Source organism: Macrosteles quadrilineatus, unplaced genomic scaffold (genome assembly GCF_028750875.1).
Source record: "Macrosteles quadrilineatus isolate MER2022 unplaced genomic scaffold, UCM_ALF_1.0 Scaffold_5__1_contigs__length_97177068, whole genome shotgun sequence".
In the NCBI taxonomy this organism is placed as follows: Eukaryota; Metazoa; Arthropoda; class Insecta; order Hemiptera; family Cicadellidae; genus Macrosteles; species Macrosteles quadrilineatus.
The window spans coordinates 9,704,237-9,992,594 of record NW_026542598.1 but is presented as its reverse complement, the minus strand read 5'-3'; the positions used below and the strand labels follow the sequence as shown (position 1 = coordinate 9,992,594).

Genomic DNA, 288,358 nt, shown 5'->3' with positions numbered 1-288,358 from the left:
TTTTTAGTAAAGGATATACCCCGAATTGGACAGGGGAGCTATTTACAATAGCAGAAGTAAAGAATACAAAGCCTGTGACTTATATCTTGAAAGATGAAAATGGTAATATAATCAGGGGAGGCTTCTATACAGAGGAATTGTTAAAGACCAAATATAAAGACATGTATTTGATAGAAAAGGTTATTAGGAGAAAAGGTGATTTATTATATGTCAAATGGCTTGGGTTCCCAAGTAGCCAGAACTCATGGATTTCCACTAAGGATGTCCAAGGGAGCATGCCATGAGCCGGGAGCGCGCCCAAGTTCGCATACAAACCTCGCACTGTCAAGTTGATGATTTTGTGAATGGATGTGGATTTGAAATAATAATAGTGTTGTACAATGGTATTGAACATTTATATAGGCTTGTATAGGCCGAGAGCTGGATTTTTAAAAAAGTGGTCAAAAAAAGCTCACCATGTTATTCTTATGGGGAAAACATGCCTAAAGTGTCATAGGACCATCATATTGCCACTACTGAATTGATAGTATACGCCGGGGGTCACTCGAAGGAGGAGTACAAAAAGTTCAAAAAAGGACGTCCCTTGCCTCCTACAGCCCAGCTGTTCCTATCCTCTAGTTTTATCATTCATCCTCGGTATGTGGGAGGAGATTTTGACGTGGGGCTGATCAAAGTGGAGGGAAAGTTCAACTTTACGCGGGCTGTGAACTCGATACAGCTGACCACGACACCTTGGAAGGAGAGTTACCATGGGTATACGACGTGCGTTTTTACGGGGTTTGGTGTTGTTCAGGTGGGAGAGAAGAACAAGGACGATGCCTACAGGAAGACGACTCATCTGGATATTAAAAGCCCTTGCCTCTGCTCGTTCAAACTGCGCATGCTATTTGGATCAGAGACGGTGAGTAAGTGTTTGGGTCAGTAGTCTTAAGGTAAAATTGTTTTGGTAAATGGAATACGTAAAGTCCACATTTAATTTGGTAAATAGTTCTTCGGTTACTTTCAAGGCTTACGCTAATTCATCTAACTGCGATAAATTGAGTGAAATTATACATTATTTTGAGGATTTAGCATTTTTTTAAGAGTAGGTAATAAGTGTAAAAGCAATAATGATTTTTATTAATTACGTTAGTTACCAAATATGGTTGATCATTCAATGAATAAAATATTTCCCATACCGTACGTCATCAGAGATATTATTAGTATGTTAAATGGTATCTCTTCTTTTGGAAGAACCTTTAAATAGTATTAAAGTCGTATTGGTGGATCTTTTGTAGTTAAAAACTTCCGCGATTTCATCAGTGTAAATTAATACATGATTTTATTAGAGAAAAATATCTGTTTGTGGAGAAGACATGTTCTATCTTAAAAGGGAGGTATATCCGTTAACAGTGTAAGTTTGATTTTTCATTTGTCACGTCGCGTCAGTTCATATTGTACTTCTGTGCCAATAAATAACCCTCTAGCATAATTTTGAGAAATTGGTTGTGGGGTTACTGTTAAAGCTAATAAGACACTTCTGCACTTTTTTTTGTATCGTATTACACAATCGAAGATTTTTCGAATGATTGAAAACATGTATGAGAATAATCTCATGAACTTATGATGATCTGTCGAGAATAATATGATAAAATATAACCAAAAGTGGTGAAAAGGCAGACACCAACCCGTTCAATAGATAAGATGGTTCAATAAGAAATAATTTTAAGAGTTACTGTGACAAAAGGATTTCGTAATGGAACGCTATATTGCAAAACATGATATGATACAGAAGAAAATCTTATATATTAAAACGTGACAGGGTTTTTTTATTTCACGATTCTGAATCAACCACTTGACGGATTTTCAAGATTTTTGTGTTGAAAGAAAGATAATTTTGAGAACTAGGGAATGTCGAAGCAATAATTTTAGTTTAGAGTTTCAGTTTTATTTTATTAAGTTTTAATTTTCAAAAAGTCTAGAAGCTGACGCTAACATTCTAGACAAGATTTTGGTATAATACCATTTGCTTAACGTAACAGCATTCAGCAAAAATAGTAGCACATTCAGCAAGCATTGGTGACACAAATTCAGCATCTTATATATTTAAAAAATTTTGTTTTTCTTTTCCGAGTTCGTTTGGCTCTTCTACCCGACCGATTTTCATGATTGAGGTCTCAAATTGAACATATGCACAAACAGATTTGCCATCAAGCATCAACATATAATTATCTATAGTATTACTCTGGTTATACGTAAACGAAATTTGCCCCCCGTGTATTTCTTATGGGAGTTAAATTTGGCTTTTCTTTGCCGAGTTCGTTTGGCTCTTCTACCCGACCGATTTTCATGATTCAGGTCTCGGATTGAAGGTATGCACATACAAATTTGCCATCAATCATCTACAAATATTTACCTACAGTATTACACGACCAAAACACATAATTTGATTTATTTTATAATTCTTACTCCAATTTAAGATGTACCTTTACCAGTTATAAATGTATAATCCTATATATTTTAGTCTAAGAACCTTCAGTTAAATACTGGCTTTCATTTAAGCTATTAGTTATTCAAAACGGACGAGTTTCAAGCAAACGCAAGGTGGATAACCAATATAAAAATAATTTTTCATAATGTTTTAATATAGATGAAAGTCAATAGCTCCAGTATTGTTCATGTTTTTCTATATGTTTTAGACACAAAATAATCAGTAAATTATAGGATTTAAATTGAGCTATTGATCGTTTGAATCAGTTAAGCTCAAGATACTATATTACTCAATCAAAAATTATAAATTTGATTATTTCTCGGATACAATAATTATTTTAACGCTACGGAGCAGCATGGGTAAATTAAATACGTAGGGTTGACGTATTCATACTATGTGTAATGCTATAATACGTTAATTTATTCGGCAAGAGCGTGAGTGATTATTTAAATATACATAACTAGCTGTACCCGCGGGCTTTGCCCCGTTTAACTTCATATGTTAGCTCGTTCGCATGCTCAATCACGTCCTGGTTGAAGTTCGTTCGCTACGCTCACTCAGCTTTATGGTTGGAGCTCGTTCGCTGCGCTCACTTGCCTTCAGGTTAGCTCGTTCGCTACGCTACCTCGCCTCCGGGTTGAAGTTCGTTCGCTACGCTCACTCACCTTTTGGTTTCAAATTAGCTGTAGTCAAATATTTAAAAAAAATAATAGTGCTGCACCCTGTTGGTAATCCTTGTAACTTAAATGCTATTGAACATCATAGAACAGAACCAACTTGTTTAATTGAAACAGCTGTTATGATTCATTAATTCCATTTAAATATGAGTACTCATTAGGTTAACATGGGAAACTCCAGAGCCACTGGGGTGGAGCCCGAGAGTCCGATCAAAATAAAAACCACTTAGTTTTCCTATTTAATGCCTAAAGAATCAGTGTACCAAATTTCAGCCTCCTAGGTAAGTGGGAAGTGGGAGAATTAGTGATGAGTGAGTGAGTGAGTCAGTCAGTCAGTCAGTCAGTCAGTCAGTCAGTGAGGGCTTTGCCTTTTATATATATAGATAATACTAGATGTTCTAATTCATGTTTTATTGCAGTCTTTAGGTTTGTTTTAGTGCAATATAATTTGTATGAACTAACAGCTGGATGGATATAAAAATATTCTATAGGACTATGAGGTTATTTTATTTGGTCTATGATTTTGCCATTGATTATAAAAAATAAGTAAGATTAGTAGAGATGAGTTAAGGCCACTCTAAAAAAAACGACCACAGAGATAAGAAAGAAATATACAAATCGAGGATCTACTCAAGAGCCTTTAAAGAAAAGACTATGCAAATTGTTTGACTCCTCTACTTTTTGAGGAAAGCTTTTTGTTTACAATAAGAATAAATGTTCGACAGCTTAAACTTTTTTGAAATAGGCCTGAAAATATTGATGTTATCAAACAAGGAGATCAAAGATGATCAGGAATCACGATTTTAAATTATTACCACAACCTTTGACGGGTTTTATCCAGAGATAAACAAAAACAGATGGATTACATAGACTAAACACAATGTTATCATAGACCCTATAGGATACTGCAAGTAGACTTACTATCCTTTTGTTAAATCTAAAAAAGTTGTTTGGCGTGTGTTCATGTGTGGTTACGTTTGGATGCGCTGATGTAGGAAAATATCTCTTATACGTGAGGGCTGTTTTTTGTGAACAAAACTCCTCCGTTATTTCTGGATCGATTTTAACGTATGAGGTGTCAAATAATTCGTCTCAATTCGTAGTTTTGCATAACGGTTTTAGAATTTGAAAACTCTTACCCTTAAGGGCACGAGACGCTCTCAAAAGTCACATTTTCCCCATAAGAATTACATTGAAATCAAATTTTAAAACAAAAACAGCTGTACATAAAAAGAAACTCACCAGCTTTTTGTGAGTAAATATTGATGTTTGTATTATTTAGGAGGTTATAGACAAATCTAAACAGTCAATCAGTTTTGTTGGAAGAACAGACAATTTCTTCAGTTTAAAGGAGAATTATTGAAAACAGGAGGATGAGAAATTAATAGGAAATCTTATTCGTATGGGAAGAGTAATGTAGAAGCTTGGTCTCACAGTAAGGAATCCAGGAATCCACGTACACAATCACTTGGGGAGATTAACCATTTTTGCCAGTTTTGCTAAGCAACTTTTTGGAAGAAAAAAACCATGAAAAATATAGACACTTCATTTTGTCACAGTCGTACAGTAAACCTCCAAAATAAACGTCCTTGCATTTGCAGATGATGTTGCAATTATAGCGGAGAGTAAAGAAGAGTTGAAAATGCTGGTCACAAAACTCCCAAACCATACAAAGAAAGTTGGTTTAAGAATAAATGAAGGGAAAACAAAAATAATGGAGTGTGGGAGAGCAACCCAAATAAACAATGACAACAATATAGAAATAGAAGGGTACAACTTTAAAAAAGTAAACAACTTCACTTATTTGGGAGTAATGCTGACGAATAATAATGAAGAAGATATGGAAATACAACAAAGAATAAATGCAGCACACAGAAGTCTATCAGCATCCCACAAACTATTAAGCTCTCGAATACTATCACACAAAACAAAACTCCGTATATATAAAACCATTATAAGACCAGTTCTGTTATACGGCTCAGAAAATTGGGTGTTAAGTAAAAAACCAGAAAAACGTTTGATAGTATTTGAGAACAAAATATTGAGAAAAATATATGGTCCAACCTTTGAAGATGGAGAGTGGAGGATAAAACACAATGCAGAGTTGAGGCAATTATTTATGGACCCAGACATAGTGGCCGAGGGGGACCGCGCTGAACTTGGACAACGACACACGCGGACAACGTTAAAGTTGGACAGATTAAGTTTCCAGGGTTGTCGTTTGCGTGCAACGTTACCCTTGGACACATTTGAATGTGTCCAGATTCGTCGTGTCGTGCAACGCCACCCCTGGACAACTTAAAAACTTGTCCAGGTTCGTCGTTTGCATGCAACGTTAAACTTGGACACATTTGAAGGTGTCCAGATTCGTCGTGTCGTGCAACGCCACCCCTGGACAACTTATAAATGTGTCCAGGTTCGTCGTTTGCGTGCAACGTTAAGCTTGGACACATTTGAATGTGTCCAGTTTCGTCGTGTCGTGCAACGACGAATCTGGACATTTGTCTTAAGTCTCTTGTTTTGGGACCTGACTGTACATTCTACCTGTCAAAGTCCATTGTTTGGGATTTCGACCAAGGCCCCACTAGAAAGACAGACAATGCTGAAGGTTCATGACGTCACACTATAGTGGATAGATTCACTGCAATATCCCGTATGTTTTAGGTAATAAAGCTGGCTGTTTTCAGATTTTACGGTTACATTTTCGTACAACTATCCACCACTGTGACGTAGTGTTGCACATTGTCGGTATTTTTGCATAATTAAAAGTAAACGAATATTTTCTATTCCCTACGGACGGAAAAACTAACACTTGCTCGGAAAACAACACATGTAACCCAGTAACCTAACGCATTTTACCTTGCATGAAATGGGGTAGTAGGTTTCTTTTTTTTATGTTGTTTGTAACAGTACCGAGTTGCTAAATACAAATTTTCGACCTCGGCGACCTTCCGGAACACCACCAAAAAGCTTAAAAATCGGCGGAATTTTGCACTATTTTAACGTTTGTCCGATTTTGACCCTGAAGCATCACTTTTAATAAAAAACAACCATAACCATTTTTAAAGTACATTAAATTACCTTTCATTTAAGACCAGAATGGTTGTTACAGGCCTAATAGTTTTCAAGATATGACTCCGCAAACATCAGTTAAAATTACAAAGTTTTGATTTTTTTTAAGTTTGGCAAACGTAAACCGTTGCGTTAACCCTAAAGCATAATTTTCTAATTATTTTTCATTAAAACAACCATAATTATTTTAAAACTACATTAAATTACTACTTACAATTTAAGACCAAAATAGTGATTATAGGCCTAACACATTGAGAGATATTGATATTGAGAGATATGTATTAATCTGGAACTCTAGTTAACCTATAAAACATATATACCTTGTTTTACGTGTAAATCGTGTTTATTTAAAACTAGCTAAGTGCCCGTTCTACTAACGGCGATATTGTCCAATCGCTATTTGACATCCAATTTGACATTTTCATTATCAAAAGTGCTTTTGACTTTTTCGTGAAACACTGAGTAATAAAGGCATTAATGCGTCACAAACAGACATACACACGAAAATGCAGAATTTAATTAGTTAAGGAATTTGCTACGGTTTCACCATAGCAAAGTACTGTACATATAAAATCAGTAAGCGCCGTTAATGAGTGGAAACCTAATTTGTGTAAGCTAGTGACGACAATGATTTAAAAACATTTAAGTTTACCAGCCCTAAACAACACTGATTCAATGTTTTTCCCGGTTATCAAAAATCAGGAACTATTTGATACACAAAGAATCTCCGGTTCCTGACCTGGATGATGCCAAGTTATTTAATTTCATTTGCGGTTACACATTATGCACTTGCGATTAATTAAATCCGTTATGTAAGGACAATTTGTTTTTAATGTCACTTGGTTTGGCTTTTATTTCAAAACGTGATTGAAATTGTTGCGGTATTTTTGTAAACAACAAAATTTTTTACGTTTTGGGAGAGGGAAATAAATTCTTTGATATTTAAAAGTCTATTCTTGAACTTCCACGCTGTTTTTGTCCAATGTGTAAGATAAGTTTCTCTCAGTTAGTTACTGTTTTTTGGCTAGGATTGAAAGTATATATTTGGAATCTGATATTTCTCATAATTAATTTTACTTATTTAAGTTGTTCATTTTTGTGTTTGAGTGCGCAAGCAAGACACTTCTCTCGCTACAATGGAAGGCCTAGTGGTAAATATTTATTAATTCTTCCAAATACATTATGAGCTATTTAAATGTATGATTAATTGGCCAGAAGTCAAACAGCATCCAAAGATTTAGTCTCAAATGCAACATCTGTTATGATCTGGAACTAAGTTTATATGTTCCGCTACAATTTTCTTACAAATTCTAATAACCAAAAAGCTTTTAGTATTTTGTTAGCCATTTCATGATGACACTTTTGTATGCTGAGGTGGCCATTTGACAATGGTAGGCTTAAACTACTAGGTGGCGTTTGCAGAAGCATCCACAAAATTGAGCGGAATCATCAAGGGTTCATCATATATTGTTTTTGCCATACTACATAAAAACAGTCGTTTTTAATGCATGCGTTGCGGGTCTTAAGTAGCATTTTTACTCTTTAAGGAGTAAGAATCATTTTTAGCCTCTATGGAGTAAAAATCAGCTGTTGTCAACTCAGTTGTAAATTTCTATTGTAAAGGATTGCATGTATCGAAAATATGTATCGATTCGTGCTTCGTAACCATTTTAACCTACAGTCTACAGTCTCTTCCCATAGCATTTAGCACTGCAGATACATTAATCAATTCCCACACTCAACACTGCTCACCTTTATTATTTTCTTCACCACCCCCTACGTCCGTGCTATATCCGTGCTTCGCAACGAGAGAGAATAATTATTATGTTCCATAGATATACTGAATGAAAAGAACCAACGAATAAATAAACACAATTTCGATAGATCAGCAGCCTGATCATTTTCAAATTACTCTTCGTATAAATTTATACGATATAATATAATAAATTACGTTATACATTTGAAAATTCCAATATTAAGCGTATTCATAAGAATAACGTAGAAACGTTTAAGGCAGGCAGGGCAGAGCCCTAGGAGAGTACTCTTGTGGAGAATAAGTGAACTGTTGTTGTTTGCATGTTTATAAACAAAATTTGATCAAATTTGGAAAATGTATTTATTTATACTATACTGTCAACATTGAACTATAAAAACACCTTACAGCCTTCCCTGTAGCAGCATACATAAAAACTCGTTAAACTAATGTTATAGCAATAGGGAATAAATATTTCATTTTAAGGAGATGTTTTTTGACAACACAGTCAGACTAAAGTAAAGTAGCTTTTAGTCTGCAGGTTCGTTGTGGCGGGGGTAGTTATAGTTCCGTAACGATTTTGCAAAGTATTACCCGTAGTGGATTCACTAACGATCTCAAATACACGCCTGATATGTTGTCATTGTGTATCACTGCTATTTTGCTGCTTTGTTCAAATAATCCTCAAACGAATCAGTATTATTATTTCTAGGTACGATATGTGATCGTAGGATACGATAGACTGCACATTGTGAAACAAGTTTAGTCGAACAGGATCCATTTACACATAATTAAATAATCCATAACAATTTGACTGCTCTATTGCAGTTGTTTTGCCACGAAAACGTTAAAATCTAAGGCATCTGTTTGCTTCATTTTGTTAGTTTATCCATGTTAGAGGTTGAGACTGATACGTTCAATCTATACATTTAATACACAGTTGTAACACTGTTATCTATCTATAATATTAAAAAGAAACTATGTTTTTTTATTTCACGATTCTGAATCAACCACTCGACGGATTTTCATGATTTTTGTGTTGAAAGAAAGATAATTTTGAGAACTAGGGAATGTCGAAGCCATAATTTTAGTTTAGGGTCCCAGTTTTTTAGAAATTAAGTTTTAATTTTTGAAAAGTCTAGCAGCCGACGCTAAGATTCTAAACTAGCTTTTGGTATAATATAATTTGCTTAACATAACAGCTGTAAACGTTCAGCGTTTGTAACACAAATTCAGCATTTGGATCAAATTAAAAGACATACTAAGGGTTGACTTATTTATACTATGTGTAATGCTAATCATTGATACGTTCAATCCTTCGATAAGAGGATGACGGATTATTTAAATATACATAGTAAAATACTAGGATGTTCAAATAATATTTTTAAATAATCTTTGTAATTTTCGGTTTGTTTTAGTGCAATATAATTTGTTTTAACTAACAGCTGGTTAATTATAAAAATGCCCTATAGAACTATGAGGTTATTTACTCTGATTGTGTCATTGATTATAGGAAATAAGTAAGATTAGTAGACCACCGAGATAAGTAACACCATCGATGTGTACAAGTCGAGGCTGTGTACACGAGTTAAATAAAAAAGATATGCAAATCATTTTACTGCTCAACTTTTTTGGAAAGGGTAGGAAAATCACAATTTTTACATGTTTTAATTCATCTTGACAGCTTTTTGTTTACAATCAATGTTTTTGAATGCTTGAACTTTGTTTGGATTAGGCCTGGAAATATTGATGTCATAAAGATGGAGATCAAGAATCCTCAGGAATACGATTTTAAATTACCACCACAACCTCAGACGGGTGTTATCTATCTAAATATATAAAAGGCAAAGCCCTCACTGACTCACTCACTCACTCACTCATCACTAATTCTCCCACTTCCCATTTACCTAGGAAGCTGAAATTTGGTACACTGATTCTTTAGGCATTAAATAGGAAAACTAAGTAGTTTTTATTCTGATCGGACTCTCGGGCTCCGCCCCAGTGGCTCTGGAGTTTCCCATGTTAACCTTATGATTTTTCATATTTAAAAGGAATTAATGAATCTTAACAGCTGTTTCAATTAAACAAGTTAGTTCTATTCTATGATGTTCAATAGCATTAAAGTTACAAGGATTACCAACAGGGTGCAGCACTATCATTTTTTTTTTTAATTTATGACAACAGCTAATTTGCAACCAAAAGGTGAGTGAGCGTAGCGAACGAACTTCAACCTGGAGGCGAGTTAGCGTAGCGAACGAGCTAACCTGAAGGCAAGTGAGCGTAGCGAACGAGCTCCAACCTAAAGGTGAGTGAGCGTAGCGAACGAACTTCAACCAGGACATGATTGAGCCATGCGAATACTTATGAAGTTAAACGGGGTAAGCCCGAGGGTACAGCTAGTACTATTATAAAGAAGAGGTGGTGTCTGTGTGTGTGTGTGTGTTTGTATGAGGTAATCTCAAAAACTACTGAACCGCCTGGGCTCAAATTGCACACAAATGAAGCTACAGCTCCGAGGATACATATAGAACTATTCCCGCTTCGATATTGTCCTAGGGCTCTGCCCCGTGGGCTTTCAAAAATTTGAGGTGAGAGATTTAAAGGTAAATATTGATTGATGGTATCCATGGTAACAAAGAACAAACCTACAAAGTTTAAAAATGTAAACAAGCAGAACTAACTGTCAAATGAATTTTGATTTCACAATTCCACACAGCTGGTTCAAACATATTAAATACTACACGAATATTAGAACAGAGAAGGTAAGGATTATAAATTTAAAATAATGATGTCACTAAGCCCGAATGTAAACATTATTTAACATTACTTAAAAGGAGCTGTCAAACCATATGTTAATGTAATTTCATTAGTATATGATTATTTCAGTTACTTCATTTGTTTATGTTTATGATCTATTATACTGAGTCTGTTCTAATATTTGTGAAATGCTGTAATAATATTTTACAGGGAATAAATCTTTGTAAATAAATTGTTCATGGATATAGGAAATAATTAAGATTCTATAATCAGAAAGTTTTGAATGTACGGATGTATAGATGTATGGATGTATGGATGTATGGATGGATGTTTGTGATAAGTAAACGCGAAAAATACTAAACCGACAAGGTTGAAATTTAGTATGATGATAGCTGACATTCCCGATTAACATATATATTCATATAACACATATTATTCTTACCTCAAAAACCCTTTCAGGCTCCGCCCCAGTGGCTCTGGCTCTGGAGTTTCTCATGTAAACCTTATGATTATTCATATTTAAATAAATTAAAGAATTTTGTCAGCCGTTTCAACTTTACAAGTTGGTTCTATGATATTAAATAGCGTTAAAAAGGTATAAGGCTTACCAACAGGGTGCAGCACTATTATGTTTTTTGCATATATGACCAGAGCTAATTTTAACCAACTAGCAACAAAAAGTTGTGGTACACAATGAGAACTTAACTTTTTTCATGGTTTAGGTGCAGTGGTAGAATATTAGGGCTATGGTAGATACTATAGGACACTATATGATACTATATAACACCGTTTAAATTAAAAGACCAAATTTTAATAAACCGTGTCCTCTCCCATAACTAAAAGCATTTATACTTATATGCCAACCCCGTACGAAGGACGGGTACTCTGCTAGTCCAAAGATATACAGATGAATGACATAGATTGAACACAACGTCATCATTGACCTAGGATACTGCAATTAGACTAACCATCCTTTTATGAAATCTAAAAAGTTGTTTGGCGTGTGTTTAATTGTGATTACGTTTGGAGGCGCTGAATATTTTATAGTTTAAATAAATGAATATGGGGAATTACGAGGGTGGTTTAATTATTAAGGATATTAGAACTGATAACGGAATGGATAATAAACATAGACAATTAATTACGTCACTAGCTTTACTAGCATGTTTTACGTTTTAAATTCCTTCAACATGTGACCAGTTCTTTTGTTCAAATGAATATTATTTCATTTTTGACTCAGCTGTTTACCAAAACAAACTATATGTTGTTGTTTTTACTTTTCTTTGTTTACACTTATTTATTTAGCAATTGATGCAGTGAAATTGATATAAAGGATATGTGTGGACGATTCGTTTAATGATGTCAGGACACGAACGTTATAATTATGTGTACTGTGAATTTTATTGGATTTTTTCGTTTTATTTTAGGGAGTTTCTATTCAGACCTACTGGAAATTGTGTATAGTATGAGTAATTGTATTGTGTTGATATTGATTATGGAAGAGGCAGGATATGCGATGGAATTGGAAGGTGATATCGTTGACTAGGCCTATACACTTCCTCAATTGACAATAATTGCTCTTTCTACTGTAGGCTTCTATAAAATTTGTCTTTATACGTGTAAGCTAGCTGTTCTGATTTATACACAGTTTTAACTGACTACTCCCGTACGTAGGACGGGCTAACACCTCGTCTATATTAAGGGCAAGGCCCTCACTGACTGACTGACTGACTGACTGACTCACTCACTCATCACTAATTCTCCCACTTCTCATTTACCTAGGAGGCTGAAATTTGGTACACTGATTCTTTAGACATTAAACAGGAAAACTAAGCTGTTTTTATTCTGATCGGACTCTCGGGCTCCGCCCCAGTGGCTCTGGAGTTTCCCATGTTAACCTTATGAGTACTCATATTTAAATGGAATTAATTAATCTTAACAGCTGTTTCAATTAAACAAGTTGGTTCTGTTCTATGGTGTGCAATAGCATTAAAGTTACAAGGATTACCAACAGGGTGCAGCACTATTATTTTTTTTTATTTATGATAACAGCTAATTTGCAACCAAAAGGTGAGTGAGCGTAGCGAACGAACTTCAACCTGGTGGCGAGTTAGCGTAGCGAACGAGCTAACCTGAAGGCAAGTGAGCGCAGTGAACGAGCTCCAACCTAAAAGTGAGTGAGCGTAGCGAACGAACTTCAACCAGGACGTGATTGAGCCATGCGAACGAGCTCATCTTGAAAATTAAGAAGTTAAACGGGGCAAAGCCCGCGGGTACAGCTAGTCTCAATATAATACACAGTTTATAAATTATTAGTCAGCTGTTTAATGTTTGTCAGACATTTGTTATTATTTTTATAACCTCACTTTCAGTATGCAATTATTAAACTTGGAGTTTATGTTTATAAACACACGATTTTGATCAAGGAAAGTGTATTTGTTAACTTATTTTTGAAATGTTTTAGTTTTCCTGCAAAGTGATCTGAAGAAAAGTGGTAATTGAGTTTAAGTTTGAGTATGGAATGTGAAATAATACCAATAGTAGGGAACGGAAACTTATTGTTTTGATCAATATAATTTATTCTCTACGGCCACCAGAATAATCATGGGGAAATCCGCTTGCAAGTTGTACATATAATTGCTAATGAGTGGGAAACATAAAAACATTTTATAGTAGGTGACGAATCTTACTCAAGATCAGTGTTAGACGTTCAGTGGTACCAAACTTTACCTTCTCGAGATGGCGAGTACGCTGGGATATTTGGAACTACAATTTATCAGTGAACTATACCCTAACTATATTTGTTCGAGTAGGCCTACACAGGGAAGTTGCTTGAGAAACTGTGACTTACGATTTCGGTTCTGGCGAAGTATCTGACTTGATGTTTAATGGCAATGTTGACTCGGGTCATTATGGCGTTAAAAAACTTTATCATTAACCCCATGATGTGAAAAGTACAAAAATAAAAAGAAAAGGTAATCATTATCCGGGCGTAAAGAGACATACAGAACGAAAAAACATGTAGAGAACCATCGAACTAAAAAGGTAAAGAGCAGTGATGGTGTTAAATGTGCTCTGCAAGTCCCTTCTAAAAAATACCAATTTTTTTGAATTTGGGTCATTAGATTGGATTTGTCAGTACTGCAAATCTATGAATTTTGAGTCAGAACAGACTAACTGGGACACAAATATTTTTTCCTTATGTTGTCACAAGGGGAAGGTAAAATGAACTCCTTATCAACATTTTGAGTTTATGGAAAATCTTATCAACAGTGACTATAAAAAAGTATTAAGGGTCAATCAAAAGAGACAAAAAACTATTTGAGTAAAATATAATACAAATCTGCATTTGAAATGGCCAGTTCTAAGTCTCACTTAAATCAATATCTTTCTGGTAGTGGTAGACTGGTAGCATGACTGGTAGTCTACATAGTTTTAAAATCCACGACTCCTTTTCCATCAAATTGGACCGTTGATACCCTCTAACATTGAACAAAGTATGCCCGACTTTATATATACGACGTAAACACAATTTTACTCACAGTATGGGTCAAAGATTCGTGAAATGCGACCAACTGCTGATGCGTGATTTACATGTAGGCTAAGTGACTATCTTGATTCCATACAACAAATGTAATGAAAAAAATAACGACGAATATAGGAATATACTTGAGCAAATTATCTAAATATCATAAATAGCTGCTTATTAGGTTATCAGCATTGCCCAGTTCGTATACTATTTATTTTTCAAATGAAAGTCGAATTAATATAAAACATTCATTTGGTTAAAATAATATTTCGGTTTGATTAACATAAAATAGTTTATACAGGCAAACTATCAGTTCTATTTCATGTAAAAAATTAAATAACCCCTAAATAAAATACAATATAAACAGTATTTGTTAATTATTATTGCTTTTATTGCTGACAATATTCCCGTGGCGGAGCACGGGCGGTTAACTAGTCATTGAAAAACCAAGGCCAAACCCCCTGACAAAAACACTCCACATATTTCGTTTCTATAAACCATTAATAAATTTTAATTTCAGCCGCAGCTCCATATTGCAAATGTATGTTTTGAAGATTCAAACGTGCCAAAAACAATGGACAGCTATTGAAGGGCACTAAAAATCACTTAAATATGGCAGTTTTAAAATGAGCCTTAATTAACTTTTCTACGACACTTAGCACGTATATTTAACAAAAGCTGTAGATTTGAACCATCCATTTGGGACACGGTGTATCCAGGTCCCATAAGTTTTAATTTTTTATTAATGTCCAGCAAACATTTACAACGACCAAATAAACATGCAATTAAATTTCCGAATTTATAATGTGCAATGTGTTTCGCGGACTATGAGTCACTACAACACAGTGTATTAGTAACAATGTGTTAGAAAGAAGCCTTGTAACAATAAGGCGTATTCACGGCATTTCTGTTTTAGGAAGCTCATTCAGAGTTTACCAACCGAACCGAGCGAGACTGAGAATTTGATGAGCCTGGTGTACAGTCTGTTCAAAAACTAAGAGTGTCCAGGTTCGTCGTTTGCGTGCAACGTTTAACTTGGACACATTTGAATGTGTCCAGTTTCGTCGTGTCGTGCAACGCCACCCCTGGACAACTTAAAAACCTTCCAGGTTCGTCGTTTGCATGCAACGTTAAACTTGGACACATTTGAATGTGTCCAGATTCGTCGTGTCGTGCAACGTCACCCCTGGACAACTTATAAATGTGTCCAGGTTCGTCGTTTGCGTGCAACGTTAAGCTTGGACACATTTGAATGTGTCCATGTTCGTCGTTGTCTGCTTTTATCGTTGTCTGATTGAGGCGGTGTCTGCTTTTAACGTAGTCCACGTTTAACGTTGTCCAACTTCGACATCGTCCCGGCCGAGGTGAGAGGTAGGAGAATGAGATGGGCTGGCCATCTACTAAGGAAAGAGGACGACTCCTTAGTCAAGAACGTCTTTTTGAACAATCCGGAGGGCAGAAGACCACCAGGAAGGCCCAAGTTGAGATGGCGAGACCAGGTTAGAAAAGACCTAAGAAGACTGGGAAGAAGGGAAGATGAGGCAATGGATAGAAAAATCTGGAGGCAGTGTGTTGGCGAGGCAAAGTACCACCTTGGGTACCAAGAGCCACGGCAGTAAGTAAGTAAGGTACAGTACACCTACCTAAAGTCAGATCAAATAAATACAGGCAAGAAATGTTTACTGGTAATAGCTTTAAGTTGGGAAACATTTTGTAGAAAACACTAAAAAATAAGGTCGGGCCCAAAAAATTCTAAAATATTTTTACAAGAAGCGTTTATTATTTCAAAGTTGTTAAAAAACGTGAATATTTCAATTAGCTATATAAGTATTTAGTCGGGCCTTTTAAACTCATCGAAAATTATGACCGTTATTACTGTAGTTTTAAAATAACTTCTGTATAATACCGGTACTTGAAAATTGCTCGATTTCGAGCAACAGTCACACTAGTCTTCTTTATTTTAACTAAATATCTTATAGTTTGAATAAATGAATATGGGAAATTAAGATGTGTGTACATATATTCAATGAGGGTGGGTAATTATCATGGCTTTAGAACGGATAACGATATGGATAATAAACCTTGAAAAATTACGTCACTAGCCTTACTAGCGTGTTTACTGTTTTAAATTCCTTCTACAGGTTCTTTTTCTAAATGAATGTTATTTTAATTGAACACCTGTTTCAAAACAAACTATTAGTTATTGTTTTACTTTTCTTTGTTTACTTATATTTAGCAATTAATGCAGTGTCCTAATTGATATAAAGGATAGGTATGGACGGTTTATTTGATAATGTTAGAACTATTTCGGCATAACAGATTTTTGGTTGATAAAGCAAATGTCTATTCTATTGGTGTGGTAGGTCCAGGTATAGCAGGTGGTGGTGGTGGCAGGTGGTGGTAGGTATAGGTTGGTGTGGGTGGTGGTTAGAAAACTGACCAATAAGCTGCAGGGTGTGCTATAAACCAAATTCGATTCATACCGTACTCTATTAGTACTTTGTGGTTCAGAAACTTGGGCCCTTGCCAAAGAACCGAAACCCCTTATTGGATTTGAGAATAAAGTTCAGAGAAAATATACCCTACGGGCCTTTTCAAGATAATGGAGGTTGGGATACGAAAGGACAGAGAGCTAAGAGGAATTTTTAAACACCCAACAATTTTTAAACACCTGGTGATTTCCAGAAGTAAAAGGCTCGGATGGACAGGCTATGCGTGGTGGAGAGAATATACATCAACTTAAATGTATTCTAAGGAGCACCACAAGTAAGACGATCACTAGGAGGACCAAGCAATGAAAGACTTCTCCAGACTGGGGCCAACATTAGAAGAGGCAAGGGATAGAAGGGAATCAGAGTCCAACATCTTCTTTAGGGTTCAGTGGCAACTGAGGTAAAATAAGGTACTCTTTAAGTAATAGTAGGCAATGGAAGGTAATATGTAGCTAACTGTACTTTAAACCAGTGTGTGTGAATCAACCGCCAATCCCACTTCAAGGCTTTTCTAATTAACACAATCGCGGTTTCACTGCAAAACTATTGGATTAAAAATGCATTTCGCATAGGCCTGTAATCTAATGAAATAAATAGTAACTACTACCACGTGGTATTAGTTTACAAGATGATTTTCCCTATTAAAACTGTCACAATTTTTCTCTATGCGTGTAAAATAGGTGTTCTGGAATACATCTTACTAATATTATAAATGTGAAAGTTTGTGTGTTTGTTTGTTTGTTCGTTTGTTTGTTTGAAGTTCAATCACGCATAAACCACTGGACGGATTGGGCTGAAATTTGGCATGATGATAGCTTACATTCCCGATTAACATATAGGCATATTCTTATCTCAAAAATCCTTTCGGGCTCTGCCCCAGTGGCTCTGTAATTCCCCATGTTAACCTTATGAGTATTCATATTTAAAGGGAATTAAAAAATTTAGTCAGCTGTTTCAACTAAAAAAGTTGGTTCTATAATATGGAAAAGCATTAAAAAGTTATAAGATTTACCAACAGGGTGCAGCACTATATTTTTTTGCATTTATGAAGCAGCTAATTTGAACTAAGCAGCAACAAAAAACTGTGATTCGCAATGAGAACTGTCAAAGTAGGATTGTTTACAGTTATGTATATGTTTTTCATTTCATGAATAATTTGTGATATTTTGCGAATTGATAATTTATTTTTCTCTATTGTTTAGGTAAAATGGTAGAACATTATGGCTATGGTAGATGTGTAATACTATAGAATACTGTAAATTTAAAAAAGCAAATTTTATCAAACTGTGTCCTCTACCCATTGCAATCGCAAAGCTTGAGTATAACTGCAATAAGCATTTTATACTTATATTCCAACCCCGTACGAAGGACGGGTACTCTGCTAGTTAATATATATAATCGACTACTTTATTCCCGTACGTAGGACGGGCCAACAGCTAGTCAAAATTTAAATCAGAAATTACATTGCAAATACTTCTTTTGGGCAGTTCAGTAACTCCCAATAAACGTGTTTAAAACATTAACAGCTGTTTCATTAAAAAGTAAATTCCCTTAGGGATCTGCCCCAGAAACCTTTAAAGGTCCCTCCACTGATTGGTTTACATTTTGGCCATGTGAATAATACTTTTTAATGAAACAGCTGTTCATTTTTAAGTTGTACTAGCTGTAACCCGCGGGCTTTGCCCCGTTTAACTTCTTAATTTTCAAGATGATCTCGTTCGCATGGCTCGATCACGTCCTGGTTGAAGTTCGTTCGCTACGCTCACTCACCTTTAGGTTGGAGCTTGTTCGCTACGCTCACTCACCTTTAGGTTGGAGATCGTTCGCTGCGCTCACTTGCCTTCAGGTTAGCTCGTTCGCTACGCTAACTCGCCTCCAGGTTGAAGTACCTTTTGGTTGCAAATTAGCTGTTGTCATAAATGTAAAAGAAATAATAGTGCTGCACCCTGTTGGTAATCCTTGTAACTTTAATGCTATTGAACATCGAGAACAGAACCAACTTGTTTAGTTGAACCAGCTGTTAAGATTCAATAATTCCATTTCTCATAAGGTTAACATGGGAAACTCCAGAGCCACTGGGGCGGAGCCCAGAGGTCGGAGGGCAAAAGGAAGATGCCTGCCAAGTTTCAGGTTCCTAGGTCTTATGGTTTCTGAGATTTTGTGATGAGTGAGTGAATGAATGAATGATTGAATGAGTCAGTGGTATTTGAGCTTTATATATACAGGGTGAATAAAAAGTCAAGACCCCCCCCTTTAATATTTTCCCATTAAATATACAGAGATATCCTTTTGGTGGTTGTGCAATCTTAGCAGGAAGTTTCATTTTATGATTTTGAAATTTTTAAGTGTCCCCCCAAAAGGGGGATTTGGGGGGTAACTCAAATATTTTAAATGTAAACCCCCTTCAAGTGACACCTCTTTTTGAAGTGTTTATAAAAACTTAAAGAATGGTGAAAACTAGAGATCGCTATCTGTTCTCTATCCAAAATGGTAGCCCGTCAAGTGTTGTAGAAAATCAATGGTAAAATTGGTTCGTAATAGTAATTGTTGTGAACTTTATTGAATATGTTTTCACTTCATTGATTTTCCTTTTGATCTGACTGTTATATTTTTTCTAAACTACTGTGTTTTGTTTTATCACATGTTAAATATTTTGTATTTAATTAATTTAATTGTTTAAAGGTTGAGTTAAGACTTTGGAATTAATAAAGAAGCCTACAAATCTGTTTGTGAAATAATTATTTTATAATTTCTGGTAATTATTTCAAGATTCAAAACATTTTGGCGACCGTGACAGGACATTTTCTTTAATTTAAGACATCTGGGTTATTTAATAGTTATAATAATATGGAAAGCCTAGAAAATATGAAAAAGAAAAGATCACAGATTAGAAGGCTATTCACCAAGGTTTATAATGAACTGGAAGAAGCATTTAATAATGAAGACCTGTCAATGAATGATAAAGAAACTCAAATAAAAGTAAACTTTTCTCAAATTGAAGACAAAATAACAGCATTAATGGCAATGGATGGAAAAATCTCTGATGAAATGCTGATGAAAGAAGCTTCTGATGCTGATCTGGACAATGAACTGGACACACAAGAAGAATACAAGAAGAAATGGTACCTGATGAAGGCTAAGTATGAAATGTTTCTTAAAACCCCTACCAACAATGGTGAGTCAAACATTTACAGACCAAACTGTAACTTTCATTTGCCTAAATTGCAATTACCGTCATTTGATGGGGATATTAGGAATTGGATTGGGTTTTGGGGTCAGTACAAAAAGATTCACGAAGATAGTGAAATTAAACCTGAAGACAAATTTCAATATTTAATTCAATCCTTGAAACCTGGTTCATCAGCTAGGGAATTAATAGATTCGTTTCCTCCTTCTGGTGAAAACTACATCAAGGCTATTGAACAATTGAAATCCAGGTTTGCACGTGATGAACTTTTGATTGAAGTTTATGTAAGAGAATTACTAAATTTAGTTTTGAAACAAGCCAACAAACAAAGTATCATGCCACTTTCAACCCTTTCTGATAAACTTGAGACTCAACTTCGTGCCCTAGAAACACTCGGGGTCACATCAGATAAGTATGCTGCCATGCTATACCCACTGGTTGAATCTGCTCTACCAACTGATACTCTCAGAGCATGGGAGCGGTACAGAACAACAAACAAAATAGGCTTAGGTGAATTTAAAGGTAGCGAGTCATCTAATTCAAATTATTTACAGCTGTTGTTGAATTTTGTACGTTCCGAGGTCGAAAGCGAAGAACGTTTAGCTCTTGCTCGGAACAGCTTTACAGTCGACAGAGACACTGCACCAAGTGAGTCCCAACCACAGAAGAGATCTTACCATCACCAACGTCCTGGTTTGAAAAGTGCGTTTGAGAAAGGACTACCTACAGCATCTACAATAGTTGCTACAGACAGCTCTTCAGTGGTGAGTAAGCCTACATGCTTATGTTGTAAAAAAGGAAGTCACAACACTCAAGACTGTTCTGGGTTACAAAAGCTCACTTTGAAAGAAAAAAGAGAGTTTGTAACAAAAAAGGGAGCTTGTTTCTCATGTTTAAAGTTAGGTCACAGCAGTAATAAGTGTAAAGTGTTTGTATCCTGTGCTATCTGTAAAAGGAAACACTACTGCTTAATGTGTCCTAGTTTAGAGAAAATGGTGCACAGTAATACTCATGAAAATGACTCTAACAAATCAATTGTCATTGAAAGTGTGCAAATTAATGACAAATCTGAGTCCTTGATTGCAAATCAAAATAAGGAAACCTTATTACAAACTCTTCTGGTAAAAGTAATAGGACCTGACCAGCAATCTTTACTAGTAAGAGCATTGTTGGATTCTGGATCTCAAAGGTCTTATATCTCAAAGGACTGTGTAGAGAAACTTAAATTAATAGAATCTGGTGAGGAATCAATAGTTCATGGTTTGTTTGGAGGTATTAAAACTAAAGAGACTCCACATAATCTTTACCAAGTAGAGTTACGTGACACAAAGGGTAAATTTGGCATTTCAGTTAATGTGCTTGATCAAGACGAGATTTGCAATTACATACCCAGATTAGATACAAAAAGGTATTTTCCTATTTTAAAGAAGAAGAATATATACCTTTCAGATATTGGACAAGATGCAGCAGAAGAAATACAGTTACTACTAGGAGCTGATATCTTGGGCCAACTTCTCACAGGTAAAATTGAACAGCTAGATCAAACTCTAGTTGCTGTTCAGACTGTGTTAGGATGGACAGTAATGGGTCAATGTGGAAAAAGTAACCAGTCACTTATTAGCATTAGTTGCTTTGCTAAAATGGACATTTCAGATCTATGGCGTTTAGATGTTTTGGGCATCACTGATCCATCAGGTGGTAAAACAAAGGAGGCGAATGCATCAGATGTCTTGGAGCATTTTAACAAAACTATTGTAGTAAATAGTGAAAATAGGTACGAGGTGACTCTTCCATGGATTGAAGGCCATCCAGAGCTTATGGACAACACAGTTACAGCCGAGAAGCGACTACATGCAGTGACCAAGAAGTTGATTAAGTTAGAAAAGTTCAATGAGTATGATCAGGTATTTTCAGAGTGGTTAAATTCAAACATTGAAAGGGTTGTTGAGTCCTCTGTAACTGATAGACCTTTACACTACTTACCTCATCACGCTGTGGTCAAAGAATCCAGTTTGACTACTAAGGTTCGACCAGTCTTTGATGCTTCTGTAGTTGATAGTAGAGGGAATTCACTTAACTCTTGTTTGGAAAAGGGACCTAATTTAATAGAACTAATTCCAGCTCTTCTAATGAAGTTTAGAAAACACCCAATAGGCGTTATTTCAGATATTAAGGAAGCTTTCTTGCAAAGTTCAACAAAAAGTGACCGAGACGCTTTAAGATTTTTGTGGTGGGAGCGACTTATTGGAGTGGTAAAGGAAATTTTACGACGAAACTTGGGAAATTCATCAGTCACGCAGGAAGAACTCTCAACAATTTTGTGTGATTGTGAAGCAACTGTAAATTCAAGACCTTTGACTTATCTTTCGAACGATGATGACTGTTTGCAACCATTAACTCCAGCCTTATTCTTACAACCAACATCAATAGCTGAATTACCAGATTTGGATGAAATTGAGTGTCTAAGTTTGAATAAAAGAGTGCGTTATATAAACAAATTAAGCTGATCACTTAGAGACAGGTTTAAGAAAGAATATTTGGCTACACTCGTTCACAATGGAAAAAACAAGAAAAGTAGAGAACCCATTATTGGAGAAGTTGTATTGATAGGAGATGATAACACAAAACGAATAAGATGGCCTTTGGGGTTGGTACAAGATGTATATCCAGGAAGAGATGGATTCTCCAGAGTCGCAAGACTAAAAACTGGAAATGATATTTTGACAAGACCACTACAAAGACTTTTTCCATTAGAAATCACAGCTTGTGAAAAAGAGTGTATGAAAGATAATAAACCACTTGAAGAAGAAGTTATAGTTGAAAACGAAGTCTTTGATTTCGCTAAGAAGAAAACCAGATGTGGAAGAGAAGTAAAAGTGCCCCAGCGATTTTACTGATTTAAAATTGCACATGATTGGTTAGCAATTTTAAATGGGGGGAGGATGTTGTGAACTTTATTGAATATGTTTTCACTTCATTGATTTTCCTTTTGATCTGACTGTTATATTTTTTCTAAACTACTGTGTTTTGTTTTATCACATGTTAAATATTTTGTATTTAATTAATTTAATTGTTTAAAGGTTGAGTTAAGACTTTGGAATTAATAAAGAAGCCTACTAATCTGTTTGTGAAATAATTATTTTATAATTTCTGGTAATTATTTCAAGATTCAAAACAGTAATATTGGCTACCATTTTGGTTAGAAAAGAGATAGCGACCTCTAGTTTTCACCATTCTTTAAGTTTTTGTAAACACTTCAAAACAAAGTATCAAAAAATGGGGGTTTACCTTTAAAATTTTGGAGTGTCCCCCCAAAAGGGGGGATTTTGGGGGCAACTAAAATGTTTTCAATGTAAACCCTCATCAAGTGACACCTCATTTTGAAGAGGTTACAAAAACTTAAAGAATGGTGAAAACCAGAGTTCGCTATCTCTTCTCTATCCAAAATGGTAGCCAATATTACCATTACGAACCAATTTTACCATTGATTTTCTACAACATTTGACGGGCTACCATTTTGGATAGAGAACAGATAGCGACCTATAGTTTTCACCATTCTTTAAGTTTTTGTAAACACTTCAAAATGAGGTGTCACTTGAAGGGGGTTTACATTTAAAATATTTGAGTTACCCCCCAAATCCCCCTTTTTGGGGGACACTCAAAAATTTCAAAATCATCAAATGAAACTTCCTGCTAAGCTTGCACAACCACTAAAAGGATATTTACTTGGAAAAAATATTAGAGGGGGGGGGGGGTCTTGACTTTTTATTCACCCTGTATAGATTTGAAACAACACATATTTATTTGAAGTTACTGAATTCTGATTCTACCAAATAAGTATTTGCAATGTTATTTTCTGATTTTAAAATTGATTTTCTTCTTTATCATGTCATGTTTTGCAATATAATGTTCCATTACGAAATCAGTGGAAAATCCTTTTATCACAGCAATTCTTCAGTTATTTCTTATTGAACTATCTTATATCTATTGTACGGGTTAGTGTCTGCATTTTTCACCACTCCTACATTTTATCATATTATTCTACACATATCAAATATTTATGTCGAAATATCTGCTCTTATCGTGTCTAATAACATCCAAACATAGAAACTGATATGTTTGTAACATTGTTTAATTGCAGCTGACTTTTAAGTTATTATTATTATTGTTTTTGTTTCTAGTTTTGACTCATGAAATAAGTTCAGTTCTATTTTATTAAACTAATTTACTTATCAATTTATATATTTACTTCAAACATAATACTGGCGACGAGGATGATTTTATAGAAAACTTGAGAGAGCAAGATAGTTTATTCAATTCCACAGTCTAATTCATTATAATGTCTGAAGATACATTACCAGCAACTCTCAATAATCCTATGTTAGTAAGTCAACCTAGATGTGAAAAATTTAACCCTAATTCATGCGACATTGATGTTTGGAATATTAAATTCAAGGCAAATTTATGTTTGGGCAATATTACAAATGATGATATTAAAAGATGTTTATTCATTGACTGCCTGGATAGTACAGTTCTTAAAACATTGGCAACTATTTGCAAGCCAAAAGATATTTGTGAATTCACTTATGAACAACTTTATGAACTTTTGGTAAAGCATTTCAAGCCAGTAAAGTTTAAAGTTTCTGAAAGAGTCAAATTCTTTTCACTGAAGCAAGGTGATGAATCTTTGTCCACCTTTGCAAGTAACTTAAAAGAATTAGCCAGCAGTTGTGATTTCCCTGGTGACTTTTATCAAGATGCTCTCATTACATCCTTCATAATGGGCATAAATGAAGTTCCGTTGTCTGAGACGATTGTTCTAGGTATTCCATATGTATGTTGTAATTAGAGGACATAGGTACTATTTCTGGCCATTTCGAGAAAGCGTCAATCACTAAGAGAAACATTTGTACGTAAAATGGTCCAGCAAAATCTAAAAGGATTCGACTCCAAGGTTCACTTTCTTTAGGCCAGTTGACTAGATGTGTTTTACTTGGTAAATTTTTAGCAAACAAGTTACATTCACGGCAACGGTGACACGTCTGTTCAATTAGAGCATCCATACCTGGCCACCACACATGACCCCGAGCCTCAGACTTCATTCTGACCATGCTATTGTGAGATTCATGCAAGTAGTCCATGATGTAAGTTCGGTATTTAGGTGGAATAACAGTTCCATTGGGAGTAAAGTGTACATTCGTACTTTTGTTGAAGGGAAAGTAAAACGGAAAATAGGAACCATACTTAGACAGTTAGGTAGGAACACGTGGTTGATTGATTCTAATGGACACACTAAAAGACATACAAGTCAAATTCGGACATGCTACCAAGACAATGAATCGGAAGAGGAAGACGACCCCTGCATTAAACAATTACCACAGCTACTATCTTCTTCAGATTTCCAAGTACAAAATCCAGAAAGCCATGGATCACCAGCTGTATTTCCTAGCCCTAGAGCAATCCCTGCAGTAGCTTCACAACATCCGAATGTCCCTCCACAGCTGCGAAGATCAACAAGGACCTTCAGGCCACAGAGAAGGTCAATTGAAGAAGCCTAAACTTGGTGGAAAGAAGTGATATGTTTTTAACATTGTTTAATTGCAGCTGACTTTTAAGTTATTATTATTATTGTTTTTGTTTTCTAGTTTTGACTCATGAAATAAGTTCAGTTCTATTTTATTAAACTAATTTACCTAACAATTTATGTATTTACTTCAAACATAAAAGAAACATTGCCTAAAATTGCACCCATGTAGACAAATTATTTGCACCTGCCTATATTATGTACTTTGGCGCACTGGGTTGGTAACATTATTGAAAACTAGTGTACATGTTGCTCGAATTCGAGCAATTGCAAAGTATTACAGGAGTTATTTCAAAACGAATAACAGTCATATTTACAATGAGTTTAAAAGAGTCAACTCAAAGATTACCGGTGTGTAACACAGATCATCTTCGTTATTGATAAACCTAAAGCATTCCGGCCGATTTTCTCCTTCTCAAAGTGCCTCGTTGTACAGATAATACAGGTCATTGATAGAGGGCCAATTGAGAACGAAAAGTCGTTTTGGGGTAGTGTTAGGGAGCATTTGTAACCTAATAGTTGAGATTGTCCAGGGTCAGGTGCTGACTGTGATGAGTTAAGCCTATTACGCGCCACTGTTCTGTAGCTGCGGTCGTTATCACGATTACGCCTCCTGTCTATGTTTCGTTGTCGTCGCGTCGGAGGCATTTAAAAGAAAAAACAACAAATAAACAAATTATAGCTACACAAAACAACGATAAATGCACAAATTTAAGTTACAATCATGCTAACACGATCCGTCATAGCGACACAAAACAACGATAAATACACAAATTTAAGATACGACCATACTAACACGATCCGTCTTAGGGGTTATGTTTACACAAACTCAAATAGTAAACAAATGTACTCAATGCATTTCATTGAATTGAAAAATAAATAACAGCAATTAATTATACAGCTGATCAAAATGTAAACAATTATGTTCTTCATAAGGATAACATGGAAACTTTCAAAGCCACTGGGGCAGAGCCCAAGGGTCTTTTTCAAAAATGTAAGGCCAGTTTGCAAATCTACGCGACACGCTCTTTCCAATGAGACGTCAATGGATGAAATTGGTTAAGAAATAGCAGAGGAGTTCAACCGACAAAGTTTCATGTAGCGTATTAATTATATAGATAATACGACATTTTGGCTGTAAAATATGGCACAACGAGAAAATACTATTTAAGCAGCTACTGGCATGCCAGAACGGTCATATTCCTTTTAAACTAGATCACATAATCCTTTATAAGATACGTTGATTAACAATATGTAAACGTCAATATATACGTAACAGCCAATTTACAGTATTTTTGCTTTTTGGAAATGTCCCATTGCTATGTCATTTGCATTTTTTGTTGCCAATGAAGCCGCCAAGACCATACGAACATGGAGGTCCCTAACAGTTCAAGAATAAAAGCCAACTTCACTTCAAGTATTCCAATACACCTAACATTCCGTAGAGAAATTATATTGATAACTTTATGTAATTGATAAGGCTGAGACAACTAACTGACACCCCCATGTCAAGGAATTCCAGCTTTAACAGTAACCCCACGACCAATTTCTCAAAACTATGCTAGAAGGTTCATTCATCGGCACAGTACGATATGAACTGACGAGACGTGACGAAGGAAAAATCAAACTTATACTGCAACGGATATTTGAAGTTAGAATATGTCTTCCCAAAAAATATTTTCTTTTCAAATAAAATCATATTACACTGATGAAATCACGGAAGTGTTGAGCTACAAAAGATCCACCAACACGATTTTAATACTATTTAAAGGTTCTTCCAAAGGAAGAGATAACATACTAATAAAAACTCCGATCACGTACAGTATAGGAAATATTTTATTCATTGAATGATCAACCCTATTTGGCAACTAACGCAATTAATATCATTATTGTTTTTACACTTATTGCTCTTTAAACAACTAAATGCTCAAAATATGTATATTTCACCCAATTTATCACAGTTAGATGAATTAACGTAAGCCTTGAAAGTAATCGTCGATTTCGACGGGTTTATATAAGTATAAAATGCTTATTGCAGTTATACTCGATCTTTGCTATTGCAATGTGAGAAGACAAAGTTTGAAAAATTTTGTTTTCTCAAATTTACGGTATGCTTAGTATTACACTTCTACCATAGTTATTATGTTCTACCACTTCACCTACACAATAGAGAAAGATAGATAATTAAAAATTCGCAAAGTATCACAAATTATTCATGAAATAAAAAAACAAACTGTAAAAAACTGTAAACAATCCTACTTTGACAGTTCTCATTGTGTATCACAGTTTTTTATTGCTGCTTAGTTCAAACTAGCTGTTTTCATAAATAATGAAAAAATACCCCCGCCGCAGCAAACCTGCAGACTAAGCGAATTTCCATTTGACTGATTGGATTTACACTGAAATGTCTACTGAAAAATATAACATTTATTCCCAATTTAAATAGAATTAGTTTAACAAGTACTTAGGTTTGCTGCATCAGGGAGGGTAAAACTTTTTTTTTTTTGTAAAATGTTAATAGTTAGTAAGAAATAAAAACATTTTCCAAATTTGATCAAAATATGTTCATAAACAAGCAAAGTACAACACTTTACTTATTCTCCATAAGAATAACATGGGAATTTTAAATTTACAATTTTTTGGAATTTTCTCCGTAACCATTAGGCGCATAATAACGCTTCAATATACTAAATTATTTGTTTTTTTAAGCTCTACAATATGGTTTGGAAAGAAATTGCAAAATTTTATGATTTTTGGGTCACAAATGGGAAAAACCTATTTTTACCCCATAAAACCCCCCGTAAACCCCTGTTCCCATGATCCGATCATGCTGGATCGCGAACTCGTTCGAATAAACGTAGGTTTACACGTTTGTACCAAATTTCATCAAAATCGGATCATTTTTGCTCGAGTTATCGTGCTGACGGACACACATATATATATATATATATATATATATATATATATATATATATATATATATATAAATATATATATATATATATATGAATTTGAACGGATGGTGTTTTTGGCCTCTAGGGACCTCAAAACGAAAAAAAAAATCGGTCCCGCGTCCAGGTCTTACCATGAGTACTACGGTAATAGCTTATTCCCTATATGGGAAATTCGCTAAAAAGAATAGTGCTGCACCCTGTTGGTAAATCTTATAACTTTTTAACGCTTTTGCATATCATAGAATCAACTCTTTTAGTTGAAACAGCTGGCTAAGTTTCTTTAATCATATCATATCATATCATATATATATATACAAGCAGAGTACCCGTCCTTCGTACGGGGTTGGAATATAAGTATAAAATGCTTATTGCAGTTATACTCAAGCTTTGCGTTTGCAATAAGGGAGGACACAGTTTGATAAAATTTGCTTTTTTAAATTTGCAGTATTCTATAGTATTACACATCTACCATAGCCATAATGTTCTACCACTTCACCTAAACAATAGAGAAAAATAAATTATCAACAATTCGCAAAATATCACAAATTATTCATGAAATGAAAAACATAAACATAACTGTAAACAATCCTACTTATTTGACAGTTCTCATTGTGAATCACAGTTTTTTGTTGCTGCTTAGTTCAAATTAGCTGTTTTCATAAATGCAAAAAAATATATAGTGCTGCACCCTGTTGGTAAATCTTATAACTTTTTAATGCTTTTCCATATCATAGAACCAACTTTTTTAGTTGAAACAGCTGACTAAATTCTTTAATACCCTTTAATTATGAATACTCATAAGGTTAACATGGGGAATTACAGAGCCACTGGGGCAGAGCCCGAAAGGATTTTTGAGATAAGAATATGCCTATATGTTAATCGGGAATGTAAGCTATCATCATGCCAAATTTCAGCCCAATCCGTCCAGTGGTTTATGCATGATTGAACTTCAAACACACAAACAAACAAACACACTAACTTTCACATCTATATAATTAATACGCTACATGAAACTTTGTCGGTTGAACTCCTCCGCCATTTCTTAACCGATTTTATCCATTTACGTCTCATTGGAAAGAGCGCGTCGCGTAGATTTGCAAACTGGCCTTACATTTGTCTAAAAGTCCCTTGGGCTCTGCCACAGTGGCTTTGAAATTTCCCATGTTATCCTTATGAAGAACATGATTGTTTACATTTTGATCAGCTGTATAGTTTAATTGCTGTTATTTATTATTCAATTCAATGAAACGCATTGAGTACATTTATTTACTACGAGTTTGTGTAACCTAACCCCCAAGACGGATCGTGTTAGTATGGTCGTATTTAAAATTTGTGTATTTATCGTTGTTTTGTGTCGCTATGAGGGATCGTGTTAGTATGATTGTAACTTAAATTTGTGCATTTATCGTTGTTTTGTGTAGCTATAATTTGTTTATTTGTTGTTTTTAGCGAATTTCCCTATAGGGAAGTAGCTATTACCGTAGGTCTCATGGTAACACTTAGGCCCGGGACCGATTTACTTTTTCATTTTGATGTCCCCAGAGGCCAAAAACACCATTCGTTCAAATTTTTATATATGTATATATATATATATATATGTGTGTGTCCGTGAACACGATAACTTGAGTAATTTTTATCCGATTTTGATGAAATTTGGTATAAAGGTGTAAGGCGGGATAAACTTGAATGAGTTCGCGATCCAGAATGATCGGACCATGGGAACAGGGTTTTATGGGGGGTTTTATGGGGTAAAAATTGGTTTTTCTCACTTTTGACCCTCAAAACACAAAATTTCCCAATTTTCCTCTAAACCTTCTTAAAGAGCTTAAAAAAACAAACAATTCAGTATATCAAAGTGTTTTTGTACGGTTATCGGTTACGGAGAAAACTAAAAAAAATGGTCAATTTAAAATTCCCATGTTATTCTTATGGAGAATATTGTAAAATGTTGTAGTTTGCTTGTTTATGGATATCTTTTGATCAAACTTGGCAAATATATTCATTTTGTACTAAGCAATAATTATTTTACTTAAAACACACACTTTATTAGTTTCCTTGTAGCAGCAAACCTAGGTACTCGTTAAACCTAATGTTATTTAAATAGATCAATTGAAAATCAATTCAGCCAAATGGAAATTCGCTAAGACAGCAGGTTTGCTGCGGCGGGGGTATTTCTTTTAAATGCCTCCGACGCGACAACGAAACATAGACAGAAGGCGTAATCGTGATAACGACCGCAGCTACAGAACAGTGGCGCATAGGGTTACAAATGCGCCCTAACGCTATACCCCAAAACGACTTTTAGTTCTCAATAATTGACCCTCTATCAATGACCTGTGTTGCCTGTACACAGCAAGGCATTTTGAGAAGAATAAAACTGGTCGGAATGGTTTATCAATAACAAAGATAAACATGGTCTGAGTTACACACCGGTAATCTTTGAGTTGACTCTTTTACTCATTAAAATATGACTGTTATTCGTTTTTAAATGACTCCTGTAATACTTTGCAATTATTGCTCGAATTTGAGCAACATGTACACTAGTTTATAATATTAGTAAGATATATATTATCTATATTAAAATGAAACAGGGTTTTTTTTATCTCACGATTCTGAATCAACCACTTGACGGATTTTTATTATTTTTGTGTTGAAAGAAAGATAATTTTGAGAACTAGGGAATGTCGAAGCCATAATTTTAGTTTAAGGTTTCAGTTTTTTAGAAATTAAGTTTTAATTTTTGAAAAGTCTAGCAGCCGATGGACGAGTTAAAGTCGTTTTAGTGGTGGTTTAACTAACAACTGTCATTGAAATGTTTATGTTACAAGTTGTTTGCATAAAAAAATATTGGTCGTCAGAGATTGCCTACACACTATTTTACTTTGAAATGCTGTTTATTTTCTACCGTAAAAGATCTATGTTATCAGGAGATTGTGTAATTTTGAACAAAACATTTTAACGTATAACCAAGTTTTGTCAGAAATGCAATCCGTCTAAGTGCTAGTGCTTAATCCTTTAAGATATAAGTGGTTTACATGTTGATACATCTTTTTCTACATGTTTGAATATAAGTATGAATATACAGTACACATTAAAATGTCAACCGGTGTAGTAGGTCTCCAGAAAACTGACCAGTAAGCTGCAGGGTGTCAGTAGAAACCAAAATCGATTCATACCATATCGTAACCATCCCAGTAATACTGTATGATTCAGAAACTTGATAAAGGGGTACATTCCAAAAGTAGACCAAAAGACTCGGATGGGCTGGGCAGGCTTTGCATGGCGGAGAGAAGACACTTCAACTTTTAAAAGTGTATTCCAAGGAGTACTACAAGGTAGACGACCACTTGGAAGACCAAGTAATGAAAGACATCTTCAGACTTGTATCTTCCTGTCTTCCTGTCATCCACAAATAGCAGGGGATAGAAGAGAACGGGAGGCCAGGATCATTTTAGAGGTTTCAGTGGCCAAGGTGGTAAAATAAGGTACGGTAAGTGATAGTAGTCCTATGCAGTGGAAGGTGGTATGCAGCTACTGTACTCAAAGCCAGTGTGTGTGAATCGGCCACCAAGCTGTAAACTAGCTGTTCTGAATTATATTCAGTTTTAATTGACTACTCGATTCCCGTAAGTAGAACGGGCCAACAGCTCGTTCCCTTTAAATATGATACTCATAAGGTTAACATTGGAACCTGCAGAGCCACTGGGGTGGAACCCGAAAGGATTTTTGAAATAAGAATATACCTATATGTTAATCGGGTAAGTGAGCTATCATCATGCCAAATTTCAGCCCAATACGACTAGTATTTTTCGCGTTTACTTGTCACAAACATACATAGATCCATAAATCCAAACTATCTCATTTATAATATTAGTAGGATTACTAGCTGTGTGCCCGTTCTACGCACGGGGATCTTATAGTAGTCAGTTGAAACCTTCTTATATTAAGATTAAGAACAGCAGTTAGTTTGCATATTTGCAGATATGCTGGCAAAACTATTATATATAAACCTTCGCAAATACAGTATCTGACAGTTCAAGCCAAAATAAATGCTTCGCAATTAAATGTCACCCGGATCGTTATGGTCCATATGTCCAATGATTAAACTAAAAAATGTTTTATAGATCCATGAAGCGTAGCCCTAAAGTAGGCCTATAATTGAAAGTTACTTTCCACATCGGTTAACTTAAACTTATTTAAAGTACTACCTCAACCTCACCATTTAACACTTTATTCCGGTTGACATTTTCAGTATCAAAGGTGCTCTTGTCCATTCCGTGAAACACTGAGAAATAAGGACATTAATGCGTTACCAACAGACATACACACAACAATCCAAAAAAAGGCCACGAACTATTGATACATAAACAATATAAAGGCGTAAACAATTCATGATGGTTTGCCCAACAAATGTTTTACTCAAATAGGTTATCATTTTCTTAGCATACCGGGTAAGCTAAGATTTGGAATCCAGACAGAAAAAAGCAAAACTTATACAGAGTTAAGACTTCACTTAAATTGAATACGGACGGCTCTAATAAATAAGGTGCAACACCAACGATAACTAATTTGTAAACTACAGTGATGTGATTTGTAATTATATTTCTTAAGTAGGTAGGCCATGTATTCTATGGAAAAGTACCGGTATCAAGGATCGTCGTCAAAAAGGTTGTTATGAATAAATATGTAGGCTTACGTACCCAAGATATGAGCTATGGGCCTATTGGCTGTATGGTCCAGCGATTGCATCACACGGTGAGTAGAAACAGAAAGTGACACATTGGAAAAGCGAGTTTAGCACTTCCTCTGTTAAACCTCTGTTACAATCACCCACAGCAGTTGTGATTTTTTACTTTACACTTTACACAACCGCCATTGAAGCGCCGTCAATGAGTGGAAACCTTTTTTGTAAGCTATTGGCGACGATCATTTCAGTGTCCAGCCCTATACAACACTGATTCAAGGTCTTCTTTCTGGTTGTCAAAACTCGAGAAACATTTTATACTCAAAGAATTTCTGGTTCCGATTAGGACGATGTCTAGTTATTTAATTTCATTTACGGTTACACTATTAGACTATATTATTGCACTTGCGATTAATTAAATCCGTTATGTAAGAAAAACGTTTTTAATCTCACTTGGTTGGGATTTGCTTTCAAAACGTGATTCGAAATGGTTGCGGTATTTGTAAACAACATTTGAAAAACATATCATTGACAGCTAGAAGAAATAATCTTGATCCGAACAGCTGTCCGTTATTTCATAGACGATTATGTGATAAAAATTGAACAAAAATTTGACAAAAATCGCACAAAACTGCATTTTAGAACGTCCGTAATTTTATTTACAAAGTAGTGAGGCTATATTTAAATCACTAAAGACACTCTCCAGTGAATCCAGTGAATACATTAAAATGACTTGGATCTTGATAGGTACTCTGGTTTTCACGGAGAAGATTGCGTAAAATGCCATCTTGAGTGTTACTGACAAAGGGAAAGACAGACAGACAGACAGACAGACAGAAATAGAGATAAGACTTGTTTCTGCTTCTTTAATGTATAAAACGTAAAAATAACCTAAAAGTATATAATTCTGAGCAAAGTACAGACAAAACTCTAATTTTATTTATATAGATATATTTTTAAAGTCGCATTATTGATGTAGGTTTAAGTTAAAAAGTCTGCAACTGGTAGTTTTTACACATGGTTGTTGTTATTGTTTTTAAATTAAAGTAAACACAATTTGGCCAAATCTTGAAATTCTTTTTTACAAATTCGATGTTTTAAAATGTGCCGTAAATTTGCAAATTTTAAATAAATCATGCGTGTTGTACTCCTAACTCTCTCTGTGATCATGTTTTCGATATATCTACAAAGATCGAATATGCAAGTTGAGCACGCTGGGAAAATAATAAGAGGTTATCGTGTTCAAAATGTATCGGAAAACAAGAAGGTAAGGCTTCACAAAGAGGACGAAAGCAGGAATAAGGACGATTTCCAAGGAAATCACGGACATCCAGTATATAATCTACATGTTAAAGTGAACCCGTCATTAAATAAAGTTAGTGACAAAAAAATGTCAAGCCACCAGTCCACTTCAGGCCTAAAAATAAAACTCGTAACAAACACAAAGTAAAGAGAACGATAAATGAACAAAACTCAGTATTTCAAACTAGTCCCGAAGAAAACGTTGGTGAAAACGACGATGTAAATGTATTGAAAGTAAAAAAGTAAAAGAAACATGAAGAGGAGGAGAAGGACGAGTACGAATTAACGTATGCTGAAGACTTCCCTTTCTCTGTGCTTCTGATACTAGTTAAGAATGGGAATGACGATCAGGGCATCTGTACAGGAACCTATATGGGAAATTCGCTAAAAAGGGTAAAAGGGTGAAAAAATCCAAGTTCAACATGAAAGTCATATGGTCATTGTTATTGTTTTTAAATTAAAGTAAAAACAATTTGGCCAAATCTTGAAATTCTTTCTTACAAATTTTATGTTATAAAATGTGCCGTAAATATTGGTTGCCAATTTACAAATTTTAAATAAATCCTGCGTGTTTTACTCTTAACTCTCTCTGTGATCATGCTTTATATATATCTACAAAGATCGAATATGCAAGTTGAGCACGCTGGGAAAATAATAAGAGGTTATCGTGTTCAAAATGTATCGGAAAACAAGGAGGTAACACTGCTTAACAAGGAGGGCGAATGCAGGAATAAGGACGATTTCCAAGGATTTTACGGACATTCAGTATATAATCTACATGTTAAAGTGAACCCGTCATTAAATAAAGTTAGTGATATAACAAATGTCAGGCCACCAGACCACTTTAGGCTTAAAAATAAAACTCGTGACAAACACAAAGTAAAGAGAACGATGAATGAACACAACTCAGTCTTCCAAACTAGTCCTGAAGAAAACGACGGAGAAAATACGATGTAAAATTATTAAAAGTAAAAAAGAAAAAGAAACATGAAGAGGAGGAGAAGGACGAGTACGAATTAACGTATGCTGAAGACTTCTTCCCCTTATCTGTGCTTCTGATACTAGTTAAGAATGGGAATGACGAGCAGGGCATCTGTACAGGAACGATTATATCAGAAGAGTGGGTGTTGACGGCGGCGCACTGTCTGGACGAAGTAGACGGAGTTATTGTCTACGCTGGAGGGAACTCTCTCCAGGAGTTCGAAGACTACGCAAGTGGCGAAGACCAGCTTCCAGAAACAGCACAACTGGTGAAGAGCGCGGAGTTGATAATTAACCCAAACTATGAGAGTGAAAAGGGCGATGGAGACGTAGGGCTTATTAGAGTGGATGAGAAGTTTGTTTGGAACGAGGCTGCTACTCCGATCAACCTGACGACAACTCCGTTCAAGCAGTCTTTTAAAGGATGGGCCGCATGCGAACTGACGGGGTTTGGCGTAGTCGAAGACAACACTCGCAGTGATGATTACACGAAGAGGAAAACGTACAGTTTTAAAATTAAATCAGGCTGTTGGGAGACTATTGTAATGCAGATGGTTAAATCGTTTCAATTCGTTAGTTTCAGTAAGGTAAAGAGCCCCTTGGAAAGTGTGTGTTATTGATTTTTCAAAGTAGAATAAGTAACTGGTAGATAATCCTGTGACCTGTCTGTTGTAGGCCAGCAGGTACCTCTGTACCAAACCCAAGCTGGACTACGGAGTGTGTCCTGGAGATTCTGGTGGAGGTTTGGTCTGTGGAGGGAAGGTACGAGGAGTGGCCATGCAGATGATCAAGATGGGCAACACAAAGTACTGTGATCTGTCTATTTTAGGTGACATGCAATGCGGAGGCATGACTACTCTCAGTGTGTTTCAGGTGAGTGTTTAGTCTCATCATAGAAACATAGATAGAACATAGGCTAGGCGTCAACCGAGGAGACTATAGTCTTGGCCTAACCACTGAGGATGCCTCTTCAAAATAAGGACAATGGTTTCTGCAGCGATCTCCAACTGACGACCCGATTGATGCTGATCACTATTGATTCTGATAACTCCGACCTTATGTGGATGCTCACTTACTAATTTACCTATTGGGTTTAATTTTTTAAGTTGTTTGGATTTTTGTTTTTCCCTATCTTATATTTTATAGAGCTGGGTAGCTTATCGGTTATATTGCTCGCGTATTAAACCAGACGGTTGGTAGTTCATTCCTGAGAAAAGTCAGTAGCGTTGTGCTGGTTCTAATCGGGATACTGCTGTCCGTTATTACTACCGTAATCCTAGGTCACTGTTTTCTGGCCCATTTGAATTTTTGAATTTTGGTTTATTATTTGAATTGATCTTAAAATACCTTTGAATCTATAATGCCCTAAAAGACATGTTATTGTAAATCTCGCTAAGAAGTCAACCTTCATAAGAAATCGTATATGATAATCCCTAGAGGCTTGCTATAGAGGTTCTACTGCACCTTCTATAATCACATTTTTCCAGTCCCATATTGATTATGTTCCAGGATATCTGTCCATTTCTTCCATGGATCAATGAGCACACGAACGTCTTCAATGGAACGAAAATCTCGAAGAAATGTAAATATAGTGGATCAGCACGAACTAATAACTCCTATGGTTTATTATTTATTAATATCGTATTGAGTGTTTTAATAAACTCATTTCTCAGGTAATTAACTGTTTTATTTATTTACTTAACTAGTAGTAGGCTACGCTTATTCTGCGCGTAACGGCAATGACATTTGTATGGGCAAATAAACCAAATCTCAGTCAACAACAGTCTTAACTTCTTGTCGATTAATTAACCAAAGTCATCGGTAATATACGTAATGGATTTCCAACAGTTATCAATAGAACTGAAATCCATCGTTCCTGTACAAAACGTCTTTTGATTAATTGAAGCCTATTTCCTTATTTGTTATGAGGCCTATCATAAACAAAACTAAGTTAAACTGAACTAATCCAAACCAGACGATTATTAAAACCCACAAATCAAGGATATCTGGGCCTAGTTTCGAACCATATTAAAGCAATTGACGTTCCTCATGATTTAACTGACAACCTTTTGATTGTCATGCGAATACTATAACTAATCAGTTGTCCAGTTATCAATCCAATACGATGATGCAAGATCATCACTCACAATCGTCAGGGTAGCCAATGCACACACTGTCTACACAGTACACATATCACCGACGGTCATTAAAATGAACGAATGCAGTACTATGGTACTAGGTGGCGTTCGCAGAGGCATCCACGAAGTTGAGCGGAGTCATCAAGGATTCATATTATATTGTTTTTGTCATACTTCAGTAAATACCCCCGTCGCAGCAAACCTGCATCCTAAGCGAATTTCCATTTACCCGGCTTGATTTCTACTAAAATATTCCCTATAAATTTTCAGATTTATTTCCTATTTAAATAACATTAATTTTAGTGAGTAGTTAGGTTTGCTGATACGGGGAAGATGTTGAGATGTGTTTTTTCAATTGAAATATTGATAGCTTAGTATGAAATAAACCAAATTGCCAAATTTGATTAAAATATATCCATAAACAAGCAAACTAGAACAGTTTATTTATTCTCCATAAGAATAACATGGGAATTTTAAATTTAAAATTTTTTAAATTTTTTCCGTAGTCAATGAACATTCAAAAACACTTCAATATACTAAATTATTTGTTTTTTTAAGCTCTTCAAAATGGTCTAGAGAGAAATTTAGAAATTTTAAGTTTTTAGCGTCAAAAATGAGAAAAACCCATTTTTACCCCATAAAACCCCCCATAAACCCCTGATCCCATTGTCCGATTATGCTGGTTCGCGAACTCGTTCGAATAAATGTAGGTTTATACGTTTGTACCAAATTTCATCAAAATCGGATCAATTTTGCTCGAGTTATCGCGCTAACGGACACATATATAAATAAAACTAAATATATATATATATATATATATATATATATGAATTTGAACGGATGGTGTTTTTGGCCTCTGGGGACCTCAAAACAAAAAAGTAAATCGGTCCCGGGTCTAGGTCTTACCATGAGACCTACGGTAATAGCTTATTCCCTATATGGGAAATTCGCTAAAACAGTAGTTTTTAATGCATGCGTTGTGGGTCTAAAGTACATTTTTAAATTTTAGGGAGTAAAAATTGTTTTTAGCCTCTATGGAGTAAAAACCAGCTGTTGTCAACTCAGTTGTAAATTTCGATTGTAAACGATTGCATGTATCGAAAATATTTGTATCAATTCGTGCTTCGTAATCATTTTAATATACAGTCTACAGTCTCTTCCCATAGCATTTTAGCATTGCAGATACATTAATCCATTCCCAAACTCAACACTGCTCACCTTTACTACTTCCTTCACCACACCCTACGTGGTGACCTGTTCCCCTCTCTTCCCATAGCATTTTAGGATTGCACATACATTAATGTAATTGCCAAAGACAGTTCCCACACTCTGCACTGCTAGCCTTACTACTTCCTTCACCATTTAATACGTCATAGACCTGTTTCCTTCCTTTCTCATAGCATTTAAGTATTACAGATTCATTTATCTAACTGCCCAAACGGTTTCCCCACTCTGCACTGCCAGCCTTTACTACTTCCTTCACCACTTCCTACGTCGTGGGGCCTGTTTCCTTCCCTTCTCATAGCATTTTAGTATTGAAGATACATTAAGCTAACTGCCACAGACGGATCTCACACTATGCTGATGCTCATACTTAACTACTTCCTAAGTCACTTCCTACGTCGTGGACCCGTATTCATCACTTTCCATAGCATTTTAGTATTTTAGATACGTTAATCTAATTGCCACAAACATTCCCACTCTCCGTACTGCTAGCCTTTACTACTTCTTTCGCCATTTTCTATGTCGTGGGCATGCTTCCGTCCCTTTCTCATAGCATTTTAGCATTGAAGATACATTAAAACTGCTACAAATTGTTTCCAGTTCCCACACTCCACACTGCTCACCTTACTACTTCTTTCACCTCTTCCTACGTCAAGAATCTGTTTCCCTCTCTTCCCATAGCATTTTAAGATTCTAGATACCTAAATCTAATCGTCATAAACGGTCCCCACACTCCGAACAACTCGCCTTTACTACTTCCTTCACCACTTCCTACATCACAGAACTGTTCCCTTCCTTTCCGTAGCATTTTAGGATTGCAGATACCTTAATCTAATCGTCATAAACAGTTCCCACATACCGGACAGCTCGCCTTGACTACTTCCATCACCACTTCCTACGTCGCGGACCCGTTTTCCTCCCTTTCCATAGCATTTTAGGATTGCAGATACCTTAATCTAATCGTAACAAACAGTTCACACACACCAGACAGCTCGCCTTGACTATTTCCTTCACCACTTCCTACGTCACGGACCTGTTTTCCTCCCTTCCCATAAAACTTTAGGAATGCAGGTATCTTAATCTAATCGTCATAAACAGTTTCCACACTCTAGACTGCTCGCCTTTACTACTTCCTTCACCACTTCCTACGTCGTGGACCTGTTTTCCTCCCTTCACATATAATTTTAGGAATGCACATACCTTAATCTAATCGTCATAAAAAGTTTCCACACTTCAGACTGCTCGTCTTTACTACTTCCTTCACCACTTCCTACGTCGCGGACCTGTTTTCCTCCCTTCCCATAGAAGTTTAGGATTGTAGATACCTTGATCTAATCATCATAAACAGTTCCCACATTCCGGACAGCTCGCCTTGACTACTTCCTTCACCACTTCCTACGTCACGGACCTGTTTTCCTCCCTTCCCATAGAATTTTAGGAATGCAGATACCTTAATCTGATCGTCATAAACAGTTTTCACACTCCAGACTGCTCGCCTTTACTACTTCCTTCACCACTTCATACGTCACGGACCTCAAGCTAGTGTCGCCATTTGATTATATTTATGATCCATACAGTTTATGTTCTAATATCTGGGGAATAATGCTATCAGCTATTTCTTTATCTACTGCATTTAAAAGTCAACAGCTGATCATATGTCATAAGTCTTTGTTTATTTGTCAAATACTGCTTCCAAAAGGATTACATTGAAACTTTGAGACCCAGTGGGGCGGATTCCTGAGAGACTTTTTAACGCCATATAGATGTTGGCACTCACTGATATGGTCTTTAACACAATGCAAAATTTGAAAACGATTGATTCAGCCGTATAGGAGGAGTTTGCGTATTACAACGTTTAATAGTCGACGTATAAGAGCTTCGCTCGCTCCGCTCAAAAATATTCTCATCGTCGAATACTTGGAGATTCATATGTACATGTACATTCATTAGCTAACTGATGACCTATGGCATAGACTAACCAATAAAAGGGACTATGATTAATCAATGGCTATGGCTAATTCAAATTGTTCAGTCTGTCAATTTGATCACATGTCGACGTTTTATACAATATTAGTAAACAAACATAAATACTCCTAAACTTTTGCATTAAATTCAAAATTGTGTTGTTTTGGTTTCAAAATCATCAATGGAATTGATACTTGGATTATTTATTTTCTATTTTCAAACAATAGTCGTATTTAACCAAAATGTAGCCGGGGAAACAAATGGAGAACAGACCCAAACTTTATCAACAGGAACCAACCATTCTAACGATGAAACATATCTATTAAATACCAACCGAAGTACTGATGGAAATTTTACTAAAGATGTTAAGGATATGCCCATTGTTTATGCTTTGGAGAGAACTCATGTACCTGTAACAAATTCTACAAGTCTAGAGAACACAAAATTAGTGCATTTTAAAGTCAACAAGACAAAAAAGATTGTCTTCAACCAAATTAAGATTCCTAGCAAAGTCGTTAAAGACGGAGTTACAACGACATCTAAAAATGATATGCATGAAGCAACATTTGAATCAGACGTCATCCAAGCAGAACCCGAAGGGTCTTTCAATAAAGGTCAAAACGTAGATATCGCTATGCATCGCTCAGGCGTTGGGCACACGGAAGACACTGAATTCAACGTCAACCAAACAGAAGGTTTGCATAGCAAGCCAACTGCATATTTTAACGAAGATGAAAATTTGAACAATTTGACTCATCCCACTGAAAAATGTCAATTCGACAGCAAAAAAGAACAGAAAATCTTGCACGACTCGCAGTTTAACAGTGAAAACAGTGAATACATAGACACTTTCGACTGGAGAAGAAGAGAAGATTCTTACAACCTGACAGAACCAGAGCAATACCCGTATTCTGTGCTCGTCATCGTATTACGAGGCGGTAAAGTGGTAGGTCCGTGCACAGGTTCGATCATAACTGAGGAATGGGTCTTGACAGCGGCACATTGCCTCGTTGAGGGTGATGAATTTATGGTATATGCCGGGGGTCACTCGATGGAGGAGTTAAAAAAATTCATAAATGGAACAGGCCCCTTGCCTCCTACAGCCCAGCTGTTCCTATCCTCTAGTTTTATCATTCATCCTCGGTATGAGGGAGGAGATTTTGACGTGGGGCTGATCAAAGTGGAGGGAAAGTTCAACTTTACGCGGGCTGTGAGCACGATACAGCTGACCGCGTCACCTTGGAAGGAGAGTTACCATGGGTATACGACGTGCGTTTTTACGGGATTTGGTGTTGTTCAGATGGGAGAGAAGAACAAGGACGATGCCTACAGGAAGACGACTCATCTGGATATTAAAAGCCCTTGCCTCTGCTCGTTCTATCTGCGCATGCTATTTGGATCAGAGGCGGTGAGTAAGTGTGTGGGTCTAGTGTAGGTAGTCTTAAAGTAAATGTAAATGGTATACGAAAGTCCAAATTTAATTTGGTAAAAATTTCTTAATGATAGGTTATATTTTTGAAGTCGCATTGTTGATGTAGTTTAAAGTTCGAAAGTCTGTCACTGATAGTTTTTAAATCATTTAAGCTAGCTTATTCTGTTTCATTGGGCACTTGTGAAGAGTACTTTAAGTAGGCCTATAGATAGAAGACTTTATAAAACAACTCTTTTACTTTTGAAATTGTAAGCTTCGTAGAGTTTGTAAAATGGTTCAATATTTTATTCATTGAGCGGAGCGAGCGAAGCGAGCGAAGCTCTTTGGGATCAACTCCAATGCAACAAATAGAGAAACATCACTCAATAACGGCTGAACGCATTTCAGCCAAACTTAACAAAATTACTTAGACTAATAGTGAGATGGTTTTTAAACAAACAAATTTCAATTAGATAATGCTAATGCAATTTAAAACGAACTTAAAATTTCCAAATTTTAACATTAGGCTTATGGGACTAAAGTAGCCATATGACAGTTTTTTGTTTACAAGAAAAATGTAAACAAGAGAACCATAAGTGGAACCAGTGACTACTTTCTTGGGAACCTATATTGTGTTGCCAGCTGATTAGAAACAGTTAATTTTAGAAATCAGGATTTAATAAGCGATATATCGAACCGCATCGAAATCGATATTTAATCCGATAATACCTCACAGGTTATTATGTTTAATTACATCCACGGTGCAGTAAGTTATTACACTTATTAATAAAACGCAGATGATCTAATTAAGGCATGTGGGGAAGGTAGGTCGGGGTTTATGAGTATCCGTGACTACATTGTGTTTTGAAGTATGGTTAGATTAGGAAGGTAAAGTGTAGGTTTTAAATAGGTGATCGGGTTGTTTATTTGTGTTGCACAATATTATTTTTATCTTTTGGAATAGTTGGTTGAAGCCCAATGTTTTTGTTGAAGGCTACAGTTGAATTTGAATGTTAAATTTCCTTTCTCTTTTTTATACTTTAATGCCCTTTTTGGATGTTAATATCAGATTCCAACTACTGTAATATTTTCCTGGTCAAAACTAGCATAATGCACTTTTGGAAGAGGTATCTGAATAACAAGATGTAGTAAAACAAATTTGAAAGATTATAATTTTAATCAATAAAACCAGCATTAGTACATCTATTGACTTTTTTTCATTTAGTAGCCTACTTATACAAATATCAAATCACGTCTTTTCCGCTCAACTGGCTTTCACCTCTCTGAAAGCAACCCTAGTTACAATGTTAATGCGGTGAAAACATTTTGACTCGTTACAACTGACATCGGCAATACGTTTCACAGCTGAGTTTTGATAACATTTGTTTATTTATTTGAGACCGGTTAAGATAATGGAACTTGAAATTGCATCTATTCAAAATTCGATATTAAACCTTTGCGAAGTCTGTTAAGATATTTGGGTATGTCGGGTTACATTTACTTACGTTTAGATTATAACGTACAGTACACATGCAATGACTATATTTTGCCGATGCTTCCTTTAGTTTAGTATTATAACCAAAAATTACAAATCATACTGTAATTTTTACCATTAAAAGAATATAAAAAAATAGTCGATATTAACGCATTTAAGCTTCATTACAAAACAGGAGACGCTAAAACCGGCTCGTTCTCAAGATTTGTCCATTTCAATATCATAAGATAGTAAGATGGATATCTAATGGTCGAACATCGCGCCACTCATCCTACACTCATCTCCGATACTTGGCTTAAAATACCTACTTTATATGGTCGCAATTTAATAAGAAAGTATTAAAGTATAAAACTATAATAGTCAATGGTTGAAGGAAATTGATAATAGTAGTTTTTGACAGTACAAATTTGTTGTCCGTCATACTGCAGCAAAACAGCCGTTTTAATGCATGCGTTGTGGGTCAAAAGTAGCAGTTTTGTTCATCGTTTTTAGCTCCAAGGGAGTAAGAATCAGCAGTATGTATCGATGTTTTATCGATTGTAGATAATTGTTTCCGTATTGTAAATAGTTCGAAGTATCGATGGTATAATGCACACTAGCACAGTAGTAATGACGAAACGATTGCATCATTTACTAAACAGCTGCTTGTTTTCATTGCGGTAGCAAATTGAATTTAAAACAAGCTAGAAGTTGTTTTGAGAGTTCAAGTTTTAAATTATTAAAACTATTTCATTATTTTTTAACATAGTTTATTTAACTAATGGTGCGTTATGACGATAAATAGTTCATCACACGGGCAAAAGGTGTCTTTCAACTCTCGCTTATTTTCCAGTGTTTAGGCCCTGACGATTAACATCCTATTAACAAAATACCCCCGCCGCAGCAAACCTGCAGACTAAGCGAATTTCCATTTGCCTGATTGGATTTACACTAAAATGTCTCCTTAAAAATATCACATTTATCCCTATTTAAATAGAATCAGTTTAACACATACTTAGGTTTGCTGCAACAGGGAGGGTAAAAGTGTTTTTTAATGTAAAATGTTAATTGTTAGTAAGAAATAAAAACATTTTCCAAATTTGAGCAAAATATGTTAATAAACAAGCAAACTACAACAGTTTACTTATTCTCCATAAGAATAACATGGGAATTTTAAATTTAAAATTTTTTGGAATTTTCTCCGTAACCATTAGGCGCATTATAACGCTTCAATATACTAAATTATTTGTTTTTTTAAGCTCTACAAAATAGTTTAGAAAGAAATTGCAAAATTTGATGTTTTTTGGGTCAAAAATGGGAAAAACCCATTTTTACCCCATAAAACCCCCATAAACCCCCGTTCCCATGGTCCGATCATGCTGGTTCGCGAGCTCGTTCGAATAAACGTAGGTTTACACGTTTGTACCAAATTTCATCAAAATCGGATCATTTTTGCTCGAGTTATCGCGCTAACGGACACATATATATACAGGGTGGGGCAGCATAACTTCCTTTTTTTAAATGTGCGCCATTTTGTTTGTTCATGTCATAGCGAAGAGCTAGCAGTCTCGTTCGAGAGGCGAAGCTATAAAGTTTTGTCCTTGTACAGTTTAGTCGTCATTATGCGTTGGAACAGTGAGGAGCGTGCGTTTGCCGTTCAGGCCTACTTTTCGAGTGGATGTTCAGTGATTGCAACAGCGCGCCTTTCTGAATTGGTTTAATTTAGCCCCGTTGGCCCCTGTACCGGATCGCAAATCAATTGTTATGGTTCAAAACGTTTAGACAAACTGCAAGTGACAAAAAGAAAAACTGGAGTCCCATTAGTTCACCTAAGAACATTGAGGCAGTGAGAGCTTCAATGTTGCAAACACCAAGACACGCGCTCAAACAGAAGCGTGTTTTTGTCTTGTGCGCTCAAACATGAGTACCCCTTGGACTTTCTAATTGTTCTGTAACGAGAATTCTCCATGATGACCTACATTTCCATTCATCAAAAAAGGTGATTGAGCAGGAACTGTCAAAATGCCTAATTTGAATCAGGGGCGATTTGCAATGGCCGGCTCAATCTCCCGAATTGTCCTCTTGCGACTTTTCCTATGGGGTTTTTTGAAGTCCTGCGTTTATGTGGACAGCCCAAGGACCCTTGAAGATTAAAAAAACTAGATCCAGGAAGAAATTGCCAACATAACTCCTGCTATGCTTGAAAGGGTAATGGAAAACGCTAGAAACCCCCAAAAATCAGTATACTCAATGTATCTAGAACGGGGGACAACACCTGCATGAGTTACTCTTCAAAACTACGTAAAACAAAGCTTTAGGAATGTACTTACATTGTAAAAACCAAATAAAGTTTGTCTGACTCATACAATACGTTTTATTAAGCTTTGAAAAAGGAAGTTATGCTGCCCCACCCTGTATATATTAATAATTGGAAACATCGATTAATCGACCATGGAACACTAACAAGACCTCAAATTAATGACGTAATCAAACTAACAAAAGTTACACTAAACCAAAATTATTTTCAATACAACAATTCATTTTACATACAAGAAGACGGTTTACACATGGGCTCTCCCCTCTCTGGACTTTTAGCAGATATTTACATGAACAATCTAGAAACAACCAAGATTTTAAACGAAACAAATCCTTACAAATCAAAAATATTGTACTGGTATCGATATGTTGATGACATTCTTTGCCTATTTGAAGGCACTCAAATTGAAGCAGAAGAACTACATAAACACATAAATTCTCTTTCATCGCAAATTAAATTCTCTAAAGAAATACAAAATTCACAAATCAACTTTCTAGACATAACAATTTCGAAAGAAAGACACATGCATAAGTTTAAAATATACCGAAAACCATCTACAACAGACATAATCATACCATCAAATTCAAATCACCCGTGGCAGCACAAATTGTCAACTTTTCCTTCAATGACACATCGATTAGTAAATATACCAATGTCAAGCAAAGAGCAAAGATTTTGAAAAAGAGAAAAACATCATCCTATATTTAGCCTTGAAAATGGGTACAAATCTTCTATAATTTAAAAAATGATTCGAAAGAAAATTAAGAAGAAATTTGAAACACAAAGATCGATTGAAGAAAACAATAGAAAAGAATTTATTTGCATACCCCATAGTACAACCTTAAACAAAGCAACAAGAAAAACCTTCCAAAATTCTAATTTGAAAATAAGTTACAGAATTAAAAATAATGCCTTTCAGATGATAAAAAACAAAATTTCTAATGAAGCATATAACAACCAAGTTAAAGATATAAACAAATCAGGCATTTATCAAATTAAATGTTCAGACTGTAATAAATCCTACATTGGCCAAACAAGTCGTAGCTTTAAATACCCCCGTCGCAGCAAACCTGCATACTAAGCGAATTTCCATTTACCCGGCTTGATTTCTTTTAAAATATTCCCTATAAATTTTCAGATTTATTTCCTATTTAAATAACATTAATTTTAGTGAGTAGTTAGGTTTGCTGTTACGGGGAAGATGTTGAGGTGTGTTTTTTTCGATTGAAATATTGATAGCTTAGTATGAAATAAACCAAATTGCCAAATTTGATTAAAATATATCCATAAACAAGCAAACTACACAACAGTTTATTTATTCTCCATAAGAATAACATGGGAATTTTAAATTTACAATTTTTTAATTTTCTCCGTAGTCAATGAACATTCAAAAACACTTCAATATCTAAATTATTTGTTTTTTTAAGCTCTTCAAAATGGTCTAGAGAGAAATTTAGAAATTTGAAGTTTTTAGGGTCAAAAATGAGAAAAACCCATTTTTACCCCATAAAACCCCCCATAAACCCCTGATCCCATGGTCCAATTATGCTAGTTCGCGAACTCGTTCGAATAAATGTAGGTTTACACGTTTGTACCAAATTTCATCAAAATCGGATCAATTTTGCTCGAGTTATCGCGCTAACGGACACATATATAAATATATATATATATATATATATATTTATTTATTTATTTATTTATATATATATGAATTTGAACGGATGGTGTTTTTGGCCTCTGGGGACCTCAAAACGAAAAAGTAAATCGGTCCCGGGTCTAGGTCTTACCATGAGACCTACGGTAATAGCTTATTCCCTATATAGGAAATTCGCTAAAAAAGGTTCCAAGAACATATACAAGCGTTAAAATCAGGTAACAAAACGACAATGAAATCAAATTTTGCAGAGCACCTTATCGAAACTCGACATGAATACAAAAATATAAATGAAAATTTAGAAATTCTAGAATATGAAAGAAATAAAACAAAATTAAATGTCAAGGAAGATTTTCATATATACACAAATTACAAAAGATTTCCTCAAAATTTACTGAACACCATGAACATCAACAAAACAAATCCGATATTCGAAAAAATCCTACAATTGCAATAAAACAGAAATATTATATAATATACGCAAAACTAAACAAAGAATAGATCAAGATCCTCTAAATTTTAAGTTAGCTTAACATATGACTATATTTATTCTTTTCATTATTCTGTTATTGTATTTGTAAAAAAACATGACTATGACCTAAGTGTCGAAACATGTCGTTTCTTAATTAAAATGAATTTAAAAGGGTACTTAATTTTGTTATAATGTTTCCAATTATTAATATAATAGTAACCCTAATCACAGCCATAATTATTTTATATATATATATATATATATATGAATTTGAACGGATGGTGTTTTTGGCCTCTAGGGACCTCAAAACGAAAAAAAAATCGGTCCCGGGTCCAGGTCTTACCATGAGTACTACGGTAATAGCTTATTCCCTATATGGGAAATTCGCTAAAAAGGGTAAAAGGGTGAAAAAATCCAAGTTCAACATGAAACATCATGGTCATTGTTATTGTTTTTAAATTAAAGTAAAAACAATTTGGCCAAATCTTGAAATTCTTTCTTACAAATTTTATGTTATAAAATGTGCCGTAAATATTGGTTGCCAATTTACAAATTTTAAATAAATCCTGCGTGTTTTACTCTTAACTCTCTCTGTGATCATGCTTTATATATATCTACAAAGATCGAATATGCAAGTTGAGCACGCTGGGAAAATAATAAGAGGTTATCGTGTTCAAAATGTATCGGAAAACAAGGAGGTAACACTGCTTAACAAGGAGGGCGAATGCAGGAATAAGGACGATTTCCAAGGATTTTACGGACATTCAGTATATAATCTACATGTTAAAGTGAACCCGTCATTAAATAAAGTTAGTGATATAACAAATGTCAGGCCACCAGACCACTTTAGGCTTAAAAATAAAACTCGTGACAAACACAAAGTAAAGAGAACGATGAATGAACACAACTCAGTCTTCCAAACTAGTCCTGAAGAAAACGACGGAGAAAATACGATGTAAAATTATTAAAAGTAAAAAAGAAAAAGAAACATGAAGAGGAGGAGAAGGACGAGTACGAATTAACGTATGCTGAAGACTTCTTCCCCTTATCTGTGCTTCTGATACTAGTTAAGAATGGGAATGACGAGCAGGGCATCTGTACAGGAACGATTATATCAGAAGAGTGGGTGTTGACGGCGGCGCACTGTCTGGACGAAGTAGACGGAGTTATTGTCTACGCTGGAGGGAACTCTCTCCAGGAGTTCGAAGACTACGCAAGTGGCGAAGACCAGCTTCCAGAAACAGCACAACTGGTGAAGAGCGCGGAGTTGATAATTCACCCAAACTATGAGAGTGAAAAGGGCGATGGAGACGTAGGGTTTATTAAAGGATGAGAAGTTTGTTTGGAACGAGGCTGCTACTCCGATCAACCTGACGACAACTCCGTTCAAGCAGTCTTTTAAAGGATGGGCCGCATGCGAACTGACGGGGTTTGGCGTAGTCGAAGACAACACTCGCAGTGATGACGACACGAAGAGGAAAAAGTACAGTTTTCAAATTAAATTAGGCTGTTGGGAATTTGTTTGTAATGCAGATGGTTAAATCGTTTGAATTCGTTGGTTTTAGTAAGATAAAGAGTCCCTTGGAATTTGTTTTATTGATTTTTTAAAGTAGAATAGGTAAATGGTAGATAATCCTGTGACCTGTCCGTTGCAGACTAGCAGATACCTCTGTATCAAACCCAAGCTGGACTACGGAGTGTGTCCTGGAGATTCTGGTGGAGGTTTGGTCTGCGGAGGGAAGGTACGAGGAGTGGCCATGCAGATCATCAAGATGGGATACAGCAAACTGTGATCTGTCTGCTGACTGTTGTAGGCCAGCAGATACCTCTGTATCAAACCCAAGCTGGACTACGGAGTGTGTCCTGGAGATTCTGGTGGAGGTTTGGTCTGCGGAGGGAAGGTACGAGGAGTGGCCATGCAGATCATCAAGATGGGATACAGCAAACTGTGATCTGTCTGCTGACTGTTGTAGGCCAGCAGATACCTCTGTACCAAACCTAAGCTGGACTACGGCGTGTGTCCCTGATATTCTGGTGGACGGTCTGTGGAGGGAAGGTGCGAGGAGTGGCCATGCAGATCATCAAGATGGGTAACACCAAACTGAGATCTGTCTGCTGACTGTTGTAGGCCAGCAGGTACCTCTGTACCAAACCCAAGCTGGACTACGGTGTGTGTTCTGGATATTCTGGTGGAGGTTTGGTCTGTGGAGGGAAGGTGCGAGGAGTGGCCATGCAGATCATCAAGATGGGTAACACCAAACTGAGATCTGTCTGCTGACTGTTGTAGGCCAGCAGGTACCTCTGTACCAAACCCAAGCTGGACTACGGTGTGTGTTCTGGATATTCTGGTGGACGGTCTGTGGAGGGAAGGTGCGAGGAGTGGCCATGCAGATCATCAAGATGGGATACAGCAAACTGTGATCTGTCTGCTGACTGTTGTAGGCCAGCAGGTACCTCTGTACCAAACCCAAGCTGGACTACGGTGTGTGTTCTGGATATTCTGGTGGACGGTCTGTGGAGGGAAGGTGCGAGGAGTGGCCATGCAGATCATCAAGATAGGATACAGCAAACTGTGATCTGTCTGCTGACTGTTGTAGGCCAGCAGGTACCTCTGTACCAAACCTAAGCTGGACTACGGCGTGTGTCCCTGATATTCTGGTGGACGGTCTGTAGAGGGAAGGTACGATGAGTGGCCATGCAGATCATCAAGATGGGATACAGCAAACTGTGATCCGACTGTTTACTGACCTATTTCACTAATTTTTAATTTAGGCTAGGCCTAGTTTTTGTTTTAGGGACGAGAGCCAAGATCTGTGGAAATAATAGAATCTGATTCAATCACCTACATTTTTTCATTCACGTTAACCAGCCTATAATTACGATTATCCATTTTACAATAATAAATTCTTAGGCTAGTGATACCTGTACATGCACATATACAATCATATGGAAAACGATCTATACTCAGGGAAGAAAAGGAGGATCTTCGTTCTGAAATACAAAATAAATTGTCTGAGTTACATATCGGTATGCTAAACTAACTAAAATACTGAATAAGGTAAATACAATTGTTTAACACGTGGCAAGAGGTTGTGATTGGCAAGTATTTGAAAATATTATGATTGTCCTGCAGATAAACTAAATCTTTGTTGGCATCTGTTAAACATTAATACTTCTGATTAATATAAAGGATATTTTACAATGGATGTGCTCGGATAGTTATAATTACAACTTTTTACAATAGATCTACTCACATTTTCTAACGGCCTCCTCTGTTTCCGCTCTCCACTTTGATTGGTCTGTTACTCGAGTTTGATCTGTACGACATGGGCTACCGACGTACCAACTTTTAAGGCGATAGATTTGCAATAATTAGTTCAATAATTATAACTTAATTATATGTTTCCTACTGTAACAAATCAGTATATGTTGTCTGTTGCAGGTCAGCAGGTTCCTCTGTACCAAGCCCAAGCTGGACTACGGCATGTGTCCCGGAGATTCTGGTGGAGGTTTGGTCTGTGGAGGGAAGTTACGAGGATTGACCAAGATGGGAGTCAGGATAGACGACATCAAGAACTGTGATATGTCTACTAATGGTCGCATGCAATGCGGAGCCATGAATACTCTCAGTGTGTTTCAGGTGAGTGTTTAGTCTCATCATAAAAACGGGACCGCGCCGAACTTGGACAGCGACACACGCGGACAACGTTAAAGTTGGACAGATTAAGTTTCCAGGATTGTCGTTTACGTGCAACGTTAAACTTTGACACATTTGAATGTGTCCAGTTTCGTCGTGTCGTGCAACGCCACCCCTGGACAACTTAAAAACGTGACCAGGTTCGGCGTTTGCGTGCAACGTTAAACTTGGACACATTTGAATGTGTCCAGTTTCGTCGTGTCGTGCAACGCCACCCCTGGACAACTTAAAAACGTGTCCAGGTTCGTCGTTCGCGTGCAACGTTAAACTTGGACACATTTGAATGTGTCCAGTTTCGTCGTGTCGTGCAACGACGAATCTGGACATTTGTCTTAAGTCTCTTGTTTTGGGACCTGACTGTACATTCTACCTGTCAAAGTCCATTGTTTGGGATTTCGACCAAGGCCCCACTAGAAAGACAGACAATGCTGAAGGTTCATGACGTCACACTATAGTGGATAGATTCACTGCAATATCCCATATTATGTTAATATTAAACATATCATGTTTTAGGTAATAAAGCTGGCTGTTTTCGGATTTTACGGTTACATTTTCGTACAACTATCCACCACTGTGACGTAGTGTTGCGCATTGTCGGTATTTTTGGATACATAAAAGTAAACGAATATTTTCTATTCCCTCCGTACGGAAAAACTAACTCTTGCTCGGAAAACAACACATGTGTGTAGTAAAAGTCTACTTTTTAATCGGTGAATAGCAAGACAACTAAATCGCTGAACGTTAATATTTTGTGCTTGGCGACTGGCGCATATGTCTGAAACCGCCTTTAAGATATAGAAAATGCATCCCTCAGGCTTTGTTTTGCGTTGTCCATGCTCGTCGCCAATCGCCATATCTTTCAGATCAGTTGAACTAAAATTTTTCTGTTTTCATAGCTTAATATTATTTTTAATTTTCCGGATATTATAGATTAAATATAAATGAAATAATCATGACAGTATTAATAAGATTACATATACGTCTTACGTTGTCAATCCTAATAGTTTCGGGCGACTATTTCAAAATATCTGTTTGGTTTTCAAGCCTCTTTTCATTTTACATAACATTATTTTTTATTGGAATGTGTGTTAATATCCAGACTTTCTATTTATTAGCAGGTAAATATTTCATATGTTGTCCATACATAACTAATATGAAACGTAGCTTCTATCTTCAAACGTGACTTAATAAAAAATAAATAGTAATTCAGGTTTATTTAAAAAGTATCGGTGCTATTTGCACATTTTCACACATTTTGTGTGCGACCGTGCACAAAAATGAGTCATTCGTATTTCGTTCATCTCAAGTAATTGAAAAACATTGTAGGCCTAAATAAACCCGTATTATTGACACAGTAAAAATTACCAACATAAAAATTCTGCATTTAAAAATGTTAAGTTATCATTACAGTATTATCATTTTTAAAGTTGCAACATATTATAGGCCTAAGACTTGATGATATAACGGTTAATCTCATATTTTATAGTTTATTGGCCTATATTTAACATCAGATTTCCTCTACCAGTTAGACACATCATACAGTTTTGTTTTAGGCCAATAAAAGGTTACTTTCATTCAAAACTAATGAATTTCACTGATAATAAATCTACTGTTAGAAATAAGTTTTTGTGTATAAATTAAACTGCAAATAAACACTCCGAACACTCTAAGATGTGGTATTCTGCTGTAGGCTATAATATATTTTCCAATGCTGATTTTAAGGATTTGCAAAACAAAAAATTTCATGATCTTTACTTTATGCTCTTGAGTCTGGAGCATATTTATACGAGTGTTAAAGAGGTTATTTGTTATACTGAATCTCATTAAAAATATGTCTAACTTAAATAAAACAATCATGTTTAAGGTAAATTAAACTATTAATCTGGAACTATAGCTAACCTATAAAACATATATCTTGTTTTACGTGTAAATCATCTTTATTTTAATCTAGCTATGTGCCCGTTCCACGCACGGCGATAGTGTAGTCAGTTGAATTCACTGGTTAAAATACTACCTCCAACTCACCATTGAACACTTTATCCTGTTTGACATTTTCATTTTCATTAACAAACGTGCTCTTGACTTTTTCGTGAAACACTGAGTAATAAAGAAATTAATGCGTCACAAACAGACATACGCCCAAAAATGCAGAATTTAATTAGGTAAGGAATTTGCTACCGTTTAACCATAGCAAAGTACATATAAAATTAGTAAGCGCCGTCAATGAGTGGAAACCTAATTTTTGTAAGCTATTGGCGACAATGATTTAAAAAATGTTAATTTCCCAGCCCTAAGCAACACTGATTCAAGGTCTTTTTCCCGGTTATCAAAACTCAAGAACAATTTGATACACAAAGAATCTCCGGTTCCTGACCTGGATGATGCCAAGTTATTTAATTACATTTGCGGTTACACATTATTGCACTTGCGATTAATTAAATCCGTTATGTAAGGACAATTTTTTTTCATCTTACTTGTTTTGGATTTTCTTTCAAAACGTGATTGAAATTGTTGCGGTGTTTGTAAACAACATAATGTAAACATATCAGTGACAGCTAGAAGAAATAACCTTGATTCAAACTAACAGCTGTTCGTTATTTCATGGATGACGTATGTGATAAACATTAGGGAAAACTTGGGGAACTTGGGAGAAACTCACAAAATTTGATTTTTTTAACGTCCGTTTTTATATTTACAAAGTAGTGAGGCCATATTTTAATGGCCAAAGACACTCACACCAACCCTGTGAATACATTAAAATGATTTAAGCGTATAAGCGAATTCATAAGAATAACGTAGAAACGTTTAAGGCAGGCAGGGCAGAGCCCTAGGAGAGTACTCTTATGAAGAATAAGTGAACTGTTGTTTGCTTGTTTATAAACAAATTTTGATCAAATTTGGAAAATGTATTTATTTATACTATACTGTCAACATTTAACTATAAAAAAACCTTACAGCTTTCCCTGTAGCAACATACATAAAAACTCAAACATTAAACGCAACATACATTAAACTAATGTTATAGAAATAGAGAATAAATATTACATTGTTAAGGAGATATTTTATTGACAACACAGTCAGACAAAAGTAAAGTAGCTTATAGTCTGCAGGTTCGTTGTGGCGGGGGTAGTTATAGTTCCGTAACGGTTTTGCGAAGTATTATCCGTAGTGGATTCACCAACGATCTCAAATACACGCATGATATGTTATCATTGTGTATCACCGCTATTTTGCTGCTTGGTTCAAATAATCCTCAAACGAATCAGTATTATTATTTCAACCTATGTAGGTACGATATGTGATCGTAGGATACGATAGACTGCACATTGTGAAATAGGTTTAGTCTAGTAGGATCCATTTACACATAATAAAATAATTCATAAATTTGACTGCTCTATTGCAGCTGTTTCACCACGAAAACGTTAAAATTCTAAGGCATCTGTTTGCTTCATTTTGTTAGTTTATCCATGTTAGAGGTTGACGACTGATACGTTTAATCATAGAAAACCCAAGGACAACCCCCCAGACAACAACACTCCACATATTTCGTTTCTATAATTAATTATGGTAAATATATATTTTAAAAAATGGACAGCTAATTACTATTGAAGGGCACTAAAAATCACTTAAATATGACAGCTTTAAAATGAGCCTTAATTAACTTTTCTACGACCCTTAGCAACACGTAAGCTGTTGATTTGATCCATCCATTTGGGACACGGTGTAATCAGGCCCCATAGGCCTTAATTTTTGATTAATATCCAGAAAACATTTACAACGACCAAATAAACATGCAATTAAATTTCCGAATTTATAATGTGCAATGTGTTTCGCGGACTATGAGTCACTACAACATAACCGTGTATTAGAAAGAAGCCTTGTAACAATAAGGCGTATTCACGGCATTTCTGTATTAGGAAGCTCATTCAGAGTTTACCAACCGAGCGAGACTGAGAATTTGATGAGCCTGGTATACAGTCTGTTCAAAAACTAAGAGTGTCCGGGTTCGTCGTTTGCGCGCAGCGTTAAACTGGGACACCTTTTCAATGTGTCCAGTTTCGTCGTGTCGTGAAACGCCACCCCTGGACAACTTAAAAACGTGTCCAGGTTTGTCATTTGCGTGCAACGTTAAACTTGGACACATTTGAATGTGTCCAGTTTCGTCGTGTCGTGAAACGCCGCCCCCGGACAACTTAAAAATGTGTCCAGGTTCGTCGTTGTCTGCTTTTATCGTTGTCTGATTGAGTCGGTGTCTGTTTTTAACGTAGTCCACGTTTAACGTTGTCCAACTTCGACATCGTCCCCATAGAAACATAGATAGAACATAAGCAATGGGTCAACCGAGGAGACTATAGTCTTGGCCTAACCACTGAGGATGCCTCTTCAAAATAAGGACAATGGTTTCTGCAGCGATCTCCAACTGACGACCCGATTGATGCTGATCACTATTGATTCTGATAACTCCGACCTTATGTGGATGCTCACTTACTAATTTACCTATTGGGTTTAACTTTTTAAGTTGTTTGGATTTTTGTTTTTCCCTATCTTATATTTTATAGAGCTGGGTAGCTTATCGGTTATATTGCTCGCGTATTAACCAGACGATCGGTAGTTCATTCCTGAGAAAAGTCAGTAGCGTTGTGATGGCTCTAATCGGGATACTGCTGTCCGTTATTACTACTGTAATCCTAGGTCACTGTTTTCTGGCACATTTGAATTTTTGAATGTTGGTTTATTATTTGAATTGATCTTAAAATACCTTTGAATCTATAATGCCCTAAAAGACATGTTATTGTAATTCTCGCTAAGAAGTCAACCTTGATAAGAAATCGTATATGATAATCCCTAGAGGCTTGCTATAGAGGTTCTACTGCACCTTCTATAATGACATTTTTCCAGTCCCATATTGGTTATGTTTCAGGATATCTGTCCATTTCTTCCATGGATCAATGAGCACACGAACGTCTTCAATGGAACGAAAATCTCTAAGAAATGTAAATATAGTGGATCAGCAAGAACTAATAACTCCTATGGTTTATTATTTATGAATATCGTATTGGTTGTGTTAATAAACTCATTTCTCAGGTAATGAACTGTTTTATTTACTTAATTAAATGGTAAATGCAGTTTTGCTGTATTCAATCTAAATATATAAAATCACGAGAAATTATTTATACGCTAAATGATTACAAAACAAGTATATTGTTGATCAATGCCACTCATTCTTGTAATTATTCCTCGACTTATCGTTGCACTTCAAATTTAAGTAAGAGTGTAAATGGTGTAAGAAAGGGGATTAACCCCGTACCCACGGTGCTCATCTATGCAGACACTCTGTTCACATTACACTTAGTCGACCAGTTGGTGTGAACAGAGTTGAACAGTAGCATGAGCATCGATTTACAAATTTCTTTCCCAGCTGATGTGAGCTAGGCGATGACCGGTAGGGCTGACTTCCAAGAAACATCGCTAACCTATAAGCCACACACCCTATCGGTAATCAGCCAATGAGAAGGGCTAATGAAGAAGAAGGAGGGGTCAGGAGTCTCGGAGCTTGAGGACCTGGAGAGGACAATCGAGGAGATCACCACGGGCCACGGGACCAAGAAGATCAAAAGTTTGGGAGTGCGTGTGCTTCTGGGACAATAAACAGTATGTAAAAAGAATTAAATATATAACTAAAGTTTTGTAAAACAAACAAGTCATGTAATTTGTCAGTAACAAATTCTTTTATATTTTCATTTGATTTTCTTTTCTTGTAATTTAACGTTGTAAATTAATTTATCTTATTATTGTTGATTTTTGCCTTTTCAAAGTTTTCTTTTGCTGTTGTAACACTTTGTTACTTTTGTTGTTTTTCTCAATTATAATTTTTTGTTCATTACACGTTGAGTAACACCCTTAAGCAGTCTTATGTCTCATTAACCTTAAACCTCTTCACTAAGCTAAGCGAGTGTATCATTTTAGGAAACTTAACTTAAAGTGAGGCATGGGACTCGCAATGGATATACGACAAAATCTGTTGCATCCACGATTCTATAGTTATTTGTGTAACTAGTGAGCAAAGGTCATTTGCGCTCGTGTTAAACATTATATTTTTCCTACATTCACTATTTAGCATCTATCTATCTATATATTAATAAGCAAACATGTTTTTAAAACCTTTTTTCCCAGCTCTTTTGCATCGTAAGAAAAATCTACGCATACCGTTAGAAAGCTTTTTTCCTGTAGGTGTGCAGAACCCCTTTATAAATTAAAATAGGCTAAAAAATAAGCACAAAAAATTAATTTGAAATTAACAAAAAATTAACACGGGCTTTATGGGTTGCCATGCTGGTGACCAAATAACAATGAAATATAAACAGAAAATCAAAACAAATGTTAGAAACTCTAATCACATTAGTTATTTGTGTAACTAGTGGTGAAAGTGGCACTTTGCTGCACACGAGAGCAATGTTTACGCACGAGCCGCAGGCGAGTGCGGAATGATCTCGAGTGCAGCAAAGGCCTTTTTCACTCGTGTTACACATTATATTTTTCCTACAGTCACTATAAAGAATATAAATAATTAGTCTTTCAAACACTATACAACACGTTTTTAGGTTCAGCTGGCAACACAAATGGTGCCCTAGAGAAAGTAGTACCCGCGGTCCGTATCACTCCGCTATTTTTCCTCGGCAAGAAATGTGCTCCGAGTTTTGAGAATATAGTTCCGTATGTTTTTGTAATTTGAAGTGGTTTCCGCGCCTAAAAAAATGCCTAAGGTATTTTCTTGTTTATTAAGATCGTAGGAATGTTTTAAAAACGTTTAAAAGAAAAGTCCAGAAAGTCCAGAAATACCGAAACTTTAAACATGAAATGACAGGTTAAATCGTAGTTATAATAGTCAATCAGCTGCTCATAGTATTATTATCTTTAAGTGTTGCCAACCTATTTCCAAGCGTACAGGGATTACGTGCATAATAGAACCACGCTGTTTTGTGTTGTTTCGTTGGAATCCTGATGTGCGGCAAAGTATAAACCGTACGGCAAAGTATAAACCGTACGGCAAAGTATAAATATGCAGCAATTAGCAGCATTCTGTACTATAAACAGTACAAGGAAGCCAACTTTGTTGGGTGACTGTAGGAAAATTTTATTTACAGTGTGGGGTGAAAAATAAACAAGTCTGTACAGTGGAACTGGATTTTTTAGCTAGAATCGGTTAAGCTGTGGTGGAATATTGTACCTAATACCTTTGATTGAAGATTAACCTTTTTAGTGCTATATGTGTTCATTACGTGTAAAATTTTGAGGTTAAATCAAAACAATCATTAGAGAATATTTAGTGTGAAATAGATACATGATTACTTATTCCAAATAAACCAATGAATAAATGGTTATTTAATTATTGCCTTCAAATTAAGTGATGGTTGCTTTGAAAATGATTAATTTTACATGAGCAGATATTAAAATATAGAATCTTCTTGCAAAATTAATTTTGATCATTATATTAATATAATAATGTATTTGCCGTGACTGGTTACACATGATAAACTGTTGGGACATAATGATGATTTATGATTCGGAAAACGTTATACGATAGGCCAAGGAAGCAAGATTCGAGTTTGGTTTATAAAATGCAGTAGCCTAAATATTGAATTTTTTCTAATAAATCAGACAATAATTGACACGAGTAATGTCCAGTGGTCGAAACTCGACCAAAAATATGTAAATATGTACTCACTTATGTTAATGTTTCACCCCACACTGTAAATAAAACATGTGATTGGAGTTTCTTCCATTTGTTTTGATTTTCTGTTTATATTTCGTTGTTATTTCGTCACCAGCATGGCAACGCATAAGATCCATGTAATTTTTTTCAAATTTTTAAACTCATTTTTTGCGCTTATCTTTGAGCCTATTTAAATTTATAAAGGGATTCTGCACACGTATGCGTAGATTTTCCCTACGATGCACACGAGCTGAGAAAAAAGGTTTTAAAGAAACATGCTTGCCTATTAATATACAGATAGATAGATACTAAATCAATTTATTTGATCTTAAATGAAATTTCTTTCGTAAGTAATACAACATTGTCCCTAATTGACAACATGCCAGTTTGTTTGTTTTGATTTGACCTCAAAAATTTGCATGGGAACATTGAATACATGATCGCACCATCGATGTATATAACCTAACATCTTAGACATTCTATCCCCATGTTAAAGTTGTAGCCAGGTTTTTAATCAAATTTGTCTTAGTTGATGTGAGAAACCGACAGATTGCGCTAATCTAAATTACTGATTTCTGTCGAATACACGATGGTTTTTACCAAGTCAAACTGATGGACCGACATATTATGAGCTATGGTAACTGTAATGACCCATCAACTATGTAGGTAACAAAAAAGGTAGAAAATAGAATTTTAGACACTAGCACATTCTGTGACTGGCGCACACAACTACTGTACATTCTTTGTTAGTAAAAAATTGGCGACAGCTGATCCATATAAATGGGATGTCATCTTCTGTATCCAATAGTCAATGCTAACACCATTGATGTTACTACTATCTATTATTATACTATCTATATTACCGTACTACTATGGATCGCACTCACTACAGCCTATAGCCAAATATGTTCATCCGCAAAGATATTCCACCATACCTCAACCGCTTCTAGCTAAAAAATCCAACTGTACATATTTATGGTCGAGTTTTTTGTAACAATTACTCCTCCGAAACTACTGAACCGATTGACACGTTTTTGGTGTCATTGGAAAGAGTGTAACATGAAGTTGTGCAGGAAACTTTCTTTTTAGTGAAATAATTAGAGAGCGAGGCCCTGGGGCCCTTTAAAGTTTCGTATCTCTCCATAAGATTAACATGGTAACAATTTTTATGAAACTCCAGCTGTTGTCAGAAATTAAAAATGAGAAGAAGGACATGTGTTAATTTTAAACAGTCAATAAGTTTGATAATTTAACAGTTTGCTACGAACATTTACTGACTTGGTTAAAATTAATATTTACTATTTGAATTTGGGTTGGCGTAAATATTACAATGGAAAAAATCAAGAGAGCTTGGATAAATTGATATACTAAAAAGAAAACTGAATTAGCACCGTGCTGCAATTCTTAGTAATCGTTGAAAGAACCGATTTGCAAACTATGGAAACATAGGAAAGTCATAGAACACCACCAAGGAGAAGAAATAGAAATAATATTTTTTTATCGTTATTATGGACAACCTATTGCGTCTATGAGTAAGGCTATTTTTTGTAGAAAACACTGAAAAAGAAGACCAGCTTTTGAAAAATGATAAGATATTTGCAATAAATGTTGATTGTATGTTAATTATATAGATTAATTGAAAATCAATCCAGGCAAATGGAAATTCGCTTAGTCGGCAGGTTTGCTGCAGCGGGGGTATTCTTGAACTCTTAGAGAGCCTTTGAATGTTATTAGACTAACGAAAAAAGGGTTGTGCATGTTTACTTGCGCTACTCAGCACCAAAAACAATTTAATTTATCTCAAAAAAATGTATTCTTAAAGTGAACTGAGCAGCAGCCTAAAAAATACTATGTAACTTCCTCTTCCTCATATAGTTACAAAATGCTCAAACTCGCATTGTTACATTTATGATTCGGCTTATATTTCTCCAACAGTTATTCATCTGTAGAAGAAGTTCAGTGTGCTCTTATCGCGTCTAATAACATCCAAACACAAAAGCCTTGCCTAAAATGGTACCTATCTTGACAAATTATTTGCAGTGGCCTATATTAGGGACCGTGGCCCACTGTGTTGGTTACATTATTGAATGTAACACGATATTTTGGCTGTAAGAGTAAATACTATTTAAGCAGCTACTGTCAAGACAGAAAGGTCATATTCCTTTTAAACTAGATCATATTATCCTTTATTTATAAGATACGTTGATTAACAATGCATGTAAACGTCAATATTTACGTAACAGCCAATTTACAGTCTCTTTGAAAATGCCGTATTGCTATTTCATTTGCATTATTTGTTGCCATGAAGCCACACGTCCATATAAACGAGGAGGTCCCTATTTTTAACGAGGAGGTTCCGTCTATTTCGACGGGTTTCACCTAGTATAATTATCCTTTCAAACAATGTACAACACCTTTTTAGGTTAGGTTAAACCTTTGACTATTAATACAACCATGTTGACTCATAGTCAACATTAGCTGGGAAATCTGAAACCCGGTTAAATTTGTTTTGAAGATTGAATAAAATTAGTCTATGAGCTAGTTGACATTAAAATACAATTTCAGCTCTCAAGCTGAAATTGTATTTTAATGATTAATACGAGTATTTAGCAATACTAAAGCCTGTGCAGGTATATTCCGCAAGAACTTTGGACTGCCGCCATTTTGTAACGGATGAACCTTTTTGACGCGGTTTCCGGTAATGAACTCCACTTGACCAGACCTTTAAAATGATGTGCATATCAACCTATGCTTACATTAAAGATTATGTACCTAACTCTCATGCATGGGTCGTCCCCTGGTGACGGTAAAAAAAATGGTAATGCTTGCAAAAAGTAGTTTTCATACATATAAATTGATGTGAAAGGTTTGAATTTTCTAACAAATTTAGTTAAAAAGATATCAAGCCGCTTCCAGACTTTTTTGTCACCCTGTATAGATGGGTGTTATTTTTGGTGTTCTAAAGCAATGTTCTATAAGATCAATACTGTAGCTCAAGGATAAGATGCCATAAACCTGGTATTTTATTCTTCAAAACATAATTTCCTAGCCAAGATTTGGCAAACCACGCTTATACATAAAGAACACCTCTAAGAAACAAGCTATTGTATTATCTATATATTAAAAAATATCGGTTTCTCTTTTCCGAGTCCGTCCGCCTCTTCTATCCGACCGAGTTTCGTGATTTTGGTCTTAAATTAAAGGTATGCACGCGTAGATTTGCCACCAAGCATCGGCATTCATTTATCTGACGTATTACTCGAGTTATGCACAAACGTAATTTGCTCCCTGTACATTTCTTATGGGAGATAAATTTGGTTTTTCTTTTCCGAGTCCGATCGGCTCTTCTACCCGACCGATTTTCATAATTTTGGTCTTAAATTAAAGGTATGCACGCGTAGATTTGCCGTCAAGCATCAGCATTCATTTATCTACAGTATTACTTGACCAAAAAACATAAATTATATTTTTTTAAACTGTTACTTCAATTGAAGAACATATTTCCTCAGTTATAATTATGTAATCCTATATGTTTTGGTCTAAGAACCTTCAGTGAAATACCAGCTTTCATTTGAGCCCTTGATTATTAAGATCGGACGTACCTGAAGCGCGCTGCTGAATTCCAAACAATAAAAAATGTAATTATTTTGGGATTTACCGACGACCAGTGATCAATAACCCCATTTTTATTTTAGTTTGTTTATATCCGATTTTCATGATTGAGGTCTCGAATTGAAGGTATGCAAGTACAGATTTACCATCAAGCATCGGCATAAATGTAACTATAATCCCACTCGGTGTATACGTAAACGAAATTTGCTCCCCATGTATTTATTATGGAACTTAAATTTGGTTTCTCTTTGCCAAATGGGAACGGGGTTTTATGAAAAAATGGGGTTTCTCAATTTTGACCCTTGAAACATAAAGTTTCATGATTTCTCGTTTAACCATTTTTAGAGCATAAAAACAATAATTTAGTATATTGAAGTGTTTTTGTACAGTTAAATTGGCTACGGAGACTGTAAAAAAATACATTTAAAATTCCCATGTTATTCTTATGGAGAATAAGTTGTAGTTTGCTTGTTTACGGATATATTTTTATCAAACTTGGCAAATTAATTTATTTCATACTAAGCCATTAATATTTGTCTAAAACGCACGCTTTATTACCCTCCCCCTAACAGCAAACTTAGGCACTTATTAAACCTAATGTTATTTAAATAGATTTATTTGAAAATCCAATCATGTAGATAGAAATTCGCTCAGTGTGCAGGTTTGCTGCGGTGGGGGTATATTTAAATTATTTGTCACTTCTGACTCAATAAACATAATAAAGACATAATAAAGATCATTATCATTGACTATGTCATGTTTCCTCCTGCTTCAACTAACAATGTTGCTGATGTGCGACTAAAACAGTGTCCAGAGTACCTTTCGGGTTAGGTAGATTTAAAAATTTAGCTACTTCAGTTGGGATTTTAGCTATTTTATTAATACCTACAGGTTGTCTAATACAAACACCTTTAGCATACTTCATGAATAATCTACTGTTGGGTACACCTGAAGGTCTCAATTTAAGGTATTTCCTGTTCAATTCAAAACAACTTATATCAAGATTATCGTCGTCCGTTACAGTGAAGACGCGGCTTCTGTTGGTTTTTGAGTCTGGTTTTTAACTATTAAAATTGAACATTTATCATCTATGTCATCTACTGGCATTTTAGCGAGCTCGTCTCGCCGACATGCTCCAGCTATTCCTAGTATTGAAACCACCTTCTTCAATAAGCAAGTTTCATCAGGAGCAGTTTTAATAAAGGTTTCAACCTCATCTTTTGACAACGTCATTGACTTTTTAGACTCATAGCCTACAGACAATCTTTTTCAAAAAGGCTATAAGTTTTTTGTAGTTGCTTATGTTTACATCATGTTTAACTTGGATTGTTTTCTTGAGCATAGAATAAATGCTCCAAATAGTTGAAGACTTATCACTTTTGATTGTTCTGCAAAATATGCCAATAACACATTTTCTGACACCATTTTGTTACTTTTTTACTCACGCACCATGAGGAAAACAGTTCATTTAAGCTCGTTAGTACTTCTGTTTGGATTTTTCTGGTAACAGGTTTAAAGTTACGTGTTTAGCAGTTTCTGCAATTTCTTCTGGTGTGCACATAATATATTCGCTATCACTTTCACTTAGTTCATTAATTTTAAATACGTTAGTCCCACTTTCCACTTAATTATTCTTTCAAATAGGTTCAAATATAGGTTATGTTCAAACCAAGCGTTGAACGAAAATAGGACATAAACTATAAACACGAAATGAAAGGTAAATCGTAGTTATAATAGTCAATCAGCTGAAAAAATTATCTTTAAGTGTTGCCAACCTATTTCCAAGCGTACACGGATTACGTGTATAATAATACCACGCTGTTTTGTGTTGTTTGGTTGGAATCCTGATGTGCGCCCAAAGTATAAACCGTACGACAAAGTATGGGGACGATGTCGAAGTTGGACAACGTTAAACGTGGACTACGTTAAAAGCAGACACCGCCTCAATCAGACAACGATAAAAGCAGACAACGACGAACATGGACACATTCAAATGTGTCCAAGCTTAACGTTGCACGCAAACGACGAACCTGGACACATTTATAAGTTGTCCAGGGGTGACGTTGCACGACACGACGAATCTGGACACATTCAAATGTGTCCAAGTTTAACGTTGCATGCAAACGACGAACCTGGAAGGTTTTTAAGTTGTCCAGGGGTGGCGTTGCACGACACGACGAAACTGGACACATTCAAATGTGTCCAAGTTAAACGTTGCACGCAAACGACGAACCTGGACACTCTTAGTTTTTGAACAGACTGTACACCAGGCTCATCAAATTCTCAGTCTCGCTCGGTTCGGTTGGTAAACTCTGAATGAGCTTCCTAAAACAGAAATGCCGTGAATACGCCTTATTGTTACAAGGCTTCTTTCTAACACATTGTTACTAATACACTGTGTTGTAGTGACTCATAGTCCGCGAAACACATTGCACATTATAAATTCGGAAATTTAATTGCATGTTTATTTGGTCGTTGTAAATGTTTGCTGGACATTAATAAAAAATTAAAACTTATGGGACCTGGATACACCGTGTCCCAAATGGATGGTTCAAATCTACAGCTTTTGTTAAATATACGTGCTAAGTGTCGTAGAAAAGTTAATTAAGGCTCATTTTAAAACTGCCATATTTAAGTGATTTTTAGTGCCCTTCAATAGCTGTCCATTGTTTTTGGCACGTTTGAATCTTCAAAACATACATTTGCAATATGGAGCTGCGGCTGAAATTAAAATTTATTAATGGTTTATAGAAACGAAATATGTGGAGTGTTTTTGTCAGGGGGTTTGGCCTTGGTTTTTCAATGACTAGTTAACCGCCCGTGCTCCGCCACGGGAATATTGTCAGCAATAAAAGCAATAATAATTAACAAATACTGTTTATATTGTATTTTATTTAGGGGTTATTTAATTTTTTACATGAAATAGAACTGATAGTTTGCCTGTATAAACTATTTTATGTTAATCAAACCGAAATATTATTTTAACCAAATGAATGTTTTATATTAATTCGACTTTCATTTGAAAAATAAATAGTATACGAACTGGGCAATGCTGATAACCTAATAAGCAGCTATTTATGATATTTAGATAATTTGCTCAAGTATATTCCTATATTCGTCGTTATTTTTTTCATTACATTTGTTGTATGGAATCAAGATAGTCACTTAGCCTACATGTAAATCACGCATCAGCAGTTGGTCGCATTTCACGAATCTTTGACCCATACTGTGAGTAAAATTGTGTTTACGTCGTATATATAAAGTCGGGCATACTTTGTTCAATGTTAGAGGGTATCAACGGTCCAATTTGATGGAAAAGGAGTCGTGGATTTTAAAACTATGTAGACTACCAGTCATGCTACCAGTCTACCACTACCAGAAAGATATTGATTTAAGTGAGACTTAGAACTGGCCATTTCAAATGCAGATTTGTATTATATTTTACTCAAATAGTTTTTTGTCTCTTTTGATTGACCCTTAATACTTTTTTATAGTCACTGTTGATAAGATTTTCCATAAACTCAAAATGTTGATAAGGAGTTCATTTTACCTTCCCCTTGTGACAACATAAGGAAAAAATATTTGTGTCCCAGTTAGTCTGTTCTGACTCAAAATTCATAGATTTGCAGTACTGACAAATCCAATCTAATGACCCAAATTCAAAAAAATTGGTATTTTTTAGAAGGGACTTGCAGAGCACATTTAACACCATCACTGCTCTTTACCTTTTTAGTTCGATGGTTCTCTACATGTTTTTTCGTTCTGTATGTCTCTTTACGCCCGGATAATGATTACCTTTTCTTTTTATTTTTGTACTTTTCACATCATGGGGTTAATGATAAAGTTTTTTAACGCCATAATGACCCGAGTCAACATTGCCATTAAACATCAAGTCAGATACTTCGCCAGAACCGAAATCGTAAGTCACAGTTTCTCAAGCAACTTCCCTGTGTAGGCCTACTCGAACAAATATAGTTAGGGTATAGTTCACTGATAAATTGTAGTTCCAAATATCCCAGCGTACTCGCCATCTCGAGAAGGTAAAGTTTGGTACCACTGAACGTCTAACACTGATCTTGAGTAAGATTCGTCACCTACTATAAAATGTTTTTATGTTTCCCACTCATTAGCAATTATATGTACAACTTGCAAGCGGATTTCCCCATGATTATTCTGGTGGCCGTAGAGAATAAATTATATTGATCAAAACAATAAGTTTCCGTTCCCTACTATTGGTATTATTTCACATTCCATACTCAAACTTAAACTCAATTACCACTTTTCTTCAGATCACTTTGCAGGAAAACTAAAACATTTCAAAAATAAGTTAACAAATACACTTTCCTTGATCAAAATCGTGTGTTTATAAACATAAACTCCAAGTTTAATAATTGCATACTGAAAGTGAGGTTATAAAAATAATAACAAATGTCTGACAAACATTAAACAGCTGACTAATAATTTATAAACTGTGTATTATATTGAGACTAGCTGTACCCGCGGGCTTTGCCCCGTTTAACTTCTTAATTTTCAAGATGAGCTCGTTCGCATGGCTCAATCACGTCCTGGTTGAAGTTCGTTCGCTACGCTCACTCACTTTTAGGTTGGAGCTCGTTCACTGCGCTCACTTGCCTTCAGGTTAGCTCGTTCGCTACGCTAACTCGCCACCAGGTTGAAGTTCGTTCGCTACGCTCACTCACCTTTTGGTTGCAAATTAGCTGTTATCATAAATAAAAAAAAATAATAGTGCTGCACCCTGTTGGTAATCCTTGTAACTTTAATGCTATTGCACACCATAGAACAGAACCAACTTGTTTAATTGAAACAGCTGTTAAGATTAATTAATTCCATTTAAATATGAGTACTCATAAGGTTAACATGGGAAACTCCAGAGCCACTGGGGCGGAGCCCGAGAGTCCGATCAGAATAAAAACAGCTTAGTTTTCCTGTTTAATGTCTAAAGAATCAGTGTACCAAATTTCAGCCTCCTAGGTAAATGAGAAGTGGGAGAATTAGTGATGAGTGAGTGAGTCAGTCAGTCAGTCAGTCAGTCAGTGAGGGCCTTGCCCTTAATATAGACGAGGTGTTAGCCCGTCCTACGTACGGGAGTAGTCAGTTAAAACTGTGTATAAATCAGAACAGCTAGCTTACACGTATAAAGACAAATTTTATAGAAGCCTACAGTAGAAAGAGCAATTATTGTCAATTGAGGAAGTGTATAGGCCTAGTCAACGATATCACCTTCCAATTCCATCGCATATCCTGCCTCTTCCATAATCAATATCAACACAATACAATTACTCATACTATACACAATTTCCAGTAGGTCTGAATAGAAACTCCCTAAAATAAAACGAAAAAATCCAATAAAATTCACAGTACACATAATTATAACGTTCGTGTCCTGACATCATTAAACGAATCGTCCACACATATCCTTTATATCAATTTCACTGCATCAATTGCTAAATAAATAAGTGTAAACAAAGAAAAGTAAAAACAACAACATATAGTTTGTTTTGGTAAACAGCTGAGTCAAAAATGAAATAATATTCATTTGAACAAAAGAACTGGTCACATGTTGAAGGAATTTAAAACGTAAAACATGCTAGTAAAGCTAGTGACGTAATTAATTGTCTATGTTTATTATCCATTCCGTTATCAGTTCTAATATCCTTAATAATTAAACCACCCTCGTAATTCCCCATATTCATTTATTTAAACTATAAAATATTCAGCGCCTCCAAACGTAATCACAATTAAACACACGCCAAACAACTTTTTAGATTTCATAAAAGGATGGTTAGTCTAATTGCAGTATCCTAGGTCAATGATGACGTTGTGTTCAATCTATGTCATTCATCTGTATATCTTTGGACTAGCAGAGTACCCGTCCTTCGTACGGGGTTGGCATATAAGTATAAATGCTTTTAGTTATGGGAGAGGACACGGTTTATTAAAATTTGGTCTTTTAATTTAAACGGTGTTATATAGTATCATATAGTGTCCTATAGTATCTACCATAGCCCTAATATTCTACCACTGCACCTAAACCATGAAAAAAGTTAAGTTCTCATTGTGTACCACAACTTTTTGTTGCTAGTTGGTTAAAATTAGCTCTGGTCATATATGCAAAAAACATAATAGTGCTGCACCCTGTTGGTAAGCCTTATACCTTTTTAACGCTATTTAATATCATAGAACCAACTTGTAAAGTTGAAACGGCTGACAAAATTCTTTAATTTATTTAAATATGAATAATCATAAGGTTTACATGAGAAACTCCAGAGCCAGAGCCACTGGGGCGGAGCCTGAAAGGGTTTTTGAGGTAAGAATAATATGTGTTATATGAATATATATGTTAATCGGGAATGTCAGCTATCATCATACTAAATTTCAACCTTGTCGGTTTAGTATTTTTCGCGTTTACTTATCACAAACATCCATCCATACATCCATACATCCATACATCTATACATCCGTACATTCAAAACTTTCTGATTATAGAATCTTAATTATTTCCTATATCCATGAACAATTTATTTACAAAGATTTATTCCCTGTAAAATATTATTACAGCATTTCACAAATATTAGAACAGACTCAGTATAATAGATCATAAACATAAACAAATGAAGTAACTGAAATAATCATATACTAATGAAATTACATTAACATATGGTTTGACAGCTCCTTTTAAGTAATGTTAAATAATGTTTACATTCGGGCTTAGTGACATCATTATTTTAAATTTATAATCCTTACCTTCTCTGTTCTAATATTCGTGTAGTATTTAATATGTTTGAACCAGCTGTGTGGAATTGTGAAATCAAAATTCATTTGACAGTTAGTTCTGCTTGTTTACATTTTTAAACTTTGTAGGTTTGTTCTTTGTTACCATGGATACCATCAATCAATATTTACCTTTAAATCTCTCACCTCAAATTTTTGAAAGCCCACGGGGCAGAGCCCTAGGACAATATCGAAGCGGGAATAGTTCTATATGTATCCTCGGAGCTGTAGCTTCATTTGTGTGCAATTTGAGCCCAGGCGGTTCAGTAGTTTTTGAGATTACCTCATACAAACACACACACACACACAGACACCACCTCTTCTTTATAATAGTACTAGCTGTACCCTCGGGCTTACCCCGTTTAACTTCATAAGTATTCGCATGGCTCAATCATGTCCTGGTTGAAGTTCGTTCGCTACGCTCACTCACCTTTAGGTTGGAGCTCGTTCGCTACGCTCACTTGCCTTCAGGTTAGCTCGTTCGCTACGCTAACTCGCCTCCAGGTTGAAGTTCGTTCGCTACGCTCACTCACCTTTTGGTTGCAAATTAGCTGTTGTCATAAATTAAAAAAAAAAATGATAGTGCTGCACCCTGTTGGTAATCCTTGTAACTTTAATGCTATTGAACATCATAGAATAGAACTAACTTGTTTAATTGAAACAGCTGTTAAGATTCATTAATTCCTTTTAAATATGAAAAATCATAAGGTTAACATGGGAAACTCCAGAGCCACTGGGGCGGAGCCCGAGAGTCCGATCAGAATAAAAACTACTTAGTTTTCCTATTTAATGCCTAAAGAATCAGTGTACCAAATTTCAGCTTCCTAGGTAAATGGGAAGTGGGAGAATTAGTGATGAGTGAGTGAGTGAGTGAGTCAGTGAGGGCTTTGCCTTTTATATATTTAGATAGATAACACCCGTCTGAGGTTGTGGTGGTAATTTAAAATCGTATTCCTGAGGATTCTTGATCTCCATCTTTATGACATCAATATTTCCAGGCCTAATCCAAACAAAGTTCAAGCATTCAAAAACATTGATTGTAAACAAAAAGCTGTCAAGATGAATTAAAACATGTAAAAATTGTGATTTTCCTACCCTTTCCAAAAAAGTTGAGCAGTAAAATGATTTGCATATCTTTTTTATTTAACTCGTGTACACAGCCTCGACTTGTACACATCGATGGTGTTACTTATCTCGGTGGTCTACTAATCTTACTTATTTCCTATAATCAATGACACAATCAGAGTAAATAACCTCATAGTTCTATAGGGCATTTTTATAATTAACCAGCTGTTAGTTAAAACAAATTATATTGCACTAAAACAAACCGAAAATTACAAAGATTATTTAAAAATATTATTTGAACATCCTAGTATTTTACTATGTATATTTAAATAATCCGTCATCCTCTTATCGAAGGATTGAACGTATCAATGATTAGCATTACACATAGTATAAATAAGTCAACCCTTAGTATGTCTTTTAATTTGATCCAAATGCTGAATTTGTGTTACAAACGCTGAACGTTTACAGCTGTTATGTTAAGCAAATTATATTATACCAAAAGCTAGTTTAGAATCTTAGCGTCGGCTGCTAGACTTTTCAAAAATTAAAACTTAATTTCTAAAAAACTGGGACCCTAAACTAAAATTATGGCTTCGACATTCCCTAGTTCTCAAAATTATCTTTCTTTCAACACAAAAATCATGAAAATCCGTCGAGTGGTTGATTCAGAATCGTGAAATAAAAAAACATAGTTTCTTTTTAATATTATAGATAGATAACAGTGTTACAACTGTGTATTAAATGTATAGATTGAACGTATCAGTCTCAACCTCTAACATGGATAAACTAACAAAATGAAGCAAACAGATGCCTTAGATTTTAACGTTTTCGTGGCAAAACAACTGCAATAGAGCAGTCAAATTGTTATGGATTATTTAATTATGTGTAAATGGATCCTGTTCGACTAAACTTGTTTCACAATGTGCAGTCTATCGTATCCTACGATCACATATCGTACCTAGAAATAATAATACTGATTCGTTTGAGGATTATTTGAACAAAGCAGCAAAATAGCAGTGATACACAATGACAACATATCAGGCGTGTATTTGAGATCGTTAGTGAATCCACTACGGGTAATACTTTGCAAAATCGTTACGGAACTATAACTACCCCCGCCACAACGAACCTGCAGACTAAAAGCTACTTTACTTTAGTCTGACTGTGTTGTCAAAAAACATCTCCTTAAAATGAAATATTTATTCCCTATTGCTATAACATTAGTTTAACGAGTTTTTATGTATGCTGCTACAGGGAAGGCTGTAAGGTGTTTTTATAGTTCAATGTTGACAGTATAGTATAAATAAATACATTTTCCAAATTTGATCAAATTTTGTTTATAAACATGCAAACAACAACAGTTCACTTATTCTCCACAAGAGTACTCTCCTAGGGCTCTGCCCTGCCTGCCTTAAACGTTTCTACGTTATTCTTATGAATACGCTTAATATTGGAATTTTCAAATGTATAACGTAATTTATTATATTATATCGTATAAATTTATACGAAGAGTAATTTGAAAATGATCAGGCTGCTGATCTATCGAAATTGTGTTTATTTATTCGTTGGTTCTTTTCATTCAGTATATCTATGGAACATAATAATTATTCTCTCTCGTTGCGAAGCACGGATATAGCACGGACGTAGGGGGTGGTGAAGAAAATAATAAAGGTGAGCAGTGTTGAGTGTGGGAATTGATTAATGTATCTGCAGTGCTAAATGCTATGGGAAGAGACTGTAGACTGTAGGTTAAAATGGTTACGAAGCACGAATCGATACATATTTTCGATACATGCAATCCTTTACAATAGAAATTTACAACTGAGTTGACAACAGCTGATTTTTACTCCATAGAGGCTAAAAATGATTCTTACTCCTTAAAGAGTAAAAATGCTACTTAAGACCCGCAACGCATGCATTAAAAACGACTGTTTTTATGTAGTATGGCAAAAACAATATATGATGAACCCTTGATGATTCCGCTCAATTTTGTGGATGCTTCTGCAAACGCCACCTAGTAGTTTAAGCCTACCATTGTCAAATGGCCACCTCAGCATACAAAAGTGTCATCATGAAATGGCTAACAAAATACTAAAAGCTTTTTGGTTATTAGAATTTGTAAGAAAATTGTAGCGGAACATATAAACTTAGTTCCAGATCATAACAGATGTTGCATTTGAGACTAAATCTTTGGATGCTGTTTGACTTCTGGCCAATTAATCATACATTTAAATAGCTCATAATGTATTTGGAAGAATTAATAAATATTTACCACTAGGCCTTCCATTGTAGCGAGAGAAGTGTCTTGCTTGCGCACTCAAACACAAAAATGAACAACTTAAATAAGTAAAATTAATTATGAGAAATATCAGATTCCAAATATATACTTTCAATCCTAGCCAAAAAACAGTAACTAACTGAGAGAAACTTATCTTACACATTGGACAAAAACAGCGTGGAAGTTCAAGAATAGACTTTTAAATATCAAAGAATTTATTTCCCTCTCCCAAAACGTAAAAAATTTTGTTGTTTACAAAAATACCGCAACAATTTCAATCACGTTTTGAAATAAAAGCCAAACCAAGTGACATTAAAAACAAATTGTCCTTACATAACGGATTTAATTAATCGCAAGTGCATAATGTGTAACCGCAAATGAAATTAAATAACTTGGCATCATCCAGGTCAGGAACCGGAGATTCTTTGTGTATCAAATAGTTCCTGATTTTTGATAACCGGGAAAAACATTGAATCAGTGTTGTTTAGGGCTGGTAAACTTAAATGTTTTTAAATCATTGTCGTCACTAGCTTACACAAATTAGGTTTCCACTCATTAACGGCGCTTACTGATTTTATATGTACAGTACTTTGCTATGGTGAAACCGTAGCAAATTCCTTAACTAATTAAATTCTGCATTTTCGTGTGTATGTCTGTTTGTGACGCATTAATGCCTTTATTACTCAGTGTTTCACGAAAAAGTCAAAAGCACTTTTGATAATGAAAATGTCAAATTGGATGTCAAATAGCGATTGGACAATATCGCCGTTAGTAGAACGGGCACTTAGCTAGTTTTAAATAAACACGATTTACACGTAAAACAAGGTATATATGTTTTATAGGTTAACTAGAGTTCCAGATTAATACATATCTCTCAATATCAATATCTCTCAATGTGTTAGGCCTATAATCACTATTTTGGTCTTAAATTGTAAGTAGTAATTTAATGTAGTTTTAAAATAATTATGGTTGTTTTAATGAAAAATAATTAGAAAATTATGCTTTAGGGTTAACGCAACGGTTTACGTTTGCCAAACTTAAAAAAAATCAAAACTTTGTAATTTTAACTGATGTTTGCGGAGTCATATCTTGAAAACTATTAGGCCTGTAACAACCATTCTGGTCTTAAATGAAAGGTAATTTAATGTACTTTAAAAATGGTTATGGTTGTTTTTTATTAAAAGTGATGCTTCAGGGTCAAAATCGGACAAACGTTAAAATAGTGCAAAATTCCGCCGATTTTTAAGCTTTTTGGTGGTGTTCCGGAAGGTCGCCGAGGTCGAAAATTTGTATTTAGCAACTCGGTACTGTTACAAACAACATAAAAAAAAGAAACCTACTACCCCATTTCATGCAAGGTAAAATGCGTTAGGTTACTGGGTTACATGTGTTGTTTTCCGAGCAAGTGTTAGTTTTTCCGTCCGTAGGGAATAGAAAATATTCGTTTACTTTTAATTATGCAAAAATACCGACAATGTGCAACACTACGTCACAGTGGTGGATAGTTGTACGAAAATGTAACCGTAAAATCTGAAAACAGCCAGCTTTATTACCTAAAACATACGGGATATTGCAGTGAATCTATCCACTATAGTGTGACGTCATGAACCTTCAGCATTGTCTGTCTTTCTAGTGGGGCCTTGGTCGAAATCCCAAACAATGGACTTTGACAGGTAGAATGTACAGTCAGGTCCCAAAACAAGAGACTTAAGACAAATGTCCAGATTCGTCGTTGCACGACACGACGAAACTGGACACATTCAAATGTGTCCAAGCTTAACGTTGCACGCAAACGACGAACCTGGACACATTTATAAGTTGTCCAGGGGTGGCGTTGCACGACACGACGAATCTGGACACCTTCAAATGTGTCCAAGTTTAACGTTGCATGCAAACGACGAACCTGGACAAGTTTTTAAGTTGTCCAGGGGTGGCGTTGCACGACACGACGAATCTGGACACATTCAAATGTGTCCAAGGGTAACGTTGCACGCAAACGACAACCCTGGAAACTTAATCTGTCCAACTTTAACGTTGTCCGCGTGTGTCGTTGTCCAAGTTCAGCGCGGTCCCATAAATATGCAGCAATTAGCAGCTCTCTGTACTATAAACAGTACAATGAAGCCAACTTTGTCGGGTGACTGTAGGAAAAACAAATTCCAAACACAATTAACAGTGTTACAGAGTAAATATTGTAGTTTATTGTAGTGATGTGGAATCAGTAGAGATTTAAGTTGCGCTATTGGCTGTGACGTGAATATGACGTTTCAGTGGGTGATCAGCCCACTGGGAATGTTTTAAGACGTTGTGTTCTTTTCAACCCCCACTGACCACTCTTCTGCTAAATGAACGTGAACTGGGCATTCTTCTTTCAGTTGGCACTTCTAGAACGCCACACGAACGTAGACCTGACAGTGGAGTGTTTCACCGGTTACTATTTTTACCACTATAGCGTCAGTTGCCTGTCAGCTTCATCAGGTGAATGAGTGAACTTCTCAGTTGCCGGTAAGTTGCTGCTAAGTAATATAATTACTTACGTAATATATGTAATCTAAATTTCAATCTTTGTTAACCTTTTTAATTATATATATTTTTTTCGATTTTTTATAGTATATTTTTGTATTGTAAAACATTTTCTTCTGTTGTTAGAAGCAGAATGTACTGCTGAAAGTTAAAAAAAGTTACGTGATTAAATACAACAATAATAAATTATTTTTAGTTATGTGATTAAGTGGGCTATATGAATCATTTTTAAAATGTACAACATTGATAATATTTTAATTTAATTTAATACATAGACCCTATTGAGAGCTACATACCGCAACCGTACATAGAGGTTTATTTAGTTATAAAGTACTAGGCCAGAACATTTGTTTTAATGTCACATTATTTTTTTTTTTACTCGTGTTTGTAAATCCCCCCATTCGTAGTAAACGTATATTTTATAAAGATTCAATAATTTATAAAAATTATATAAACAAGTAAATAGGTGATCTGCCAACAGTGCATTTCATTTAACCTATACTAGAATTTTTAGGGTGTTTTAAAAATTAAATTACAACACTCCTTACATCAAAGACATTTATTTTCAATCAGAGATGGCATACAATACGTGTACCTGTCGAACACTTTAAAGGAATGATTCCAACCCGCAAAAGCCCAATTAAGGTATCTTTCAATTTACTACTCAAAACCTTACAAATGAAGGATTCCCGGTGGCGAATTGCACAAGCTACGTTACTCTAATATCCATACACAATGTTTTACCATTATGATCAATCAAATGTGTTAACCATATCGTTGTAACTTTGACTACCTATTAAATGTGGTAGGATTTACTTCGGTAGGCCTCCTGTGGTTCATAAGTGATCAAAATATTTCTCACACCTTTCATTTTATCCAAATCCGCAACTGTTAACATGATGTAATATTTGAAGTACTTGAGCCTGTTTTAAGTAATTTCCCTTCTTAAGAATATTTTATGTGATTTACTATTAGTCACGTATATTTTTGGGAAAGAATCACGCTTTATCACGCACACATTCCAGACCTAGAGATAACGTGATGCTCTACTCTACAGTATATCTTGTATCTAATCCTGACAGCTCCGTCAGTCTGGAAACATCAAGAATTCCACTCGAACCCAGACACACTTTTACAATAGACGCTTGAAATATTGATTGATCTATTACAGAAAATGCTAGAATATGAATGACGTTTAAAAACACTCTAAATAAACTCTGGCAATCAATGGCAAAAATTATTCATAATTATAATATTGTCTGTGGTGTTGGGACCACGAACCTGTACATTCAACAATAGATAAGTGCCGTTTTAAACATTTTTGCTGAAATCCAATTTTATTGAGTTATGTGATCATGGTGACTAACATCACATAATACGTATTCCCTTGTATGTGCAAGTACCAACAATAATTAGCATCCACAATATTATTAAGCAAAAACTGGATACAGTGGAAAATGTTTTAATTTAATGGCCATCTCCGTGTACAACTGTACTTATATTACCTACGACTATGAATCCACTTACATGTATTTATTTCTCCACTTAAATCATTGGAGAGAGTAATCATTACTCATTTCAGTAAACTTATACTACCGAGTTCATGTCGTGTGGAAAAATAAATGTTAGAAATGTAAATTTAAATGCCGCAGGTGGCCCTATATCACGGTGTTGGTCTCGTCGTGTGTTTTAGGTTGCAACAACCACACATCATGTGTCACCTGCTTATTTTCAAGCACCAAGGCCTACATACGATTTTGTGCATTTATGATTGGGCACATTAGAAAATCTATATATTCAACGCTCTTCAGACAGTGCACTATGATGGAAATAAAGCTATTTTTTCTACTTTCCTAATTTTCCTGGAATAACCATGAGCCAATTTTCCTCATGAATCGAAATAATTGCACTAAGTTTAGTGTTAACATGAATTTAAGCAATATCAGTTCAACACGTTACAATTGTAAATCCATCGTGTTCATACATCGTATAACAGGCTTTACTAAGTACGTGTGTGTCGATGCACGGGACGGGATGTTGGTGTCTTCAGAGCAAGTAAACTTGTCGTCATATGGTAAAATCTTAAGTCTGTGTTAAATGATGCTTGAGTGTGAATGTTGTCATTTTAGAGTGGTTTATTATTTTGTTACAGTGGTTACAATGTGGCCTACTAGAGAACGGGCAGTGTTAACGTTAACGTGTGTTATTATATTTTATCTAATAATATTTTAATTGGTTTTCACAATAAATGAATTTGTGATTTTCATAAGAAATAGATATTACCATAAACATATGATACCTAAACTAATTTCCGGAGAGACGTAGCCTACTGAAAGCTGTCTTAATAGGAGTAAAATATGGGATAACGTTGATGTCACAGGTGTAGGAACCAATATTCATAAAATTAGTTCAAGATCAACGTTTGGTTGACCAAGTCAAACGTTTGCAAGGCCGCTGTCAGTCATTGAGATTTAGAATCCTCCGAGTGGACGGACGATGAACGGATGGACACTCATTACTTAGTAAAGTATCTCATAAATCCACAAGCTAACTCTAGGACCTCAGTGATAAATATGTTGCGTGAGGTTATTAACCGGACCAGATTGATATGTGTGACCGACCGTGTAAAACATTGCAACGACCAGCAGCATCACAGATTGGACATAGTTGTGCCAGCATTTTCGTTTTTTCAACCAAGTGGTCATCTCCTAAAGACTATGTTACGATAGAATAATTGATATTATATAATAAAAAAGTTTACCTACGACCGTTTTTTAAAGTAGTCTTTTCAGTTCAGTTCTTAAAATTGAACAGATTCACATAACAGCATCGTTTACTTTCATAACAGCATAGTTTTACTCATAACAACAAGAGTGAAGGAACAATGAGGTTCAAGTATTGAGAGATAAGAAGGAAAATTGTAACGATTCGAACTTCAACTAATCAGCTGTTCAGGCCAATTTAATTGTTGAGTGATGGCAATTATAGTTTGATATAATGTTTCATTGCATCACTGTCGTTGGCAATAAGTGGTTATAAACGAAAACATAACCATAAGTTGTGAATAGTGATTTTTAGTAATTAAAAACACTGTCGTAGGTAAAGTAGTGTACGCAACTCGCGTAAATAGGGTACTGACTAGTGATTCTTCTGCTCCTAGAATGACTACTCGTTTTGATGTTTTTGGTACATCATCAACAAGTGTCACAAACTTGAATAATTAAGCCATTGTTGAGATTGTTACGTCATAAATTAGAAAAGCACATAAAACACTAATTATTAACTTAGTTTAGGCCTACGTTAATACAGGATACGCGATAGTTGATCATCTAAATCCAAGTTTATTTTGTATTAAATAAACCTTGTAATTTGAAAATAATACAGAAACTGATTAATTGGACTTCCTGAGGATCAGAAGGAGACATGGAAAATATCTTTAAGTTATTTTGTTCTAATTGCGTTTAACATTTTTTTAATAATTCGACACCCTCTTGGTCTTTAAGAATCGGACCACCGAAATACGAGGGTAATTTAATATAATTAGGATACCAATACGTCTTGCTTGTCCATCTTATCCAGCGAGTTTGACCTATATTTGTATCGTATTTTTACAGAGGACAAGATGTATAAATGATGACTTCCAACGCCATCCGCGGGATCCGACGCAAGAAGTCTTCCCTGTCAGAGGTCAAGGTAGTGGTTGTAGGAGCTCCAGGAGTCGGCAAGAGTGGTAAGTACAGTACCCACCATCGTCACATCTTTGTAAGACCAGCCTGCCATCCTGGCTCCTACCACACATCATAGAGCGCTCTAGTTTAGGACATTTGTACACATAACTGCAGGATAGACCTAGAGTCACGGCATTATCACATGACGATAAAATTTGTGATTTGCGGGATTTGAACCTAGGAACCTTCGAAACCAAAGCCACACACCAAAAATACACTGGTAACACTAAAGACCAACTAACTCTTTAATCCTGTTACCCTAGATGTAAAACATTTCGATTTACGGTCCACTCCTGAAGTGTGTGAATTAAATAAAATAAATCAAGCAATTTGCCCAAGTAAATATAAAGGACAAGATGCGATTCTTCAGTTACTCCAAAACCATTGTTTGAAATGTTAACTATTTCGATATCTCAAGATGTGTCACGTATAGATGGCTTATAAACCTATAGAATAATGCATAGATTCATCATATTTCAAAATCTAAAATATGTTATCTGTGTTTCGTGGTGGTAAAGTTTGAGTGTACTATGTCAACTAAATCGGCTCTGACTTAAAAGATAGGTTTTACGATTTCTGGTTTCTTATTTTGTCATAATACAATACTATAATACCAAAACATGCAATAGGAAATGTGTTGTTATTTAATGTTGTGTTTAAATTAAGTAAAACCATAGACTAAGTAACACTAAGGGAGGATGATTTATCGATGGTAAAACTAAGTCAACTACTCCGAAAATTCATGCACACAAATTTAACTAGGAGTTTTAAGTAACAGTAATATACGTTGATAAAGAATTACAGCAGAAATAACTGTAATTAATAACGCATCACTGTCCACGGTAGTTTTTAATATTTTAAACATGGACGCAAAGTCAAACACTTTGACTTCCAGACGTTAAGTGCGTCATTATTTCATGTACCAAACACCAGACAACTGATCTCTCACAGTTTATTCGCACTTAGATGTAAACTACTTACTGAGGGCTACTGGACAATTAGTAGAGTATTCTTGGCCGCCAGTTTGTTGAAAGCCCGCCAAAACTCAACACCGCCCAAACATTGGCGGGTAAATACCGTGGTTTCCTAACCTCTCTCAGGTTTGTCTATTTTATTTGTATTTCAACATTACTATTATCGAGTTTCCACAGTTTTGGCCCATGCTAGTGGTTGTAAAGTTTATTTAAGTAGAACTGCCTAGACAACACAGGTTTTTGCCAAGTCTTACAGAAATCGGAGATTGTTTTACCCGAAGTAAGTTGTAACAGTTGTGTAAGTGGTGGAAGTGCCTGGTGACATGACCAATTTATTTTCGTTCTTAGTTCAAGCAAAATAGATTGTGGTGTACTATTTTGTCCACATGTTAAAACAAATATTTTGGCCGACAGATTCTTACCATTCAAACCATATAAAATTATATTTTTACCAGCAGTTAACTACATTATTTTTTTCGAATATTGGTCAACGTGGTACACACAATTAAAAGTGCTACAGCTACCATTGTTTCCCCTGTTCTTCTATTTGAGAATTAAATAATCGCAGGAGATGGTTTGTTGGTGTGTTTCCATAATATTTATTTGGGAAATGTCTTTGTTTCAATGTGGGCCTGTTTATTTTTTTAGGCAATAACCATCAATTTGTAGGCCTACCTTAGGGCTATGCCTCATAGATCTATAAAGAAATGCTTTTTATCATTGAATATAAAATATGGACTAACAATATCGGGTGAAATTTAATTGCGAAGCATTCGTTTTGGCTTGAAACTGTCAGTTACTGTATTTGCGAAGGTTTATGTGTATTCCTATACAGTAATTGTTTTGCCAGCATATCTGGAAAAATGCACACTAAATATGCAAACCAACTCCTGTTCTGAATATAAGAATCAAATCAAAATCAAATCAAAATCTCTTTATTCCTGAATTAATGTTACATGTTTGTTAAAAATTGTGTGTGTACAGGAAAAATAATTCCCAAGTAGACTATCCGTCTGTGTTTGGGAATGAGTTGCTAATACAGCTATACACATGTCAATAAACATTCAGGAGTACTTAGACACTTAATGATGATAGTAAATAACTAGCTGTGTGCCCGTTCTACGCACGGGGATCTTATAGTAGTCAGTTGAAACCTTCTTATATTAAGATTAAGAACAGCAATTAGTTTGCATATTTGCAGATATGCTGGCAAAACTATTATATATAAACCTTCGCAAATACAGTATCTGACAGTTCAAGCCAAAATAAATGCTTCGCAATTAAATGTCACCCGGATCGTGTTGGTCCATATGTCCAATGATTAAACTAAAAAATGTTTTATAGATCCATGAAGCGTAGCCCTAAAGTAGGCCTATAATTGAAAGTTACTTTCCACATCGGTTAACTTAAACGTATTTAAAGTACTACCTCAACCTCACCATTTAACACTTTATTCCGGTTGACATTTTCAGTATCAAAGGTGCTCTTGTCCATTCCGTGAAACACTGAGAAATAAGGACATTAATGCGTTACCAACATACAACAAAACAACACAATCCAACAAAGGCCACGAACTATTGATACATAAACAATATAAAGGCGTAAACAATTCATGATGGTTTGCCCAACAAATGTTTTACTCAAATAGGTTATCATTTTCTTAGCATACCGGGTAAGCTAAGATTTGGAATCCAGACAGAAAAAGCAAAACTATACAGAGTTAAGACATCACTTAAATTGAATACGGACGGCTCTAATAAATAAGGTGCAACACCAACGATATCAAATGTGTAAACTACCGGTTCTAAGGAAAAGAACCAGTACCTACGTAAGAACCTACCTAAGAACTATAGTAAATCGGACCAATTAAATACATTAATATTTAGTCCCGAGGTTATTGATCTCTTGCTTTTGGATTTTCTCGTAAAAAGTTATAGCGTAAACTTATCGGTGTCAGTTTGAAAAAAGCAACCTTACCCAATCAACTTTTTGTTATTTAATAGATTACCCATTCTCTAAACAATGATTAGTATATCTATTCACATTAGAAGGAAATGTGACGAAAATCACAAAATGTTGGGGTTTTGGTCATTTGTAATTTTATTTTTTAAGTAGGTAGGCCATGTATTCTATGGAAAAGTACCGGTATCAAGGATCGTCGTCAAAAAGGTTGTTATGAATAAATATGTAGGCTTACGTACCCAAGATATGAGCTATGGGCCTATTGGCTGTATGGTCCAGCGATTGCATCACACGGTGAGTAGAAACAGAAAGTGACACATTGGAAAAGCGAGTTTAGCACTTCCTCTGTTAAACCTCTGTTACAATCACCCACTGCAGTTGTGATTTTTTACTTTACACTTTACACAACCGCCATTGAAGCGCCGTCAATGAGTGGAAACCTTTTTTGTAAGCTATTGGCGACGATCATTTCAGTGTCACAGCCCTGATTCAAGGTCTTATTCTTTCTGGTTGTCAAAACTCAAGAAACATTTTATACTCAAAGAATTTCTGGTTCCGATTTGGATGGACGATGTCTAGTTATTTAATTTCATTTACGGTTACACTATTAGACTATATTATTGGACTTGCGATTAATTAAATCCGTTATATAAGAAAAACGTTTTTAATCTCACTTGGTTGGGATTTGCTTTCAAAACGTGATTCGAAATAGTTGCGGTATTTGTAAACAACATTTGTAAACATGTCATTGACAGCTAGAAAAAATAATCTTGATCCGAACAGCTGTTCGTTATTTCATAGACGATTATGTGATAAAAATTGAACGAAAATTTGACAAAAATCGCACAAAACTGCATTTTTTAACGTCCGTAATTTTATTTACAAAGCAGTGAGGCTATATTTAAATCACTAAAGACACTCTCGCCAATCCAGTGAATACATTAAAATGACTTGGATCTTGATATGTACTCTGGTTTTCACGGAGAAGATTGCGTAAAATGCCATCTTGAGTGTTACAGACAAAGGGACAGACAGACAGACAGAAATTGAGATAAGACTCGTTTCTGCTTCTTTAATGTATAAAACGTAAAAATAACCTAAAAGTATATAATTCTGAGCAATGTACAGACAAAACTCTAATTTTATTTATATAGAAAAAATATTAACAAGATTAAGAGAGAGAAAAAACCTAATTGCATCGAAACATCCAAAACTCAAATTTATTGATTTAAGTGGTATTTAGCAATGAAGGAAAAAAGTGATTTGGTGACGCATGAAACTGCAGAAATTTATGAGTACAACGATTTGAGTAATCTTTCTGATTGCTCCCTTCCCTGCCGATATTTAAAAGCCAGCTCATGACTCTACGCTTAAACACAGCGACGCTAAGAAGGTTACAAACAGCTAGTGCTGAATATTGCTGCAAGATAGTTGACATGCAGATTGCAGACTAGCTAAGTTATTAAGAAATAGATTTCAAGCTAGAAACGATCGTATAACAGAAGTTCAGTAATTTTCGAATCACACCCCTTAACTCCAATCATTCTTCCAGCTCCTATCAACCTTATCAGTGAGGTGGTCAGTGGCCATCCACTAGTTGAACCGTTGCCAACATTCCGGCGCTGAAATACCCGACCTTGTCCCTCCACCCTTCAGTTTCATTTACATTCTTTATACTGCTAATTTACTCTGAAATGTGTAAATATACACTACTTACCTTGTAACGGGAAATAAATTAGAGGTTGTTTATTTTTACTCATGGAGCCTCTCTATGCGTAATAGCAATGCATATGAGCTGAACTCAGTGCGTTAGCGTTGGTTTTAATTCAAATCGTGACGGATTCGACTATTTTTTTGCTTACAAAACTGTACACACGTGTTCGAATATTCTTGAATCGAATGGAAACCATTCCCCGGTAACATCATCATGCCTTTACTATCTTAGAGCCATTAGCCAAACACGATAGACTATAGTAATGCATAAAACTGTTAGCCATAGTGTTCGAGTACAATGTTACAGTTACTCACTCATTGAGGGCACACATGTTGTAGGATCGAAGATTGGCTACAACTGGTCCAAGTCTACCCTGAGTCCCTGACATATGAAGTCAATGCTTATCAAACAGACCATAGGGGATCAAACATCTATATATACAATGGGCCCTTGTTAGTGCGGTTACTATACAGTAGACAAAATCTTACTTTTCTTACGTTTACAGGGAACTAAAATTTAATTTCGTCTAATATTTTGTATGAACAGTATGCTGGGACGTCAGGATGAATCCTATAAAAACCTGTTATTGAACTCACTAGTGTAATTATAATTGTACAGTAGTTGTATTACTTCATAGTCACATCTTGTTGTTATTATACGTCCCAGACCCCAGTACGGCCTTGCAGACTCCGGCCTACTAACCTCACGCTATATTTAACATCTTCCTTTGTTATTGTAGCCTCCATGCTTCATGTCGTCATCGACGGGCCATTGAATCCTGCGTATGTGTCCCTTAAACGGTATATATTTACTCGAGTAAGGAAAATATTGATCGCCGTATAGTATGGGATGTTTTCAGACTATAAAACAGTAGTTTCTTGTTTTATATCATTCCATTTTATTAGTTAAACGGGTCGTTATAAGGTGGGGGGGGGGTGTTATAAGTTCGATTATGAATACATATTTCAGGTAAAGATCATGTTTTTGATGATTTTATATGCAAGGTTCTTTGTTTATTTAACCAGATTTTCGGGCTAAATTACCAAGGGTAGGCAGCTGCCCTTGGTACAAAACATTAAATAGGTAATTAATTAAAGTATCGATGTTTCTCAGTATGGAAACAGAAACGTCCAGATTGTTAGAGGAATACTAAAATGACACAGCTACCCAACTACCACAAATCCACCTAAACATAAAACACTAAAACAGAATTACATTTTGTATATTAAATACCAGTGTTCATATCAAACACATAAAATAATGAATTGATCACATTGATTAGTTCATCGTTGTTTTGCATAATATTAATGCTATTCCTGCTTTCAGCGTTGACAGTGAGATTTCTGACAAGACGTTACATTGGGGAGTATGACCATCAGGCAGGTAAGAAACAAAAAATTAAATTATCAATTGATTTAAATTTATAATTTGGGTGATTAACAGCATTTATATGTTATATACATATACCACTATCTTATCACTTTTTTTCAAGCGATCAACAATGATTGTTGTAAAAAGATCTGTAAATAAGTTTTGGTAATGTACGAGTCGAGTACAAACCTATCTATATAAGTACACTGAAACCCTGAAGATTTAAAAAATCTTAAATCAATTTTGTAAAGTTACAGAATTTTTAAAACACTATACATTTTTATTTTTCTATCTCTACCGTAAAATCAGATAGCTGAATCAAACTATACTTTTTACAACCTCCACTATGGATTTTTTATCAAAGGAATCCGGGGTTCAATGATATTTTTTTTCAGAAACCCGTTACAAACACGAAGTGTTAGTGGACGGAGAGCCCATCCTCTTCGAAATCTTGGACTCATGCCCCAAGGTGTGTATGATCTCAACTTGTCTTTTTAGGTGTTTATTGGCAGTTTTATGAATTTTGTAAGCAATAGTTCAAACTGTATGATCATCTTGTATGTAAAAAATTTGGTTTTTGATTTCCCGAGTTCGTTTGGCTCTTCTACCCGACCGATTTTCATGATTGAGGTCTCAAATTGAAGGTCATGCACAAATTTTACATCAAACATCGGCATACATTTATCTACTGTATTACTCGGCCAAAAAACATAATATTGATTTATTTTTGAATTCTTACTTCAATTTAAGATGTATTTCACTAGTTATTATTATATAATATATAATCCTATATACCGGCTTTCATTTAAGCTATTGGTTTTTCAAATCGGACCAGTTTCAAGCAAACACAAGGTGAACAACCAACATAAAAATTGTTTTTATAAGGTTTTTTTATGATTTAAAATCATTATCTCCAGTATTGTTCATGTTTTTTTTATGTTTTAGACTCAAAATAATCAATTAATCATATGCTTTAATTTGAGCTATTGATCATTTGAATCACTTAAATTTAAGATACTGTATTACCCTATCAAAAATCATAATTTGATTATTTCTCCAATATGATATTTATTTCAACGCTGCGGGGCAACATGGGTCCTCTAGTGTTATCCTAAAGCAAAGGAATAAAAATAGTGTATAACAAAGTAAATCTGAAAATAACACTTTAATATCTATATATACAGGGTGTTGAAAATGTCTGGAACCAACATTATATCTGGTCAGTGGTCAAAGAAAAACAACTGATATTTTGTGTATAGATATACTATGGTTTACCTATCTTTTGGTGCCTTATGAAATTTTTTACCACTTATAGGGAACGTCCTGTGGAGGATGCAGTAAAAAGTTTTAATGGAAGCCTATGGTAAATGATACGTCATTTTAAAGGCAATTTTTTTCTGAGTAAGGAGCCACAAGTTTCATCTCAAAAGGACCACACTAGCAAAAATGGCGACCGTTTGAAGTTTTTGAAAATAATTGATATTTCTGTTAAAAATAAGTTTAGTGAAACGCCATTTTCGCTAGGGTGGTCCTTTTGAGATGAAACTTGTGACTCCTTACTCAGAAAAAAATGGCCTTTAAAATGATGTATCATTTACCATAGACTTCCGTTAAAACTTTTTACTGCATCCTCCACAGGACGTTCCCTATAAGTGGGTTTTTAAATTTCAAACAGTCGCCATTTTTGCTAGGGTGGTCCTTTTGAGATTAAACTTGTGGCTCTTTACTCAGAAAAAAATGGCCTTTAAAATTATGTATAATTTACCATAGACTTCCGTTAAAACCTTTTACTGCATCCTCCACAGGACGTTCCCTATAAGTGGGTTTTTAAATTTCAAACAGTCGCCATTTTTGCTAGGGTGGTCCTTTTGAGATTAAACTTGTGGCTCTTTACTCAGAAAAAAATGGCCTTTAAAATTATGTATAATTTACCATAGACTTCCGTTAAAACCTTTTACTGCATCCTCCACAGGACGTTCCCTATAAGTGGGTTTTTAAATTTCAAACAGTCGCCATTTTTGCTAGGGTGGTCCTTTTGAGATTAAACTTGTGGCTCTTTACTCAGAAAAAAATGGCCTTTAAAATGATGTATAATTTACTATAGACTTCCGTTAAAACCTTTTACTGCATCCTCCATAGGACGTTCCCTATAAGTGGGTTTTTAAATTTCAAACAGTCGCCATTTTTGCTAGGGTGGTCCTTTTGAGATGAAACTTGTGGCTCTTTACTCAGAAAAAAATGACCTTTAAAATGATGTATCATTTAACATAGGCTTCCATTAAAACTTTTTACTGCATCCTCCACAGGACGTTCCCTATAAGTGGTAAAAAATTTCATAAGGCACCAAAAGATAGGTAAAACCATAGTTTATCCGTACACAAAATATGAGTTGTTTTTCTTTAACCACTCACCAGATATAATGTTGGTTCCAGACATTTTCAACACCCTGTATAATTCCGTAAGTAAAATTTTTGTAAAGAAATTGTGAGTGACTGGATGGCCGTAGAAGGATGGGAGGGGTCTTATTTTAAAGGTCTTGACATGAATTTTGAGGGAAAACTATTCATTTTTCTTAATTATGCACCAAAAGGTTATTACGGAATAAATTAATTCACATTTAAATAGCACGGGAATCTAAGTCATGTCTGCTTTGTTTACTTTAAAACATGTGGTTTAACTTTATTTACAGCATATGGTAATTTGTAATATGTACTGTGCATGGTGGAAGGAAAAAACATAGGTGTGCTATTCCCGTCATATTCTGACGTCACTCGGATTGCAAACAAAAGATCACCTGATTGTAACTGTCAAATTAGTATGTATTTGTTTTGATTTGATTGTTATTGTTTTTTTACTGTGTATACTATTATAAAGCTTAAATATACTTTTTCCCAATTTTAAGGGTCTACATTAGTTAATGGAGTACGATTGGTTGTGTTAGCCATGTCCGAAAATAGTGTAAAGTTAGAAGGAATTACTGGAGTAGGCAAAGGGAACCTATTTTTCATGCCAAAAATAAAACTAATATCAACCAATCCGAGTTTAAATTTTCTCTTAAAAAATCGCTGTTACTATAAATAAAGCGCAAGGCCAAACCTTCACAAAAGTTGGCAATTATATATAAAAAAAAAAAAAAAAAAAAAAAAACAGTGTTTACCCAGTGGTCAACTTTATGTTACTTTTAGCCGGGTGATTTTGCATTTTACAATTTGGAGGATGACATTACCTCTATGTGTTTTTTGAAAGTGAATTTGTATATATTCAAAGACATTTATATATATTTAATTAATAGTCATGAAAATTACTATTGAACATGTTCCTTAGTTGTATTATGATTAGAAAGTTTATATTATAAACACACTGCATGAACAGTCCTTTGGAATTTTTATTTTAAACAGAGCAGACATCAAAATGCTTTATGCAGCTATGTTATGACTAACTATCATACATATTATAACAAATAAAAATGTTAAACAATAATTCAAGGTAGAGGATAACCCATAAGACTAATAATCTGTACAAAATACTAACTAGAATAATAGGGGCTATTGCCCCTACAAGCCACTAGTAAAAAATGATAGTACAATTTGAACATGGAAAAATAATAAACATTTGCTATTTTAATTAATAAAAAGCCGGTACTCCAGCCCCATCTTCAAATTGTCTAAGGGTCCTCTACTTCAAAAATAACAAAATAATGATTCAATGTAGTAACAGTATTTCTCAAGTATTTATATATTTAAACACAAACATAAACATATATTGATCAAATTTGATATCTTCCAAACCAGATTGAGGGGTATTCAATGTCATCCTTTAATGTAGCATGACTGTAAGTTAATTTTTCTCTCTTTCTTGAAAGAAAATAGAGTTAACATATAAGTATACAGGAACCTTAATAAATAATAATTAAGCTCTATTGGAAGGTTTGCATTTGAAAGAGGTGTTTTCCTTCCGCCAAATTGGGACAAGATACCAGAAAAAATGCCTGTGTGAATAGGCTCACAATCATCTAGGCCTCAAGAATCATAAAAGTTACATTGGAAAAATCTACATGTATGTACGAGTAGAAACTAAGTTACACTTGGACTTGGTGATCATAAACAAGGTGCTACACTTAAGTTAGGTACAAGAAAACCTGTTTCATCGACACCAACACATTCAAGCATAACTATGGATGAGATCAGACAAACTCAACGAAGTTTCAGTTTCTAATCAAGAAAGTAGAAACAGGACAGATAAAGAAGTTAAAACTTAAAGTACTGTACTAAAACTAAGTATCACTAAAATCTTAAAGCAAAATCCCTTGTGTTTAAGAGTTAAATTTCAAAGACACAGTATAATGTGCAGGTTATTTTTGGGATTCTAAGCATTTGACAAATTACGCTACCTAGAGCCAGTTTCCACACCCAATTGGCATTTGGACAGATGCCACCCGAGAAACACAACAGACACATAAGAGCTCTTAATTTGATGCTGCTGAAACAATTGTGCTTTCTTACAGAATGTTCTCCGCTTTATAGATCACCAACAAATATAACATGATGACGACGACTTGAATAATCTCACGTTATTTATTTTCATTGTTCGTTATTTGTTAAATTAAAAATTCCATTAAGCAACCAAAAGATGACTGTCAATGGTTATGTCATTATTGCCGATGTCATTAATAAAAATGCCCAGCGGGTATTGGTAATTTTATATCTGGATAGCTGAATGGGTTAATAGTGTATTTACCTAGGACTCAGATCGTCACCTGAGAAAAGATAATATAGGTTTTGATAGGCCCGCTGTTATAATTGGGCAGACTGGGCATATGCCCAGGGTACAACTAGGAAAAAAGGGGGGCGCTGCTTTTGAGTTTGCCCAGGGCTCCATTGACCCTTTACACAGCCCTGGTTTTGATGGTTTGCACTGGACTCACCATAATCGGGCATATAAGACTCCATAGTCTTAGCTATAGAACATGAAATATTATATTAGTAACGATAAGATTATCTGAGTAGCCGAGGGGTTATAGTGATCGCCTTGAAATCTTAAGGTCGCTGGTGTGATTTCAAGCAATATTTTTACTGGACCGTCTAGACCGTGGTGACATTTGTCATTGGGCTATGCTTCCAAACAAAAGGTTGATGTTAGATAGGGACAAATCAGTGTTTGGCCATTTCTTAAAATACCAATGGCTCAAATTACATCAAAGTCTTAACACTCGATTGCACCTTAGCCTTTTGAGGTGGAATGTTTTTCCATTTTTCAGCGAGTTTGCCATTTGAGCAGTCAGGAAAATGGTGGCCGGTGACCTATACTCGCCATTCAACCGCAAAGGGTTAAAATATACACTTTGATGGGTTGGCGTTGTATAGATCTTAAGTAATAGACAAAATCAATTCCCATGGGCATTTACCTTCATGTCAAATTTTCAGGGTATCGCCTCTGTGTTTTACATCACACATTTAAATCACTAACACTCATAGATTTTTTGTGGATTAATTGATCAACAATACCTTGGTATACCTTGGTTATTTAAAGTAACAAAGTCTTACCCAGCATTTTGTAGTAACCTAATAAATAATGTTTGACAAAACCTTAATTATTTTTCCTGATATTCCAGAGTGATGATGAACTACCAGCAACGGACAGTCTCAACTGGGCTGATGGGTGTCTGCTGGTTTACGCTATCACTGACAGACGTTCGTTCAACTACGTGCGCCGGGCCAGACAAGCTCTTACATCAGACCTTCCGCTGGTGCTGGTAGGCAACAAGGCAGATATGGTACACCTGCGCCAAGTCAGCACTGAGGAAGGTAACTATGACACGGCTAACTTCTTGAGACTTTTTAACATGTCTTTTGAATTAGTTAAGGAATCAGTTAAAGGAATCAGCTTGTTTATGTAATAATTAAAGTTCTTTGACGCACATCTCTTTAAAAGTATGTGAATAACTTAGAGCAAGGAGAAGTAGGGTCTTTGAAACCTCTAAAATAGACCCAGCAAAAAATTTAAGATAACAAAGATTTGAGTGGTACAATAAACAGTGTGGAAGTGTACAGTCCCCGGACATTAATATGTACTGTGCATCAGCTCTCTTAATTCATAATACTAGTGCACCTGTTGCTCGGATTCGAGCAATTGCAAAGTATTACAGGTGTTATTTCAAAACGAATAACAGTCATAATTATTCCCGATGACTTAAAAGAGTAAACTCAAAGATAATGTATTCAATCACTCCATTCCAGTTATCGAAACTGAAAACGAACGCTCTTGTGTGTATCATGTGTTTACTAAGAACAGCTGTAAGAAATACAAATTATTCGTCTGTTTAAGTAAACAAAATCATTTTTTCATAAGAAATACATTGGGATTTTGATGGCCTGTGGGGCAAAGCCAGAGGACTTTTATTACAGGAATTGGTGAAAGGGGGTGTCAACACAACAAATACTTAATTTTGACACATCGTTTGTAAAAATCCGTCCATTATTAACGGAGGAGTAGTGTTTTGTAGAAATCGCCTTGACGTATTATATATAAGGATGTTATAGCTAGTATCCTCAACACACTAAACTTATCCCTCACAAATTTCTTAACCAGCAAAATAGACATATGTTGTTTAGTTTTTTTTTTTTTTTTTAGTTTCAATTAAAAATACATTTTTTTGAAAAGCTGTTATATCACAGAAACCTTTTTGTACTAGTGACTAACGAACTATATGACACTGGATAGAACTTAGTCAGATAGGTTACTTTGAAAAACAAAATCAGTCCTTGTACTCTTTTAATTTGTAGCCTTCATTCAGTGCATAATTTAAATAACATTCTCAATAATAGAGAAACTATTTCTCGTTTATGTTAGCATCACATTCGGTTTTGTGGTAATTCTTTCTAGTTTCTTTTGCAAATAATATAACAGGTTCTTGTGTAAAGAATACCGTTTTTTTTTTTTTAACTTTACATGATTAAAATAAAATGTTAAAACGAATAAAAAAGCAGACAGAAGAGAAAATTATGTTATGACATGCATAGCTCAATGAGCTTTTGTCATTTTCAAATGGCAGCGTCAGACTGACTTAACTCCTAGTTCTCACGCTTGTACCCATGTTTCACATTACAGATCTTAGTTTGAACTTACGTGGTCTTACAAAATTAGCAAAAATATCTTCCACAGTATAAATCTGAAGCTTGGTTGATGGTTTGACCGCAACTGGGGTGAATTCTGACCCAAAAGAATGGCATGTAAAAAATTACCAACACCACTGAAACACACAAATTAAAATAATCTATCAAACAGATTGATATAAAACCCATTAAACTGTATATCTAAATTTTTGCATTACAGGTGAAATTCTAGCCAAAGACTTTGAATGCTCGTTCAGTGAAGTGGCAGCTGCCGAGCAAGTGACGCAAGTGGGTGAAGTGTTTCACGAACTGTGTCGCGAAGTGTTGAGTGTGCGTCGCAAGAACAAACAATCTCTCCTGGACCGCATGCTAGGCAGTAAAGCCTCAGTTAAAGTGTATTGCAGGGGGAAAAGTGACAGTGCCTTACCTAAAGACAATTGATTTATTTGTATAAAATCTGTAAATAATTTGTATACAACTATTAACTGTAAAATGTTAGTTACAGTTACCATATTAAAAACGTTGTTCTGGTAACCTGTTCTTGTAACAAAACAATACAAGGCATCTCAATCATCCCACAAAATTTTACTTTTACTAGACATTCCATCCTCATGTTAAATTTGTAGCCAGTTTTTTAAATCAAAATCGTCTTAGTTGATGTGAGCCAATGACAGACTGTGCTGATCTAAATTACTTAATTCTGTCGAATACACAAACCATTTTACCAAGTCAAATTTAGGGAATGACTTTTGGTGAGCTATAGCAACTGTTATGACCCATCAACCTGGTCAGCAACAAAAAATAAGGTATAAAATAGAATTTTATAGACACTAGCACATTCTGTGACTGGCTCACACAACTATGTTCTTTTTTAATAAAAAAATTGGCTACAGCTGGTCCATATAAATGGGGATGTCTACTTCTAATTCAGTATCCAATAGTCAATGCTTTTACTATCTTCCTCAACTGCATCCTAGTTTCATGATTTAGTTATAGTGAAAGTAATAGAGACATAAACATGGCTTGGTACAACACACCTTTTAAATTTGTCACAACCATTCTGTGGTTACGTAGTGTCTCCAACTATGAAGTAATGACTGTGCCCTAATAGCTTTCCCTGGAGGATTGGTTAGTCGGCACAACACATATTAGATAGGACTTCATTGGTTTAAAACCTAGGATTTAGTTCTATAAAGAGTTGTTTTTAGCGAATTTCCCATAGAGGGAATAAGCTATTACTGTAGGTCTCATGGTAAGACCTAGCCCCATGATCGATTTACTCTTTCGTTTTGAGGTCTCCAGAGGCCCAACACTTCTAATTGAGAAGAGGTGCAGATGTTGGAGTAAACTGGTACAAAATCAACTATTTATTTACAAAACTCTTAGTCATTTCCCACTCTACACAGTAGAACCAGAAATGTATCAGTGTAAAACAGGAGATTTGAATACAAATCAGGAACCCCACCACAGTACCGACTTGAAGTGCCGATGTGGTTTATTTATCATCATATGTTTCAAGTACGTCAGCCAAATGTTCGTTGTCTCTTGGCTTCTTCAGCTGCTTTTTCCTTTGGTTCGGCTTCTTTCTCTTGTGTGCCGGCGTTACTTTCTTCAGACCGTGGTCTTGCATGGATCTGATTCCCTGAAAATTTTAAATTACTGTATTCTATGTTCCTACTGAAATAAAGGTGAATTAAACTGTTTATTTACTAGATACCAAATGAACCAATGAATAACGCCAGAATTTTCAATATTTCTGGAAGAGACGTAACTCATAAAAGAACACAAGGTAGATTTTTGTGATGTAGGTAAGGAGATATAGATAGAATAATAGACTAACCAACACAAGTAGACTTTTCATCCCATTGTAAATTTTAAAGCTTGTTTTTTGTGTCTAGTTCATGTCCGGTAACACTGACCTCTAGTGTCGTCGAAACTTTATTTCTATTATTTTAGGGTTAATTTTATGATTCATGCTTTGCTGCTTGGTTATATAACTAAGGGGCAAGTTATTGTTTATGATGATTTGAAGCATTTGAACTGAACTGACACACTGACCTATAAAATATGAAAAGTCACACTGAGCAACGCCATAATACGTCATGTACGTACGTCCACACTAATCGCTGGGCTAGACGAAATTTTGTTTCTATTAGTTTAGGGTTAATTTCATGATTTGTGCTTTACTATTTGGTTATACAGGGAGCGGCAAAATGATCTGACGGTTTTCTTTGCCGCCCTGTTAAACGAGTGATTGGCGGAGGGTGGTGGGAATAGGGGCGTTACAAAGCCTACGTGCGAACATTTTTAGTAGCCATGGACCTAGGGACAGCTGAGCACCATGCATTTGTAGTGGAAGTGTTTTTAAAAGTGACAATTCATGTGTAGCTATTCAGTAGGCATTTCAATGTGGGTCAAAGAAGAAAATTCCCAACTCAAAACACCATTTTGCTGTGGGTGGCCGGGTGGGTAGCTTTAGAGCTACTAGTTCAGCATTGAAACTAAAATCAACAGGCCATCCAAGGTCAGTCCGGACGCCAGAGAACGTCAAGAGAGTGAGGAAGGCCGTGTGGTGTGGTTGAAAGTGCGATTCGTCGCTCATAATGACTATTTTGTCACGTGTAAGTAAATCAATCACTTGTTCTGAAAATGAGATGCGCTTTATGTAACCACTGTGCTTCAACTGCTGCACGATTGCCATTTTGTATGAATGAAAGTGCGGGTCGTGCCGTACTCATACCGAGCGACCAGACATGTGCAGAGCTGCAGCTTATTTACGTGCAGGCCGCTAAGGACTAGCTTCCACACCTTCTCTCACTCTCTCGATGTTCTCTGGCGTCCGGGCTGACCTTGGACCTGTTGGACGTTTTTTCAATGTTGAACTAGTAGCTCTGAAGTTACCCACCCACAGCAAAATGGTGTTTCGAGTTGGGACTTTTCCCCTTGGGCCCACATTGAAACGTCTACGTAACTGCAGCTGAACAGCTACACAGGAATTGTCACTTTTAAAAAACACTTCCACTACAAATGCATGGTGCTCAGCTGTCCCTAGGTCCATGGCTACTAAAATGTTCGCACGTAGGCTTTGTAACGCCCCTGTTCCCACCACCCTCCACCACTCACTCGCTCAACAGGGCGGCAAAGAAAACCGTCAGATCATTTTGCCGCTCCCTGTATAACTAGGAGACCAGTTATTGTTTATGATTATATCATTTTATTTGGTTAAATGAGGTTTTAAATGACCGAAAACAAATTTTACACAAAACACGATCCCTACAGTTGAACGTACAGAACTAACAATAAAATTAGCCTCAGCTGTTCCATAAAGATGACAAATCTACAAAGGGAGGCAATGCCATAGCTTTTTTAAACTTTAGGGTTAAGAAAGGGTTTTAAGGTGGCGTCGTCCTGTAATCCAGATACTAGGAGGTCACGAATTGTGGATATTTATAGGCATGCACTGTGGATGTGATACACCCTGGTGTGGATTAACGTCCGCACTAGTGATCCTGATAATTAGACCAATTTGTATACCAAAGCACAGAAAACATACTACTATAACCCAGAATGCCAACCGCATGGTAAAAAGCATTAAGCGTTTTGAGAGAGCTTTGCCTGTCAATTCGTAGGCAGCGCCACCAGCGTTGCTATGCTGAGTGCATGACAGTAATGCTTTTTACCATGCGGTTGGCATTCTGGGTTATAGTAGTATGTTTTCTGTGACCAAAGGCAAAAACATGGTTCGGATTCCACTATAAACTAACTGTAGGTCCCTTAGTTGTCATTAGCTGTATGGGCTATTAATTAACAGCTCTGAATCTAAGGAATATGTCGGCCTTAAGTCACTAACAAGACTACAAGATAGCGCCACTCATCCTACACTAATATCCATTCATACTTGTTTTAAAATACCTACTTTCTATGGTCGCCATTTCACTGAAAAGTAAAGTAAAAGTAAGGTGAGTACTTTGACTATCCGCAGTACTATCCTGATGATTAGACCAATTTGTATATACAGAGGCAAAAATGTGGTTCGGATTCCACTATAAACTGTAGGTCCCTTAGTTGCCATTAGATGCATGGGCTATTAAATTAACAGCTGTGTCTAAGGAATGTTGGCCCTAAAGTATTAAAGTATAGTAAAGTATTAAAGGACTAACCTGCTTTTCCAAGTATTCTTCAATTTTCATGTCGTCCATATTTTCAACAGCGACTGACCTCCATAGTTTTTGAAACTCCTCGTCAATCGACATGTTTGCTGTTTTATCGTTGTAAAACATTATTTTCTTCTTATCCATTGGCCTTGTAATGTACACTATTTCATTTGCTAAGTGCTAAAAAATAAAAATTGATTGAATTAAAGAAGAGAAAAAGTGATGACAGAACATAAATAGTTAAACGGTAGCACCTTTGAAGTCTTACTGTTTAAAGTCTATTTATAGCAAATTTACCTGATTTTGAAAGGAAATTTTATGAGATAAGTCTATCTAGAGAGATATAGAATAAGGAGTATAGCAGCTAGCTTACCTTGAAGCTAGCTTGTAGCTTGAAGTAGGCTATAGAACATACAGAAGAGATACTGAACAAGCAATATTTTGTCCCCAGGGGGACTTTGTCAAGTGTACAGAAAAAGTCGTGGAAAGTAATTAAAAACAAAGGAGAGAGAAAAAAATAAAGATCTTCGATCATAAAACCCATTTAAACTGAATAAAATTGGTTTGTAAACTATTCATTTTTTTTAATTATCCAGTCAAAACATTTTTCCAACTGAAAACTGTAGTTGAAATTTGTATCTTGCTGTGGAAATGGATTGCTGTAAAACAACCAAAATGCTGGCCAGTATTTTCGCCGATTCAATGATGCCACCAGAAGGTCAAGATTTGACCGTTTGTTTTTGTGAATTGTTTTAGTAGTGGCTTATTTCAGTAGCTGATGGTAGAAGCTCTAGCCAACAACCCAAATATTGAGGTTAGCCAAGAGGAAAAGAAACTCTTTATACCACTTTCTCTACACTTGACAAAGTCCCCCGTGGGACGACTCCTTATTCTACAATTCAAAATCCTGGCCTAGAGCCTTTCCTTGAACAAAACTTAGAGTTTATTCACTCAGTAAATTTAGTACCGGTATACTTTTAGATTATTTTGGCATTAATAATGAAACCACAGATTTTGAGGAACAAACCTTTGTCACCGACCATGGTTAGCAACCAGACTATTGAATCACAAACTCACATCTTATCTCGAGATTTGGTGAATTCAAAATTAAAGATTTGCGTTAAACACATCACAAATACTGACCTTGAGGGATTTCTCACAATGTGGCAGAGATTCTTGCACATCCTCCAACATGATTCCACCCAACCCCTTCAGGTCATGCTGTTTGAGCAGTTTCAGCAGTCCCTTCTTGTCTTTGATCTTGAACGGTGCTTTGAAGATATACTTTCCCTCTTGGTTAACCTCAATCTTGGGGTTGTTGGCCAGAGCTTCTACCATCAACCACTGCAATAAGTCATCTCTTTTATTAATTAACAAATACAAATACACTGACTGTTAAGAAAATACTAGCCAAAGTTGTGGATTAGAAAATCATCTTTAGAGAAGATGGACAACTCGATTGTAGTCTTAAGTTGAATTTCAGCTTGCCCGATGATGGATTGCTGCAGTGTTCCATATATCAACTAAACAGCACAGTTAAAATACCAACTTTACCTGACCATTTCAGATTTAAATGACATTTCATCTAGACACCGTTACACCTCATAAAGTCTTTGTCCCTCATAAAGGCAAAGAAAAATTCTAAATTTCAACTTGATATCCCAACTAGTTTCAATATTACATCACAATAATTTTCGAAATATCAAAATCAATAGGCTATTTTGAGAATCTTGAAATTCTTCACATTTCTATTAAAATCAAAGAGTAAAATTTAAAAATATTTCATTTTAACTTTGTTACACTAAAATTGATTTTAAATGTTTTCTGACCTCTATGGTAGCCTAACCACAAAGATTTTAGAGCTTGGATGACTTCCCTTAACAGTGTTGTTCTTAGTTCCTGATCTGTCAAATGCAGGAAAGTCATTATTGAAGATGAACACATCAACTGACTGGGGTGTGGAAAAATGTAATGTTCACTGTTACTAAATTGAATCTGAAACTAACAAAAACAATTTATTTACCTGTTTGACTTTGCTGCCGACGTCCAGCTGATTAGTTTCATCGAGTATCTCTTCCAAGGTGAGGGGATGATCATCGCCTTGTTGATGCCTTGACTTCATGTGCTTCACTATCTTGGCAAGAACACCAAACTTGTATTGTGAGCTTCCTGCCATCGACTTGTAGCTGGAAGAGTTAACATGTTGTAATGTTTCAAACTTGTATTCCAAGTTTAACGCAGAACAAGTTTGTTAAAGGAACAAAATGTAACAAATTCTAATAAAAAAATTGGAGAACATTCAGTTGGTTTATTTCACCATAAGACTAAAGTTTTTCTTTGACAAAGTGCTTTGGAAAGTACAATATGACTTGGACAAAGCATTTCTGTACCGGTATGCACATTAAATAGGACTGGCAAAACGAACCTTATTTCTAGTTTTTGTTCAAAATTTATAGCAAAATGAATTGCTAGCAATGGCAAGACTCATTATTTCATTGCAGGTCAGGCATTAGAATACAGAAAATTAGGGATGAGTTAGTATTTAACAAAAGAAAACACATTGTTTTTTATTTAAATCAAAACATTTTTTTTTTTATTTAAAGTGTAAAACTTGTAGATACACATCAGTTTTGTAAATAGCTTACTATGACAATTATTTAATCAGTTGAAACACTAATTACTTATAACTTACCAATTATACCATTATCCAACATTAATAAGTTTCTCCATCCTAACTTGCATAGTAAATTGTACAAGTACCTACCTAACATAAAATATGGGCGTAGTAATAGAATAAAGGGTAATCAAAGCATAGGCTACGATACCTGACACCACCTCCAGAAGATGGTGTTGATGATGACGGTTTACTCTTTTTCTTTGGCTCATCTTTAGGAGTGGAAACAGTTTCACTTTTCTTCTTTTCAACACTGTAACAAAAACATCATATGTTACCTTTTAGCCTTCTATCACTACTTTATGTTTACAAGCCTCTCATCAAAGTATGCCGAGATACCTCAAAAAAGGGACAAACAAACATGATAGTTAGTAGGCCTAGTAAACTTTTGTCTTATTTATTTAAATTGACATGCTTGTGATTGTATGCATTTTATACAGCTTCGGTTTTTAACTAACATAACAGTACCTATAGGCCCACTGGTAGATACATTATAAACAGCACATATTCTAGAAAAAAGTTTAAAATCTGTCAAGACCAGATCTATAGGCCTACTTTAATGCAAAATTTAACAAATTGTATCTTAATTCTTATCGTACCTAACTTTGACTGTCCTTAACCTTTCATGGGTGTCTATGATTAACATGGTCGATGGCACAGAGTGTTTTTTATGGGTATTAAAACATTAAACAAACAATATAATTTTTACAGGCCTATATTAACACAAACTACTAAGCGAATTTCCATTTACCTGGCTGGATTTCTACAAAAAATATTCCCTAAAAATTGTCAGATTTATTTCCTATTCAATTAACATTAACTTTAGTGTGTACCTAGGTTTGCTGCTACGGGGAAGATATTGAGATGTGTGTTTTTTTTTCTATTGCAATGTCGATAGCTTAGCATTAAATAAACAAAATTTTCAAATTTGGTTTAAATATATCCATAAACAAGCAAACTACAACAGTTTACGGTATTTATTCTCTATAAGAATAACATATGAATTTTAAATTTAAAGTTTTTTTTTTATTAGGCCTATCTTTGTAACCGTTAGGCATAAAACAAGGCTTCAATATACAAAATTATTTCCTTTAATAAGCTCTACAAAATGGTCTGGAAAAAATTGTAACGACCCAAAACCCGTCGAGGGGTAAAAATCCATTTTTTATTAAGTTAATAATATTCTACTTTCGGGGTAAACCGTGTTTGCGTTGACAACGGCATCGAAGGGGCAGGTTGAGAAGGGTTCTACGTCATCGTAGAGGGGAGGACGCTAGTTACCTCTAGGGGCGATGGCGAAGAAGGGCTAGAAGAGCAGACCTCATGATCAGTTGCCTATCCGCTACAGACTCAACGTTACGTTTGCTGTTTGGAGGACAATCCAACAGTCATACTAAATTCTGGTCAGTTAAAGAGTTGGTTCCCCCATTCCTGGTAGAATCCTAAGGCATCAGGTGAGTGTGCTACCGAGTTTATTTGGTTTCATCTCATTTTTTGAGAAGATTTTCCAGACCCCTGTTGCCATAGTCCGATTATGGTAGTACGGGAACTCGTTCGAATAAACGTAGGTTTGTACCAAATTTCATCAAAATCGGTTAACTTTTGCTTGAGTTATCACGCTAAAGGACACGAAAAAGTAAATCGGTCCCGGGTCTAGGTCTTACCATGAGTCCTGCAGTAATAGGTTATTCCCTATATGGGAAATTCGCTAAAAGGTATGGAATCAATGTAGGCCTATAATTAATTATTAGGCTAGAGATTTTTCCTTTGAATCAATAAAAAACCTAAATTGACATAACCTTAGGCCTATTTAAAATATATAGAAAATAAATAGATAAAAGTCATAGGTGACACATATAAATACACTCGGAGAACCTAAACTTAGTAGTGTACATGTAGCGCAGCACAAGCGGTGGCACTTGGAATCGGGCTTCATGATACACGACTCTCAGGATTCAACTGTTTAATAAGTTAGGGGTAATACGGGGGATGGAGGAGTGAAATGATGTTCATTCGGTACCTAGAAACGCCTAGAAAGAGGCGTGTGTATAAGATAGACCTCTGACGTTTATTCTGAAAACTACCAGCCAGCGATAATAAAGCATATTTTTCTATAGCCTAAAAATAAATGTGCCCAGAGGAAAACTCTGTTGCAACACCTATGAAGGGTAACCGGTAATACCTATTAAGGGCCGTGTTTACACAAGGCCAAGTTAAGACTACGTTACCTGCGTCAGGAAACTGAACTTGAAATAACTTAGGCCCTACACTAACTTAAGGCAGAGAAACCGCATAGCCTACTGAAGTTCATTAATTTAATCGATTGTTAACTCATAGAGCGGAACCGATTTTTCCATAAAAAATCTTAGCAATATTTACATATCTAGGCCTAGGCCCAAACTGTTATCGATTGAATCAGATTGATTTATGCACCATTGATGCATTTAAATAATCTAGGCCTATATATATAAAATCCAATGAATGTTTGTTTGTTTGTCCTTTATGGACTCCGAAACCGCTCGACAGATTGTAATGAAACTTTCAGGCATTATTAAGCAATTATTATTAATTTTATTATTATTATTTAATTTTATTATTTAATTATTAAATTATTATTAATTATTATTAAGCATTATTATTCAAGGATGGTTTGTGTGAAGTTTGGTGCAGATCCATCAAAAGGGCTCCACCCCAGTGGCTCTGGAGTTTCCCATGTTAACCTTATGAGTACTCATATTTAAATGGAATTAAAGAATCTTAACAGCCAACTAAACAATTTGATTCTGTGATGTTCAATAGCTTTAAAATTTGTATAGGTTACCAACAGGCTGCAGCACTATTCAATTTTTTTGTATTTATGACAACAGCTAACTTCAACCTGGAGGCGAGTTAGCGTAGCGAACAAGCTCCAACCTAAATGTAGGAGTGAGCATAGGGAATAAATTTCGACCAGGACATGATTGAGCCATGCGAACGAGCTAATCTTTCAAATGAACAAGCATTTGACATAAAACCACATTAGGACAGGACAAAGTCTGTCGGGCCAGCTAGTAAAACAATAAAAATGCCTTTATTTAGCAAGCTTTCCTCAGTACATACTGCTTTACAGGATAACTCTTGTCAATTCACTCAGAGGCGGTTCTAGGACCTTGCCAAGGGGGGGGGGGCTACAGGGGGGCTTGGGGGGTGTGGAAAACCCCACAATAAAGCAGGGGGGTCCCGGGGTGGGAAAATTTTGAATTTTCAAAGCCGTTCGGTGACTTTCTAAAGCAATTTTTAACACCTAGAAGCGTGCACAACTGTCCATAAACTCTCATTTCACCTGTTGTTTGTCATGAGCAAATAGACATAATAAAAATTAAACTATGACGATTGCATTCATTAATTTCAATACATACTGTAGACGACGGCCATATCCTCCTAAAAGCCGTTGGGTGACTTTCTACAGCCAGTTTTAACCTCTAGAACTGTGTGCAAAACCTCCCATTTTCCCATTATTATTTGTCATGAGTAAGTATAGGCATTTTTAAAACTAACTATGACGATTGCATTCATAAATCTCAAAACGTATTGTAGGCTACGGCCATATCCCCCTAAGAGTTGTTTACTAACTTTCTAAAGCCATTATTAATGTCTACATCTGTACAAAAACCTCCCATTTTTCACCCGTTATTTGTCTTTGTTAAGAGCAAGTAGACATTTTAAAAATCAAACTATGACGAATTTCGTGAATTTCAAAACATAGGCCTACTGTAGATGAATAAAGTCATTTCTCCTAAAAGCCGTTTGGTGACTTTATAAAGCCATTTCTAACGTCTAGAACTGTGCCCAATTGTTCTAAAACCTTCCATTTCACCTGTTATATGTCACGAAAAACAAGTAGGCAGACACGTTTTTTAACCTTACGTTTTTATCAATTTCATAGATCTGTCACATTAGTATAGTATCGAATTCAGTAATAGCATTGACTATATAAACTTTAACACTAGCCTAGTCAATGATAATAGGCTACTGGCTACTGGTGCTACCACTGTTTGCTGATTGATGCCTGTGTAAAGTTAGTGGCTAGCAGACAATTTGACAACTAACTATGGAACATCAGGAAATCAGCTGTTTCCCCGTCCTCGCTCGCGCGCTAGATGCTCCCACCTTGGCCCTAACTTAGCATGTCAACAGCTGACTGCTGTAAAAATATGATCATGCGTACAACTTTCCATAGCGTAATTTTGTTTTATTCGTTGTGCTACAGTGGAGTCCCGATAATCCGAACTTCGGTAATCCGAAAGTCCGCTTAATCCGAAACCAAAAAATATATTTTTTAATTAAAAAAAAAATTTTGAAAATTTTTTGAATTTTTTTGAAATTTTTTGAAATTTTTTTCAAAATTTTTTGAAATCTTTTTCGAAATTTTTGCAATTTTTTTCGAAACTTTTTGAAGTTTTTTGGAAAGTTTTTGAATTTTTTTATTAAACTTTTGACACAGTTAGCTGTACCTCGTCAAAGTATTCTGTAGCGGCTGGGCGAGATAGACTTTTTTGTAGAGTATTTTAGTAAATTAATATTACACCATTTTTGTTATTACCGTAACATTTTACATTTTCGTCCGCCAAATCACAAATGGATTTTACTAAGTGATAATGCTGCAGCCAATAGGTCTAGCCTTAAGTAATGTGAAAAACAATCCCGGGCTCGTGCCTGCGTCCGAAAAAAAGTAGTAAGAATAAGACAAAAAAATTTCAAAAAAAAAAAAAAATTCAAAAATTTTTTTTTTTTTTAATTAAACAAAATAAAAAAAAACAAAAAAACGTTTAATCCGAAATATTCGGTAATCCGAAATGGGCCCGGTCCCAACCATTTCGGACTAACGGGACTCTACTGTATATTGTCCACAAAGTTAATCTATGAGGAACTTAATACTGCTCCTGCCATCACTTATTAAGTAAAATAAAAACTAGGCCTACATTGATGTCTGTATGACATTGCGTGTTTTAAGGACGAAATGCACGTTTAAATTTATTTTTTTCAGGGTCCAAGGGGGGGCTTTAGCCCCTGTAGCCCCCCCCCCCCTTGGAACCGCCACTGAATTTACTTAAGTTACTTTTGCCGCACGGTTATATTTCCGCACACCAGTATTACAACAAAACAACACAAAAAAGTGTGCTTTTGATTATGCACCTTATCCGTTACACTTGGAAATGGATTGGTAGCATTTAAAGATACTAACTTACGCCTACGATCAGCTGGTAAAGCGTTTCACTTCGTTCAATGTTTGGATTTAAACTAGGGCCTTACCTAAAACGTGTTGTAACTTACAGTTTTTGAAAGACTTAATTATTTACCTATTTGATTTATAGGCCTAGTAACTAACTTATAGGAAAAATTATGGAATGTGTAAGTTAACACGTAAGTGCAAACTGCCTTTCCACTTCACCCACTAGTCACACAAATAAGTGACTAACTTATTATTAAGTTCCTAACTAAAATAAGCTTAAGCCTACTTACGTGGGTGTTGACAAAGCTCTCTTCTTGAAAAGTTCACGTTCCCTCAGTAAAGCTGGATCCATGGTTATTAGCTTAAATTCTTTAGTAGCCTATTTTGAAATAATGCGAAGCCTATGATATCGAACACTCAAACCATAAACTATGTATCAATAAAATAGTAACCTTGGGCTACCACACATTATTCACAATTGAGACCACTTCCTAGGCCTAGGCTAAATTGAAAGTTCAATGAATGGAATAAAACCAAATAACTAGCAAAGCAACAACAACAAGACAAGAGGAAAGAATTAGTTAATTCTTAATATCAACAAACGGCCAACGGGACGTTGGGACGTAAAAGTAAAAGTAAACGTAAACAAACACTAATAAAAATAAAAAACACTAAACAGCAGCAGCTGCAGCAGCAGCAGAGCAGGAGCAGGAGGGGTCGATTTCCGGACAGGCTCACGGGAGCCATCCGTGACGCCATATTGATGGTCCGTAGACTCATGACGGCATAAGTTTTAGAGGTCATATTCATGGTTCGTAGATCCAATGACGTTTTAATTAGTTTAAAAATTAATTATATAACTTTTTAATTGTAAAACCAAACTGTCATAACCTAACCAAACTTGCTGATAACGAAAAATATCTAATGAAGATTTACTAATCAAAAAAAGTTCTGTGACAAAAATTGACAAACTCTACTTGCTCAAAATTTTAAAGCATTGAGTTAAATGTAACCCTTCGCACTATAGGTCACTGTTGCTTGGCAAGGAAACAGTGACCCAGCTCGGTCACCGACTTGGTTGTGTGACTCGTCGTCGTCAGGCATTACTTCAAATGGAGCAGTTCAAACATGGTGGCCATGAGTTCCCACTGGGACATTGTGACTAGGGTCACTGCACGCACATTGTTCTGAACAAGTGAAGATTTTGTATAAGCAGTTTGTTTAAAGTCAGGTTTTCCTAGGCGCGGAAGTGGAGAGCGGAGAGAGGAACGCGGAGAGCGGACTCCACTTGTCTTAGGTAATTTAATGTTACTGTTTTCCTAGAAGTGGAACGGAACACCATGTTAATCTCTTTCCCGCTCTCCGCGTTCCTCTCTCCGCTTCCGCGCCTAGGAAAACCCAGCTTACGTGGAGCAATGATGTGTGAAAGTGGTAATAGATGAAGGGACGGAAGTTATACACGGTGCGATGGTAGGAAGTCCAAGTGTTCCATGTCCATGTGTTAGTAGGGTTTGAGACTGAGAATAGTTTAAATTAAGGATCTGTGTCAGCAAATCGCACCACCAGTAAAAATTACCCCGCCGCAGCAAACCTGCAAACCAAGCGAGTTTCCATTTACCGAGCTGAATTTATACTAAAATATCCCCTTTAAGTTGTCAGATTTATTTCCTATTTAAATAACATTAATTTTAATGAATACTTATAGGTTTGCTGCTAGAGGGAAGGAATTGATTTTTTTTATTGAAATGTTGATAGCTTAGATAAAAATAAACAAAATTGCCAAATAAAAAATATATCCATAAACAAGCAAACTACAGAAGACTTCTGTAGTGTTTTGTTCTCTTTGTTTTGTTCACTTAGTGTTTTGTTCTCCATAAGAATATTATGGGAATTTGTAATTTACAATGTTTATCTCCATAACCGTTTAACTTAGGCATACAGCAATGTCAGCAACGCTTCAATGTACAAAATTATTTATTTTAAGCTCTACAAAATGGTTAGGAAAGAATTAAATTTAGTGTTTTTAGTGTAAACCATGTGATAAACCAATTTTCACGCCATAATCCCTCATAAACCCCTGTTAAAATCAAATCAAATCCATTTATTGCCATCAACATTATAAATACATGTATAGCAACGTCATACAATTTCATCACAGTATATCCATTAACCTACTTAATATGTTCTACAAATTCTTTGACCTTATACACACATAAATCACACAAAATCTTTCTAATAGTAAATTTAAATTGTCGTATTTCAAGACATTTAATGTGAGCAGGTAACATATTATACAATCTTTTCCAAATTCACTAAAGTTATTGATTGTGGTCATAAAATTACATTGGTTTGGACGGAGAAAAGTGTTTTGTCTGGTAAAATGGTTATGAACTGAATCATTTGTAGGGAAATCTCTAATATTATTTTTAATATACAGTAAACAATCTAAAATGTAAAGAGAAGTGACAGTTAAAATTCCAAGTTTCTTGAATAATCCCATAATCCGATCGGGCTAGTTCGAAAACTCGTTTGAATAAACGTAGGTGTACACGTCTGTACCAAATTTCATTGAAATCGGATAATTTTTGCTCGATTCATCGTGCTAACGGACATATATATATATATATATATATATATATATATATATATATATGAACTTGAACGGAGGGTCTTTTGGAGCTATGGGGACCTCAAAACGAAAAAGTAAATCGGTGCCAGGCCTAGGTCTCACCATGAGACCTACGGTTTAGCTTATTCACTATATAGGAAATTTGCTAAAAAAAAAAACAAATCTAAACAAGCACAGCGATACGAGAAGAGGTAAAAGAGGAAGAAGATCGGAAAAGATTTATTTGTGAAGTAGAAAAGCACCCATGTCTCTGGGTTATGGTACGGCAGCCTCTAACTCCAAGCCGCGGCCTTCGAAGCGGCAACGTCGTAAGTAGGGTTGTAACAGCTGTTTTGTTTGGATGCAACTAATGTTGATTTGGGGAATTTTTCAAGAATACGAAAGCTTGGTTGCTGGGCTATGAAAATATTGGCCCACTTTAAAAGTGCAAAAATTGATTTTCAATTTAAATTGTAATGGTTTTCAATTCTATATGTTTTATTTTCAATCTTTTAATACATGTATGTTTATAAATTTTAATTAATAATACGTGAAATAATGAGCTGGTGTCACCTTTCTGCCATGTTATCTTATGGGACGTCTGGTGCTAGACAACACCACCTGCGACGTTGCCAATTCTATCAAGCCGCGGCCTGGAGTTAAAGGGGGCCGTGTCTCTAGGTTGCTAACAAAAATAACAGTCAATTTGTAGTGACCAACACAGTGGCTACGGTCACAGTGATCTAGTGTAAAGGTGGCCTAAAACAACATGGGCCACAGCCTGGGTCACTTCCTGGTCACAGTGACCTAGTGTGAAGGCGGCCTAACGTAAGATGTACAGTCAAGAAGTAATCGCATTCTAAGCTAAATCTCTGACAAAAAGTTCGTGTCTCCGGTGGGATTCGATCCGGCAATCCTCAGTTCATCAGCCTGATACACTATCCACTATTCCATCAATACCGTAGGCTCTACATTAGTCGCAGTTAGTCTGGGAGCGCGGACCCTTGTGTACTAATCGTCCCCCACGCCAAAGCCATGAACACAGCGCTGAGGCGCTGAACAACCCCAGAGAGCCGTGTGGGCCAGATGTTTTTGGAAATGAGCAATAAACACTCCCCTCTACACCCCTGCTTTAGCACAGCCGCGCGCCCAGACTAGCTGCGACTACTGTACGCCGTATCGTTGCTGTACTAACAGTGGTGTTCCGGGTTCCCTCAAAGAGGGGGTTGTGCGTGTGTTGGCATCGGTTTGCCGAGGGAAATGCTTACCTTTGCACTACTCAATCCCGAACTCCTACTCTATCCTGAACTCCTGCATCAATCTTTGCATGTTTCCAAACTTTCTATTTATTGCATTGTTATTTATTTTTGTTAATATAGTCTATCCTGTTGTTATTGTTATATCTTGTACCTGTACAGAGTTTATTATATTGTTATTTTTCTGCATGTTTCATCTGTTTTCTTGAAGTTTATTCTGCCTCTTTACTGAAGTTTCACTCGGCTACTGTTTTGCATCATTGTATTGTTCATATACTGGTTTTGTTTTTCGAACACTGTATCTCGTTTTGTCAACTTGCTCAGATAGTTTGTTATTTATAGTTGTTACTTATAGTTTGTTATTCATAGTTAGTTATTTATAGTTTGTTATTTATAGTTGTTATTTATCTTTTTATGTCTTGTTTTGAAGTTTTGTTTTCCAGTTTTTTTTCACTACTCTTGTACTGACCTGTGATTTTTTTTTCTGCTTCTGATGTAAGATTATTGTATTTACATGTAAAAATGGTGCATCCGTTAATTAATAAAATAAATAAAGAAGAGATTGACGTCACGTCATGAGAGCCGATAGAATTGTGCGTCATGTAGCGTCCCGTGAGCCTTGCGTAAACTGGACCCTTTCCGTAATGGTGGGCAGATTTTCCCATCCTTGTTAGTCAGTCGTGACGTCACGTTGATTCGATCGATTCGGGAAGTCGATGTAGTTCTAAATATCGTCTATCGATATTTGATCGTTATTCGCGTCGAATTCGTTAACATAACATCATGTTTGATGGTTATGGTTGTAGGTTGTTATTAATGTAGGTTTAGGTTGTTTCTCTACAATCTATGAATATGAAGTATGATTGTGATAGTCACAGTAGAAAACGCTTTTAAATTTAAGTTATAGAACGGTCTGTAAATTAAATTTACCGCTCATATGCAAATCTAATTGTATTATCGGTAATAAGGAGCTTATAACCAAGTTGGACTTGGCTTGTGACCAAGTAAAAGATAAACAAGAACTTGAAGCTATTATAGTATTATACAGGTTATGGCCAAAATCCTGCTTACAAGCACGCCTGCAAACAAATTTGCTATACGTAGATACTTCGGTTTCTTGCAATTTTAATAGAAAATTGGTCGTATGTATTAACAAAGTGTAATTTCGTTTCCACTTGATCACCATCATTATTATCTTCTGTTGCCTCCATTTAAAATCCTCTAATAGGCCTAGGCCTAAGTTAATACTTAAGTCATAGAAATATAAAATGTATAATTTAAGTTAAACTAGGCCTTGGCCTATCCAGAAAACAACTTCTCGTAATTTAAGTACGGGTATAAATTAAAAATTAAACTAGTGATTGAGTTATATCTGAAAACACGATTAACAACTTTTCTTTCGTTACGCTTGTCGACATTACATGCAATCCAACCAAACAAAAACAAAGAAAGAACCAAAGAACGAGAATCTAGAGTCCTGAACCTAACCAAGCAAGATTCGAGAAAGAAGATGGAATAGTGATGTGCGATACGTATCGTATCGTATCGGAATATCGCGATACGCGAGGGACGATACGATATTTCGATACGATATTTGAAAAACGATACGTATCGTATCGCCTAAAACGATATTTGTATTTATATCGGCACATAGAGCGATACGATTCATGTCAAAACGATATTTTTAAGCTTTTTTGCGCAGGCCGAGCAAACTGCAAAATCTGTACTCTGTGGATGTGTAGTTTGAAATAGGAGTTTTTTATGTCTGTATTTTTGGTTTTTACTTGATAATGTACCAGTCCCATCCACTGAGCTAAAATTATAACTGGAGGTAGCACAGCCATGGCAGAAGTCTGTCAAAAGCGTGTCGCTGATTTTGTTAGGTTGGTATAGCAGTGGGTTTTCTTATCATAGCAATAACATGGCTTCTTATAACTAGGTTGGTATAGCAGTGAGTTTTCTTGTCATAGCAATAACATGGCTTCTTATGACATGACACCCGCCTCACGCAAACATGGCGGCTGGCGACACGCATCTTTGACATTCAGTGCTACCTCCAGTTAGATTGATAACTCAGTGATCCCATCCCAGTCCATTTCCACTAGCGTGCTATGGCTATCTGGCAGTCTGGCACTAGCAGTGCAGACTGCAACTGGAGTCTAAACCTTCGCTAAATCATCACGATGTTGTCCCCTGGCGCTGCGGAGTGGGGGAAATGATTCTCCCTCCACCTCCCCTCTAGACGGCTTCCAAACAAGCCCGCGTTGTTTTACATGCATATCATATACCTTATGCTGCAGTTTTTCAATAAGTTAAAAAATGAATATTTATAAAATTAAACTGTCATAAGCTAACCTAACCAACCAAACATGCTGATTATATAAAAAAATATATAAAATAATAATCGAATGAAGGTTTACTAATCGAAAAAATAGTTATGTTCATAAAATAAAATTAGAAATGCCTTGAATTCAATTTTAGAATTTATTAATTATAAAATTAAACTGTCATAACCTAACCAAACTAACCAAACTTGCTGATAATGAAAAATCGAACAAGGTTTACTAATAGAAAAAAAAATAGTTCTAAAATTATAATGGCTCAAATTGAATTTTATAATGTTTTAATTAACAAATTAAACTGTCATAACCTAACCAAACTAACCAAACTTGCTGATAATGCAAAAATCTTAGACAAAAAATTAGTGGTACCGAGAGGATTCGAACCTGGTACCTTCAGATCCTCAGCCCGGCACGTTATCCATTAGACCACCGAGGCCGGTGTCTACAAACCGTATCGTTGCGGTAATGGTGTTCCCTCAGCCAATAGAATGCTTTGCTTCCCCCACTCCGCAGTGCCAGGGGACAACATCGTGATGATTTAGCGAAGAGACTCTAGTCAGACTGCAGACTGCAGAATGTGGGAACTGTCTGTGGCTGTGGCAATTACATTAATGTATCTGCAATCCTAAAATGCTATGGGAAGGATAGGGAAACAGGTCCAAGACGTAGGGAGTTGTGAAGGAAGTAGTAAAGGCGAGCGGTGTGGAGTGTGGAAATGGAAATATGTATCTGCAATACTAAGACTGTTTTCAGAGTAAACTAATGATTTTCCTCGAGCAAAGCTTGGTCCCCAGGTACTTATATAAATTTGCCGTTTCTAGGTTAGGTAGGAGAGGGGGGAAACGATACGATACGTATCGTTTTTCGATATTTTTGACGATACGATTCGCGTATCGCGATACAGACGCCCGATTCGATACGGCGATACGATATTTTTTTCCGATACGTATCGTATCGCTGTATCGCGATACGCGTCCGTAGATGGAAGCGTTTCGTTTCAGCGATTCTCAAGTAAAGTAAATTAGGGGTATTCGATATCGACTATTGACTTGTGGAGCTATGCGATACCAGTACGATAACTGCATCGCATCAACGATGACGTCACGACTGACTAACAAGGATGGGAAAATCTGCCCACCTTCCGTAATTCCGTCTGTCTTCCTTCGTCTTGCCTCCTGCGAGCCTTTCAAGACCGGAAAATGCCGCGCGTCTGCGCATGCGCAAGTAAGCGTTATTCGTATCACTTGTAACAGCTGCAGCTGTTTCAGAAAATCACACTAGTATCTTCACTGCAACTCTTGCAACAATCTACTTGAAACTGGAACGGTTCTCCCGCGCTTAAACTCCAAACCATTTAATTACTGTAACTGAATGAAGAATTTTACAGATTATGTTTATGTATGTGTTACATTACTTACTGTAACCTCTGGCACCTCCTTTATTTTATAAAACAAATTTTAAGTAACCTGGGTGGGCTACGTTACCGTTATCATCTATTCATCTATCTTCAATTGTACCCAAACATGTTTTCCAAAAGAGAAGATCCCAATTCTCATTTCATTTTTAATGGTCTAAGCTTTTTAAGAATTATTCATTATTGGAATCTTGTTTTCAATGAAATTTATAACAAAATGTAAATGTTCAACAACGCTAATACATAATAATTTATTTTATTCACTAGCGCTTTCAGAAACTAGGTTTCCATTCAAAAGCGCTAGTGAATAAAACAAATTATTTTATTGGCCTTGCCTTGTTGAACATAGCTGGCTTATTAATTGGAATCCTTCTGTACTTCTCGTCCATAAACTAAAAATAAACTTTTCCACATAAACTACAAAGTACTCCAGTGTTATTGATGTCTTCCATTACTCGTATTTCTCAGAATTTTCGCATTGAAGAAGGAGCACATCATCGATAATAAATGACCTCCGCAACACAGCAGCAATCAAAATCTATCAATAACATTAACCCCAACTTCAACTCAGACATAACTCGATCATAACATAAAGAATAACAAACGATATGAATAATAATTATGTTATGAGGAACTAGTTGCAGTTGCAGTGCAGTCAAGATAAATACTACGACAACGACGCTAGTTAGAGGTTAGTGACCGTGACTTTCTGAAATAGCTGCTGCTACGCCACCAGTTACTAGCGCATGCGCAGAAGCGCGGCATTTTCCGGTCTTGAAAGGCTCGGTGCCTCCTTGCCTGTTTTTGTTTTTTTTTGTTGTGGTGTAAAGATTATTCAGTTCACTCGAACAGATTGTAAATAAAATTGTGATTAAAAAAAAAACTCACTGCCACTGCACTGCTCGTTCAAGCTCAATTATCAACAGATCATCATCGTAGGATAAGGATCAGGTGTTTTCGTTTTGTGCCTAGCCTATTTTTAGCTGTCATAATTAAAATTAATTGCTACTAGCTACTAGGCCTATTGCTAGCTAAAGCTAATGCACAAGTCAATATTATAATTATTATTTTTGTGTATTACTGTTGAAAGTACTAGATTGTTCAGAGATTATTGCCGGGGCCTTTCAACAGGCACTTTTATCAAAATACTTTTTAGGCCTAACCATTTTTTTTTTCAAATTGAATTTCAATTTCAATTTTCAAGTGAAAGTTACCTACTTAGGCAGTCTTCAAAAACCTCCTAGAATTGAACATTAGGCTACTCATTTCCCCGGGAGCTTATTTACTTGATAATAAGCCTAGTATTGCATTGAATCACTTAAGTAATGATTAAAAGTATAAAATATTTATTTCCCTGTGTTTTAATCCTTATTTTATTAGGAAATGTTCAAAGTGGAGAAAACATAGAACCAAATCTTGAGGATGTTGCTAGAGGAGAAGTTCAAGTAAGTTAGATAGCCTACATTTAGTGGAAAGAACCTATTAAAATATTGAAAATAAAACATATAAGTTACTTATTAGGCCTATCAAGTTTATTTATCAAGCGTACAGGTTACCAAGTGATAAGAAGGTTCAAAGTCTACGCGATAACAGTGAGACACTTGGAAGGCCAGTTGTGACAGTATTGTTATGTTATGTTAGGTTAATTCATATTATTAACCTATCATATAAGTTAATATAATTCGGCTGCACTTTACTTTAGGTCCTACACAAACAACCGAATGAAAATATTGTCATTGATTATTCGATTGTTTCATTCGATACATCGTTTGGTTTGTTATATATATATAACAATATATCGATCGGATATATCGATCAATATTTTTATTCGAATGAGTGTAGGACCTAAAGTAAAGTGCAGCCACGGACTTAAAGATTAACAAGCACTAGTCATAACCTTTAACAGAGGTTATGTTTTGGTTACAAGTTAACAACTCATTGCAAAATACCTTATAATCAGCTGGTTGGTGCCTTATAAGTAATCACCACAGTACAGTGAAACCCCATTTGATTAAGCTGGCGGCAAACGGCTGTTTTCTGGATTGTTTCCTTGCGTGGGAAGTTTGTCAAAACAGTGTTGTGTAGCGTGACTTAAACGTTTTTTTTTACAGGAATGCGGGTCGCACTTTTTTTGTTTAGAATTTATAAGGACCATAACAGACAAATTTTAATCTAAATTGTTTTTTTTTTATATCCATTTTTCCGTTTTTTATGGGAGAATAAACATAGGCTAAGTTTACAATAACTTTTGAACCACAATTTTTACAGCAATGGGAGGTTGCACTATGTTGTTGAAAATGATTTAAGGATTATCACATGGGCTACTTAAGTTTATTTCAATATAAACTGGCTTTTTTTAAAAAAATATGATTTTCTCTTTTTAAAGGTTTTTTGGTATTGTAGGCCTACTTTCCTGTCAAGGGAAAGATTCATTATTATCGATGTTCTTTTCGATATATCAATATTTTTGTTTTCCTTTACGATCCATATTCCATCTGTTTTAATATCTTCAAACACATTTAAATTACAGACGGACAGACATAGCAAATATGAAGTTACTTCCGGTTCAATAACCGAGTTATTGAGTTATAGCTCGTATTAGAGATTAGGATTAAGAACTAATCTTGTTAGGCAAAAATATTAGCATATATTGGATTAAGAAATTAAACTATTCTAAACTAACGTAGGCCTACCCGGTAACTTAATTAACCAAACTTGCTGTAGTGTAGGCTAAGTTATCATTTTAAAATTCCGTTTGATTATAACATGTTACAGCAAGTTTGGTTAGTTAAGAACAGTTTAATTTCAATATAATATATTTTTTATTGTTAATACTGAACAATATTTATTTATCGTAGGCTAGTTGTCAGCTGATAAGTTTCAATTTTATAATTTCAATCAAATAAAAATATTGATAGCCTATATCAAAAAGAAATCATCGATAGTAATGAACGTTCCCTTTAACAGGAAAGTACAGTTTTTTTTTAAATCAGTTAACATAGACTAATCAACATTAATAATCAAAATTTCCAAAAAATAAAAACACCTGGAGATATCTTACCAAAAATACATAGGTAGGAATTTAAGTTTAAAATTTTCTTAAAGTTCTCCATAACCAATAATTTAACCGTAAAAAAACACATGAATATACTAAATTATTTGTTTTTTTAAACTCTTCAAATAATTTAGAGGGAAATAGAAACTTTATGTTTTAAGGGGTCAAAAATGTAGAAACCCAATTTTTACCCAATAAAAACCACCATAAAACGCTGTTCACATGGTCCGATCATGCTGGTTCGTGAACTCATTCAAGTTTATCCCATGCTCTCCACCTTCAAACCAAATTTTATTAATATTTCTGAAAAAATTTTATAAGTTTTAGTTAGATACAGTATTATTTGTTTGTTAACATTCATATATTTTGTTTTTGGTTGAATATTAATAGTTTCATTTATTAAACACCAATAAAAACGTAAACAGATCATAAATCAATTTTATGTTTACATAAACAAATTATTTTAGAAACTACTGTTACCCGGCGGTTTTGCCCGACATACTTGTTATGAACCGGCTTACTGAAGCTGGGACTTCACTATAGGCTAACATAACGTTTTTATAGGGAAGATTTGGGAGTATAAATTCCCTTGAAGGGCTTTAGTATCTGAGCAGAATGAGCAAAATCAAGACACCATTGGTCAGCAATTCCACATAATTAGTTCGCTCTTCTTACTCATAAACCTTATTCACAAACCTCTCATCACTTTATTTTTATCCATACACTGCAAAACATTCCTGATGAATAGCAGCTGTCCAATATGTTTCTACCATTCAAAATCCTATGACCAAACAGCTTGTTCCTCATACTTGATGGGATTTTTGTTTGTTTCCCACATTTTGAGACCCAGTAAAATGTAAGATGCCTGAAGTTTTGAACTTTTTTGTGGAAAAAACATTTGCCTCTCTAACTACGGTATTTATACTTGTGTTTTTCATTTCAGAGTTGTCGAGGTTGCTCTCTAAACAGACTACCTGATGTGAAAACCTTCATCTATGGTGATTTACCCAAATAGTATCCTTTAATAACATAGCTAATATTGTATTGTTTGGGTTATTCTTAACATGGTATAACGTACATTTAGTTAGCTCATATCAACGTATAGATTAATTAGAACTATTTACTTGCACATCTCAAAGAACAAGGGTATAATGACACCTGACAAGATCCTAAGAATCACATTTGAACAACTGTGCTATGTCGTTGCATATTAATGATCAAATCCTTGATTTATTTTTCTCGATATTTAAATAGCTCTAATTAAAATTAACAAACAAATATTACTGGTTAACTTTAACATTATACAGTTTGTGGAACAATGGACCTATCAAGTAAAGGCATTGACTAGGGCCTATAGGATAATGATGGTAACGGTATTTTTCTGTGCTTCCGATATACAGTTACCTATTGTACTTGTACAACAAAACTGAGCCTATTCAGGGCGAGATCACATTCAAAACATTGTAAATTTTAGTGATTTATACTTTCAATCTAAAATATTACGACTTTATAGGCTTACCTCCACAGTAGTCAAAATTTTGGCTAACTTCAAATAATAAAGGTGTTCAAAGATGACATGTTTCGTTGCAATGCAACATCCTCGGAGCTTTACGTCAAAAACATCAAAATAATTTACACTTACAGTACATCTTTGTTGAATTTAATGTTCTGAATTGTGTTCGATAATCTTAATTTGATGTTTTTGTATTGCACGGCTATTTGTGCCTGACTGGCTGAATTCATAGCATTCATTCTGATAATAAAAAACATTAAATTAAAATTATCGAGCACAATTCAGAACATTAAATTCAACAAAGATGTACTGTATGTGTAAATTATTTTAAAGTTTTTACCTAAAGCTCCGACGATGTTGCATTGCAACGAAACATGTCAGCTTTGAACAACTTTATTATTTGAAGTTATACACAATTTGGACTACTGACGGAGGTAAGCCTATTAAGTCATAGTCCAGGGGCTATCAGAATGAATTCTAAAATATTAAATTCATTAATTTAGGCATAGTACCTAATCTGTTTTGTTTTTATAACGCGTATCTTTAAGCATTTGCCTGTATACTTTATTTTTCTTTAACTTTGATAGTTCTGGAGTAGAGTTTCACCCAATACCTGGAGCTGTTCCACACCTGGTCTTGTTTGATAAGTCTGATAAGGTAATTATACATTTAACTAGTTTGTTTGCTGTCTCTGTTCAGCGAAATGCTACCTATCGGGGTTTTTTAATCTCATTTATCACCAGTTGAAGTATTATTATCTATTTTATTTATCACCAGTTGAAGTATGAATATCTATTTTGCTTCTAAAATTTATGTGGGATAATTAATTGTTATGAGGCATTTAAGATAATCAGTGATTATGGTTAAATACCTCACAATACCTTTTGTTGTTCATTGATTAGGCAGTTGTGAAAAATGATTATTTTTTATATTCATAAATCTTGTAACATAAATAAACATGTTTCATGTGTGAGGAACAATATTTTTAATAAAGATAGTAATGGGTCCCTCTAAAATGTGTAATTCTTATTTCTTTTAACCCTCCGAGTGTCCATAGTTTAGGCCTTAATGTCCACCTATTTTTGGCCCCTTTGCAAGGTTTTATTAAAACGGATCTGAGAAGCTTAAAACAATGTTAATTCTAATGTTCTATATACCATTTTGTTTGGAAAATCATGGGCTTCAATATTGTATATAAAACATAAGGAACATTTTTTCAAAAAAAAATTTTTAGGTAAAAAAAAAAAATAATTTCAAAAATTTTCAAAAAAAAATAAGTTCGCGCTCAATGAAATTGTATAAATTATAGGCCTATAAATATTTGAAAATAGCCACTTTGTTCTAAATTTAATGAGGATTACAAATATATAATCATATAGCGAGGTAAGTTATCAAATAAATAAGTTATGAGCGAAAAACGGATTTCAGTACATAGCGTTTAGCTAAGAATGCATAGCCTAACCATAGCTAGGAATCTGGCTGATAATTTACATCAATATCACTACCTACTTCTTCAGGATCATCAACCAGCACTTCAAAACCACTTAAATCTTCTTATAATGCACCACGTATATCACTACTTTTGATTTTTAACACTAAAACAATGATAAACGTAATAAAACACATCAGTCATCGGTCCGGGGGAACCTAGCTGTTTACAAATACACGCACGTCAGCTGTCTGCTACAATATTTTCGGAACTAAAATGAATAGCGCTTAGAGACAGACCTCTGGAGAAAGCTTAGAATATTACGGAAAGAACGATACCTAACTCGATCCAGTTCAATCCGATTCAGTCAGTCATAGAGCCTTCGCCGTAAACGATGTTTGTGCGTCTTAAACTCGACGCGTGACCCTACACAAAGTGTGTTGTGCGTCTTAAACTCGACGCGTGACACTCGGAGGGTTAATGTTAAAAGACTTCTACATTTTTATGCCAAAAGAAACTAATTATTGAATTCTCGGTCTTCCGGTGAGAGCTGCGTCAAGTTGGTATTACACAATCTACACAAAACCAGACATCCTCATTCCTCATTGGCAAAGTGATGCCTCATCATAGAATGGGCAAAACATCTGGTTTTTTACATAGGTAGTGTAAATACTGACTTGACATGACATTGACCGCTTAAGCCTAAGAATAGACAAACTAATTATTTAAATTTGAAAGTTTTTTTTAATTAGCCTACAGATTTTAAAAAGTTCACCTTTCAGTATCGTCATCGTCAGTTTAAAATCAGTAAATTAAATTAAAATAAGCTTTGTTGCAACCGAGTGTAGTTTTGTGTCCTCCAAATTTACTTTGATATAATTGATACGCCATAGTTTACTGTATTGTTTGTGTTTTTGTCCAGCAATGTTAACTAGCTCATACTGTTAAATTAGAACTGGACAATAGAAAAGATAAATTATGAATTTGTTGGCAACTTAAATACAAAAATATAATTTAAAATTTTACTTTAAATTATCCAATCATGACCAAACGTTTTGCCGCCATTATGTGTACATGCTTCCCTTTTATGTTTACCCTCTCACAGACCCCTATAGTGCCCTCCCACTGTGTGGAAATTGCCTGTTCATCTGTGTGATACTTTAGGAAAATAACAATAAGATATTGGTCCTTTCTTCGTACCAATGCATATTTTAGTTTAACATTTCTGTTCTGCACTGCTAGTATGTAAATTAGTTTTCCTATGTAAACAGTATTTTGCTTGTCTCTGTCCAACTAAAAACCACATAGTTTCTTGTGTATATATTGATTTCCCTTTTAGAGGAAATAGTCATTTATAACTAGTAATAAACTAGTAATCTAACAACTTAGAACTTGCAAGCAAGTGTAAACCTCTCTTTTAGTGCTGTTTTTAAACCATTATTGTTTTTTATATTTGAATGTTTTTTGCATTAAAATCAGTTTCATGTTTTACTATTTTTCTTTTAATTGCACATTGAATAATATTATGTGGGTATGGAAAATGTACGCAATAAACATTTTAACAACATTAACTCACCATCACCAATAATGAACATCAAACAAAGGATTTTAAAGTGAAAATTTGTAACTTAATGATTATTACTCGATTACAGGAGCTGTACAGAACAGACCTGTCACACTTGTCTCGGCAGGGATGTAACGATTTGGTAAAAAAGTATTTCAAACTCAAGGATGAGGAAGAAGACCAAATAGAAATTCCAGCTGTCGTAAAAGAAGTCAAAGAAGAGCTGTAACCCTGTAATGTACTGTCTAGTCCAAACTTATAAGGTATGAAAATACACTAAGAAAAGATAACAAAGTTTCAGAGTGGGCTCTCATACTGGCGTAAAACTGACTTAGTAAAATTAAGTCTAGTTCTTGTGGAATTTTGTTCAAATTGTTGGAGAGATCTTTAATACCTTTTCTTAAAAGTTCAATACATCTTATTGAAACTCCTGTGCAAGAGTCCTTTACTACAAATAATCTAATGATAAACACACAGTATAGCACAAAGTAATTTGTATAGTTGCTTAAGGCTTTTGTTTAGTCTAACATGAATGTGACTAAAACACTCAATATCAATCCTTAAAAATTGGTGGTAGGTTTTGCCTAATGTGCCGTTCAAAGTACCTGTTCATAAGTATAGTGATAACTAATCATTCCACTTATTTACGTATACGTTTTAAAAGTAATGTACGTTTAATAACATCTACGTGTGTAAAAGTCTGATTAAATAATCCAATTATTTCTAAGCTAATTATAATACATTTAAAAAATGTAAATGTGTAAATGTAAAAATGTCTCATGTGCAATAGTATAGACTAAGCAACGGGACGATGTCGAAGTTGGACAACGTTAAACGTGGACTACGTTAAAAGCAGACACCGCCTCCATCAGACAACGATAAAAGCAGACAACGACGAACATGGACACATTCAAATGTGTCCAAGCTTAACGTTGCACGCAAACGATGAACCTGGACACATTTATAAGTTGTCCAAGGGTGGCGTTGCACGACACGACGAATATGGACACATTCAAATGTGTCCAAGTTTAACGTTGCATGCAAACGACGAACCTGGACAAGTTTTCAAGTTGTCCAGGGTTGTCGTTTGCGTGCAACGTTACCCTTGGACACATTCAAATGTGTCCAAGTTTAACGTTGCATGCAAACGACGAACCTGGACAAGTTTTTAAGTTGTCCAGGGGTGGCGTTGCACGACACGACGAAACTGGACACATTCAAAAGTGTCCAAGGGTAACGTTGCACGCAAACGACGAACCTGGACACTTTTAGTTTTTGAATAGACTGTACACCAGGCTCATCAAATTCTCAGTCTCGCTCGGTTGGTAAACTCTGAATGAGCTTCCTAAAACAGAAATGCCGTGAATACGCCTTATTGTTACAAGGCTTCTTTCTAACACACTGTTACTAATACACTGTGTTGTAGTGACTCATAGTCCGTGAAACACATTGTACATTATAAATTCGGAAATTTAATTGCATGTTTATTTGGTCGTTGTAAATGTTTGTAAATGTTAATAAAAAATTAAAACCTATGGGACCTGGATACACCGTGTCCCAAAAGGACGGTTCAAATCTACAGCTTTTGTTCAATATACGTGTTGCTAAGTGTCGTAGAAAAGTTAATTAAGTCTCATTTTAAAACTGCCATATTTAAGTGATTTTTAGTGCCCTTCAATAGTAATTAGCTGTCCATTGTTTTTGGCACATTTGAATCTTCAAAACATACATTTGCAATATGGAGCTGCGGCTGAAATCAAAATTTGTTAATGGTTTATAGAAACGAAATATGTGGAGTGTTTTTGTCTGGGGGTTTGTCCTTGGTTTTTCAATGATTGATCAGTCGTCAACCTCTAACATGGATAAACTAACAAAATGAAGCAAACAGATGCCTTAGATTTTAACGTTTTCGTGGCAAAACAACTGCAATAGAGCAGTCAAATTGTTATGGATTATTTAATTACGGTATGTGTAAATGGATCCTGCTCGACTAAACCTGTTTCACAATGTGCAGTCTATCGTATCCTTCGATCACATATCGTACCTACATAGGTTGAAATAATAAAACTGATTCGTTTGAGGATTATTTGAACAAAGCAGCAAAATAGCGGTGACACACAATGACAACATATCAGGCGTGTATTTGAGATCGTTAGTGAATCCACTACGGGTAATACTTTGCAAAACCGTTACGGAACTATAACTACACCCGCCACAACGAACCTGCAGACTAAAAGCTACTTTACTTTAGTCTGACTGTGTTGTCAATAAAATATCTCCTTAAAAATGAAATATTTATTCCCTATTACTATAACATTAGTTTAACGAGTTTTTGTGTATGCTGCTACAGGGAAGGCTGTAAGGTGTTTTTATAGTTCAATGTTGACAGTATAGTATAAATAAATACATTTTCCAAATTTGATAATATTTTGTTTAAAAACAAGCAAACAACAACAGTTCACTTATTCTCCATAAGAGTACTCTCCTAGGGCTCTGCCCTGCCTGCCTTAAAAGTTTCTACGTTATTCTTATGAATACACTTAATATTGGAATTTTCAAATGTATAACGTAATTTATTTCATTATATCGTATAAATTTATACGAAAAGTAATTTGAAAATGATCAGGCTGCTGATCTATCGAAATTTTGTTTATTTATTCGTTGGTTCTTTTCATCCAGTATATCTATGGAACATAATTCTCTCTCGTTGCGAATCACGGATATAGCACGGACGTAGGAGGGAAGGGAACACGGTGAGGGAAGTAATAAAGGTGAGCAGTGTTGAGTGTGGGAATTGATTAATATATCTGCAATGCTAAAATGTTATGGGAAGAGACTGTAGACTGTAGGTTAAAATGGTTACGAAGCACGAATCGATACATATTTTCGATATATGCAATCGTTTACGATAGAAATTTACAACTGAGTTGACAACAGCTGATTTTTACTCCATAGAGGCCTAAAAATGATTCTTACTCCCTAAAGAGTAAAAATGCTACTTAAGACCCGCAACGCATGCATTAAAAACGACTGTTTTATGTAGTATGACAAAAACAATATATTATGAACCCTTGATGATTCCGCTCAATTTTGTGGATGCTTCTGCAAACGCCACTTAACAAATACCATGGTGTAACGAGATAATACGTCATCTGAAAACAAATGGTGACCTGTTTAGAGTAATGTTCTTCATATCAACTTTCAATTTTATCTTTACGTTATAATTTATTTACAATCAGTGACGTGTTTGGAAATTACTTTTAGAACAATTCATTTAGTTACCAATTTTACATATTAGTTAGTACAGATTTCTGAAACATACTAGTACTTCATCTATGCTAGTAGTCTCATCTAAAGGTACCAGTACAATCGGTACATATCTAACTCATGTCATAGACTCGCGGGTATAACTCGTTAAGGGTCAAAAAATCCGAATCAGAGTACATAATTAGTCAGTCAGTCTTAACAATGTAATATATTTGGACGATTCTGGTCAATAAACCATAACCTGATAATCTAAATAAAGTGAACCGATAATATTAGGATGAAATTATTATTTTGTATACAGGATTCATGTAAACCAGAGGTTTACTAGTTCGATTCTAATAACTGAGCTGAGCGAAGCAAAGCGCTTTGGGATCGGCTTCAATGTAAAACTTTGTATCACTATCACACTCAATAACGGCTAAACATATTTTTGCCTAACTTACCAAGCTTTTCCGACAAATGTTTGGAAAGTTTTGAACGAAACAATCTCAATTTCAATCTCACGGGGTTGGCGGGAGTGTCTTTAGCCATTACAATATGGGGTCGCCGGAAGACTGCCCCCCGGAAAACTACCCCCCCAAGCAGGTTCCTACGTCATATTGACGTCAGAGACCGGGGGGGTAGTTTTCCAGTCACGGACACTCAAATTTAGTTGTCAAACAGTTCTAATCTAACCTAACCTAACCAACCAAACTTGCTGTAACATTTCAAAAATCTGTTTTATATTCACCATACGCATAAACATGTTCTATTGTCCAACGGAATTACTCGAATTAAAATTAAAATTACATAGCATGATTTGTCTAGGGGGGTAGTATTCCAGTCGCGGACACGGCTTCCATATTGGTTAGTTAGCAGATTTTGTGACGTCACGTTTCACCTGGGGGGGTAGTTTTCCGGGGGATAGTATTCCGCATCCCCACAATATGGCCTCACTACTTTGTAAATATAGCTGTCACTGATATTGATATGTTTACATTATGTTGTTTACAAATACCGCAACAATTTCAATCACGTTTTGAAATAAAAGCCAAACAAAGTGACATTAAAAAAAAATTGTCCTTACATAACGGATTTAATTAATCGCAAGTGCAATAACGTGTAACCGCAAATTAAATTGAATAACTTGGCATCATCCAGGTCAGGAACCGGAGATTCTTTGTGTATCAAATTGTTCCTGATTTTTGATAACCGGGAAAAACCTTGAATCAGTGCTGTTTAGGGCTGGGAAACTTACATTTTTTTTAAATCATCGTCGTCACTAGATTACACAAATTAGGTTTCCACTCATTGACGGCGCTTACTGATTTTATATGTACTTTGCTATGGTTAAATTGTAGCAAATTCCTTAACTAATTAAATTCTGAATTTTCGTGTGTATGTTTGTTTGTGACGCATTAATGTCTTTATTACTCAGTGTTTCACGAAAAAGTCAAGAGCACTTTTGTTAATGGAAATGTCAAATTGGATAAAGTGTTCAATGGTGAGGACTACACTATCGCCGTGCGTAGAACGGGTACTTAGCTAGTTTTAAATAAACATGATTTACACGTAAAGCAAGGTATATGTTTTATAAGTTAACTTGAGTTCCAGATTAATAGTTTAGTTTACCTTAAACATGATTGATTTATTTTCGTTAGACATATTTTTAATGAGATTCAGTAAGAAAACTAACCTCTTAACACTTGTATAAATATGCTCCAGACTCAAGAGCATAAAGTAAAGACCATGACATTTTTTTTGCAAGTCCTTAAAATCAGCATTAGAAAATACATTATACAGCTGAAAATCACATCTTAGAGTCTTCGGAGTGTTTATTTGCAGTTTTATGTATACAAAAATACTTATTTCTGACAGTAGATTTATTATCAGTGGAATTCATTAGTTTTGAATGAACGTAACCTTTTTTGGCCTAACACAAAACTGTATGATCCGATGGAAGAGGAAATCCGATGTTAAATATAGGCCAATAAACTAAAAAATATGTGATTAACCGTTACAACATCAACTCTTAGGCCTATAATATGGTGCAGCTTTAAAAATGATAATACTGTAATGATACAATTTTTAAATGCAGATTTTTTATGTTGGTAATTTTTACTGTGTCAATAATGCGAGTTTATTTAGGCCTACAATGGTTTTCAATTACTTGAGATGAACGAAATACGAATGACTCGTTTTTGTGCAGTCACACAAAATGTGTGAAAATGTGCAAATAGCACCGATACTTTTTAAATAAACCTGAACTACTATTTATTTTTTATTAAGTCACGTTTGAAGATAGAAATCTACGTTTCATATTAGTTATGTATGGACAACATATACAATATTTACATGCTAATAATAAGAAAGTCTGGTCTTTATACACACATTCCAATCAAAAATAATTTTATGTGAAATGAAGAGGCTTGAAAACCAAACAGATATTTTTAAATAGTCGCCCGAAACTATATTACGATTGGCAACGTTAGACGTATATGTAATCTTACTAATACTGTCATGATTATTTCATTCATTTAATCCATAATTTCCGGAAAACTAAAAATAATACTAAGCTATGAAAACAGAAAAAGTATAGTTCAACTAATCTGAAAGATTGGCGACAAACATGGAAAACGCAAAACAAAAGCCTGAGGGATGCATTTTCTTTATCCTAAAGGCGGTTCCAGACATGCGCCAGTCACCAAGCACGAAATATTAACGTTCAGTGATTTAGTTGTCTTGCTATTCACCGATTAAAAAGTAGACTTATACTACACACATGTGTTGTTTTCCGAGCAAGTGTTAGTTTTTCCGTCCGTAGGGAACAGAAAATATTCGTTTACTTTTATATATGCAAAAATACCGATTATGTGCTACGTCACAGTGGTGGATAGTTGTACGAAAATGTAACCGTAAAATCTGAAAACAGCCAGCTTTATTACCTAAAACATATGGGATATTGAAGTGAATCTATCCACTAGTGTGACGTCATGAACCTTCAGCATGGCGTGTTTTTCTAGTGGGGCCTTGGTCGAAATCCAAAACAATGGACTTTGACAGGTAGAATGTACAGTCAGGTCCCAAAACAAGAGACTTAAGACAAATGTCCAGATTCGTCGTTGCACGACACGACGAAACTGGACACATTCAAATGTGTCCAAGCTTAACGTTGCACGCAAACGACGAACCTGGACACATTTATAAGTTGTCCAGGGTTGTCTTTTGCGTGCAACGTTACCCTTGGACACATTCAAATGTGTCCAAGTTTAACGTTGCATGCAAACGACAAACCTGGACAAGTTTTTAAGTTGTCCAGGGTTGTCGTTTGCGTGCAACGTTACCCTTGGACACATTCAAATGTGTCCAAGTTTAACGTTGCATGCAAACGACGAACCTGGACAAGTTTTTAAGTTGTCCAGGGGTGGCGTTGCACGACACGACGAATCTGGACACATTCAAAAGTGTCCAAGGGTAACGTTGCACGCAAACGACAACCCTGGAAACTTAATCTGTCCAACTTTAACGTTGTCCGCGTGTGTCGTTGTCCAAGTTCGGCGCGGTCCCCTAAGCAACACAAGGGAGTATGTTTTATCTATGGCAATAGTCTAATAACAAAACACTTTTCTTTAGCAATTAGTTTATTGTTTGAAAGAAATATGTAGTTAGTTTACACTTGAGTTTGTTTGAATACGGGTGTGTGCAATACAAATGCAGAGTGGAACTTTGTCAAATATTTGTATTAATTTAATTGTCATTGTGTTGGTAATACAAGAAACTAATTTGGTTCAGTTTCCTATTGAAGATGTTATATAATACACTTACAATGTATCGTAACAAGTTAAGAAAATCATAATACAATTAAAATTGTATGCACAAATTATTGTATTTTATATACTAAGTTAATGAACCTTGAACTTTCTCATTGACTTTATTTTTTCTTTAACTTAAATAAATAAATAACTTTTTGATCAGCATCGTACGTGTTACTAAATTACCTGAAAATAGAAAAAAATATGTCAAATAACACTTGTGATAATACATTTACACTTGTACTTTTTACTCACAAGACGGTAAATACATATAAAAGATGGTAAGTGGTGATCGATTTTGATTGGACACTCCAATCATCATCAGACCCAATAGGCAAATTAGTATAGGGGTTTTGTTTTCTTTTTTAAACATTATTTTGTTTTCTTTCGGACCAAAAACGTCATTTGTTTATGTTTATGATCCATACCGGTATTTTTCTAGTACTCGTGGTATTTACCGTCTTATGAGTAAACAGTATAAGTGTAAATATATTATCACAAGTGTAATTTGATGTATTTTTTGTATTTTCAGGCTAACTCAGGCTAAACAAATGATTCCTAATGAAAGACTTTGACTCTGTTAAAAGCAATGTGTACTAGCCTACTTGATTTTGTAATTATACAATCAAACGTATAATATTGTGTTGTTTCTTTCCCTGAATAACACCTCTGTTTTCATATGTACAATTGTTTACAGATTTAGCTGATGAAATGTACCAGTAAATATCTTCTATTTATACTAAAAGTCAAATACCACTCACTGACTACTGTATCTAAAAAACTACTAACCATAAGAACTCAGGAATTGGCATAGAGATTCTAGGGCTCTAGGTGAGCAATAAGAAGCGTTTTCAAGAAATTCCATCAGGGCTCTGCCCCAGTGGCCTCTAAAGTTCCCATGTTATCCTTATGGAAAAATGATTTGTTTACATTTGAACAGATGAATATTTTTGGATTTTACTATTCACTAAGGGAACAGCTGGTTGTAGTTTGATTGAATTGAAAATATATGCATTTTTTGTGGCTTGAAAATCAATTGGGGTTTAGTTTTCCAAAACTGCATAACACTTTTTTGTAATCGTAATGGTATATTTCATCACTAGGGCCTAAAGTGACTCTTTTTGACCCGAGGTCAAGTATTACGATCGAGGCGAAGCTGAGGTCGGAAAATGAGTGAGGGTTAAAAAGACACTTTTTGCCCGTGTGGTGAACTATATTTTCTTCATATTGCATAATTAATTAACAAACTAAGCTAGAAAACAAAATAATTTTTATGTAAAGATAACCTCTCAAAACGACTTCCATCTTGTTTTCAATTCTGCTAATGCAAATAAGCAGCTGTTTCGTAAGTGATTCAATCATTTTGTCTATCAACTTTCTTTCATTTCACCTTGTTTTCTTGCAGACATTTTCATTTACTCACAGCAGACACAATTAAACTAACCATGATTGTTGTTGCAAAATCAATCACATATTTTTATTTTTTGCAATAATACACATTTTTTCTGTTCTGTGTTATCAATTCACCTACAAGATAAAGTCACTAAAGTAGTGAACGCTTGGGCCAGTGATGAAGTTAATAAAGAAGTTATAACTGCAAATTATTTTAAAGTCACACACTCCAGTGTAAAACATAAGCATTAGCTGACAATAGAAACTGAGTCTACTTTTACTGACCAAACCGACAGTCCATACCCTCCATAGTCCCCTCTTACCAAAAAAGATGTATTTACATTAACAGTAGACTAAGAAAAGTATGTGTTTGTCCTTTTAGTGAATTTCCCATAATAGGGAATAAGCTAATACCATAGGTCTCATGGTAAGACCTAGACCCGGGACCGATTTACTTTTTCGTTTTGAGATCCCCAGAGGCCAAAAACACCATCCGTTCAAATTCATGTGTACATAAATAAATATATATATATATATATAACTCGAGCAAAAATGATCCGATTTTGATGACATTTGGTACAAACGTGTAAACCTACGTTCATTTGAACGAGTTCGCGAACTACCATAATCGGACTATGGGAACGGGGGTTTATGGGGTAAAAATTTATTTCCATTTTTAACCCTAAAATCACAAAATTTCATAATTTCTCTCCAAACCATTTTGTAGAGCTTAAGAAAAGAAATAATTTTTTATATTGAAGCGTTGCAGTATGCCCAACGGGCAGATAATTAAAAAAATTGTAAATTTAAAATTCCCATGTTATTCTCATGGAGAAGAAATAATCTGTTGTAGTTTGCTTGTTTATGGATATATTTAAATAAAAAAGCACACCTCAATATCTTTCCCGTGGCAGAAAACCTAAGTACTCACTAAAATTAATGTGATTTAAATAGGAAATAAATCTGAAAATTTTTAGGGGATATTTGATTAGAAATCTAGCTGGGTAAATAACAAATTTGCTTAGTCTGCAGGTTTGCTGCGGCGGGGGTATTTTGTTACTTCAAGCAGTTTTACACAGGGTGTGAGAACTCTTATCACGCACAGAAAAATTTATGATAAGGCCTATCTGATAATTTTTCTATTCATACACTTCAAATTCAACCGTTTTCTATTCAAATTTACCATTGTGGTAGCCGTTGTACCAGTGTAATGCTGCTTTATTATTATTGTAACAATTAAGATTATTTGATACTTATACTTTGTGACATGAGATATGGCTATTAATTTATAGTTTAGTACTATCCCTCAATTACACCAACTCATATTGTGAGTCAAACTACATCGAATAAAGATTGAGGCAAATATTTTACCACAAAATTGTAGTTGTTAAAAGCCTATTAGAGATAAAGGTGATTGCATTCCATTAAGATCTAAGTATTTTTTCAAAGCGCTCTCATTTTCATTAGGTTGATGACAATGAGTTTACCCCAAGTTACCTGGTTATTACCTTTTGGTCATTTAGGGTCCTGGGGTGCAGTGAGGCATTCAGAAATATTTCTTCAGAATGAAACAGGAGGAAGTTCGGTTTGTCTCAGGGCTGTACACAAATTATTTGAGCTTGAACGGTTGGCTATATATCACAAAATACAAACAAGGTACAAAACTTCAAGAGTTAGCATCACTTGTACCGATGCTGATAGCCATTTCTTTGGCTCCTCCTTACTTGATTTTTCAACTCATGAGTTTCTTCAAGATAAAATATGATCTTGTGATGACATCAGAGATCATTTGCATGATCATTCCGCTAACCATTTGCCAGATCAAAAACCTTACTTTTTTGTATCACAGAAAAGATATTGGGGACCTCTTGTGATTATTGACAGACGACTTGTTTGTTTTCAGTTCAAACAAGACTCGGGCAAGAAGTAACGAGATTTTGGAGAAGTTTGTCAGGAAAACTAACTTGTTTACAGTATTTTTTGTCGTGTTGGAATTGCTGCCTATGACTGCATGGGAATGTATGCCTCTTTTGTCTAGCAGTTCTTCTGGAAATGTGACTGTTGTCAATAAGTTCTTGCCTGGTTGGTACCCTTGGGATTATTCCCAATTCCCAGGTTACCACGTCACATTTCTTTACGAGACTAACATGGCCTGCTTCAACAGTTTTTACCAAATAAGTAGTAATGTCCTCCTTTACCAGCTGACATTGATGTTGTGTGGGCATATTACTGTTTTAACTGACAATTTTGAAAAACTAAAAGAAATCGATGATCCAGAAAAGATCATAGATGGAATGAAGGTATCTTACGAAAGTAAGGGAATTGCATTTAAATCTTCACTAATGGCACTGATCTATAAAGATAAAGAAATATTGGAAAGTCTAAAACAATGTGTGAAGAATCATCAGGAAATTCTGAGGTAATTTTTGTAGTTTTATTTAGCATTGTACTTTGGCTAAAAATATTTAAAACGTGAATTTAGTAGAACTTTACTCCATAAGTCATAAGAAAGAAGGAGCTAATAGGTGGGATACTAAAAATGAATATTAAAAATATATTAAATGAGTTACTACTATAAAGCCTTCATTTCATTTCAATATCTTTATTCAATAATAATCGTACATTGAATTGCATAAAACAATATTCAATTACAGCATAGCATAGTGTCTTAATTATTCAAAGAATCTTAATAAATTATAATAAAGTAATTTGAAACCAGAGGTTTTTTTTTTGCATTTGGTTATGAGGTTCTAATATTAAAAACTTTTTAAAAATAAAATAGGTATTGTGGCACAGCTGTGGTTGTTATAGTGGATACCTTATACCCCATTTGAAAATAATGGACCCCACTTAGAAACACACAAACCGAAACCCTTGGCTTGTGAGACCCCGCTTTAAAATACACTAATGCTGGGCTTCTGAGACGGGCATGTTATGAACAGACAACCTGTCAAGGTCACGGCACCCACAAATGAACAAACAATTTATCAACAGGTACGGGAGTAAAAGGGGGGAAGGAATCCAGGAATCCCCCAAACAAACAGTGTTTCCAACGGGTCCGCGGAATTGGCTAACTCTGGAACTCGCTAACCCCATGTTAAATGCCCTATCTTCAAATTTGGTCGATGAGAGGAACTCGCTAACTTGTTCGGTTTCGGAATTGGCTAACTCCGGAACCCGCTAACCCGCTCTAGAGCCGGGTTAGCGAATTCCGTCCTCGTACGGAAGTCGCTAACTCGGTCCCTCGGCGGAACTCGCTAACTCCCAATCAGAAGCCTCGCGGGCCGTCCAATGGGAGCCAAGCACGAATATTTTTGGCCAGTGTTGCCGAAAGTGTAGTACCTATATCGTATCGGCACCATAATGTCGTATCCTACGCTTAATTAGGAGTAAGAGCAACGTAGTCGATAAAATAAATATATTTTGAAGTATGTTTAACCACAGAGAAGTTCTTATGATTATTAGGGTGGAAAATGCATTATAGTCTTACCATAGACTAACCAACACAAGTAAACTTTACATCACATTGTAAACTTTGAAGCTCGTTTTTCGTGTCTAGTTCATGTCCTGTGACACTGATCGCTAGTGTCGACAAAATTGTGTTTCTATTATTTTATAGTTAACTTCATGATTTGTTCCTTACTGTTTGGTTATATAACTAGGGGACGTGTTATTAGTTGTGATTAGAACGTTTTATTTGGTTAAACGAGGTTTTAAATTACTGAAAACAAGAAACAATTGTAAACCAAACACGACCTCTAAAGACAGTACACCGGACAGAACTAACAATACAACTATCTTCAGATCATCCATAAGGATGAGAAATGTACTAATATAAGGGAGTATGTTTTATATGTGGGTTTCTTACTTAAATAGTAGCTTATTGGTATGAAAAAGATAAAAATGCACATTTAATTTGGATCTATTACATGTTATGAAATATCTATTTTCGTAGTCCGCCATTTGTTTCTTTTATTCGAATAAATACCATTTTGTGAACTTCTGCAAATAAAATTTTTGAGTTCGTATTTTATATACTTGGCTTGTAGTAACCTTAAATCATAAATCATAATAAAATTTACACGTTAAACGTCATTACAGAATTACATTGTAGTGGTTATGTATTTTTAAATAGAGCTATTGAATTTAAATAAATATTTATCAATACATTATAAAGTGGTAGGCCTAATGTATTCATGGATTGCATTAAAAGTTAGTCTATGCATAAATACAACTTGTAAATTTCTTTTATCGTAGGCTATTAGTGTAGAACCCGGGTCATCCTCTTAATTTTGTTGAATTAATATTAATTTTACGTCTTTCAGTAGGCTTACTTTTTAAAAGTCTGGAGTTTTTTTCCAGGCTGATTCTATCTTATCCAAAAACAAAGCTATTGTCTATTGTGTAGCTCAGTACTGGGGAACGGTGAACCAAGCAATGGCTTGGTATAGTTTATATCGTTTGTGAAAGCAATATAAAGGAAACCCAACACTCAAATCAGGAAAATCCGTCAATTAGTTTATTAAAAATCGTGAATTAAAATAACCCTGTCACGTTTTATTATATGAATATTATATCTTCTCCTATTATTTATACTAGTGGGGCTTAGGTGTACAATCTAAAAACTGTTTTAAAACATGTAACATTATTGCTAAAAAATTCAACACATTTTAGAATTAGGCAACTATTTACTAGTAGGCCTACAATGCTTTGGTTCAAACTATTAGGCCTAGATAAAAACTTAGTCTATGTCATCATATTTGTACACGTAAGTTGGACGGTTCAATGACGAACATTTTATTTAAAATCTATGAATTAATTATGAAAGTTACGATGGTTGATGACTGTATTAATTAATGGTTTTGGTTTATTACGACATTACAATTAAATCTGTTTTCCGTGTTTAAGAACTTGCGTGTATTTTAGCTTATTTTCGTAGAGGTTTAATTATTTATTACCAATTAAACTAAATTTGGAATATTTTTCCTATTCTATTATTTTCTTTTATACTGATGGCAATTTATATTTAAGATCGAAATCATAAACATTTAACTGGCCATTGTACAGTTTAATAAAAAACACTTTTTCATGATTTTTTAATTGTCTTTTAATTACTTTGGGCTAGTTATCTGTTAAAAGTGGAATTGATAACAAAAAAAATAACATTTACTGTATCTTTATAGACACTGACATTTTGAAATACGGCAGTGTACGATTATTTTGTCGTACAAGGTTGGCAACGCTCCGAGCAGTGGGCGCGGCCGGGTTAGCGACTTCCAGAGTTAGCGAATTACGCCGCGAGACAAAATCGAGTTAGCGGGTTCCGGAGTTAGCCAATTCCTGACTGAGACGGTTAGCCAGTTCCAGAGTTAGCCAGTTCCGCCACACGACCGAGTTAGCGAGTTCCTGAGTTAGCCAATTCCTACGTCTCTTTCCAACATGCATTTGTGAAAATTCCTGTGGCCCTGTCAGATCGGGGTTTCAGTAAAAGTGTTAAAGGGATTTTTTTATTATAAACACTTCCAACAATAACAACTTTCTAATAAAAATCCATAATGAATTTTTAGCTTGACTCTAGTTAGTTAACTAATCGTCATCTGACAATTTAATTTTTTTTTTCAGGAGAACCATTCCTACCTAAATGTATAACTATTTTTCTGTATTTCAGGTTGTCAAAGAAACTGAATAAAGTGTACAGTGTATTGGTTGGGTCTGACATTCTACTCGCACTATTCTTATTCTGCCTCATTCTGTTCCAGCTAACAAGTGTAAGTTCTAGCTTGTGTAAGCTAACAAGGGTAAAATTATTCATTTGATGTTTATTTGGGAACATAACATAAAGCAGTGTAGGATTTGACAATCATTTCACTGAACTAATTTCATTTGTATCACCGTTCTTGCGTTCTTTGATTTGTATCTCTGCTGACTCTTGCATGAAACTAATCTTTACTTCAGTTTATACAATTAATTTTTTAACAACACCATACACTGTATAACTCACTATATTTCACTATATATATTTTTTTATTGTATATATGTCACTGTTTTTAATTAGTGGATTAGTTATTGTGTTATTCCACAGACTTTGCCTTTTTAGGTCTAAGATTATACTTCAATACAAAAAATGCATTGCAGGAAAAAGACATTAAATCCAGAGGATTGGTGAAGTTTATATTTTTGTTGTGTTATATTTGTAGGTACCAGAAAAGCAGTCAGTCAGAGATATAATCAAGTCCCTCACATTTCTGGCTAGTGCTGGTAGTTTGATTTTTATTGTATGCTGGCTTGGAAGTGAACTAGAGAAAGTGGTAAGTATATTTATGTATTTCTGACTATCAACAGAGTTGTACTTGTAAAGAGGGCTGCATTTAGGTTTTAAGTCTGAATTCTAAGCAGAAGGCATAGAGTGTTTAGAAATTCTGAGTCAAAATGATCTTAAAAAACCCATTCCGGTTTTCTAAATAGTTAGAGCAAATAAAATTATATTACTATTAACTGGATATGGACCATAATAGTTAAGAACGTTAATTAACTACATATTTTGGCTTCCAAAAAGCTGCCGTCACCATTGTATTTTTTATTTTTGATAGGTATTTATCTACCTTATAAAACTTTTTACCTTTCCCCATTTTTCAGCAGTGGAGTTTTCCCGGAATGGCGATATTCAATTGCGGAGTGGGTTTACACATCAGTTTTTAGTGGTCTAACACCCACAGCCTTTTCTTTTTCAAGGTATTCTTGAAATATGGATGACCGGCGGTCTACACAAATTCATGTCGCACAACTAGTTTTATTGATTACTGTTCATCCTCAGAAGGAGAATCTTTGGTTCTCTTTGACATTGTGAAATTATAAAAAAAAATTAACTACGAGTAGTATTAGTTTGAAGTATAATTTACTTAATTTTATACTTACAATAACTGAATCAAACCGACTAATTATTGTCAATACAAAGTTGATGTTACAGTTGAACATCATTGTTAAAATTCTCCTCTGTATAACTGCCAAAAAGTGCATGAGTAAGTGTATGTCGCAGGGTGCAGAATTTACTGCTTGGAGCTCAGTTTGAGTGATTGTCATGTTTTACAGAGTCTGTTGCTACAACACGGAGTGTTTGACAGTGGTTGGCCGCTGAGAAACGGAAGACTGAACCAGCTGTTGCCTACAATACTGCTGGTCTCAAGTAGACCTCTCACACTGTCTGCAGGATACACATACAACGCTAACTTGGAGCTATTCGCCTCGGTAAGAGCATTGTAACTTTTATTTGATCAAATATAACATACAGTAGAGTTTCGAGTATCAGACCTAAACCGACTTGAAGAGCGCATATAACACATAAGTTAGTTGTAAACCATTGTAAGCATATTATAATCATTAATCTACTTTAGGTTCTACCATTGACTAACAAGTAGAAAATTGTTAGTTCTCATCGCCATTATAAAATTTGAAGCCTGTTTTTACATGTTGATTGTATTGGTGAAATTTTGTCCTGTAGTGTCAAGACAATTTATTTCTCTCATTATAAGGTAAATTTTATGATGTGTGCTAATTCAGTTTATTTATAAAACCATAATGAAAGCTTTTGTTCATAATTAAATTGTTTTATTTGTTTAAACTCATTTCAATTCAATTCAAACTAGTTTGGGAATAACTTAAATAACAAGAAACAAATTGTAAACAAAAACACATTCCAACATGAACTGGACGGAACCAACATTAAAATTTCCCTTAGCTGACCCATAAGGAAGACAAATAGGAGTACATTTATTTAATGAGTCTATGGTTCGAAGTTCTAATCTGTAAAGCTGAGCTTGTCTTCCATTGAAACACTAACTTTTTCAGTTATGAAGCCGTCATCACAAATAACATAAAAAACAGACAAAAAAACCCTGCACAACTAAAGCTTTAAGATAATAATAATGTATTTATCCAAAAGTCTCCATTTGGTCTGCAAAATGAGGAGTAGTAGAGAGGTATGCAGGTATGAGGACAGGTGTTGCCATGCAGGATTTGTATCCCAAAACCAGTATTTTTAGACCATGCACGGGATTAAAACAGAATAAATAAAATGCGATTCAACCCTGGACCTGATTTTCTTTTTTAAACTGCTTTCCAGATAAGAACTAACCCCATTTGCTTAAATTATTCTAGACAGTATTATAGAAAAGTTTGGGGAGTGAGCTGTTCTAGTGGTTAGAGCGCAGGACTTCGGTTCCGGGTTCGAAACCCCCCAAATCACCTATGGATTTTATAATGCCACAACCTTTAAGTAACGTGAAAAAACCTCAAACTCGGGCGTAGGGTCTAACAAAAAAAAGAAAAAATTATAGCAAAGTTGAAAGAGTTATTTAAATTTAACCATTTAATACAAATAAAGCTCACTCGTGATAGACAGGAAAAATTCATGCGGGATAAACGGGATTTTTCATTGAATTAAGGAGGGATAAAACGTGATTTTCTTTACTCTGTAAGCTGGTCTTTAGTTTTGGTCGTGTGGACACACTGATGAGGAGTTTATGAACTGTGTGGTATGCAGCGAAAACAATCAGCAAGTACAAAAAATTGTAGTAGAATATCTTCTAAGTAGCCACAGCGATGAAGAGGTTGTCTCCATATACCTACTAAGGTGTAAACTCATACCTCACGGAAATATCGTTCCATTTCACAGTCCTCATCCACAGGGAGGGTCGTATAACTGAAGATCGGATAATCGATACTCTACTGTTTTAGTTTTAGTGAACTATTAAAGTAAGATGGTGCAATCCAAACTGTCACTAAAAAGAGTTTGTATTCAGCCTTTAGAGCTGTTACACAAATAACTGTTGGATAATTATGTCTGTTGCTAGATTCAATTCTTAAAATTAAAAAGTAAATCTTTTTTATAGGTGCTATTATTTCACAATTATAAAAATATCAATGCGCTTATTACTATTACTTTACCAAAAAGTTTAAAATGTTTAAAAGACAGAAATTTACTTGTTTCAGACAATGCGCTTTGCATATTCATTCTACACGCTGCTAGTCAATGCTCAACAAGGATGAATAGGAAACTTGATGCTGTCTGCTGTTACTTAGTAGTGATTAATTATTTGCTAACTTATGTTGCATAGTGTTTGTTATTGCTAACTTGTGAATTGACACTGGCTATATTCTTTAACACTGATAGCGTTGCTTACTTAAAAGAAATATTATTACACTAGTATCGGTACAGCTAGGGGAGCGAGTTGGTCTAGGGGTAGAGTGTCTAGGCTTCAGTGTGTCTGAGGTCTCGGGTTCAAATTTTGTCAATCCCCAATAATTCCTCTTAGCTGCCCTTATTACATGGCTGCAACCATTCTAGCTTAACACGTTGACTGCGCGCGCCGACAAAAGTCGGCACCAGGCCAACAGAAATATATTGAGTCAGTGTGAGCTTAGCCTCAGACGGAGACGTTATAATCGTTGCCAGCCTGCCAGCTTAGAATGCGAGCTTTACTTTGGTGTGGGTTGGTACTAAAATTTCCCGTAAAATCCTGTCTGGCAATGCTTTTGTCCCGGTTTCGGGGATTTTTTCTCTTCAACCCACATTACAAAGACACTGGATACGGATCCGTGCAGTGCTGCTACCTTTGGGTGTTTCAGTGAACTACATCCACTCTCGGGGTAACGCAGCACAGTCACCACTGCTCTTTTGTGATTCGTCAGACTGAAATATTTGAATGCCAATTGCGTTCGCTGATTCGGTTGCGCGCCGGGGCTTCGCCCGCCACTGGGGAGCGCCTGTATAGTCGGCACGCGCAGTCAACGTGTTAATTAATATGTAAATCGGTTGGGCCACAGCATAGCTAGGATGTGAAGGGGAGACATATAGTAGTATTGTTGCAATGACTTTTCCATCTTAATAAGTACTAACTAATGGAAAAGTTCACAATTATTGGAATAAGATAAAGACTTTGTATTTATTTTAGCTCGATAAGTTCAGTGGAATGTTATTTTTTCCTAGCACTGTGAGAAAGCCGAGTAGGTAATAAATTCATACCGAAAAACCTCAAAATTTTTATTTAACATTACCAATCAAAGGCGAGAACAGCTTCTGAGCTGACTGTTGCCTCTTGACTCTCTTGGTCCACTCGTCGACACCCAGGTTCTTGAACTCCGCCAGGTAGACCTTGGTAGCTACAAACTGCCCCGTGTGAGAGGCTAGCAGTTGAGAGTGCGATGGAGCCAAGTCCTTCACAATTGCCACTTTGTTCTTGTCGTCAGCTGCCTTCCACAAGTCGTCAAAACTGCGAGACCCAAACTTGGTCTGTGCCAGTTCCACATAGTGACCCTGGAACGATTGCTGTTACTTACATTGATGTATTGTCAAATCACACAATTTATGAAGGTGGACACAATTTTGTCCCTTAACATAACCAAACTTCCACTAACGGCTGTCAGTGTTAGTTGTTCATAAGATAAGGTAAAGGAAAAAAGTCATGATCATTATGGAATTAAACAGGTTGACTTTTTTATGATAAATAGTCATGGACACGTCTGGAATTCATCTTGTTCAAAAGATGTATTAAACTAATCAACTAACTAATTAGCGATGTGGAAAAGAGTGCTCGCTTTGCAAATCGAAAGGATGCTGGTTCAATCCTGAGAAGTCAGTAGTCTACTATAACACTATGTATGGTATTCAAACAACAAGTCACAGCTGATTTCAGTAAATTTTGATCTGCAGTTTTCATTGAAGCAGGTATGTTTGCAGATTTAACACACATTTTACGAGTTTAGCCGTTCACTTTTTCTATTTTATCAGACAAAAAGTATGCCAAAGGACAAGGGCTTCGGTTCTAAAGACCTCTTAGGATGTTATTTGAATGAGAAAGAGCCCACTTTGGCACAAGAATCACAAAAAAGATAACACGAAAAATTAGGAAATATCATTACCAGGGTGAATTCTTTCCCATTCAGATCAGTCGGCTTTCTAACAAAATTTCTTACCAGACAATATACATTAAATTAATTAAAATGCATGCATAATATATACATTAAAACCATCAAAATATATTGTACAAACCAGAAGTTTCTTTATTAGTTTCTGTTTGTTCTTTTCTGATATGAGCTCAGACTGCAGGAAGTCTTTGGTGATAAAAGATCCATAGATGGAGGACAGTACAACTGCCAACTCTGCTGGTTCATGGGCTAGGAGAGAGTTGACAAACTGTAACAGGACAATGGTAATGAAACTAGAGCTGATGAAACATCACAAGTAGGGAATCCAATCCCATGATCCTGCTGTCCAGGATTATAGGTAATTCCTAGGATGAAAATTCAGAATCTAAAGATATGGGGTTGATACATATTCCTTACTCTGTCAACATATTATTTTTAACCACCTAGGTCTAGTTTCAAACTGTCTTTAATCTTACATAAAGAAGTAAGGCCCACATGGCAACGAGAGCCAACAGTAACACTACAAACTAGGCCATCTTTAGACAGCCTTGCTCAGACAACTTAAACCTTTACATGAGAAACTTTTTGATGGTTTGAAAGTGGACCCAGTAACTCCTGACCATTAAGCTTTTGATATGTGTTTCTGGCTAAATGATCAGCAAGTCTTAGATAGTAACAAAGATACACTTCATTCTAGACTCATTTTTGGACACCCAGCTGTACTCTTATCTCAGTTGATGAACAGGATGTGGCATAAGAGATTGAACAGCTTCACTCGTACAGTACTCCGGTTGTGAAGACACTGTTGAGTCTTGTTCTCTTCAGCAACTCTTACCGTTTCAATTGTTACGGTATCTTGTTTTGGACCGAACAACATTGAGGTTATGCTGTGTGAGGGTTTTACAAAAACTGCAAGTAAATGAATGGGACACAAAAAGATGTTTGCCGGTGGTTCTTTATTCTGAACAACGATGCAATTCCCAGTGCAAACACAACATTTTCCAGTGTTCTCAACTGACCTGTGTTTCTGTTTTAATAATACGACCGGTACCCCTTTTTTCAAATTTTTAATCTACGATTGCATTATGTTCGCGTTGTGCAGAAAAAAACTACTAGCAAAAAGCTGTTGGCGCACAAATCACTGTTTTTACCTCAAAGTTATCCAGTCCAAACCATGATATTGACCGAAGACTTAACAGTGTCTGCCTCCCCACTTCATAGACAGAACACTTGAGAGTGAAACTGCTGTACTTTAAAATAATTAGGGATGTACGTGTCTCGAAATCTTCGGGAAATTTTAAATCTCATTCTACAAGATAAGATTTTATTTTGATCAATGTTTTTTAAGACGAGATTATAAAAGAAAAAGAAACCATTAAAAAAGTCAATGCAATACAGGAGCATGTTGTTGTGTTTTCTGTGCGAAGGTGTATTTATTTAATTCCTTACAAATATTACTTTAGGCCTAAATGTTTTATAATTTTTTTGTTTTTACGTCCCAAATGATGAGTTTTGTTAAGTGTAAGCAGTGTAAGACATGTTTCACTACTGTAAACATGGCCAAACACCCAAAACAGTCACTCCAAAATCATTCTAAAAATAACACAAGACTGAAAAATTGTAACTTGATACTTGACTAGTAAGACTGATGTTTTAAACTAATAAATTTTGTATTTTTCAAAGTTGTAATATTGTAATTTAATATTTAACTAGCAAGGCTTTATGTTTCAGACTCATAAATTTTGTATTTTTCAAAGTTGAATTACATCCAAACTGATATCACCACGTTTCCTATGCCTAAGAGTTTATTTTTAATAAGGTAGGCCTAATTAGTATTTTGTTTTCTTTACATACTGATGTTTTTTAATAATATTCTCGATTTTAAATTTTGAATTAAACATTTTTTTAATATTGTTACCTGATATTAGTATTTTTGTATTTAACTAGTCATCTGTCATAAATCAGTTGATATTTAACAATGTTACAAAATCAGGTTAAAATGTCGAACGTGCTTTTCCCGTTATGTATGAGAGATTTCCCGTCTCAAAATTTTATGAGAAATAAAAATCCTGTCTCGTCTCGAACTAAAAATACAATCTCGTCCATCCCTGAAAATAACATCTAGCCAGCACCTTTTCTTACCTTGATCGGCTTCTGGAAGTGCAACATTGCCTGCAGGACCTGAGACCCGGGCCTTGTGGGTGTTGTGGGCTTATCATGAGGTAAAGGCTGCAGAGACAACACAGCCGACACCAACTGCTTCTGATCACCACTCGCATTATCACAGTTCAACATCTTCATAAGGGACTATAAACAATAGCATTTCTGATAAACGAGTGTTATTAAATCCCACAAGCAATAAGTGTGCCTGTATATTTTTTACATTTCTCTTACCAACATACACTTACTCTTGATAATACTAAACTTATTACGGAATGTAAATAAAAGAAACGTCTTATAACACTTAAAACATATATTTACACAATACGGTTAATATACGATAAAGATGGTTAGTGGTGATCGATTTCGATTGGAGTGTCCAATCAAAATCGATCACCACTAACCAACTTTATTATATATTTACTGTCTTGTGAGTAACAGTATAAGTGTTATGTTTTAAAGTATATGTTTTAAAGACATTTCTTTTATTTACATTCCGTAAATTTAATAACTCGTACAATGCTGATCAAGAAGTTATTTAAACTTAATAACCCAAACAATGTCCAATTACCAAAAATAATGCTAAATCTAACCTATAAGCTTATAAAATTAGATTTCCCAAGCTTAATTGCACTACTGGGCATTCAAATCAAAGAGTTTATTAATTAGTAATAATGCAAAAAAGTTGTGTTCCTTGAGTACAAAAACCCATTTGATTTAACTTATTAATTTCCATGTACAGCCTGTATCTCAAAAACCTGAATACCATTAAGCATAACCTATGTATTTTAAATTAAAATAGATCCACCTATATTACACAGGTCTAATGGTAAAAAATGTCAGGTAGGCCTACTTAAATTCAATTGAAGAGTAATCAAACAAAGCACGTTAAAGTATTTTGTTTAATAATCTAACTAATCGCAGATATGACTGCAGAATCGGACTGGACACTGCGACTGGAAAGACACAGACTCCTACATCATGTCATAATTCAAACCAAATTCCAGCATGTACAGGTTTTAGCTGATGAATCATTCATCAGCGTTAGGTTAAACTATGTGTCAGATGGGAGTCTACTTAATTTGTTTATAGACTTTAGACAGCTTAATTAGATTTTGATAGATTTTTGTTTCACAGCTACACGTTGATTAATAAAATTTAAATTTAGTAAAAAATAAAAGGAATTACAATTCTTAACAGAAAGGAATTCTTTACAATTAAAGAAACTACAAAAGTTCCAACAGCTATAACAGCAACTATAACAGTTCATAAAGTCAAACAGCTCTTAATTATACACAATTCTTAAATAGAAAAATATTGACCAAAACTTGTGGCAATTAACACTGGTGTTTAATTACCTTAGGCTATTAAAACATTTTCTTTGCCATGTTGTTGATCCAAAAATTATTACTGCTTTTAAATTTAAATTAAGAGATGGAAACTCAGTTTAACTGTAACACTGACCTGTACAAAGTCTGATTGACCTGTTTGTAGTCTTCTGCAGCCCACAGCCAAGCTGACGAGGACATTTTTATTGACTGAAGAAAAATGTGGTCTCAACTGGTCCATCACTTCGGTAAACTAAAAATAACAATTGTTTACAACTATTATTTACAATCAATTAAAAAAATTTCAACACATTTAAGGCCTTCAAAGCATGATAAAATTACCAATCTAGCCTAATGTCATATAGGGACAAATAAATCTGTTATGTACAACCCATCACAGTTGACATGGATAGTTGATGTTAAACTAACTGAGCTCCAAAAGTAAAAATTAAAAACTTCAGCCATTCGGCATTCACATAGCAATCTGAAGGTTAGCATTCAATTGAAAAGTCAATATCTTTTTAATAATTAAAAACTAGGTCCAACTGTCCATAACCATTCGACTACAGTAAACGATCCTAGATCTTAGTCAGTAACAAAGCTGTCATCTCAACTCGTACATTCAACACTAATCACTCACTCATCTTCGTCAGTGAACTAAAAGTACCTCTAAATATTTCATTAAAATACAATCTAAAATGTTTGACTTGATTTTTACTATACCGTAACTCAAGAAGCCATAATGAGTAAGTACATTTTAGTCTGAGAATTATTTTGAAGCTTTTAAAAAATAGTATCTTGAAACTCCTATTCCTGACACAGTATGATTAGTGTTTTGTTAAATAGGTTCTACGTTTATTTCAAAGTACAACCATATCTCAATAATAGAGCTAATATTCTTTCTAGCTAATTTTGCACCAATACCAGCAAATTATGAGTAAAAAAGAACCAAAGCTAATTTTAAGAAAACAATATTTACCAGTTCTGAATCAGAACAACTACTGATAAACTTCTGTATCGCAATGTTGCCGATCTGGGCTGATGACATTTCTACGAGCCGCGGCTGGAGAACCTTCTTGTATAGTGTTCGTAGAGGTTTGGGCTTGCTGTGGCCAATCATAACTTCTAGAACTGCCAACGTACTAGGCGACATTGCTGACATTCCGTTGGGGAAGCAATCATTCAATATCTGAGTGAACAACTGTTTGTATAAATGTTTCTGTCCTGCAGCTTTTAAAACTTGGAGAAGCGCTTGTATGTAGCCGGACGATAGGTGGTTTTCCAAAAAATCTGAAAAAGGAAAATCGTTAGGGCCCGATGCGCAGTTTGAGAAAATACTTCCACGGCAGCAAACCTGCAGACAATTGGATTTCCACTTATAAACAGGATTGGGCAAAAGTATGGACACCCCTGTATTTAACTTTTTAGTGGTGTACACCAGAAAAACCAAACCCTGCACAGTGCACACCTCTAAATGGCATAAAAGTACACTTTATTGTTGGCATCACAATTTTGTCCAAATGGGCTGCCATTTTGTACTGGAGTGGCAAAAAAATGTACTTCTTTTTAAAAAAAAAACACTTTTCTACACTTTTAAAAGTTTCTTTTCTACACATCGGCTATCGTTACAGTTTTCAGATCAATAGGAAATGTGATCTCTATTATTTTAGAACATTTAGCTTAACCAGTTCTTTTTTTCAATTCTTAGCCATAGTGTGGAATTTTTTATAGGCCTACTGTGTCAAAAATTTATCTTAGCTAGATCATTTCAGTAAATTAAAAATAAAACACTGCTAAATTGATAATGTAATCAATCCAAAGGAGTTACCTTTGCTTTTAAATTGAGGCCATTTAGAAATACGAGTGTAAAATTCCGCCAACAGCTCTAAAAACTCGTCTGATACTTTAGCCGAAGTTACTTTGGATTCTATGCTAGATTCTTCTTCTTTCTTGAAATGTTTATCCAATTGCGGAACTCCGGCCAAACAAAACATGGCAGTCCGGAGACATGGGTTTGCAAAGCTGTCTGACATAAATTCTTCTATGTTGTTCAGCAAAAACCTGGCTACTTTATCCAACCATATTTGACACTTGGTTTGGTGTTTTGAGTCATCATCAGAGACTTCCTGAAACATTGTAACAAAGCACAATTATTGTATTTATGCATAAGTTACACCTGATATTCTTGTTATGTACCAAGAAATAAGACCTTATGTGTTTATTATAACATCTGTCAGATGACTGTATATTATTATTGTTAAGTTTAGTCTGAATTGTGAGTTCAATAAATCTGGTTTTGTTTATTATGTTTCAAAACTAAACTGGCAACGAAATTCAGAGACGATATCACAACCTATGATCCCAAGGAAAATGAATAGGTTGCTGCAGATCTCTGGAGGGAGTTAAGAACACAAAACACTGAAACATTTTTATTATTTGAGGTATTTGAGTATTATTTGAGTAGGCTTATATATTACCACCACCCCAAATTACATGCTCCCCGCCAGAACTGAAATATTTTCCTGCCACCCATCCCCACTAGTATTAACAGTTTACAACAAAAACCCTTTTTTACCCTCCCTGTTGCAGCAAACCTAAGTACTCGTTACACTAATTTTATTTAAATAGGGAATAAATGTGATATTTTTTAGGAGACATTTTAGTGTAGATCACTATCCTGATAATTAGACCAATTTGTATATACCAAGGAAAAATGTGGTTCGGATTCCACTATAAACTGTAGGGCCCTTAGTTGCCATTAGCTGTATGGGCTATTAATTAACAGCTGTGTCTAATAAATGTCGGCCTTAGTCACTAACAAGACTACAAGATCGCGCCACTTATCCTATACACTCATCTCCATTCATACTTGGCTTAAAATACCTACTATGTATGGTCGCCATTTCATTGAACAGTATTAACAATCAGGCAAATGGAAATTCGCTAAGTCTGCAGGTTTGCTGCGGCGGGGGTATTGTTAATTAATAATTATGTTTCGATATAATAAAGTTATAAAAACATCAAAGACATATACTTTTGTAATAGAAAAATTATATAGCCTAGCCTAAAGGTGTTAAATAACTTAGGTTTTTTCTGATGACATTAGTGTTTAAAATTATGAAGTCTATTGTGTATCTGATTGTTTGCTTTATTTCTAGTTTACAATGTAGAATTATAGAACTGGAAAATTTTATTAGACAGTAATTTTACATTTTTAAGTTGATTCAAACATATGAGATTTTCATAAAGTATGAAATACATACTATAATATTTTCACAAGCTTACGTACATGTTTAGGTATGTAAATTTATCGTAGGTACAATGTAACAATTCTTATACCCATGAAAAAACTGAAAACAAGTAGCCTAAAACTAACTTTTGAATTTTATTTCTTTAACTAGCTGTGTACCCGTTCTACGCACGGGGATCTTATAATATTCAGTTGAAACCTTCTTATATAACGAACAGCAGTTGGTTTGCATATTTTAAGATATGCTGGCCAAACTATTATACATAGCTTCATTTTATGTTGTTTTTTGTTGTTCCGGATCGGTATGACAATCAATAAAAGGTTAAATTACCTCTGTGTCTGCCGGTCGATCCTATAACGGTAGGCTTACTTTTATTTTTACTATCTGATCTCGTTTGCATGGCTCAATCACGTCCTGGTTGAAGTTCGTTCGCTACGCTCACTCACCTGTATGTTGGAGCTCGTTCGCTGCGCTCACTTTCCTTCAGGTTAGCTCGTTCGCTACGCTCACTTGCCTTCAGGTTAGCTCGTTCGCTACGCTCACTCGCCTCCAGGTTGCAAATTAGCTGTTGTCATAAATGTAAAAGAAATAATAGTGCTAGTGCTGCACCCTGTTGGTAATCCTTGTAACTTTAATGCTATTGAACATCACAGAACAGAACCAACTTGTTTAATTGAAACAGCTGTTAAGATTCAATAATTTCATTTCTCATAAGGTTAACATGGGCTTCCAGAAATTCCACGTCAAAAATCGACAAAAACTTGATTTTCAAGGGTTTACTGTTAAATATCTAACTGTCTCATATTCGATGAAATACGTCTAAAACCATCTCATATATGTATAGTATTTGGAAAATAAGTTTCAGGCGGGACAGTGCTATAGTTATTGAGGAGTAGTTGTAATAAAGTGCGTATTTTAGCGTTACCAAGAGAATGACAGATAGACAGACAGACAGACAGACAGACAGACAGACAGAAATTGAGATAAGGTTTGATTCGGTTTCTCTGACCTATGAAATGTAAAAATAACCAAAAAGTTCATTATTCTAAGCAATGTACAGACAAAACTCTAATTTTATTTATATAGATTAAACATGTGATTACATTTCATATCACTTGTCAAATCTGCAAATTTAAGCCTTACCTGAGAGTGTTGGGCAGCTACAATCATCACTGTTTGCAACACATGACTGGCGAATTCATGAACACAGATTGGTCGCAAGTTGGAGGCAAAAGCATCAAAAAACCGTTCCAGAGCAGAATCGGAAGCAAGGGGAAGAAGATTTTCAATAACCCTGGAGATGAGTTGATTTGATGAGTAGTTAACTTCTTTTCCTTCTGTTTGAGCCAGCGCATTGTTGGCAAAAACCTCTGCAAAAATGGATTATTAGTCAGTAGGAGATTAATTACTGACCAAAGGAGTCTGTGAGAGAGTTTTCCCAATGTAAGTAACAGATTGTTTTGTTTTTACAGTAGTTTTGTGCACGGTTTGCTTTTGATTTTGTTTGCTGTGTGATTTTTGCATTTTAGTTTTAATTTCTATGATAATTGTATATTGTTATTTGTTTTGACGATGCCTATTGCATTTCATGGCTAATGGAAAATAGAGCATTTAGGTAATTTTATTTAATTAATTAGGCTAATTTATTTAGTTAGGCTATTTATTCATTCATGCTCAACGGTAAACACATTTTTTTATAACACATTAAATTTCTAAGATGAAGACAAGTAGGCCTAAGTCACCAAATCAATAAGGCCTAAGTAAGTAGTGAATCAAATTTGAAATCATACGGACACATAAATGAACTTCAATAGGATTAGTGTAGTTTTATAGAAAATAGTACCTATAAGCAATCAGTGGTAGATATTGGTGGGAGGGACTCGTCTAAAATGAACGGTTCAGGCTCAGGTGGAAGATAAATGGGATTAGCGGATTCTTTGTCAGATGAGTCTCAGATCAGGCATTTTGCTTTGTCAAACTTTAAAAAAAAATTAGAATTTTGACCTTGGAAAATATGACAAAAAATATCTAGGCCTATAAGTAAATCAATAAAATCCAGGACTTAAGCATTTTTTAAATTGTCTCGTCATTAAATCAAACTAACTTATTCCAAAAGATTAAAAACTTGATACCGAACTTACTTGATACTTGAGACTTTTCTTCTTTATCTTTGACCGTGATTACAGATAAATAGCGTCAAATTTGATTGTAACAACATGGGTGTAACATCAATAACCAACCCGATCGCCTATTGCCTACATTTTACCTTCTTAATCCAACCTGTTACATATGTTTTATTTACATTTGATTTCTAACATTTGTTCAAATTATTATTTTGTTTACTTGTTGAATTGTTTATGTTTACTTACAGATTGTGATTAATAAAGACTTACTTTCTATTTCTTATACAAAATGTGAACTTTTATTAGTAAAATTAGTGGAATCAACAATGGCGACGAGGAAAATGGTAAGTAGAAAAGAATTTGACATTATATCTAAAGAAAAGGAAACTACTAGAACTACGCTTGAACAAACGGCCAGGCTGAAAGATACGTACAGACTGTCAAGAAGGCATTAAAATCCATGGAGGGAGAAAAGGGTACACTGCAAAATAAAATCCAAAGACTTGTAATGCAACTCAGGCAATCCCCGAATTCAACTGGTACATCAGCATACCACCTAATGTTTGGAAAGAGTGTACGAACAAACCTTGCAATAATTGTTCCAACATTAGAACCGAACAAATATCAGAAGGAGGGAGTCCAAGTCGGTATAAAAAGGAATTTCAAAGTTGGAGATAAAGTGCAAGCGCGGACGTACGGTATGTCAATGGTTCGTCCAAGTGGTATTCCGGCTATATAACTAAAAAGCAAGGACATGTAATGTACGTAGTTCAGCTAGAAGATGGACGAATAATAAGAAGACATGTTGACCAGCTGATTCTTCGTAAAGTGCCGCAGCAGAGTATATAGAGGAGGAGGTGTTACATATGTTTTATTTACATTTGAAGGAGGTGCCACTAAAAGTCAGTTGAAAACAGCACTCCCCAGTAGGTTAGGAATACAACCGCCACAGCCAAAAAACAAAATTTTTTTTAAGTGTATTTTATGCAAGAAGTCTGTAAATATTAGTTTTTAAATAATGTGTAAATAGTATGTTAATATGCCACTGACGCAATCTATCCGACATTGTCGGTCAAGGATTAAGGACACAAGTATCAAGTAAGTAAGTAAGTATTTGGTTTCTAACATGTGTTCAAATTATTATTTTGTTTACTTGTTGAATTGTTTATGTTTACTTACAGATTGTGATTAATAAAGACTTACTTTCTATTTCTTATACAAAATGTGAACTTTTATTAGTAAAATTAGTGGAATCAACACAACCTAACTTCAAAACACTTTTAATGCAGTCACGAACCCGCAAGTTAAACCCAGACCTGCCTTGGCTGCACTTTAGTTTACGTCCTACACTTATTCAAATAAACATATCGATCGATATAGGCTATCAATTATTTCATTCGATATGTCAAGTGTGGTTCGTTAGAAAAAAACCTAACCTTACTAACCGAATGAAATACCGTAATCGATATATCAAATAGTATATATATATCGATGTTTTCCATTGGAATGAGTGTAGGACGTAAACTTAAGTGCAGCCCCTGCCTTCCTCACATGCCTAAATTAGCCTATGATCATTCATTGTTTCAGTTTCAACCAAGGCCACACTAAAAAAACAGCCTTCAAGCGAGACGTCACGATAGAAGACGGCAATGACAAAGGTATTTATTAATTTTCCAAGGAAAGATTAAAACAAGCAGCTGATCACAAACGGCAAACAATATGTCATTGCCGTCTTCTATTGTGACGTCATGCTTGACGAGCATTACGGCCTGTTTTTTTGGTGTGGCCTTGGTTTCAACCAAAGAAGATCCGTGTGACTTCACTTATTGTTCCTAGGTGTGCTGAACGCCTTAAGAAAGTAGGCTAAGTTAGTTCCCTATATTTCTGCAATTTTCAGTGGTGTCCGTGCCTTAGAATAATGTTTTAAAGGTGGGCCTGTTTTATTGTTTATTAGAACTGTACGAATGGTGTAAGAAGGTTTAAAAGAAAAGTTCAGAAATACCACAAAAGGAAGTAGCCTACCTAAGAATGTTCTGTACTAATTTATTCAGGCCAACAAAGTGGTAGGCCTATCAAAACACGGGTACAGTTTCTCAACTGGACTAAGACCTGTGCTAATATCAATTGAAAAACTATCGTATTGAAAATATTGATTATTAATCGATATTTTTAAATATACCTATTATAAAATTAAACCATCATAACCTAACCTAACCAACCAAACTTCCTGATGGTGAAAAAAATCGCATGAAGGTTTACTAATTGAATCGATAGCCTAGGCCTAGTTTCAATCGATATTAGCATAGGCCTAGCCCAGTTAAGAAACTGTAATCCAAAACACTGTAATAACGATATGTTGGTCTAACTTACTTTTTTCTTCAGTTGATCCATTGAAGTTTCTATCTAATTCAAAGATTCTTACAAAGTAATCATGTTCTACAGAATCTACTCTCACTCCTTTGCAAAAGTTTCCGGATTTAAATCTCTTCTTGACTTTGGTAATGAAGGAGCGCTGTTTTTTCCGCTTGAATGTTTGCTTAGATTCGCTGTTGCTGTCAGGGTTCATGTTTTTAAAACAGCTATAATCTCGTAATAACTAATAAAGTAGTAGATAATTCGTTGACGAGTCTTTAGTTTGAATGAACTTCAAAACTAACCTCAAACAAAACAATGCTTACGAACACGAATCAAGCGTCACACCAAGGCCCCACAGCCCCACTAGAAAAAGTCACACGCACGAGTAGAATAGTAGTATATAGATGGAATGATGGAAACGAAACGGCACAGACGACGAAATGTAGAAAATCATAATATTGATAGTTATGGCATTTTTAAATAGCATGCAGCAACTGTACTTTTTAAATCCTATATATATTGCATAGGAAGCCACAAATTTATGGAGTAAATTTAGGTCTCAAATCTACATTATTTCGATTCCTTTACAAAACACCGTCTTTTCACAATTATTACGGGACGGATTACTGGAATCTAGCCTATCAGCTTGTAAACTGAACCTTTTAAAATATATTCATCATTATGACTCATTGAAATTGGTTTTAAAATGATTATGTACACAATAAATCATTTATTTAGACATGTACCACGGCCACCTTTAACTACAGGCCGCGGCCTGGTAGAATTGGCAACGTCGCAAGTGGTGTTGTTTAGTGACAGGTGTTCCATAAGATAACATGGCAGACAGGTGACATCCGCTCATTAATTAGCACTTAATTTATTTAAATTTAAATTTATGAACATAAATTAATTAAAATATTGAAAATAAAACATACAGAATTGACAACCTAAACAATATGAGTTAAAAATCTATATCTGTACATTTTAAGCGGAGACAATATTGTCATAGTCCAGTAACCAATCTTTCGTTAATACACAAATACTATTAGCTGCTTCCAAATAAATCAGCTGTTACAACACCACTTGCGACGTTGCCACTTCGAAGGCCGCGGCCTGGAGTTAATGGCGGCTCTGCATGTACGGCCACTTCTGGTCGCGGCCTCCGAAGTGGCAACGTCACAAGTAGGGTTGTAAAACAGCTGTTTTGTTTGGAAGTATCTACTGGTATTTATGTATCTACGAAAGTTTGGTTACTGGAATATGAAAATATTGACTCCGCTTTAAATGTACAGATATAGATTTTCAATTGTTTTGGTATTCTATTCTGTACGTTTCATTTTCAATATTTTAATAAATTTATGTTCGTAAATTTAAATTTAAATCAATAAAGTGTGAATCTATGAGCTGATGTCACCTATCTGCCATGTTATTTGATGGAATGTCTGACACTAAACAACCCTACTTGCGACGTTATCAATTCTACCAGGCCGCGGCCTGGAGTTAAAGGTGGCAGTGACACATGTCAATAAGAAAAAGTTCATAAATTATACATTTGTTTTTGAAAATGTTGAAAAGTATAATATACTTTGTATAGTACTTCTCTGGTGGATGAAACACTGTGAAAGATCTAAATGGCCTGGAAATTCCTACAAAAAACTTTATTGAATGCTTCACTGTCGGTCGGAAGGTGCTGCTTATTCTTTCTTCGGTGGCGGGTTTGGTAACTTAACAACGCTTTTTCTATTGACTGTTAGCAGACGGGTTTCACATTCCTTGATCCAGATGGCTCTCTTTACGCTGGTTCCATTCTTTTCATTCCTCACATTCCAACATGCCGAGGTTGGGCAAAATGTCAAAAAGTTTCTGTTGAATACCCCTTAGGAATTTATCGCAATTTGGATCAGTCATTACAATAATAGTGTACTTTTTGGAATTACCTGAAGCAGATTTGCTCTTATATTAGTAAGTACTTACTTAAATTAGTTATTATATTATGAAAACTCTTATTCCCAGGTCCCCTTTTTGTCATTGATTTTTTAATGCCACTAACTTCTGGTGAGATATCGTATTATTTTATAAAAGTACAGATCCTAACTCTTGTAGATCTCTTAACATATTAACAACTCAGGTGTAATTCAACAAGCTCCATAAGTCAGATTGTTTAAAATTGGTTTAAATCTGATCTTAATTGGTTTAATAAATTTGGTTTGAGCCCTTCTTAGAAAATTGAAAAATTTAGCATTTTTAGACAAACAGGACAGGCCTAGGCTAACTTAGCCCTTGACTGGTAGGTAACGCTATAAAAAAACCTAGGCCTAAACGGTAACAATTTGTCGAGGAGACTACTTTCTAAAATAAAATAGTAATAATTCATTTTTGTATAAAAAACACTGATATTAGGCCTACTCACAGTTAAACAATGTTGAAAATGAACTTTTGAGGAATTAAAGTCAGTTTACACATTCTTTGCACCATTGGCCTTGGTTTTCTCCACACATCGCCCTGGAACAGCGGCTGCAGAAGTGTAATGTCATCCTGTGTTTCTTCAAAGGGAAGAAGCTGCTTATTTTTTGTCCTCTTTGTTGATTTGTAATATCTGGGGTAGCAGGAATATTTAAGCTTTGAGAATATAGGCATTTGTTTTTCTTTGAGAGGCCAGTTTTTGCATTTGTAAACGTTGTATTTGTTTGTATTTGCAAACATTCCATCCATGATTAGAGTAGTTGGCAGTGTATAATTTTGGCAAACTGCCTTCTTGAGGGGGGCTTTTCTCCCTTAGAAACTAGGTTGTCCGTGCACATATGAGTTTACCAACATTATGTTACTGTAATCATTCCATAATATACACAAACTTAAACATAAAATCAACAAAAAAAATGTAAACATAAAAATCACAGTAACGGTAACGCTTCGTCAATCTGACTACTCGCCACTACTGTACATGAACTACTGAAGGGGGTAGCGAATTCCCACCACACTCTGTGTGATGGGAACTGAGCTGGTGTTGGCGGAGAGGAAAAACAAACAACTGGTTTTAGCGCCAAATTCTAAAATGTGTACATAGCATGCTCTCTGAGACGACGGGCTACCAATCTAGGCTTAAATGGTTAAACATTATTTGAAGTGGTCTTATCCCGATATAGTCCTATATACCTGCGGGCTGAATAGTTCACCAAAAATCCAGATCTCTACCTATTTAAGATAAAAAGTCATTAACTAGTTGTAGAAGTTTTAGTTGTGGATTATAAGCTTTTAATTTAGTTTTAAACAAACTTTTCATTAAACTTTTAAATTTTGTTTTCATGTAGGCCTAGGCTGATATGCCATTTACATAACTGCCATTTCTCAGTTATTGCATAACAATATTAGAAAAACGCAAACATTTATTTTATTCCAAAAGTGTCGTTTTATAGGCTAATGTATTTTAATAGAGAGTAAAAAAGGGGAGATTTCTCACTTTTTGCAGAAATCCCCCGGGAGCTAAATTTTGAACGTCAAAATCCGGTAATCTCCAGGGAAATCCGGGGATATGGCAACCCTAGCATGTATAGGCTATTACATATTTTATTTCAGCTACAGAAATGTTACAATGGGTTAGAAAATACTCTAAACTAAAGAAACGAAGTTACTAAAGCATTTTACTAAAGCACTTTTACATTACGTATTACTTATATTTTAGTCGTGTTTTATCTAATGGAACTGTTTCGGTTAACCCGGGTTTCAGTTATCCCAATGTCGGTTAATCTGGGTTCTACTGTATTACCAAACCTGTTCCGGTTAGCTGCTGAATGATGGCTGTCTGCTACAAGGCTAAAACTGACAAAACGTCACCATTCAATAACCTAAAGGTTTTTATCTGTGATGTGGTCGGACCCTGGAGCCATGTTTGTAGGCCTAGTGTTAGTGACCGTGGAAGCCTTAGTTCCTTTGTTATTTTCTTTTGTATTAAATATGTTCACCTTCAGTTTATAGGTATTGTCTAATTATTGTGAACCAGATTAATTTAGGCCTGTGGGTAACCTTGGAACCAAAGTTTAGAAGATTTAGGCTACACTTCTTTTTTCAACAACTGCCAAAACAACCATTAGACCTAGCCCAATATAATCTGACTTTGTAAACCTCAAACATCTAGCCTACTAAATATTTTACCTTAAGGTTTTTTCTTATAATGTTTTCTGAACTTAGTACTTGATAAGTTACCCTCTCATCAAAATCCCCAAAACAACTCCACACTGACAACTACACTCACTGGTAGACTGTCTGTGGAGTCCTTATTTTCATGGGAGTGTCTGGCGTTTAGGTTATTGTTGTGAATTGTCTGGAGCATTTCCCACTTCTTCTCTTCTTCCTGGTCTCGCTAGGTTCCAAGCCCTAGGCTAGTAGATTTAAATTTTTTCGGATAGGAGAAAATAATTTAAATTAGGTAGAGCCGGAGAAAGGCTGCTTGCTACAAGGATCCAACAGGTACTTTTCAATACTGTCCAACAGATAAACCACTGGCGAACCCCCATGTTAAGGTCGACATGCCACTCTGGGTAGGCCTGAAACAGAAAATAGAAGGGGGTAGAAATTGGTGCTGTTGTTTGTGTAATCACCTAGATGCTTGCAGCACGGCCCTCACAACACAACCATATATTTTATAGGCTGCAGTTCTCTTGACGCACTCACATGCTTTGTGAATCTTTATGCGAGTTCTTCACACAGATTGTGCAATCTGAAAACTATTTTGAGTGTTCCTTAATTGATCGGAGCGAGCTAAGCTCTTGTACGTTGACTCTTAGTCTTTAGTAATACGCAAACTCCTCCTAGACGGCTGAAGCAATCATTTTCAAATGTTGCATGGCGATAAAGGCCATATCTGTGAGTGCTAACATTTACAAGCGTTAAAAAATTCTCTAAGGAATCCACCCCACAGGCTCTCAAAATTTCAAATTAATCCTTATGGAAGCAGTATTTGACACAAAAACAATGGCATAAGATCAGGTGTTGACTTAAAGGAATGATTGATACGCCTTGATTGTAACTGTTATCACAGATATTATAACAGAAACTGTATGGATCATAAACATAAACAAATTATGTCACTAGCTCGAACCAATAATAACATATGGTTTGGACTTTTTTTGCAGTTAAAATTTAAAGTAAGAACACAACCATGTTTGTTTTCTGGCTAGTGACGTATTTTGTTTATGATGAATATGAAAATATAAATACCGTTTCTGTTCCAATATTCGTGCTGCGTGAGTTTCAGTTTGAATTCTGGGTTTCAGTTTACTAGGTGTATTTATATAAGTGTCCATTAGTTTTATCTTGCAAACTAAACATTGTTATGGCTGTAGGTAAAAAAGTCAGTCGTTATATATTAGATAGTAGCCTAAATGCAACGGAATCAACCTATGGTGACGGCGGTGTTCTTGTATTCACTGGTTGTGATGCCTATAATATTAATGGCCAAACGTTTTACTCAACAATTAGATTTAATATACAAAATTGTAACTAACTACAGGAGGGAATTAACTTAATCATCAGATTTTGTTCAAAAACATCCGTGTTGTAGTTTGCGATAAAATAGCTATATGTGGGCAGACTGATTGAGGAACGCTTACCCTACGTCAAGCGAAACCTGACAACCAACATTAGGCCTAAGTGTTCGGTGATCTTACTGTATGTCTGTGAGTGTGAGGTGATATGGCTCAGCTACTACCAGTGCAGGATCGAGCTTTATTCATGCTAAAGTGGTATACACATGTATCTTTTGCATACAAACACATTCAAAACAATTTTCAACTAAAAACTATCATGCGTCAATCCAGCGAAGATCAGTCATTTTTGTATTGCTCTAACTAATATTGCTAATGGAACAATAAAAGAGGAAGATTATATTATTTTCTTTACAATTCATACAAATAATACCAAAGATATTGTAGAAATATGCAATGCTGTTCGTATCATGGCAAGAAAAGAAGAGGTGCTTTTGTGGCTACTGACACCCTTAATGAATTGGCTAAGCTGCATAGTACTGTAGCATTCATTCGTCTTATGAAGAAACCTTTAATAGTTGCAATATTGAGCTCCGATGAATGCCAATATTTTGAAAATATCCTCAGATTAGCCAAAGGATATAGAACCATGTAACGCCACAACCTTTGGACTGATGCAGTATTAAGTGCTGTTGGCACTGTCGTCAATATTATATACGAACGTGAAGAAGTCTTATCACACTTGAAAATGATTTGATGTGTATTAGTTGAATTAATTAATTATAGAGAACTTACTACATTTTACAATAATGTGTTACTAATGGTCCCTATTCCAACTAAATTTGTAAAATGTGGCAGTACCCGAAAACCATTTTTATTGACACCTGCCTTTCACAAATTCCAAGGCATGACTCTGAACCAAGCAGTTGTTGATATTGCACCAAGAGAACTGAGTGCTGGGTTGACGTGTGTTGCAGTGAGCTCGTCCAAACGATATATTGACTGCTTTTTGACCCAGGATGTCCATGTCTGAAAAAGAAACTAATCGAAGATTTAACCGTTTGGTATCACTGTTATAACAATTATTGAGTTTTAGTTTGAAATGTTCACATTCGTTGAAATTAATTGACCAATCAATAAAAGTTTTCTCTACACAATCTTTTGTCTATTTAAATCTGTAGATTAAAACCATTTTGATGCTTTATGTTAAGGGTCAATGGCATTATAATGCCCTGATGGCTCCGCTCAATTTTGTGGACGTGTCTGCAAGTGCCACCTAGTTTTAAGTAAACTTATAACGTACCGGTATCCTAAAAGGTTTACAACAACATTATTAACAATTAATCGGTAAAACTTATCACAATGGCCTAACAAAGTGGAGATCAGACTATCCATTGCTGTTCTTCAGGTATCTGTTTAGGATTTGCAAAACATTTTGGCAACAGCTCTCCTCTATGGGTACTTTCCATCAACCTTTTTTTGAACATCCAACTCCTATTTTACATGTTAGCAAAACGTTCGTCAAATTTTATTTTGTTACAGGGAAAATATGGAAAGTTCTGAATCACCTCTGGACGTACTATCTAGAGCAGCAACTATGGTTCAAGATAATATCTTACCACCATCATACGGTATGTAAATAATAGCATAAATTTTCCTCTCATTTGATTTTTACAGTTTTCTATAATTAAATCCTAGTTCACCCAGATATTGATTCCGAATTTATATCCAAATTAAAAAACTGTAGGAGAATTGGACATTAGGCCATTAAGCCTACTCTTAACATTTCTGCAGTAACCTACGGTTTCTCGATTTTCTCAGATCGAATTTGCAATGTCTAGTTGGTTTTTAAAACATTTGTTGTTTATATTGGCTGCTACCAAGAGTAGAACGAATGAGTAAGTCGTGAGTGACAAAAATGAACAGAAAACAATTCTGCTATCTTGTCGTGTACCGTAACTTTATGACTAGACGTCAACCTATCGCCCTATACTACTTGTCCGTGTGGTGATCATAAAGGCCTTGTCTCACTGAGCTCACTTCCAGACGTAAAGTTTTAAAAAATCGCTCACTGTGCTAACAAGTAAAAATCGGTCACACAGGGAATCTGGGCAACCGCAAGTGTGGTAGTGTCCGCCACTACGCCTTGCTGAGACACAGAGGTGATCATTTACAGTACAGCCAAAGCTATTCCAGTTCCGTCTCGTCCCTTCTCACTAGATTTTTACTGTAATTGTAATTTGCCATTTAGTGTCATGGAACATCTTATTGAAGAATTTCAGAGAAGGCCGATATTGCGGGACAGTATATAGTATATGTAAACTGTACAAGATGATACATGGCAGGATAAAGAATGGGAAGAAGATATCCTATCAGCTCAAGACACTGGCGAAAATGCTTCTAATACCATACAGTAATATGTGTAATATCCCTCCTACATCAAAACTTGTGCGCGTGTCGGTGTGGCAAGAACTTAAAATTTAATTCAAGTTACTTTTACTACATAAGACAATGTGAAAACCAGTGAGTAGCCTACATGTAGTGAGAAAATAGTGCTGGTGACCAGTTTTGTCGAAGCAATGACTTTTATTATTCCAATGCGCTACCATTGAGATAACACGTTCGGCATGACAGTAGGTCTAATGTGTGTACAAAATATTAGTGCCACAAAATGTAATGATTGAATTTAAAAAATCAGGTGTCCAATGCATATCAAAAATACGGGTACCAAGAGAAGCTCTGAAATTACTAAGTACCTGTTCAAGCAATAACAATATCACTCTTTTATTTAAACGTTTTTATTAGCTTGCTTTCTTGTCCGGTACAAATTTTGCAATCAATTTTATACTAACTTCCCGATGAGCTAGAGACTTAAAACTTGAAACATAGCTCACAAATCCTGGAAGACAATGCAATATTATATCATTTAATTTTTATACTTCCCTTGGGCTACGCCCCATAGGCTTGTTTTTATTAGCTCGCTTTCTTACAAATTTTGATATAAATTTCAAACGAAGTTCCCGATGAGCTAGACACTTGAAACTTAAAACAGAGCTCACAAATGGATGACAATGCAATATTATATCATTTAATTTTCATATTTCCCTTGGGCTACGCCCCATGGGCTTCAAAATTTTCCATGTTTACATTTTTAAAGAATGTAAATATCTATAGGCTATAATTAATACACAAACACGAAGTTTGTCGGTTGAACTCCTCCGCCATTTCTTAACCGATTTTATCCTTTGACGTCTCATTGGAAAGAGTGTGTCGTGTAAATTTGCAAACTGGCCTTACATTTTTAAAAAGTCCCTTGGGATCTGCCCCAGTGACTTTGAAAGTTCCCATGTTGTCCTTATGAAGAACATCTATCTATCTATATATTAATTACGTAAGCCGATTCTTTGCGTCAAAATTTTGGGCAACTGGGAAGTTGTAGAATGACCGAAGAGGGCTCAAATTAAAGGTCTCAATCCCGTGAGGGCGGGAAAAATAGTGAAATTCCCAAAATCTGAACACAAAATTAGATATAACGTAAAATGTTCTCTATAAGAATAGCATTAGATGGCATTTACTGCTGATTTCTGTTTACTTCAATACAGCTGATCGTGATTTATCATTAAGCAAGTAAGCAATATTACATTTGGATTACTCATTTGCCAGTCAATTCTGCAATGTAATGTATACTATATAAAACCAACTATATAAAAAGATAACGTTGCCAATAATAATCAAGACTCTTTAGTTATGTCAAAGTGGAAATAAATTGTTTTCAAGATTAAAGAAACGATTCAAGATTAAATGAAGATCTTCTTTGTTTTGATTTCAAAACATATGTTAAAGATTTATTCCACACTTTTTTGTAAATTTGACATTTAGGTATTTAGGAACCGATTTGAATATTAGTTAAAACCAGGTTTGTTTTATTGAGGTTAGGTTTTCAGGAATTTCACATTCAGAAAACAGCATTGGTCAATATAGGTTGAGTGTTGACATTGCTAAAACACAAGTACAGTAGACTCCCTCTTATCCGAACTCCTCGGGACCAAAGCCAGTCCGGATGACGGGTTTTCCGGTTAAACCAACGTCCTCAAAAACTCGTTAAAATGGACTGTTTACTGTGATATTCGACTTAAATTTAGGAGAGCATTTTATTAAGACACGTGATCACTGGTCTCAAATCTTTCCCACGGAAACAGACGTTTCAGTACTGCCCACTTCCTGCCGATCTAGTCCGGTTAAACCAATGTGCTGATAAAAATTGTCCGGTTAAAGAGATGTCATTTCCGCCGAGTGTAGTCCGGTTAAACCGATGTCCGATAAAAGGTGTCTGGATAAGAAGGAGTCTCCTGTATTAGGCTTCTGTATTATAAAGTAGATCTTCATTAACCAGCCAGGGTAATAGGGGGAGGGAGACCACGGATAGTGAAAACCACGATTGATCCAACATGGTTTTAAAATACCCCCGCCGCAGCAAACCTGTCGACTAAGCAAATTTCTATTTGTCTGAATTGATTTTCAATTAAATATATTTTAATAACAGTAGGTTTAACGAGTACCTAGGTTTGCTGCTACAAGGAAACTAATAAAATGTGTTTTTTAGTAAAATATTGATAGCTTAGTACAAAATAAATAAATTTGCCAATTTTTATCAAATTATATCCATAAACAAGCAAACTACAACATTTGACAATATTCTCTATATGAATAACATGGAAATTTTAAATTTACAATTTTTTTAATTTTCTCCGTAACTAATAACCAAACAAAAATACTTTTATATACTAAATTGTTTGTTTTTTAAGCTCTTTAAAAAGGTCTAAAAGAGAAATTGGGAATTTTTTTGTTTTGAGGGTCAAAAGTGAGAAAAACCAATTTTTACCCCATAAAACCCCCCGTAAAGCCCCGTTCCCACTGTCCGATCATGCTGGTTCGCGAACTCATTCAAGTTTATCCCGCTTTACACCTTTAAACCAAATTTCATCAAAATCGGACAAAAATTACTCAAGTTATCGCGTTCACGGACTTATATATATATATATACATATATAAAAATTTGAACGAATGGTGTTTTTGGCCTCTGGGGACATCAAAATGAAAAAGTAAATCGGTCCCGGGTCTAGGTATTACCGTGCCACCTAGGCCCTACGGTAATAGCTACTTCCCTATAGGGAAATTCGCTAAAAGATGATCAACCCATAAAAACACTTTAGTGCTGTGTAAATAGTCAATAATAGCATGTATGTCAATTAACTAGGATATGTTATTGCTTGGAGTAATGAACTGTATCTTGTTAATTATAAAATACACATTGTTGATACTGGACGAGAAAGGTATATGCGTACAGTAAATATTGAAGAGGAAGTTTTACTACGTAGATTCGAGGAAACCCCAAACAACAGTGAAGTAGGTTCTAGTTCTTATTCTGTTTGGGAGGTTCTCAAAGATAACGGGTTATACCGTAGTCATATCATAGTTAAATATTTAAAATTGTAATAACTCAGCTGTTTGAAACTAGGTGTCATTTGATCTGTCATTAAATTTACTGAATTATGTTATTCTTGTGTTTATTTTATAACTCCAATGGTTTTCATGTAATTTGACGTCAAAGATTTTAGATGGCCGCCATTTTAAAACGGCTCTAGTCAATGAAATGAAATTTTGCATGCTTGTGTACCACAAATATGTCTAATTTAAAGTTTGTACCTTAATTTAAACTCGAGTTATTAACTTAAGTTATTTATAAAAAACACATACAGACGGACAGCCGGAAAATGAGGCTCCAGCAACCCATGTTAAGAATGAAAAAATTCTTGTATTAACCCAAATAACAATCCTGCAAACTTTTTCGAGAGAGTTCACAAACACTATGTATTAGGCCTACGTATTTTGTTGTATGGACTAGATATTTGAACACCTAAAAAGAAACTGACAGCGTTTAAAAACAAAATACTTTTTTTTACCAAGGAATTCGGCAAATACTAAATAAAAGAGAAGAGTCCTTCATCCTTCATGATGTTGTCAAATCAAAATCAAAAGGTTCAGTTAGATAGGCTGACCTACACAGAAGTTAGCTGCACTGCTCCCACTCCACATAAAAGAAAACAATCTGCAAGGCAGATAACCACATGAGCTTCCTAGACTGTTTTGGAGTGATTAAGTCTTTATTTTGGTTCATCTAAGCCTCATGGTAACCAGGATTTTAACTTTAACCTAGCAAACACCTAGATTTAAATACTAAACATTTCAACCACTTTCTTATCTTTGAGACCTATGACTAATCTGGGGTTAAAAGAAACTTTCCTTTTTTAACTTGACCAACACATTAAATTACAAAATATAACGTCAAGTATTCAAATTTGGATAAATAAAATTAAAGTCACCTACTTTACAAGTTGGTTATATCATCAGTGGCGGTTTTACCCACCCAGTTAGAGTTGAGGGTTTTAAAAACAAATCATTTCTTCTGTGATGTTAATTTTTTTTTGTTATGTTAAAACTCAACCCTAATCACAATGTCTTACATAATAAATTTTATAAACTAGTGTACCTGTTGCTCGAATTCGAGCAATTGTTAAGTATTACAGGCGTTATTTTAAAACGAATAACAGTGATAATTTCTGATGACTTTAAAAGATTTGACTCAAAGATTATGGAAATACTTATAACAGAATGATATAATCAACATTTCTTGTAAATAAATATCTTATAATTTTTCAAAAGCTGATCTTGTTTTTTTTTTTTTTTTAGTTTTTCTACAAATAGCCTTTACTCATAGCCGCATCAGGCTGTCCATAATAACGATTATAACTCAAAATAACACATTATTTCTATTTCTTCTCCTTGGTGGTGTTCTGTGTCTTTCCTATGATTCTATAGTTTGCTAATCGGCTCTTTCAACGATTACCAAGAAATGCAGAACATTATGTTAATTCAGTTTCCTTTTTCGTATATTAATTTATCCAGGCTCTCTCGCTTTTTTCCATTGTAATATTTACGCCAACCCAAATTCAAATAGTAAATATTTCATTTCAACCAAGTTAGTACATTTTTGTAGCAAACTGATTAGCAAACTTATGGACTGTTTACAATTAACATATGTTCTTCTTCTCACTTTTAATTTCTGACAACAGCTGGAGTTTCGTAACAATTTTTGTTTCCCATGTTAATCTTATGGAGAAATATGAAACTTTAAAGGGCCCCAAAGCCTCACTCTCTAATTATTTCCCTAAAAAGAAAGTTTCTTGCACAACTTCACGATACCGGTACGCTCTTTCCAATGACACCAAAAACATGTCAATCGGTTCAGTAGTTTCGGAGGAGTAATTGTCACAAAAAACCTGCTTGTGTATTAAATAAGTACTAGAGGTCGTCCAATGGTCGAAAACTTGACAAAAAACATGTAATGTACAGACTTCTCTATTTTCACCCTACGCTGTTAATAAAACATCTGATTGGAATTTTTTGCTTTTGTTTTGATTTTCTGTTTATATTTTGTTGTTATTCGTCACCAAAAAGGCAACCCATTAAGCCCATGTTAATTTTTTTCATTTCAAATTCATTTTTTTGTGCTTATATTTGAGCCTATTTCAATTTTTAAAGGGATTCTGCACTTCTACAGGAAAATATCTTTTTAACGGTATGCATAGATTTTCCCTGCGATGTACACAAGCTGAGAAAAAAGGTTTTAAAGAAACATGCTTGCCTATTAATATATAGATAGATAGATAGATAATTTATATAAAAAAAAACCTAATTTCCGTTATATCATGAAATTTTCAGGCAGCTTAATATTGTCCATCGGCATTTAAAGTTAAAATATGAAAATATAAAAAATAATTTTTTTTCAAAAAATCAAAATTACCAGCCACATAATAATATGTATGTCCCAGTTTAAATTTAGCCTATGTCATGAAAAGCTATTAGAAATAGTAAAGTCAGTTTACATTAAGTTAGACCATAAAAAACATACTCCCTTAGTAGGTTTCTCATCCTTATGGAACAGCTGAACCTAATTTTATTGTTAGTTCTGTCCGGTGCTTGTTATTTCAGTAATTTAAAACCCCGTCCAACCAAGTAAAACATTCTAATCATAAATTATAACTCGTCCCAGTTATATAACCTAACAATAAAGCACAAATCATGAATTGACCTTAAAATAATAAAAACAAAGTTTCATCGTCACTAGCGATCAGTGTCACCGCACATGAAGTAGACACGAAAAACGTTCAAATTTTACAATTGGATTAGAAGTCTACCAGTGTTGGTTAGTCTATGGTTATAATTTATGAAATAAAGTGTCTTTTCTCAACCTATCCGACTGAGCTAAACCGACAAAATGATTGTATACCAAAAGTTATCTAAAACATCAAACTAAAATCAAATTTTATATTAAATTCCTATAAATGCTGAGAAATTCAGGCACCATGGTCAACCTTGTCCCCCTCTGACTATAAAATCCAAAACCGCTACTGTATAATGTTAAGTTCTCGGAATTCCAAGTTAACGACAAAAGTGTGTAAATAGTGTACCAAAGTGTTTCTGGCAGTGAGTGTAGAGATCCATTGTTTGGAGCCCACTTAGCCTGGAATGTGAAAGTGGCAAAGTGAATGCTGGGACCTCCTCCCCCACACTACATTCCACTACACACTTTTTATCTGGGAATTTGTACCAGATGACACAATATACTACAGAAATTAGTGTATTTTTTACGTTAATTGTTATGTGTTAGTCATTCAAACTTGTAAAAGTATAGGTTTCTTATTTGACTTATAATTACTGAAATGAAGATTTTTGATTAGTTTCGTGACGTGCACACAATTATTTAACAGCTACAAACCAAATATTCCGCTGCACATTAAAAATGTGTTAGTTGTATAAATTAAATTGTACCGTACTACAAGTTTTATAATGAGAAGGGTATGTTTTGTTTCAAGGCTTTACAATCTAACTTTTAAGGCAATTTAGACCTTTTTTAGAAAGTTAAACATTTTGAGGTTTTAACCATTACAATTTTGATAATTTAAAGTCATTGCAAAGTTTGTCCCCTTGGGGGTCTTGATTCAACTGATCTGAAATCAAACTCAGTTAGCGTACCTCCAACCAGGAAACTAAAAATCATAGTTTTCTTTATTTCCTACTCAAACATTAATCAATCCTGAGTTAATTCTTTTTTTTCATATTTAAATTAGTTGAAACTAGCAACTTACGTCACTTTGTGACTTCATAATCCGTGATATATTTGTTATACAGATTGTCCCATAAGTAAATAGCCAAACTCTGGAAAATGGTTCTATGGGTCAAAATAAAGAGAAAATCAAGAATAAATTTTTTTCCAAAATCGCTTCGTTGACCAGATATTCGCCATTTTGTTTTTTCACATTAACATTTTTATCTCTAAAGATTTTCAACCCTTCATTATGAAACTTGGTATGTATGTTAAGGTAATAGCTTTAAGACCCACAATAGAAAATTAATTCATCTTGATTCATCATAAAATTTCAAAATGGCGGCATTTTTAATTTTTAAACTTAAATTACTAAAAGATGGCTGATTTTATGAAAAAAGGACAAGAACATTTTTATTTGGCGTTTTTAATTCCCTATCAATCGATACCAAGTTCAAAAAGATTTAATAAGAAATAGCTGAAAAATTTAGATATTTAGTTGTAAAATGGAGTAGAAAAAGGCTAAGCTAGTCAGGTTTGCCCCATTTTACAACAAAAAATCGTACAACAAAATTTCAGCTATTTCTTAATCAATCTTTTTGAACTCGTTTGATAGGGAATAAAAAATGCCAAATAAAAGTGTTCTTTTATTTTTTTTTCATAAAATCAGCAACTTTTAGTAATTTAAGTTAAAAAAATTAAAATGGCCACCATTTTGAAATTTTATGATGAATCAAGATGCATTTTTTTTCTAACATGGGTCTCTATTACCTTAACATATATACCAAGTTTCATAATGATCGGTTGAACAAATTTAAAGATAAAAATGTTATTGTGGAAGAAAAACGGCAAATATCTGGTTAACGAAGCATTTTTGGAAAAATTTTATTCTTCATTTTCTTTTTATTTTGACCCACAGAACCAATTCCCGGAGGTTGGCTGTTTACTTAACAGAACACCTCGTATAGTTAAAAAGGGTGGAACCGATTATTTCTCATCATATCCCTATTATTTGCATTAAGTGCTCTATTAATTTCATTGAATGCGCGATCTCTTCGAGGCATCTTAGTAAAGTTACAAATGCTAATGAAACATGCTATGAAAACACAAAATCTCTTCTTTACATTTTAAACGAATAACATTACAATATTTTTCTTAAGTTCCCTAAAACAACTAAAAGACAACATAAAACATACTTTGAAAACACAAAATCCCAGCAAAAGGCACATCTCCACTGGAAATCGTTAATAATAAGAACTTTAAATTGATACCCAATATACCAGCCCTACTGTAAACATAAATATTTAGGGGTCAATTTGCTGCACACAAAAATCCAATTTTTTAAAAATAATATAGATAGAAGATGGTCTTGCAGAAATTGTAATAGCTCATTGTAATTGTAAAAGCATCCGTTTTATTTAGAGGTACTTTAACAGTAGGCTATCACATATTCTCACCAGACCATTTTTGCAGGGTCAACATTAGTGCTTTTATTTTTTAAAGTAGCCTAAACAATATGTTCCAAGTTATACATATTTTTACAACAGGACTAAGTCTTTCTTTTTAACACTAGCTGTAACCCGCGGGCTTTGCCCCGTTTAACTTCTTAATTTTCAAGATGATCTCGTTCGCATGGCTCAATCACGTCCTGGTTGAAGTTTGTTAGCTACGCTCACTCACCTTTAGGTTTGGAGCTCGTTCGCTGCGCTCACTTGCCTTCAGGTTAGCTTGTTCGCTACGCTCACTTGCCTTCAGGTTAGCTCGTTCACTACGCTAACTCGCCTCCAGGTTGAAGTTCGTTCGCTATGCTCACTCACCTTTTGGTTGAAAATTAGCTGTTGTCATAAAAATGTAAAAGAAATAATAGTGCTGCACCCTGTTGGTAATCCTTGTAACTTTAATGCTATTGAACATCATAGAACAGAACCAACTTGTTTAATTGAAACAGCTGTTAAGATTCAATTTCTCATAAGGTTAACATGGGAAACTCCAGAGCCACTGAGGCGGAGCCGATTGGACGGATTGATGGTGTATAAACCTATTCCATGAAATTCTACACGTATGTACCAAGTTTCGTGGCAATCGGTTAAGCGGTGTCTGAGTTTATCACTGCCAAATATAAATCAAAATCAAATCAAAAATCACTTTATTCACCTTTATAAATCCAACCTTTATAATGTTATATATATGCAAACATCCTCTTTTATACTTATAGAAGATATAAGGCTTAATAGTTGGATTTAAAGTTGAACAATGGGTACAGTAATAATTATAATATTATTAATGAATACAGTAATTACAAGAAATTATACTATGATTATCCTTTAATCAAGAAAAATACCATACTGTTGTATTTTAAATCCCATAGAAAGTATATATTCCAAAACCATGACATATAATGCTGTTATATATTTTATCCAACGTTCCAACTAAGCAAGTTACAGTGATAGTTTTGTATAATTTATTTGTACACTAAATAATGGTGTACTGGTATTGTTGCTTTTATGTGCCAGCTGGAATGTGTGAATGGTGCTAAAATTAGATAAAGTCCACTAGATTGTAGTATTTGTATAACAAATAATTGTATATAAATAGTTTACGTGCATAAAATGGGACGCGTGGAAGGTGCTGCGATCTAGTGGCTAAGCGGGCAACTTCGCCTACCGGTATGTCCGGAAACGGAACTGGACTTGTTTCTGGCCAGGTACCCAGGTCTACCAACGTTTGAATATCACACAGATCGTACTTTATTTCATTTATTTGTCTTTAGACCTTGTATACTCATTACATTTTCTTAATTTAATATTATCTTATTTTTTCTTCCTAATTTGATTGCCGATGATAATGATTTGAATAATTGGAAGTATAAAACAACGTATTAAACGGGACAAAGAAATAAATTATTATTGTCGCATGTTTTCAATTGATTGCTGTATGAAACATGTATACAATATTTCTTGAGATGATATGCATAACAATAGGCACTGATTTAGCTATAACCTTTTTAACAAATAGTTCCTTTGAAAAATTGTTAATTGAATGTTTAAGTATGAAGCTCGTTGTACTTCAGGACTTAAAGAAATTTACAAATTAGAGTACCTAATTACCTTGTTAAATCGATTATTTTTCAATAAAGGTGTTGGCCTCTACAAGTATGAAGTCCTGTATAAGAAATAGCCTAGATAAATATTTGCCAAGTTAATGTTGCTGGTAAATTAACACCAACAACATGATATTTAAATGTCTAAAACGTAATAAAACCGACTAAATGACGCATTTAACTTTTCAGTGTAATTCCACCCAGTTACTTTGGCGGACGGAGACGTTTTTTGGCGGGTCCGAAGCTCGGGTTTCGGCGGCGCGGCGCCCTGCGACTACGCCCATCACTTAACTTGTCTGTTATTAGCAAAGTTCCGAAGTGATTTTTAAGTCGCCGATTATATTTTTCCTGTGACCCCAACTATTACTAGTAGTGCTCTGTTAAACGTTCAACTACCCTTGGATATTGAAGGGTGAACCTTTTAAGATCTATGATTGAACGAGGTCCTTTTTCATCCTACTTACCACAAACCTAGGTTAATCATACCCCTTAGACTTCAATTTTATGAATTGACTGAAGACAATTTTAGAATTATTTTCGCCCAGCTCTAGAGGGAATTTGTTGACAATTTGCTTTTTTTTAACAAATTTTGATTATAATATATTGTTTTGTCGTATGGTATGGTATCATAAAAAAAATAAAATAAAAATAAAGCACAAATCGTAAAATATACCCAAAAGGAAATTATAAACATTAATTTATTCGCAATCAGCGTTCACTGACGTTACCAACAAAAACAGCATGTACAAATTTACATTTTGGGATAGAAACGCAGTTTTAAGAATTGATAGTGGGGAGAATAGGTGCCAATAATCTAAGGATTATCTGAGGTGTATTCGGGAAATCGTAAGTGAATCCAAGTCTAGTCTGTCACAATTACAACATCGTGTATCTGGACGCGGACTGTTCCATCGATTCGAAAGATTGTAACTTGTAGTTCGAATTTCACGATCGGGTGAACGGCTTTACACAATGGTTCTGTTCATGGCACGCTCCTGATTTGGCGAATTTCAACGTCGCCTCGGATTTCGTCCTACATCAGCTGTATCAAGGTTGCAGATTAGGAAATACACATTGTTGAATTTGATGCGTTGAAAATTGTCACCGTAAGACGGCGTGGTGGAATGTTGTGCTGGTAGTACGAAATAGTGTCATAATTTCTTGTAAACCCACAGATAAAAGGCCTACTCTTGGGTCTGTGGTAAAATATACAAGATGATAAAATCTATAAAGTTTTAAGCGCAAAAAAAGAAGATATATATCAAATATTGAATTTTATTCTAAGTCAACCGTGCCATCAGATCAAAAATTCACTGCTTGTTCTTGTTGTGTCGCCTGTCATCTCAGTGACCAGGACTTTCTGATTAGAGGAAGTCACTTCATTGCAATTTTAAAACGCCTGACATTATGACAATTGATTTGACAACGCGAGTTAGGGACGACTGAAAACATTATGGATTCTGACACCACCCACGTATGAATGTGTATACCGTACCTGATTCTTTTAAAGTAATACAAAAACCACAATCGAAGCTTCAATTAATTGAGTAGGTAGTTTTACATCGAGTTGAAATGATTATGGCCGTAACTAGCAAATAATCAACGCTCTGTAGATAAGACTTTTATTCTACACCATGGAGGGAAATCTTAAATCAATTATTTAAAGGCGGGGACACACTTGTCATACACCCTTCCGATCCTACTACGATCCGATTTGCGGGATTCCAGAAGGATCGGTGCGGGATCGGAGGGGGTGAACACACATGTCATACACGCTTCCGAACCGGCGACCCATCTCCGATTTCCTCCACCGGGTATCAACACTCGCCAGTCTTGATTCGTAAACGTAAACTACGTGCAGAAGGTGATAAATACTGTATGTTCAAAAACTTTAATATTCAGGATTTAGCCATGGTGGCGGTTTGTCTAGATGAAGAGGAAGAAAGTCAGACATCTCTGGAGGGCAGTGGAAAACGGAGAATTTGGGTCCATTCCGCATGGAAGGAAAGCAAGTGCCCATTATATATATTATAGGTTTTTCTCTCTCGAGTTCGTTTAGCTCTTCTACCCGTCCGATTTTCATGATTGAGGTCTCGAATTGAAGGTATGCACGCACAGATTTCAAATCAAGCATCGGCATATATTTATCTTAAACCATTGTTCCTAAACCTTTTTGTTTTTAAGAAACAACCCGTCCTGCATCCGACAAACGAATAGACTGCAGTGTCGGTGCGTGATCGGAACCAAAATCGGAGTAGGATCGGAGTATGACGTGACGCGTGTCGGAGAGGTGTAAACAACCGCGTTCAATGTTATGTACCATTCCCCTCTCCGACAGTCGTACCGCAGTATGATCGGAGTCGGATCGGATGGGTGTATGACAAGTGTGTCCCCGCCTTAAGAGGGGGACGCCACTATGTGCGTGTTTTAACCCAAATATGAGTGAAGGATGAGTGTAGAATGAGTAGTTCGATCTTGTAGTCTTGTTAGTAACTAAGTCCGACTTATTCCTTAGACACAGCTGTTAATTAATAGCCCATACAGCTAATAGTAACAAAGGTATCTACAGTTTATAGTGGAATCCGAACCACACTGTTGCCTTGGTATTAACGTATTTTTCTAGTAATTGTGGTATTAACGGATTGGTCTAATTATCAGGATAGTACTGCGGATAGTTGTAGTACTCAATAGTACGGACGTTAATCCACACCAGGGAGTATCGCATCCACAGTGCATGCCTAAATCCACAATTCGTGACCTCGAGTAGCTGGATTAACAGGACGACGCCACCCGACGCCACCGTCCTAGTCTTCAACGAACACACTTTGAACAAGCACGTCACTTTTTTCTTTCTCGCGGCCTAAGTTGTCACGATTATTAGTTTAGGTCCACAATACTGTAGACGCCGAAAAAAATTGATTCTGCAGACGCCGTTCTTGAATTAGACTTCAAGCTGGAACTAAATTATTCCTTTGCCAGAACTGTAAACATAATGCACGCGCCTTTCTTGAGTTAAGCTCTCATACTGGTACTTAAAGGTTTGCTTCACCAAAACCTTGGACAGAATGTGTACGCCGTTTATTTACTGGACCTCCGTCGACACTTTGAACAGACAATACTCATCGTTCAAGATTAGATGGCACTTAAGCATTGAGTTGCCTAAACGTACGGAAAATTCCCCCATTTCTTAACCCTTTGATGCACAGGAAAATTTTTTTATTTCAATTTTTACTGAATTGATGTTTTTTGGTAACCTTAACCGTGTCAGAGCTCAGGAAAAATAATTTAAAAAATTTAATTTTGTTTTTATAATTTTTATTAATAAAAAACGAGGTGGTATTGTATATATACCACTGTGTATCAGTGCGTAGTCTAATGTGCTTATAAAATATTAAAAACCTTCCTTGAAACGTAAAACCTACCAATATGTTACAGATAAGAAACAATTATTTACCTGTTCATGTATTGTAATAAAAAGATTACTTATCTAATCTATGTGAAAAATAGTGAATTAGCTCAAGATATTAGTACTCGTAAATACATTTGTATGACAATACTGAATACATTTGAAGGTCTGTTATAAAATAACAAGTTTCCAGAGAATCATTGTACAACATCGTATTCTCCAATCTTAAGATTCAAAATTCATCTTTATCTTAGTTCAGTTGTGAAACTCATAAAAACCATTTTTTGTCTGTCTAGCATAAGCACACTTTGCGCTCGTTACATTCCCAGTATGAGCGAATCTTTTTCTCTTTTGTGCTGCATAAGTTGCATCTCGTCCATGTTGATATTATGGGCACGTGAACGTTCTCCTTGAGCCTACCTGGCATTTTAAATTTATGTTTGATCAAATTTAATTTAGCCTTTCCTTTGCCTTTCGTCGATTTTGAGTGTAAGCCATTCGTGACGGAGATGCGGAATTGCTTCACCTGGGTTATGATTTCAAACGCAATAGGTGATTTATAATGATAAAAATAAATTATGTATTTTCATCAATGAAGATGAGTATATTTGCTGCAGAGAGACTACTGTCATCTGGTCAATTATCTGATAAACCTATTTCATCTTAGCAACCGTCATTTAGAATTTCTGTTAGTAAGATGTCTTTCAGTCATGTCTTTTGGATATCTGAGAATAATAAATAAATATTTAAAATACAGTAAGTAAAATTTATATGATTGAGTCACCTGAAAAAATAACGAAAATTATCACAAAATATGCTTGAAATTATATTTTAGCTTAGTAAGGCAACAACAAAATATGTCTAGTGTTAGTGGCATAGTGGTATTGTAGGTATACCACCTATATTTGGCAAAATAAACTTTCAGTTTGAACAAAAACAGTGTTTTTGACGCAATATAACAATTAAATAGTGTCTAATTCAACATAAAAACATATATCTTACTTTGTTATATGTAATAGAAGGGTATACAAGACAGTCAAAACCTCTGCATAACAGCCTGTAGCCTGTAGCATGCAACGACGCTTTGAAACTTCAACTTTAATACTAAATTAATCTAGAAGCTACTAGTTCCTCCAAAATACGCTAGGTTACAGCACTGACTAGGCCCCTGGTATGGTATTTCCACAATACCAGTATGCATCAATGCAGTAAAAATTATTTTACAAGTGGTATCCTGATAATACCACTGTGAATCAAAGGGTTTTAAGATAGATGATGGATTGGATACCATGCTGGTGACAGGCCATCAGAACCCGAGGCGGACAGTAGACGCAGGACGCAGGTTCGTGTGGGAGTAGATACATCATGAATGGAATGTTGTAAGTCGAGGTAATGGACGCGGTCCGATGAATGGCCCGATACTCGTAACCAAGATGCATAAACTACTAAATGCATTATAATAAATTAAACCCGACCACTTCCTCCCCCCCAACCATCTCCCCCCACCCCTCCACGAGGTCCGCATGCCTTCGCGGCGCGGCGCCTCCACAGGAAATTGTCTTTGGTTTTTTGTTCCATTTTTAAAATTCCTCTCTGAAAAACTACTTTTTAATGAGTAGCCTGGAGCGACCGACCGCGCGGCTGCATGGCGCCGCCCGCCTGCCCACCTGCCGCCGGCTACATCTCCGTGTCGTCATCACTGGATATTACGATTTCCCCAAACTATTTTCTTTGCGGTATTTCCTAAGATGCATGAGCTTCTCAAGGATTGTCTCTACTTGTGTATAGTAAGGATGATGATGACGCCAGTCATAAATCACTGTTACAATACAATGTTTTATACGTCTTTTATCCTTACCTTTTCCACCTCTTAATATTCCAAGAAGGTTATCTAAATAGATATTTTTAATCATTTCTTGACATGTAAACTAAATGCTAAATATGCTAGCTGAGAACTCGACTTACCGGTACTCTGCGTTTTGGATTATGAATTTGGGATTATTTGGATTTATTTAAGTTTTTGGACAATTAATCATATCTTTACGTCTGGTCAACCTTTAAGCAGAATTTCATTTTTTTATAGTTCAAGGTTATACATACTAATCGTTTCTTTGTTTCTCATTGTTGTGGCAACGTTGGTACAGTAATTGCCTACAATTCATTGATAAGTTCCTATTCTATAGATCTTATGTACAAAACCGCAAAAATATGGTCTATAGAAGATATAGTGTTCACTCAACAATTACATCAGAACATTTGTTTGTTTTTAGATGTCAAAAATAACTGTTTTCATATTTTTACAAAAAATTGATTTAAGTAAAAAAAAAAATATATAATTACCGTATTTGTAATCGTCAATCTCTGTTGTTTTTAAGTAATAATTTTTACTAAGGTTTGTGGATTTTGAGTTCTCATTTATCGATAGAAAAACCAGCGGTGTTGTATATTCCTCAATGTTACCTGTTATCTAATTTGCAAGAAGTAACAATTTAGCTTCAATTTCACCAGGGAATACAGTTTGAACTCGCCTATATAGTCTGATACTTTGTCTTCTGTAGGCTATTCACTTTGGCTTTGAAATTGAAAATGTCTTGTGATTGAAACTCACTTGTTAAAGTTGCCATCATCCAATGCCGCCATAGGACAAAACTTACTGTACATTGGGATACAATTTCCACCTTGGCTACTGTATGTGTAAATAGCCACCTACCCTGTTGTGTGTTTCTGAATGAACCTCGCAGGTGTGTGGTGGGGGGGGGGGCTCGTAGTAACGGAGTGCGGTCACCGTGGTGGGGTGGGGTGCCGCCACTCAGCAGCACAGGTACTAGGTGTGTGTCTGGTGTAGTGTGAGGGTGCAGAGTGACCATGGTGCAGCAACTCAGTATGGCCGTGCTGTCATCCCCTAAGCTGTGGCAACCTTGGCTGACAGGTGATGTGGACGCATTTAAACAGTTTACCATTGTTGTGTCGAGGTATTTTTTATCTTTGGCTTTAGAAACTATTGGTCTTTTGATTCTTGGCGGAACTGCAACCTTAGCTACTTAGAGATATTGTTGTTACAACATTGTTGTCTCGCAGCTGTTTGTGTATTGGCAAAACTGTGGAAATCAGATGATCATTGTTGTTGTGACAACTGTTGGGGGAGGTATTAGAATATTTGAATCCTTGGGTTGATGGGAAGCATTTGAACGTTTTGTTTCTTTGTAAAAACTGTGGAGATCTTAGCGACAAGGTGATAATTGTTGCGATAAATGTTTTGTGGTGGCATTTAACACTTGATTTTTTTTAACAGTAGCTACCAGATCATAAACATTGTTGTTGTCCCATTGTTGTGTTGTGATATTTTTATCATGAATTTGGAAAATGTGAGGTTTTTATTTTAACCCTAAAAATCGTTTATCTAACAGTTATCGTAGTTTTGTAACTATTGTGAAACATTTATTTTTTGGTAAAATTGTGGAAATAGTAGCTGACAGGTGATCATTGTTGTTTAACTGTTCTGGAAGAACAATTAAACGTTGTAATTGTTGGTAAAGTTATGGAAATATTAGCTGACAGGTGTTCATTGTAGTACAGCTGTTCTTGAAGAACATTTAAACGTTTTAATTGTTGGTAAAGTTATGGAAATATTATCTGACTGGTGATCATTGTTGTTTAACTTTTCGGGAAAAACAACTAAACGTTGTAACTGTTGGTAAAGTTATGGAAATATTAGCTGACAGGTGTTCATTGTTGTTTAACTGTTCTGGGAGATCAATTAAACGTTGTAATTATTGTAGGTAAAGTTATGGATATATTAGCTGACAGGTGTTCATTGTAGTACAGCTGTTCTTGAAGAACATTTAAACGTTTTAATTGTTGGTAAAGTTATGGAAATATTATCTGACTGGTGATCATTGTTGTTTAACTTTTCGGGAAGAACAACTAAACGTTGTAACTGTTGGTTAAGTTATGGAAATATTAGCTGACAGGTGTTCATTGTTGTTTAACTGTTCTGGGAGATCAATTAAACGTTGTAATTGTTGGTAAAGTTATGGAAATATTATCTGACTGGTGTTCATTGTTGTTAAACTGTTCTGGGAGATCAATTAAACGTTGTAATTGTTGGTAAAGTTATGGAAATATTATCTGACTGGTGTTCATTGTTGTTTAACTGTTCTGGGAGATCAATTAAACGTTGTAATTGTTGGTAAAGTTATGGAAATATTATCTGACTGGTGTTCATTGTTGTTAAACTGTTCTGGGAGATCAATTAAACGTTGTAATTGTTGGTAAAGTTATGGAAATATTATCTGACTGGTGTTCATTGTTGTTTAACTGTTCTGGGAGATCAATTAAACGTTGTAATTGTTGGTAAAGTTATGGAAATATTATCTGACTGGTGTTCATTGTTGTTTAACTGTTCTGGGAGATCAATTAAAAGTTGTAATTGTTGGTAAAGTTATGGAAATATTATCTGACTGGTGTTCATTGTTGTTAAACTGTTCTGGGAGATCAATTAAACGTTGTAATTGTTGGTAAAGTTATGGAAATATTATCTGACTGGTGTTCATTGTTGTTTAACTGTTCTGGGAGATCAATTAAAAGTTTTAATTGTTGGTAAAATTGTGAAGATCGGGTAATCATTGTTGTGCTATAAAACAGCCGTGAAGAGGTATTTAAACATTGAATTTGTTTGGGAAAACTGTGGAAACCTTAGCTACTAGATAGTTGCCTAACCTTATTTGGGGAGGCATTTAAAATAGTTGGATTTTTTCTGTGGAAACTGTATCTATCAGGTGTTGCTGTCTCATTGTTGTCTCGACGTATTCACAAATTATGAGTGATTCTTCGGGAAATAGATTTATTAGTTGTTATTTAATCCCGTTGCTCGTATAAATGCAAAAGCTATATGATGTAGGGATAACCCTTGTTTAGAAGCAAAGAAAATCCACATCCTTATCAAAAATACCTTTTTAGTGACTAAATCTCCCACAATTTTTCCGCAATTTTTATTATTTTGATGTTTTTGTTTGTTGGTACAGAATCACTTACCATATTTTTATAGGCACTACTAAAATATACATTTTAAATCAGTGTGCATTTGAAACCTTTCCATTTTACCAAGCAAATTGTCATAACAAGTTTAACGCGTTGTCAACTATATATGGCTTCTTTTACAAATATTTGGATTTTTGGTGAGAACTGTGTCGCTGTTGATCCCATGATCTGGCCTGGGTCTGGCCACTTTTTACTTACTTTAGTCATAATTTACGTATTCAAAGCCCAATAAGAATGTCCCACGTGGCCTTTACAAATATTTGGATTTTCATTTGGAACGCTGGTCCCGTGGTCTGGCCACTAATTACTTTAGTCATAATCTATGTCTACAAAAGCCCAATAGGAATGTCCCATTGCGATGGCCTTTACAAATGTTTTCACTGAGAACTGTGTTGGTCCCATGGTCTGGCCACTGCTTAGTCTACAAAAGCCCTATTTAAGTCTACAAAAGCTTAATAGGAATGTCCCCTGTGGCCTTTACAGATATTTGGATTTTCACTGGGAACTGTGTCACTTGTTGGTCCCATGGTCTGGCCACTGTTTACTTACTTTAGTCATCATTTACGTCTACAAAAGCCCAATAGGAATGTCCCATTCCCACGGTGAGTCATCTGGTGTTTTGTTTACTTCACACCCCAGGCGAGTTTGCTAACTCGGAATATTCTCTTGTTTTCACGCTATTAGTAACCACTGTATTTTTAGCAATGTAATCTTTTATGTGACGTACTTATTTAATCCTTTTAAAATCAATATTTAAATTAATATTTATCAACTAAATTAGCTATTTTATGTATGTTCTTCACTCTAGTTTGATATTTTTTTTAAGATTGTGGTAGGATAAACAATTTGTAGAAACTTGTTTTCAAGATTTTTACTGTGGAACGGTGCACAATGTTATTGTGGAATATTTCAAATATAAACGAAAATTAATAAACTATAATAGTGAACAAGTATTTAGTTCACCCTTATGATTTTGATTTAGTTGAATAGTAAAAAGTGAAATGTACTATGGCACAAAATATCTAAACAATAAACAATGAACAAATATATAACATGACCAACATTAATAAAATAACTGCAACAGATTACAAATCGTATTTTGATCTGAAAGGTATTTTAAGTTGGCATACGCCTTTTAAAATACTGTTAAAGTTGTATTTCCATTTCCAATGACAATTTTGGCAAATAATTAAACTAAATATTTTTATGGTTCGGAATTAGATAAAAAAGAATAAACGCAACTAATTAGGTTATTCCACACAACGATAAGCTGCCCGTAGCTTGTTAAATCAATTGTAAAAATTAAATGTTTGTCAATCGTTCATTTCTTTAACCGCCAACATATAAAGTAATTATTATAATTCCCAACCACGCACAGCTCCCCGAGCATTTCCCATCATGATGACGAAGATTACAATAGTGTTATTGTATAAGTAAACAAATTGGAATGTTACAGTATTTGCATTTGGAATGCTCCGAGAAATGTTTATAAATTGCCGCTTCAAGAACCACGTAGGGACAATTTTTCCTCTCTTTGTACAATCGCATGTAAAAGAACTCGCTGTGAGTTGCGATGAAAGTATTTCAACAACTATACACGCTTAGATTCCAGAAGTAGCTCGCATTCCAGGCATCGTTGTAGGGTTCGTTGATGGAATGGAATTGTGGCTACGTAATGTTAAGTGTTCGGCTGGGATCGAATAACAGTCGAAAGCATTTATAAGTAGCCTATCTGGAATGAAATACTAGAAACCTAATTTTAACTATGATTATTTAGGAATGTTTTCGCAATTATTGCAATCAGTCCACCAGTTGTTATTGGTTGCAAAGTAAATCGCAGGTTAAACAGATATTTTTGTTTATTTCCAATTAACGAAAAGTCTTATTCATTTAAAGCAATGGTCGTAAACACCGCAATTTAACTTAAAAATAATACAACAATTATTATCAACTAATAAGAACCCCTAATCTCTATGTAATCAATTGAAACTATCCTGGAAATTTGTAGCCTACATGCCTTTTTAGTTTACGCGGCCAAACTGTAATTAAATTAACTGAGTTAGTATAAGTTTCTAAGGTTTATGTCATTTTTTTACAGTAAGCTCCACGTCTAAATAGCATCATATTGATCGTATATACCATATCTATAAAGTATAGCCACTGGTTTTATACAAACTTGGCGGATTTATTTATTTCATACTAAGCTATTGATATTTTAATAAAAAACACACTTAATTAGTTTCCCTGTAACAGTTAACCTAGGTACTCGTTAAACATAAATGTTAATTTAATAGATTAATTGAAAATCGATCCAGCCAAATGGGAATTCGCTTAGTCGGTAGGTTTGCTGCAGCCCATTTAGTTTTGTAACATAGTTTGTTGAAATAATGGTGCAATATGATGAAAAATATAGTTCATCACAAGGGGAAAAGTTGCTTTTCAACCCTGGTTCATTTTCCGACCTCTGCTTCGCCTCGATCGTAAAACTTGACCTCGGTCGAAAAGAGTCACTTTAGGCCCTAGTGATGAAATATACAGTACTATTAGTTTCTCAATTGGGTGAAGTTACAAAAAATAAACAACTTACTCACTGTCAACCTCTGTCAAACTTATGGATGAAATCTAAATGACAATTTAAGGTAGTTTGAGTATCAAAAGTTGATGTTATTAAACTCACTATTTGACAAGTTTTTAGTAGATTGGTATTTTTTATTTTAGTGCCAAATTCTAATGTTGCTGAATGCAAAGGGTGGAGTAATGAGGGAGATCTCCTCGGTCTGCCCTTGTAAAATAGTAGTGTGTTCTCCCTCTGTCAACAAGCAGCTGTCCTCCCATATTAAACCCTGCTACAGTACAAGATAATGGGGATTCCATAGCCATTTTTAATCAGAACTCTAGAACGATAGAAGTACAACTCGTTCTTTGCTGCTCTTGCTCTTCGATTTTTGTGAACCAATACCCGTGAATGTCCCGTAGTACGATAGTGGTAACACGCATTTTATGGTGGTTCTTGTGTAATGTACCTACGGAATCAACTGCGTTAAATATGTCGTATTTGATATTCTCTGAACACGTTTGGTTAGGCCTAACTATGGATATATTTTAATTTTACAATGTCAAAAAAGTAAAATTTAATATATCAGAAGTCCTATAAGTCCTATAACGGTTCCCCCCCTTTATTTCGGTTAACCGGGGTTCTACAACAAAATTTTCCATTTTATCCCAGTGGAGAATTTTTTTCAAATGTTAATGCTGCAGAATCGTCCACCATAAATTTTTTATCTTGTTTGGGTGTTGTCCTTAAATTTCTCAATTTAGAAATTCTAGACGTATCGTGAGGGTGCGGGGTGCGGACGCGTGCAGGGCGTGAATGAAGTCTCAGCCCGGTGACCTTGTACAAGGACGTGGAACCTGTTCTGAGGGGGGGGGCGCCGCCCAAAACATCCGGTCAGGAATGCCGAATGCCGCCGCGGCGTCAGCACGGCACCATTGTCTATGTGCCACAAAGGCTGCTGCCGCTATTGTCTATATCTGTAACTAGAGAGTAATCCAGATCTCATGTTTCAGGGGAAATCTCTTTGCCAGTAAATAAAACTACCCTACCTTTTATAAGACTTCATTTCTATTTACTAGTGACTTTTTGCCAAAAGAAATTTCCAGTGCAAAGACAAATATTTTTGTCATAAAGACAAGGTATCATTTTTCTCTTGAGATAGGTGGCTGCTGAACCAAAACCATATGATTAAGCAAATCTCAATTTTTTTGTGATTTGGCAGGATTTCAATCCAAGCTTCCATGACTGGTCTTTGTTTGTACCTAGAGATCATTTGTCCCGAAAATTCAATCTTTACGAATATAAGAACAACATCTGCAGTTGAATTTGATTAAACATACACTTGGCACAGTTTACGTCGGGTGTCACCTGGGCAGCCAGTTCATCCAGGTGATTTGGTAAATTGCCTCAGATTTACTACGGTATCAATTTGTTCAGGATTTAACAACAGCAGAAAAGTTACAATAATCTCGAAGCTAGAGCTATTTCGGTCCTCTTTTATATTTTGGCTAATTTACACTTAATTACGTCCGCTTCTGGTTAAAATTTATGTATTTCACTTTTGACTGAAAACAAATCCCCGTACCACATTTTGTGTTGTTGGTTACATGGTAGTCTCTGTTGTGCAGATGAGGCCAGGTCGTATGCCAAGTGCAAGGATGTCCCGACAGCAGCGGCAGTCAGCGGAGGCAAGTGGAGAAGAGAGAGACGGCCCAGACCACCAGAGTACCCTCACAAGTCTAGCTCAGGGTAGGCGATAGTTGTATTATGGCTGTTAATTTAAGTACACATTCTGTTCCTCTTCATGCTAAAGTTGTAGCCAGTTTTAGAATATAAAGTAAAGTAATTAAATTGAGCCGTTAATAGAGTGTGCTGATGTAAATCACTATTTTTTGTTTAATACGCCAACTTTTTAACCGAACCCAACTGAATCATAAACTTGCTGTAAACGTGGTTTATAACACATAAACTATGTACAGTAGACCCCCTCTTAACCGACATCGCATAAACTGATAATCGGATTATCCGCCCTCTCTCGTAAAATATTACAGTTTGTTTTAACCAACCTTGTTTTGAGAGCGGTTTGGTTTAAACGGCGCTTTCAAGGAATCTCGCCATTTCCACTCGGCGATGGGTACAATACGCTAAACTGTACAGGATGTTCCTAAGAATATGTTATTTTATATTTATCCTAAAAAATATTGCATATTGTTAGAAATAAACTTCCTCTCTCGTAACAAAATGGTTGCTTGTATCTTTAACTTTGACAGCAAGTTATGTGCTGTATTTAGTGTATTAGTAGATTTGAAAGGCAATTAATACTACTAACGGTTATCCGACCTAGGTCAGCTCCTGTTAGGACCCCGGTTAAGCTGTCTACTGTAGTATTCAAAAATAACCAATGGTGGAAAATCAAATACAGTAGAACCTCTTTAATCCGAACTAATTGGGACCGGGAGTAGTTCGGATTATTAAATAGTTCGGATTACAGAACATATTGTTGTTTTTACATAATAATTGCTAGGGAAAAGTGAAAAAATGCGTTATAAAGTAAAATACAGTGTTTATTTAATACAGTAGTAAACATAGGGAATAAACAGTACGGTACATTACAATAGAAACAATTACGGTGCCTATACCAATAAATACAGTATACAATGAAGAACTACTGTTCTGTGTACAGAGTATAGCAATGAGGGGTTCGGATTAGTGGACGTTCGAATTACGGGGGTTCGGATTAAAGAGGTTCTACTGTATTAACGCAACTCATTAACTATGAGCGGCTCATTCGAACTATATCCTCCTGCAGTAAAAAACTAGCATAAACTAGTTCAAATCACTACTGATATTACAAACAAATTATGATCATTTACCTTACTTTACAAAACAATGACAGAGAATAAATTAAATGTAGCTTGTACTAAAATTGTCTTGTGTTGTAGGGTTCATAGTGAGCCGATAGACATGTCCACGAGGCGGCCGCGTGGATCTCCCCCCTCTTATACACAGTCCCTGTGCTACAGCAGACGACCTACTGTCATCACTACCGTGGCACAGACCTCTGGGGTTGTGGGTGAGTCAAACACATGCAGTGTAATGATCCTATGTTTGACAGGGGTTTTGATTTGCTACCATCAAAAAGGCATTCAAAAGTCATACACAGCAAAATACACATTCTAAATAACTAATTGAAATAACAACCTCAGGTTTTGACTACTTTTTCATGACATTACACATATATTTTCAAGCTTTAACTACATGTATGAAATTACAATTGCTTTTATGAGATAATTAGTTGGAATTCAGTTTGAATTGCCTCATTAGTGCAGGTGGTCGGTAGGTCCCTAGCTATTGTTGGTAAACCTTAAGGGATCTTAATCTCTCACCTGCCTCCTAACTGGGCAAACTATAGGTAGTAGTTTAAAGTTATAAGGATTGAGATTTGTAAATCCTGATCTTAGACTTGTTCATCAGTCTGTAAATGTATGGCCCTTGGCAGCTCAAATCAGAGTGGCCGCTCTTCTTTGTATAGACCTGAAGGAGTTTAGCAACACATGGTATTGCTTTAACTCAGTGAAATCAACCTTTGTTTTTTTAGATAAAAGGAGACTTGCTAATAAATAACTCCTTTTTTACTGTAAACTTGGGGTCTGAGCAGTAGTCTTTTATTTTATTTTGGGTTGGGTTAAAAATATTTACCTTAAATTTTGGAAACAAAATTGCTGTACTACTATTGGTTTAAACAAAATAAAATTTGTCAGTTTCCCCTGCGGTCTCATTTTAATTTCCCTGTCTCTAGCAACCACAATAAAATCATCAATGTCACCTGCGGTTACAGAGTCATCATCATCCTCTCCCAAGATTGTGGAGAAATTAAATTGTTACACACAATAGACTGACTCGCAGCCTCTAAACCTATGGCTCTGTCGTTTCCAATTACTAGCAGGAGTTTTAAACCACAAAAGTGACTTGTTACACACCACCTCCGCACATAAATTTTAGAAACTTATGGGGCTGTTTGGATCAGGTTCGGCCCATATCTTTTTAATTAAAATTGATCATTGCACCCCTAAATATATATATATATTATTAGTTACGATCATGATATTAAAGTGTTAAATAATAATACCAAAGTCCATTCATCTTGTACCAATGTAATTGCTGTTGAGCACGTCTTAAACGGTAATGGGTCTAAAATTTGACAATTTTATATTACAAATTACAGAACATTAATTATTAAAGATTGTTTTTTAGTCATGTTATTACAAAGTAAAGTACCCATAAAATTTAAAGTTAATCAGACAAAAACTTTAGCTTCCACTGTGTATTTTTTTAACTTGTTTTGCTAATGCTAATCCATCTTGTTTTTTTTTTTTAGAAGAAGGAGGAGTATGTGATCCAGTGATTGACGAGCACTTCAGACGATCGCTAGGGAAGGATTACATGTCCGTGTTTGCAGACACAGGGAAACAGAAGAAGTCAACAAAAACAGTTGCAGAACCTGAGGATGCTTCTGACCTTCCAACACCCTCATCCCTCTCTGGTTGGTTTGAATTGAATAAAAACGTTTGCTTAGGTAGTGTTAATTAAATTTTAAACAAACAGATTACATAAGGTATAGTGAACAAGTAATTTTTTGAGTGCAAACTGTTAACCTGTTGAACTCTAAAGGCAAGTATATCAAACACAAGAGTAACATAACCAAACTTCCACTTACAACTATCTTTGCGAGTACAACGCTGCACAACTCAACTGAATCGGCTGAAAGCTATACACTACATGGGCTGATCAATGGTCCAATCTAAGGTGTTTTCTCTGGCCAGATCTGGTGGTCTAGGAGTTAACTTGTCTATAGCAGTGCTTTTTGGGGCTCAGGTGTAGGTTTTTGGGATGAATAGATTCTTTATAAGTTGCACATCGGACTTGGCGAATTTCTGTTCATAATATGAGGAAATAACATATTAAGATAGTCATAATTAAATCACTAAATCATTCTTGGCAGTTTGACGAGCTTTCCTCGTCACTCGTATAAAGACATTGCTGCGGTTTGACGAGACCTTCTCAGTGAGCGCTACAGGTACAGATGTATTGTTTTTAAACGTGCACGTCAATGGAAAATTTTGTTTACGTTACGTCACCTATGATTAATGGTATAGGTAATTTTTAGGTCGTAATAGAATATTAAATTATATTTATTGTTAGAAGGTTCATTCTGTAACTTTTATATCTTAGTTTTAGTTAGGAAATGTAGTTTACACCACTTTTTTAACAATGCGTCTGTGTTGAAGTAAAAGTTTATGCTTGAATAGGTTGTTATATGGTTGACTTTTAATAATTTTTTTATTGATTATGACAGCAAAACAATGGCAAATAAATTTAAACAGAAATTTGTTCATGACGGGTCGCTGTTTTATAGTTAAATGAGTTTCAGTTAGATCCTACAAAATTTGGTAATTTAGAAAAAAACATTTGAGCAGAGTCCCGAAGGCGTTTAAAAACCGGCGTTTAAAGGTAATGTTTTTATTTACAAGTTGGTTTGATTTTCAGTGGACGACCACTTTGCTAAAGCGCTGGGAGAGACTTGGCTCAAACTACAGAAAGGGGAAACTTCCTCAGATTTGAGACACAGGCCGGATACTGTAGCTGCCGTCACTATCTAGACTTGAGTCTGCCGCCTCGCTCCATGCCAAAGCTCCAGTCATTCTTGCTCGTTATTTTTTAAATATTATGTTTAGTGGTTAAGTTGTCTATGTTCAAAGTTTTTGAATTTTAAAAATTCAGCGCAATTTTTCATTTTGTATTATGGTTTAACCTCAAGATTGTCAGGGTTAAATAAAGGTTTGCAACCAGAGTTACTTGTCAGAATGATCTGTTATAGAATAAACTGCAGCCTTTATGTGCTGGCGAAAAGGAGCATGTCTTTAGAAAAGAAGGTTGAAAAATCCTCGTTTTATGTTCCGTGTTATTTTTATGATTTAAAAACTTCTGACACTCCACCATGAGAGATTGTTTACAAAGATTAGCTCCATTTTCTGCAATACATAACTGTTGTAGTTGATTTACGCTACAGCAGATCATTGTGATAGCAACACTGGTAACACTGGTTGGTTTATTAGACAATTTGTCTGTTTGATTCAGACGTTTAGGATTAATATGCATGTTTTGTGTTCTCTACTACATTGTGAATGGTTATTTATATTTTGAGGTTAGAAAGTTAATTTTTCTAACTCTGAGAAGTTATACATGTGCATTATTCGGATGGTTAAATTTTATATTTGTGACAATTACAAACAATTCATTTTTAAAAGAACTTAGGGCCTAATAAAAAATGTAGATTGTGGATGAACCACAAATAGTCAAGTACAGCTTAGGATGTTCTTACTGGAACAAAATTCTAAAAGTTTAAAAAAATCTCTGTTGGAATGTGAAGCTTAGAATATCTGGTGTTTGATATTTTTAAATATTAATTCCTCATTTGAACTTGTCTGTGTAAATGGGAGGTTACTACAACTAATATTTTGAGCTGAGATTTATCGTTTTAGATTAGAGGAAAACAGGAAATGGTCTAGTTAGCTGCCACGAGTCATCGAAACATGGGTTATTGAGAGCAAAATTTTGTAGGCTCTTTTGCTATGGTTGACAAAGTCAAAACGTTTTATGGTTGAATAGAACCAAACAAAAATGTTTGTTTTGAAATTGAGGGGTCTATAAGCAGAAGCTGACATAATAAACGGTATCAGCAAACTGACACTTACTTTCTCCCAACAACCTTTATCATGGGTAAGCGGTAGAAGTCTAAGTAACTATGCTATTCTATTGGGATAGTTCCCAAAAGTTGCAATAACTTTTGAACCGTAATTGTTACAGCAATGGGGGGTTGCACTATTTTGTTTAGAATTATAAGGACCATAATACATTAGTTTTAATCAAAACAGGCTTTTTTCCAAAAATCCGATATTTTGTTATTTTATGGGAAATAACACAAGTTACAATAACCTTTGAACCGTACTTTTTACAGAAATTGGATCTGTACCATTTTGTTAAAAATTGTCAGGACCATAACATACTAAATATAATCAAAGTCAACCTTTTTCCTAAAAACCTAAAACCAAACATGCATCATGCCTTGTTACAAAATTGCTGAATTCTGATTGGTTATTTGTTAACTAGATATCAGGGTTTGCATTACTCCATTACAGGGTCAGGGAGTTTTTTCTGTTTCCAATGTCAGTTTTCAATCTTTGAAACCCTTATCAACGGTCACGTTATGCACTTAAATACATGCATCTACATGCATGTACATGGTTTGTAGATTAAAATTATGTATCCAACTCAATTATAGAAAAGAAATATTGCTTGCAGTTTGTTCCTAGGCTCCTCAATTGAAAACAAAAAAAGTTGTTTATAGTCTATAAACTTATCCAATTTAGTTATTAGAGGGCAAGCTTTTCAAGAATTTGTGAGAGTAGTTAGTAAAAAGCTTTGTATCGTACCATATTTTGTATATGTATGTTTTATATGCATAATATTTTTGTTATATTTTTTGAGTCTTATTTAATTATTGTAATTGTTTTTATTCCCGGGTCTATACTCCATGTGCAAATTTAAAAAATATTTTACATTTGTTTGTTGTTTTTACTGTAGGTTTCCATTCTAAAAAGACATTATATTAATGACTCCACACTAGATGTAACATTTTGTATTCATACATGAATATTGTGTTAAATGTTATATTCTGTGAATATTGAATGTTTGTGTTTGTAATTTACATTTAGGGAACTCATAATACTCTCTTGATTTCCTCGAGAAGGATAACTTGTACAAATTTTATAAATTTTAGCTTTTGTAAATTTTAGTTTTAGTCATAATCAAAGTCTTACTTTTCCTTCCTTTTCCTTTGCCTGTTGTATATATTCAGTTTTCCTTTGTTGTTGTATCCAATTGTACATAATTTTATGTAGCTCATTTCTCGCGTATTTGGTGCAGTCATAGCGAGTATGTTTTCTGTACAAAGGTATGGGTTATTTTAATGTAAATTTTCTTGTAATCATGGATAAATTATAATTGTATTAAAATTTAAATGGGTTTTCTGTCGAACCTTACTTTTCCTTGATTGATAAAATACCCAGTAAGAAGGGACAGTTTAGCATTTAGCTGCCCCTAGTTGGCCCAATAATTTTTCCACCCCCTTTTCAGGTTAATTTGCTTTCCTACAAACCTTTATTTAAAAATGATATGCCTATATTGCTCAAATACCACTCCACAATGCAAGTTTTTTTTAAGAATTAACTTGGTATTGTCCTTATACAAATTCTGTCTTAAACACTTTTAGTAATTTTAATTAGTTACAAATAGTCAGCTCACGTTTGTGGACGGTCTAACCCGAAAAAAAACTCCTGCAACAATGCATGGCCATTGCTGCTGCTACAGTGGCTTTAATTTCAAACCAAAAACATGAACTCCGTTGATATTATGGATTACACATACTCCCTTGGTAGATTTGTCATCCTTATGGATGAGCGGAAGACAACTCTTGTTATTTAACCAGATGAAACATTAAACCATATATAGTCATTAGTCATAAACAATAGCTTTTACCCTGGTTATATTTCAAGAAATTTAAACATGTCATAAAATTAACCCTAAAATGATAGAAATAAAATTTTGTGGACACAAGCTTCCAGTATCACTGGGGTCAAAAACAAAGAAGAACATGGATAAAATTCTAATTCAGCAAAAAAGAGCTTTAAGAATAATGTTTCATTTAAAATCAAAAGATTATGATTTTTTAGTCAAGATTAATAGAATTAAATAGATACTAGTGGCTTTTAGGGGGCAATAGCCCCTATAAATATTCTAGTAATTATTTTGTTCAAATTATTATTCGCATCCGGGTTACCCTACCTTGAATATAATACAACTAAGGAACATTTTTTAATAATAATCTTCATGACTATTAATTGAATATACAGGGTGTTGAAAATGTCTGGAACCAACATTATATCTCGTGAGTGGTTAAAGAAAAACAACTGATATTTTGTGTACGGATATACTATGGTTTTACCTATCTTTTAGTGCCTTATGAAAATTTTTACCACTTATAGGGAACGTCCTGTGGAGGATGCAGTAAAAAGTTTTAATGGAAGCCTATGGTAAATGATACATCATTTTAAAGGCCATTTTTTTCTGAGTAAGGAGCCACAAGTTTCATCTCAAAAGAACCACCCTAGCAAAAATGGCGACTGTTTGAAATTTAAATAACCACTTATAGGGAACTTTCTGTGGAGGATGCAGTAAAAAGTTTTCTTTGAAGCCTATGGTAAATGATACATCATTTTAAAGGCCATTTTTTTCTGAGTAAGGAGCCACAAGTTTCATCTTAAAAGAACCACCCTAGCGAAAATGGCGACTGTTTGAAATTTAAAAATTCCGTTCCCTATAAGTGGTTTTTTTAAATTTCAAACAGTCGCCATTTTTGCTAGGGTGGTCCTTTTGAGATGAAACTTGTGGCTCCTTACTCAGAAAAAAATGGCCTTTAAAATGATGTATAATTTACCATAGGCTTCCATTAAAACTTTTTACTGCATCCTCCACAGGACGTTCCCTATAAGTGGTAAAAATTTTCATAAGGCACTAAAAGATAGGTAAAACCATAGTATATCCGTACACAAAATATCAGTTGTTTTTCTTTAACCACTCACGAGATATAATGTTGGTTCCAGACATTTTCAACACCCTGTATAAAGATTTCTTTGAATATAGACAAATTCACTTAGAAAAACACATAGAAATAATGTTATCTTCCAAATTGTAAAATGCTAATTCTATAACAAAATCTTTCTGAAAACAACATTTTGTTGCATGGTATCAATTTTGGCCGATTCATTGGTCTTTATTTGGTTCTAATACTATTTTAACATCATCTGGCCGCTTTACCCAGCTGAACGCAACATAAAGTTGACAACGGGTAAAATTCGTTTTTAATTTTTTATAAATGCCAAGTTTTGTGAAGGTTTGGCCTTGCGCTTTATTTATAGTAATAGCAAAAGCTAATCGCAATGGGAATTGAATCCTTGTAAACTTAAACTGCATATTAGGATCCGTAGATATTCGTTTTATTTTTGGCATGAAAACTTCTGAATTGACACTTTCTCAGACTTGCCTAACACAACCAATCGTACTCCATTAACTAATCCAGACCCTAGGTTCATATTTCGTATGAGCATCACTATTGAACCAACTTTTAAAACTAATTTCTGTGGTGGCATTCCAGATGGTGTAATTGAATTTATAAACTCAATTGGTATGTTCAACCTCTCTGTAGGATCATCTGAAACTACTTCACATTACTGTAGTATTCTTTAAAGTCTCCTTCGATGATTTTTAATACTTCTACATTAAAATTCTTTTTTGTAGCCGAAAGGGATGCAAATGCTATAGCACTATTGTACTGTTTTGTATTTTTCATAAAATGGGCGAGAGTTGTACCATTGACTATTGGATAGTCAAAGGTTGTAGTGTCCACTTGTCGAGTCATCCAGTCATCAATGAAGTGCAATGCACCACAATGAATTCATTTCGAGGAACAATACCTGTACGTGGTGGTCTTCCGACATTATCATTATTACTGTGCAAAAGAACAATCCATTGTAAAGTATTAAGTTTAAAAGTGCTAAATTGTTTGTTAAAAGATTTGATCAACTTTTCACTTTTTGTTGTTTACTACTTCAACATTTTTACAATAACAAAATTATGCACATTCAGGTGGTGTTATAAATGTTTCAATTTATATAATCACAGCTGTTTTTACTCTAAAAGACATTAAATTAGATTCCCATGCTATTTAAATGTGAATTATTTTATTCCGTAACAACCTTTTGGTGCATAATTAAGAAAAATGAATAATTTTCCCCAAAATTTCATGCCCAGACCTTTAAAATGAGACCCCTCCCAGCTTTCTACGACCTCCCGTTCGCTCACAATTTCATTGTAAAATTTTGGGCTTACGGAATTAGATATATAGATATACTTGAAAATTATATTTAGAAAAATCTTTGCTGGACGTGGTTATTCTAGGATATAGTAAATCTTACTAAGATTATAAATGTGAAAGTTTGTGTGTTTGTTTGTTTGAAGTTCAATCATGCATTAAATATTTCTACTAGTTCAACTAAAAGACCTTCAGGCAAAACAGGTAAATTAAATTATTGTATAATACAGGTCTTTTCACTGGGTTCAAACAACATTATACAGTATTATCTATTTACTATGTCCTATGTATACTAACTGTACATCGGATGGTACGATTGAGTAACATCAGGGTGTATAGTTTTACCATGTTAATGTTACTTTATTGTTTTTGGATTAATTTGATCCAAAAAATAAATTCCACACAGACTTCCACCGTCTTCCTGTTGGTTTCTGACTGCTCTTCCACCCTGATTGAGTTTGTTGATTCCTCAATCTTTCAACAGTTGGGAAAGTAATGTGTGTTTCAGACTGGGGAGGTTTCTTGTCAAGCTTCACAGGACCAGGTTCAGGTTTGGGTTCAGATTCAGGTTCAGGATTGGGTTTGAAGTACAACTCCCTGGGAACGTCAACAAAAGTTTCTCCTTCGCCATGGCGGACCTTCAGTTTAAAATGCTCGAGATCATCTGATTCATAAATTTCCCCTCCTTTTTTGTTATACTCTTTCTTTATCCAGGCGGAATCGGTCATATGGTTCAAAGTAGCTTTCAATTGAACATATCTTGTTACCAGATCGCCTAGTTCAGATTGACATCCTAAATAATTATTACGTGTTTCATCTTGGTGATCAGGGGTTTGTTCATAGAAGAGTTTGGCGCATTTAATGTCTTTAAAGTAAATTTGTTGTTGTAACTCGTCAGTTGTTTCCCCAACAGATGTGGAAAGTAGGAAAAGGAGAACCACCTGAAACCATACACAAAAAACTAAATTTAGAAAAAAATATAGCCTAGTGAAAATTAAATTATACTGTATATATAAATTATTATGTAATACTATGGGTATCCCAGAAAGAAATGCAAGTTTAAAACGAAGAAAACAGAAAAATTGCTTTATTTACAGCAATTTTTGCAAGAATACCTGTTTGTACACTTCAGGGAAATTTCTTGTGAAAGATTACATCATCCAGATGTAGACCCCTCCGGCGCCGGCACTCCACCAAACAAAACCTTACAACTGTGAATACCCTATGGCAGAGTTCTGGTGTGATGGCTTCTATTTCCTCACAAATATTTTGCTTCAGATGATCGAGGATAGCTTTGTTGTACACCTGACTTTTTAGATAGCCTACCCCCACAAAAAAATTCACCAAATCTGGAAATGTCTTTCCCACGAAACAGCTTCCTTATTGCAGTCATGGAGTCCCCTGCTGTATGACACTTAGCTCCATCCTGTTGGAACTACAATCTTTGCCTGTTAGCCCGAGGTAATGTCTGCAAGAACGGCTGGACTGGAAATGATCAGTAATCATTGTTATATGTACTGGTGGGAATTTACTGACACAGTGTTCCCTGTGTTATCCTCTAAGATATACGGCCCAATGATGCCTGTTTGAGTCATCCCCACCCAGTTTGTGTTTCTCCCTTGGGCTTTCTGCAGACCAATATATAATGGCAGTTTTGCTTATTCACATATCCATCGAGATGGAAATGTGCTTAGGTCAATAAATATTATGGTATTGAAATTTCTATATTGACGAAGCATCTCGTTTGAGTAGTTAATCCAAAGCGGGTAGTCAGTCTCTTTCAATGCTTGTACTAACTGAATTTTGTACGGGTGTAACTTCAAATCTTGTTTCAGTACTATATTCACAGTGGTTCAGGGTAAATCAAAGCAGCAGCGTATTTTCTTACTGATTTATGATCTATGTGGATTATCCTTCACAGCATCTCGAACACACTCGTTTGTTCAGAAGGTACTTCTCTATGGCGACCGATGGGACGAGCTAGGGTTCATAGTTGATCTTGTAGCTTCAAATTTGCGCACCCAGCAAACTGACCGTGCAAACCCAGTTCACTGATGGCGTTTGGTTGATGAGATCATAAAGTCTGTATTGAGCGCGGAAGGGAAGTGTCCTAAAAATGTCACATGAGAAAGCGTTTGGTAATACACAACATGGCTACAAACCCCTGATAAGCTTCTTATCTTATCTCTCTTGGATATTCGGCTTTACCCAGAATAAAAGTGCACTAGTGTACCTGTTGCTCGAATTCGAGCAAATGCTAAGAATTAGGGGTGTTATTTTAAAACGAATAACAGTCATAATTTCTGATGACTTTGAAATATACGACTCAAACATTATGGAAATACTCAAGATGTACAGACCAGATCGATATAATCAACATTTATTATAAATAGTGCTTTCTACAAATAGCCTTAGTCATAGCCGCATTAGGTTTCCAGACATATATTATGTGTCCAAAAGCCTAACAGCACGACACCCTTCCCCATACCGCCCTGAGCGATAGGGATCATTGAGATTCGCTCTAACCTTTCCTCTCCCCTTCATGGGCAAGTTTTCATTCCTTTTCTTAGTTGGTTTGTTTCTTCTTTTAAATTTTAAAGCCTTTATGTATCCCTGGTTTTTCATATTTCCCAGCTACTTTTTTAAACGTCTCAATTGTTTCCTTGTCACTCATCATGTTTTGTTTTCTCATCTCTAGACCTATCTTATCCAAGACTTATTCCTGTTCTCTCATATTTTTCTCCTGAAATTAACAATTTATAAATACGTGACTCGGTTTTTATTTATTCACATCTACATACTTCCACCATGCAAAATCTTCACAAATTCGCCTTGAAATTTTCCATGTCCTGTTCTCCCAATCTTGTTCCAGTCTCTTTCTGATGTTAAGCATATCCGAACGTTTACCTTTAAAACTTTAACATGAAACACTCTGCTCCCAACGCATTTGCCACTCATCTAATATCTCCTCTCTTCTGTTTCCGATGTAGTCCTACCCACCTCCTTGTCTTCCAAAATCAACAGCTTATGCAGTATGCAGCGATTATCCAACAGTCCTAAATAGAATGTGAAATCTTGATGCGGCTATGTTGGAGAGCACACAAATGCAACACGGAAGGGTGCTTGCTGTATTTGGCTATCAACGACAATAGTATTACTGTATTTATATTTTGTTCGTGTCTAACAGTTGAACCGTTATGTCAAACTTTTTGGGGTTATGTTTTGATTTTGTACAAAATTTTAGTATGACCAGCTGTTTCAAATATTAGTGCCAAATTCAAAGTACAGTATTCATCTGTTCAAATGTAAACAAACATTTTCTCCCTAAGAATAACATGGAAACTTTGATGGCCACTGGGGCAGAGCCGTGATGGAATTCCAAAGTTTTTTTGTTTGATGACAAAACTACATGCTATAAGACCTTTCTAACGACACCTTGGACATGGTGATCGGTAGCACCACCACTCCAAAACAATTATGACAAAAATATGCCTAGCGTATTAAATATATAGATTCCTTTCTGGGACACCCAGTAATTCTAAAAAGATTGAATCAAATTTACCACATCTTATCATACAAAGGAAGGTTAAAGTAAAGGAGCAAGTTTTCCCTTTTTACTTAGTTTATTTTATATAGCCAACTATATCATAACCAGTTATAAGCTGTAGTGACGCCATTACGTATTTATACATATATCTTATGTATATATCTTATCTTACTAATATTATAAATGTGAAAGTTTGTGTGTTTGTTTGTTTGTTTGTTTGTTTGTTTGTTTGTTTGAAGTTCAATCACGCCTTAACTACTGGACGGATTGGGCTGAAATTTGGCATGATGATAGCTCACATTCCCGATTAACATATAGGCATATTCTTATCTCAAAAATCATTTCGGGCTCCGCCCCAGTGGCTCTGTAGTTACCCATGTTAACCTTATGAGTATTCATATTTAAAGGGAATTAAATAATTTAGTCAGCTGTTTCAACTTAAAAAGTTGGTTCTATGATATGCAAAAGCATTAAAAAGTTATAAGATTTACCAACAGGGTGCAGCACTATATTTTAATGCATTTATGAAAAAAGCTAATTTGAACTAAGCAGCAACAAAAAACCGCTATACACAATGAGAACTAACTGTTAAAGTAGGATTGTTTACAGTTATATTTCTGTTGTTAATTTTATGAATAATTTTGGTTTTTTGCGAATTTTTGATAATTTATTTTTATACATTGTTTAGGTGAAGTGATAGAACATTATGGCCATGGTAGATGTGTAATACTATAGAATACTGTAAATTTAAAGACGCAAATTTTATCAAACTGTGTCCTCCCTCATTGCAAACGCAAGGCTTGAGTATAACTGCAATAAGCATTTTATACTTATGTGCCAACCCCGTACGAAGGACGGGTACTCTGCTAGTATTGTATAAATCTTGAATAAAGCTTTTCTGATTCTGGTTACAATAATTTACTGCATTAGAAATAAAATTATTAAGCCGCGTTTACACTGGAGTTAAAACAGTACTATTTCAAAAGAAATATTTTTATGTTCAAAACAGTTTTTTAGTGCTTACAACAGAAATGTTATTCCCCACTAGAAGTCGGTAAAGATTAAAGAGTGTTTTTGTCAATTTATTATATACTAGCAGAGTAACCGTCTTTCGTACGGGGGGTTGGCGTTGGCATATAAGTATAAAATGCATATTGCAGTTGTGGGAGAGGACACGGTTTAAGAAAATTTGGTTCTTTTAATTCATACAGTATGCTATAGTGCAGCGCATAGCACAAAAATGCCAGCTAAGCTAAGCATAAAACTAGCATAAGATTGGATAAAAAATTCAAGAAAGCAATTAGGAAGGCTAAATTTATATTTATTTTATAATTTAAATTAAATTTAATTTGATTTAAAACCTACATTTCATAAGCTTGTTTTAAAAACTACAAAAATGAAAAAAGTTAATACGGTTCATTTGTTTAATACTCCAGTTAAATATTGGTAAATATATTATTTTTATTTAGAGAAACTCTTAGGGAATGGGAATAAAATGATTATTTGTATAGATACATCATATTTATTTCAAAATCGTAATTAAAGTAATCATATGTTTAAAGACCAAGACAATTCATTTAACTTTGATCTTCAATAGTAAATAATAAAAAATACTGTAGTTTTCTTAGAAATTATTTACACCATTCGATAGGAAATTTAATTTACTTTAAGAATGCCATCGGTGAACAACACAGGTATTTTAGTTTAGCGGGAATTTTAAATCGAACCAGCGTGCGTTTCGTTTTTCCTTATCTCTCCCATGATAGGGGACATGTAAGAACTATAACAAGAAATGCTTTCTTCTTATACCGTACTATGTACAGTATAGGGGGAGAAAGTAAAAAATAATAGTGCTGCACCCTGTTGGTAAACCTTATAACTTTTTAATGCTATTTAATATCATAGAACCATTATAGTACCAACTTGTGCAGTTGAAACAGCTGACAAAATCCTTTAATTCCTTTTAAATATGAATACTCATAAGATAGAATACTCATAACATGGGGAACTCCAGGGCCACTGAGGTTGAGCCCCAAAGGATTTTTGAGATAAGAATATGTCTGTTAATCCAGAATGTGAGCTATCATCATACCAAATATCAACCCTGTCGGTTAGGTATTTTTCATGTTTATTCACACACATCCATCCATTCATTCATCCATCCATAGTTACATCCAAACTTTCTTACTTATAATATTAGTAGGGTTTTCTTGATTATCAATACATTTAACTTAGGTGAGTTGTGGAAACTGAATTTTTACCCATTTAACTGTACATTTTTATCATACAAAAACTTTTTGTGAATAGTTAAGATCTATATATCTACGTTTAAGCAAATTAAAAAAGAATCAGAAAACTAAAATTAATTTTTTTGTCACGTTAAGGATTGTTACACATATAATATCCAGTAGATACCCTTATTATTTATTTATAGATTACAATATTGGTTCGACCAATATGAGCTATAGAAATACAACTGAAGTTAGCACAGGACTGGTAAGTATGCTAGAAAATTGACATGCTGTAACATTTTGTTATGTTAGTACGAACTAGAAGAATCAACCAGCTCATTTTCAGGGGTTAGGTAATGCTCCATAATTAAGCAAGAAGACCAAAATAAAATATTGCACTTTTAAAGCTAAACATAAATGTTGCTGTTAACCTTTTGTCAGTTTCTGAGCTATAAGAACGTTAAAATACTTTCAGTATGTATATACCAATAAGAATGTAAATATTAACTTTTAATGAGTCTGAACAAAGAGAAATTATTCAAGAAAATTAAAAATTAGGAAACATCTAAGTTTGTAAAAGCTACTATTAAATTAAAACTGGTATGAAATAAGCTAACTTACCAGCATGGATGTGATCATATTGAATAGTCGAGCCATATTGTTAATTGCTTCTGCACTAGTATTAAATTACATAATTCCTGCTGAATCCACCTGTTTTCGTTTACCACCTGATAAAATTCCATTAGATTGTTAATGGGTATCTAGATAAAACATAAAACATCCTCCCTTAGTAGATTTCACACCCTTATGGAACAGTCGCTGAAGCCATTTCATTGTTAGTTCTGTCCTCAGGTGCACATCATAGGTCATGTTTGGTTTATAATTTGTTTATTGTTATTTCAGTCACTTAAACCTCGGTTCGCCAAATAAAACAACCTAATTATAAACAATAGCTCATCCTCTAGTTATATAACCAAACAAAATTTAAAATTAGCAAAAATCTATCTTATATTTACAAGCGTTTCTGAGCCACTGATGTTGGTTTTCACATCACTAATGTTGTAGAGTGGTTTAAGCCGGGTATCCACAGTGCGAGGCTGCTCGCTGCGAATGCCTCGTGCCATCTGCCTCAGGGTGAGCTCTTTAGCTGGCAGCTAGTTTGTAACCACGAATGCTCACTGCGAGCACGTAAACATGGGGCGAGCCACCCGCATTCGTAGTTAAGACAATCGGTACAATGGTGTTTTTTCATAGAAAAGTGCAAGTTTCTGCTGCTGCTTTTATTGTGATGGCAACGATTATTAATAAAAAGTGACAGAAAAAGCGACGTAAACATCGTTGGTGGGTCAAAAAGCTTTATCAAAATCGGTTTCAATATGGGAACAGACTTCTTGAAGACGTGAGGTTCGAAGAAGACGTGACAAATTTCTTGCGAATGTCCAAGGAAGATTTTGAACATTTAGTTACATTGAAATCCATGTTTTAGCCCCTGAGCTGTATAATAACTAAGCCTATTTTTAGTAGTTACATTGATAGAGCCTGCCGTGAAAAAAACGCGATACCTACATGCGAAGTGCTATTACCACCAAGGAAAGATTAGCTGTTACTCTAAGATTCTTAGCTACTGGAGACTCATTTACAAGGTACGGTGCGAGGCAGACAGCGCAGGTCTCCCCACTTAACGCACAGCTCGAGGTGAGGCACCTTTGAGCACTGCTCTGAGACCGACTAGTACACGGCTCGCCGAGCGCCGCACAGGTGCTCGCAGCGAGCAACCCCGGTATCCACATTCCGAGGCAAAGCCGAGCATTCGCATCGAGGCATTCGCAGCGAGCTGCCTCGCACTGTGGATACCCGGCTTTAAGTGTGTGGAGCTGGAGATTTACTTTTATAGCAACTGGAACAGTTTATTTTTATTTTATTTTATTCCAACGGCAAAACTATTATACATAACAATACAAGAATTCAACTAAAGATGGCTATAGGTACTATTCACATACTTCAAAAATGAAAAAAAAAATACTGAGTGCTACATGAGTTTGACTGAAGCACCGCTGCACCGTTCCCACGGGGCATGAGGCATTGGGAGTGAGCCTTTCATCGTGAAAATTCGCTCCGTGGGAACGACGCGGAACGCGGAGTGAATTTTCGGTAACGTCACTCAGCCAGCGTGGTTATTGTTTTTATCATAGCTACCTCTACTCCACAAACGCCCACACTGCACTACGGAACGGATTAAAAATGTTTAATATTTGGGCGTGAGCGGCTGTTTTTGGCGGGGTTTTGTGCTGTTTTGAGGTGTTGTGGTAGTGTCGGTGGTGTTGTACAACTTCAGGGGTGTGCTATGTTGGAGCCATGGCCAGTAGGTACATGATAAGTCACTAAAGGTAGACCAACATTGTAAGCAGTTTCATTAAAATTAAATTAAGGCATTTCCATCCCTTTCTGTTGTTTATATTACTTTGATAAAGGTTTTCATGTTTACATATTTAATAGTGGAACATTTTAATGTTGCTTAGTGCACAGGTGTGCTGCGATTGGGGTTAATATATTTGGGCTTATCCAAAAGTAAACTGTGTGGCACTATTTCAAATCACGACCAGGTACGTGATTATTCACAACTACAAAACAGATGGTGAAAGTAAAAATCTTTTATATTTTTATTTTATTTGTATTTATATGTACATTGTGGCATAGATAAAACATAGAATTGTGGTCCCAAAAGTTTGACATTCGACCCCTCCAAACCCTCTACGGCGTAGCCCTTTTGACAGATCTGCACAAAAAACTTCACTAGAATGTTTTTTGATGAAAATGCCAAATGACTTTTTAATTTCTCTCTGCTTGAAAAAAGTTTGTATTAACCGAAAGTTTGCGCTGTTTCATGTTTCATTTTTTATAATTCTATAAAGAAATCATCAAGAACAATTATATGCCCAACAACTATACGTAACAATTGTTACAAAACAACACAATTATATGCCTTCATGCCTAAATGCTTCCTCTTTCATAGATTGCATTGTGTCCACTGAAGATTGTTGCTTGCAGACCGTATATCTTAAAATATTCTATACAGTCAATGTTTATAGTTAATACCATACATATTCATATATGTTGATAAATTAAACATACATACATATGATTTTTAAGCCACTGTGTTGGCAGACTTGATATTTCGATCGTAGTCTGCCTAGAAGACTGGCCGGCGGCCTCAAATCTCAAATCGGTACTCGTTAGTCATTTTACGTCAGTTGTGAGTGAAGTCGTCTGCTATCGTTGGATAGATTGTTGACTCGGTAGTTGGGAGTTAATCTCACCGAATTTACTATTTTTATATTGCGACGTTTGATATTTTGTCAGTCGGACTTCATAAATATATTTAAATATTGTGTTACATTAATCCAACTTTTTATAGAACCAGTTATTTTGAAAGTACTGCCAGGTGAGTGACATTCTGTTCATTCAATACACAATAGGCCTAGGCTATCCTTAGTAGGCTATTACGAATTGATTTGTAAAACCGCCATGAGGTTTTTCCATATTTAACATGGGAGTTTACCTATAGTTATTTTAAAAAATTAAATATAATTCCAGACCATTAAATCATGTTACCGGCGTGACTGCAGTAGGTAGGCCGGAGTCATAACTTTTATAGGTTAGGCTAACATGTCAGCCATAGTAGACCAAAAATCTGTAAAAGAGGTTGAGGTTCGTTAAACTAGGCTAGGGTTGCCATATGGTTATGTGTAAAAAAGAGGAGATTTTAGCTGGCGGCCCCCACTATAAAAACTTACTAAGTGGATAAAAATTAACGGGCTAGCAAAATTGTATAGGTAGGGCCTACCAGCACAGAAAACGTACTACTATAACCCAGAATGCCAACCGCATGGTAAAAAGTATTAAGCGTTTTGAGAGAGCTTTGCCTGTCAATCCGTAGGCAGCGCCACCAGCGTTGCCATGCAATAGCATAGCAACGCTGGTGGCGCTGCCTACGGATTGACAGGCAAAGCTCTCTCAAAACACTTAATGCTTTTTACCATGCGGTTGGCATTCTGGGTTATAGTAGTACGTTTTCTGTGGTACCAGTCACAGCAAAACTATTAGGTAACATAAACTGTATGAGTCATTCAAAGATTTATTTGCCGTTAAATATTTACAATAAATACAATAGGCTTCGTCATGCTTATTTTTAACTAGAACAATGCAAATTCACAATGCCAGTGATTCACAAACTTACATAAGAATTACAAAAAATATAAATATGAACACCTGATTTGGTCAGGATGGAAGGTAACTTACAGCAGTTAGGGGTTTATAACTTTAAACATACATATTTAAACAAAATGATGTCACTGGCCCGAAATTTAACATGATTTTATTATTATTTAAATGGGACTGTCAAAGAACATCCAAACTAGTTGTTAACTTATTAGCCTATATAGACATTCGGGCCAGTTACGTAAATTGATTGTATTTATTAGTCTATAGGGCCTATACTTACCGTTTCTGTTAAATATTCGTGCTACATTGTCAATATTCAAATGGTATAGGCCTAAACTTACACGAAAACATAAAATGTTGCATCGCTTGTCACATTTCAGTAAAAATAACGAATACCGGTAACCGAATACAGCCAACAAAACGCTCTCTGTCTGTCTGCTAGGCTTTGGAAGAAAACACGGATACCTTGGGACTGGCCGGCAGATGCGAATCGAAGGACTGGGAGCAATGAAACTGACGATAAGTTAAAGATAAAGTAAGAACGTTGCTGGCCTAAATGAAACTACGGAATAAAAGAACGTTAGTAGAGAGTACGAGAGTTGCATTTTTCAGGTATTGCATAACGATATTTGTGAACGCAAAAATTTATTTTATTCCAAAATTGTCGTTATTTAATAATGTATTTTAATAGAGTGTAAAAAAGAGGTAGGCTAATTTCTCACTTTTTGCAGAAATCCCCCGGAGCTAAGTTTTGAAGGTCAAAATCCGGTAATCTCCAGGGAAATCCGGGAATACTGCAACCCTAAACTAGGCCTAAATGGTTCAAAGGAACAGGCTGCATCTTTGTACCGGGCCTTTCAAAGACATGTTTCAACCATGTAAAAAAACATATTTGTTAGGCCTTTTTGCAATTTGATGTTGAGGTAACTTACATATTCTACTTATAGGCCTATAGGATATTATGATGTATTTGCTGAAAAGAATGAATTTTTCAGTGTGGAATAAGATTTAAATATTGTTCTTAGCATTGAATATAAACTGTAAGGTTGTTGAAACTGACCTGTTACACAACACTTATATGCAATGAAAACAGATTCCTCTCAAATAACTGAACCAACCATGCTTCTGCAACCTGTAGCGATATATTACATATCTTATTTGCTGTAGAGCCTAATTTATGCTAGAGTAATTTAGTAGTAAGACCGTTCTATTGTTTGAAATTGTGCATTTTCTTTTAGTAAATTTCCCATATAGGGGATAAGCTATTACCGTATGTCTCAAGGTATGACCTGCATCCGGGACCAATTTACTTTTTTGTTTTGAGGCCCCCAGAGGCCAAAAACACCATTTGTTCAAATTCACATGTATACATATGTGTCTGTTTGCTCGATAACTAAAGCAAAAATGATCCAATTTTGATGAAATTTGGCATGAACGTGTAAACCTACATTTATTCGAACAAGTTTGCAAACCAGCATGATTGAACTGTGGGAGCAAGGATTTATGGGGTAAAAATGGGTTTTCCCATATTTGACCCTTAAAACATAAAATTTAGCAATTTCTTAAACCGTTTTGTAGAGCTAAAAAAAAACACTATTAAAGAATACTATTAACATTTAACTATAAAACAATTTACTATCTTCTCTGTAGCAGCAAACCTACGTATCGTACTTGTTAAACTAATGTTATTTAAATACGGAATAAATATGTCATTTTTAAGGAAGTATTTTAGTGAAAAGTCCAATAAGGCGTATGGCAATTCGCTTAGCTTGCAGGTTTGCTGCGGCAGGGTATTTAAAAGTTCGGTTAAATCCTTTGAGCTCCAAGGGTGTAAACTTAGTACATGTGAAAAATCATATAACCAAACTTTCAAGTAGGCCTAGCCCATTTACCTATGCTATTTCTTTTAGAGCTAGGCTAAAACACACAACTTCTGGGTTGACAAAAATAAAGATAGTTCAGCAGAACTAGGTCTTGGTCTATCAATGGCCATCCAGAACATTGTCCTCTCCTCTGGCCAGTGGACAGTGTTGTCATTGACTATATACAGGAATTTTTCTACTCTTTACTCAATATTGGTGAGTCCACCAAAAACTTGATTTTAAAAATTGAATTTATATTCAATGATAGGCTAAGGGAAAGAATATATAATATGGACGGAATGGGTGTTCTAGCTATCACAAGTAAACTAATGCATGTCCCTAAATATTGTTTTAAAATCCTACAAAATTTCCTAGTTCTCAAAAATATTTTTTCAAATTAAATCGTACCATAAAATACCCCGCTGCAGCAAACCTGCCGACTAAGCGAAATTCCATTTGCCTGGATTGATTTTTCAATTAATCTATTAAATTAGTAGTACCTAGGTTAGCTGCTACAGGGAAACTAATAAAGTGTGTTTTTTGTTAAAATATCAATAGCTTAGTATGAAATTAATAAATACGCCAAGTTTGATCAAAATATATCCATAAACAAGCCTAGTACCTACAACATTTTACAATATTCTCCATAAGAATAACATGGGAATTTTAAATTAAATTTTTTTTTTATTTTCTCCTTAACCAATTACCGTACAATAGCACTTTGATATATTGAATTTGTTCAATTGCAGCAATCAATTTATTCAATTGTTTTTTAAGCTCTTTAAAAGGCTAGTGAAACATTGATAAATTTAGGTTTAAGGGTAAAAAATTAGAAAACCTATTTTTACCCCATAAACCCCCCCCCCCCCCCCCCCCCCCGTTCCCATGGTCCGATCATGCTGGTTTGCAAACTCATTCAAGTTTATCCCGCCTTACACCTTCAAACCAAATTTGATCAAAATCGGACAAAAATTACTCAAGTTATCGTCTGGATGGAAATATATATATACATGTATACAAATTTGAACGAATGGTGTTTTTGGCCTCTGGGGTCATCGGTTTAAGTAAATCGGTCCCGGGCCTAGGTCTTACCATGAGACCTATGGTTATAGCTACTTCCCTATAGGGAAATTTGCTAAAAATTATATAACAGAAATTTTAAAGAACTCCATCCATCCAAATACATTTCAGCTGGTTATTTAAATGTACAGTACATTATACTACAACAGGTTAGAAGATATGGGTTTCAGACGTTAAATCTTTAATAAATGTCTAAATTGTCAATTACCCAGCGGCAAAGATTTCAATATTTAACTTGGTTAAAGTATTATGGCCTTCTAAAAGTCTACTATGCATTTTACAAAAATTAAAGTCCTTTTTAGTGAGCTGTTTACTTCCCTATGAACAATCTCCATGGCCTGGAAGTGTTTAAAAACCTAATTCCTGCTTTAACTTTACTTATGCAGTTGTGTTGTAAAAATTGACCCCTGACAGCAATTCAATGGCATAGTCAGGTTCAATGCATAGTCAAGTTGTGTTGTTTTGTTTATGAAGAGTCATTCAGACTGCATAAAGTATCTTGCCAGGCAATAAGTGTGTGGACAAGCCAAGGTTGGAGGTATAAAACTGAATATAATTCTTTTCAATAAGTTTTTGAGACAATTTATTGGTTTGTTTAATGTTATGAACAAAATAAAACGGGATTAACAAAGATATTTTAATGAAAAATACATTTTTTTTTATTGTTAGTTGCTCATCAACATTAACCCATATTGAAGAAAGGTTAGCATAGGTTAAAAAATTCTTAAAAGTTTTAAATAGATTATCCAGCTAACAATGTTGCATGTTTTTTCATATTAGCAAATTTCTCATATAGGGAATGGTGTAATCTTCAAGAAGAACTGGTAATATTGGAATTAATATTAATTTGAAAATAACAACTTTACCAATATTTCTGAATTTTTAATTTTATGAGGCCTTTTGCCAGCTATGCTGGCATCATCAGACACATCACAAAACTGAAGGTTATGTTTATGTTTTTAAAAAACAAAAAAAATTAATATTAAATAAAAATTAATATAAATATGTGTGTCCATTAGCGTGATAACTCGAGCAAAAATTATCCGATTTTGGTGAAATTTGGTAAAAACGTGTAAACCTACATTTATTCTAACGAGTTTGCGAACCAGCATGATCGAACTATGGGAACGGGGGTTTATGGGGTAAAACACAAAATTACACTTTCTTTCTAAGCCATTTTGTAGAGCTTAAAGAAAAATAATTTAGTATATTGAACCGTTAATATGCGCCTAATGGTTACAGAGAAAATTCCCAAAAATTTTAAATTTAAAATTCCCATGCTTGTTTACGAACATATTTTGATCAAATTTAGAAAATACATTAATTTCTTACTAAACTACAGTATTAACATTTTACAAAAAAAACTTTTTTCCGTCCCTGTTGCAGCAAACTTAAGTACTCGTTTAACTAATTTTATTTAAATCCTACTAATATTATAAATGAGAAAGTTTGGATGTATGGATGTATGTTTGTGACAAGTGAACGCGAAAAATACTGGTCGGATTGGGCTGAAATTTGGCATGATGATAGCTCACATTCCTGATTAACATATAGGCATATTATTATTTCAAAAATTCTTTCGGGCTCCGCCCCAGTGGCTCTGGAGTTTCCCATGTTAACCTTATGAGAAATGGAGTTATTGAATCTTAACAGCTGTTTCAATTAAACAAGTTGGTTCTGTTCTATGATGTTCAATAGCATTAAAGTTACAAGGATTACCAAACAGGGCGCAGCACTATTATTTCTTTACATTTATGACAACAGCTAATTTGCAACCAAAAGGTGAGTGAGCGTAGCGAACGAACTTCAACCTGGAGGCGAGTTAGCGTAGCGAACGAGCTAACCTGAAGGCAAGTGAGCGCAGTGAACGAGCTCCAACCTAAAGGTGAGTGAGCGTAGCGAACGAGCTCCAACCTAAAGGTGAGTGAGGGTAGCGAACAAACTTCAACCAGGACGTGATTGAGCCATGCGAACGAGATAATCTTGATAATTAAGAAGTTAAACGGGGCAAAGCCCGCGGGTTACAGCTAGTAGGGAATAAATGTGATATTTTTAAGGAGACATATTAGTTTAATTCAATCAGACGAATGGAAATTCGCTATAAGTTACACTTTATAAACCTGCAGGTTTGCTGCGGCGGGGGCATTTCTAATTTCTAATTTCATGGAATTCAAACATGCCCTTCAATTAAATATTTTCATGTATAACTTAACGTTTTTATTTCATCACAATCATACTTTATGAGTATTTGTCATATGTACAATTTATGGAATAAAATATCCTTTTTTAAATATTTTCATGTCTAATTTTTATTTTTTGAAAATGAAGTTAACAATAACACTCGAGGTAAAGAGCCAGGGCAATACTTGTGAGCTTCAGCAAATGATGACGTCAGTCTCGTAGGCACGTGACTATTTTAAGAGCAGACTAAACGATCACGTGCCGTGTTTTCTCGTGTTGTGGTTGTGGAGATAAAAAAGGAACAGACCGTTAAGAGGATATGGATAAGGAGGGAAAGATGTGTAGACAGAAGCTTTGACCTAAAGATAATCGCTATCACTCTATCCTCTAGGATTTCTTATGCCATGCCCTAGGTTATAAAATCATAGACACATTTAGGGTTCGATTCACAATCTGAGTGTGGAGTCTGGTACATTTCTCTTCATGACTAATATCATAAACACACCGGTACTTTAAAATTGTCCTTTAACATAACAATGCCAAACGAGAGTTTTGACAAGTTTTACGTCTTTGTTACAGAAATCTCTTGAACCATATCCCAATACTGTAATATGCCTATCATTGTTGAAAGCAGAGCAACCGACGGTGTCTCATTCCGCCCTATAAACCTCTTATCCATCAGTATGACAGAGACAGACTTGTCAAGTTTTTTTATATTTTTGGATTAGTAGATTTAACCTCCAGGCGCTGGTCCAAACAGTTATGTAACCCACTGCACAGTCTTCTGCTCGAGTTACGCTGCTCGTTTGAGCATCTGACTCATCTGGGTCGAATTACATGGCTACATGACATGAGATCAAGCCTGCTGAATGTCAAACTAAAGGATTGCGAAAGAAAAAGAGTTATCACCAGTAACGCTAGTTCATTTTGTAATTATTCTATAATTAAATTCAAATAACGAGTAGAGAGTTGTATGAGTAATTGTGCAAAACTTACACTTAATTGTGTCAAAGTAAAAAAAAATATTGCACTTTATACGCTTTTAGTGAAATTAATCCGCTCTGAAGTCGTTCGTGGAATTCATTTTCATGCCGCTGTCTCCAAGGTAATGGGGAAATATGGAACCGTATAAGTAACTAAGCTCTGAATTGCGCTTAAATTACAAAGAAAAATACATAATCTTATCTGCATCGTTAGTTTTACGGACGTCCTACGTAGCGAGTTAGAACCAAGGCATCCTGAGCTCTACAATTATTTGCGATAGTAAACTCACTGTAAAGAACACATTCTTGGCATTTTAAACACAAGGTCATACTTTTATCCACCTTCAGCATGAGTCAGACTAAAAGCATGGACTTTTTGTTGTCAGCCTTTGGTTTCAGTTAATATTGCCACGAATCAAAAGTGCAAATGCAACAATTAATTAATTGTGGAGCTCCTCTTTTGCCATTTCTAGTGGTTTTGAACGAGTTTGTGTTTTGTGCTTGGGTACCGATTTATATTTGTGTACAATGTTTGATACGTTAGTTTTAATTGTATACTGCTCCCAAAGACAACCCATTTTTGAGGGATATGGATTTGTTGGGAGCTGGGACAATGCCATCTTACCTCAAAGTTATTGTCAGACGTTTTTCGGCACTAGGCCTAATTGAATTAATCATGAGTGTATCTTCAGTTCGTGGTTATGCGGCCGGAGCATAGCATGTCAAACGTGCCGTAGTGTTGCGCTGCCCGTGCTGCAGCATGGCCTGTTTTTTTCTAGTGGGGCCTTGGTCAAACGATGCTATTGACATACGGTAATAACAAAAAACTCAGGAATGGGTTCGCATGTGCTCATGAAAGGTTTGAAACACCAATGGTTTATCCGGTTTGAAAGAATGCACCATGAAAGGACCAGTGATTTTTGTTATAATTGTCATATTAACCTTTAATTCCAGCTAATTACACGCAGCCTTGCACAAACTGTCATAAATAAGCGTTTCGTCCATGAATACTTTAGGTGAAGTGGACCTTTATATGGATATAATACAGTACAGTACATAGGCCCGGGAAACGAAACCCCAACAGGCGGTTCAACCCATCTATATAATTATATATATAACTAGGTGAAACCCGTCGAAATCGACGGTTACTTTCAAGGCGTACGCTAATTCATCTGCTGCGATAAATTGAGTGAAATTATACATATTTTGAGCATTTAGCATTGTTTAAAGATTAATAAGTGTAAAAACAATCATGATATCAATTGCCTAAGTTACCAAAGTATGGTTGATCATTCAATGAATAAAATATTTCCCATACTGTACGTCATCGGAGTTATTATATTAGTATGTTATCTGGTATCTCTTTCTTTGGAAGAACCATTATACAGTATTAAAATCTTATTGGTGGATCTTTTGTACCTAGTTATCCGTGATTCCATCAGTGTAATGCAGATTAATCTAGGATTTTATTTGAAAAAAATATTTGTTTGTTGGGAAGACACGTTATAACTTCAAACTGAGGTATATCCGTTACAGTGTAAGTTTGAGTTTTCCTTCGTCACGTCACTTCGGTTCATATCGTACTTCTGTGCCAATGAATAACCCTCTAGCAATGTTTTGAGAAATTTGTTGTGGGGTTACTGTTAAAGCTGGAATTCCTTGACATGGGGTAGGTCAGTTAGTTGTCTCAGCCTTATCAATTACATAAAGTTGTCAATATAATCTCTCTACAGAATGTTAGGTGTAATGGAAATACTTGAAGTGAAGTTGGACTTTATTCTTGAACTGTTAGGGGCCTCCTCATTTATATGGTCGTGCGGCTTCATTGGCAACAAATAATGCAAATGACATGATACAGAAGAAAATCAATTTTAAAATCAGAAAATAACATTGAAAATACTTCTTTTGGACAATTATTCTAACTCCCAATTAATGTGTGTTGTTTAAAATACAATTTTAAAATTAACAGCTGTTCATTAAAAAGGATTATCCACATGGCCAAAACGTAAACAAATCTGTGGAGGGATCTTTAAAGGCTTCTGGGGCAGAGCCCTAAGCGAATTTACTTCGTTTTTCTTTTGATAACTCATCTACAGACCGAGACCTTTCTTTGGACACCTCTACCAAATTTCTACGCCCAGCCGTTCTCTCAAATTACTGGAGACAAAAAATCCAATTAAATATTTAGATTCCCCCATGTTAATCTTATGGGAGAAAACCCAACTTTGATGGAAGATCCTGCCCAAACTAATAAAGATATCAAAAAACTAAAAACACTTTGCAAAACTACAGATCAGGGCCATTTGTTTAACACTTTAATCATCAAAATCGGTCCAAAAATGAGGGAGGAGTTATGTTTACAAAAATCGGCTTAGCGTATTGAGAAAACCCAACTTTGATGGAAGATCCTGCCCAAACTAATAAAGATATCAAAAAACTAAAAACACTTTGCAAAACTACAGGTCAGGGCCATTTGTTTGACACTTTAATCATCAAAATCTGTCCAAAAATGAGGGAGGAGTTCTGTTTACAAAAATCGGCTTAGCGTATTATATATATAGATTTAACACTTTAATCATCAAAATCGGTCCAAAAATGAGGGAGGAGTTATGTTTACAAAAATCGGCTTAGCGTATTGAGAAAACCCAACTTTGATGGAAGATCCTGCCCAAACTAATAAAGATATCAAAAAACTAAAAACACTTTGCAAAACTACAGGTCAGGGCCATTTGTTTGACACTTTAATCATCAAAATCGGTCCAAAAATGAGGGAGGAGTTCTGTTTACAAAAATCGGCTTAGCGTATTATATATATAGATAGATTACTACGTTCGTTCAACCGCGCCGTGTGTACTGACACCGACCGCGCGGCAAAACGCCTCATGTGGCCCCGGCCATAGACTAAAGAATTAAATATTTATTAATTAAATGTTTTAATTCTTACGCTAAACGATTGATTAAAGACGTCTACTCGTTGAAGTAGAAGTCGAAAATAGAATATAACGGAGTAGAATGACTACTCCTTCAATCTATGGCTAAACGTACAAATAAAAGTGCATTAAGCGTCGTGTCAAACTGCTAGATGATTTTGACAGAACATATTTTTTAGCGATTATCAATACTTTGTGACTCGACGCTTCTCAATAAACCTTATGGCATGATTCTAGATGTTAACTATGTAGAGACTAAATCGTTGTATATTTTCAAACACATAGGATGTATGATTCGTGTAGTGCTGGCTGTAGGCTAGACTAGCAAGTGTATAGGCTGGGATGGAGGTTGTACATACATGGTATTACTTTCGTGTTGGTGTTATTGTTTGTGGTGTTCAATTTGGTCATGTACTGACCTTGAAACGCAAGTTTGTCAGAGCTATGCATATGCAATGCACATGGCATTAAGTTATACTCTGTATCAGCTATGGCCTAGTTGCCGGCCGGCCAGATGGCAACCATTTCAAGGGTGTCCCCCAAACAACAATTCTTTGTTTTCTTCTTGTTTAAAAATATATCCTGCAAAAATGGTTTGAGGGTGTTGCAATATGTTTACCTCTTCGATATTCTGTTTGTTTGCTTAGATTTCTTACCCAATTTTAAGTGTCTCAGTAATCAATCATTTTAGCCTCTGGATTGCTTATAAATAATTAACTAGCTGTAACCCGCGGGCTTTGCCCCGTTTAACTTCTTAATTTTCAAGATTATCGCGATCGCATGGCTCAATCACGTCCTGGTTGAAGTTTGTTCGCTACGCTCACTCACCTTTAGGTTGGAGCTCGTTCGCTACGCTCACTCACCTTTAGGTTGGAGCTCGTTCGCTACGCTCACTCACCTTTAGGTTGGAGCTCGTTCGCTGCGCTCACTTGCCTTCAGGTTAGCTCGTTCGCTACGCTAACTCGCCTCCAGGTTGAAGTTCGTTCGCTACGCTCACTCACCTTTTGGTTGCAAATTAGCTGTTGTCATAAATGTAAAAGAAATAATAGTGCTGCACCCTGTTGGTAATCCTTGTAACTTTAATGCTATTGAACATCATAGAACAGAACCAACTTGTTTAATTGAAACAGCTGCTAAGATTCAATAATTCCATTTCTCATAAGGTTAACATGGGAAACTCCAGAGCCACTGGGGCGGAGCCCGAAAGGATTTTTGAAATAAGAATATGCCTATGTTAATCGGGAATGTGAGCTATCATCATGCCAAATTTCAGCCCAATCCGACCAGTATTTTTCGAGTTTACTTTTCCCATACACACATACACACATACAGCAACCACCTCTTTTTTATAATAGTATAGATAGATAGATAGATTGATGATTAAGGCCTTACCTTAGCAATCCTATTTTATCCTATTCCTAATACTAATCATATTCCTATTCACATTGTGTTTGGGCTAAGTACATCTTTATGTGTTCAAGGCGCGCCAGTAAAATTTGCAAGTAAACGTAGGCCTACCCATTAGTAGAGACAGAGAATGGAGCTATGTGATTGGCTGGCCAGATTTCATTGTTGGTCCTTCCATCTGACCTTGCTGTGTCCTTCGCGATTTCTATTCAGCTGTCTTATTCTCTTTTTACTTTTACACGTAGTTGTAGCAGGAACTACTGTAATTCCATTGAAGTTATGATTTATATTCAATGCTAATGGCTTTACGCCACTGTATCTTACGACGAACTTAATTTTAAAATATACCCGTCACAGCAAACCTGTAGACTAAGCGAATTTCCATTTACCTGGCTGGATTTCCACCAAAATATTCCCGTACAAGTTGTTAGAAAATATGCTTAAATGAAAGATTTTCTTCTGACTCCTAGCCGCCTCCCTGAAGAGGTAGCACATCACTAAATTATGAGTTGAAATGGTTTTAATTCCCATTATTTGTGTACCAAACTTAGAAGCTTTATTATCTTCGTACCTTTTTATATTTTTTACTTTTTGAAATATTTAACCGTCCCGGGGCTTCGTCTCCACCCTACATAGCCATATGAATGTACTGATGGTGTTTTTGGCCTCTTGGAACCTCAAAACTAAAAAAAAAACAAATCGGCTCTAGGTCTTACCATGAGATCTATGGTAGTAGCTTATTCCCTATATGGGAAAATCGCTAAAACAATTAAATGTAAGGAATTTTCACCTCAATATATTAAGCCTACAAGTGTTATTTCAATCAATCATTCTGCAAACATAAAGATTGAACAATACATCTTTAACTAAAAACAAAAACCTACAAGCTTTGTATTTTGCCCTGTTATGGTTGAATTATATAACAGGGTGATCAACTTAATGAGGTCTCTATTGGGATATCGGAAACGGTCAGAATTATAGAAAACTTTAAATGGGGGACATTCCTTAATTTTTTGTGGCAGTTAAAAATGTGAATTTAGTTTTCGAAATCAGTCGCTATATTCCAATATGGTGGCCAGCTTTGAAATTTCTTATGGAACACCCTATATTTATCATGTTTTCGTATAGGACATGTAATTTTAAAACTTGTTTATTCTTGTAATTTTTTCTATGAAGCTACTCATTTAGGACTTGCAATCTTTAAAAAATTGCTTCCTGTGTACATTTGGCATCATGTAGCTCCTAAACGAGTAAGTTTATAGCAAAATTGTCAAGATTAAATAAGTCTTAAAATTGAATCTATATTCCCAAAATGTCCATAAAATACACAATAGTCCAAGCTTTTCAAGTTTGCTGCCATTTTGGAAAAAGGCAGCCATTTTTGAAATAATAGAATCAATATTTGTTATGTATTTATTATATTTGTCTATGGTTTAAGTGAGTCATGAAGTGTTGTTTGCAGGTACGAAGTTTCAACAAGGTAAAATACAGATTCAACCCGTTTTTATCCATAGCTGATATTATTTAAAAAAAATATATTTAGATTATTATTACTATTGCATTTTATTATTTTGCAGAGAATATCGTAAAGAATCGTTGATTTTGAAATAAATGCGCTGTACTATTACTTACACTTTTGTTAACAAATTTAATTTGATCTCACGTTAAGTAAGATTTCTTTTCAAGCGACGTCTCTTTGATATATTGTTGCTATTTTTCTCGTTGTATCTGTCTTGAATGAGAAAGTGTCACCTTACCTGAATAACTAGTGATTTGCGAGTTCGCCACAACCTTGGCTGAACTCCATACAGAGGGCATTGGTCGACTGTGGGGGGGGGGGGGGGGGGACTTGTGGGAAGAAAATTGGCCATGTTCCACCACCTGGCTAGACTTTAGAGCTTTTTCTCTTAATCAAAAATTAGTTTTTTCATGTCAGTTTTTTTATCTTTTTTGGTTTAGACGTACGTGCAACTCAAATTAATTATGGAGGTTCTTGCTTATCAACACAGCATGGTTAAAAACTAAAATATTCCCAAGTGAACCAATATTTTCCTGATTCTAGACTCGACCGTGTATTACTATTTTTAAGGGGCCATGACTAAGGTGTATTTTGACTCAAACTCAATGAAAAATAAGAGTTGAATGAGATACGCCTTGTTTAACTTTGTCAGTGGCTCCAAAGCGTAAACGGAAACAACATTGTAGTCGTTTTAGATACGTCACGTGGATTGTAATATATTTTTGAATGTTGAACCATAGATTTGAGGAGTCTACTTCTTTTGGTTGAATGAATTGACACTTGTGAAGTTGCAGTACAATACTCATGTGGTTGATTCGGTGAATAATTGTTTTTGCATAGGGGATACTGGCTTTGACTATGAATAAGGTACAAAATAGAGTTTTATACACTAGCGCAATCTGTGACTGGCTCACACAACTACATTCTTTTTTAGTAAAAAATTGGTGACAGCTGATAGATGGGATGTCTTCTTCTGTATCCAATAGTCAATGCTACTGGCTAGTGCTTACATAGTAGTTCATCAATAGGCATCAATAGTGCCCAGCATTGACTGTGGGCAGAACTAGAACATTCCATACTCAAGTTAAACTCGTGACCAGATTCAGAAATAAAACTGACTTAGTCGAATTAAACAAAAAACCAATGGAGAACATGCGACTTCACTGTGTAGAACCCCCTGTGAGTGACCTTCTCTTGGGTTCTTCGTGGTCTCATTTATCCTCATCTGGCATATGCTGTTGCAATTTGGGGATTTGAGAGCAAACAAACCAAATTTATTTTCAAAATCCAAAAGATGGTTATGAGAACTATTTTCTCTTTGCGTAAGCGTCAATCCTGCAGAGAGTACTTTTTCAATTCAAAAATCTTGACTTTTCCCTCCATCTACATTCTAGAAACTTTGAACTTTTTGAAACAAAAGTTTCCTGAATTTGACTTCTCTACTAAAAATCAATACACATTGCGCAATTCATTTAACTTGCCAATTCCTAAACACAAAACTGTATGTGTTTTGTGTTTGTTTTTTTTTTTGTTCTAAATACAATGTATGTTTTTTTTTTTAAACACACATTGTACATTGGTATAAAGCTTTTCAACTCACTTCCATTATCCCTTAAGTTGGAACCAAGCCTTTCAAAACTCAAAACACAATTAAAACATAAATTGCTAAGTATAACCTATTATAGCGTCCAAGAATTCCTGAAATGTTATGAAAGCTCTAATTTGTAAATATTAGAATTAGTAATTGATGTATAGTGTATATTTGTATTGACCTGGCTAATGCAAACTATATAATTGTTACTTTGGCCGAATAAAATGATTTGATTTGAATTTTTAATACAATTTTGCTACAGCTGGTCCATAAAGATGGTGTCAGTATCTAAAAGGCGAATGTAACCACTAGAAGGGAGTATGTTTTATCTATGCCACTTTTGCCACTTGTAGCTCGTACCATTGACTATTGAATCTCGCACCTAAGCCAAGACCTATATTTGGCCAAACGATCAATTACAGTTGGGTCTAATTTCAATCCATCAAGAAGCTACTTTTACAGGATCGATCCGAACTTCAGACTGTTATATTTAAGCAATATACCCACTTTTCTACCCTGTTATGGTAATCGAATAGCTTTAGTTGACTCTTCAATAAGTAGTGATAGGAATATATTATAAATATTATATCATTAGGCAGACTTCGGAAACCATACAGAGGAACCTAATTTACGAGCCATTTGGCTCAAAGTAAAATTAATTGAAAATGAAATTCCTTCAAGTTTTAAAAAGTGCAATGGGTGATTCAATTGTTGCAACATGTTTACTGTCACTAACCTTCATATAAGAAAAGAACTGTCAAAGCGAAGGTTTTTGATAAGGCAGTGATAAGGATGCATTTTAGTTGAACGGTCCTCTTTCACACCTCAAATTTATAACGGATGTAGATAAGATATTGATTGACTGAACAAATATTTGTGAAATCGGTACCGATTTCGTCAAGCACTTTAGTGCATCTACCACTTCATACTTATTTGTAAACAGATTGTAAAAAGGAGTTTACGTCCCTTCTTAATCTGAGTGTTTGTCATGTTGCGCCTTTCGAGTACAAAATACAACAATACAAGTATTAATATTGCAGTGCCAGGCGCACACAGGCGATTTTGAGTTGCGCAACAGTTGCCCGACTAATCGGGGGACTGTTGCGCGACTCTCTCGGAGACTCTGAAGTCTAGCGACAGTTGAGCTGGAGTGCGCTCACAGGCAACTTTTTAGTCGCGGATCTAGTCTTGAGACGTGTTGGAAATACATTCGTCACAGCGTTCCGAATGGATTCCAATGATACAGCCGTAGTATGTGTTTTGTTGCTGAAGTTTCGCGCGCGAAAGAAAAAGAGAAGATACTGGGTTCATCCCATACATAGTGAGCGACTTGTGAAAGGACAGTTCTATGTTTTGTACAATGACTTAAGAGTATAACACCCAGAGAAGTTTTTCAAATATTCAAGAATGAGTGGTATCGACATCCTCATCACGCACACTCATACTTGTAATTTTCTAAATACTTCACACAACAAGAGAGCAAACACTAGTGAAAGTTCTGAGTTCTGGCCACGAGTAGTTGAACTCCTGGGGTGAGACTGAGCGACACAGCGACTATTTAGTTGCATGTGTGCGCATCTACACTTGTTTCAATGGATACCAAACCTGGAGCGACAGTCCCGCAACAATTCAGTCGCAGAGCAGTCGCTGGCAAATTGAGTCCGGGAACATCGGTTGCAACAGTTGCGCGACTGTCCCCAGACTGTTTCCTTCGTGTGCGCACTCCAATTTAAAACAATGTTGAACATTTTAGTCGGGCAACTGTTGCGCGACTCAAAATCGCCTGTGTGCGCCTGGCCTAGGGATATTACAACGAATTATAAACCAATATGACCGCCATGGAGTTTCTTAGTGACAGGGGAAAAATGTGTAAATACATTAGGTATTTTCAAAATAATAACCTGGTTTAAGAAATAATATAACTTTCACCTGTTTATCTTACTTGGTTAAGGTTGATTTTGTTACATATATTTTAGTTAATCTTCTTTAATTCTCATTATGTACCTAGACTCTCGTGTTCAAGGGATTTTGATTCCATCATGTTGCCGGTATCTCTGGTAGGTTAGTTTTGAATTATTTTTTTCGTTCGATATAGACTTCAGTTTCATAAGCCACAGACTATGGAATCAATTATTCTAAACAATCCATTAAAGGTCTAGTCTGTGCATTAGCCAAGTGAATTTCTCAATCAATTCAAAACTAGTAGACAATTCTGGCTTTGGTGCAAATCTTGTTTACGTTTTCGCCTCTGAACACACGCCGTTGCTTGTTTTGGGTAATGAAAGCAGTTAGTTATCATAAATATGCTGGTAATAAGCGATTTTTGAAATTGATATGCATCTGTTTTGCAAGTAGTTGTTTATTTGAGGTCTGATTAATCGTATTTCACTTAGTTTTGACGATATTTGTTCTATTGTGTAAAGTAGGCATAGATTAAATACACGTTACGTCCTTATATATTTTTTTATAGTAATTACTTGCTATCGTTGTTATTCTTATAACGAATACAAGTTTGTCATGTATGTAGATTGGGGTGGATATTGCCATTTTACCAACATAAACATTGAATAATGAGACCTTTTAACCATTTCTTGTCCATTTGGTATTTTAATGTATAGAGTAAAGCGCACACTTACAAATTTACCCCAAAACAAGTGAAAACCTTAAGGTATAACAACTAAAGGTAGGGTATAGCATTAAAAATAATCACATTTATTACAGTAAATTGTAATAATGGGCCAGAGATGAAATCTGGAAACTCAACACAAATATATGACCGTAGGTTTTATTTGATACCATTTAATTGTACTCAAACATTTAAACCACACTCGATTAAATGTAACTCAGTCTTAATGTAATATAATACCAAGTTATCATTGATGGAACTTAACGTGTTGGTGAATAGTAGTGCAACGTAGATGAAAAGAGAAGCACATGCACATGTGCAACCTTGTATGAATGTCAGTTGCAGTTAAGTAAAACACACGGTGTAATCTTATTTATAGTAACTAGCTCATTTCCTCCCATTAGGCCTCAGAAAGAGATAAGTCTGTGAATGACGTTATCTTGTGTAACGGCTTTAAAATAAAATGGATTGTTTGAATAGGTCTAGTAAGTCACGTGGATTGCAATATCTTTTTGAATGTTGAATAAATTAATTGCAACTTGTGAAGGTACCGTATAGTACAATATTAAAGATTTGATATTTGTCAAACTAATTGATACCTACTACGAATAATTGTTTACACTGATGGTGGCTGTGGGCTGTAGTGCTAGTGCTAGTATTCATCAATCCTCTGTATTATTAATTCATGTAAGCGATTTGTTAAAATCAAAATTTTAAGAGTTTGACAGCTCGCAGGATCAGTCATCAAACAAACTCCTATCGAGAGGGCTCAAATTAAAGGTCTTGGCCCTAGGGGTCGGGAAAAATAGCAGATTATGTCCAAATCTACCAGAAAATTAGAAATAACGAAAATATATTCCATTTAAAATGTATTTGGATTGAAAGCGTCTGCTTTGTTTACATTAAACCTGAGATTAGAAATGTATTATATTTTTTCTACTTTTAGCGAATTTCCCTATAGGGAAGTAGCTATTACCGTAGGTCTCATGGTAAGACTTAGGCCCGGGACCGATTTACTTTTTCATTTTAATGTCCCCAGAGGCCAAAAACACCATTCGTTCAAATTTTTATATATGTATATATATATATATATAGGTATATATATATATAGATTTATATATATATATATGTGTCCGTGAACACGATAACTTGAGTAATTTTTATCCGATTTTGATGAAATTTGGTTTGAAGGTGTAAGGCGGGATAAACTTGAATGAGTTCGCGATCCAGCATGATCGGATCATGGGAACAGGGTTTTATGGGGGGTTTTATGGGGTAAAAATTGATTTTTCTCACTTTTTACCCTCAAAACACAAAATTTCCCAATTTTTCTCTAAACCTTCTTAAAGAGCTTAAAAAAACAAACAATTCAGTATATCAAAGTGTTTTTGTACGGTTATTGGTTACGGAGAAAACTAAAAAAATTGTAAATTTAAAATTCACATGTTATTCTTATGGAGAATATTGTAAAATGTTGTAGTTTGCTTGTTTATGGATATATTTTGATCAAACTTGGCAAATTTATTTATTTTATAGTAAGCTATCAATATTTTACTAAAAACACACTACTTTATTAGTTTCCTTGTAGCAGCAAACCTAGGTACTCGTTAAACCTAATGTTATTTAAATAGATCAATTGAAAATCAATTCGGCCAAATGGAAATTCGCTTAGACGGCAGGTTTGCTGCGGCGGGGGTATTAATTATGTTGTTAGAGTGAGTGAAGCGGTTTACTATTCAACGAAATAATTTAGATAAATTCAGCTTTCACTAAAGTGATCTAAAATTAATTAACTTACAATTATTAATTTTTCAGAGCTGCTGCGTGAAAGATTATTTGATTCTTAGTTTGTTTAAATATAACAATAGTTAATAATTACATGCTACTAGTATACTAAAAGTATATATAAAAGTGCTAAACGTCTCCCAGTCACATGTTATTGAGAATTCACCGATAAAAATTAATAACAAATTTTTGTCCTTTAAATCTTATTTTATTATGAATCTGTTAAGCAGCATTATTCAGTAAAGTGGATGGCAGTTACCTTATAATGCAGGTTTGCTGCAACGGCTATATTTACACATTTCTTCATAGTTTCTGTATGGAAAATTACATGAAATGATAGGAACGTCCGATATCTTGAAAATCCACTTATAAACCCAAATTGTCTGTGAATGCACTTGTGCAGTGCAGAGCTTATAATTGCAGTATTTTTATTTTACCTACAAGTAAATGAGCAATGTAACGCTATCCGATGGACTAATACACGCTCATTACAGATTCACTATGTGAAAATGTACATTACAGTAGTATGAGTAACATTTCCCCGGTGTCATTTATTTGCTGTGTTATCTAATTTAAGCCAAGTTTGAGGAATGCATTGACTCATCATCACTGCGTATGTTTGACCAACATGTTATCACTTGTTTGAGGAAGTTAGACTCTAAAATATCTTACTCACCCTTTCGTGGGATTCCCTCAACCAAGCAACCACTATTTTAATTTACATCGTGGATCATGTATCCTTCAGTTGATCAATTTAACAACTTAAAACTATTATTTTTTAATTGCAGGTAGACTTATAATCTTACGGCAAAGTCCTTAGCATGTTATGATGTAAAATAACTGTTTCTCTCCTATTCAATTGCTATTTTCTCTTTACAGTGTTAAAATCATGAAATTTTAGTCTAATGTGTCGGTTTGTTTCTAGGACGGTTACGCTCAATTGTAGCATATAAAATTAAGAGATTTAAAAATCATTCTTTAACTGGACTTAAAAGCACTGAAAGGGCTCGACAGAATTATAGTGAGTACAGGAGTTTCACGAAATGAGTGGAACGAGCTTTCAATTAACCGCTTTTTTAGAAACCTGTTTGAGAACCAGTTCTCGTAAACCTCCTTCAACTTGGCTTTTAACTAAGATTAGGTTAGTGGAAGGGCCTAAGGAAATGAGGCACTTTATTTAATGCTATGGCGTTTGTAGTTACTCAAATGAGAACTGAGTCCATCCACGGTATAAAGAGTAGCAAAACCGCAATGACTCTGCTATGTGATTTTTTACATATTCAGATTTAAGACTTTGCAAAGAATTAATTGCTAGAATTAATTTTTAAGTTTTTGGATACACTTTTAACTTGTATGAGGTTTGACTAATCTGTATTTGGTTGAATAATTTAGGAAGTTCCAGTTTAGAAAGAGTCCTAGCATACCAAGAGTATTGGCAGATATACTGAGTTTCAGGTAAAATCAATTAAATTGCCTAATACAGACCACACAAACTCATTCATTAAAAGAATCAGATCTGACATATTTTAATGTAATTGAATGGAATCTATTTTTTAAAGCAAATGTTATGGCCACCTCCAGTACAATTATGAATTCTTTCGTGTCTGATTTAAAAGATTTTCCTTAAGTCTGATCCTCAACCTCCAGACATTACTTTGGTGTCAAGGTAGTTCAAACCAGTAATTTCTCCAGTGGATCCTTTCTCTCCATGACAAGGTTATAGTCATTGGCGTTTTGGTTTTCTCCATTAAAGTAATGACGTAAGCATGGACACCAGCAGGAGGAGGATAAGGGCAGGAAATAATGTGACTCCAGTGTAAAAACTAAACTAAAAATTCATTTTCGCAAAGTTATGGAAGCTCGACGCGTCAAAATAAATGGGTGCTTTAATACTTTACTTTGGAACATTCATTGTAAACATGTGCATCGGAGTACATTTAACGAAAAGAAGAAAGGGAAAATAAATTAAACCAGGAAAATCGTTAGATAGATTCTGTTCGAAAGATAGTCCTTGAGAAATGTGTCTAACGAAAACATAGCCAAGTTAGATCAAGAGAAAAATACAGAAAAAACCCCGATTGCATTTGCATAAGTGTAATGCATACAGTTTTAGTTAAATTTTTAGCTCAAAAAAGTTCCTTTTCCTCAGTTCCTTTTTTCTCAGTTTCAATTTTCTTCTGTAGTTTTTATCATTCAAAATATTTATAGACCCTAACGATTTTGAAACTATTAAGTATATTGTAAACGCTAAGAGAATTCCGGCGTTAAGACAACTCAAAATATGTTTATAGCAAAATTAGTAATTTGTCAATCGTTTTTACATTAAAAACGTTTTGGGGAGGGCCTCTTCCTTGGAACCAGATACTGTTTTGCTCCTTGGAAAATGTCTACAATCGGCCTTCGTTCGGCATTAGGTTTTTTATTTGTCGTTTTCTAGTTCTACTTGCTTCGAGAGCTCGCAAAATCTTATTTGCAACTAGTGTTTATAGCGATTCAAGGCTATGAGTACTACGATCAGGTTTGGCAAATGCAGCAATTACAACAGCTGTTTGAACACCTGACACGAGGTTGTGTAAGATCGATTACCATTGGTGGATACCGCGAATGGAGCGATGTGATTGGCTGGAGTCTTCATTGTTGAGGAACAATCAACCTTGACTTGTCCTCCACGATCAGTCTATGACTCGACAAGATTAAATATTCGCGTTACCAGTGAAGAATGTTGTACCTGTTGTACCTCAATCTATTCTGGCTTTGAAATGTCAAGCTCCAAAGTATCTTTCATTATAAACATTTATGAGAAACTACTTTACCCTTTCTCATTGACAGTTAGTTTCAAGGACCTTATACTTATCTAAACCCTATATTCAATCAGTAAAGCCTTTATTGAAAGTAAGAAATATGTATTTATGTTATTTTATGGCATTTTGAAATCCATATAAAGCCCCAAGTACCCATGAACTTGTCACACCCCCATAAACCATAAAATGTTCGTCATGACGAGAAACCTTGCGCAAAACTATTCATTATTTCGTATTTTTCTAGGACCCTTGCATTATTTCATAAATTGCCCCTTAAGGTCGTAATTGCTTTCTAAAGGGAACTTTCCATATACCTAATGTTAAAAACCCTCAGCTGTACTTATTTGTATGTTATTACCTTATTAAAATCAGGTGTGATTATTTGTTTGTATTACTGTGTTCAGTTTTGTTTATTTCAGCTTAACTTAACCAATCAATAGTTTTATTAATACTTATGAGGTCAAACGAGGTGAAGCCCGTGGGTAACAGCTAGTTTATAATAAAAATCATTGCGATATATTGAGGTACGAAAAGACAACATACATGATAAATTGTATTTTTATCGACTGAAGTAGTCACTACCCTAAACTGTACTAATAAACTTCAATAAAATCACCTTTTCATTTCGATAAATCTTTGAAGACTAGACATTCTATGCCATTTTTTTTAACCAAGTTCCCAACAAAAAGAATAGCTCTCCCGATCAACTAACTGTGCTCGTTGCGATCAACTGAGAGAGGAGAAAGACATTTTACTTCGAAAGTATGATTCTCTGTGCGAGGATCGTTCAACTAAGCTGTATTTGAGGACAACACTTGACCTGGTCCATGTCGATGTGGCACATCTTCCTAGCCAACGTTAAATATTTGTGTGCTTATATACCGTGGTCAAAAACTGTTAAGGGTAAACAGTGTTTGAGGTCAACCACTCAGTTTTTAGTTTTCACTTGCTGACGGAAATCGACTGGCCATAGAGGAAATTCCCCATACAAAATTTGCATCCAATAGAACCGGACCTACAAGTCAGTCTAGGCAAGCAAGGTTAAACGACCCAGTCGATTTATAGCGTTTACAGATAATAAAAACGTTCATTCAAATTATATATTGATTATGATAATCAGTATGTAAGATCTTAGATGACCAGGATTGGTTAGCCTAAATTAATCAAAATTATTTTATACTTCCTCGGTTTAAGTGCTTTGATTGGTTGTATTGATGTTCTTGCAAAGTGGCAAAAAATCAAGTAAACGTGAAAAATAGCTTATAGTTACCTGCGTCATTAACAAACATAAACGTCAACAAGGCCCTAGTTTGTATTTACTGGAAAAGTAATCTACTGCTTTTGAGATAATCTAGATTGGCACACCAAATAGCACATATCACAAACTTATCCTCAGGTTAAGAAAAAGTAATTTCTGGCAGCTAAATTTTCATGTTAATCGTATCGTATGTTCAAATTAACTATGCACTTGCTTATGTTTATTTTTGTTAAAAGCAGTTTTTTATTTCGTGTTTGAAAATATTGATTACAATTTTCATTTTCTACCAGTTTAATTGGTTTCTCCTCTCCTTGATTTTGATGTAGTATTTCAAACCAGTGATGAAATTAGTTTAAACATCTTAATTGAAACGTAAAGTTTACTTTTCTATAAAGTATGATTCTTTATGCTAATACATTTTTTAAACGCACATATATTGTAACGTTTCTTCACGTAACAACTCGTGCCACCCTAAATGCATAACTTTGGCCTTCCTCTCAGTAAGTGTATTTCGGTCATGTTCGTGTTTTACCAGGCCAGGAGCGGGGAGGGGGAGAAGTTACCCTTATTTTCTCTGACATGTCATGCATGGTATGTTCTGTCCCACATAGTCTTTATCGGGTTTAAAATAGAGCGTCATCCTATAACTGATCCAGGAATAAATATAAGTATACATTCGTCATTCACATGGGTTTAAAATACGCTTCTTGGTGGCGTTCCCATCTTATTGTTCCCATACAATTACTGTTATGGCAATAAATGTTTGTCTTGTGCTGTATACTGACATAAACTCCAAAACATCCTCTTATCTTTATGCTATTGCAGTATCGTAAAAGTATTGTAAACCAACAGAGATTATTGTCAAGTGGATGACTGGTATAAGACTGTATAAATCCTGCCATTAAATGTTTTACACTGCAGTTTATAGCTCTTACATATGACGCCAATAATGTCATAATTAAGAACGTAATAATGTCATAACAAGTAAGTATTCAAGTAAATTGTACGTAAGAGTATTTGTGACTGTCATTCGTGTTAGTTAGCTCAATGTATTTTTTCTTTGATTTACATTGATTTTATTATTGTTATTGCATTTAGCCATAGGATACCGAGTGTGCTGTTGTGGATTACTAATTTTCAATATATCCAACTTGGTCAACAGTATGTCAACTAAGAGAAAATATAATGTCTGGAGAACACTCTGAGAGTAGCTCATTGTCCTCTTTTTCTATTTGAAGAAATCAATTTGACTACGACGGTCCATGTACACAAAATTTCTTTCCCGGTATATGGTAATGTTTTTGTGTGCCTACAAATATTTTCACATTGACAACTTTGTAAAGCTAATGTAACAGAATAAAGTAAACCGTAAAGCAATACATTCAACCCAGAATTTATTTGTAACTGCGTAAAAAGTATTAGCAACAACAAAAATTATTAGAAGTTTATGATAGACTTAAACTTTGTACCGCTGAAATTTTTATAATGCAAAATCTGTCTTGTACACTGAAAAATTATCTTCATACTAAAAACTCTGTGGAATTGATGTAAAGGAACTTCAATGAAACACCAATATTTAACTTCATTAACTTCAAACACAGTAAACCGCAGATAAATCCAGAGGTTATTGACAACAAAAAAGTATTAGCAACAACAACAATTATTACAATTCTGACCGATTACCTTTGTACCGTCAAAGTTATTGGACCGATAAAACATAAAACTTGTTTACAAAGCAATATGGGACCAATTAATCTTTATGTAACTGGAGACCAACGAAAATCGGGGCAGCGGCCAAAAGTCGTGGAAAAGTCCCGCCGTGCCCCAAGGTCGCGCCGTGGTGCAAAAACTAAACCGCCCACCTTATCAGTGCAGACCACGGGCCACCCATGTGACTTATCATCTTATCACTTCCTTCAGAAAAAGTAATCAATGCACGAGGTCGGGTTGATGACAGCTGAGTTTCAGCTGATAGGGGATTGACCTTTCTAGATTTGCACGTTTGGTGACTGTTCAGCTAAATTTAGTCTTAGTCTAGTCTCAAATTATGATTCCAAATTGTTTCAAAAGGCGTTGAATTTTAGTTATTGAACATTTATTAGGTTGCGAGCGTGCTTTGGATATTTAATCATTGTACTTGGTTCCATTACAATTAATAATTTATAAATTATTGTTTTCAGTAAAGTTTTGATGCTATTTATAACTGGTTACTTGCATGTGTAACCGTAATAAGTAAAACGTCAGATGTTGTTTCATTGCATGTTGTAACTTATACAAGGCATCCCCATATCCTCCTTTATCCATGATGGGGGTGGAGGGAGCCACTCGTACTGTTCATTTATACAAAGAGAACATAGGTGAAAAAGCAATTGTGATTCAGAGAAAACTTGACTGCTGTCCAACCATACGGTTTTCCCAGTACTCAATTTCCATAATTATAGGTTCTACCGTATAGTTATCATGTGTCAAGGCCGGATTTAACTGAGACAACAAAGTCGTGCTTGTTCAACTAGAGTCGTTTTAAATATGTGGTCGCTGTAAAACAGGCTCAGATATTACTGTACAATTTACAATAGGCGGAGAAACCAAGAGTACTTGCATCCTGCATCACAATTCAATCTCACCACACACCTCAAAAACTCATACTTGGCTCACAAAAATCATAAACTGCTGTTCGATCATTTATACCATTAACCAAACTAAATAAAAAATCAACTACACACCACCCCGCGAATATTTAACCCCATTCTTTACAGCACTTGAACTATTAATTTGTTATCACCCTGTTGTTCACAACACACCTAGTTATCTCGTAGGTAATGGTTACTGATAAGCAGTTCACATTGTACGGTAACCCAGATAAGAGCGGCGAGTCTATTATCTCTTATCAGTTGATACATACATCGTATAAGTCACGTGTCCTACCATGATGCGTCATTATCAGTAACTGTTCAATAGATATTGGTAATGAATATTCTACCGAAATGGGAGATTGTGTTATCAGTGAGTTTAAACTGGTTAAAGTAAATACCTGTAAATGGAAAATAATTACAGTACAGTACAGCATTTAAAGCAAGACGAAGGAAATTTAGTCTAGGGAGAATGGTTAAACAATCAGGCCCATATGGTTATTTAACAAATTCATCTGATCTTTGCGCTATAGATTGACATATTATGGTTGAGCTAAACCGAGACAAATCTCAACGAAGTAGAGCCTAGATATAGGGAAACCAATACATAATAAATTAAGAGCATCGTATGTTCCACATATCACAACTTTAGACGGTGCTTCCTTTCCCTTTGAAAATGTTAAAAAAATGCCAATGGCGTAGGTAGACAAAATAGTCTACAACAAATCTTCGGGTTTTCTTTCTGTTGTTAAACTTGAGCTCGGGTCGAAAAGAGTCACTTTACGCCCTAGTGACGAAATAAGCCTACTATTAAATGCCCATTGTGATTTCTTCAACTACAACATGTCCTACAATTAACGAAAACAAATTCACCCTTTATAACAAGTGTCGCTTTCAAATCCTTTTGAATTTCTTTTACCCCTAATTACATTTTATTGAAAACCTCAATAACAAGTCGACCTCGATACCAAGTCATATTTAATAATCCCATCGAGAGTCTCGTTATCTATGTTCTACTGTATTTTTGTCGTCCGTTTTTCAAACATAACCCACAGAATGTACAGTTACCATTCTTTGTTGTGTAGTAAAACGTCTACTTGAATTTCCCGAGCACATAACACGACCTAATGAGCTCATAGTTGTGTAGTTAGAGGAAAACACCGACTGTTATCAACGTGCATGTTTTCACGCAGAGTTCGGGTTTTTCAATAGCACTGTGAAATGTGCTCGATAGGTACACAATTCAAGACCATTATAACTTTGGTATAGCGTTTGTTTTTACTACAGAAGCCTTCTGAGTGCCCTCGGTAGAGTTATCGGGAAATCGGCTTTGAGTTAAGGGATTGCTGTAAGATCTTAAGTGAACCCGGAAAATAGCCAACCATTGGAATTGGTGTTGACCAATGGACAATTCCTGTAGACTATACTGTCGATGTATTCCTTTTAAACTTTTACAGATATATTTTGTTAGTTCCTAACTTCCCTCTAGTTTAGTTCTCTTGTTTCTGTACAATGTAGATGTTTACAACTAGGTACTCTACTCGAAGTCCGCCAAGTGAAGCTTTACTTGTGGGCGACTGGCGAGAGTCGGTCGATAAACCCGTGTCTATAAATACCCATACAACTGGACTAGACACCAGAAACTAGACACGAGATACATCAGGCTAGGCACGTCGTCCAACCAGCTCACCTTTGGAGGGAAACTGGTCAAGTTTTGGAGGGAAGCAGGAAATGTTCTCCAGGAATGACAATATTGTAATAAATAACATTTTAGCGTGAGAGCCTATACCTATTATTGTTGTTTCTAGGTTTCTTATTAGTTATACTTGTTCAAGCTTTCACCATTATTTTGTCCGTGTTGGTTTTTGGAAAGATAAAGTGTTAATTAATTTTGCCGTACCGTCTGTACCGGACCGGTTCTCTTAGCTTTGCTTGATACTATCCACCATAGTCCTTTTGGGTCCATGTGGTCCGAGTCACAAGACTAAAATTTCGCCATTCCCTCAAACAAAAAATACAACTTTGTATAAATAGTTAGATGTTATGTAATACTGTACACCTAGATAATATGTGGTTTTGAAAAAGCAGCCGACTAAAATGTGAAAATTGACTTTAAAAACTATTACTGTACACTAATTACGATTCAGTATGTACATGCATTAACACGTAAATCGACCAATAACTTTGTCATATTTAAATACCCCCGCCGCAGCAAACCTGCCGACTAAGCGAATTTCCATTTGTCTGAATTGATTTTCAGTTGAATATATTTTAATAACATTAGGTTTAACGAGTACCTAGGTTTGCTGCTACAAGGAAACTAATAAAGTGTGTTTTTGAGTAAAATATTAATAGCTTAGTACAAAATAAATAAATTTGCCCAGTTTGATCAAAATATATCCATAAACAAGCAAACTACAACATTTGACAATATTCTCCATAAGAATAACATGGGAATTTTAAATTCACATTTTTTTTAATTTTCTCCGTTACTAATAATCGAACAAAAATACTTTTATATACTAAATTATTTGTTTTTTTAAGCTCTTTAAAAAGGTCTAAAGAGAAATCGGGAAATTTTGTGTTTTGAGGGTCAAAAGTGAGAAAAACCAATTTTTACCCCATAAAACCCCCCGTAAAGCCCCGTTCCCATGGTCCGATCGTGCTGGTTCGCGAACTCGCTTTACACCTTTAAACCAAATTTCATCAAAATCGGACAAAAATTACTCAAGTTATCGCGTTCACGGACGTATATATATATATATATATATAAAAGTCTATATATATATATATATATATATATACATATATAAAAATTTGAACGAATAGTGTTTTTGGCCTCTAGGGACATCAAAATGAAAAAGTAAATCGGTCCCGGGTCTAGGTCTTACCGTGCCACCTACGGTAATAGCTACTTCCCTATAGGGAAATTCGCTAAAACAGAAAAGTAATAAAACCCTATAAACACCATGGTAAAACTAAAATTTGTAGTTATTTTCGGATTTCCTTATAGCCTACATTTGGTGCGAGGTTCCAAGTAGGCTTACTATTATCAAATATTCAATGGTGAGTACAATCAATTGTAGATTACCACACGAGTTACTGCTGTAAACATCGATAGCAGTAGTCATAGCAACTAACTGTGTGTTACAACACAACAGCTGACTTATCACACATCACATAGCAACAGCTGTATGCGGTCGATACGATAGTCACGTGATAAATATCAATGCCTACAAGACCTACCAGCACACTTCTGATTCCATTCAAGTCTTAGGGCTTCATTGATTGAAAACAGCTGTTTACCCACGATTGTTCATCACACTGCAGCAAAAATAGTCGTTTTAGCGAATTTCCCACAGGGAAGTAGCTATTACATGCTATTACCGCTATTACCGTAGGTGGCACGGTAAGACCTAGGCCCGGGACAGATTTACTTTTTCATTTTGATGTTCCCAGAGGCCAAAAACACCATTCGTTCAAATTTTTTATGTATGTATAGTATATATACGTCCGTGAAAGCGATAACTTGAGTAATTTTTGTCCGATTTTGATGACATTTGGTTTAAAGATGTAAGGCGGGATAAACTTGAATTGAGTTCGCGAACCAGCATGGGACCACGGGAACGGGGTTTTATGGGGTAAAAGGTTTTTTTCTCATTTTTGACCCTCAAAACACAAAATTTCACAATTTCTCTCTAGACCTTTTTAAAGAGCTAAAAAACAAATAATTTAGTATAACAAAGTGTTTTGTACGGTTATTGTTAACGGAGAAAATTCAAAAAATTGTAAATTTAAAAGTACAAAGTAAATTTAAATGACCTAATGTTATTTTAGTATATTTAAATAGATTTAGTTGAAAATCAATTCAGATAAATGGAAATTCGCTTAGTCGGCAGGTTTGCTACGGCGGGGGTATTTAATCGCCCCGCATTTCAAAACGTAACTGTTTTGCCCTTTACTCCCTCTAAAGTCAGCTGTTGTAAACTTCAATTGTACGCAATTGCATGTATCGAAATTATGTATTTTTCGGTTGTAGCTATTGTTGCATTCTTGTCAATATTTTGACATATCGATGGTATAATTTACACTTACACAATCGTAATAGACAAAAATATTCAATCACTAACTAAACAGCCGCTTGTTTGTATTGGAAAAATTGAAAACAAGTTCGAAGTAGTTTTGAGAGGTCATATTTACATGACACGTGTTTTCGTTTTCTAACGTAGTTTATTAAATAATTATACGAGCCGAAAAATATAGTCCATCGGATGGGCAAAAAGTGTATTTTTAACGCCCCAGTGATGAATTAATTACAACAACCATCTCTATTTTTGTAGCTTTGTCCGAACTATGTCACTGTTACCAAAATTTAATTCGTTCAGTTGCACGTTTTTTTTCTCAGATGCAACAATGAGTTTTGGGGTTTTTATTTATTGTTGGCTGTGGTTATACATTTTTCCCAAAAGTGTGATTCTCTTGTTTTCAAACATTCACACACACCGTGAGAACGGAAAATTGCTTGGGTCTAAATCTCTAACATTGAAATAAGTCAATTTGAATAAAAGCTTCAGATAGAGCGGCTTGATTCTACTGTTACATTATTTTAAAATCTCATTCATAAGATTGAAATAAGAGCTATTTATCTCCATAGACAATTCTTCCTTGCTACATGCGCATTTTGAGATAAACTAGTGATATATGGTAACAATTCTGAAAGCTATGGTCACTCTCCATTTCTGTGTTTATTTGAGCGTTTCTGAATAATAGATAGTTTTAAATTTGTGCACAACCTTTGGGATAGTCATAAACATTCCCCGTTCAACACAACTTCACGAATCCAGCGACTAAATTTATGAACAAAACTGATCACTTTATTTTTACATTTTAAATAATTATGTGTCCTAAATTTTGAGTAGCCTAACTCGTTACTAAAAAAACTCACATGACCTGCGAATCTGTACAATCATAATCCTAGGTGACCCTTTGATAACACAATGCTCGGTCAACTAACTTTCCCATAAATTTACACGTAGTCTACAATGGAATCCCTTCGGCAAAAGGTTATCTGAAAGGTTTTTGTTCTTGAACTCTCGGATAAGTTAAGCGTGTTGATAACAGTAGTGAAATGGACGAGAATGAAATCACGTATGAATAAATATTCACTTAATCTTGCTGGATATAATTGTCAATTTTCTTTACAATAATATGAATACTTTGTTTTAACGGTTAGATGGGATGGTTGATATCACACTAGGTTTGTGTGAATTGTAGGTCCCTATCAAAACAGTCTTCACCCCAATAAGTGTCTGAAGACAGCGTAGTTCTCAAATTTTAAATCTGTAGAGTCAAAACCTAGATTGAGTATATGAAACACAACACGATAGCTCGACAGCAGTCGTAATTTTTATCTTCGGTGTGAACTTTTCGGTTATAGATTCATTGGAAGAGTTCGTTGGCAAAAGATCTTAAAGCTGTGATCCCGGTTTTGGGGTTGTATTACTATTTAAAAACAAATATTAATCATGTTATTGAAAATGATTATGACTATAAAAATATGATAAGTTTGAAAAACGGTTAAAATACTCTGATTGGTACAAACTTGATGAGTTTGAGTCGGGAAAAACTCTTTTTCGTCTTTTAGCAAATTTCCCATATAGGGAATAAGCTATTACCGTAGTACGCATGGTAAGACCTGGATCCGGGACCGATTTACTATTTTCATTTTGAGGTCCCTAGAGTCAAAAACATCATCAGTTCAAATTCATATTTATAGTATAAACGTGTAAACCTACATTTATTCGCGAACTAGCATGATCGGACTATGGTAGCGGGGGTTTATGGGGGGTTTTATGGGGTAAAAATATATTTTCCTCGTTTTTCATCCTCAAAACATAAAATTTCCCAATTTCTCTATGGATCATTTTGAAAAGCTTACAAAAATAAATAATTTAGTATATTGAAGTGTTTTTGTATGGTTATTGGTTGCGGATAGAATGTCCTAAAAACACTAAATTTCACAATTTATTTCCTAACCATTTTGTAGAGCTTAAAAAAACAAATAATTTAGTATATTGAAGCGTTATTATGCGCCTAATGGTTTCGGAGAAGATTCTAAAAAATTGTAAATTTAAAATTCCCATGTTATTCTCATGGAGAATTAGTCAACTGTTGTAGTTTTCTTGTTTATGAACATGTTTTTATTAAATTTGGAAAATACATTCATTTCTTACTAAAGTATTACGATTTTACTACAAAAAACACTATTTTACCCTCCCTGTTGCAGAAACCTAAGTACTCGTTAAAATAATTCTATTTAAATAGGGAATAAATGCGATTTTTAAGGAGACATTTTAGTGTAAATCTAAACAGGTAAATGGAAATTCGCTTACCCTGCAGGTTTGCTGCAGTGGGGGTATTTTAGCCTAGCAACAGTTTTCTCACCTCTAACGTCGTCGCTGATTTAATTTTTCGTGTTGAACTTGCTCCCCATAACCTCCCTAGATAAAACCTTTGACGGATTCTCATCGTATATTTTCCATTTAATTTTTTTTATGTTACCGGCCGTTTTTACTTTGTTCAAGGGGGGCGGGGTTTACTTTTCTTCTTACTGTGAAAATACTGAAACGAGTATACTTTAAGTAGTCAGCTTCAGTTGACAACCTTTGCTACTAACCTACGAGGTCGGTTGTTGTAGAGGAAAGGTTAGTTGAAGCGTTGAAGATAGCGATCAATTGTTAGCAGATAAGCTGGTATATCCCACTCTAACTAAGTTCAAGGTTAAAGTCAATTAAAATCAACAGCTGGATCCCCCTCCTCCCTTGCTCGTTAACCATTGTTCGTAATTATTCAAGAGTTACTCAATTAAAGTCAATTAGCGCCAACTGGGAATTTTAAACGGTGCAAACTGCATCACATAATTGATATGAGTTGGAGTACAGCAATTGTTATAATCGATTTCAATTTTACATTTGTTTGGATTATTTGATCAATTTGGATCGTTAAGTGTACATTTTTAAGGTCGATTTTTGTTGTAAATTTATTTAACAACAATTTATTCATTAACATCCAGCTGATTAAGAGTCTTCCGTAGTGGAAGCCATGTTGGATTTCTTCCCCATAAGAACAATGTTAAACATTACATCATTTGTGGACACGTAACGGCGTTATGTGTTAAGATATAGCTTTGAAATTTATGATTTGTATTTTAACATAATAGACTCGTGACTGAGGTTTTTGAATTTCGAAAATCCATTTTCATTTCCTTTCAATAATTAGCTTAATTTTAAGCTAATTAATAATCAATTATTCATTATAAAAATTAAAAATTGTGAAATAAAAAACGTCAATCTCTAGAGGACCGCAATTCCTTAAATTTAACTCCTTATCCATAATTATACGACAATTTGCTGGTGAGATATTTGGACCCAAAGTTAACATTGTTCTTATGGGGATGAAATCCAACATGGCTTCCACTACGGAAGACTCTTAAGTTGTTATAAGGACTCTGTCTAAATGAATGTTAATGTTGTTACAACTAGGCATAAAATTTTGTGAAAGGTCAAGATAAATCATTTAAACATGTTTTTGGAGTAGTACCTGTCCTTATATTATTATTATTAGTTAAATGATGAGGTTTTTTTTGCATTTAGATGATTATTTATCTTGTAGTCTAAGAACTGTAGCATACATATTATTGCACTGTCATCACAGCGAGTACCTAATAAAAGGCAACATATTGTAAATATTTTTTACACCACATTATTTCGAATTGTCCCTTAGTCTTGGCCAAATTCTTCAACGGCTTAACAATACACACTGATAGTTAGGGTTTTCAACGATCCTTACCTATCCCACGAGTTCCCGAATATCCCATAGTCGACATTAAAATCCCACAAGGAATCGATTCAACAATTGACCAAGGTTCCGTTATGGGTAATATCCCACAGTGTATTTCCCCATTATCGGGATAAATACCCTGCAAGTGGGAACACAGCTGATCGATTATACCAGAACCAGACACCTGGTGAATGTTGTTGGAAAGGTCATGGTGTCATTCATTATTTATCTCGAGGAAGGCTGGCGTGCTATCGACCATTATACAGGGTGTTCCTTAACGCGTTGAACAGAATTTTATTACTTCTAGACAGCAATGCACATTTTAAACTGGATATATTAATTCATGAAAATAAAATCGAATGTGATTATTTGTGTAGTTATGTTACTGACTAAGATCAGCTGATGGCTGATGTTCTATATATCCAGCCATTGCAAAACTCGATGACCATCAATAGCTTAGTACAATTTGTAACCACCAAAAACTACATACCTATCTATGCTGATTGCTGATCTTTTTGTTTTGTGTTTAGGCGGTTCGATAGACAGAGATGACAGTAGCTTTTTGTTGGTTCGAAATTTGACTAAGTCGTCAATGATGATTCAGCATTTATTAATAGCTTTTATTAAATAGCATAGTTACATAAGTTATTGGATTCGCCCCACATCAATTGTCTTAGCAGTGACACAATTTCACAATAGTTGGATTCTACTGTAGTTTTAAATGTGATTTTAAAACCAATTCATAGCGTTTAAAACGCCTTCAACAAATTAAACAGTAGACTCAAAGTGTCTAGTTTAAGGTTCTTAAATTTCAACTTTTTAAAACAGAAATTTGTCAGTGAATGCACGTGAAACTTTTCTCAGTTCGCAAAACTCGAATAACAACTCATTAAGTAAGTTGTGTATTGTACCATATTGTTTGAAAATTCCATAAAGCGACTTTCATTATTTAGAATCCGTTCTGATGCGAGAACTCTAATACACCATTACTTTATTGATTTATATTTGTAAAATTGGAATTAAACTGTGTTTCTTTAGATCTGTCTATAACTTTTCACGAAAGTAAATTATAGTGATATTTTATAGTCCGGTATTTTATAGTAAACCCATGGAATAACACTGTGTATATAATCAATTGTGAAACGTTGAAGGGTAAATACACGTAAAGATAAACAAACTTCGTGAATTACCCAGAAACACTCTGGATTGAAATTACGTTTCTTCCCAAAACTATTGCATAAACACACACGTGGTACGGTGGCCGGTGCCAATCACTCGTTTTGTACTCTGTTGCAAATAACGTTGGCTCTGCTCTAACATTGTTGTGACTACAGTAGTTTGTTTAAGCTCAGAGCTATATTTTTCATGTTGTGTTTTATTTTCCAAAAATACAAATGTTTTCTGTATGGGACTTCTAGGTTTTAAACTGAATTATGTCACTATTGCTGTACATACATATGAAAATGCCCAAATTTCATTACTGCCATCTTGTAAAGCTTAAAAACAAATCATGCATATTGAAGTATTGTTGTTAATTTAAACGTTTCGGAGAAAATTCAGAAAAACTGTACATTCAAGATCCCCGTGTTTATCTTATGGAGAAAATTAAAACTTATGTACTTTTCTTGTTTATGGATGCATGATGATCAAATTTGGTAAATTAATTTTGTAATCTTATACTATTAACATTTTGTCAAATTACCTTCCCCGTAACAGCAAACCTAGGGATCTAATGTTATTTAAAAATTGGAAATAAACATGTCTTGTTATTGGAGATATTTGAGTAAAAATCCAATCTGAAAAATTTAAATTCGAGTCTGCAGGTTTGTTGTTGCGAGGGTATTTTTTAAATTTCAATATGTACGATTCTTGTGTATCACAGGCTGTCACTATATTGGGTTACAGCATAAACAAAATTAAATAAAAATTAAAAGTCCATTGCTAACGCAGACAACTTTAATTTATTAGAATAATTTACGTTCCAAGTAACACTAATTAAAACACAAACCAGATTACATAATATCTATAAGGGCTAAATGTTGTAATTGATCTTGAGGAAGGAAATGATTCGACAATTTATTTTATCGCAGCGATGTTTACAATATGATAGAATGTATCATCTATCAGCTTAGTAGCTTACCCCCTCTTCATTACAATCGCGAAAGATAACCTAGTGCTTAAGAGCGCCGCGGCTCTCGTGGGTCTGGCAGTCTGTCTGAAAATAGCGTTTGTGTTACAGGAGCAACAGCTGATCTGGTGAATATATTGCAAAATGAGGGACTTGAACTGCAACTCGGCTTGTGACGCTGTCTACAAAGAAGTGGTGGTTATCGGTAAGTAATATGAATATACAGTATTCTTTGTAAAGTTCAATTATTAGTTGTGAATAGCAATATGGAGTGTTTTGATTTGTGGTTGTGCAATTTAGTAAATCCATGTTGCATGTAAAGTGAAAGTTCCAATATAGGGGTGATTATAAATATTTAGAGAATTTCCCAGAGATTAAGCTATTAATTACTGGTATTTAATCTTGTCACATATAAGTCAATTGTGGAACTTAACCATTTGAACTAATTTCGGAAACAATCCTTTAACCCCCATTTTATTAAACGGAATTTTAAAACTTAATTTTATCTCAGAAGTGGTTTTTATATCTGCTTTTTACTTAGTTTAATATTATTATTAATGAATTTTCTTATGAATAGCCAACATTTTTACAGTTATGTATAATCGAGTAATTAATATAGAACTATTCATATTAAATCGTGTTTTAAGTCTTTAGACATTCACATGACTAATAAATTATTTTATTTTATTAATTAAATTTGTTCATTACTATCCGAATATGAACAAAAGAAGATAAATCAACAGTGGACAGGCTTTTCAGGTAGTGGGCTTTTTAAGTTGAATAGGTCATGATGAGTTAATCAATAAAAAAACCTGTTTTAATGTCAATGAAAATGCACATTTCATCCTGAAATTTAGTGTTTATTGTTACCAGCGATGGAAGATTTTTTAAACTAGTCAGGTAGTGTTAGGCAGTTTGAATTGGTTGTGCAAGAAACCTCTTCAGATAGGTAGGGTAAACAAAACAAATGAAGTACATTTTATTTTAAAAGGGTTTAATATGCATTTCAAAGAGTTGAATTTTGTTTTCAATGCATTTTTTACCTCATTTGGCAGTTTTTTTTAGCTTTATAAGGAGTTACTCATTGTCTAATGAACATGTTTAAAGTTAGAGGCTCCACTGACTTGATGTTTTTAATACACACTATAAAAATAATTGTAACATAAAAACACAATAACATACGATAATAATTGATAATTTATTTGATGCCTTTCTTGTAATGTTTGCAATATTATATTGTAACAATGCATTGTACATTTCAGCCTTGTTTTTTTAAAATTTATTTATTTTTACATTTCATTGATCATTGAGCTATGTGAGTTATGATTTTGTTCTGTTGTTTAAAATAAGCCAAAGTTTAAAATAATAATGTTGTTTAATATGTCTTGACTATTTAACCCACATAAATTGGTTAATTAATTATTGAAAACTTTGTTGCAGTGTATGCAATATTTACTTCTTATATTTTTATTCAATTTGGTCTAACCGTGATACGAGTTTAATGAGTTCAGGTACTGGGCATTCTCTACCAAAGTTTTATTAAATGTTTTGTATAAAGTGAAGTGATAAGTGATGAATTCATGGCGGCGAGGTTGTGGGTTTCCATCTCACATCTCGGTGCCTGCACAAACATTTAACAGTACCGCTACGTTCATCTTGTACTGTTCCGTATAAACCTTTGCTGCCTTTGCTTTGCTGAATACGTTCCACACATGAGCTGATGCCCATGTTAACTGGCAAATACAAGGTTAAAACAGGCCACAGACTGTTATCATGATTGTTGTATTGCAGGTAATGGACCGTCAGCCCTAGGTCTGTCATACATGTTAGCCGGACATTTGCCATACTACAATGGCCTACCTCATCCGACAGATGATATGTTGACAGCTAGACTACAAGCTATTTCCACCACACGACCACTCTTTACACAGGACTTGGAGTTTCTATCACAGGTAGGATTGTACATCATATTACTAAAATTAGGAAATTGATTGATTAGCTATGACCGCAACACTTGCGTTTTCATAGCTTGAACCATTTGAAAATTAGTTGGGACCAAAAGATTGTGGGAGAAATAAATAGCAACTGCTGAAGCTTTTGTGTGTGACCTGATTTGGTATGGATTTTTGTTTGGCAGCTGAAAAAAAAATGCCAATGGTGTTTAAAATATACAACATTTTAGCTAAGCATCGTTAATTTATCATGTTTACAGAGGGATCTACTATTGTTAAGACATTTACCCCAAGTACAATTACTCAAGATTTTAGCACGGCTAGAATTATCTCTGACAGCTAGCAAAAGAAGCCACACAAAATAGGATTAGTTAGACATGACCTATTTTATCATGAAGATTACTGTATAGAGAAATCATATAAATAATCCATCTTTAACCTGCTTGGTATCAGTTTTCTATTACTGTAAGGATCCACATTACCTTCCCTGTTTAAATGTGTACATTAACTTTTCTGTCTCCAATATATAATTTCAATCTAGATTAAAAGTTAAGGTTTTGTACTACACAAGATTGGGTTTTAAAATCTTCTTAAGAAATACTGGTGTCACAAGACTTAGCATTGCAAGTGATCTAGTGTGAGAGGGTAAATATTAGCTAAGGGTTGGTCGGAGGATGATGCGAGGTTAATGTGTGTGTCTTTCTAAAAATAAAAATATCTTTCGTTAATAAATCATTCAGGGACGGACATCATTTAGAAGATAAAATTCCTTAGGAAACTTCTTAGTAACTTGCCCTTTGATCCATTCTCTACAGAGGTTGAGCTATGGTTTTTATTGGAACAAAAAAAATTAACAGCACAGTTGTTTCAGTCCAAAACTCAAAATGGCTTTTCATGTAATTTTTGGGGACCCTCACTAATTGTGTTAACACACCAGAACTAACAACTAAAAAGTACAGTGAATCCAGACAAAATTTAAACACTTTAAAATAAAAACCTTTTGAAACATTATTAACATTAATTTGGTAATGACTTCAACATTATGTTATTCTTGAAAAATCTTGTGTTTGTTTTCAAAATTTCAACTATAAACAGTTATTATTAACCATAGAATTTTCCATTCTGGGCATGACAGATAATCAATAAATGACATAGTAGCAAGCTGATATCGTGAGCATATTTCATAACATGTAAACATTCTAAAGTTCACAGTTTATTATTGTTTACTAATGATTCTGATGTTATCATCCGTAACAGTTAAAGTTGAATGCCAATGCAATAGTGATGTTTCTGTTCCAAGATAATGAGTGGTTTTGTTTTCGCAATGTTCCATGTTTTGTAATGTGTGGAAATTATTCAACGACATGCTATGCTATGTGGTATGGGTGTTTTCCATTACTATGTAAATGAAACGATATTAACTTTTTATGTCCTTGTAACAGTTGAATATAATAATGGGAGGAGGTATGTTTTCATAGATCAAGACAAAATAATAGCTCCATGAATCCTTATGTCATATTCAAATTGCAAGTATGGAAACCTTTATAATGCCAAATATATTTATACTTTGATTCCACCTAATTTGTTTATTCAGTCTACTGAGTTGCTAGGTATTAATATCTGTAATGTTCCCCTTGCAGGGTCTGGAGGGCAGGTCTACCAACCCAGTGTCCGTACTGATGGATCACCTGACCCATCCTGCAGCAGACCTGGGTCTAGACACTCCTCCATTGGTGGAGTGGAGACCTCACCCGGACAGTGCAGTAGACCACATAGTGCTCGGGAAGGGGCCACCCGGCGGAGCTTGGCAGGTAAGGAATAGAGTGGAATAAAAATTATTGTTCACAAATTGTTACTAATCTAATATATAAAATTCTCGTGTCACAGTGTTTGTCTGCAAACTCCTCCGGAACGACTTCACCGATCGTTATGAAATTTGGTGTGTAAATTCTGTAGGTATGCGAATCGGACGTAAACTATTTCCCGTTTCGAAATTCTTAAAAGGGCTCCGCCCCAGTGGCTCTGGAGTTTCCCATGTTAACCTTATGAGAAATGGATTTAATGAATCTTAACAGCTGTTTCAATTAAACAAGTTGGTTCTGTTCTATGATGTTCAATAGCATTAAAGTTACAAGGATTACCAACAGGGTGCAGCACTATTATTTCTTTTACATTTATGACAACATCTAATTTGCAACCAATAGGTGAGTGAGCGTAGCGAACGAACTTCAACCTGGAGGCGAGTTAGCGTAGCGAACGAGCTAACCTGAAGGCAAGTGAGCGCAGCGAACGAGCTCCAACCTAAAGGTGAGTGAGCGTAGCGAACGAGCTCCAACCCAAAGGTGAGTGAGCGTAGCGAACGAACTTCAACCAGGACGTGATTGAGCGATGCGAACGAGATCATCTTGAAAATTAAACGTAACGGTACTTTCTTTCCATCGGTCTGTCTTAGGGGAAACCTATAACTTAGGCGATACGAAGTTCGCCGGGTCAGCTAGTTATTTACTAAAAACGTGTTGTTATTATAGATAAAACCCAATGTTTTTGTGGCTTGACTTTTCTTAAATCGGTTAACAGATTTTTTTACTGTGATACTGCAATACCAGGTGTAGATGTTTCCGTCAAGACAGACTGTAAAAAACTATTGTTTTGGTACATTTTAATCTTTAAATATTTAGAGAGAGTGCTATTTCTAAGTCTGTTTATGAACCTCATCTGTCTGTCTTGAACCTCTTTTGGGCAGCCAAACTGTTGAAGTGTTCACTTTTAAATCTGATGGTTTAGCTGGTTCGCTTTGAAGCGAGTTATACTCTGGACCCAGATACAATTTTGGCTATAAATTAAAATTAATGAACTAAGGGTCTATGTTAGATAGTAAAGATCAGGTTTTGGAGTCTTTCTTTACCAAAAACATAAAAAATGCCAATAGTTTGAATAAACCCAGAAAAAAGAGAATCATAATTTTGCTGCATTCTCGCCTTATGTCCATTATCATGTGCATTATCACTTCATGTCCTAACCTAACATGCAATGCTTCCAGGCGATGGACGGCAATGTGTTGACAATCAGCTTGTCCTCGTGGATGGAGTTGCCCGGACTGGAGTTCCGTAAGTGGGAGATGCTCCACAACGGAGGCACGTCCACGACAGTGCGACGTGTTCCTGTCGCAAGTGTGGCAGCTTACTACCGCGACTACGTGCGACTCATGAGGCTGGGCAAGTACCTGCGTAACAACGTGGTCGTCACCTCCGTCCGTCGTTTGCCTCCTCTGAACCTGGTGAGTTTATGCTCTCAATTAAATGAACTCTTTTGGAGATTGAATTTTTCTTTGTAGAAAGATTGCCGTAGGTTGATTTGCAGGATGATGTGTTTTATCAGATTACAAAGGAAGCCCCTAATCAATATATAATAAATATTAGAATAGTCTTTTAAGCCGGGTTTACACGATGCCAGTTGGCGAGACAATTGTCAGGAGACAACTGACTGGCTTGGAATTACTGGCTTCGTGTAAACAATTCAGGCCAATTGGCAAGCCAATTGGCCCGCCAACTGTCCCGAAATTCAGTTGTCTCCGGGAGTAGACTGAGGACAATGAGCTGGGCCCAGCGAGGCCCTTACCCCTCAAAAACCCAGTTGTCGTGACAATTGGCGCCGTGTAAACGGTGTAGAGGCCAATAGCACTGTCTTGTCTTTTAGCAGTAGTACCCTGGTTCACTGTAAAATGCCTGGGCAAGTGTTGGCCACGTGTGAACAGGTTTTCGTTCAACTTGCCTGGCCTACGACAATTCCAAAACCACGTGATGCCAATTGGCAAAGACAATTGTCTCGCCAACTGGCATCGTGTAAACCCGGCTTTACAGTAGAATGTGTAGTTTGAGTAGTGGTTAAGTCGGGTTTACACGATGCCAGTTGGCGAGACAATTGTCATGAGACAACTGACTGGCTTGAAATTACTGGCTTCGTGTAAACACTTCAGGCCAATTGGCAAGCCAATTGGCCCGCCAATTGTCCCGAAATTCAGTTGTCTCCGGGAGTAGACTGAGGACAATGAGCTGGGCCCAGCGAGGCCCCCCACCCCTTGAAAATCCAGTTGTCGCCCCAATTGGCGCCGTGTAGACGGTGTAGGCCAGTCCAGTAGCGCTGTCTTGCCTCCTTACCTGGCACTGGCAGTAGTACATGTAGTACACTAGATCCCTTGCGTCACTTGAAGCGTGTGTTGTGTTGTTGTTTTGTTTCTTACTAGCAAAAATGGGACCAAAGTGGAATGATGACATGTATTTAAAATCATCCAACTATCCAAAGAACAAAGGTGTCTGTGGGACCAACAAGATGAATTATACAGAGACAAAAATGCTCGACAGACGGCTCACACCACAATTTCGGAAAATTTAAACGTCCAAGGATTTGGTGTAGCTGAGGTAAAAGCAAAAATCAAGGCTTTTCACGGTACGTTTAACATTGAGATGGGTAAACTGAAAAAAGTGCCAAGTCCGGATGTGGATCAGCTGATGTATATCCCTCAATTGCCTAGGCAATTGTCGGCCACGTGTGAACAGGTCCGCGTTCAACTGGACTGGCCTACGACAATTCCAAAACCACGTGATGCCAATTGGTAAAGACAATTGTCTCGCCAACTGGCATCGTGTAAACCCGGCTTTAGCGTTTAAGACTTCGGTACGAGAGAGTTAGGTTCAATCCAATAAAAACTAGGGGTTATGACTGCTTTCCCTCAAATATTTTATGTGATTCTTTATTTCAATGTGCCACTGATGTGGACACAAAAAAAATTAACTGTTCAATGTTTTAATTCCTGTAAAATCTCGATTTCATGTTTTCTAGATTGTCTATAGCCATCTCTGACTTTGTAAAACAATAATTGGTATTCTATATTAAATCGAATTCTGCTAGGCGAAAGAAATGTTTTTTGTTAGTATTCCAAATACTGTGTGAAATTAATTTCAATATGCTAACTTTGTAACCTGACTAGTGACTGCAAACAAAAGTGTTCTTAAAAGTTTGACTGAAGCCCTTATTTACATCTAAAATTTCAATGTGTCAAAATATTTGTGACATGAAATTGATTAAAGCTGCTTTTCCAGAAGAAGGATTGCTCGTGTGCGTCAGCGCAGTGGTCGGTGGAAGGTTACGACACTGAGACCCACAAGCCATTCAGCTATGTCTGTCGCTCTGTCGTGATGGCAACAGGGTCAACAGACCAGCCGAACAGACTCTGCGTACCTGGGGAGATGGATAACACGTCGTGGGTGTTCCATGACTTGGCTGCTTTTGAGAAGGCTCTCGCGCAGTTTGTCAAGGACAACCCGGGAATCAAGGATGGTGAGTAACTGGGATAGTTATAAGGTGTTATGGTATATAGTTTTATCTTATGTTTATTTCTTCCACAGTTAGAAAGAAATAATAATTTTGAATCAATTAGAATAATAAAATTTATGAAATGAAAAACTACTTCATTTAAGATACAAAGCAACAGTAGTATATGCAACCAAATTGCTTAACCTGTAAAACTTGAATAAAAATATTCACTTGAATGAATTAAAATAAATAAAATATTTTACAAACATGATGAAATCAAAATATGTATAGTCCTTCCCTTAAAAAAATTACATAACACATTTAATTGTTAAACAAATGGAACTGTTGCAAAAGATCCATAATCTCCAGAGCAAATTATATTTTATAATGTTTTATTAGAAGCGCCTGCTGCAGGGTTGCCACCTGAGGTCAGGAAAAAATCGGGACATTGCCCCCCTCCCTCCCGCATCAACATAGGCTTAAATACTGGCATAAGGAACCAGAATCGGGACGGGTGGCAAGCCATAGGGCTACATCTAAAAAAATCTCATTCTCCAACACACTTCACCTTAAAACACTTACCCGAATATAAATAAGTAATTATATAAATATAAATATAAATCGTAAACCCGAATATAAATATAAATCAGTAGGCATTGCAGTAATCTGATCTCTCTGTATAGGTTCTCGCAGTGTCGACCCAGTCTGTGTAGTTGGTGCTGGACTCAGTGCGGCAGACGCAGTGTTGGCTTGCAGGTTCCACTCGGTTCCACTGATCCATGTTTTCCGACGCAGTGGAATCTCCCCTGAACACGCTTTACCTGAGAACATGTATCCTGAATACCACAAGGTAGTTACTACACACCAGTTCTTACACTATTAAATTATAAATGAAGACTTGTACTGAATGAGTTGCATGTTGGATTCTAACTGTCTCACCAAACATGTTCATTTATGTGTTGCAAGTGTTCTATATTGAATAAAGTTTGCTTAGGTGATAAATGGTTTAGTCCAAACTAACGTAACACTGTAGAATGAATGGGCCATTGAGTACATTTTTTATGTGACTATTTTAATCACAGATAAAAAATATAAACCTGCTTTTGTTTGAATTGTAAAAAAAAAATTAAAACTATGATTTAGTGTGGGGACTTAACTATTCTCTAATTGACTTCAAAAATGAGTTTGTTTATTGTATTGTGTATATAGATAGCAGATGACTTGACATTCTCACTCCTTTAAGCTCACTTCTCTGTTTGCACTAATACGATTCACAAACTGACTTATGGAAAGCAAAGTTTATCATATTGTGAAATCAAATTAACCTATCACAGTTACAGTAAAAGTAAGTGTGTCTTAATTAATTGTGGTGTCTTAACTAATTTGTGAGTAACAAAAATAGGTTTCGAGCTTGTTAAATTTTATGCCCATGATGCCAAAGTGGTAAAGTATCAGCTCAATAGTTCTTTCAGTTTTTGTACGCTTTTGTAAGAAACTATTGGAAATACAGTATGTTTGTTCTGTGAATATCTTAGACCTAGGTAGCTGAGTGGATATAGTGCTCGCTCAGTATCAGTTTAATCTTGAGAGAAGTCTAAATCTTTAACATTTGTCTAAGCTGTCCTTGATTATTGGGATTTTATTAAAATGATCCTGACTAAGGAACCAGCTGATCTTAGGCATGTTCTTGGGTGTATGAATCTAATCTAATCCTTGCTGCAGGTCCGTGAGATGATGAATGCAGGAGGTCGAGGGTACGCAGGCTACGAGGCCTACCCTCACCACCGAGTCACTCACATCGCCTCCGACAGCCACAAGGTGTCCATCAGTTCACCTTCAGGCCACCAGAGTGTGCTACAAGCCTCGCTCATGGTCATCCTCATAGGATCTCGTCCGGACTTGTCGTTCCTCCCAGCGGAGTTCCACGACGGTCAGACTCTCGCAGTAAGTGTACAATTTTCATTACTTGGAAGTTTTAAATTTGTTCATCATATAGTTTTATGAGAAAATCTTCAAGTATTGGTACTTTAGAAACTTTAATATTGAATTTTAGTTCAGGCGTTCTCCACTGCAAGTCAGTTAGTGATGTACCAATTATCAATTATTTAAGATGGGGACTCCACTATGTGCGTATTTTAACCCAAATATGAGAATGATGAGTGGCGCGATCTTGTAGTCTTATTAGTGACTAAGGCCGACATGTTCCTTAGACTCAGCTGTTAATTAATAGCCCATACAGCCTATGGCAAGTAAGGGACCTACAGTTTATGATGGAATCCAAACCACATTATTCCTTGTTATTAACAAATTGGTCTAATTATCAGGATAGTACTGCGGATAGTCGTAGTACCCACTAGCGGGGACGTTAATCCACACCCGGGAGCATCGCATCCACAGTGCATGCATATAAATATCCTATATATATATGATCTAAACAGGCAATGTATCATTTTCTTGATAATTATTTTGACACCATTGATCCATATAGCCAAACTGACTTTTGTTTTTCATCCAGGAAAGTAGTTTAGTTCAGTATTGTTATTGTGAACAAAATTATTTAAGTATATAATTAGAGTTGCATCTCTTTCAAAATATTATAAAATATTTTAAAGCTTCACTACACTTGAGGGCTTTTTCTTATTTATTTGACCCAAACCCATTAAAATCCCTGAACAGTTTTTTTATCTATGTTGGATAGTTGTTTTGTAAGAGTTCCTTTAGTAATTCAAAGATTGCCACCCTAATGAAAAGTTAATACACTTTATGACAGGCTTAAAACTGGGCCCTGTTGTCCGTGATCATAAGGCTTCAGTTCCTGACCAAAGGATTAAGTGTTTAGTAACAAAGCATTCCTGTGAACTGTGATACTACACAAGAGATACAATAGCTAACAACAAGTTGTCCTTTAAGCTTAAGCATGGTTAAAACGTTGGCAGATTCAACATAATTCAGTACTAAACTACAAAACACTCTGTCAGTGGCTTCGGCTTGTGTTTGTTTTCATTCTGACTACAACTTATGGGAATGGAATGTGTAGCTATCCATTTTCAAAGATTAAATTCTAACCTTAAATTTTTGTGACAGGTGGACCCTGAACAACCGCTGGACTGTCGATCCAACCCCCTCGCAGTCGACCCTTGGACACACAAGGTGTTAGGTGTGGGTGAGGGAGTGTATGCGGCCGGACCATTGGTAGGTGACAACTTTGTACGCTTCCTCCTGGGCGGAGCAACTGCCATCACAGGCGACCTCCACAGACGAAGGAAGCAGACGACGTGACGAGATACAAGCGAAAGACGCTTGTTGGTGTAGCACCATCTGTGATGTACATGGTATTGCCTCAGTTTTAGTCTAGGTCTCAAAGCATTTGTATACAAAATTAGTGTTAGGATTAGTTTAGTTTTCAAAATTTGTTATTTTATCCACAACGTAATGTGTTATACAGAATTTTTTTAATTTAAGACCTAAAGAAATCTCAGATATTTTTTACAACAATTTGAAAATACATATAGCCTATGTTGTTACTCTTGAAAGTGTAGGATTTTAACTGTACCTGCTAAAAAAATTACAAAAAAGAGTTTTAAAAAGTTATGAGAACAGTAATAAATTCTCTCTTTGCATTAGTTTTCCTTCAATCCATATTGAATAGTCTATGAAAAAAGAAATATTAGATTATATCAAATCATTTTTCCTTAACAACTGAGTTGTTGTCTTAACTCTTAATCAGCATAAATGTATGAACAAATTAGAGGTATGGACGGTGATGTAAATATTGAGGATAGCGTAGGATGTATATAAACTGTGACTAAGGCCCTGTGATAAAAAAGATTGACAACTTATATTAATGTTTGTTACAATGCTGTATTATTTATTTAGACATATTAAAAATACTGTGTATTCAATTAATATGATTTGTAGCTTTTTTTAACTAAATTTTGTGAACATCAATATGAAGTATAGGCTAGATAAAAAAAAATGTTACTTTATTAGTGATTATATAGATGAAATAATCTGTTACTTTTTGACTTTTAGAATTACATAGAATTACATGAACAATTTTTTAAATTTTTGTTAATTTTATAGGAAGAAACTTTAATAATATTTGCAAGTAGGCTAAGCATTTAAAGTCATACCATTATATTTTTAAAATATACCCTTAACTGAAGATAAACTATGGTTTAAAGTCTAATGAAATATCAATTTATAGATTTTTATTTTCATTATTATTAATTTTATATTTATTGTTAAGTTTAAATAAATCGGTATGTTGTATTTTTTCTATGATCTGCTTTTTATATTAAAAACTAGGTATTACAAAACAAAACTTACTGTAATTTATTTTGTCTTATACTTTTTACTATTTTTATACTCTGTTAACAATAAATCAAATAATATTTAGAAAAATTTTCTTAAGTGTCTATAAGTGTTCTGTTTTAAGAGAGAATGCAAATTGTTATGTAGTTGCGATAGCTTAACTGAGAAATGTTTTTTTTTCTTCAAGAAAGGTGTTTCATAGGTTACTGATAAAAAGGTTTCAGACGGAATTTTCAAAGGAATAAAACCCCAAGTATTATTACCTGATAAGCTAAACAAAAAGATAAAACCATATAGAATGTATGAAAGTATACAAACGGTTAAACCTCCTAAAATAGACTTGTTGAAAACATTATATTTGTTGGAAATTGTGTAATATAAATTGCCTGAAACATGTTTTAAATGCCAGTTCTTGTAAATTATGACAACATTTTTGTGCTGTATTTTTCCAATTTTATGATTTCAATAACAAGAGTGTGTTTCAATTAAATTGTCATTTATTTATTGCCGTGTATAAATAAATAAATAAATGTTAAAAGTAAAATACTAAATTAATAGTTAGCAACTCAACTCATTACAGAATTACATAACTGTAAAAATAAACATGTATCCAGCTAAAAAAACTAACAACAGTCAAATTGGAAATTTTGTTTAGCTCATTTGCTGGAAAGCTGTTCATCATTGAGGTGGTCAATTAAAGTAGTATTTATAAAAAATAATCATTCAACTCTACGTTTTCTTCAGTATTGAATCTCTTTGCTTTAAATACACTCACATTCATTTGAAAAGCTTCTTGAAATGAACCTAGACAAACAATGACTCATAGAAACCGGGGTTATACGGCATCAAAAAGAAATCTCTAAACCTAAACTAAAAGAGTTCTTGAAAGTATACTCAAACTATTTGTTACTATTATTTTTTATTATTTTTGTACAGATGATTTAAAAATGCATTTCACAAGACACGTACAATATCCAACATTTATTAAGAAATTTGTTAAAGAATATGAGGAATGGAGGAGGAAATTCTAATTGTATTTTGTATCCATCATTCCATTGAGCTATGCTATTTTGACATGACAAATTGGAATATGATGTTTAATTTATAAGAAAAAAAATGTTGACTTATTTATCTATAAAATTTTTATTCAATAAATTCAATTTATAACTATCATAGATTATTATTTACCCTTTTCACCAAGCACTAACCAGTAGTCTGTGGCAAACAAAAAGCTTTGCTGCTACATAAATGCTTTCATACTTTCATTGCAATGTCCCTTGCAATTCAAACCTTACATAATGTGTCGAATTACAGTGGTTGACAATGACAATAATTGCTAACCATTTTTACAGCTTTCATGAAGGAAAATAACATTGATTAAAAACATCAATCATATTATCATACTAATCCTACTAATATTATAAATGAGAAAGTTTGGATGTATGGATGTATGTTTGTGACAAGTAAACGCGGAAAATACTGTTCGGATTGGGCTGAAATTTGGCATGATGATAGCTCACATTCCCGATTAACATATAAGCATATTCTTATCTCAAAAATCCTTTCGGGCTCCGCCCCCAGTGGCTCTGTAGTTCCCCATGTTAACCTTATGAATATTCATAATTAACAAATTTAGCCAGCTGTCTCAACTAAAAGAGTTGGTTCTATTATATGCAAAAGCATTAAACATTTATAAGATTTACCAACAGGGTGCAGCACTATTATTTTTTTCAGCAACAAAAAACTGTGATACGCAATGAGAACTGTTGTCAAAGTAGGATTTTTATTACAGTTATATTTTTTTTTCATGAATAATTTGTGATATTTTGCAAATTTTTAATAATCTATCTTTCTTTATTGTGTAGGTGAAGTGGTAGAACATTATGGCTATGGTAGATGTGTAATACTATAGCATACCGTAAATTTGAGGAAGCCAATTTTCTCAACCCGTGTCTTCTCACATTGCAAACGCAAAGTTCGAGTATAACTGCATTTATACTTATTTTCCAACCCCGTACGAAGGACGTACCCTGCTAGTATTATTTTAAATAAATGTGAAAGTTTGTGTGTTTGTATGTATGTTTGTTTGTTTGTTTTAAGTTCAATCACACATTAACAACTGGTCGGATTGGGTTCAAATTTGGAATGATGATATCTTACTTTCCCGATTAACATATAGACATATTCTTATCTCAAAAAACCCTTTTGGGCTCCGCCCCAGTGGCTCTAGAGTTTCCCATGTTAACTTCATGAGTATCCATATTTAAACGGAATTAAAGAATTTTATCAGCTGTATTACACACAAGTTGGTTCTATGAATTCAATAGCATTAAAAGATTAAAGGTTTACCAACAGGGTGCAGCACTATTAATTCTTTTTGCATTTATGACAAGAGCTAATTTGAACCAAGCAGTAACAAAAAGCTGTTATACACAATGAAAACTGTCAAAGTAGGATCCTGTTTACAGGTATTTCTTAAGTTTTTGATTTATAAATAATTTGTGATATAGTGCGAGTAGTTGGAAATTTACTTTTACTTTTTCCCCCTATACTATAGTATATGGAGAAAGTATTGTTTTCGTCAAAATTTTCGAGTTTGAGTTTTGAGTGGATGGATTCGTTTTGGGTCCCCCTGGACCCAAAAAAGTGGTTTTCGAAGTGACGTCTGTGTGTCTGGATGTGTACAGAGCTAGGGACTACACCTGTGGTCCGATTTCGATGAAATTTGGTATGGAGGTTCTAATCCATGGTATCTCCTGGCGTTTTTTTCATTTTTTTTTTAATTTTGATTTTTAATGGGGATTTTCCCTTAAAAACCCATAAAAAAATGGAAAAATCGGATTTTCTCAAAAATGGCCCGAACGATTTTGATAAAAATTTAGTATGTTACAGTCCTTTAAGTTCTGAACAAAATCGTACAAATTCCATTTCCGTATGTTTACTCTCACCGCTTACACATGATAAAGGTTGTTGACAAACTTATGGGAGAAAGTATGTGTCAGAATGCTGATACCGTTTATTTTCTATTGTTTAGGTGCAAAGGTAGAACATTATTATGGCTATGGTAGATGTTTCATACCGTAAATTAAAAGAACCAAATTTTCTCCAACCGTGTCCTTCTCTTATTGCAAATTCAAAGCACGAGTATAACTGCAATAAGCATTTTATACTTACGCCAACCCCGTACGAAGGACGGGTACTCTGCTAGTTTTTCATAAAATTATAAATAAAAACAGTTCTGGAAACATTGAAAAGAAATATTTAGGAAACAAGTGTTTGGGATATAATCAATTTTGAGACTTTTTACATAGAAAAAGTTTTACTCATAAAAACTCAGGGTTCAATATAACATTATGCATTTGATTAATTATAAATAGATTTTAAAACCATATATTTTATAACAAATAACAATGTTAAAATGAGGGAAATAAAAATTAGGAACATTATATTTACAATACTGTACATAAAAAATAACCAAAATAAATTACAGCATTAAAGTATGCCCTGGATGTATTTTGTTCTCTGTCTACTGAACATTTAAGTAATTATTGACTAGCCATGTGATACCATTGACTTTAGATACCACAAGTAGGATTTTCACCATATGTGAAATCTGTAGCCTGAAGTACCATTGACCATACACAGAGTAGACTTCCCATTCAAGTAACATTTGAAGCTCTCTGTAAAGTCAATGCTAGTACCTTTAGGCTTGAGTGTGTTAATGTTGACAAAAATATTTCTATGTTTTTTTACAGTAGATTAAAACTGTGCTCAATATTTTTGTTATAATACCATAGAACAAGTAGTATTTCACATAAATAAGTACATTCGAAATTTATAATTTTATAGGTTATACAATCACTAGAAATAAAAAGGCCCCTATGATCCTGCGTTATTGATCAACACAACACAAAATTGACTTCCTCTGATCCATAAGCATTATAAATGTATAAGGGAGCATGAGATATATTTTATCAATGGTGATACATATTATTATAATAAACTCACTTAAATACTTATAAAACCGGGTTTCAAACCTAAATCAACAAAATAATTTTAAATCTAAAATCAACTTAGCTATAATAAACATATGAAAGACTTTGATTCAACAAATAATAATATATACATGCACTTTTGGTTATCAACAACACAATAATGACTTGAGCTAAGCAAGATACGAAATAAACATGGCATCATTGAATACTAAAGCTTGGCTTCTATAAGTACAAGTTAAAACTTGGTGATAATAAGTATAAAAGTCAGGAGCATAGTCACCACACTCAACACTAGGATGCACATCATCTTGCGGTTCTTCCTGTGATACAAGTCAGCCTTCTGGAGTTGTTGATAGCCTTCGTGTACTTGTACCTGGGCCTGCTCTATGTTGTAGTCAATCCTGTCGAGCACTGTGCCCTGGAACAAGCAATAGAGGCACGTCCAAGTAAAGTGGATAGATACCAACGATACAAAACTAATATAGCTCAATAACTCAATTATCTATTATTACTTATTTAATACGCAAGCAGGTTTTTTGTGACAATTACTCCAACAAAACTACTGAACCGATTGACATGTTTTTGGTGTCATTGTAAAGAGCGTAACGTGAAGTTGTGCAGGAAACTTTCTTTTTAGGGAAATAAATAGAGAGTGAGGCCCTGGGGCCCTTTAAAGTTTCGTATTTCTCCATAAGATTAACATGGGAAACAAAAATTGTTATGAAACTCCAGCTGCTGACAGAAAGTAAAAGTGAGAAGAAGAACGTATGTTAATTGTAAACAGTCAATGCGTTTGCTACAAACATTTACTGACTTGGTTGAAATGTTATATTTACTATTTGAATTTGGGTTGGCGTAAATATTACAATGGAAAAAAGCGAGAGAGCCTAGATAAAATGACATAATCTGTGATGTAGGCCTACATCTTGAGTATTTCCATATTCTTTGAGTCGAATCTTTATAAAGTCATTAGAAATTATGACTGTTATTCGTTTTAAAATAACACCTGTAATTATAAGCAATTGCTCGAATTCGAGCAACAGGGTCACTAGTTAAACCAAAATAGCCAGTACAAAATTTGCATTAGTCATGTCAATCTTTACAACTAAAATTAAAAATAAACAATGTGGCTTCAATAAAACTAGTAGAACTATATGTTTTTCCATTTTCAAGAGTAAAATGTGCAGTCTGAGTCTGATGTATGTAAAAGAGACGGATTGGTAGATTGTCTTTGACTTACAGTACACCAGAGTTTCTGAAATTCAAACCCCAATAATGCAAACCTCTGGTTAACCTAAACCAAATGAAATTAAAAACTACGCAATTTTGGTATGTTCTGAAATACCAACCAGGATGTCCAGCCGATCAGAAAACTGGGAATGTGTGGATTTTAGATGACCGGAAAAAAGTCTGAATTTCAAATGGAAGCTGGAAATTTGGAACCATTGAAAATTGCCATCGTCTATTTATGATGATTATATGATTTAAAAATTTAGTCTATTCATAAATGGTGTTCTGTTGGTTATCTTTTAAGGTCACGGAGATTTCCGCAATTGTGGTGTTGTGATTAAAGAAGCAAATGAGCAAAATATGACAATTTTTATCTTTAAACTACATTGTTTTATCAATTACAAACTTAATTGCTTTTGCTAATACAAGGGATTTATCCTAGTGTGTTGAACATCCAAGCCTTGATTTAATTAAGTTGTCCTTGGACCATTGTAAATCACTTTAAAGCATGGGATGAAATGAGCAATTGCAGCGGTGCCAAATAATATTTTACAATAAAATGTTCAACAACCTTCGATTTTCAACAATAAAGGATGTCCAAGCTGAGGATACCTTGTGTGGTGTATAAAAAGATGCGATTAAATCTGGTGATTGGACCACATTGAAGAAAACTGCATTTGTTGAGGAAAGAGGTAATTTGGTGCTTCATTACAACTTGATTTTCCACGGTACTAGATTTGCCCGACATGGCTTGCCAAGTTTTAAGTTCTGATAACAACCCAATCAATTCGAGAGAAATCAGGGAGTTTGCTAAGGAATGCCACTTTGAACTGATTATTTTCAGCTCGTTGTTTCCGCAAATCAATGGACAGGCTGAGCGTGCAATTAAAATTGCTAAAAACATTCTGAAGAAAAATCAAGATACTTATTAGCATATCGTTCTACTCCACTAAGCTGTGTTTACAGTCCTGCTGAGCTTCTTTTTAGTAGGAAAATCAGAAGCACTGTTCACTGTTTAGACGAATCATTGGAGCCTCAGTGGCCAGACTTGGAAAATATTAAGACAATGGACAGCTCAGAGAAAGTAAAACAGAAGCAAAACTACAACAAAAAACACCGTGTAAAAGAGCTACGAGTTTTGATCGCAGAAGAAAAAGAGTGGGTGTCTAACCTGAAGCAATATGGACAAATTGCAACATTTCTTGTATAGAACCTATTAAAACAAGTGAATAATATGCAATGTATAAGCGAATACAACTTGATTGACTCATTACTATCTCTAGTGTTACTAACCTGATCGGCGACCATGTGGGCCAGATCTTTGAAGATGTCGTTGAGATCCACAATTGACTTGACTATCTGCCTCACCTCCGCCTCCCGATGTTCCGCTCGTCGAGTGTTCTCCTCCTCTAGTAGTAGTAGTTGGGTTTGTGTTTGTGTTAATCCTCCCTACAGAACACAGAAAATTTATATCAGCTTTGTCGGTTTAGAGATTTGACTTTAGTTTTTGACATAACACTACAATTCTTGCTAACTCGAACCTTGATATACAATTCTTTTGATATTTAAAATTATTTACAATCCCTGTGTAAACCATTCTTGGTAAAATAAATAAATAACAATACATGATTATATTACTAAAAATAATTTTATATATTTTACCTCCATCTCAAATTACATAAAAACTATCACAACTCAAATTTCAAAAGGTAAGTCAATTTCAACATGCACCACAAGTCGAAGTTGACTTTTATATCGAACATATAATAGGTTTCTCTTCAAAAGGAACAAAAAAAAAAACGACTTTCCAGGGGCGAGTTGCGAAGACAGAGGATAGCAGATGCTTTAGCTAAAGGCAAAAAGGTGCAATCCAGAAGTAAGAGGAGGCTAACGTGGGCTGCCAAGTACCCGAACCCTGCTCCCTGCAAAGCCAGATCCTCCGGGAACCAGGATGCTGGGAAAAAAGCAGGGCGAGGTTGGCACCCCCAAAGCTGACTCTAGTGAAGCCTCCGGGAAGAAAGATGGAATGAGGGGGCGAGAGCACCTGACACATGAGGATGTCTGGGGCAAGGAAAAGAAGACGAGGACGAAAGAGGGAGAGGGCTCGGGTGTTTCACAGAGAACACCGGTACCCACACCTATTCGGAGACAATGTCTGTGGAGAAGATGGTCATCGTCAAATCTGAACACCCGGACAGGAAACGGATGGAGGCTGAAGCCAACAAAATCAAGGGGGAGCTGTCCAGGTGGGCCATTCGTGGCAAAGACGTCAGGATAAGCAGCTGCCATCTTAAAGGCCTTGGTGGTTGGCTGTGCCAACGCAGCCATAAAGGATTGGCTGGTCAAGCAAGTTCAGGAGCTGAGTCCCTTCGGGGAAATCTCACTACAGCTTGCCCCAGCCAGAGACCTTGTGAAAGCTGTGAATGTATCAGCGTTTGTTCCCACCTCAACAGGGGCAATGACCAAGAAGGACATGGTGCAAACCCTGACGGACAATTCCTGGTCATGATAATGGCAAGATGCAGTCAAAGAGAATGCTGCAGACACCTACCGATGCGATAGCTGCAGATGCCCTTGTGCTGAATATGAAGACCCTGCGGAAGGTGGTTGGCTTTATCAGCGGCCACTGGGTATTCCGCGGACATCTACACAAGATGGGAATTCAAGTTGAAAGCCTCTTATGTAGGAAATGTAGTGTGGAGGAGGAGTCAGCCTTCCACGTTATATTTATGTGCCCAGCCCTACAAGGTCTGCATATGAGATCCCTTGGCCTATTGTCGGGAGATCAAAGGGATAGTCAAAAGGATCTCATGGTTCACTATGGAGACCTGGGATTTGACGGAGAATGAGGACCTGTGAATGAGGGTGCACAATAAGCTGTTCCAGCTGCGATGCAGTCACATGATAACTTGTAAGCCTGACCCTCTGTTAACAAAAAAAGATCCTAAACCATTATTTTCATATGTGAAATTTCACTGGTTGAAACATGGATCAATATAGTACCTGCTGAGCAGTAGATAGGCTGAACGCTCTGTCTAAGTTGTCAAGTTCATTGTCGACCTCCCAGTCTAGATCAGTCTGACGTCCCATTGACATCTCAGAGTCAAAGAACAACCTTGAAGTTTCTTCTCTTGAGTTAATTTCTAAAAGAAAGTACATGCAAGAATAAAATAGGCTACCTGTTCATTGCATATTATATTTTTTTAACGTATTTCCTAAAGTGCTATAGAGCTATTACCATAGGTCTGAAAGTAAAATTTGGACCTCGAACTGATTTACTTTTTTGTTTTTATATCCCTAGAGGCCAAAAACACGATCCATTCAGATTCAAATATATATGTATATACTGTATACCACATTTTTTATGTGTCCGTTAGCATGTTAACTTGAGCAAAAATCACCTGATTATGATGAAATTAGGTATAACTGTTGTACTTTTCTTGTTTATATAATAATAAAAAAAAACACACTTTATTGAAGCAGCAAACCTTCACACCAATCTTATCTAAATAGGGAATAAATCTGACATTCTTAAGGAGATATTTTAGTGAAAATACAATCAGGCACATGGAAATTTGCTACAGTTTTGCTGTGGAGGGTTATTTTTTAATCTGGCCATCTTAATCTCTGTATTTAAGAATCTGCCCAATTCAAAATTAACCCTCCGAGCGTCACTTGTCGAAAAATCGACTCACGACACACTTTGTGTAGTGTCACTTGTCGATTTTTCGACACACGAACATCGTTTACGGCGAAGGCTCTATGACTGACTGAATCGGATTGAACTGGATCGAGTTAGGTATCGTTCTTTTTGTTAGATTCTAAGCTTTCTCCAGAGGTCTGTTTCTAAGCGCTATTCATTTTAGTTCCGAAAATATTGTAGCAGACAGCTGACGTGCGTATTTGTAAACAGCTTGGTTAACCTCGGACCGATGACTGATGTGTTTTATTACGTTTATCCATTGTTTTAGTGTTAAAAATCAAAAGTAGTGATATACGTGGTGCATTATAAGAAGATTTAAGTGATTTTGAAGGGCTGGTTGATGATCCTGAAGAAGTAGGTAGTGATATTGATGTAAATTATCAGCCAGATTCCTAGCTATGGTTAGGCTATGCATTCTTAGCTAAACGCTATGTACTGAAATCTGTTTTTTGCCCATAACTTATTTATTTGCAAATCTACTTCCTTATATTACTATATATTTGTAATCCTCATACAATTTAGAACAAAGTGGCTATTTTCAAATATTTATAGGCCTATAATTTATACAATTTCATTGAGCACAAACTTATTTTTTTTCAATTTTTCCAAAAAATTTTTTTTTTACCTAAAAAAATGTTTTGAAACAAATATTCCTTATGTTTTATGTATGATATTGAAGCCCATGATTTTCCAAACAAAATGGTATATAGAACAGTAGAATTAACATGGTTTTAAGCTTCTCAGATCCGTTTTAATAAAACCTTGGAAATGCGCCAAAAATAGGCGGACATTAAGGCCTAAACTATGGACACTCGGAGGGTTAATTTGGCTAATCAGAGTTCTACTATACGGTAGGCCTACCTCTTGTATACCTAGAGCCCCTAGGTGACTTGAGGACTTAATGAGATACTTTTTAGTTTGCTTGGCTGTTACTTCCACAGTATTATGCGTGATTAAAAATCTCTGCCTCCAACATTAAACAGCAATATTGTATAGAATTGTATCATACTACCACTGCAAAGGGTATGTGTAAATCCTGCCAAAGAATCACCATTTCCATAACGAGGTTTACTTTAGGCCTACATCATTTTAAAGAGATCTACACTAATAAAAGTTGTTCAACACAACACAAACATTACAGCTGATTGAAATTTCAACAAATTCCTACAAAGTACATAAACATGAAATAGGCTAGCCTTATGAGTTGATAAAGACACTTACTTTTTAAATAAGAGCTTTGCAGTTTCCTAAATGAAGTAGAAAGATCTTGCAGAGAAGTGACGAGTGAGGCAGTTACGTTGTTACTCAGCTTGAGCTCCATGTTGGTCGTGGCGTCTGAACTGTGATGGTGAATCTGCTGCACCAGCCGATGAGTGGCAGCAAACATCTGTTTCATAAAAATAAGTTTTATTTACAATGTAGGTTCATCTTATGGTTGCCAGGTAGGGAAGTCCGGTGTACATTTTTCAGGAGCAGAGTTTAAATATTTATATTACTTTTTAAAAACACCAAAAAACTAGGCCATTCTTAATCATTAAAATGTCACCATATAGTAAGTTACATAACAAGTCTAAAAAGTTTGGGAGACACTGCTTTATAGGCTTAATGATCTCTAATAATAGTTGTATGTTGTCTCTTTCTTCAGTGAAAGGAAGAGCCTTATGGCCATAACTTTGCATGGAATAAGTAATTTTTTTTTTAATTTAATTTATTTGATGCTCCCTCATGTCTCCAAATATGCAGAAGAAGATAAGAAAAGAAAGTATATGTCAGCATGTGAGTGCCAAAATGCCTCTTTCACTCCCCTGATAACATCAGTCTGCGGAATCCTAGGCAACAATTTTCAAACATTGATAAGAGCACTAGAACTGAAAGGTTGTCAGAAAAATTGTGTATCCTAAGCCTTACAGTCTTGTAGTTAATTGGATTAGAGTGAGATTGACTTGCTCAATTTTAAGGGCAACGTGCTTAAGAACGCGAAAAAACTGGAGATCTGCTCGAGAATTTGAAAATGGAGCAAGCTGAATGCCCAAATCATGACCAAATACTCTTCTTAAAACATTACGCACCACCACAGTGGCCTTTGCCACAGAAAACGTACTACTATAACCCAGAATGCCAACCGCATGGTAAACAGCATTAAGCGGTTTGAAAGAGCTTTGCCTGTCAATCCGTAGGCAGCGCCACCAGCGTTGCCATGCAATAGCATAGCAACGCTGGTGGCGCTGCCTACGGATTGACAGGCAAAGCTCTTTCAAACCGCTTAATGCTGTTTACCATGCGGTTGGCATTCTGGGTTATAGTAGTACGTTTTCTGTGCCTTTGCCTACGACTAGTGGTTAGTGTATCACAGCTTGGGAAACAATGCTGTTAAGTATTTAAAAAAACACATTTAACCAAACTAACTGTCACCTTTATCTTAAATTTTTAAAGTTAAGGACAAATAAATGAGATTGAAGATAAAAAATAATCACTCACCCTAGAAATTTCCTGCGTGAGTATTTCAATCTGTCTCTCTTCATCAGTTGAGTCATCTAATGTTGGCCTCAGCACATGTTTGTCGTAAAGTGCCTCAAGCTCCTTGAGTTTGTTGCGTAGCCTAGTCATCGCATACTGACTCTCCTCCAGGTTATCCGCCCATATTGGAGGCAATCGTGATGCTTCACTTCGTCGCAACTCAATACCACACTCTAAATCTCCCACTAAGGCCATGCGGTCTGTCATTTGCTAAAAAGGAAGTTGAGGAGTTAAAATTAATCCTTATTAGCCTACAGTATGGAATTAGGCCTACTTATTCCTGAAATGGATTAAATACAAAAAAATAAAAATAGGCTAATCAAAACAAAACATTTACTGGTTAGATCTATAGATAACGTTGAGATAAAAGAGCTTTATGTTTTTCATATTAACATGTCTGTAAAAGATGTGCTTGTTTTAGGCCTACCTATACAGTATGGGTTTATTAGTTATCATTCTAACTGTGACCTAAACCTAACTGTGACTAACTGTTCTAACAGTGACCAATGCTCTACTGTTTGCCGACAATCTAAAAACCTTCCCCGAGATTTCCTCAGTGGAAGACTGGTGCAAAACAGCCTGGATGGAATCAGTCAATGGTGCATCAGTAACAACATGCAGATTAACCCTGAAAAGTGTTCAAGTGTGTCCTTTCATCGTAGCAAGCATCCCCTTTTGACATCTTACTCAATCTCACATGTTGATAACCCAAGAATTACGGGAATAAAGGATCTGGGTGTTTTCTTCCGTCACGATATGGGCTTCTTCGAACACGTTGATGGGATTTGTAAACAGGGCAACAAGATTTTGGGCTTCATCTCAAGATCTACCCGAGGGGTTAACAACCCTGATGCTCTAAGAACGCTATACTGTGCTATGGTGGATGTACGCCCCCCCCCCCCCCCCCCCGTGTGGTCACCCTATACCATTGGCGAAAAAGACAGACTTGAAGCATTGCAGAGGTGTTTCATCCGCTTGGTGGGAGTTCGCAATGCTTCAACAACGTGGATGTCCCTGTTGATTTTCTTTCTTCTGGGCTCCAGCTTGTATTTCTTGCGGTGCACCGAGACATGGCCGACCTCATGCTTCTGCTCAAAATAATCAGAGGTCGTCTATTTTGTCTGTACATCCTGTTAAAAATTTTAAAGTACCGTCTGGCACTAGGAATAGGGAACTCTTCGTCTTAAGACACTACACCAAGTCTTTCGACTTCCACAGCCCACTAGCTCGTCTTGTCTGGATTAGAAACTGTGTTGCTCCAGACTCTGATCTGTTCTGTTACACAATCTCTCACATCAGAAGATGTGCCAAGAAAATCTTCACGCCTTGAAACTGCACGAGCATAAACTAGGCCTACCACCTAATTGCTGTAGATTTTTCACCAATATTTATTTATATTGTCTCTGATGTAGGCAAAATTTGTAGAACTGTATTATTTATGTTTGTTCCTGCATCCATCCTATGTTCTTATATTGTACAACAATTTCACACTGTATTTTTTTATCTCACTCATGCACTTCATACTTCATAGCCTACTTGTTGCCATCTATAACTTTCTATTTATAATTTGAAAATTTATATTGTTAATATTTATTTGTTACTGTTCACTATTTGTTACTGTTCACAATTTGTTACAACTCATTTACTATTTATTTCTGTTAATTTCAAGTTGTAACTTAAATGTACTTTCACTGTAAAGTAGCTAAGTTATGTCATTGGGAAATAAATAAATAAACTTTGTTTGTTTTATTCTAAGTGCGTGTTATGGCCTAAGTGGCCTATAAATAAAGTACCGTAGCCTAACTTTAGTTGATCTGACATTAGCTAAGTAGGTAGCCTTTAAGTTACTTCAATTAAGTTAAGCTCTGGTGTTTTTTTCCTTACTTTGACATGGAATCTAGTCGCATGTTTTCTTGTAGTATTTATCGATTGTTATTGTTACCTAATTCTATCCATTGTTATGCTTGCTATTCAACCAGTTTTTTTTTTCCATTAGCATGTGATGTTAGTCCCTATCTGCCTTTTAATAAATCCTGCAAAAAAACAAAAAAAAAGTAAAAGAGCATGAGAAAAGGCAGAAGGGAAGAAAATTTAATTAGGATCTTTCAATATTGTATCTGATCAGCATGTCAACCCTGTTATGTCAACCCTGTAAAAATGGTGTTATACCGTAAACAAATAAATAAATAAATAAATAACTGAATGGTTAAAACATAAATTTGACAAATTATATAGGCTAACCCAATACTTGTTAGGGGTACATCGATCGATATATCGATTGGTTAGTTAGGTAAGGTTAACCTAACCAATGGTCGCTGATTAAAGTTTCATCAATAGCCTAGGCCTATTTCTAAAAACTCAAATAGGCCTAGCTTAGACGAACAATAACACTTCTACATGCTATGCCATATTAGGACGTCTTAACTTACCTGTTCAGAATATATGTGCCTGTTTTGTGATGCATTGTTACGCATTAACACAAAAACATCTGTTAGAGATCGAGTGGCCATTTCTTCAAAGATTGTTTTGCTAAATTAAACCAACATGTTTTAATATTTTTAGTTTAGAAGCCAGAACCCAAAATCAAAATCACTTCAGTTAGTCCTAGGCTTATGTAGATTTAACATCAAAGCATTGATGACATTCTTGGAACTTAAAACTAGGGTCTAGGTCAAACCCATCGATCTCTTGGTCAAACCTTATTGGTTGTTTCATCGAAACTTAAAAGGAAGATGGCCTAATAAGAGGATACTAATACTATTTTTTATTTTACTTTCACGTCAACTGTCAGGCACTTAACTAGGCCTATAATAGTAGGCATAAACCAAATTTCCACATTGAAGAGTGAATCCAGATGAAATGCCTGTTCTGTGCTTCAGTAGTTCAGTGCACTGATCAGATTAACCGCACATAGCACAGTGGGGTAATTAATTACTAATAAAATATAACAGTGAAACTGTTTATGTTAGTTTTCACTTGGAGTTTGTAATATCACATAACGACAAAATCAAAGTAACCAAATACGCTTAGCCAGCCTGTCGTAACGTAATGCTGAATGCTATAAGCTACATAACATAAACAAGGTGAAGGTGGTAAGGATTAATAAACTATAAACATAACATAGCAGAACAAACAGGATTTGACAATTCGGCTTCGGAAAAAACCAAACACATCCCACACTCAGCTGGTATCCCACCACAAAGCTAAAGCAAAAGCTTCATTAGCCCAACAGTCCAACCAACACCACAGACAAGGGAACAGAGAACAAATAACACCATTGATTATCTCTATTGTAGTGTGAGGTTCAAATGTATTTTATTTATTTGACTTAAAATAGGTGATAACAAATTTAACAATCCATACACAAAGGCAACAGCAATGAATAGCGAGAATTAACAGGAATAAACCATGAATTAATGGTACAATCAACCACAAATGGCAATAAAGAAAAGAATGTGGTAAACAACTGTAAGAAATAACAACGCAATTAAGCAAACTGAAAAAAACATTAAGATAAGAGACAATTTTGCAACTTTTGTTTGCTTAATTTTATTGAGAAAACAATGAGTGCAAAAGATTTAAAATCACAAATAAACTACAACTACCGATAATAGGAATTACAAAATTAATTTAGGTTATGACATGAGTACAAGTTCGCTTTGGCAGGAAGAGAATATCCAAGTCGAACAAAACCAAACCTCGTGTCGGTCCACCCTAGACTGCGAGGATTCCACACAAATCTGTCACACTAAACTAATTTGCAATCAATTGATACATTAGATGCATAAACGAATGGGGGCTGATGTAGATTTATTTCGTCTTACATGAATAAAAACCCATTTTAATCACAGTTCTGACGTACTGTTGCAGACATAACACTCTGCAATAATATTTATAGTTAAGCGAGAACTGCGTTATGTCGGCAACGGTACGTTGTAGAACTGTGATTAAAATGTGTTTTTATTCGTCTAAGTAAGACGAAATAAATGAGCCCTCATTCGTTTATGTAACATGTTATATCGATATTAGACTTCCGATATTATCGGGATATCGATATTTTACTACGATATTATCGTTAGAATTGATTTTAGCAATTTTTCAAAGAATAATGCAAGAATAAAATACAGTTTAATCTTTTCTGGACTTGTTTAGCAGTTATTAAATATTATTAATAACAAATTTATTTTTAGGCCTACACACAAACTATTTCATGTACCTATCCAGTTAAAAATGCTGCCTCTGCCTGCATTTGAATAGTGAGTTGGCACGGTTGGCAGAAGTGGAGTGCCAAAATGAGGTGACGGCAGTGAAAACCAATCAAAACCATTAAATTCTCATTTGTTGTATATTTTTTTGTACACAAGCCTAAAAAATTATAAATTGTAAACAATTTAACGTCATATGTGTGCAGCTAACTACTGTTCATGGTGGTACTTTCCTGTTAAAGGGAACATTCATTATTATCGATTATTTCTTTTTGAATATCGATATTTTATTTTTCTATCCGATATATTGATTATAACAAATTAAAACATATCAGCTGACAACTTCGATAAGGATAGGCTAATATTGTTCAGTATTAACAAAGGTACTTTCCTTCTAAAGGGACATTTTTATATCAATGATTTCTTTTGATGACATATCGATATTTTTTTTACCAAACCGTCTGTATATATTCCTTTGTTTTAATATCTTCAAACGCATTTTTTTTCAATTGTTTGTTAAGGTAATTTCCTGTTAAAGGGAGGCATTGCGATAGCCGATAGCATTCCAATTCCATTAATTTTCAACGATATTTTCCCGATATATCGATATTTTTGGTCCGATATTATCGGAATATCGATATTGAGGCTCCGATATTATCGTCGATATAAATATCGATATTTTCTTTCGATATCCCAACACTAAAAGGTGGTAAGGATTAATAAACTATAAACATAACATAGCAGAACAAACAGGATTTGACAATTCGGCTTCGGAAAAAACCAAACACATCCCACACTCAGCTGGTATCCCACCACAAAGCTAAAGCAAAAGCTTCATTAGCCCAACAGTCCAACCAACACCACAGACAAGGGAACAGAGAACAAATAACACCATTGATTATCTCTATTGTAGTGTGAGGTTCAAATGTATTTTATTTATTTGACTTAAAATAGGTGATAACAAATTTAACAATCCATACACAAAGGCAACAGCAATGAATAGCGAGAATTAACAGGAATAAACCATGAATTAATGGTACAATCAACCACAAATGGCAATAAAGAAAAGAATGTGGTAAACAACTGTAAGAAATAACAACGCAATTAAGCAAACTGAAAAAAACATTAAGATAAGAGACAATTTTGCAACTTTTGTTTGCTTAATTTTATTGAGAAAACAATGAGTGCAAAAGATTTAAAATCACAAATAAACTACAACTACCGATAATAGGAATTACAAAATTAATTTAGGTTATGACATGAGTACAAGTTCGCTTTGGCAGGAAGAGAATATCCAAGTCGAACAAAACCAAACCTCGTGTCGGTCCACCCTAGACTGCGAGGATTCCACACAAATCTGTCACACTAAACTAATTTGCAATCAATTGATACATTAGATGCATAAACGAATGGGGGCTGATGTAGATTTATTTCGTCTTACATGAATAAAAACCCATTTTAATCACAGTTCTGACGTACTGTTGCAGACATAACACTCTGCAATAATATTTATAGTTAAGCGAGAACTGCGTTATGTCGGCAACGGTACGTTGTAGAACTGTGATTAAAATGTTTTTTTATTCGTCTAAGTAAGACGAAATAAATGAGCCCTCATTCGTTTATGTAACATGTTATATCGATATTAGACTTCCGATATTATCGGGATATCGATATTTTACTACGATATTATCGTTAGAATTGATTTTAGCAATTTTTCAAAGAATAATGCAAGAATAAAATACAGTTTAATCTTTTCTGAACTTGTTTAGCAGTTATTAAATATTATTAATAACAAATTTATTTTTAGGCCTACACACAAACTATTTCATGTACCTATCCAGTTAAAAATGCTGCCTCTGCCTGCATTTGAATAGTGAGTTGGCACGGTTGGCAGAAGTGGAGTGCCAAAATGAGGTGACGGCAGTGAAAACCAATCAAAACCAATAAATTCTCATTTGTTGTATATTTTTTTGTACACAAGCCTAAAAAATTATAAATTGTAAACAATTTAACGTCATATGTGTGCAGCTAACTACTGTTCATGGTGGTACTTTCCTGTTAAAGGGAACATTCATTATTATCGATTATTTCTTTTTGAATATCGATATTTTATTTTTCTATCCGATATATTGATTATAACAAATTAAAACATATCAGCTGACAACTTCGATAAGGATAGGCTAATATTGTTCAGTATTAACAAAGGTACTTTCCTTCTAAAGGGACATTTTTATATCAATGATTTCTTTTGATGACATATCGATATTTTTTTTACCAAACCGTCTGTATATATTCCTTTGTTTTAATATCTTCAAACGCATTTTTTTTCAATTGTTTGTTAAGGTAATTTCCTGTTAAAGGGAGGCATTGCGATAGCCGATAGCATTCCAATTCCATTAATTTTCAACGATATTTTCCCGATATATCGATATTTTTGGTCCGATATTATCGGAATATCGATATTGAGGCTCCGATATTATCGTCGATATAAATATCGATATTTTCTTTCGATATCCCAACACTAAAAGGTGGTAAGGATTAATAAACTATAAACATAACATAGCAGAACAAACAGGATTTGACAATTCGGCTTCGGAAAAAACCAAACACATCCCACACTCAGCTGGTATCCCACCACAAAGCTAAAGCAAAAGCTTCATTAGCCCAACAGTCCAACCAACACCACAGACAAGGGAACAGAGAACAAATAACACCATTGATTATCTCTATTGTAGTGTGAGGTTCAAATGTATTTTATTTATTTGACTTAAAATAGGTGATAACAAATTTAACAATCCATACACAAAGGCAACAGCAATGAATAGCGAGAATTAACAGGAATAAACCATGAATTAATGGTACAATCAACCACAAATGGCAATAAAGAAAAGAATGTGGTAAACAACTGTAAGAAATAACAACGCAATTAAGCAAACTGAAAAAAACATTAAGATAAGAGACAATTTTGCAACTTTTGTTTGCTTAATTTTATTGAGAAAACAATGAGTGCAAAAGATTTAAAATCACAAATAAACTACAACTACCGATAATAGGAATTACAAAATTAATTTAGGTTATGACATGAGTACAAGTTCGCTTTGGCAGGAAGAGAATATCCAAGTCGAACAAAACCAAACCTCGTGTCGGTCCACCCTAGACTGCGAGGATTCCACACAAATCTGTCACACTAAACTAATTTGCAATCAATTGATACATTAGATGCATAAACGAATGGGGGCTGATGTAGATTTATTTCGTCTTACATGAATAAAAACCCATTTTAATCACAGTTCTGACGTACTGTTGCAGACATAACACTCTGCAATAATATTTATAGTTAAGCGAGAACTGCGTTATGTCGGCAACGGTACGTTGTAGAACTGTGATTAAAATGTTTTTTTATTCGTCTAAGTAAGACGAAATAAATGAGCCCTCATTCGTTTATGTAACATGTTATATCGATATTAGACTTCCGATATTATCGGGATATCGATATTTTACTACGATATTATCGTTAGAATTGATTTTAGCAATTTTTCAAAGAATAATGCAAGAATAAAATACAGTTTAATCTTTTCTGGACTTGTTTAGCAGTTATTAAATATTATTAATAACAAATTTATTTTTAGGCCTACACACAAACTATTTCATGTACCTATCCAGTTAAAAATGCTGCCTCTGCCTGCATTTGAATAGTGAGTTGGCACGGTTGGCAGAAGTGGAGTGCCAAAATGAGGTGACGGCAGTGAAAACCAATCAAAACCATTAAATTCTCATTTGTTGTATATTTTTTTGTACACAAGCCTAAAAAATTATAAATTGTAAACAATTTAACGTCATATGTGTGCAGCTAACTACTGTTCATGGTGGTACTTTCCTGTTAAAGGGAACATTCATTATTATCGATTATTTCTTTTTGAATATCGATATTTTATTTTTCTATCCGATATATTGATTATAACAAATTAAAACATATCAGCTGACAACTTCGATAAGGATAGGCTAATATTGTTCAGTATTAACAAAGGTACTTTCCTTCTAAAGGGACATTTTTATATCAATGATTTCTTTTGATGACATATCGATATTTTTTTTACCAAACCGTCTGTATATATTCCTTTGTTTTAATATCTTCAAACGCATTTTTTTTCAATTGTTTGTTAAGGTAATTTCCTGTTAAAGGGAGGCATTGCGATAGCCGATAGCATTCCAATTCCATTAATTTTCAACGATATTTTCCCGATATATCGATATTTTTGGTCCGATATTATCGGAATATCGATATTGAGGCTCCGATATTATCGTCGATATAAATATCGATATTTTCTTTCGATATCCCAACACTAAAAGGTGGTAAGGATTAATAAACTATAAACATAACATAGCAGAACAAACAGGATTTGACAATTCGGCTTCGGAAAAAACCAAACACATCCCACACTCAGCTGGTATCCCACCACAAAGCTAAAGCAAAAGCTTCATTAGCCCAACAGTCCAACCAACACCACAGACAAGGGAACAGAGAACAAATAACACCATTGATTATCTCTATTGTAGTGTGAGGTTCAAATGTATTTTATTTATTTGACTTAAAATAGGTGATAACAAATTTAACAATCCATACACAAAGGCAACAGCAATGAATAGCGAGAATTAACAGGAATAAACCATGAATTAATGGTACAATCAACCACAAATGGCAATAAAGAAAAGAATGTGGTAAACAACTGTAAGAAATAACAACGCAATTAAGCAAACTGAAAAAAACATTAAGATAAGAGACAATTTTGCAACTTTTGTTTGCTTAATTTTATTGAGAAAACAATGAGTGCAAAAGATTTAAAATCACAAATAAACTACAACTACCGATAATAGGAATTACAAAATTAATTTAGGTTATGACATGAGTACAAGTTCGCTTTGGCAGGAAGAGAATATCCAAGTCGAACAAAACCAAACCTCGTGTCGGTCCACCCTAGACTGCGAGGATTCCACACAAATCTGTCACACTAAACTAATTTGCAATCAATTGATACATTAGATGCATAAACGAATGGGGGCTGATGTAGATTTATTTCGTCTTACATGAATAAAAACCCATTTTAATCACAGTTCTGACGTACTGTTGCAGACATAACACTCTGCAATAATATTTATAGTTAAGCGAGAACTGCGTTATGTCGGCAACGGTACGTTGTAGAACTGTGATTAAAATGTGTTTTTATTCGTCTAAGTAAGACGAAATAAATGAGCCCTCATTCGTTTATGTAACATGTTATATCGATATTAGACTTCCGATATTATCGGGATATCGATATTTTACTACGATATTATCGTTAGAATTGATTTTAGCAATTTTTCAAAGAATAATGCAAGAATAAAATACAGTTTAATCTTTTCTGGACTTGTTTAGCAGTTATTAAATATTATTAATAACAAATTTATTTTTAGGCCTACACACAAACTATTTCATGTACCTATCCAGTTAAAAATGCTGCCTCTGCCTGCATTTGAATAGTGAGTTGGCACGGTTGGCAGAAGTGGAGTGCCAAAATGAGGTGACGGCAGTGAAAACCAATCAAAACCATTAAATTCTCATTTTTTGTATATTTTTTTGTACACAAGCCTAAAAAATTATAAATTGTAAACAATTTAACGTCATATGTGTGCAGCTAACTACTGTTCATGGTGGTACTTTCCTGTTAAAGGGAACATTCATTATTATCGATTATTTCTTTTTGAATATCGATATTTTATTTTTCTATCCGATATATTGATTATAACAAATTAAAACATATCAGCTGACAACTTCGATAAGGATAGGCTAATATTGTTCAGTATTAACAAAGGTACTTTCCTTCTAAAGGGACATTTTTATATCAATGATTTCTTTTGATGACATATCGATATTTTTTTTACCAAACCGTCTGTATATATTCCTTTGTTTTAATATCTTCAAACGCATTTTTTTTCAATTGTTTGTTAAGGTAATTTCCTGTTAAAGGGAGGCATTGCGATAGCCGATAGCATTCCAATTCCATTAATTTTCAACGATATTTTCCCGATATATCGATATTTTTGGTCCGATATTATCGGAATATCGATATTGAGGCTCCGATATTATCGTCGATATAAATATCGATATTTTCTTTCGATATCCCAACACTAAAAGGTGGTAAGGATTAATAAACTATAAACATAACATAGCAGAACAAACAGGATTTGACAATTCGGCTTCGGAAAAAACCAAACACATCCCACACTCAGCTGGTATCCCACCACAAAGCTAAAGCAAAAGCTTCATTAGCCCAACAGTCCAACCAACACCACAGACAAGGGAACAGAGAACAAATAACACCATTGATTATCTCTATTGTAGTGTGAGGTTCAAATGTATTTTATTTATTTGACTTAAAATAGGTGATAACAAATTTAACAATCCATACACAAAGGCAACAGCAATGAATAGCGAGAATTAACAGGAATAAACCATGAATTAATGGTACAATCAACCACAAATGGCAATAAAGAAAAGAATGTGGTAAACAACTGTAAGAAATAACAACGCAATTAAGCAAACTGAAAAAAACATTAAGATAAGAGACAATTTTGCAACTTTTGTTTGCTTAATTTTATTGAGAAAACAATGAGTGCAAAAGATTTAAAATCACAAATAAACTACAACTACCGATAATAGGAATTACAAAATTAATTTAGGTTATGACATGAGTACAAGTTCGCTTTGGCAGGAAGAGAATATCCAAGTCGAACAAAACCAAACCTCGTGTCGGTCCACCCTAGACTGCGAGGATTCCACACAAATCTGTCACACTAAACTAATTTGCAATCAATTGATACATTAGATGCATAAACGAATGGGGGCTGATGTAGATTTATTTCGTCTTACATGAATAAAAACCCATTTTAATCACAGTTCTGACGTACTGTTGCAGACATAACACTCTGCAATAATATTTATAGTTAAGCGAGAACTGCGTTATGTCGGCAACGGTACGTTGTAGAACTGTGATTAAAATGTTTTTTTATTCGTCTAAGTAAGACGAAATAAATGAGCCCTCATTCGTTTATGTAACATGTTATATCGATATTAGACTTCCGATATTATCGGGATATCGATATTTTACTACGATATTATCGTTAGAATTGATTTTAGCAATTTTTCAAAGAATAATGCAAGAATAAAATACAGTTTAATCTTTTCTGGACTTGTTTAGCAGTTATTAAATATTATTAATAACAAATTTATTTTTAGGCCTACACACAAACTATTTCATGTACCTATCCAGTTAAAAATGCTGCCTCTGCCTGCATTTGAATAGTGAGTTGGCACGGTTGGCAGAAGTGGAGTGCCAAAATGAGGTGACGGCAGTGAAAACCAATCAAAACCATTAAATTCTCATTTTTTGTATATTTTTTTGTACACAAGCCTAAAAAATTATAAATTGTAAACAATTTAACGTCATATGTGTGCAGCTAACTACTGTTCATGGTGGTACTTTCCTGTTAAAGGGAACATTCATTATTATCGATTATTTCTTTTTGAATATCGATATTTTATTTTTCTATCATTGATTATAACAAATTAAAACATATCAGCTGACAACTTCGATAAGGATAGGCTAATATTGTTCAGTATTAACAAAGGTACTTTCCTTCTAAAGGGACATTTTTATATCAATGATTTCTTTTGATGACATATCGATATTTTTTTTACCAAACCGTCTGTATATATTCCTTTGTTTTAATATCTTCAAACGCATTTTTTTTCAATTGTTTGTTAAGGTAATTTCCTGTTAAAGGGAGGCATTGCGATAGCCGATAGCATTCCAATTCCATTAATTTTCAACGATATTTTCCCGATATATCGATATTTTTGGTCCGATATTATCGGAATATCGATATTGAGGCTCCGATATTATCGTCGATATAAATATCGATATTTTCTTTCGATATCCCAACACTAAAAGGTGGTAAGGATTAATAAACTATAAACATAACATAGCAGAACAAACAGGATTTGACAATTCGGCTTCGGAAAAAACCAAACACATCCCACACTCAGCTGGTATCCCACCACAAAGCTAAAGCAAAAGCTTCATTAGCCCAACAGTCCAACCAACACCACAGACAAGGGAACAGAGAACAAATAACACCATTGATTATCTCTATTGTAGTGTGAGGTTCAAATGTATTTTATTTATTTGACTTAAAATAGGTGATAACAAATTTAACAATCCATACACAAAGGCAACAGCAATGAATAGCGAGAATTAACAGGAATAAACCATGAATTAATGGTACAATCAACCACAAATGGCAATAAAGAAAAGAATGTGGTAAACAACTGTAAGAAATAACAACGCAATTAAGCAAACTGAAAAAAACATTAAGATAAGAGACAATTTTGCAACTTTTGTTTGCTTAATTTTATTGAGAAAACAATGAGTGCAAAAGATTTAAAATCACAAATAAACTACAACTACCGATAATAGGAATTACAAAATTAATTTAGGTTATGACATGAGTACAAGTTCACTTTGGCAGGAAGAGAATATCCAAGTCGAACAAAACCAAACCTCGTGTCGGTCCACCCTAGACTGCGAGGATTCCACACAAATCTGTCACACTAAACTAATTTGCAATCAATTGATACATTAGATGCATAAACGAATGGGGGCTGATGTAGATTTATTTCGTCTTACATGAATAAAAACCCATTTTAATCACAGTTCTGACGTACTGTTGCAGACATAACACTCTGCAATAATATTTATAGTTAAGCGAGAACTGCGTTATGTCGGCAACGGTACGTTGTAGAACTGTGATTAAAATGTTTTTTTATTCGTCTAAGTAAGACGAAATAAATGAGCCCTCATTCGTTTATGTAACATGTTATATCGATATTAGACTTCCGATATTATCGGGATATCGATATTTTACTACGATATTATCGTTAGAATTGATTTTAGCAATTTTTCAAAGAATAATGCAAGAATAAAATACAGTTTAATCTTTTCTGAACTTGTTTAGCAGTTATTAAATATTATTAATAACAAATTTATTTTTAGGCCTACACACAAACTATTTCATGTACCTATCCAGTTAAAAATGCTGCCTCTGCCTGCATTTGAATAGTGAGTTGGCACGGTTGGCAGAAGTGGAGTGCCAAAATGAGGTGACGGCAGTGAAAACCAATCAAAACCATTAAATTCTCATTTGTTGTATATTTTTTTGTACACAAGCCTAAAAAATTATAAATTGTAAACAATTTAACGTCATATGTGTGCAGCTAACTACTGTTCATGGTGGTACTTTCCTGTTAAAGGGAACATTCATTATTATCGATTATTTCTTTTTGAATATCGATATTTTATTTTTCTATCCGATATATTGATTATAACAAATTAAAACATATCAGCTGACAACTTCGATAAGGATAGGCTAATATTGTTCAGTATTAACAAAGGTACTTTCCTTCTAAAGGGACATTTTTATATCAATGATTTCTTTTGATGACATATCGATATTTTTTTTACCAAACCGTCTGTATATATTCCTTTGTTTTAATATCTTCAAACGCATTTTTTTTCAATTGTTTGTTAAGGTAATTTCCTGTTAAAGGGAGGCATTGCGATAGCCGATAGCATTCCAATTCCATTAATTTTCAACGATATTTTCCCGATATATCGATATTTTTGGTCCGATATTATCGGAATATCGATATTGAGGCTCCGATATTATCGTCGATATAAATATCGATATTTTCTTTCGATATCCCAACACTAAAAGGTGGTAAGGATTAATAAACTATAAACATAACATAGCAGAACAAACAGGATTTGACAATTCGGCTTCGGAAAAAACCAAACACATCCCACACTCAGCTGGTATCCCACCACAAAGCTAAAGCAAAAGCTTCATTAGCCCAACAGTCCAACCAACACCACAGACAAGGGAACAGAGAACAAATAACACCATTGATTATCTCTATTGTAGTGTGAGGTTCAAATGTATTTTATTTATTTGACTTAAAATAGGTGATAACAAATTTAACAATCCATACACAAAGGCAACAGCAATGAATAGCGAGAATTAACAGGAATAAACCATGAATTAATGGTACAATCAACCACAAATGGCAATAAAGAAAAGAATGTGGTAAACAACTGTAAGAAATAACAACGCAATTAAGCAAACTGAAAAAAACATTAAGATAAGAGACAATTTTGCAACTTTTGTTTGCTTAATTTTATTGAGAAAACAATGAGTGCAAAAGATTTAAAATCACAAATAAACTACAACTACCGATAATAGGAATTACAAAATTAATTTAGGTTATGACATGAGTACAAGTTCGCTTTGGCAGGAAGAGAATATCCAAGTCGAACAAAACCAAACCTCGTGTCGGTCCACCCTAGACTGCGAGGATTCCACACAAATCTGTCACACTAAACTAATTTGCAATCAATTGATACATTAGATGCATAAACGAATGGGGGCTGATGTAGATTTATTTCGTCTTACATGAATAAAAACCCATTTTAATCACAGTTCTGACGTACTGTTGCAGACATAACACTCTGCAATAATATTTATAGTTAAGCGAGAACTGTGTTATGTCGGCAACGGTACGTTGTAGAACTGTGATTAAAATGTTTTTTTATTCGTCTAAGTAAGACGAAATAAATGAGCCCTCATTCGTTTATGTAACATGTTATATCGATATTAGACTTCCGATATTATCGGGATATCGATATTTTACTACGATATTATCGTTAGAATTGATTTTAGCAATTTTTCAAAGAATAATGCAAGAATAAAATACAGTTTAATCTTTTCTGAACTTGTTTAGCAGTTATTAAATATTATTAATAACAAATTTATTTTTAGGCCTACACACAAACTATTTCATGTACCTATCCAGTTAAAAATGCTGCCTCTGCCTGCATTTGAATAGTGAGTTGGCACGGTTGGCAGAAGTGGAGTGCCAAAATGAGGTGACGGCAGTGAAAACCAATCAAAACCATTAAATTCTCATTTGTTGTATATTTTTTTGTACACAAGCCTAAAAAATTATAAATTGTAAACAATTTAACGTCATATGTGTGCAGCTAACTACTGTTCATGGTGGTACTTTCCTGTTAAAGGGAACATTCATTATTATCGATTATTTCTTTTTGAATATCGATATTTTATTTTTCTATCCGATATATTGATTATAACAAATTAAAACATATCAGCTGACAACTTCGATAAGGATAGGCTAATATTGTTCAGTATTAACAAAGGTACTTTCCTTCTAAAGGGACATTTTTATATCAATGATTTCTTTTGATGACATATCGATATTTTTTTTACCAAACCGTCTGTATATATTCCTTTGTTTTAATATCTTCAAACGCATTTTTTTTCAATTGTTTGTTAAGGTAATTTCCTGTTAAAGGGAGGCATTGCGATAGCCGATAGCATTCCAATTCCATTAATTTTCAACGATATTTTCCCGATATATCGATATTTTTGGTCCGATATTATCGGAATATCGATATTGAGGCTCCGATATTATCGTCGATATAAATATCGATATTTTCTTTCGATATCCCAACACTAAAAGGTGGTAAGGATTAATAAACTATAAACATAACATAGCAGAACAAACAGGATTTGACAATTCGGCTTCGGAAAAAACCAAACACATCCCACACTCAGCTGGTATCCCACCACAAAGCTAAAGCAAAAGCTTCATTAGCCCAACAGTCCAACCAACACCACAGACAAGGGAACAGAGAACAAATAACACCATTGATTATCTCTATTGTAGTGTGAGGTTCAAATGTATTTTATTTATTTGACTTAAAATAGGTGATAACAAATTTAACAATCCATACACAAAGGCAACAGCAATGAATAGCGAGAATTAACAGGAATAAACCATGAATTAATGGTACAATCAACCACAAATGGCAATAAAGAAAAGAATGTGGTAAACAACTGTAAGAAATAACAACGCAATTAAGCAAACTGAAAAAAACATTAAGATAAGAGACAATTTTGCAACTTTTGTTTGCTTAATTTTATTGAGAAAACAATGAGTGCAAAAGATTTAAAATCACAAATAAACTACAACTACCGATAATAGGAATTACAAAATTAATTTAGGTTATGACATGAGTACAAGTTCGCTTTGGCAGGAAGAGAATATCCAAGTCGAACAAAACCAAACCTCGTGTCGGTCCACCCTAGACTGCGAGGATTCCACACAAATCTGTCACACTAAACTAATTTGCAATCAATTGATACATTAGATGCATAAACGAATGGGGGCTGATGTAGATTTATTTCGTCTTACATGAATAAAAACCCATTTTAATCACAGTTCTGACGTACTGTTGCAGACATAACACTCTGCAATAATATTTATAGTTAAGCGAGAACTGCGTTATGTCGGCAACGGTACGTTGTAGAACTGTGATTAAAATGTTTTTTTATTCGTCTAAGTAAGACGAAATAAATGAGCCCTCATTCGTTTATGTAACATGTTATATCGATATTAGACTTCCGATATTATCGGGATATCGATATTTTACTACGATATTATCGTTAGAATTGATTTTAGCAATTTTTCAAAGAATAATGCAAGAATAAAATACAGTTTAATCTTTTCTGGACTTGTTTAGCAGTTATTAAATATTATTAATAACAAATTTATTTTTAGGCCTACACACAAACTATTTCATGTACCTATCCAGTTAAAAATGCTGCCTCTGCCTGCATTTGAATAGTGAGTTGGCACGGTTGGCAGAAGTGGAGTGCCAAAATGAGGTGACGGCAGTGAAAACCAATCAAAACCATTAAATTCTCATTTGTTGTATATTTTTTTGTACACAAGCCTAAAAAATTATAAATTGTAAACAATTTAACGTCATATGTGTGCAGCTAACTACTGTTCATGGTGGTACTTTCCTGTTAAAGGGAACATTCATTATTATCGATTATTTCTTTTTGAATATCGATATTTTATTTTTCTATCCGATATATTGATTATAACAAATTAAAACATATCAGCTGACAACTTCGATAAGGATAGGCTAATATTGTTCAGTATTAACAAAGGTACTTTCCTTCTAAAGGGACATTTTTATATCAATGATTTCTTTTGATGACATATCGATATTTTTTTTACCAAACCGTCTGTATATATTCCTTTGTTTTAATATCTTCAAACGCATTTTTTTTCAATTGTTTGTTAAGGTAATTTCCTGTTAAAGGGAGGCATTGCGATAGCCGATAGCATTCCAATTCCATTAATTTTCAACGATATTTTCCCGATATATCGATATTTTTGGTCCGATATTATCGGAATATCGATATTGAGGCTCCGATATTATCGTCGATATAAATATCGATATTTTCTTTCGATATCCCAACACTAAAAGGTGGTAAGGATTAATAAACTATAAACATAACATAGCAGAACAAACAGGATTTGACAATTCGGCTTCGGAAAAAACCAAACACATCCCACACTCAGCTGGTATCCCACCACAAAGCTAAAGCAAAAGCTTCATTAGCCCAACAGTCCAACCAACACCACAGACAAGGGAACAGAGAACAAATAACACCATTGATTATCTCTATTGTAGTGTGAGGTTCAAATGTATTTTATTTATTTGACTTAAAATAGGTGATAACAAATTTAACAATCCATACACAAAGGCAACAGCAATGAATAGCGAGAATTAACAGGAATAAACCATGAATTAATGGTACAATCAACCACAAATGGCAATAAAGAAAAGAATGTGGTAAACAACTGTAAGAAATAACAACGCAATTAAGCAAACTGAAAAAAACATTAAGATAAGAGACAATTTTGCAACTTTTGTTTGCTTAATTTTATTGAGAAAACAATGAGTGCAAAAGATTTAAAATCACAAATAAACTACAACTACCGATAATAGGAATTACAAAATTAATTTAGGTTATGACATGAGTACAAGTTCGCTTTGGCAGGAAGAGAATATCCAAGTCGAACAAAACCAAACCTCGTGTCGGTCCACCCTAGACTGCGAGGATTCCACACAAATCTGTCACACTAAACTAATTTGCAATCAATTGATACATTAGATGCATAAACGAATGGGGGCTGATGTAGATTTATTTCGTCTTACATGAATAAAAACCCATTTTAATCACAGTTCTGACGTACTGTTGCAGACATAACACTCTGCAATAATATTTATAGTTAAGCGAGAACTGCGTTATGTCGGCAACGGTACGTTGTAGAACTGTGATTAAAATGTTTTTTTATTCGTCTAAGTAAGACGAAATAAATGAGCCCTCATTCGTTTATGTAACATGTTATATCGATATTAGACTTCCGATATTATCGGGATATCGATATTTTACTACGATATTATCGTTAGAATTGATTTTAGCAATTTTTCAAAGAATAATGCAAGAATAAAATACAGTTTAATCTTTTCTGGACTTGTTTAGCAGTTATTAAATATTATTAATAACAAATTTATTTTTAGGCCTACACACAAACTATTTCATGTACCTATCCAGTTAAAAATGCTGCCTCTGCCTGCATTTGAATAGTGAGTTGGCACGGTTGGCAGAAGTGGAGTGCCAAAATGAGGTGACGGCAGTGAAAACCAATCAAAACCATTAAATTCTCATTTGTTGTATATTTTTTTGTACACAAGCCTAAAAAATTATAAATTGTAAACAATTTAACGTCATATGTGTGCAGCTAACTACTGTTCATGGTGGTACTTTCCTGTTAAAGGGAACATTCATTATTATCGATTATTTCTTTTTGAATATCGATATTTTATTTTTCTATCCGATATATTGATTATAACAAATTAAAACATATCAGCTGACAACTTCGATAAGGATAGGCTAATATTGTTCAGTATTAACAAAGGTACTTTCCTTCTAAAGGGACATTTTTATATCAATGATTTCTTTTGATGACATATCGATATTTTTTTTACCAAACCGTCTGTATATATTCCTTTGTTTTAATATCTTCAAACGCATTTTTTTCAATTGTTTGTTAAGGTAATTTCCTGTTAAAGGGAGGCATTGCGATAGCCGATAGCATTCCAATTCCATTAATTTTCAACGATATTTTCCCGATATATCGATATTTTTGGTCCGATATTATCGGAATATCGATATTGAGGCTCCGATATTATCGTCGATATAAATATCGATATTTTCTTTCGATATCCCAACACTAAAAGGTGGTAAGGATTAATAAACTATAAACATAACATAGCAGAACAAACAGGATTTGACAATTCGGCTTCGGAAAAAACCAAACACATCCCACACTCAGCTGGTATCCCACCACAAAGCTAAAGCAAAAGCTTCATTAGCCCAACAGTCCAACCAACACCACAGACAAGGGAACAGAGAACAAATAACACCATTGATTATCTCTATTGTAGTGTGAGGTTCAAATGTATTTTATTTATTTGACTTAAAATAGGTGATAACAAATTTAACAATCCATACACAAAGGCAACAGCAATGAATAGCGAGAATTAACAGGAATAAACCATGAATTAATGGTACAATCAACCACAAATGGCAATAAAGAAATGAATGTGGTAAACAACTGTAAGAAATAACAACGCAATTAAGCAAACTGAAAAAAACATTAAGATAAGAGACAATTTTGCAACTTTTGTTTGCTTAATTTTATTGAGAAAACAATGAGTGCAAAAGATTTAAAATCACAAATAAACTACAACTACCGATAATAGGAATTACAAAATTAATTTAGGTTATGACATGAGTACAAGTTCGCTTTGGCAGGAAGAGAATATCCAAGTCGAACAAAACCAAACCTCGTGTCGGTCCACCCTAGACTGCGAGGATTCCACACAAATCTGTCACACTAAACTAATTTGCAATCAATTGATACATTAGATGCATAAACGAATGGGGGCTGATGTAGATTTATTTCGTCTTACATGAATAAAAACCCATTTTAATCACAGTTCTGACGTACTGTTGCAGACATAACACTCTGCAATAATATTTATAGTTAAGCGAGAACTGCGTTATGTCGGCAACGGTACGTTGTAGAACTGTGATTAAAATGTTTTTTTATTCGTCTAAGTAAGACGAAATAAATGAGCCCTCATTCGTTTATGTAACATGTTATATCGATATTAGACTTCCGATATTATCGGGATATCGATATTTTACTACGATATTATCGTTAGAATTGATTTTAGCAATTTTTCAAAGAATAATGCAAGAATAAAATACAGTTTAATCTTTTCTGAACTTGTTTAGCAGTTATTAAATATTATTAATAACAAATTTATTTTTAGGCCTACACACAAACTATTTCATGTACCTATCCAGTTAAAAATGCTGCCTCTGCCTGCATTTGAATAGTGAGTTGGCACGGTTGGCAGAAGTGGAGTGCCAAAATGAGGTGACGGCAGTGAAAACCAATCAAAACCATTAAATTCTCATTTGTTGTATATTTTTTTGTACACAAGCCTAAAAAATTATAAATTGTAAACAATTTAACGTCATATGTGTGCAGCTAACTACTGTTCATGGTGGTACTTTCCTGTTAAAGGGAACATTCATTATTATCGATTATTTCTTTTTGAATATCGATATTTTATTTTTCTATCCGATATATTGATTATAACAAATTAAAACATATCAGCTGACAACTTCGATAAGGATAGGCTAATATTGTTCAGTATTAACAAAGGTACTTTCCTTCTAAAGGGACATTTTTATATCAATGATTTCTTTTGATGACATATCGATATTTTTTTTACCAAACCGTCTGTATATATTCCTTTGTTTTAATATCTTCAAACGCATTTTTTTTCAATTGTTTGTTAAGGTAATTTCCTGTTAAAGGGAGGCATTGCGATAGCCGATAGCATTCCAATTCCATTAATTTTCAACGATATTTTCCCGATATATCGATATTTTTGGTCCGATATTATCGGAATATCGATATTGAGGCTCCGATATTATCGTCGATATAAATATCGATATTTTCTTTCGATATCCCAACACTAAAAGGTGGTAAGGATTAATAAACTATAAACATAACATAGCAGAACAAACAGGATTTGACAATTCGGCTTCGGAAAAAACCAAACACATCCCACACTCAGCTGGTATCCCACCACAAAGCTAAAGCAAAAGCTTCATTAGCCCAACAGTCCAACCAACACCACAGACAAGGGAACAGAGAACATATAACACCATTGATTATCTCTATTGTAGTGTGAGGTTCAAATGTATTTTATTTATTTGACTTAAAATAGGTGATAACAAATTTAACAATCCATACACAAAGGCAACAGCAATGAATAGCGAGAATTAACAGGAATAAACCATGAATTAATGGTACAATCAACCACAAATGGCAATAAAGAAAAGAATGTGGTAAACAACTGTAAGAAATAACAACGCAATTAAGCAAACTGAAAAAAACATTAAGATAAGAGACAATTTTGCAACTTTTGTTTGCTTAATTTTATTGAGAAAACAATGAGTGCAAAAGATTTAAAATCACAAATAAACTACAACTACCGATAATAGGAATTACAAAATTAATTTAGGTTATGACATGAGTACAAGTTCGCTTTGGCAGGAAGAGAATATCCAAGTCGAACAAAACCAAACCTCGTGTCGGTCCACCCTAGACTGCGAGGATTCCACACAAATCTGTCACACTAAACTAATTTGCAATCAATTGATACATTAGATGCATAAACGAATGGGGGCTGATGTAGATTTATTTCGTCTTACATGAATAAAAACCCATTTTAATCACAGTTCTGACGTACTGTTGCAGACATAACACTCTGCAATAATATTTATAGTTAAGCGAGAACTGCGTTATGTCGGCAACGGTACGTTGTAGAACTGTGATTAAAATGTTTTTTTATTCGTCTAAGTAAGACGAAATAAATGAGCCCTCATTCGTTTATGTAACATGTTATATCGATATTAGACTTCCGATATTATCGGGATATCGATATTTTACTACGATATTATCGTTAGAATTGATTTTAGCAATTTTTCAAAGAATAATGCAAGAATAAAATACAGTTTAATCTTTTCTGGACTTGTTTAGCAGTTATTAAATATTATTAATAACAAATTTATTTTTAGGCCTACACACAAACTATTTCATGTACCTATCCAGTTAAAAATGCTGCCTCTGCCTGCATTTGAATAGTGAGTTGGCACGGTTGGCAGAAGTGGAGTGCCAAAATGAGGTGACGGCAGTGAAAACCAATCAAAACCATTAAATTCTCATTTGTTGTATATTTTTTTGTACACAAGCCTAAAAAATTATAAATTGTAAACAATTTAACGTCATATGTGTGCAGCTAACTACTGTTCATGGTGGTACTTTCCTGTTAAAGGGAACATTCATTATTATCGATTATTTCTTTTTGAATATCGATATTTTATTTTTCTATCCGATATATTGATTATAACAAATTAAAACATATCAGCTGACAACTTCGATAAGGATAGGCTAATATTGTTCAGTATTAACAAAGGTACTTTCCTTCTAAAGGGACATTTTTATATCAATGATTTCTTTTGATGACATATCGATATTTTTTTTACCAAACCGTCTGTATATATTCCTTTGTTTTAATATCTTCAAACGCATTTTTTTTCAATTGTTTGTTAAGGTAATTTCCTGTTAAAGGGAGGCATTGCGATAGCCGATAGCATTCCAATTCCATTAATTTTCAACGATATTTTCCCGATATATCGATATTTTTGGTCCGATATTATCGGAATATCGATATTGAGGCTCCGATATTATCGTCGATATAAATATCGATATTTTCTTTCGATATCCCAACACTAAAAGGTGGTAAGGATTAATAAACTATAAACATAACATAGCAGAACAAACAGGATTTGACAATTCGGCTTCGGAAAAAACCAAACACATCCCACACTCAGCTGGTATCCCACCACGGAGTCATACCTAGGTCCACCGCGGTCAATCTCCCCCGCGCTAGTTTCCGCAAGGTCTGCGGCCGGCGGAGCATGAGACCAACAATCCCTCCCACTTGCCTCTGAGTCGCACAGTTTGGTTTGGCCGACCTAACCAAACGGTGCGGCGGACAACTGGAGACTACTTCACTCGTAACTACGCCTGCAAAATGTAGGATACTTTACCAAAACACTGCTGTATTGCGGGCTGACTAATGAGACCGTTTTCTGTAAAGTAGTAATTGTACAAATTACCGTACACTTGCTTGGCTACGAAAAATAATTATTCAATTATCATATCTATTCCACGATTATTAATGATTTTGAAATCCATACACCACTTTACTCACTAATATTAATGGTACAGATTAAGCACATAACATTAGAATGATAGTTCACTTTAAACAAAAATGCAAATTGTTAACGACAACATTTAATTAAAGACAAATCAATCAAATTAAGCCGTTTAATTATTAACACAAAAGGTTTCGTATGATTAGATTATGCATACTGATAAACCACCTATGGCCATCTATAATAATATTTGGGTTTTCTTTTCCGAGTCGGGTTAGCTCTTCTATTCGACCGATTTTCATAATTTTGGCCTCAAACTAAAGGTATGGACGCACTACAGATTTGCAATCAAGAATCGGCATTCGTTATTATTTACGTATATTTCAAGTTATGCACAAAATGTGTACCTGTACATTTCTTATGGGAGTTAAATTAGTTTTTTTTTTTCAAGTTCGTTTGGCTCTTCTGCCCATCCCATTTTCTTAATTTTGGTCTTAAAAAAGTTATGCAAGCAAATATTTGTGATCAAACATAATCATTAATTTTTCTAATGTATTACCCAACGAAAAATTTAATTTTTTTTACTTCAATTAAAGATGTATTTTAGCAGCTCTAACTAAATTACCCTATATGTTTTGGTCTAAAAACCTTTAGTGAAATACCAGCTTTCATTTGAGCTATTAATTATTAAGATTCCGGTCTTAATAATCGTACCTAAAGCACTGTTTTAATCAGTTAACTTCAAGATACTGTATCGCTCAATCAGAAAACATAAATTTGATTATATCTTGGTTGTGGAATTTAGTTTGTGATATTTTTACTCAATTCAAATTACGTTATTCTATTTGTTTTGACCTAAGAACCTTCAGTGAAATACCAGCTTCCATTTGATTTATTGATTATTAAGATCGGACGTACCTAAAGGACACAGCTAAATCACGAACAACACAAATTGTTAAAAAAATAGAGTTATTTATCATCGATTTATAGTCAAACGATCTTGCTTGCAACCTCAACAGTAACTGTCGACTTTGACGGGTTTCATCTAGTCAATCTTTAAAAAATCCAACTTTCATAATTATTTGCAAATCTACACAAATTAGGCTTACCAATGACCTATTAATTAATAAAATCTGTTCAGTAGAACTGTAGATTTAAGTGTACAAAGTTTAACAACAACATCTTTCATTCAGTATTTTCTCACCACTATAAATTGGGAGGCTGCTTAACGTTTTTGAAAATAGAGTAACTTTTAAATGGTGAGGAAATCAACCAAAGTGGACGGTGATATTCTTGATAGAAAATAAAATTTCCTACAAATTACTATCATGTATTTCCTGAAAATACTCAATAAAGACAGTCTAAAGTTGGCTACAAATATAAACTTGGAAAAAAGGCGTTTTAAATGTATTTTTTATTTTAATTTTTTCTCATCAAAAAGTAATAAAATCACACTTTCATAACTATTTGCAAATCTACACGAATTAGGCTTTCCAACGATTAAGTAACAAAATCGGTCCAGCAGGAATTTTAAATTTTATGATTTTTAAATAGATTTGTTTTTCTAACAAAATATATGGATGAAGTATAATTTAAAACATGCTATGTAAATTAATGGTATGTTTCGGGAATAAATAGTTTTATTTTAAAACGAGCTGTTGGCCCGTCCTACGTACGGGAATCGAGCAGTCCATTAAAATTGTATATAGTTATATCAATATGTCTATTCCTTAATTCAAGCTTAGTTTAAGCAGTTCAAAGTTTATTGTAAAGAAAAAGCTACCAAGATTAATTAAAACTTCTGGTCGTTGCTACTTTCCCAACCTGTCCTCAAAAATTCGGGTGGTAAAACAATTTTCATAAGCTTTCTTTTGAAGTCTCGTGAGCTTCGATTCGTATAAAGCAATGGTTATAGAATCTTACTTAATTTCTATAATCAATGACAAAATCACAGAGTAAATAAACTAACCTCATAGTTCTTAGAATATTTGTATATTCAACCAGCTGTTATTTATAACAAATTATATTGCACTAAAACAAACTAAAGATTTTATAGACTGTTGAAAAAAATAAATTAGAACATATATTATTTTAATTTTAATTTGTATATTTAAATTATCTCTCGTCCTATAACCGAATATATAAACGTATCAATTATTAAAGCATTACACATAGTATAGAAAGTCAACCCTACGTATGTCATTTCATTTTCATCCAAATGCTGAATTTGTGTCGAAAACGCTGATTGTTTACAGCTGTTACGTTAAGCAAATTGTATTATACCAAAACCTAGAGTAGAATGTTAGCGTCGGCTGCTGGACTTTTTAAAATTTTAAACTTAATTAAAAAAACTGAAACCCTAAACTAAAATTGTGGCTTCGACATTCCCTAGTTCCCAAAATTGGCTTCTTTCAAATCTTTCTTTCAACGCAAAAATGATGAAAATCCGTCAAGTGGTTGATTCAGAATCGTGAAATGAAAAAAAACCTGTTACGTTTTAATATATAAGATAACGTACACATTTTTGTAATATTCCTGGAATTAGTTTGGGGTTTTTTAAATTATATACATAGCCAAAGGCAAGACAACGTCTGCCGGCTTCAGCTAGTTTTTTGATAATCCTATCTCATCTCTGGCATTATTTAATTCGAAAATGATTACATTGCATTATAAAGTGATTTCATACGTTGTAGGCCCACTTATTATGTCTTACAGTATACCCCTTCAATCACGGTTAAAAGATTAAATACACCTATAAAGAGTTATTAAATTATGAGTGAAAATAGAATGATAAGTATTTGTTATTTAATTAGAAGATTTACCTAAAAATGGGGCCCATTGGCTTCCTTATGGGACAAGAATAAGTGACCCAATGTCCCCAGTGTCAATAAGCAAACTTTTTTTAATTAAAAGAAAACTGCTTTTCGTGGTGGGCCCTCCATAATAGTAGGCTATTTTTAGGACGCATTCATCCCTTAGCCACCTTCCTAAGATAAATAAATTATTACATATGAGATTATGAATTTCAAAATGGAAAAGAGTGTTTCTTCAGCGTGTAGATTCTTAATATAATAATAATACGACATATTATAATAACGAATAATATGACAGATTAAAGTGTTTTCCGTACGTAAATGTGAGTGAGTGTATGTATAATTGAAATAACATAAATTATGGAAGCAGCCAGATTGGGTAAAATAAAATATGCAAAAACAACAATTCATTGAATTTAAATAACAACCCCTAATTATTCGGTCCACAATGGAATGACATGCCGGGCACGTTATCGGTACTCTTACTTGAGTACCATCTCCATTAATAGAGAATAACTGTTGAGAGACAAATGCCCTCAAACACCAAACACCTACTACAAAACACGGGGTGGCCACAGGGGGTGCAAAGCCTCGTGGGCTGCATAACACCGCAGAAGCGGAGCGGCGCGGCGGTTCGATGACCAGAGGGTCCAGTTTTACGAGCAAGAGAACAAAGAGTTAGCGTTCCTTGAAACCCAAACAAAGACTGTTGTGTTGGGGTGCGAGCTTTCTCTCGGCGGCAGGTAGCTACAGCCGCGACAAGGTCGCTACAGATGTAGCTAAATCATCGACGCATTGACGGTGGTGGATAGATATTGTTAAAATAAAAATGAATTATAATAATTATCATTAACATATGTTCTTCTTCTAACTTTTAGTTTCTGCCAACAGTGGTTGGAATTTCATAACAGTGTTTGTTTCCCATGTTAATCTTATGGAGAAATACGAAACTTTAAAGGACCTCTGGGCCTCACTCTCTAATTATTTCCCTAAGCAGAAAGTTTCCTGCACAACTTCACGTTACGCTCTTTCCAATGATACCAAAAACATGCCAATCGGTTCAGTAGTTTCGGAGGAGTAATTGTCACAAAAAACCTGCTTGCGTATTAAATAAGTAAAATAGATATACTGTTATAGTGTCCCTGTTGCTGTTTTCTTTTTAGTATATCAATTCATCCAGGCTCTCTCTCTTTTTTCTATTGTAATATTTGCGCCAACCCAAATTCAAATCTTTATAATTAATACGCTACATGAAACTTTGTCGGTTGAACTCCTCCACCATTTCTTAACCGATTTTATCCATTGACGTCTCATTGGAAAGAGCGTGTCGAGTAGATTTGCAAACTGGCCTTACATTTATGAAAAAGTCCCTTAAGCTCTGCCCCAGTGGCTTTAAAGGTTCCCATGTTTTCCTTATGAAGAACATAATTGTTTACATTTTGATCAGCTGTATAATTTAATTGCTGTTATTTATCTTTCAATTCAACGAAACGCATTGGGTTCATTTACTGATTTTGGTTGAATAGAAATAAAATAAATGTACTACTTTAATTTACAATTTAAATAATCGAGAAAGCCTTGGCAATTTGATATATTTTACCTCCTATATAATGAAGAACACCTACAGTATGAATATTCCCACAAAAAATGAACAAGGATGTTAGTCGAAGTGTTACTATTTTGTAGGAAACACGGACTTAACTTTATGATTAATGGCAAAGGAAAACACTCTAAGGCTGAATTAAACTGTTACGGCAAGGACATTAAATATATGTTTTATTAAAAGTCAAGAGATTTTAAAATAATATGACTACATCCATAAAACTTTAATAAAACTTTCATTGAAGGATTTGCATTATTCACATTTAAGGGAAACAAAAAACCATCTGAACAATATTAGGCCTTTCAATCCTGCATTTTTTTCAGGTAAATTTATCCATTGAGTATACACGTATGTAATTGAATATACGTGTACTCAATTATATAACATACGTTATAACAGTAACTAGCCAAATTATTGCCAATTGAAGCAAATACAGTTGTGATAGAGAGGTTATGCAGAAAATCAGGCAGTTCTTGTTATCGTTGTAAAAAAATTACAGAAATTTGTAAACGTACTGGCAACAATGGGTAGTACCATGCAGACTACATTATCATTGACGAAGATCAACGTGGACAACCTAATGTGGCTATAAGTGGGAAATATTTGTAGAATACACTAAAAACTAGATTAGCTTTTGAAAAATGATAAAATATTTAAAAGAAATGTTGATTATATGGAACTGTTAGGTACGTGATCTATGAGTTGAGACTTTAAAACTCATCGGAAATTATAACTTTTATTAGGTTTTAAATAAGTTATTTGTTTTTAAACAACCACCGTACTTTACTTCTTCGCAATTGCTCGATTTCGAGCAACATGTATACTTGTAGTAAATGTTTCATTTCAACCAAGTGTTTGTAGCAAACTGTTAAACTGTCAAACTTCCATTACTATCCAAACTATCCATTATTTCGTAAATTGCCCTTTAAGGTCGTAATTAATTTCTAAAGCGAACTTGGTTGATATCACCCCATTTTTCAGGATTCTCAACGGAGAAAATTCGTTTGAGTAGGTTGGTGTATGTCTCAAATCAAAGAAATAAAATAACTCGACTTAAATTACTTAACACAGGTTATCAGTAAGGCATATAAGGTTTTCTTAAGTTCTCGATTCTGGAAACACTTTGTTGCAGCATGTTACCTCGAATTGAAGCAGATCGTTAAGCATTCATTAGAAGTCATCAGTTAAAACTGAGAGCAGAAATACCGGTAATGTAAATGAGCCTTGACGACGCAAATAGAGATATTTAAAATTAGTTTCTAATAAGTTTTCAAACAACTCTAAGATGTAACTAAAACTATTCGAATTTAAGCTTAATGTTTTTCTTGGCGTTATGTTTCATACTATGCGGCTCATTGGGCCTCACGGGTTCTCTAGTACTATACAATAATTGAAAATATGATGTCATTTTGAAAAATTTTACAAAACTACAACATAGCAGCGCATAAATAAAATATTATTAAAAGCAACAAAGATTAACAATCCATTGATTAAATTAATGGAAAAGGCGTTCCTGTCATCCCACAATACGGCGGAGTTTGCAAAAGGTATACTAGTTTTTGCAGGCGTTGTTTCGTATGGTACTCAGCCATACATATACAATAAGTGCCGGCTATGTATAACAAGCTTTATTTTTACATTGATTTCCTTGTAAAATCAAATAACTCAATTGTTAATATAAGTGTAGTAAGAAGATTCGTTCACTTCGTTCACTCATCTATTATTACAATTAATACAATAATAGCATTCCCCAAAAATTTAAGTTGCCTTTTTTAAAATAAAACTTATTATGATATCTTCTGGCCAAAAGTTTAATTATCGTTCTGATTTTAAAATATTTATTTAACATTACAAAGTTTAAAGTAAATTATTCACCTACTATAGGAGGGTTTCGAAAAGGGTAATTAACTTCAAAAAATACAAAAGGATTTTTTTTATTCTAAGAAAATAAGCAGAAACCAGATTTATTTATCTTAGTAGCAAAAATGCTATACAAATATATACACGGGTTACTTTTGTATTAGTCTTACTCTTATCCCATTTAAATACTATAATAATTATAGTATCAATAAACAAATGCATATTAGTTATTTAAAGGAGACTTTGTCCTGACCGCACCAGCCTAACAGATGCGTTGGCCACTAGCAACAAGGTCTACCGGCAGCAAACACGACTACATCCCCTTCACCCGTCACGGAACTGGTTCAGCTCGGACATTTCGCACCACCAATCGTAGGTCAGGTTGGTGGTCGTAGACCTTGTTGGCCGCGGACCTTGGCGCGTCCCCTCCCACCACAAAGCTAAAGCAAAAGCTTCATTAGCCCAACAGTCCAACCAACACCACAGACAAGGGAACAGAGAACAAATAACACCATTGATTATCTCTATTGTAGTGTGAGGTTCAAATGTATTTTATTTATTTGACTTAAAATAGGTGATAACAAATTTAACAATCCATACACAAAGGCAACAGCAATGAATAGCGAGAATTAACAGGAATAAACCATGAATTAATGGTACAATCAACCACAAATGGCAATAAAGAAAAGAATGTGGTAAACAACTGT

General features: G+C 34.9%; 10 protein-coding genes across 13 annotated transcripts; 6 read left to right on the top strand and 4 right to left on the bottom strand.

Annotated features, from left to right (window-relative positions):
* Positions 1–40,943: 40,943 nt before the first annotated feature.
* LOC128995088 (uncharacterized) lies at positions 40,944–56,883 on the top strand. 2 transcript variants are annotated; one of them, XM_054419976.1, is made up of 3 exons: positions 40,944–42,177; positions 51,540–51,737; positions 56,716–56,883. In XM_054419976.1, exons 1-3 carry the CDS (start codon positions 40,951–40,953, stop codon positions 56,881–56,883), a joined length of 1,593 nt encoding a protein of 530 aa, XP_054275951.1. In that variant the 5' UTR covers positions 40,944–40,950. The 2 variants fall into 2 exon arrangements, with proteins under 2 accessions (XP_054275951.1, XP_054275952.1); XM_054419977.1 differs by lacking the exon at positions 51,540–51,737.
* Positions 56,884–75,644: 18,761 nt separating this feature from the next.
* Positions 75,645–93,196, top strand: LOC128994984 (ras-related and estrogen-regulated growth inhibitor-like). The gene is made up of 6 exons (XM_054419846.1): positions 75,645–75,760; positions 79,393–79,508; positions 85,483–85,539; positions 85,923–85,996; positions 91,139–91,331; positions 92,860–93,196. The coding sequence occupies exons 2-6, from the start codon at positions 79,409–79,411 to the stop codon at positions 93,078–93,080; spliced, it is 645 nt and encodes a 214-aa protein (XP_054275821.1). The 5' UTR covers positions 75,645–75,760; positions 79,393–79,408; the 3' UTR covers positions 93,081–93,196.
* Positions 93,197–93,991: 795 nt separating this feature from the next.
* On the bottom strand, positions 93,992–105,225 carry LOC128994743 (transcription initiation factor IIE subunit beta-like). The gene is made up of 6 exons (XM_054419498.1): positions 104,970–105,225; positions 99,619–99,720; positions 98,817–98,979; positions 97,937–98,137; positions 96,800–96,973; positions 93,992–94,281 (listed from the first exon to the last, which is right to left on the bottom strand). The coding sequence occupies exons 1-6, from the start codon at positions 105,029–105,031 to the stop codon at positions 94,135–94,137; spliced, it is 849 nt and encodes a 282-aa protein (XP_054275473.1). The 5' UTR covers positions 105,032–105,225; the 3' UTR covers positions 93,992–94,134.
* An 8,001-nt stretch (positions 105,226–113,226) lies between these two features.
* On the top strand, positions 113,227–127,472 carry LOC128994658 (selenoprotein M-like). Of its 2 annotated transcripts, XM_054419351.1 has the most exons (5): positions 113,227–113,744; positions 116,298–116,368; positions 117,455–117,524; positions 119,949–120,123; positions 127,451–127,472. In XM_054419351.1, exons 1-4 carry the CDS (start codon positions 113,625–113,627, stop codon positions 120,087–120,089), a joined length of 402 nt encoding a protein of 133 aa, XP_054275326.1. In that variant the 5' UTR covers positions 113,227–113,624; the 3' UTR covers positions 120,090–120,123; positions 127,451–127,472. The 2 variants fall into 2 exon arrangements, with proteins under 2 accessions (XP_054275326.1, XP_054275325.1); XM_054419350.1 differs by lacking the exon at positions 127,451–127,472 and having other exon boundaries at positions 119,949–120,882.
* A 3,128-nt stretch (positions 127,473–130,600) lies between these two features.
* On the top strand, positions 130,601–138,303 carry LOC128994657 (putative odorant receptor 71a). The gene is made up of 5 exons (XM_054419348.1): positions 130,601–130,729; positions 133,979–134,078; positions 134,508–134,618; positions 135,400–135,555; positions 137,299–138,303. Exons 1-5 carry the CDS (start codon positions 130,605–130,607, stop codon positions 137,353–137,355), a joined length of 549 nt encoding a protein of 182 aa, XP_054275323.1. The 5' UTR covers positions 130,601–130,604; the 3' UTR covers positions 137,356–138,303.
* Positions 138,304–138,335: 32 nt separating this feature from the next.
* Positions 138,336–150,796, bottom strand: LOC128994672 (uncharacterized). Its single transcript, XM_054419373.1, has 8 exons — positions 150,466–150,796; positions 147,116–147,342; positions 144,550–144,847; positions 143,701–144,011; positions 142,858–142,974; positions 141,376–141,540; positions 139,358–139,501; positions 138,336–138,622 (listed from the first exon to the last, which is right to left on the bottom strand). The coding sequence occupies exons 1-8, from the start codon at positions 150,659–150,661 to the stop codon at positions 138,350–138,352; spliced, it is 1,731 nt and encodes a 576-aa protein (XP_054275348.1). The 5' UTR covers positions 150,662–150,796; the 3' UTR covers positions 138,336–138,349.
* Positions 150,797–152,243: 1,447 nt separating this feature from the next.
* On the top strand, positions 152,244–187,265 carry LOC128995954 (uncharacterized). Of its 2 annotated transcripts, XM_054421028.1 has the most exons (6): positions 152,244–152,412; positions 157,473–157,561; positions 180,825–180,945; positions 182,139–182,269; positions 183,575–183,739; positions 184,744–187,265. In XM_054421028.1, exons 2-6 carry the CDS (start codon positions 157,480–157,482, stop codon positions 184,854–184,856), a joined length of 612 nt encoding a protein of 203 aa, XP_054277003.1. In that variant the 5' UTR covers positions 152,244–152,412; positions 157,473–157,479; the 3' UTR covers positions 184,857–187,265. The 2 variants fall into 2 exon arrangements, with proteins under 2 accessions (XP_054277003.1, XP_054277004.1); XM_054421029.1 differs by lacking the exons at positions 152,244–152,412; positions 157,473–157,561 and adding an exon at positions 174,439–174,531.
* Positions 187,266–190,520: 3,255 nt separating this feature from the next.
* Positions 190,521–196,666, bottom strand: LOC128995171 (uncharacterized). The gene is made up of 2 exons (XM_054420094.1): positions 196,586–196,666; positions 190,521–191,127 (listed from the first exon to the last, which is right to left on the bottom strand). The coding sequence occupies exons 1-2, from the start codon at positions 196,619–196,621 to the stop codon at positions 190,561–190,563; spliced, it is 603 nt and encodes a 200-aa protein (XP_054276069.1). The 5' UTR covers positions 196,622–196,666; the 3' UTR covers positions 190,521–190,560.
* A 2,550-nt stretch (positions 196,667–199,216) lies between these two features.
* LOC128995320 (oxidative stress-induced growth inhibitor 1-like) lies at positions 199,217–247,554 on the top strand. The gene is made up of 9 exons (XM_054420304.1): positions 199,217–199,406; positions 234,917–235,010; positions 236,597–236,757; positions 238,398–238,568; positions 239,798–240,034; positions 241,857–242,094; positions 242,754–242,920; positions 243,793–244,014; positions 245,155–247,554. Exons 2-9 carry the CDS (start codon positions 234,950–234,952, stop codon positions 245,347–245,349), a joined length of 1,452 nt encoding a protein of 483 aa, XP_054276279.1. The 5' UTR covers positions 199,217–199,406; positions 234,917–234,949; the 3' UTR covers positions 245,350–247,554.
* A 2,168-nt stretch (positions 247,555–249,722) lies between these two features.
* Positions 249,723–260,883, bottom strand: LOC128994597 (syntaxin-16-like). The gene is made up of 6 exons (XM_054419258.1): positions 260,259–260,883; positions 257,791–258,039; positions 256,534–256,699; positions 254,613–254,752; positions 252,903–253,058; positions 249,723–250,797 (listed from the first exon to the last, which is right to left on the bottom strand). The coding sequence occupies exons 1-6, from the start codon at positions 260,337–260,339 to the stop codon at positions 250,615–250,617; spliced, it is 975 nt and encodes a 324-aa protein (XP_054275233.1). The 5' UTR covers positions 260,340–260,883; the 3' UTR covers positions 249,723–250,614.
* Positions 260,884–288,358: the final 27,475 nt, after the last annotated feature.

Coding starts and splice junctions, on each gene's coding strand:
- LOC128995088 (XM_054419976.1), top strand. CDS start 40,951: ATGGAATTGATACTTGGATTATTTATTTTCTATTTTCAAACAATAGTC. Junction 42,178..51,539: donor TGCTATTTGGATCAGAGGCG/GTGAGTAAGTGT, acceptor TGTCTGTTGCAG/GTCAGCAGGTTCCTCTGTAC. Junction 51,738..56,715: donor ATACTCTCAGTGTGTTTCAG/GTGAGTGTTTAG, acceptor GTTATGTTTCAG/GATATCTGTCCATTTCTTCC.
- LOC128994984 (XM_054419846.1), top strand. CDS start 79,409: ATGATGACTTCCAACGCCATCCGCGGGATCCGACGCAAGAAGTCTTCC. Junction 79,509..85,482: donor TCCAGGAGTCGGCAAGAGTG/GTAAGTACAGTA, acceptor TCCTGCTTTCAG/CGTTGACAGTGAGATTTCTG. Junction 91,332..92,859: donor CCAAGTCAGCACTGAGGAAG/GTAACTATGACA, acceptor TTTGCATTACAG/GTGAAATTCTAGCCAAAGAC.
- LOC128994743 (XM_054419498.1), bottom strand. CDS start 105,031: ATGGATCCAGCTTTACTGAGGGAACGTGAACTTTTCAAGAAGAGAGCT. Junction 98,980..99,618: donor TCTTCTGGAGGTGGTGTCAG/GTATCGTAGCCT, acceptor TAACTCTTCCAG/CTACAAGTCGATGGCAGGAA. Junction 94,282..96,799: donor AAGAATACTTGGAAAAGCAG/GTTAGTCCTTTA, acceptor TAAAATTTTCAG/GGAATCAGATCCATGCAAGA.
- LOC128994658 (XM_054419351.1), top strand. CDS start 113,625: ATGATTAAAAGTATAAAATATTTATTTCCCTGTGTTTTAATCCTTATT. Junction 113,745..116,297: donor TTGCTAGAGGAGAAGTTCAA/GTAAGTTAGATA, acceptor TTTTCATTTCAG/AGTTGTCGAGGTTGCTCTCT. Junction 116,369..117,454: donor TATGGTGATTTACCCAAATA/GTATCCTTTAAT, acceptor TAACTTTGATAG/TTCTGGAGTAGAGTTTCACC.
- LOC128994657 (XM_054419348.1), top strand. CDS start 130,605: ATGAAGGTATCTTACGAAAGTAAGGGAATTGCATTTAAATCTTCACTA. Junction 130,730..133,978: donor AATCATCAGGAAATTCTGAG/GTAATTTTTGTA, acceptor TCTGTATTTCAG/GTTGTCAAAGAAACTGAATA. Junction 134,619..135,399: donor GAAGTGAACTAGAGAAAGTG/GTAAGTATATTT, acceptor CATGTTTTACAG/AGTCTGTTGCTACAACACGG.
- LOC128994672 (XM_054419373.1), bottom strand. CDS start 150,661: ATGAACCCTGACAGCAACAGCGAATCTAAGCAAACATTCAAGCGGAAA. Junction 147,343..150,465: donor TGGATCAACTGAAGAAAAAA/GTAAGTTAGACC, acceptor CCATTTTTGCAG/AGGTTTTTGCCAACAATGCG. Junction 142,975..143,700: donor GTTGTTCTGATTCAGAACTG/GTAAATATTGTT, acceptor TGTTATTTTTAG/TTTACCGAAGTGATGGACCA.
- LOC128995954 (XM_054421028.1), top strand. CDS start 157,480: ATGGAAAGTTCTGAATCACCTCTGGACGTACTATCTAGAGCAGCAACT. Junction 157,562..180,824: donor TATCTTACCACCATCATACG/GTATGTAAATAA, acceptor TCTGTTGTGCAG/ATGAGGCCAGGTCGTATGCC. Junction 180,946..182,138: donor CCTCACAAGTCTAGCTCAGG/GTAGGCGATAGT, acceptor CTTGTGTTGTAG/GGTTCATAGTGAGCCGATAG.
- LOC128995171 (XM_054420094.1), bottom strand. CDS start 196,621: ATGGCTCGACTATTCAATATGATCACATCCATGCTG. Junction 191,128..196,585: donor ATATGATCACATCCATGCTG/GTAAGTTAGCTT, acceptor GTATGGTTTCAG/GTGGTTCTCCTTTTCCTACT.
- LOC128995320 (XM_054420304.1), top strand. CDS start 234,950: ATGAGGGACTTGAACTGCAACTCGGCTTGTGACGCTGTCTACAAAGAA. Junction 235,011..236,596: donor CAAAGAAGTGGTGGTTATCG/GTAAGTAATATG, acceptor GTTGTATTGCAG/GTAATGGACCGTCAGCCCTA. Junction 236,758..238,397: donor ACTTGGAGTTTCTATCACAG/GTAGGATTGTAC, acceptor TTCCCCTTGCAG/GGTCTGGAGGGCAGGTCTAC.
- LOC128994597 (XM_054419258.1), bottom strand. CDS start 260,339: ATGGCCACTCGATCTCTAACAGATGTTTTTGTGTTAATGCGTAACAAT. Junction 254,753..256,533: donor GCAAAGCTCTTATTTAAAAA/GTAAGTGTCTTT, acceptor ACTTTCTTTTAG/AAATTAACTCAAGAGAAGAA. Junction 250,798..252,902: donor CCCACATGGTCGCCGATCAG/GTTAGTAACACT, acceptor TGCTTGTTCCAG/GGCACAGTGCTCGACAGGAT.